Raw genomic sequence first — 284122 nt, forward strand, 5'->3', positions numbered from 1 at the left:
GTGGGTGGTGTGTGCGGTGTGTGCGGTGTGGGCTGTGTGGGTGGTGTGGGTGGTGTGGGTGGTGTGGGTTGTGTGGGTGGTGTGGGTGGTGTGGGTGGTGTAGGTGATGTGGGTGGTGTGGGCTGTGTGGGTGGTGGGGGTGGTGTGTGCGGTGTGGGCTGTGTGGGTGGTGTGTGCGGTGTGGGCTGTGTGGGCTGTGTGGGTGGTGTGGGTGGTGTGGGTGGTGAGGGTGGTGTGTGCGATGTGGGTGGTGGGGGTGGTGTAGGTGATGTGGGTGGTGGGGGCGGTGTGTGCGGTGTGGGTGATGTGTGCGGTGTGGGTAGTGGGGGTGGTGTGTGCGGTGTTGGTGGTGTGTGCGGTGTGGGTGGTGAGGGTGGTGTGTGCGGTGTGGGTAGTGGGGGCGGTGTGTGCGGTGTGGGTGGTGGGGGCGGTGTGTGCGGTGTGAGTGATGTGTGCGGTGTGGGTAGTGGGGGTGGTGTGTGCGGTGTTGGTGATGTGTGCGGTGTGGGTGGTGGGGGCGGTGTGTGCGGTGTAGGTGGTGTGGGTGGTGTGTGCGGTGTGGGTGATGGGTGCGGTGGGGGCTGTGGGTGGGGTGGGTGGTGTGGGTGGTGGGGGCGGTGTGTGCGGTGGTGGCGGTGTGTGCGGTGTGGGTGGTGTGGGTGGAGGGGGCTGTGTGGGTGGTGTGGGTGGTGGGGGCTGTGTGGGTGGTGTGGGTGGTGTGGGTTGTGTGGGTGGTGTGGGTGGTGTGGGTTGTGTGGGTGGTGGGGGCTGTGTGGGTGGTGTAGGTGGTGTGGGTTGTGTGGGTGGTGTGGGTGGTGTGGGTGGTGGGGGCTGTGTGGGTGGTGTGGGTGGTGTGGGTTGTGTGGGTGGTGTGGGTGGTGTGGGTGGTGTGGGTTGTGTGGGTGGTGGGGGCTGTGTGGGTGGTGTGGGTTGTGTGGGTGGTGGGGGCTGTGTGGGTGGTGTGGGTTGTGTGGGTGGTGGGGGCTGTGTGGGTGGTGTAGGTGGTGTGGGTGGTGTGGGTTGTGGGGGTGGTGGGGGCTGTGTGGTGTTGTGGGTTGTGTGGGTGGTGGGGGCTGTGTGGGTGGTGGGGGCTGTGTGGGTGGTGTGGGTGGTGTGGGTGGTGTGGGTTGTGGGGGGTGGTGGGGGTTGTGTGGGTGGTGTGGGTGGTGTGAGTGGTGTGGGTGGTGTGGGTTGTGTGGGTGGTGGGGGCTGTGTGGGTGGTGTGGGTGGTGTGGGTTGTGGGGGTGGTGGGGGCTGTGTGGGTGGTGTGGGTGGTGGGGGTGGTCCCCTAGGGGTCAAGCCGAGGGGCTGGGTGCGTCTCTGTCGCCGGCTTCGTCATGGCCATGTCAGGAGGCACCTCGCCACCGCCGCCGCCGCCGAGGGCTCTGGGTGCTACCCCCTGTTGCTGGGCGTATTTGTTTCCCTTGGAGTGGCGGGGTGGGCTCTGAATGGCCTTGTCAGAGCCACATTTGCTGCCATCCGCCACTCTATTCTGGGCAGCCACCCACCTGTGGTCATGGAAGGTTTTAATTTGTCATCCTTGGGCCGTCACCAATGATTGTACTGAGCAAAACACCGTGTCATGTACATTTCTTTAAGGATGATTTATGGGGCTGCTTGTCACTTGCCCCCCCCCAGCTTCGGATCTGTCTGGCAGCGAGCCATGCCACCAACCTTCACCCCGCCCCCGGGAACGGGCCCGCGGAAGTGGATACCACAGAGCCACTTCTGAGATCCCGGCTGCTTCTTGACGTGGCGCGCTGTGGTGCACCCATCCTGCCGTACGGGAGGGGGGGGGGGGTTGATGTTCGTTGCCTGACGGTCATAAGCCGACGTGATAATGGGAGAGCGGGCATTGTAGCCGAATTATGCGCAGGGAACACATTTGTTGAGTTGCGTTGTTGTTGTTGTTGTCGTGCGGTCATTGGTGACCCCGGGACCAAGACGTGAAATCCACCACGGCCTTCGTCTCGTCACTGGATGACGGCCGAGACTCCGAGTGAAGTGCAGGTTACTGCTGCTGCTGGTGGTAGTGGTGTTAGCGGATATTGCTTCCCACCAGCGAGTGAAGGGTTTGTTTTTTATTCCCCCACGTGTTTGTGCTCCCAGGTTTGGCGTTGGTTGCGGGGGGGGGGGGGTGTGTGGAAAAAGGTGTCGCGGTCACACTGACACTCGACCGAGCCGAATTGCTCCACAGTCGATTGTGCAGAGCGATCTATGGAGTCAAGAGTCTTTGGGTTCGATCGCGTCAATCTAAATGTGTCGTTAAACCCGCCACCACCCGACGCGGCCAATTCGTACGGGGTTGTCACGTAAACAAAACGTGCCGATTTGTTACAAAACGTGCCACTTTGTTACACAACGTGCCACTTTGTTACACAACACGCCACTTTGTTACACAACGCGCTGCTTTGTTTATACGAGGACAGCGCAGCAGAGTGTTGGGGGAGCAAGCCCACTGCGTTGACTTGGCGGTGACGACTCGTAGCCAATGTGGGGCAGGGCGGGTGGCAGCAGGGCGGGCGCGTGCTGATGGCGCTGCTCCAAGAGGCTCGCAGCCGCAAGTCCCTGGGTTCGATCCCCGACTCGGGCGTCGTTCCGGTGTGCGGTTTGTTTTGGCCCGTGTCATGCCATGCTGCGTGTCAGCAACCACCACCACCCACCACCACCACCACCACCAACCACCACCAACCACCAACCACCACCAACCACCACCCACCAACCACCACCACCAATGCGTGCAGCTGGTTGTGGCTGCAGGAGGCATTCGGTGCAATCTGTCAATGGATCGCTCTGTATGATGAGAAAGCGTGATTCCTTAGCATTTGGCGCTTCGCAAAACTGAAACCGTGTGGTGTCGCAGATCTGACCTCAAATATCAGCCGGCACCATCAGGCGCCAGCCAGATGATGCCGGTTGTAATGACAGGCGAAACGTCGTACTCGGATTGTGAATGTTGTGGATTTGCTCTCCAACACACTACCGGTCTTGCCGTACTAGTGACGAATTGGCACATTCTGTTGACGTGACAACCCTTACTAGTTGGCTGTGTCAGGGTGGTGGCGGGTCTAACAACACATTTATATATTTATTACGCGATCTAACCCAAAAAAAACTTTCATTATGGATGACATTGGTCGTGAAAGCCTCCGTGTTAAACAGACGTTTTAATGTTCTGATATTTTCGTGCTAAGGTTTTTGTTTGTGTAAAAACTTACAATTTACAGCGTTTTGTTACTGATTTAAAAAATATATGCAAATTTGCATTTGATATATCTCTCTTTATATATATACATCTGTGTTGTGCCAAGGATTTTTGTACAAATGTTGTTTTGTAAGTGTCTTGTTTGAACGCGACGTTGTAATCGGTTGCGCGATGCCGTCTATTGTATTTTGGTAATCGCGTGACGTTAGAACCGACACCGTGTTCGGACTTGTTTCATAAGCAAAAAAAAATGATTCCATGTTGAATTAAAAATATCTATATTTTTTTAATTGACCATATATGTTCGTGGCCTAATCTGTACTTGGAGGTTAGCGCAACCGAGATGTACATCTGTTTGCTAGCCAGCGTCACCAAGTGCCTCACCTCCCGTCCAGCGGCACACCTGTGGGAAAACTCAGAGACTTACCCCCCCCCTGCCCGCACCAACAACAATTGTTGCGTTGTCCGAATGGTCGAGAATATCGAAGCGGCACATCGGCGCGCGGTCGTCGTCGATGACTTAAATGGTCCCAACCCGGCTTGGGAAGAATCGAAACACTCCTTTGTCGCCTTTGCGGTGATTGTCATTTCGCGGAGGCCTTCATCCGGCAATGGATCGAGAAAAAAGGGGGGAGTGTGGCGTTATTGGTTTTAATGTTGATAGCACCTCGCCCGAGGACTTGAACCTGACCCCAGCATCGCTAAGTAGTTGCCTTGACATAACCATTACGAGCCTGCTGATGAATGGGGGAGAACACCCAGCAGCCTCGGGGGCCTGCGGGCCGCCGGCTCCGTGCAGACCGGCCGGTTTAGAACCCCGTAAAGGGCGAGTTGCGACGGCGCGGGGGGCATGCGGGGTGCATGCAGGGCATGTGGTGCATGTGGTGCATGTGGTGCATGCAGGGCATGTGGTGGAGGTTGGGAGATGAAGGTGAAGGAGGAGGTGGTGATGGGTGGGACCAGTGGTGTGCAGGGTGGAGGAGGAGGTGGTGATGGGTGGGACGAGTGGTGTGCAGGGTGGAGGAGGAGGTGATGGGTGGGACGAGTGTTGTGCAGGGTGGAGGAGGAGGTGATGGGTGGGACGAGTGGTGTGCAGGGTGGAGGAGGAGGTGATGGGTGGGACGAGTGGTGTGCAGGGTGGAGGAGGAGGTGATGGGTGGGACGAGTGTTGTGCAGGGTGGAGGAGGAGGTGGTGATGGGTGGGACGAGTGGTGTGCAGGGTGGAGGAGGAGGTGATGGGTGGGACGAGTGTTGTGCAGGGTGGAGGAGGAGGTGGTGATGGGTGGGACGAGTGGTGTGCAGGGTGGGACGAGTGGTGTGCATGGTGGAGGAGGTAGTGATGGGTGGGACGAGTGGTGTGCAGGGTGGAGGTGGGCAGATGACTGAGACCGGGATTGGAGTGGCACCCAGAGGTGGGCGACCAACGGAAAGAGAAGACCTCAAGCCAGACGGTGGTGGTGGTGGTGGTGATGGTGGTGATGGTGATCGTGGTGGTGGTGATCGTGGTGATGGTGATCGTGGTGGTGGTGATCGTGGTGGTGGTGATCGTGGTGGTGGTGATCGTGGTGGTGGTGATCGTGGTGGTGGTGATCGTGGTGGTGGTGATCGTGGTGGTGGTGATCGTGGTGGTGGTGATCGTGGTGATGGTGATCGTGGTGGTGGTGATCGTGGTGGTGGTGATCGTGGTGGTGGTGATCGTGGTGGTGGTGATCGTGGTGGTGGTGATCGTGGTGGTGGTGATCGTGGTGGTGGTGATCGTGGTGGTGGTGATCGTGGTGGTGGTGATCGTGGTGGTGGTGATCGTGGTGGTGGTGATCGTGGTGGTGGTGATCGTGGTGGTGGTGATCGTGGTGGTGGTGATCGTGGTGGTGGTGATCGTGGTGGTGGTGATCGTGGTGGTGGTGATCGTGGTGGTGGTGATCGTGGTGGTGGTGATCGTGGTGTGGTGATCGTGGTGGTGGTGATCGTGGTGGTGGTGATCGTGGTGGTGGTGATCGTGGTGGTGGTGATCGTGGTGGTGGTGATCGTGGTGGTGGTGATCGTGGTGGTGGTGGTGATCGTGGTGGTGGTGATCGTGGTGGTGGTGATCGTGGTGGTGGTGATCGTGGTGGTGGTGATCGTGGTGGTGGTGATCGTGGTGGTGGTGATCGTGGTGGTGGTGATCGTGGTGGTGGTGATCGTGGGTGGTGGTGATCGTGGTGGTGGTGATCGTGGTGGTGGTGATCGTGGTGGTGGTGATCGTGGTGGTGGTGATCGTGTGGTGGTGATCGTGGTGGTGGTGATCGTGGTGGTGGTGATCGTGTGGTGGTGATCGTGGTGGTGGTGATCGTGGTGGGGTGGTGATCGTGGTGGTGGTGATCGTGGTGGTGATCGTGGTGGTGGTGATCGTGGTGGTGGTGATCGTGTGGTGGGTGATCGTGGTGGTGGTGATCGTGGTGATCGTGGTGGTGGTGATCGTGGTGGTGGTGATCGTGGTGATGGTGATCGTGGTGGTGGTGATCGTGGTGGTGGTGATCGGTGGTGGTGGTTGATCGTGGTGGTGGTGATCGTGGTGGTGGTGATCGTGGTGGTGGTGATCGTGGTGGTGGTGGTGGTGGTGATCGTGGTGGTGGTGATCGTGGTGGTGGGTGATCGTGGTGGGTGGTGATCGTGGTGGTGGTGATCGTGGTGGTGGTGATCGTGGTGGTGGTGTAGATCGTGGTGTGGTGATCGTGGTGGTGGTGATCGTGGTGGTGGTGATCGTGGTAGGTGGTGATCGTGGTGGTGGTGATCGTGGTGGTGGTGATCGTGGTGGTGATCATGGTGGTGGTGATCGTGGTGGTGGTGATCGTGGTGGTGGTAATCGTGGTGGTGATCGTGGTGGTGGTGATCGTGGTGATGGTGATCGTGGTGGTGTGATCGTGGTGGTGGTGATCGTGGTGGTGGTGATCGTGGTGGTGGTGATCGTGGTGGTGGTAATCGTGGTGGTGATCGTGGTGGTGGTGATCGTGGTGGTGGTGATCGTGGAGGTGGTGATCGTGGTGGTGGTGATCGTGGTGGTGGTGATCGTGGTGGTGGTGATCGTGGTGGTAATCGTGGTGGTGATCGTGGTGGTGGTGATCGTGGTGATGGTGATTGTGGTGGTGGTGATCGTGGTGGTGGTGATCGTGGTGGTGGTGATCGTGGTGGTGGTGATCGTGGTGGTGGTGATCGTGGTGGTGGTAATCGTGGTGGTGATCGTGGTGGTGGTGATCGTGGTGGTGGTGATCGTGGAGGTGGTAATCGTGGTGGTGATCGTGGTGGTGGTGATCGTGGTGGTGCTGATCGTGGTGGTGGTGGTGATCTTGGTGGTGGTGATTGTGGTGGTGCTGATCGTGGTGGTGGTGATCGTGGTGGTGCTGATCGTGGTGGTGCTGATCGTGGTGGTGGTGATCGTGGTGGTGGTGATTGTGGTGATCGTGGTGGTGGTAATCGTGGTGGTGGTAATCGTGGTGGTGATCGTGGTGATGGTGATCGTGGTGGTGGTGATCGTGGTGGTGATCGTGGTGGTGATCGTGGTGGTGGTAATCGTGGTGGTGGTAATCGTGGTGGTGATCGTGGTGGTGGTGATCGTGGAGGTGGTAATCGTGGTGGTGATCGTGGTGGTGGTGATCGTGGTGGTGCTGATCGTGGTGGTGGTGATCTTGGTGGTGGTGATTGTGGTGGTGCTGATCGTGGTGGTGGTGCTGATCGTGGTGGTGCTGATCGTGGTGGTGGTGATCGTGGTGGTGGTGATCGTGGTGGTGATCGTGGTGGTGGTAATCGTGGTGGTGATCGTGGTGGTGGTGATCGTGGTGATGGTGATCGTGGTGATGGTGATCGTGGTGGTGGTGATCGTGGTGGTGGTGATCGTGGTGGTGGTGGTGATCGTGGTAATGGTGATCGTGGAGGTGGTGATCGTGGTGGTGCTGATCGTGGTGGTGGTGATCGTGGTGGTGGTGGTGATCGTGGTGGTGGTGATCGTGGTGATAGTGATCGTTTTGGTGGTGATCGTGGTGATGGTGATCGTGGTGGTGGTGATCGTGGTGGTGGTGATCGTGGTGATGGTGATCGTGGTGGTGGTGATCGTGGTGATGGTGATCGTAGTGGTGGTGATCGTGGTGGTGGTGATCGTGGTGGTGGTGATCGTGGTAATGGTGATCGTGGAGGTGGTGATCGTGGTGGTGCTGATCGGGGTGGTGGTGATCGTGGTGGTGGTGAGCGTGGTGATGGTGATCGTGGTGGTGGTGATCGTGGTGGTGGTGATCGTGGTGATGGTGATCGTGGTGGTGGTGATCGTGGTGGTGGTGATCGTGGTGGTGGTGATCGTGGTGATGGTGATCGTGGTGATGGTGATCGTGGTGGTGGTGATCGTGGTGATGGTGATCGTGGTGATGGTGATCGTGGTGGTGGTGATCGTGGTGGTGGTGATCGTGGTGGTGGTGATCGTGGTGATGGTGATCGTGGTGGTGGTGATCGTGGTGGTTTGTGATCGTGGTGATGGTGATCGTGGTGATGGTGATCGTGGTGGTGGTGATCGTGGTGATGGTGATCGTGGTGATGGTGATCGTGGTGGTGGTGATCGTGGTGGTGGTGATCGTGGTGGTGGTGATCGTGGTGGTGGTGATCGTAGTGGTGGTGATCGTGGTGGTGGTGATCGTGGTGGTGGTGATCGTGGTGATGGTGATCGTGGTGATGGTGATCGTGGTGGTGGTGATCGTGGTGATGGTGATCGTGGTGATGGTGATCGTGGTGGTGGTGATCGTGGTGGTGGTGATCGTGGTGATGGTGATCGTGGTGGTGCTGATCGTGGTGGGACTGTGAGAACGACCCCTTGAAGGTCGAGTCGGTTGTCCACGTCCTTCAATCGCCACGCGCTCTATCGTGCGACGCCGTCGGTCTTGTCGTTGTTGTTGTTGACACGACAGCACGCAGCAGATTGGCGGAGGCGACAATAATTTTCAGGCTCGTCGCCCCGGCGTCGTGTCTCGTGAGACGACGCCGCCGCCGCTGCTGCCGCTGCTGCCACCGCTGTGGCAGGGAGGCGCCAGCCCCACCACCACCACCACCACCGCGGCGGGTGCCGCACGGAGGCGAGTCACGCCGGCCGGGTGGCCTCAAGTCACTCGAAGGCCACACACGCCCAAGTCGCCACGTGGCTGTGACAGTCCGGCAGAGATCTGGCAGAAGGAAGGAAGTGATGGCATCGAAATCGGAATCAAGATTTATTTATACTGCAGGAGAAATCCGATGAGCTATAAAGCTTTTTTTTTTTTTACAAATGTCCGTAAGGGGCACGGGATGAGCACGTTGCAACAACAAACAATACAAAAAAACACGCCAGAAGTTGTACAATACAAGAAAGGTAAAATAATCAACCCAAAAACAAACAAAATAAAACTTAACCTTCCCCATCCTACCACGCAAAGCCACTGGGGTATTTACAACGTATTGCTGTTCATAAGCGACATGGCTGCCACAAATGGTCGCTCACACAACGTGGCTTTTGGTCGACAATTATTCCGCCTCTTTGACCAACGCGGCTTAACCGAGTCCCGTGACGATGCTTCTTGAGAAGGGTCCTGCCAACATTTCGCGGCGGGGCGAGCGGGGGGCTGGCGATGATCGTTTGCCCGCTCAATCCCTCGGTTTAATTCGCGGTGCGATTTGGCCAACATGTGTAGCACGCATTGTGGGCCCGCGACGCCGTCACACGCTGGGCCCGCTCCTTTCCCCGACGACGTCCACCCCCTTTGACCCCTTTGACCCTCCAACTTCCACCGCGGAGAGCAGGCGGCGGTTCGCCGCTACGACGATTGATGAACGCGCAATGCCGCGGCCACCAGTAGTTGACCGGGGGGGGGGGGGCAGCCGCTGGAGTTGGAACCGCGGAGAAGCCCTGGCGAGCGAGTGGCGTGGCCGCCGTCGAGCGAAGGTCACGAGGCTTGACAGATCGATCGCCCGCCCGCCTAGAATGCCACGCGTGGTTGAGACTCGAGACAAACGGAGGAACTCCCGGAGGGGCCGAGATGGGTCGTGTTGCGACAACAAATGGGTATGACTCGAGAATTAATTTTAGTTTTTTGCAAAACAAGAAAAATGCAATACCCGATTGTGGCGTTTTGTCACTCCACTGCTGGATGAAGGCCTCTCTGCGCTTCGCGTGACGGCCACGGCAGGGGGAGGCCACCGAGCAGCAGTGGAGTGGCACGCTCTCAACAACGATGACAACTATTTCGGGTTTTTTTAAATTAAAATTGTCTTAATAAACTGAGCAATGTTTATTTTAATTTTGCCAGGAGTAAGACCCCGTTGAGCTAAAAATCCACACGACCACGGGAGAGCACGCAGACTACAAACATACAGCAGCGTTAGGATCGCACCCATTGCCTCCCTCACACCAGGTGATGGAGTTAACATCTCGCCACCACGACACCCCAAAGTCACATCTGGGGTTTGCAATTTGCGATTTTCCAGTGTTTGTAAGAAGCATTAGTTTAAAATTAAATAAGAAAAAATTGTTGCGTACTTTTTTTTCTGAGTAATTATATTCATATAATTATACGATTCATTGTATATGTAGAGGTGTAATTGCGCATGTCTACGAATGTTGAGGTGTGATTATGCATGGCCACGGATGGCCAACAAACACAAGGGGCGGGGTTACGGCCGTACACAAGGGTGGCGCTCGCACCGACGTCCGCATGTGTATCCCCCACGGGCCCCCCCCTTGGGGGCAAGTCCTATAAAAGGTGATGAGCCGAAAGGCTCGGGAGTCGGGACTCAGCTATAACCAGAGAAGACGGAAGACCAGCTAGTGTAGGCCCCAGAGCTCCCCTGGCTCGCTGTCCTTATAAGGGCCGACCAGGGCAAGCCGGTGGCGTGGCCCCGAGAGCCCGGACGAAGCTGGTCTGGTGACTCAGGGAGCCGGGATCCCAGCTTAACCAAGCTGGGACAGATAGCCTCCCCTAGTCCCGTAGTGGAGGAATTGGTATAGGTTAGAGGGGTTAGCTGTCGAGAAATCCCTGTAGCCCAGTGACCTGTAAATAACTGTGTTGGTGTAATAAATAAGTGTGCCTCCGATCCTGTCGTCAAGCCTCCATATACTTACTACATCTGGTGTCAGAAGTAAAACGTCCAAACGATGGACACACGAGGGACGACACGTACCAAGGAGTCGGAGATGGAAGACGCCGCGGCCGATTCAACACCAGAGATGGCCGGGGTCGGATCGGAGCAGCCGGGGCCAAGTACGCCCGTGCCGCTACAACAAGAGGGGGGGGATGCGTCGGCTGAAGGACTCCGGCTGGCCCACTCCCGCCTGGCGGAACTGCTCTACGCCGCCGCCGCTGCGTTGGAGGAGATCACGCGGCTGGGGGCTGGAGGGGCAGCGCGGGTCGACGACAGCAGCCGGCGCGCGGCAACGTTTCCCGCCACCCCGACGCGGCTGGCGGTTAAATTTCCCGCCATCTCTACAGTGCGAGCGGACGGCGGGGCCGGCCCGCGTCACGTGGCTGCTGAGCGCCAAGCACAAGCCGTGACATCATCAACACCGGCCGGCGCGTCAACATCGGAGCGACCGGCGATGCCATGTGCACAGCCCGCCCACACTGTATCATCGGCGGGGAGCGACGGAGAGCGATCTACAGCCACGGACGTCGCCTTGCAGCAGCGTCTGCCACCTCTGAAAGAATTCGTAGGCGCAGACGGAGACTGGGGCGGCTTCAAGAGACGGTTCATCGCTTATCAGGAGATGGCGAACTGGACGGACGCCGAGGCTCTACGCGCGCTGCCAGCGATGCTGGACAACGACGCCCTGGCTACCCTCACCTCGGCGCCGAGGGAAAAGCGCGCCACCCTACACCTGGCGTTGCAGCTGCTGTCAGCCGTCTATGGGCCGCCTTCGGACTGCAGGCAGCTTTTCCACGATCGGCGTCGGGGCACCAACGAATCACCTCTGGCCTTCCGGACTGCTCTCCTGGCTCTAGCGAAGGCTGCTTTCCCAAGGATGGACGAGGAAGGAGTGGATGCCATGGTGGCTGAGAAGCTGCTGCTACTCGCTGATGAGCTGGACGTCAACGTCCTGGCTCAAGACGACTCAGAGATGTCGTCCCTGCTGGTCGCGCGCCACATCCACGGGGGCTTGCGGTCCCTTCGTCGAAAGGCGGCAAAGGGGGCGGCCAGCCATGCCATGGCGGCTACCGCCCTCCCATCGGAGGAGGTCTGCGGGGTGGAGCGGCGAGGGGAATGGAGAGCGGCAGTACCACAGGCTCGGAATGGACCGAGCCGCCAGGAGCAGCCCAGGACATCGGGGGCGCTCACACGCTGCTACAACTGTGGCCTGCAAGGCCACGTTGCGTCAGGATGCCGGGCTCCCCGTCAGCGCGGGGCGACACCTCGTCAGGACGCCACGCCGTCTCCTCCCAAGCTCCAGCAGAGAAATACGGCGAGTCGCGGCACCTCACACGTTTGGCCCACGCACACATCCGACACACACTCACGCGCCCAACTAAACAGGGCTCCAAATTCCCCATCCGTCGCGCGCGATCGTTCGGTAATGCGGCGGGCGCTCCAACCGGGTCAGTGGTCGGAGCTCGCCCATCGTGTCGTTGCTGCGTCGGCGGGATCATCGGTCGTGGTCGGTCACATTGATGGGGTAGAGGTGCGGATTTTAATTGACACAGGGGCATCGGCGACCATTATATCTGATTTAATTTATAACATCCTTCCCGTTCAAAGTCGTCCCTTGCTCCCTGTTGACGTGCCGTGCTATGCCGCTAACGGGGGCTCTCTGGGCATTATTGGCCAAATCCGCGCCACTATCTGCATTGGGGACATTAAATTATCCGGGCCTGTTTTGGTTTCCTCCTCACTCGCGGTTCCGTGCCTGTTGGGGACGGATTTTCTGGCCAAAATGCCCATCCGCATCCTTATTGACCAAGGGTGCATTGAGCTCCCATCGGGCCGACGCGTTACATTTCTGTCTTCCCCCACCACGGAGCGTCGGGCGTTTGCCACCGTGCAGGCGCTCGTCACAAAAACTGTGCGCGTGCCTCCGGGGGCTCAGATGCTCGTCCCTCTTAGATTGCGTCGGCCGTTTAATGAAGGGGTTGCGGATCGGAGGGTCTTGTTGGGACCATCTCGGGCCGGGGTAAATGGACCAGATTTGCTCGCGGCTCAGACCATGGTGAGAGGGGATGGGGACCCCTTCATTGCAGTCCTTAATGTGGGATCGCGAACGGCCGTGGTTCCTCAAGGGACCGTGCTTGCACACGCAACGCCGGTACCCTATGAGGAACCACTCGTGGGTCAGGTATCCACCGATCCTCCGTCGCGACCGCATTCGGACTGTGATGACGGTTGGCTGGATGCGCTTTGCGCGGGTTCAGTGGACCTGTCCGACTCGCAGCGCGCGCAGCTGCGAGTTCTTCTGAGCGAATTTGCTGACGTTTTTAGTCAACACAAATTTGATATTGGTTGTACTAAATTGCTGCGACACCATATTGACACGGGTGACAGCGCGCCAATCCGCCAAAATCCCTTTCGGTTGAGTCCCGCCGAAAAGGATCATGTCAAATCGGCTGTTGATGACATGCTAGCCGCCGATATCATTTCCCCTTCCAATAGCCCGTGGGGCGCGCCGATCGTTTTGGTGAAAAAACACGACGGCTCACTGCGGTTTTGTGTCGACTTTCGGCGTCTGAACAAAATCTCTGTGGCAGATGCGTACCCGCTTCCTCGAATGGATGAGTCGCTCGATGCCTTGGCGGGGGCGCGATTCTTTTCCACCCTCGATTTGCTATCTGGATTCTGGCAGCTTCCTCTGGATGACGAATCAAAACCTAAGACTGCTTTTCGGACACCGCAGGGTCTCTTCCAATTTAACCGCTTGCCGATGGGTTTACATTCTGCGCCGGCAACTTTTCAGCGGTTAATGGAATTGGTCTTGGCAGGGTTGCAATGGGATTCGTGTTTGATTTACTTAGACGATGTCATCGTCTTTAGCAAATCCTTCGAGGAACACCTCCAGAGGTTGCGTGCTGTTTTTCTCAAAATGCGGGCTGCCAATTTGAAATTTAAACCACAGAAGTGCCATTTACTCCGCGAATCGGTGCGATATTTGGGTCACATTGTTGGGCGCTCGGGGATATCCACTGATCCCGCCAAAACGGAATGCGTCAGCTCCTGGCCGACTCCCACCTCTGTGGGAGAGGTCAGGAGTTTCATTGGGTTCGCGTCGTATTATCGGCGATTTGTGGCTGACTTCGCTACGATTGCGAAACCTTTGCATGCCTTGACGTCCAAGGGAGTCAGGTTTCATTGGGGGCCGGAGGAGGAGGCTTCTTTTCGCGCCCTCCGGAATGCTTTGGTGGGGGCGCCGCCGTTGAATTACCCGGATTTTTCACAACCCTTCTTGCTCGATACAGATGCAAGTAACACGGGCATCGGGGGCGTGCTGTCCCAGCTCATTGGGGGCGTAGAGCATGTGGTGGCTTACGGTAGTCGGGTACTGTCTCCAGCCGAACAGCGGTACTGCGTTACCCGTCGGGAATTATTGGCGATTGTTTATTTCATTCAGCAGTACCGCCCGTATCTGTACGGTCGGCGGTTCACCGTCCGTACAGATCATGCGGCCCTACAATACGCCCTGCGGGTTCAACAACCATCGGGCCAGTTGTCTCGATGGTTGGAGATTCTCCAAGACTATGACTTTGTCACCACATATCGTAAGGGTCTCCGCCACACGAACGCTGACGCCCTGTCGCGATTGCCACCCACTTCGGAGTGCGCGTGCCTCTTGGGTTCGGGGCGTTGTAGGTCTCCGAACGTCACCACCGATTCGGTCCTCGTGGCCGCTGCCGATGCACCTTCGGTTTCGGGTCCTATCGAGCAAGAAGGGAGGGATTCGTTGCTGGGGTTGTCAGTCGCGGAATGGGGTCGCCTCCAAATGGAGGACACCTCCCTCCTCGCTCTGCGCCGTCGCGCCGGGGGGATTGGCCAGGGGGTGGAAAACGTTGACTCGTGGGGGTTGTTCCAGGGACTTTTAATGCACTGGAATGGTAAAACCCGGCGCCAGCAGCTCGTGGTGCCTGCTGCTTTAAGGGGTAAGGTGGTATGGGCTGTTCATGAGCGGCTTCTGCACTTGGGGGTTCATAAGACCTTTGCCACGCTCCAGCTAGATTTCTTCTGGCCAGGCATGGAAAAGGACGTGGGGGACCTCTTGGGGTCGTGCACGCAATGCGCGCAGAGGAAGCCACCTGCTAGGGGGTCCAACCCTCCGCTGCAGTCCATAAAAGTTTCCAGGGTTAACGAGCTCGTCGCTCTGGACATACTTGGCCCATTTCCCGCTACACCCAGGGGCAATAGGTATTTACTAACGGGGGTTGAATACTTCACGAGATGGCCTATGGCCTGGCCCCTGGCGAACCAATCGGCAGCAGCCATCGCGGAGGCCTTTGTCCAGGGCTATGTCCTCGACAAGGGTGCTCCGGAACGGCTGCTTACTGACCAGGGTAGGAATTTTTCTGGTAAACTCCTACGTGAGGTGTGCGACCTCTTGGGTACGGAGAAGGTTCGGACCTCTCCGTATCACCCACAAACTGACGGGATGGTGGAACGGCTGCATCGGACCATCACGTCCATGCTGTCCCAGCAGGTGTCGGTATCCCAGACGGATTGGGACCTCCGCATAGCCGGTGTGTTGCAGGCCTACAGAATGGCTCCCCATGCGGCCACCGGATTTTCCCCTTTCTTTTTAATGTATGGGCGCGAAGTTAACCCTTCTGTGGCGACCCAGCTGAAGCTCTCGGCGCTCCAGGCGAAGTCTAAGTTGTCCGAACACGTTAAATTTAACATCGCTCAATTGTCTGAGGCGCGGGAAGCGGCCGTGCAAAATTCTGAACTCCGCCAGAAGGCGAACGAGAGGCTTCGGTTGGGGCGGGTGCAGGTGGTCAAATGGGTACCAGGGGACAGGGCGTGGTTGCACTGTCCTCAGGTGCCGCTGGCAACCTCGTCGAAATTGGTACGGCCGTTGGGGGGCCTTGCGGACGATGGGAAAGGTGACGTCCGGAGTGTATATATATGTTGGTTTTGGGGTGTTATCCGGGGGGGGGTGCGTCGGGTTATATTTTTTTTCTCTCTCTCTCTCTTCCTCTCGTTGTTCTTGTTCTTGTTAAAAATTACGCGAGGCACACACGGGGTTTTTGTGAGGGATGCACCTTTATTCTGATTTTTTTTTTTGCAGCCGGGGACGGCTGCGAGCTGTACAGGGGGGGGGGTGATGTAGAGGTGTAATTGCGCATGTCTACGAATGTTGAGGTGTGATTATGCATGGCCACGGATGGCCAACAAACACAAGGGGCGGGGTTACGGCCGTACACAAGGGTGGCGCTCGCACCGACGTCCGCATGTGTATCCCCCACGGGCCCCCCCCTTGGGGGCAAGTCCTATAAAAGGTGATGAGCCGAAAGGCTCGGGAGTCGGGACTCAGCTATAACCAGAGAAGACGGAAGACCAGCTAGTGTAGGCCCCAGAGCTCCCCTGGCTCGCTGTCTTTATAAGGGCCGACCAGGGCAAGCCGGTGGCGTGGCCCCGAGAGCCCAGACGAAGCTGGTCTGGTGACTCAGGGAGCCGGGATCCCAGCTTAACCAAGCTGGGACAGATAGCCTCCCCTAGTCCCGTAGTGGAGGAATTGGTATAGGTTAGAGGGGTTAGCTGTCGAGAAATCCCTGTAGCCCAGTGACCTGTAAATAACTGTGTTGGTGTAATAAATAAGTGTGCCTCCGATCCTGTCGTCAAGCCTCCATATACTTACTACATATATATTATTCGCTGTAGGGATGTCTATAGCTCGATGGTGGTGGTGGCCACTGCAGTGCCCATGTGATGCGGCACTTGTGGAGGCAGCAGCTCGGGTTGGCGGATCACACGCAGACATTGCAAGACTCGATTCCCAGCAGAGTGTGGACACGACCTGTTCCGTCTGTATGGGATGGAGTGTTGCCCCCTCGCACCGCGTGGGTTTTCTCATCTCCTCAAGGTTTCTCCAGCTGCTCAAGGTTTTCTCCCACACGCGTAGTCGCCAATTGCCCGAGAACACCTTCACATATAGAGGACCGCAAAGCTATGGCAATTGGGTGGGTGAGGAGGTGAGCGAGTGGGCCGGTGGGAGAGTGAGTGGGTGAGTGAGCGAGTGGCTCGGTGGGAGAGTGAATGGGTGTATGAGTATGAAGGTCAAATACTTTGCATGAAGTGACAGACAAATTGGAATTCACACCCGGTAGTGGGCCTCCATCGTGGAGATGGAGCGATGAAATCAGTGTGGTCTGGGTGGATTGTCACATCGCATAGCTTGCGGAGACCGTCATCCAGCAGTGGATAGATCACCACCGATGATGGTTTCAGTAAAGAGGGCGACGGGACATCTCTTTGCTTTTGTTCGACCAGCGAAGCTTCACTGAGTCTCAAGATTTTTTTTCAGGAGGGTCCTGCCGGTACTACAGGGGCGACGTTGCTGTCTGCATATACCAATCGAGTCATTTTCGTCGTACATTTGTATGTACATACTGGACGCCTTTTGGCGTTCTCTGATCTGACACCGGTGAGACTCGGCTATAGAGAAGGCTTCTGTGTCTTTGGTGTAGACCAATCAGATTCAAAGACAATGCCAAATAATATCAGAGCATGTTGGTTTGCAAGGTCACCGGAAGTACACGTGGTTAATGCAGACTTGATTCCTTGCAAGAAGGTTTCTGTTTGGTGTTTGAACATCTTACCACCGGTTGTATTTCCAGAAAGGGTTAAACCTGTTCTTATTTTTTCATATTCTGATATTGGCAAAAAAGGTCCCATTTTGGTTCACTCTGTTCATCACCAACCCGCATTGACCGGCGTGGTGTGGGGAGGCCTTTATCCAGCAGTGGATCGACAACTGGGTGTAGGTTATTCACGATATGATCGCCTTGTCGAAAGGAGAACGAGTCGTCCTGTCGTCCCCTGTCCAGTGCCAGTGACTGGCTCAAACATCATCGCACGCTGCATCATCATCATCTCCTTCATCATACACACACCATCATCACACACACCATGATGATCATCATACACACATTACCACCATACAAACACCATCATCATACACACATCATGATGCTCATCATACACACATTATTACCATCATACACATCTTCATAATACACACATCATCATACACACATCATCATCATATACACCACCATCATACACACACCATCATCATACACACATCATCATACACAAATCCTACACACCATCATCATACACATCAGCATCACCATACACACATCATTACACGATGTGACACAATTTTTGTTCCTGGGTAGTCAGTGTTATTTCGTAATTGCTTATGCCAAAAATGTATGGAAATTGGCGATTATTCCCCACAAACTTTGCTTTTGTGACCAGGACAGTGATATTTTTTAATTTACCTATTTACAATGAAAAAATGGGCGAATTTGTGTCTTTTCATAATCAATGTTTTTGGGTTTAGATCGCGTTATTTATAAATGTGTCGTAACCCTCCACCACCCGACACGGCCAATCAGTAAAAAAGTGTCACGTTTACAAAAGACAAATAGTTCACTGCTTTTGCCCACCGGTGTGTTGAAGCGTGAAACCACAACATTTACAATTTGAGTACGACGTTTCGCTGGTAATTGCATCCAACATCATCGGGCAATTCGCCAGAATAATATTGGTCGCGAAAGCCTACGTGTTAAATTGTGTCTTTTCGTTCACATAAAGTCAGAAAAAACAACATTAATCTAAATTAACATGTATTTATACTAAAGTAATACACAAATGACTACAAAAGATTTAGAAGTGAATGGTTTTCGAGATTTACGATTATACTGTAAATCACTTTCACGAATCAGACCGCAAATGTAGTCTCCCATCATGTTCTCGTTATACTGTCCTTGGTAGCGGCGTTTAAAGTCCAGTATATCCTGGTGGAAGCGCTCGCCTTGCTCCTCCGAGTACGCTCCCATGTTCTCCTTGAATTTATCAAGATGAGCATCAAGGATGCTCATCCTACAGCCCATTGCGCCGTAGTTCTTCACAAGTCTCAACCAGCTCCACATAGATTTCGACCTCGTGATTGCCCAGGAAGCCACGAACCACTGCGACAAAGCTGTCCCAAGCTGCTTTCTCCTTACTAGTGAGCTTCTTGGGGAATTCATTGCACTCCAGGATCTTCTTTATCTGTGGTCCGACGAAGACACCGGCTTTGACCTTTACCTCAGACAGCTTAGGGAAAAGTATTGAAGGTTCTTGAAGGCTGCCGACTCCTTATCTACAGCTCTGACAAATTGTTTCATAAGGCCCAATTTGATGTGCAGTGGTGGCATCAGCACCTTCCGGGTGTCCACCAGTGGCTCCCACTTGACGTTGTTCCTCCCCACAGAGAACTCGGTCCGCTGTGGCCAGTCCCGCCTGTGGTAGTGCGCCTTGGTGTCCCTGCTGTCCCAAAGGCAAAGATGGCAGGGAAACTTGGTAAACCGCCTTGAAGACCCATCAGGAATGCCACCATTTTCAAGTCTCTGATGACCTCCCAGCCGTACTCATCATACTTCAAGGCGTCCAGCAAGGTCTTGATGCTGTTGTAATCCTCTTTGAGGTGTACCGAGTGAGCCAGGGGAAGATACGGGTACTTGTTACCATTATGGAGCAGCACGGCTTTGAGGCTCCTGGATGAGCTGTCAATGAAAAGGCGCCACTCGTTCTGGTTACAGGCGATTCCGATTGCCTCGAACAGACTGGTCACATTGTGGTCGAAGCAAATCCCATCTTGACGGGTGAAGAAGCTGCTAAAGGTTGGTGACGCTTCCTCTGATCTGCGACTTGCACAATTTATCCAACAAGTTCCACTGTTTGAGCCTAGACGTCAAAAGCTCGGCATCGGACTTGGTGAGACCAAGATCTCTGATCAAGTCGTTGAGGTTTTTTTGGTTGGGGTAGTATGGGTTTCTCTCCTCAACTCCACCTCTGAAATTGTCATCTGGATCTACAACGTCTTCCTCGCTCACTGACTTGCCGCTCTCTTCTAGAGACGGCTGCTCTCGCTCCGGAGGAGTGGGTACGGGGAGCTCATGGCAGTGTGGCACCGGGGTGATAGATGAAGGAATGTCCGGAAGGGTCCACCATGCAGAAGTAGCAGTTGCTTGAGTGGTCAGTGGGTTCCCGCCAAATTTTTTGGATAGCGAACTTCATGGCTCTCTTTTCTCCTCTGTACCATCCTACAAAAATACATTTATTTCACCCATGACTAACGTGTAAGAGATTATCGCAACATTTTTCATTTTGATATATTTTTTTCAATAGCATTGAAAATTGTAAAACTTTAAAAAACAAATATTTTTAAAAAAAATTTTATAACGTAAAATTCCGAGCAACAATTGTCCATCTTACCTTCCAGAGTTGTTTTGCATTGCTCGCAGGTGAAATGAGGTGCCCAGGGTTTTCTTGATCCCCGACAGGCATGCCGAAATATGCCTTGTAGGCCTCACACATCTTAGCAGACGCTTCCACAGAGTACTGTATCGCTCTTGTCTTGATAAATTGGCCGCAGACATCGCAAATGCGTCTGCTGGATGCTTGCAGCCTCTTGATGCCATCTCAGAAAAATGCAGATATGTATCCACTTAGGCAGCTGGCACTAAACTGAACTAGTGGGCTTAATGCCCCTGTATTTATACTATTTAAATTACTGGAAAGATCTAGAATGCTCTAGAAGTTACTCCAAGTTTACTCAGTACTGAATCTATCTGGAATGTTCTGGAAAATTTCAAAATATCACTCGTCACAAAAGCAAAGTTTGTGGGGAATAATAGACCTTTTCTTTACTTTTGAGACATAAGCAATTAGGAAATAACACTTACTACCCAGGAAAAAAAAATTGTTACACAGTGTTATCATACACACCATCATCATCATACACACATCAGGATCAACATACACGCATCATCATACATCATCAGCATCATCTTACACACATCATCAGCATCATCATCAGCAGTCCTTCCTTCTAGAACCTCCTGCGTCAAGGTTTCACCACTCAGAATGGGCTCTACTCTGCACGTATTTTTTGGTAATTCTGGAGATCGTCGTCGCCATCATCATCATCACCTTGAGATTCCACCAGCTGGCTCTGTAGAACACTCCCGTCACTCTGAATGTCTCCCCACGCCCGAGCTCCATCGTTACCCCGTGGCTCCGCGCCGTTTGCGAGGTTTTGTTGCGATCTGGCGTCCTTTAGATGTTTTTGGTTCTTGCCGAGAAGCGTCGTCATAGGATCCCGTCGCAAAACAACAAAAACACAACAACAAACGCCGCGGACATCCAATGCCCGTGACAAAGAAAAAGTCATTCATCACCGAGGAGTTGAAACCGCGCCGGGGGGGGGGGGGGGTAAACGCCCCCCCACACAACGATGTTCGCTGACATATAAAATAATGACCGCGGCTTCTTTAAAAAAAAAGAGCCCGAGACATTGAGACCTCCTGGTGACAAAACACACGAAAACAACAACCACCACCTTAATGTCTCCCCATCGCCCAGAGACAGCCGACACGACACTCGATGATTTACTGGGACCTCAACGACCCCCGCACCCTTCGCCGCTGCGAGCGATGAGCACGGGCTCAGGAGGTGGGGCCCATGCATCATCCTCGCTGCCACGAACCTCGCTTCCAGGAGCTTCTTTCTCCGGCCCGAACGTCTCAAGAGACATTGCTCTCGCAACAACAACAACGACGACGAACAACGACGAACAACAACAACAACAACGACGTGTCGCATTAAGGTCGATGAATGACGGCGGCCACGCGGCGCGCGATAAATTTTTTGCGGAATCTTCGATTGCGTCTTTCTTGGCGTGCGGCTGCAATGGGGGGGGGGGGGCGGCATTTGTCGCATCGCGTGAACCCATCCGATCCCCGCTCCCCCACTCGCTTCGATCTTCTCGCGAAGCGTCTGGGCCATAAACCCCTGAGCCGCATCTGCAGCATCAACCGTGGCAGTGACAGCAGCAGCAGCTGCCGCGGCAGAAACTCTGATGATGATGATGTTGTTGTTGCACAAATGGAATTTTTTTTTGCAAACTCTGCAAGTCGCTGTCCTGTGTTGCAAGGTTCTGCTGCTCTGGGTGGTGACCGCAGCCGCGTGTGACAGTGACTGCAGACAATTGTGGGACCTTTCTTGCCAGTATCAAAATATAAGAGTAGGTTTTATCCATTCTGGCAATAAAACAGTTGTGTTCAGATGTTAAAACACCAAACATAATCATTTTTCAAGAAGTCCTGTCTGCTTTAACCACACAGTACTTACTGTGAGCATGCAAACAAAAAACATGCTCTGTCAATAAATTATGCATTGTCTTTGAAACAAAGCTGTCTCTGGTGTGGACCAATCAGCTTCAAATAAAATGCACCATGTTTTATCAGAGTATGTTTTGTGTTTGCATCTTCACCACAAGTCCTGTGTGTGGTGAATGCAGACAGTATTCCTTGAACAATGATTCTGTCTTGGTGTTTTAACATCTTGACACAACTATTTTATTGCCAATAAGGGTAAACCCGATTGTTATATTTTGATACTGCCAAGAAAGGTATCACAATTGTCTGCAGTCACTGTCACAAGCGACTGCGGTCACCACCCAGAGCAGCAGAGCCTTGCTACATAGGATGACCCTCGACGCCCGATTCACAAACGCACACGAGCGAGCGAGCGAGCTAGGCAGGATGCATCATCACAGCAGCAGCAGCAGCGACAATTCACCACTCCGCCACACTCCTGCCGCCGCAGTCATCGGTGCACATCGACCAACCTCCTCCTCCTTCCTCGATGTAGAATCGCAGCTGCTGCTCGACATCGTCAGCAGCAGCCGTGCGCAGGGGAAGTCCATGACATTCGCCGCGGTCACTCAGCAGCTACCGTTTGATTCGACCAGACAGAAGTCTTACTTGGTACCGCAACTATAACCGTTTGGGTGTCTAAAATAACGTCTTAAACATTTTATTTTACCAGGTGTAAGGACGTACTGGGCTACAGAGTGGAGTTCTTTTTCAGAAGCGACCTCCTGGCTATCACAACTGAGAGTTCAACGAAGTGGGCTCATCACGTGGACATCGGAAGCCAAAGACTCTTAAGCGCACGTCGATGGTAAATGTGGAGGGTAAAACCGGAGGACCCGGAGAAAAATCCACACGACCACGGGGAGAGAGAGAGATGCAAACTCCAAATATACAGCAGCAGACGTCAGGGTCAGGATCGAACCCCAAACTCCTGTATACCAGGCGAGGTAGTTAACATCTCCTAGCCACCGTGATGATGATGATGAAAGAGACACGCAGACTCCAAATATACAGCAGCAGACGTCAGGGTCAGGATCGAACCCCAAACTCCTATATACCAGGCGAGGTAGTTAACATCTCCTAGCCATCGTGATGATGATGATGACAGAGACACGCAAACTCCAAATATACAGCAGCAGGTGTCAGGGTCGAAGCGACGACCCCCGGTGGTTAAGATCGACAACGGAGCGGCGGCCAAGGCACGAGACGCGCCCGTGAGGACGTCCGCCCAGGGAGGAGACGGAGCCGTGACAATCAGCCGCTCCCCCGTGCGGATCGTTGTATCGTCACGGGATCGTGAGAGGTGGCGGCTTGGGCAAGGCCTCCATCCGGCAGTGGATTGACCATGGCTGATTGATGATGATGGTAGTGGTGGTGTAACAACAGCAATGCATTTCGCAAACGGTTCAGAAAAATACGTCGAAACTAAAAAAAACCCCGTCATTTATCTTCCATTTTTAAAACAAAATTACACTTCGAGCTGAGCTCCATTGAAACTCATATTGAAAATACCAACTTGTCATCGCGTGATGAATGTAAACAGATCGACAAACATCATGGGAAGCCCAGGGCGGCGCAGAGAGTGCGGCATTTGCATGACGGCTGCGCGTGTTTATTGGGGCACGGAGGGCGCGACTCTGAGGATTTCTGCTGGTCAGGGCAAAAAAACAGAATTGTACAATTTTCGGAGACTGCTGCCACATTGGCAAAATTATTGTGACGTCACCGCATGCGGCTGCGGGTGATATAAAGGGTTTGCTTGGTCCACAGTGGAGCACTTACAGCAGACTCCTGATCGCCTGGCCTCTCAACATGAGCACGTAAGTAGTTGTCATCACCACCGTCAGGGGACCTCCCTTGCCGCTGTCAAAATATAAGAATAGGTTTAACCCCTTTCCTGGCAATAAAACAATTGTGTTCAGATGTTAAAACATCAAAACAGACACATTTTGCAAGGAATCGTGTCCGCATTAAACACATACACTTGTGGTGAACGTGCGAAAACAAACCCTGCTCTGTTAGTATATATATTCTTATATTCGCTGTTCACCCCGAGCTCTCAATGTCCTCATAGTGGCATTGTATTTGTGCTGTTCGCCTTTTGGCGTCCTCTGGTCTAGCTGTTAGTGAGACTCGGCTCTAAAGAAAGCTGTCTCTGGTGTGGACCAATCAGTTTCAAAGACAATGCGTCATCATATACTCCGAGAGAACGTTTTTTGTTTGCATGTTCACCACACGTATCTGTGGTTAATGCAGACATGATTCCTTGCAAAATGTTTCTGTTTGATGTTTTAACAACGTAACACAACTGTTTTATTGCCAGAAAGGGTCAAACCTATTCTTATCATCGTCACTACCATCAACACAACAATCTATCCATCTAGCCACCTGCATGTTGGCCCGTTCTATCGCTCCATCTCCTCCTGCGTGGTGATCCACTTGGACGCGTCGTGCCCACGTCCCAACTCGCTCCTCTTCGTGGGCGATGTCGTTGTTGAATCCTCGCGTTCCTCTCTCCGTCTCTCTCGGTGTAACTAAAAAAAAACCCTTCTGAGTTAGGAATGAAACTATGTTCTATTTGACCAGGTAAGAGCCACAATGTCGCTATTCTCTCGGCAGCGACCCGGCCACACGTGACAGCCCAAGTGGCCTCGTCACGTGGACACGTGGACCTGGTGGCGGGACCCCGGGGTCCCGCATAAACGGAAGTCAAAATCGTCATTAAATTTTGACTTGAAACTTTCGCGACTGCAGGAATTCATATTCTTTGGTGCTTCCGGTAAAGCCACGTAGATAGAAAAAATAAGAATAAAAGTAAATAAAATTTAAAAAACGACGACGTTTCGTTCACAACACAAGCGATCGTCTTCAGGAGGAAACTTCGTAGTTTTTATTTTATTTACTTTCATAATTTTTTCACTTAACGCTTTCATGACTGCAAAAATTCACAATCTTTGGGTCTTTCGGTAAAGTCACGGAGAACAAAACATGTTTTAGCAACACAAGCAGTCGTCATCCTGATGACAAGCAGTCGTCATCCTGATGACTGCTTGTGTTGCGATCGAAATGTCGTAGTTTTTTGTAAGAAAAAAATTCTACGTGACTTTACCGAAAGAACCAAATAATAAAAAACCGTTAATAATTAATGTACTATCAATGTCTTTTTGGCGACTCCGTCTCACCAGAAATCAGTCCTCTCGTTCTTCACCAGGCACCCGTCGTTGCCACAATTGCCGTAGCCACAAACACAACTTTTAAACTTTGATTAGCGCACCGTGTAGAGCTCGTCGAGAGGAACAGATCTCCGCGTCGTTCGCCTTCAACAGACAGAAAACGATGTCGCAACGCAGTCGACGCGAGAGCCGGGGGCTTGTGGGGACCCCGGGGTCCCGCCATCAGGTTCATTTGTAGCGGTCAATAAACTCTGAACGCGTGGTGACGTTGATTCCTAAATGTGGAGGGAAAACCCGGAGGACCTAGAGAATAATCCACGCGACCACGGGGAGAGAGAGAGAGACACGCAAACTCCGAGCATACAGCAGCAGCAGCAGCCGTGGGCGGGTCGCGTACGGCGCGGTGACGTGGTGGGGGGTGGAGGTGGGGTGGACTGCCACCTCTGACAATGTTTGCCAGGGCTACCGTGGGAGAGGGAGGACGAATCCGCTCCACTCGAGGGGCTCCCTGGAGCGGCCTCCAGTGGGGGCCCCTTCCTCCCGCAACAATTTGCAGGACTGCAAGTCCAGAATGAGAAGCAGAGTCTTAATATATTTATACTGCAGGAGGAATCCGATTAGCCAAAAAGCTCTTTGTTCACTGATGCTCAGTAGGGGCGGGTAAGAACGTCACAATAACAAACAGTACAAGAAAGAACAAATACACCCAGACAAATACAACACTAAATCATCTCATTCTACCAGGCAAAGCCCACTGAGGTATTCACTTGTTGTTCAGAAGCGACCTGTCCATCACAAATGACAGCTCAACAAAGTGGCCCATCATCATTTTGACATTTATAGCATCGAGAGCAGCGGCCCACAACCTCGTTGGCACCAGGGACCGGTTTCGTAGAAGACAATTTTTTTCACGGACCGGGGGGGGGGGGGGTCATCATTGGGTCTTTCCCCCTTTTCAAAGAAGCTCTCCAGCGACGTGTGTTTTTACTCATTGTGGCTACTCGGGGTCAGAGCTCGTGGGTTCACCAGAACTGTGACTGAGTCAAGTGCGCAGTGCGGGAGAGAGGCGCGGACGGAAGTTGTCAATAATAGAACAATGGGGGGGGGGGGGGGGGGCACGCACGGACTCACCGCTCTCACCTCCTGCTGCTGTGCGGCTTGGTTCCTAACAGGCCACGGTCCGCGGCCAGGAGGTTGGGGACCCCTGCTCGAGATAATCTCAGTGCATGTTTATAATTGTGGAGGGAAAAAAACGAAGGAACCAAAGAAAAAAACAACGCGACCACGGGGAGAGAGTCACGCAAACTCCAAATATACAGCAGGCGTCAGGTCTGGATCGAACCCACGACCTTCTGTATACCAAGCGAGGTAGTGAACATCTCCTAGCCACCGTGATGATGATGAGAGAGAGAGACGCAAACTTCAAATATACAGCAGCAGGCGTGAGGGTCGGGATCGAACCTCCTGCATAGCAGGCGAGGAAGATGACATCACACCACCGTGGCTTACCTTCACTTCACCTTGACCTTCTTATAAGTAGATGCTGCTGCTGCTGCTCGTGATTATGAAGATATTGATGACATGTTCACAGTGATACGTTTATAATGATGATGTCAGCTTAAACTGATCTATGAGTGGTTTTTTTTGGGTGAGATGGCATGAAATATAACGATCGCGAGGGCTGACGCCGCCTTCTCCGCCGTCAGCTGCCGTAACGCGTTGGCGGCGCTGGTGGCCGCGACCTGGCTGCTGGCGGGCGCCTACGAGCTGCAGACGATCGAGCAGCTGGACACGAGCTCGCCGGATGTGCAGCTGGCCATCGTGAGGCTGCACAACGAGCTGCGCGCCAACGTGACGCCGCTCCCCACCAACATGCTCAAGATGGTAAGGCCTGAGCCAGACCAAGGTCCGCCCACACACGGGCACGGCCCCGGCGCGGCTTGGTTACACGCGTGGAAACGACGCGTCGCAGAGGAGGGAGGGTTATAGGGTCATGGACCCCCTTGAGATAGAGACAACCGAGCCAGCAGCTCATGAGGCCGAGGCTCAAGCCCTGCGGCTGGGCGTCTATCGCTGGCTATTTGCAGGAGTCGTGTCGGCAACCAAATTACAAGAAGAGACATTTTTTACCCCTGCCCATGGAAAACTCGACTCCCATGGTAATCTGGACTCCCACGGCTTCACTTTGCTCATCCCCTGGGGGATTCAGAGTGGCCACGTCGGAGAGAACCCTCTGGGCAGAAGATGCTTAACGCACATTCCAACCCCGATTCTGAGTGGCATTGCGAACGTTCTCGATCATCGATGATGGGGGATTTGAAGCCGCAACCTTCTGTTCGTGAGCCGAGTCGTATAGAGAACAGGTACTGTGCAAATTTCGATTTAAAGCTTTCGTGACTGCAGGGATTCATCTTCTTGGTTCTTTCGGTAAAGTCACGTAGAAGGGAAGTAATAAAATAATAAAAATAAAACATAATAAAACAATTCTCACGACGTTTCGACCACAACGCAAGCAGCCGTCCTGCCCATGGCCGAAACGTCGTGAGAATTGTTTTATTATGTTTTATTTTTATTATTTTATTACTTCCCTTCTACGTGACTTTACCGAAAGAACCAAGAAGAGGTACTGTGCACACACACTTGCCGGGTTCTCGTGTTGAACCCACATCCACAATGCGTGTGGGAAGTCCACATGCCTCGTGGCTCTCCCAGGCCCACACCAAGCTGCGAAATGTGTTTGAGCAAAATAAACTCCAGGCTGGATTCGACTTTTGGGGGTCTCATCCTAAGCCAGTGGGATCTCAATCGGGGGTAGGCACGGACCCCCCCCCCCCACCTCGTCGTGGGGGTGCACGTGGCAACGTCCCAGGGTGTGCAACGTCGGGTGATTTATAAATGTGACATTATATGTCGTACGCGAGAGTCATTGGCGTATAATCATGTACGACTCTGCCAACTGCCAATAACTACGATGCAATTATAATCCACGTGGTCACCTTAGAACGACATTAAGGACAATTTCTAAACTCGCTGATCGTGAACAATGTTGGTTTACACGAGCAACCAGCATCGCTGTCAACCCCTTATCAGTGCCCCTACCTCATTACAGACCAATTCAGAACCTTAGTGGTCACCCCGTGCCACTTATAAATCTCAACGTTCATCCTACAAAGTTCCATCACAAGGCAGAAACACAAACACATAGACAAGAACACTTCTTGGCCCGTATTGAAACGGTTGTTCACCGTATGGACCTGAAAACACAATTTCCCCATAAACCGTATGGGTTGACACGTTATGAACCAGTGAGCATGAACAAACTACCTCACGCTTGCAGAGCGTCTGTTGATTTTTGTTGTTGTATTCGCTGGCAGTTACATAACTACAAAATGGGACTTTTTTGCCAGTATTAAAGTACGAAAAAAAGAAGAATAGGTTTTACCCTTTCTGGAAATACAACAGAAGGTGTTAAGATGTTCAAACACCAGATATAAACCTTTTTTTCAAGGAATCAAGTCTGCCTTTTCACCACACATACTTGTGGTGAACACGCAAACATGGCCTAATAACAATGAGGGCATTGTCTGTTTGCATGTTTCCCCCCAAGTGTGTGTGGTTAATGCAGACTTGATGCCTGGAAAAAGGTGTATATTTGGCGTGTGAACACCTCAACACAATTTTTTTATTGCCAGAAAGGGTTTTAAAACGTATTCGTTACCAAACCAGTTGGGGTAACCCCACGAAATGGGCAATTAGGATTAAAATATAATCGTTCATTAATCCATACGTGTATTTCCCAGAACCACGTTGGGTCAGACAAAATGGTGGGGGGGTTGAATGGGTTGAAACAAAATTAAAACAAGGAGGGGGGGTGAGGGTCACACAGCAGTAGCCAAGAAAGGTTGAGAAGAACCACGGCTCTCGACATCCCCTGCGCGCCGTCTGGTGACGCAGTGTGACCGTCTGTCCGTCTGTCGCCGGCACAGGAATGGAACTCGGTCGCTGGCAACAACAGCCTGGCCTGGGCCAAGAGGTGCACCCTCAACCACAGCCCCGTGGACAATCGCAAGACTCCAGGTGAGGCGACATTGAAGAGGGCACGGAGCAGAGGAGGCATTTGGACGTTGAGCTGACCTGAGCACTCGACCCATGGCACTCACAGCAACCACGGCCCCGACCACAGCCTCGGCCAGAACCACAGTTCGATCCCGAATCACGGTCCTAACTCTGATCGTAGCCCTATCCACATCTATAACCATTACCCTATCCACATCTCTAACTAAAACCCTATCTACATCTCTAACCATAACCCTGTCCACACTCTCTCACCCAACCCGTGCCCGCCGGTCGTCGGCCGCGCAGGGTTCCAGTGCGGGGAGAACATCTTCCTGGCCACGGCGCCGCTCTCGTGGCAGGACGCCGTGCTCGACTGGTATAACGAAGCCGATGCGCCGGGCTTCATCTTCGGCAAGGGTGCGGCTGCCCCCGGAGACATCGGCCACTACACGCAGGTGCGTGCGTCTGTGGGGAGCGGCGGTGCAGCGGTTAGCGCGCTGCGCGACGAACCCGGAGGCCCGATTTCGATGATGACAACGACGGTGATGAAAAGTGCCGGGTGTTTTTTGTTGTTGTTGTCAGCTGCGTAATAAAATCCGCAACTCAAGATGATGAATTCACGCGCGCTTCGCTTTGATACCCCCCCCGCGCTCCCCGCTTCTGGCACTGCGAGTCATATTCTTCCTTCTCCCGTGATAGGCCCCGGTTTTTTCTTTTTTGAACCAGAGAGGTGGCAACCCTGGTCGGCGCGGTGGCATCAGCCGCGGCACCCATCGGCCGAGACGTTGACCCCCCCCCACCCCCTCATTGACATCGAGGCTGTTGCCCTGCTGTTCTCCGTCCCTTCAGGTCGTGTGGTACAGCTCCTTCCAGCTGGGCTGTGGGGTCAGCTACTGCCCAGAGGCCATCTACAAGTATGTCTACGTGTGCCATTACTGCCCCGCGTGAGTAATCCATCAAGATGTGCACACGCGAAACTCGAGGGAACAGCGCCACTCGCGAGCGGGGGTGGAGGGGGGGGACACCCCACTGCCTACACTAGACATTAACCAAACAAGAAAATGTTGCATAACAAGACCATTTATAAAGCTCACCCGCAGGGGACACTATTTCTGCTATGCACACGTCACTTTCATCATCAGCAACAAAAATATCGCTGCTGTTTGAATAAAGAATCTCACCGCCATGTGCCTCATGTATGTGGAGTGAGCGACTTCCAAGACGCGACTTGTAGAGGGCTCCTTGTTTATTTCTCACACTTTACGGGCAGAGTCACTGAATAACATTTACACTGAGCTACGTAGAGCTGACCCACTCATACAGCCACATCGCCGGCGTCTAACTATATAGCCGGCTGACTATACAGCGACGACAACGATGGGGACCGTACAGCGGATCGGCTATACGGCCGGATGACGATGAAGAGATGACGTCAAAGACAGCGACTGCAGCCAGGATCTGAACCCCCACGACCGCCCCGAACCTCCGGCTACCTTCCCCTTTTTAAATCCTTTATATTAAGTTCGCGTGCTTGCTTGCTTGCTTAGGACCGTGCAAATCTTTCGGTCGTTTTTTAAACCACTTCCCGTGATCCAATCGAGCTGACATTTTCCACACAGACTCGTTGTGCCAGACAATTATTGTTCGTGAAAAAAAATTCCCAAAATTTTACACTTTTTAGGCAAAAAAAAAATATTTTACATATATTCAAATAGAACGCATTCATTGCTTTGGCTGAACATCACAGTGCAAGAGCCCAGAGCGTAACCCCTCCACAGACCGTGGTGGAGTAGCGCAGTTAGTAGCGCCCTCGCTTCCCATGCCAAAGGTCGCGGGATCGATCCCCGCGTCCTCCACAGGCGAATATATTTTTAAATCCTTTATATTAAGTTCGCTTGCTTGCTTAGGACCGTGCAAATCTTTCGCTCGTTTTTTAACCCACTTCCCGTGATCCAATCGAGCTGACATTTTGCACACAGACTCGTTGTGCGTGACAATTTATTTTCGTGAATTTTTTTTCTCCAAAATGTTACACTTTTTAGGAAAAAACTAATTATATTTCATTACCAATTGCTTAATGGTGGCAGACAATCATCTGACCCATAAGTGGCAGCCATCTCAAGCCAGAGGACGAGAGGACTCTAGCCGCCACGCATATAAAGGATTTATAGTGAAAAACTTTGTTTTTACGGGTTAATTTTTATACTCCTCAGCGTGACCAAGCCCCGCCTCTGGCCACGCCCCTCTTCTAGAACTCTCATGCAGGCTCCAGGAGCTTCCCAACTGATCCCCGCCTCTGACCCTTGGCCCAGTGACACCCCTCTTATGGTTGGCTGTTTTATAGCGCACCATTACCCGTAGTTATCCTTCATGGTCAACAGATGGCACCCTGTCACTACATATGCATGGGTAAGTGATCAATAAAGCTGACTTGACTTGACGTAAGGCTGCCGGCGCCGGATTTGGCTACGCACGCGCCCAGCGATCCGGCGCCGTGGCAGGCGGCAGCGGAAGGTTGGCGGATCACGAGCGCAGATGTCGTTCAAACTGCCTTGGCGTGGTTGTTGAGGGAGCCTAGACGCTGGCTCGCCAGGAAGAGGCGGTTACAGCAAAAACATTATCAGGGCATTGATAGCTCGGGGTGAGCAGCGACATCATGGGACCTTTACCTGCCAGTATCAGTAGGTGTTGCCCTTTCTCGCAATAAAACTGTCGTTGAGACGTTAAAACGCCAAACAGAAACCTTCTTGCCAGGAATCATGTCTGCATTCACCGCACATACTTGTGGTGAACAGAGCTTGTAACTGCCCTGATAGTGCAGTGTCTTTGTGCTGTTCGCCTTTTGGCGTTCTCTGGTCTGACAATGGCGGTGAGACTAGGCCATGAAGAAGGCTGCTGCTGTCTCTGGTGTAGACCAATCAGTTTCAAAGACAACGCATCGAATATTATCAGAGCAAGTTTTTGTTTGTGTATTCACCACAAGTCCTGTGTGTGGTTAATGCAGACAGGATTCCTTGCAAAAGGTTTCTGTTTGGTGTTTTAACATCTTAATGGTAAAACCGATTCTTATACAGCAACACATGTTGACGACGCAAACCTGTTCTGTCCTCATGGGGATAGAGTGTTTCCCCCTCGCACGCGTGTTTTTTTCTCCGGGTGCTCCGGTTTCCTCCCACATGTCAACGCTCATCATTTGGCCAACAACACCTTCGTACGTGGACGGCCACAGAGATTGGGCAATTGTTGACGCCGGCTCATCGCGTGGCTGCCTTCCTGCTTGCCTCTGGTTCCTCCTCTCGCCCCTCATTCATTCTCCCTCTGTGAGAGTAAGTGAATACTGTGCGCGTTACAAGCTGAAATAATCACGACTATTATTGTTGCTGTGTTAACCAGGGCGGCTGCAGCGTTCAAACCCGTGAACCTCCCAACGCCAAACGTGATACTGCTTGGTCATGGAGTTGCCACCTTGACATGCAAAGCATGCTGGGACATCCCGAATAATTGATTATTCAGGGTGCTTCAAAATCTTTTAACACTCCTGAGAATTTGCAGCAAAACTACAATAAATGTGCCTCCAGGCTCTGGAGACCACCTGGAGAAGATTCCAGGCACGCATTGACAATGATGACGAACAAGTGGAGACTCTTTGACTTTTTGAAGCTATTAAGATACATTTATTATCATGTTACAGTGTATTATCCGTTCTTTTTCCGTTAAAAACGATAGTCTCGTATAAGTGTTCAAACATCTTTGAAGCACCCTGTATAATCGGATAACCTGGCTCTAGTGTTGAGGCTGCTGAGTATGACTTGCGTGTTGTCTCTCCCAGCGGTAACCTCAACACTCGCTTGAGCCGCCCCTACGACGAGGGAAGCCCATGCGGAAGCTGCCCGAACGACTGCGAGAACGACCTCTGCAGTGAGTATCCCTCGCCTGATTTACAGGAGGTCGTGGGCTCGACCCCGACCCTCACGCCTGCCGCGCGTCTCTCTCTCCACGCGGCCGTGTGGATTCTGGTTGTCTCCGGTTCCTCTGGTTCGTCCCTCCACAGCGAGTAATCCACGTGCGCTTCGGGTATTTGGCTGCTATACATGTCCACGTGACAACCCACTTCGTTGAGCTCTATCATTTGTGATAGCCAGGTCGCTTCTGCAATAAGAGCTACATTCGCTGAGTGGGTCTTACCTGGTAGAATACAAGTGTAGTTTGTTGTTTGTTGTTTAAATCAATGCAATATTAAGTCACTACAAACATGCCCAACCTAATTGCACGTGTGTAGACATTGTTCAGGAAGGTCACTGACCGGTTTCTAAACAGGCGCATGAACAGCTGCCCGACTGAGTGTCCGCGTTGCGATCGCCCTGCACGCGAGGAGAGAAAAATAGCACGACGGTTTTGCTCACGTGAGTGTGACGTGTGCGTGACGCGTGTGTGTGTGACGTGTGCGTGTGACGCGTGCGTGTGTGTGTGACACGTGCGTGACGCGTGCGTGTGTGACGGGTTTGCTCACGTGTGTGTGACGTGTGTGTGTGATGCGTGCATGTGTGTGTGACGTGTGTGACGCGTGCGTGTGACACGTGCGTGTGTGTGACGTGTGCGTGACGTGTGTGTGCGTGACGCGTGTGTGCGTGTGACGTGTGTGTGTGACGTGTGTGTGTGTGACGTGTGTGTGTGACGCGTGCGTGTGTGTCTGCACGTGTGCGTGCGTGTGTCTTCGTGTTCACGCTGTGCACACGGACGTGCACAGCCAACGCGTGTCCCTACAGAAACCTGTACGCGAACTGCGACCCGATGAAGAAGATCTACGGCTGCGCTCCAACGGGAAACGGGAAAATAATCCGCTCCTACTGCCCGGCCTCGTGCTTCTGCACGGACAAAATCTACTGACAGCCCTCGTCATCGTCATCGCATTACCATCATAATAGCTTCAATCTAATCATCGTCATCATCATCACCATCGCATTACCATCATCATAGCTTCAATCTAATCATCGTCATCATCATCACCATCGCATTACCATCATCATAGCTTCAATCTAATCATCGTCATCATCGTCACCATCACATTACCGTGATCATAGCTTCAATCTAATCATCGTCGTCATCATCGCATTACCGTCATCATAGCTTCAATCTCATCATAGCTTCTTTCTGACAACTTCAATCTCAGGTCACTCTCATCATAGCCACAACATCAGAGCTTCGACATCATCGCAACTACAGCCTGAATCATAGCAACTACAGCCTGAATCATAGCAACTATAGCCTGAATCATAGCAACTACAGCCTGAATCATAGCTTCAACCCAATTGTCGCCTGAAGTTTAAGTCGTGCCGGAACAGCCCGGAACACTTTTCCAGGAATAATTTTGGCAACCCCCAATCCATCTCACGTTATATTGTCCTCGTGATACTGTGGCGGCGTGTGGGACTGTAGGGTACAATAATATCGGATTGTCATGGGTAGGCGCGCTGTGTACTCTAATGCAAGCGCTTCACGGCAAAATTCTCTTCTCCGAGCCAGCCGAGCAGCGTTCCGGAGAAACTAGAATGATAAATGAAGCTCTGGGTTTAAACTGATCAGTGCTTCGACCTGCTCATAGCTTTCAGACAATAATGTAGTAGCAGTAATAATAATGTACAAATATATTATTGTGGCACCAAACCTCTATGAACACGACCTGGCTATTGCAGCACTCACGTTGACAACACTGGATGTGCTCAGCAGTTGGTGGCACTTGGACGCAATGGCGGGGGGGGGGGGGACATCCCTCAATAGCGCCGTGGTGCTTGGCAGGAATAACCTACAACCCACAGTGACAAAGCCTTTAACTTCAACTCACTCTGCTCTGCTGGCTCCAGCCTCCAGCCCCACTCAGGCATCCATCTCGACAGGTGACAAGGGCGTGGATTGGCTGTCCTGGAGGAACGTGAATACCCACGAGACTGGTGGTGTTGTGGCTTCGCGAAGAGGGCATGATCGATAGCTGTCCAAAACGTCAGAGACAAACACGATGTGCCCCATCTCACACTTGTTCAGATACGGCAACACCCCAATGCACGTTTCCCCTCTCATCTTCACTCTCCCATGCGCTCGCCACGGGCACAAAGTTAAACACACATTTTTATGACATTTGGGAAATGTATTGTGCGGTTGCATGCTGGTATTGGTTACTTTATCTGGGGATTGTGTTAAGAACTGGGCGAGACAGTCCCATGTTACCGAACAAAAATCAAATAAAAGTTCCTTCACAGCGTTTGTCCCGTCCGCAATCTGAGCGCCGCCGCTGACCGCGCAGTGGACGGCGGAGAGAGACACAGCCTCCAAGTGGTCCACCTTTGGGTGGCGTCTCCCGTCTGGCTGTCGTCTTCACGAGCCTCTCGTCTGTGGCGAGCCGCTGTGTTCTCGTGGGACAGGAGGGACGCGTGGGTCTGCGGGTCTCCCCCATTCGGGTGTCATCCCCCTGTCTGGAACGGAAGAACGATCGGGGCGTCATTGCACGGCTGTGATTTTTAATGTCGGTGGTGTTTAGCGTTTAGTGGGGGAGCCCGCGAATTTTCTTTCAACATTTTGTCCCTCGTATAAGAATAGGTTTTACCCTTTCTGGCAATAAAATAGTTGTGTTAAGATGTTAAAACACTAAACAGAAACCTTTTGCAACGAATCATATCTGCATTAACCACATATACTTGTGGTGAACATGTAAACAAACAAAAACGTGCTCTCGTAGTATATTGTCTTTAAAACTGATTGGTCCACACCAGAGACAGCTTTCTTTAGAGCCGAGTCTCACTAACAGTGTTAGACCAGAGGACGCTAAGAGGCGAGCAGCACAGAGACAATGCCACCAGCAGGACATTGGAAGCTCGGGGTGAGCAGCTTCATCATGGGAGCTCCCTTGCCAGTATCAACATCTAAGAATGGGTCTTGAAATCAAATGACGGAGAGAGGCCGGGACCACACGGATGAGAGAACACACGCAGCAGGCTCACGGCATCGACCTCGCTGGTCTCGTCCAGGAGTGTAATCCATACCGTGTGAGTTCTCAGGCCCATGCGGCGTTTGTGTTTCTCCCTTGTGATGGGACTTTGTAGGATGAACGTTGAGATGTATAAGGGGCACGGGGTGACCAGTAAGGTCTGAATTGGTCTGTAATGAGGCAGGGCACTGATAAGGGGTTGGCAGCGATGGTTAAACCCTCACGTGAGCTCCGGTCATCCTCGCAGCAACAACAGCGGCAGCGGCGGCTTCTGGCTGCTGCCCATCGAACGAAGGCGGCGGTCACCGCATTGCGTGGCGCTTTCGGATGCGCTTGTGTGGCCGTCTGGAACGCGCTCTTCCTTCCGATGCTAGGAAGGCACTGGGAGCTAGGCACTTTTAAATCGTCATCTAGGTTGACAAACTCGTTTCTTTAGAACTGCTTGTTGTTGTTGTGTTTAGTTTGTAGTCCTTCCTCCCCGCACCTCCGCTTAGCACGGTTGGCTACGTACGGTGCGAAAGAAGTTCAACATCCACGAGCAGAGGGACATGGTCACAGTTCTTCCAACTGCGAGATGCGCTGGTGGATGTTGTGAGCCGAACGTCTGAACCTCGTATTGTTGAAATGTCGTGTGGATTTCTCTTCAACAACTACCGCACATCTTTGAAAAAGAGCTTCATAGCTCATCGGATTCCTCCAGGGTCGATGCAGACTGTGATTGTGAACGCTATCGGCAGTGCTGCTGAAGCACGGTGGCCAGGAGATGTCGACTACCTCGCGCGGTCTGCAGGAGGTCGTAGGCTCGATCCCGACCCTGACGACGCCTGCTGCTGCTGCTGCTATTTGGAGTTTGGCTCCTCCGGGTCCCCACGAAACATTCAGAAACGCGCGTTTAGGGCAATTGGCTTCTGCTATAAATGTCCACACGACGATTAGCCCACTTCGTTGAGCATATCCCGCAAGACGTCTTCTCAATCTCCACAAGACGTCTTCTCAATCTCCAGCAAGACGTCTTCTCAATCTCCGTCTTCTCAATCTCCAGCAAGACGTCTTCTCAATCTCCAGCAAGACGTCTTCTCAATCTCCAGCAAGACGTCTTCTCAATCTCCGTCTTCTCAATCTCCACAAGACGTCTTCTCAATCTCCGTCTTCTCAATCTCCACAAGACGTCTTCTCAATCTCCAGCAAGACGTCTTCTCAATCTCCAGCAAGACGTCTTCTCAATCTCCAGCAAGACGTCTTCTCAATCTCCGTCTTCTCAATCTCCACAAGACGTCTTCTCAATCTCCGTCTTCTCAATCTCCACAAGACGTCTTCTCAATCTCCAGCAAGACGTCTTCTCAATCTCCGTCTTCTCAATCTCCACAAGACGTCTTCTCAATCTCCACAAGACGTTTTCTCAATCTCCAGCAAGACGTCTTCTCAATCTCCGTCTTCTCAATCTCCAGCAAGACGTCTTCTCAATCTCCAGCAAGACGTCTTCTCAATCTCCAGCAAGACGTCTTCTCAATCTCCGTCTTCTCAATCTCCACAAGACGTCTTCTCAATCTCCGTCTTCTCAATCTCCACAAGACGTCTTCTCAATCTCCAGCAAGACGTCTTCTCAATCTCCGTCTTCTCAATCTCCACAAGACGTCTTCTCAATCTCCACAAGACGTCTTCTCAATCTCCACAAGACGTCTTCTCAATCTCCAGCAAGACGTCTTCTCAATCTCCGTCTTCTCAATCTCCACAAGACGTCTTCTCCATCTCCAGCAAGACGTCTTCTCAATCTCCAGCAAGACGTCTTCTCAATCTCCAGCAAGACGTTTCTCAATCTCCGTCTTCTGAATCTCCGCAAGACGTCTTCTCAAACTCCGTCTTCTCAATCTCCACAAGACGTCTTCTCAATCTCCAGCAAGACGTCTTCTCAATCTCCAGCAAGACGTCTTCTCAATCTCCAGCAAGACGTCTTCTCAATCTCCGTCTTCTCAATCTCCACAAGACGTCTTCTCAATCTCCGTCTTCTCAATCTCCACAAGACGTCTTCTCAATCTCCAGCAAGACGTCTTCTCAATCTCCGTCTTCTCAATCTCCACAAGACGTCTTCTCAATCTCCACAAGACGTTTTCTCAATCTCCAGCAAGACGTCTTCTCAATCTCCGTCTGCTCAATCTCCAGCAAGACGTCTTCTCAATCTCCAGCAAGACGTCTTCTCAATCTCCACAAGACGTCTTCTCAATCTCCACAAGACGTCTTCTCAATCTCCACAAGACGTCTTCTCAATCTCCCGTCTTCTCAATCTCCACAAGACGTCTTCTCAATCTCCAGCAAGACGTCTTCTCAATCTCCGTCTTCTCAGTCTCCACAAGACGTCTTCTCAATCTCCACAAGACGTCTTCTCAATCTCCACAAGACGTCTTCTCAATCTCCAGCAAGACGTCTTCTCAATCTCCGTCTTCTCAATCTCCACAAGACGTCTTCTCAATCTCCAGCAAGACGTCTTCTCAATCTCCAGCAAGACGTCTTCTCAATCTCCAGCAAGACGTCTTCTCAATCTCCGTCTTCTGAATCTCCGCAAGACGTCTTCTCAATCTCCGTCTTCTCAATCTCCACAAGACGTCTTCTCAATCTCCAGCAAGACGTCTTCTCAATCTCCAGCAAGACGTCTTCTCAATCTCCAGCAAGACGTCTTCTCAATCTCCGTCTTCTCAATCTCCACAAGACGTCTTCTCAATCTCCGTCTTCTCAATCTCCACAAGACGTCTTCTCAATCTCCAGCAAGACGTCTTCTCAATCTCCGTCTTCTCAATCTCCACAAGACGTCTTCTCAATCTCCACAAGACGTTTTCTCAATCTCCAGCAAGACGTCTTCTCAATCTCCGTCTTCTCAATCTCCAGCAAGACGTCTTCTCAATCTCCAGCAAGACGTCTTCTCAATTTCCAGCAAGACGTCTTCTCAATCTCCGTCTTCTCAATCTCCACAAGACGTCTTCTCAATCTCCGTCTTCTCAATCTCCACAAGACGTCTTCTCAATCTCCAGCAAGACGTCTTCTCAATCTCCGTCTTCTCAATCTCCACAAGACGTCTTCTCAATCTCCAGCAAGACGTCTTCTCAATCTCCAGCAAGACGTCTTCTCAATCTCCGTCTTCTGAATCTCCGCAAGACGTCTTCTCAATCTCCGTCTTCTCAATCTCCACAAGACGTCTTCTCAATCTCCAGCAAGACGTCTTCTCAATCTCCAGCAAGACGTCTTCTCAATCTCCGTCTTCTCAATCTCCACAAGACGTCTTCTCAATCTCCGTCTTCTCAATCTCCACAAGACGTCTTCTCAATCTCCAGCAAGACGTCTTCTCAATCTCCGTCTTCTCAATCTCCACAAGACGTCTTCTCAATCTCCACAAGACGTTTTCTCAATCTCCAGCAAGACGTCTTCTCAATCTCCGTCTTCTCAATCTCCAGCAAGACGTCTTCTCAATCTCCAGCAAGACATCTTCTCAATTTCCAGCAAGACGTCTTCTCAATCTCCGTCTTCTCAATCTCCACAAGACGTCTTCTCAATCTCCGTCTTCTCAATCTCCACAAGACGTCTTCTCAATCTCCAGCAAGACGTCTTCTCAATCTCCGTCTTCTCAATCTCCACAAGACGTCTTCTCAATCTCCACAAGACGTCTTCTCAATCTCCACAAGACGTCTTCTCAATCTCCAGCAAGACGTCTTCTCAATCTCCGTCTTCTCAATCTCCACAAGACGTCTTCTCAATCTCCACAAGACGTCTTCTCAATCTCCAGCAAGACGTCTTCTCAATCTCCAGCAAGACGTCTTCTCAATCTCCGTCTTCTCAATCTCCACAAGACGTCTTCTCAATCTCCGTCTTCTCAATCTCCACAAGACGTCTTCTCAATCTCCAGCAAGACGTCTTCTCAATCTCCGTCTTCTCAATCTCCACAAGACGTCTTCTCAATCTCCACAAGACGTCTTCTCAATCTCCACAAGACGTCTTCTCAATCTCCAGCAAGACGTCTTCTCAATCTCCGTCTTCTCAATCTCCACAAGACGTCTTCTCAATCTCCACAAGACGTCTTCTCAATCTCCAGCAAGACGTCTTCTCAATCTCCAGCAAGACGTCTTCTCAATCTCCGTCTTCTGAATCTCCGCAAGACGTCTGCTGCATCTTCTAGAAGCGGTGGCGGCGTTCGCCGTGGATCTTCCAGAATCCGCGCGTTGCCGCTCCGCCAGTCGAGGGCGAGCGTGACAATAGAGGAGGGGGGGGTGCTGTGTGAGAAGGGACAGAAGCACACAAATGAGTTTTAGTTGAAAGTCCTCGCTCTGCATAAAATATGCGCGATGCAGTCAAAGATCTGCAGTGAAACGGCCGCCAAGACGATGCCGGAGAACGGAGAGACTGAAGAGTCGAGCGCGAAATCTGACGGGCGACACACGCCACGGCCTGGCGAATCTGCGGAAAATGATGAAGCCTTCCCCTCGCCTGAATCGGCGGCCGCCCCGGAGGCTCCTTGCCCGGCGGACGAAGGGACCCTGGACGGGGTCACCGCCTCGGGACTGGTTCTGAATGGGTTCCCGTTCCTGAAGGCGGGCGAGCGGCCCTTCTCCCAGCGCGGGGGGCTCGTCGTGAGCAACGTCCCGCAGGGAGCCAGCGAGGACGACCTGAGGAGGTTCTTCGTTAAGTTTGGGCGCCTCTCCGAGGCGTGCGTCGACTCCGACACGCGGGAAGGAGTCGTGAGGCTGGTGAGCGCACGTCCATGAGTGAGGAGGTGAATGAGTGGGGTGGGTGAGTGGCAGGGTGTGTGAACGAGTAGGTGGGTGGGTGAGTGGCAGGGTGTGTGAACGAGTAGGTGGGTGGGTGAGTGGGGTGGGTGGCAGGGTGTGTGAACGAGTAGGTGGGTGGGTGAGTGGGGTGGGTGGCAGGGTGTGTGAACGAGTAGGTGGGTGGGTGAGTGGCAGGGTGTGTGAACGAGTAGGTGGGTGGGTGAGTGGGGTGGGTGGCAGGGTGTGTGAACGAGTAGGTGGGTGGGTGAGTGGCAGGGTGTGTGAACGAGTAGGTGGGTGGGTGAGTGGGGTGGGTGGCAGGGTGTGTGAACGAGTAGGTGGGTGGGTGAGTGGGGTGGGTGGCAGGGTGTGTGAACGAGTAGGTGGGTGGGTGAGTGGCAGGGTGTGTGAACGAGTAGGTGGGTGGGTGAGTGGGGTGGGTGGCAGGGTGTGTGAACGAGTAGGTGGGTGGGTGAGTGGCAGGGTGTGTGAACGAGTAGGTGGGTGGGTGAGTGGGGTGGGTGGCAGGGTGTGTGAACGAGTAGGTGGGTGGGTGAGTGGCAGGGTGTGTGAACGAGTAGGTGGGTGGGTGAGTGGGGTGGGTGGCAGGGTGTGTGAACGAGTAGGTGGGTGGGTGAGTGGCAGGGTGTGTGAACGAGTAGGTGGGTGGGTGAGTGGGGTGGGTGGCAGGGTGTGTGAACGAGTAGGTGGGTGGGTGAGTGGCAGGGTGTGTGAACGAGTAGGTGGGTGGGTGAGTGGGGTGGGTGGCAGGGTGTGTGAACGAGTAGGTGGGTGGGTGAGTGGCAGGGTGTGTGAACGAGTAGGTGGGTGGGTGAGTGGGGTGGGTGGCAGGGTGTGTGAACGAGTAGGTGGGTGGGTGAGTGGGGTGGGTGGCAGGGTGTGTGAACGAGTAGGTGGGTGGGTGAGTGGCAGGGTGTGTGAACGAGTAGGTGGGTGGGTGAGTGGGGTGGGTGGCAGGGTGTGTGAACGAGTAGGTGGGTGGGTGAGTGGCAGGGTGTGTGAACGAGTAGGTGGGTGGGTGAGTGGGGTGGGTGGCAGGGTGTGTGAACGAGTAGGTGGGTGGGTGAGTGGTAGGGTGTGTGAACGAGTAGGTGGGTGGGTGAGTGGGGTGGGTGGCAGGGTGTGTGAACGAGTAGGTGGGTGGGTGAGTGGCAGGGTGTGTGAACGAGTAGGTGGGTGGGTGAGTGGGGTGGGTGGCAGGGTGTGTGAACGAGTAGGTGGGTGGGTGAGTGGCAGGGTGTGTGAACGAGTAGGTGGGTGGGTGAGTGGGGTGGGTGGCAGGGTGTGTGAACGAGTAGGTGGGTGGGTGAGTGGCAGGGTGTGTGAACGAGTAGGTGGGTGGGTGAGTGGGGTGGGTGGCAGGGTGTGTGAACGAGTAGGTGGGTGGGTGACTGGCAGGGTGTGTGAACGAGTAGGTGGGTGGGTGAGTGGGGTGGGTGGCAGGGTGTGTGAACGAGTAGGTGGGTGGGTGAGTGGCAGGGTGTGTGAACGAGTAGGTGGGTGGGTGAGTGGGGTGGGTGGCAGGGTGTGTGAACGAGTAGGTGGGTGGGTGAGTGGCAGGGTGTGTGAACGAGTAGGTGGGTAGGTGAGTGGGGTGGGTGGCAGGGTGTGTGAACGAGTAGGTGGGTGGGTGAGTGGCAGGGTGTGTGAACGAGTAGGTGGGTGGGTGAGTGGGGTGGGTGGCAGGGTGTGTGAACGAGTAGGTGGGTGGGTGAGTGGCAGGGTGTGTGAACGAGTAGGTGGGTGGGTGAGTGGGGTGGGTGACAGGGTGTGTGAACGAGTAGGTGGGTGGGTGAGGTTAGGTGAGTGGCAGGGTGTGTGAACGAGTAGGTGTGTGAACGAGTAGGTAGGTGGGCGAGTGGGGGTGGATGGATGAGTAGCTATAGTAAGTTTTACACGAAGGCTTTCGCAACCAATCTCATCCATAATACAGGTTTTTGGGTTAGATCGCGTAAATACATAAATGTGTCACGTGAACACAACGTGCCAATTCGTTACCAGTTCAGCACACCGGTGTGTTGGAGAGCAAATCCACAACATTTACAAACTGAGTACAGTGTAAAATCTGAGTAAAGATTGTAAATGTGGATTTTTTTTCTCCAACACACCGGTGTGCTGTACTAATAACGAATTTCCACGTTCTGTTTACGTGACAAACCTTACTACTGTAATTGGCTGTGTCTGGTGGTGGCGGGTTTAACGATACATTCATATTCACGCGATTTAACCCCAAAAACCCCATGTTATAGGTACAGTATGATAACTAGAGGGTGTGTGAGTGAACTAGTGAGTGAATGAGTGAGTCGGTGGATGAGCGAGAGCGTGCCGAGTGCGCTCTTAGTTGAGTGAGTGAATTCGTGGATGGTTGCATATTCGGATATTTGAGTGACAAATATCCTAATCTGGGGCTGGCATTGCATCGATATAATACTGCACTAATACTATCCCTGATTGCAATCTTATATTCTGAACAGTGGTTCTAGTACCAGCCCTGGTGGCTATACGAAGCATTGTCAAAAAAAACAAAGACACGACTCTGAAAACGATGTCCCTGACAATAGCCATAGCTACAACAAGATTACTGGTCTCTAATCCCATGCTTATGTTAAAACACTCATTATCCACAAGCGAAGTCTGTTTGTTACCGTCTATCAGACCAATTGCATAACATATCTCGTGTGAAAAGTTCCATGTTTCTCAGCACTCGCCCCAACAGTCTGGTAAGGCTATACGGAGGATCTTTGTTGTTTTATGTGTTTAATTGCACGAGCACAGGAGACCAGCGCTCTGGCTGAAATCGCTCGCACCGAGTTGGACGGAACTTGCTGGGGTCTGCCCGCCCTGCCCAACCCATCGACCCCGCCGCCACCGCCAGACCCATCGGCTGACCCCACCACTGCCAGCGCGGACGCCGCCAGCAACGGAGAATGCAGCCCCGCTGAACTCGCCGACGGCGTCGACGGCGACGACGGCGACGACGCTACCGCGGCGGGTGGGGCGGCAGCAGCCGCGGCAGTCGAACTGGAAGCGGCCGATGCAGCGCAAGCAGAAGCGGCACCAGAAACGCCGGAGGCGGACGCGGCAGAAGCTGCGGGAAGCGACGGCCCGGCTGATGGAGAAGCAGGTGATGCGCCAGGGGAAGAGGGTGAGACGGGCGTAGCGGAGAGCACGAATGAGGAGGAGGAGGAGGAAGACGCCACGGTGGAGGGAGCGGATTCGATTTCGGAGACTCAAGATGCGGCGCCACTTAACGAAGGCAAGGAGGAGGCCAACGGAGGAGAGGAGGAGGTAAAGGAGGTGCGTATATGTTAGCATTGAGCTCATGTGTGAGTTACTCTGTCCTGTACAAATATCCACAAAGATCCCCCCCTTCCCCCCCGTATAGCCTTAACTGCACTCTCAGGGCAAGTTCTGTTAGCGAACGCCTACGAAGGTCGACACAGGTCACAAAGGAGTGGTGTGGCCAGCACCGCCGCCTTTGTCTCTCCAGTGCTGATGGTTACACACCACACCAGGTACTCAATTAGGGCTCAGTGGCCTGCAGGGAGGCTGAGGACTGGTTCACGTTTCACTCACTGCTGATATTCACTGCGGGCCAGGAATTAAACTCGGGTCACCGGGTTCATAGTGCCTGCCACTGCTCGCACGTATAAATACACATACGTGCACACGACGACAAAGATCCCCCATATAGCCTCAGCAAACTTTTGTTGCAAGTACTGTTAGCGAGCATCTATCAAGGCCGGCACGGTGCACGAGGAGGTGGGTAGCCAGCACCATGCTAGGTCGCCTTGGACTCCCCAGTGGTGATGTTTACACATCGCACCAGGTACTCATTTGAGGCTGAGTCGACCTAGGGGGGGCCCAGGACCGGTTTAGATATTCGTCACAGATGTCAGCCATGAGCGGGAATCAAACTCGGCTCGCAGAGCGCTGACCGCTACACCACGTACAAACACACAATCGTGCTCACACACTGACGGCATTAGACGTTGGGCGGACAGAACGTAGACTAAGTTGGTGGGTGAGTGACTGACTGACTGGTTTAACCAAGCAATTGGGTCGGCGGCTAATGGATCGCGCGCGTCGCCACTGCAGGCGGCCGAGCCGCAGGGCCCGAGGGTCCGCGTGCGCCGCGCCCGCCACTCGGCGGCGCTCTCCGTCGGGAACCTCTCGCCCTGCGTCTCCAACGAGCTGCTGGCCGAGGCGTTCGGCCGCTTCGGGGAGGTGGAGAGGTCCATCGTGGCGGTGGAAGCCTCGGGCAGCGCCAGCGGAGGGAGCCGGGCGTCGGGGCGCGGGCGGCTGGAGTTTGCGAGCACCGAGGAGGCGAGCCGGGCGACGGAGGCGTGTCGCGACGGCGTCTTCCTGCTCACAGCGTGAGGGTTTTGTGGCGGAGGGGGACGGTCGTGCTGCACGGGGCGACCCGCTTTATTTGGCTCGTTAGACTTTTTTTTCTCTCTCTGCTGACATGATACTCCGCCCCCCCCCCCCCTCCCGCACATCGCGTCGCCAGACAAAGGATCCATTGGGAAATCTTGCAGAGCGGCGCTCGCTTTCTCAGAGAGCAGCTGCGGAGGGAGAGATCCTTCACGGTAGTGGGCGCTGCCCACTCAGATGAGCACGGTTGGCTCCGTAAATGTTGCGGGTTTACCCCCAAACACAACCGGTGTGTTGAACTCACAACTGATTGGCGTGTTTCGTTTGTGTGATCAACCTTACTGATTGGCTGTGTCAGGTGGTGGCGGGTTTTTAAAGACACATTTATATTTACGCAATATAACCCAAAAAAAATTCTCGTGGATGTGAAAAAAGTTCAACATGCATACTTTCCTAACCTGACATTGCATGACAGTCAAGCATCTTGGGTGTGTTATCGTGAAATCAAGTTGCTTCTGTTTGGCCGGGTAGAGTTTGTTGTAGTGGCACAAGAGGAATTGGAGTTGAGTTGACCTGCTGACAACAGGCACCGTTATTGACAATATCGGCCTCTGGGATGAGGCTCGTGAAGGTGGCAGTTACCCTCCAGCAACAACAGAGGGCGGTAGAGCAATGCTCACAATATTGAGCATAACTCCAGGCGATTTAAAGCATAGCAAGGGCACAGATGGGAAGAGCATTTGACAGTCAGCCTCGTCAGTTAACCCATTACAACCTGCTTGACCTGCCAATGGTCCTTCATCGCTGAAGTGTACCGAGTGTGGCACAAGCACCATTGTGTTTTCACCGGCGTATCGAGGCGAATGGCAGTTGTTGTTGCTGCTATACTGTGTACGTGCGAGTGCTGTATTGGCACTTTGCTTATTGCTTCTTTTGCCACCATACAACCGAGCTGCACCAGGGCCGTGCCGAGCCAGCCCGACGTGACTCGGGAGGCGCCGGTGTTGTTTGTCCACTGCCGAAGCCGTGCCCAGCCGTGCCGAAGCCGTGCCAAGCCGTGCCGAAGCCGTGCCGAAGCCGTGCCGCCAACCTGTCACACGTGATGAACGAGTCAAGGCGCACGCAGATGTCGCGGTGTTCTCCGTGTCCTCCGTGTACTCGCTTGATAGAGTCGTTCATCCTACCGCTGGCCCCGCTTGGCCCTGCTTGGCCCCAAGCCAGATTTCAGACGTCTTTTTCCAGATAGCCACGTCAAACACCAAAGCGGGAAAAAACCACCCCGTACCGCGGCACGGGGGTCCCGTGCCGGCTCAGCTCGAGTGTGCCAGTGGGAAAAAGGGGTTATGTACGAAGGCCCTGGCTCAGGGCTGTTTCTTTATGGCTGCGTGCAGATGCCTCCGTCCTGTGATGGTGGAGCCCTTCAAGCAGCTGGACGAGGAGGAGGGGGTCCCGGAGTCGAGCCTGCCCAGAACCCTGCACTACTACAAGTGAGAGCACGCGCTGGGCCGCCCCCCCCCCCCCCCGCGACCCCCCCAATCATCGCGCAGCGCTTTCAGATGCGCTTCTGCGGCCGTCTGGAACGCTCTTCCGTTCCGATCTTAGGAAGCCACTGGAGCTATGCACTTTTAAAATCATCGAGATTGATAACTCATTTCTTTAGGACTGCTTTTTGCGTTTTAGTTTGTTGTCTTTCCCCCGCACCTCCGATTAGCACCGTTGGCTACGTTACGGTGCGGGGAAAGAACCCCACACTGTGCATGCATAACACAATCCCAACTTGGCGCTGAGATTTTGATCCGTCATGAAAACTTAATTCGCAATTGCATCTGACTCGGATACCTGTGTCTGCCCACAGACTGCCATTGCCCACAGACGAACATTGCCCATTTGACTAGTTTATCCGTGTCTCTGTACATACAAGTACAATAGTTGCCCTATACCTGTTTAATGTTTCCCTTACTTAGTTTGTATTCGTGCGATGATCAGTCTGAACGTAATCTGCTCGAGCCCACTCGCCCTCCGGGTTAATTTATTATTTGACGTCGATTTATTTTTCGTGCAATATTTTCGACTTTCACCCCATAATGCTGGTTTTTTTTGCTCTTAATTTATACTTGCCTCATCGCTGTATTTTATTTCGATTTCTTTTCTCATTTTTGCTGACAACCCAGGTCGCTCTCGCAAGCGACTCTTTGTCCCGAGTTCTCACCTGGCTCAACATGATCTCATCTCGTCTTAACGTCATTTATATAACGCTTTAACCGAGGCGCTTTACAGAGAATTGAGAATGATATAACAACAACAACGACGCGTGTGTGCGTGTGACTGTAATGGATCGAGATTAGGTGAATGAAATAGATGTGGGGAAGCAATGGGGGTGGGCGAATCTACGATGGTGCATGAATTAGGTGACAGCGAAATTGATGATGGCAAGTGATGATGACAAATCGATTGAGTCTCCACGCGTTTGCCCCACTCATGTGCGGGTGTCCCCCAGTCCTTGGCAACCATCTCCACGCTGCCCTGTCCTGCGCCGTCTCTCTTTCCGCTCCTCGGCCCACCGTGTCTGCTCGCACCACATCCCCCCCCCCCCCACGTCTTCTTCTTCTTCTGCCCTCCTCCTCATATTTTTTCCTTTCACCTGCATCACTCGCCACCTTCTGACCCACGTCATTTCCCTGTCGTCTCTCCACATGACTGAACCTCACCAGAGCCTCTCTCTCTCTCTCTCTCATCTTCTCTGTGATTTCTAACCACCTCGAGTCTTCCTCTCATGTCTTCATTTCTCACCCTGTACTTTCTTGTTGAAGAGTGATTGCCGTGCAAAGAGAATATGAAGTGGGAACAGTGACGGTGGTGGTGGTTGTTATGAGGGGGGCATTAAGGCGGTGTCGTGGGGGTGAGCTAGAGGTTACAATAAGTGTGAGTTATGAGTGAGGAGCGGAAACTTAGTGAGTGAAGGTGACCGCTTCATGCGGAGGGGGAAGTTTGTTCCAGTGAAGTTGGGGGGGGGGGGCGCGAGAAGAGAGAAAGAGCAAAAGCGTGGATTGAGCGCAAGGAGGAGAAGGAGGAACAGAGAGAGAGCAAAGATGGAGAACGTAGAGGGTGAGAGGATAAAACACAATCGCCGAGTGAACTCACCTCCCGCTCCTCCCGCTCTCCGTGTCCCGCTCTCCATCGCCGCTCTCCGCAGGGAGCGCTCGAAGGCGCCGCGCTTCGCGACGCCGGGCACCCTCGAGTTTGAGTTTGCGGCGCGGTGCCGCGCCCTCGACGAGATGGAGCGGCTGCATGTGCAGCAGGTGGAGCGCGGTGTGCAGCGTGCCCGGGAGAGACTGGAGGCCGAGATGGAGGCGGCCTATCACGGTGGGTGGGTTGGTCGGTGTGTGGGTTGGTGAGTGGGTGTTGGTGTGTGGATGGGTGTTGGTGGGTTGGTGAGTGGGTGTTGGTGGGTGGATGGGTGTTGGTGGGTTGGTGAGTGGGTGTTGGTGGGTGGATGGGTATTGGCGTGTGGGTGTTTGTGGGTGGGTGTTTGTGGGTCGGTGTTTGTGGGTGAGTATTGGTGAGTGGATGGGTGTTGGTGGGTGGATGGGTGAGTGGTGTGTGTGGGTTGGTGGGTGGGTGTTGGTGGGTAGGTGGGTTGGTGGGTAGGTGGGTTGGTAGGTGTGGGTGTTGTTGGATGGGTGTTGGTGGGTGTTGGTGGGAGGATGGGTGTTGGTGAGTGGGTGGGTGGGTGTTGGTGGGTGGATGGGTGTTGGTGGGTGTTGGTGAGTGGGTGGGTGTTGGTGGGTGGATGGGTGTTGGTGGGTGGATGGGTGAGTGGTGTGTGGGTTGGTGGGTAGGTGGGTTGGTAGGTGTGGGTGTTGGTGGATGGGTGTTGGTGGGTGGGTGTTGGTGAGTGGATGGGTGAGTGGTGTGTGGGTGTTGATGGATGGGTGTTGGTGGGTGGATGGGTGTTGGTGGGTGTTGGTGGAAGGATGGGTGAGTGGTGACACGTATGCTGGATGATCGCAATTACACACAAAAAAAATCAAAGATCCCCAGTATAGCCTTTAATGGACTGTTAGAGCAAGTGCTGTTAGCGAGTAGCAGCACCTCTAAAGGCCGGCACGGTATACGAGTGGGTGGGTGGCCAGCACCACGCCCGACCGCCGTTGTCTCCCCAGTGGCGATGTTTACACACCACACCAGGTATTCATTTGAGGCTGAGTCGACCTAAGGAAGGAGGCCCAGGAACAGTTCTGATAATCGTCACTGGTGGTGGCCATGAACGCCGCACTGACCCACAGACCCAAACAGATCCCCCATTTGGCCTTTAGCTTTTCAAATCACCGTGGTGAGCACTTATGCGCACGCACTCGCACACACACATGCAATCGCTGTGAACTCACGCCCATACAAGCACGTGTGTGCGCTCGCACACTCACTCGTTCGCCTGTTGACTGGCATACGCGTCGCTCTGTGTGTGTGTCGCTCTGTGTGTGTGTCGCTCTGTGTGTGTGTCGCTCTGTGTGTGTGTCGCTCTGTGTGTGTGCGTAGACCGCGTGCGGCGCCGCGAGGAGATGCGGCGTCTCGACGAGGAGAGGAGGCGTCACATGGACGCCCAGCGAGCAGCCTACTCCTCTGACGTACGCTCACCACCGCCAGCCCAGCGTCTAGCCCAGCCTCTAGCCCAACATCTAGCCCAGCGTCTAGCCCAGCGTCTAGCCCAGCCTCTAGCCCAGCGTCTAGCCCAGCCTCTAGCCCAGCGTCTAGCCCAGCGTCTAGCCCGGCGTCCCACCCTGTATCTAGCCAGGCCTGCAGCCTGGCGCTTAGCCAAGCATCCAGCCATGCGTCAAGCTCGGGGTCTCGCCAGGCGTCTAATCCAGTATCTAGCCAAGCGTACAGCCTGGGGAATGTGTGCGTATTGAACTTCTTTGCACCGTGCGTAGACACCCGTGCTAATTAGAGCCTCGTGGTCTAGTCAGGTGTCTAGTCAGGTGACTAGCCACGTGGTCTAGTCAGGTGTCTACCACGTGGTCTAGTCAGGTGACTACCACGTGGTCTAGTCAGGTGACTACCACTTGGTCTAGTCACCTGACTAGTCAGGTGACTAGTCAGGTGACTAGCCACGTGGTCTAGTCAGGTGTCTACCACGTGGTCTAGTCAGGTGACTAGTCAGGTGTCTAGTCAGGTGTCTAACCACGTGGTCTAGTCACCTGACTAGTCAGGTGACTAGCCACGTGGTCTAGTCAGGTGTCTACCACGTGGTCTAGTCAGGTGACTAGTCAGGTGTCTAGTCAGGTGACTAGCCACGTGGTCTAGTCAGGTGTCTACCACGTGGTCTAGCCAGGTGACTAGTCAGGTGACTAGCCACGTGGTCTAGTCAGGTGACTAGCCACGTGGTCTAGTCAGGTGACTAGCCACGTGGTCTAGTCAGGTGACTAGCCACGTGGTCTAGTCAGGTGACTAGCCACGTGGTCTAGTCAGGTGACTACCACGTGGTCTAGTCAGGTGACTAGTCAGGTGACTAGCCACGTGGTCTAGTCAGGTGACTAGCCACGTGGTCTAGTCAGGTGTCTAACCACGTGGTCTAGTCACCTGACTAGTCAGGTGACTAGCCACGTGGTCTAGTCAGGTGACTAGTCAGGTGTCTAGTCAGGTGACTAGCCACGTGGTCTAGTCAGGTGACTAGTCACGTGGTCTAGTCAGGTGACTAGCCACGTGGTCTAGTCAGGTGACTACCACGTGGTCTAGTCAGGTGACTAGCCACGTGGTCTAGTCAGGTGACTACCACGTGGTCTAGTCAGGTGACTAGTCATGTGACTAGCCACGTGGTCTAGTCAGGTGACTAGCCACGTGGTCTAGTCAGGTGTCTACCACGTGGTCTAGTCAGGTGACTAGTCAGGTGTCTAGTCAGGTGACTAGCCACGTGGTCTAGTCAGGTGACTAGCCACGTGGTCTAGGTGACTAGCACGGGTCTAGTCAGGTGACTAGCCACGTGGTCTAGTCAGGTGACTAGCCACGTGGTCTAGTCAGGTGACTAGCCACGTGGTCTAGTCAGGTGACTAGCCACGTGGTCTAGTCAGGTGACTAGCCACGTGGTCTAGTCAGGTGACTAGCCACGTGGTCTAGTCAGGTGACTAGCCACGTGGTCTAGTCAGGTGACTAACCACGTGGTCTAGCCCGGCGTCTAGCCCAGGTGCTGGCTAAGAGCGCATGCCCTGGCGCTCTGTACACCCGACTCATAGGCATCTTTGTGTTTTGATTTCCAGGCGCAGCATCCCGTCGCGGATGAACGCCCTGGAACGGAACTGGAAACGGAGGGAGCGAGTAAGAGCGGCGACGCTCACCGATGATGCCTGTGAATGCTCCTCCTGACGATGACGATGCCTTGACCACCGCTGAGTAGGAAGACGATGAAACTGCTGCCGTTTTGGGTGATGATGTCGCTTTTGATAATGTCTCCACGACTGCTGATTGTGGCGGCGATGATGATGATGACGACGACGACAACACTGCAGCTTTTAATGTTGCGACCGATGATGATGATGGCATACATCATCATCATCAGTCGCTGTTCATGACAGTCCTGCTTCCGCTCTTGCGGCTTTTTCTGCTCCAGCTGATGCCGATTTTCTTTTTTCCCTCTTCCCCGTGCACGCACAGACCCTTACTCCTCTCCTCTGTCGTACAAATCGGAGTCAGCTCACTCGGCACGCACCACGCCCATCGCCACACAGACGCAGCAAGCAGCGCAGCAGCACACGCAGCATGCAGCACAGCAGCAAGCGCAGCAGCAGGCGCAGAATTCGCAGCAGTACACACAGCAAGCGCAGATTGCGCAGCACACAGCACAGCAGCACACGCAGCACACAACGCAGCATAGGGAATACTCAGAGCTTCCTTCACAGCAGCAAGCGCAGCACCCACAACAGCAGCACCTGCAGCAGCACCCACAGCAGCACCCACAGCAGCACCAGCAGCAGCACCAGCAGCAGCACCAGCAGCACCAGCAGCAGCACCAGCAGCAGCAGCACCCGCAACACCTGCAGCAGCAGCACCCGCAACACCCGCAGCACCCGCAGTACTCGCAGTACTCGCAGCACGCAGATCGCGCCGTGCACGGCTCGCAGGCGGAGCGCATCTCCCGCAGCGTGCACGGCACTCGCGCGGCCCATGCAGAGCAGCACGGGGAGCAGCACGGAGAGCAGCACGGAGTGCAGCACGGAGAGCCGCACGGAGAGCAGCACATGGAACACGAGCAGCACGGGGCGCATCAGCAGCACGCGCAGCAGCAGCATGCGCAACACACGGAGCCGCACAGGAGCGACATGGAGCTGCCCTCGTCCTCTGCGCACCAACAGCGCTCGGACCTGGGGCAGCTGCTGCTGATGGCTCCGGAGCAGAGGAGACTCCACGGGGGCCACGGAGGTCACGGGGGTCACGGGGGCCACGGGGGCCACGGGGGCCACGGGGGTGCCGTCGGTGTTGGAGACGACAGGCTCTGGGCCGGCATCCCGGAATCGATGGCGCTGGTGAGTTTGAGAGAGACGCGGGGAGGCGAGCGCGTGTGGGGTTTGTGCGAGGCGAGGCGAGGGGGTGAGGTGTGCGAACGTTGAGTGTGTGCACGAGCATATATTGGGAGAAAATGAGTCACCCCCTGTGAGTGGCTGGCTGAAGCGCCATCTGCTGAGGAAGTTCTGAAGGCGATCCAGAGTCTGAAACCAGAAAAAGGGCCGGGCAGAGATGATCTCTCTAGCGAAATGCTGAGGGAGGGTGGCGTTTGTGCGCAGACTACTCTATATGACATAATAACAACAGTCTGGACCACTGGCCGGGTTCCGCAGGATTGGAAGGATGCCCTGGTGGTCCCCCTCTTTCAGAAGGGGGACCACACAGACTGTAACAACTACAGGGGCATCTCACTCCTCAGTGTGTCGGGAAAGGTCCTGGCAAGGATTCTTCAATATTGCCTTGCCAGGCACGCTGAGGAGAGGCTTGCAGAGCCCCAGTGTGGTTTCAGGTCAGGGTGGTTCTGCACAGATGCCATATTTTCTGTCTTTTTGCTACAGCATAGGTGTAGGGGATTCAAACATGATCTACATCTCTGCTTTATTGACCTGGTCAAGGCCTATGATACCATCAGTAGACTTAGGCTCTGGGTTATTCGTGCTTTCAGAGTCCCTGACTCTGCTCACTATCGTTAAAGACCTTCATGAAAATGGGCAGGCCCGGGTAAAACTACGTGGCCGGGAGTCGGAGCCATTTTCTGTTCACCTTGGAGTTTGTGAAGCCATCTATGGTTCTACTGGAGGAATTTATATCTGGTACAGATACAGAGGGAGGCTGATCAATGCCCAGGTGTAGTCAAGGGATGGCTCCATAATGGTCAACCACGTTATGTATGCTGATGATCTGGTAATTGCCGCTCACTCAGAGGAGGAGTTGGAGGTGCTCATGCCACTAAGAGCACCTTCCTGGGTATTTTGTGCCATCAAACCCTCTACCCCCTGAACTCCCCATTGGCGATGGGGCAGATGTGGAGAGAGTGTCGAGTTTTACATATCTGGGTTGTGTACTCATGACCAGCTCGGGTTTGACAGCAGAGGTCTCCGAATCATTAGAACGGCATTATCTTTTCATCGGCTGCGTAATGCTGTGTGGAAGCTACCTGGTCTGTTGCTCCACACGAAGTTTTGAGTCTTCTTGGCCACGCTCATGCCCCCCCTTCTCTATCCTTGCGAAACATTGACCTTCCTAATGGAGCATCTTCGCCAGTTATAAACATTTAGGCTGGCCTGCCTACGATCCATCTTGAGTTTAACCAGGCTGGATTGTGTGAGGAGCTCACAAATCCTTGAAAGATCCGGACACATTCCCATCGGTGAGCTCCTCCGGCAGGCAAGGCTGTGTTGGCTGGGTCATGTAATCCGGATGCGCAGCCACCGCATGCCTAAACAGCTTTTGTTCGGCCGGATAGAGAAGGCTAAATGGGCGCGGCATGGCTAGAGAAGAGATGGAGTGATGTTGTACTGAGTGGACTTGCCAATGACTGGTACCAGCGGTGTCAAGATCGGCCTTTATGGAGGAGGCTCGTGAAGGACGCTACTGGCCAGTTGCAGGCAATCACCCTTCAGCAACAATGGAGGGCGGAGGAGCAATGCTCACAACAACCAGCAGAGCGCCGAGTGGCTAAAACACAGTTGGCGCAGTAGGGGGCACAGCTGGTGTATCCGCCAGCCATCTCAGTCAACCCATGGCACCTGGGTCTGTCCCATGACCTCCTGCCAGAGGACGTTTGACACGTCACGTGGCCTTAATGTGCACATGGCCTGGCACAAGCGCCGTGTTGACGTCACAGCCACTTAGTTGCGATTGGCGTCCCGTGACCTCCTGCTGCCCGAGCCACCCGATACTTCGCGAGTGGCCTCGAAGTGCACCTGGCCTGGCACGGGCGGTGGTTTGGCACTTACGTCGAACTTCGTACGTAGACCAATCGTGCTCATCAGAGGTGCGGGGCGACGTCGCCGTCTGTTGTTGTGGTTGTTGTTGTCAGTGTTGCTTTTGTTGTCGGTGTTGCTTTTGTTGTTGGAGTTGTTGTCAGTGTCGTCGTTGTTGTTGTTGTCGTTGTTGGAGTTGTTGTCGGTGTTGTCGTTGTTTTCGGTGTTGTTGTCGTTGTCGTCGTCGGAGTGGAAGATGGCAAGCGGCGTTCTCGCTGCCCATGCCGCGACCTGGAGCGGTGAGCCGCCGATGCAAAACCGCCGTGCGGTCGCTCAAGTCGCACCCCCCCCCACCCCTGCGCCTGTGCGGTCTCCCGCAGGCCGGCTTTGCGCAGACCAGCGCCGTGGCCCTCGGCGTCGCCGGACTCATGAGCCTCTCCCAGTACGATCCGTACCGGGACGCGGGCCCCGCAGCCGGCACGGACGGCCGGGGCCACGCCTCCGAGTCGGACGCGAGCCGCTACGCGAGGCCGGACCGGGGTCGGGGCCCCGCGATGGGCGCGGCGCCGCCCGGCGAGTACGTGCCGGCCGGCGACGAGTACGAGGCGGAGATCAAACGGCGACGGTTTTAGGCGAGCAAGGAACGGAAGAAAAAAGAAATGGTCTTGCTTCTGGATCTACTCGTACGGCCGTGGGTACTCGCGGTCGTGTTGCCGTGCATACGTTCCTTTCTGTCGCACCGTACGTAGCCGACCGTGCTAAGTGGGGGAGGCATGCCGCGCGCGTGCGTGTGTGCGCGTATGTCTTTTTCGGGTTGTGCCCGCGCGTCGTTCCGCGGCGCGATGTGTCCGACGTTTCGCGCCGGAAGCCGAGTTGAGTTCCTGAAGGAGCCCCCCAGCACGTGGAGAGAAACGTCGGACATCGTGCCGAAGAGCACAACCCCCGAAAACACGTTGGAGAATGGTGGATCTTTCTCTCCCATGAGTAGTGAAAGAACTGTGGTGGCGGTGGTGATGATGAGTTAAAAAATATGTGTACGTAATTACATGTTTGAGAGAGAGAGTGTGTGTGTGTGTGTGCATAATAGCAGTCGTGTAGCGGTTAGCGCTAAGCTGCGCAGTGAACCCGACGGCCCGAGTTCGATTCCCGCTCACGGCCAACACCAGCGACGATTTCTGAACCTGTCCTGGGCCTTCCCTAGGTCGACTCAGCCTCAAATGAGTACCTGGTGCGATGTGTCGTAAACATCGCCACTAGGGAGACAAAGGCGGCCGGCCGGGCGTAGTGCTGGCCACCCACCCCCACGTGTATTGTTCCGGCCTTCATAATTGCTCGCTAACAGCACTTGCCCCAACAGTCTGTTAAGGCTATACGGGGGATCTTTGTGAATAATTTAGAGATCTGTCATGCAGCGGTGAGTGCTCCGGGCTACGAACCCGGCAACCCAAGTTAAATTCTCAGCCGTTGGTTAAAATCACTGCTGGTTATTTGAACCGCTCCTGGTCCTCGTCCCGAGGTAGACTCAGCCTTAACTGAGTCCTGGGTGTGGTGTGTAAACATGAGAAATGGGAAGACAAAGGTGGTTGGATGTGGCGCTGGCCACACCCACCCCCCCCCCCCCCCCGCGTGGCCGTGGGGGCGTGGATCTTCGTCTTGGTCTGCGTGTGGCTTCTGGTGGCATTCACGGGCTGCCGAGGCTCTTACCACCAACTCGGCAACCCGCGACCGCCACTTGTCCTGGCGGCGCCACGCGGCCCTTCGAACCTCCCGAGTGCAGGCTGCGGGTGAGGCCCCGACGTGGGATGTTGGAGACGGTGGGAGCGGCGGGCATGTCCCTTTCAACTCGGCTAGCCAGGAACGCTTCCTGCGCCAGCCCAGGCTCTCCGGGGAGGCCCGGACCGCGTAACCCAATGCAGCCGCTGCGGCCCTGTGAGCCACGGTCCTAAACTTCGCCCGTCAGGAGGAGGGGGGGGCAGGACGGTGCCGAGCCGAAGCCGAGGCCGCTGTGGGTTCGAGTCGGGGTGGTTAAAAATTGCGCTTTGCGTTGCTGTTGACTAACCGCGTGAAACGAACTCGCGAACAATCGGTTACCGCTTGGTCGCGACGCCAGCCAATGTCCACAGCTGTAAAAATCACGTTTGTGACCTCTTAACTGTGTAATGGTCAACGCACTGGAATCCACCCCCACCCCCTCCCTCCCGTCACCGCTTCTGTCGGCTCTGCAGCGTGAACGGGTTCATCGCGGTAGATCCCTGGGCCGTGTGTCCTGTGGGATAAACGTGTGGGTGTGCCGCCCCCACTTTTCCCAAGGTTCGTGGAGGAAGTCGGCCGGCCACCCTCCTAGGCAGAGCTCCCTGTGCGGTCCGCGCGTGTGCGCCAATCGGGCCAGGTTCCGCTATACGTACGTGCGTACAGTGGAACTTCTTTCACACCGTACATAGCCAGCCGTGCTAAACGGAAGATGGGTGAGTGTGTGGGTGGGTGAGTGACTATGTGAGTGGGTGAGTGACTTTGTGAGTCTACGTATGTACGTACGTTAAACTTCTTTCGCACCGTACATAGCCAGCAGTGCTAAACGGAGGATGGGTGAGTGTGTGAGTGGGTGAGTGACTTTGTGAGTGACTTTGTGAGTGGGTGAGTGACTATGTGAGTGACTTTGTGAGTCTACGTATGTACGTACATTCAACTTCTTTCCCACCGTACGTAGGCCAAACGCGCTAATCGGATCGCGCTGGTAGCGGTTACCGGGTTAGCGGTTGTCGCTGAGCAACCCTGCAGGTTGCAGTGTCCTCCATGGTTGACGCCCTCCTCCGCAGAGTTGCAGTGGCAGGCACCGCGGTACGGACCCAGCACACCTGGGTTCGACTCCCAGACGTGATGCTCGACATCGGCACCAAGTGGTACCTACCTTCCCGTGGGCCTCCCCCTAGGTTAACTCGGCCTTAAATTACCAGCTGGTGTACTGTGCACTGGAGAGAAGCAAAGGTGGCCGGGCCAGAGCTACAGTATCACCCCCCCCCCCCCGCCTTCTTCTTGCCAGCCTTAATAGGTGCTCGCAAACAGCACCAGAACCCATGCTGTACGAGGCTCTCTCTCTCGAGAGAGAGAGTGTGTGTGATCGTGTCTATGTGCGCCTACGTGTACGCGCGCAGGGCTGTGGTGCGCGACGCTCGTTGTCTTTGTCAGACGGTGCGGCGAGTCGGTCTTCGCCGGGGATCGGTGCCAGGGAAGGCCGCTGCTTCCCCTCGCACACTCGGCTCGGCCCACTCCAACTCCCCCTCCTCAAACAAGCGCGTTCAACAACATTGTGGGTGTGCGTACGCGCGCAAGGTGGCCGGAGGCTAGCACAGCTGGGGATTATTGAATCCATCTGTGCGGAGGTCCGAGTGCTACCCCCACCGCCCGACGCGTGCGTTGATGGGTTGTCTGCGGGGTAGGGGGGGGCGGAACTCTCACGCGATGGCATTCGTGGACAAACGCCCCCAATGCAGCAGCAGCAGCAGCAGCAGCAGGACACCGCCTGAGAAGCAAAGACTCGTGCGAGGCTTTCCCCAACGTAAAGACTGCGAGTGTGCGGCAGCTTGCGAACAAGGGGATTGACAGGACGGGTGCAGAGTATTCGTTGCGGACGTTTGTTGCGAGCCGCTGTTAGGTAGAGACGACGTCGTTTGGCGATGCCGCACGGGCGGCGATGCACGTGTCCGAACAGCAGCACTCGCCGACGGGGACGCCAGCGGAAAAGTCGCCACGTGAAGCGAGCGCACGAAGACAAAGATCCCCCATATAGCCTTAGCAGACGTGGGCCAAGTGCTGTTAGCGAGCACCGATGAAGGCCGGTAGGGCACACACGAGGAGGTGGGTGGCCAGCACCACGCCCGCCCGCCGTTGCCCCCCAAGTGGCGGTGTGCACGCCCCGGCATCTCGTGCGAGGCCGAGTCGGCCTCTAGCGAGGATGCGCCGAGCGCCGCAGGCCGCCAGCGAGCGCTGCGGATGAAGCCCTCGCAGGTTGCGGAGCCTCTGGTGCGATCAGCGCCGCGTCCTTGGTTTGAGTTTCCTTCTGGAGAGCCGCCGCGGTGCCGGGTCACGGGTCGCGGGGGTTCGCGGCGGTGCCGGGTCGCGGCGGTGCCGGGTCGCGGCGGTGCCGGGTCGCGGCGGTGCCGGGTCGCGTCTGCGATGCGGTGGGGACTCGCGTGGCTTGTGGCAAAATACAACTGGGGAGCATCTGGTAAGGGGGTTGGTCGGTGTTGGAAAAACTCGCCACGTGACACACCCACGCGTGTGGGTGAGCTACTACTACTGTTATTATTTTGTTGTTGTTTAAAGTACCCGCCCGCCACGTTCGCATTTCCCCGTCTTGATTGCGGGCCGCACGGGGACTGGGTTCACGTCTACGCCGAATGTCCGGTGCCCCCGGGGGAGCGAGAATCCGCCCAGCGCCCTCCGGTGTCGTGAACAAACCCTGCGCGTGCCGAGCGGTGCCGAATCGTGCACCTGTCCCTGGGGGGGGGGGGGTTATTTTTTACAGCGGAATACAAAAATAAACTTGATTCTCTTTATTTTACCAAACTGACGGGAGCCTTGGATTTGTTTTCGCAGCGCGAGCGCCGAGCACAGACACCTGCGGCCAGCGGTGGCAGGGCTCTTGAGAGTTGGAGCGACGGCCTCGTCAGAACTTTGTGTTGGAAAGAGGCGATGGTGGAGATGGGTAGGAATGGAATTCCGAAGTGGATCCGCCCGGTGTGAGGGAATGTGGCGGGAAGAGAAGGGGGGGTGACCTGAATTGTGGTGAGGGTGTTGGTGTGGCCTCGATTATGGTGAATGAAGTGGTTGAGCGAGTGTTGTTGTGGCCTCAATTGTGGTGAGTGAACGGGTGAGTGAGTGTGTTGTGGCGTGAATTGTGGTGAGTGGAGGGGTTGAGCGAGTGTTGTGGTGAGTGGAGGGGATGAGTGAGTGTGTGGTTGTGGCCTGCAGTGTGATGGTTGAACACACCACGGTATAGACGGGGCTAAACAGTGTCTAGTCGACCGAGTGAGCGAAGTTTAACAGCAACAGTCGCCACGGCAGGAGTGCTGGAAGAGTGACAAGGGAGCGACTGGCTGCTGCCGGTGCTGGGTCATCATCATCACCACGACTGCTGCTGCTGCTGCCGCTTCACTCTGAACCCGAACTGCGGTGCAGCAGTGTAGGAGGGAGCAAGGGGCACCGCCCCACGTGACAGTAGTGGCAGCAATGGCAGCAGTGGCAGATTGTTCAGCGTGATCACGCAACACAAAGCCCATCTTGCTCACTTGCTCACTCGATGCTTCCTCTGTCAGATCGTTCATTGTGCATCGTCTGTTGTGATCTCGAACTTTGCAAGGGGATGGAGTGGGGGGTGATGACGAGGCTACCGGTCTACTGGGCTGCGAGGTGTGTGTGTGTACGTATGTTGAACTTCTTTCGCACCGTACGTAGCCAACCGGGCTAGTCGGAGGTGCGGGGGAAGGACAACACAAACTGAACACCAAACGCAGTTACAAATTAGTTATCAACCTACAAGTGGGAGTACAGCAAGCAGGTTTGAGAATCCGTACGATGCAAACAGACCGTGGCTGAGAAAAATAATCAATGGCCCAGCATCCTGAAGCAGGAACTCTCCTTGTGGGTTCTCAAAAGCTTTCTAGACTTTTGTGCACAACTTGTGGCGAGACACGTGATCGATGTACCTGTCGAGTGATCCATCGCTGCGCCTCGTCATGCCGATGATTTACCCAGAGTAATGTCTTTGCAATGACTAACCGAAGTCGTAGAATTCTCAATATAGTGGAGCTTAACCAATTTAAGTGCAGATACCAACATTTTAAATTACGGGCTTGTGGGTGTGTGTGTGTGCACTCATTGGCGACTGTGTAGCGGTCAGCCCACTGCGCTATGAACCCGGCCCCGAGGGCGATTCCGGCTCACGGCCAACACCGGTGACGATTATTTGAACCGGTCCTGGGCCTCCCCTAGGTCGACTCGACCTCAAATGAGTACCTGGTGCGGTGTATATTAAATATCGCCACTGGGGAGACAAAGGCGGTCGAGCGTGGTGTTGGCCACCCCCCCCCCCCTTGTGTGCCGTGCCGGCCTTCATAGGTGCTGCTCCACAAAACAGGTTAGATTGCGTAAATATAAAAATGTGTTGTTAAACCCGCCACCACCCGACACAGCCAATGAGTCAGGTTTGTCACGTCAACAGAACGTGCCAATTCGTCACCGGTACAGCAACACCGGTGGTTTGTTGGAGAGCAAAGCACCAACATTTACTATCTGAGTACGACGTTTCGCCAGTAATTACGACTCGCTTCATCAGGCAACAGCCAGAATTGTGTAGAAATCCTCCCGATTCGTTCCTTAAATAGCGGGAGAGATGAGATGACGTCACTTGCGCGAAGTGCTGCTCGCTAACGGCACTTGCCCCAACAGTCTATGAAGGCTACACGGGGATCTTTGTTTGTGTTATTGGTAGTCATGGGTGACCAGGCTGGCACCAACCCACCATGCTGGAGAATCCCTCTTTATTGAAGCCCTCTTCATTGAAGCCCTCTTTATTGAAGCCCTCTTTATTGAACCAGGGATTCAAACTCGGATCTCAGCGGTGACGGATCGGCGGATCTGATCCACGAGGCCTGAGCCACAACCTGGCCACCGGCAAATGGAACGTGGCCGATTGACAGCTCTCGTGAGCGCCAGTTAGCCGCGGTGAATAATTGTCGTCTTAGCTTCATTTAAAAAAAAAACCTCAGCACCATTCATGGGACCTGCAGTAAAAAAAACGTAAAAAAGAGAGATCTGCAAGTCATGGACCGCTCGCGTTTGCCCCTCGGGGCGCTGCTGCCGGCGATCTTGGTCCCCGTGACCCCGAGGTGGAAGTGGTTCCTTGACGGGGAGGCTGCGGCTCGAGTTCGAGACCAAAAGCGCATTTCCAAACCGACGCGGGCACGCAAACATCTCCCGCATGTGAGACCCACTGAGAGATGTTAACCCATAATATCGGGATTTTTGTGGGTTAGGTCACGTACATATTTACACGATCTCACCCAAAAAAAACTCTATATTATGGATGATATTGGTCGCGAAAGCCAACGTGTTAAACTCAGAGATGATTGTTGTTGTCCGTGCGGTGCTCTGAAGCCCTTTGTTGGGTCTGCTGCACCTTATAAAATAACGTAAACAACAGCAACAATAACAACAACACCACATCTTCTTGGTTCTTTAGGTAAAGTTACGTAGAAGGGAAATAATAAAAATTTAACATAATAAAATACAATTCTGACGACGTTTCGGCCACAACGCAAGCAGCCGTCCTCAGGTGAAGAACAGATCTGTCGGAAAGACAGCGTCTGAATGAACACCACCAAGCTTGGCAGCGTATATTGGAAAATGCAGATATGGGATTAGTCACTACTTGTGGAATGTGTAGGTGATGGGGGGGGTATCAATGTCATATTATGCTCGTGTATTATGTAGGATTAGCAGTAATATAGGGAGGAAGTAGGATTAGCAGTAATAAAGGGAAGGACTTTTTTATAGTAAGGAGCTGGTATACAGTAGGGTGGGTAGAATAATACATAGTGTAATATTACAATGTATAGTCTAAGGTATAGGGTAGTGTATAATAATGCAGTGTATAATTTAAGGTTGGGTTTGTCTATGGCAGTACGGGGTATATCTGTGTGATGTAAAAAAAAATAACTGCAGGCATATATATTTTTTGCGACATAGAATTGTAATGTATGACTTACTGTTAGTAGCTCAGCTTATTGGAGAGTATATTGAGTATATTGATGATATTGATGTAGTTTATATTTTAGTTTTTTACGTGGTGGTTTGGCTGCCTGTGCACACACACACACGCCTGTGCCCACACACACACGCCTGTGCACACACACACGCCTGTGCCCACACACACACGCCTGTGCACACACACACCTGTGCACACACACACCTGTGCACACACACGCCTGTGCACAAATGTGCTGACACTTGTGCAACCACCTCTCCCACCTCCATAGCCGTAAACAGGCGTTTGGGCAAGCGGCGTTCGCATGCACCCATGAACGCACTCACACACACGTGGTCACACACACACACACGTGGTCTCACACACGCGTTGCATCTATAAACGCACATCTGTACACTAATATGCTGACAGTCACACACACACACCTATAAACACAACCTATAAACACACACGTGCTGACACGCGCCCAGCTGCAGTCTTGTGACTGCAGGTGATCCACCAGCTCTGTGTGTGTATATAAGGCGCCAGTCCCCACTCAGTCCCAGGTACGACAGGGTGCGGGACTCACCAGGAACTCACCTGTTCTTCAGAAGCCTTCTCTACTCCACGGCAGGTAAGGATGGGTCCTCACTTGATTTGCTTCTCAGTCAGCTGAGGAGCCTCTTTACGATTTCCAACGGCGTCCACCGGGCATTCGATCCGCCGTGTACCCAAGGGGGTTCACGGCGCAACCGTCGAGGAGATGATCCGACGCAGGCGGCAGCTCTGAGCGTCTCGTCTCGTCGTGATGGGTCGCGGCAAATGAGCGGGCGGCGAGTTTGAATGTGGGCGGTGGAGGGGGGCCGTGAGGACGATGCAAGGGAGGGGATGTTGGGCGAATCTGTGATGCGTGAATTCGTAGTCAAGGCAGAGTTTTGATGAATAAGAATGCGGTTTCACCCTGTCTGGCAATAACACAGGAGGTGTTAAGAGGTCCAAACAACAAATAAGATGTAACTATTGCAAGGAATCAAGTCCGCATTAGCCACACGTCCTTGTGCTAAAACGTGCAAACAAATTTGCTCTGATAATGAATAAATTAATTGTCTTTGAAGTTAATAGAAGCACAATTGACGAGAGCAATTGATGATGATTAATGGATAGATGGGGAATGAGTGATAGCCATGGAGAGAGGTGATGAAGAGGACGAGGGAACGGTGGTGGTGGTGGTTGTAAGGGGGGAGATTAAAGGGTCGTGGGGTGAGCGAGATGGTGAGGAGCGGGAACTCGTTAGCGAAGATGACTACTTAATGAAAAATGGTGCTGCTATTAAAACTATTGCAAAAACTATAAACTATTTGTTCTATTTGACTAGGTAAAGGCCCACTGAGCTATGCAGATATCTTTCAGAAGCTCTCACAAATGATAGCTCAATGCGGTATCACCACGCGGACATTCATAGCAGCTGCCACATACTCTGGACGGGACTCGCCATGCAGAAACTGAAAATCGGAGCAATTTGACCAGAGGGGGTTCCCCAAAACCTGGAGACCTCAACCAGAGCAAGATTCAACTCGTTTTAAAATACTGAGTCGAGCTAGGGGAGACAAAGGCGGCCGGGCGTGGTGCTGTCCACCTCCGCCCCGGTGTGCCACAGTGGCGGCCTTCACAGGTGCTGCTACTCGCTAACAGCGCTTGCCCCAACAGTCTGTTAAGGCCGCTGCCTTGTGTGGAGCGGTGGTGCAGCGGTTAGCGCGCTGCGCTTAGGAACCCGGCAGCTCATCCCGGCTTCCAACCCGAATAATAAAACAGCAGCAGCAGCACCCCCCCCCCCCCCCAACTTAAAATGGAGGTCAAATGAGCTGCGTGGACATCACAGCAGCAAGTTGGTTCTGCTGTGGAGGGTGTCCAATAAGTCGGGGATCATTGGGCAAGAACCACAGCTCTGTGCTGTTGGCTCGCGGTCTGGATGCAGTCTGCTAAAGTCAACAGCGACCACCCTCTCACTCTGATCCGGACTCGTCCTTCCTTACTACTCGGAGACATCTTGGGCCTGCATAAACAAACAAGAAAGACGACTTTGTTATTTCCCCCCTAAGATTCCAGACTTGTGGGCCACCCTGTCGAGTGGCACTGATTTCATCCCTCGGGATGCGTGGGTTTGGCTTCACTCACGCGGGGAACCTCAGGGCCACTGAGATAAAACTTGTTGACTGATGCTACTGGTGGTGATGATGCTCGCGATAATGACATCGCTGTCTGTGATGATGCTTCTCGTGATACTGCTGGCTGCTAATGATTATTGATTACTGATGGCGATGTGTTGTTTATTATGATGGATTGATGATTGTAACGGGTCAGTTATAAATGATTTATGGTGGTGGAGTGGTGATGGTGGGGTTCTGATGGTGGAGTGGTGATGGTGGAGTGATGATGATGGTGGTGGTGATGATGATGGAGTAGTGATGGTGGAGTGATGGTGGAGTGGTGATGGTGCAGTGGTGATGGTGGAGTGATGGTCGAGTGATGATGCTGACGCTGATGCCACCGGCGGTGATGGCGCGGTAGAGTCAACTCCAGGATGCTGCTTCGTGTCACGGCACTCGCCGCGCTGTTGGCGCTCACCCAGTCGCTCAGCGTGGAGCAGCTCGAGTGGGAGTCGTGGAAGACTCACCACGGTGACCCTCACCACCTCGCTCACCACTCACCACCTCGCTCACCACTCACCACCTCACTCACCACCTCGCTCACCACCTCGCTCACCACTCACCACCTCGCTCACCACTCACCACCTCACTCACCACTTCGCTCACCACTCACCACCTCGCTCACCACTCACCACCTCGCTCACCACCTCGCCACGTCGCTCACCACTCACCACCTCGCTCACCACTCACCACCTCGCTCACCACTTCGCCACCTCGCTCACCACTCACCACCTCGCTCACCACTCACCACCTCGCTCACCACTCACCACCTCGCTCACCACTCACCACCTCGCTCACCACTCACCAACTCGCTCACCACTCACCACCTCGCTCACCACTCACCACCTCGCTCACCACTCACCAACTCGCTCACCACTCACCACCTCGCTCACCACTCACCACCTCGCTCACCACTCACCAACTCGCTCACCACTCACCACCTCGCTCACCACTAACCACCTCGCTCACCACTCACCACCTCGCTCACCACTCACCAACTCGTTCACCACTCACCACCTCGCTCACCACTCACCACCTCGCTCACCACTCACCAACTCGCTCACCACTCACCACCTCGCTCACCACTCACCACCTCGCTCACCACTCACCAACTCGCTCACCACTCACCACTTCGCTCACCACTCACCACCTCGCTCACCACTCACCAACTCGCTCACCACTCACCAACTCGCTCACCACTCACCACCTCGCTCACCACTCACCAACTCGCTCACCACTCACCAACTCGCTCACCACTCACCACCTCGCTCACCACCTCGCCACGTCGCTCACCACTCACCACCTCGCTCACCACTCACCACCTCGCTCACCACTTCGCCACCTCGCTCACCACTCACCACCCAGCACTCGTTTGACCCCTGTCTGCCTATGCAACTAGGAGTTGTGTCCAGATGTTCAAACGGCAAATAGATGATACCGTTTGCAAGGCATCAAGTCTGCATTAGCCACACACGTTACTTGTGGCAAAACATGCAAATTAACACGCTCTGATCATGTTATACGAATTGTTTTTGAAACTGATTGGTCTACACCAGAGACAGCTTTCTTTATGGCCAAGTCTCACCACCAGTGTTAGACCAGAGAACAGCACAAGGCGAACAGGACAAAGACTGCTCGTAACATTAATACTGACCCTAACACTGACCCTAACACTGACCCTAACACTGACCCTAACACTGACCCTAACCACTGACCCTAACACTGACCCTAACACTGACCCTAATACTCACCCTAACACTGACCCTAATACTGACCCTAACACTGACCGTAATACTGACCCTAACACTGACCATAATACTGACTCTAACACTGACCCTAATACTGACCCTAACACTAACCCTAATACTGACCCTAACACTGACCCTAACACTGACCCTAATACTGACCCTAATACTGACCCAAACACTGACCCTAATACTGACCCTAACACCGACCCCAACAACACTCGGACCCGCTCACAGTGACCCCAGCACCCAAACACCCTGGTACCCGCGCTGACCCTCAACCCCTTGCACCCCCCCTCCACCTCCACCTCGGACCGTGACCCCCCCCCCCCCCCCCCCCCCCCGCTGCTCGCAGGCAAGAGCTACGAGAGCGAGCAGGTTGAGTCTCTCCGCCAGCAGATCTTCCAGTCCAACCTGCGCCTCGTCCTGCAGAACAACCTCCTGGCCGACCAGGGCAAGGTGTCGTACCGCCTGGAGACCAACAAGTTCGCCGATCTGGTGCGCTGTGCTGCTGCTACTGCTGCTGTGTCTGGTGGTGATTGTTGTTGTTGTGAGCATCCAACTACAGGGTAAAGGCATCCTCCAATTCCCTCCACTCCTCTTATCGGTCTCTGTGTGAGTCTATGGGTCTCTGTGTGGTGAGTCTATGGATCTCTGTGTGAGTCTATGGGTCTCTGTGTGGTGAGTCTATGGGTCTCTGTGTGAGTCTATGGGTCTCTGTGTGAGTCTATGGGTCTCTGTGTGGTGAGTCTATGGGTCTCTGTGTGAGTCTGGGTCTCTGTGTGGTGAGTCTATGGGTCTCTGTGTGAGTCTATGGGTCTCTGTGTGAGTCTATGGGTCTCTGTGTGGTGAGTCTATGGGTCTCTGTGTGAGTCTGTGGGTCTTTGTGTGAGTCTATGGGTCTCTGTGTGAGTCTATGGGTCTCTGTGTAGTGAGTCTATGGGTCTCTGTGTGATGAGCCTATGAGACCTATGACTAAGTTGGCTTCGTAGATGCGGGGGGGGGGGAAGATAACAAACGAAAACACCAAAAAGCTGCCTGAAATAAATGAGCGTGGCAATGCAGATGATTGACGAGTTCAACAGCTCCCAGTGGCTGCAGGATGTGTAGCGAGGCACGGCGTTGGTCGTGTTCGAAGTGGCGTGGCCCACGGCGCCGTCGTCTGGGCCACAATTTCCAGACATTTACCCGAAAGTCCCCGGATTGATCCGGGCAGACAAAGACACGATGATGGGGAACTCCTAGCCGCTTGGGATGCGGTGGTGACTCGGGATCTGCGATGGGTCGTTCCCTCCCTCCTTCACCCCCCCTCCCCCCTACCTCCCCCTACCTCCTCCCTCCCTGCCTCCCCCCTCACTCCTCCCTCCCTCCTCCCTCCCCACCTCACTCACCTACCCCCTCCCTCCCCCCTCCCTTCCTCCACCCTCCCACCTCCCTCCCTCACCCTCTTAACCCTCCATTCCTCCCTCACCCCCTCACTCACCTCCCTCCCCCCTCCCTCCCTCACCCCCTCCCTCACCTCCCTCCCCCCTCCATTCCCCCCTCCCTCCATCCCCCCCCTCCCCCCGCGCCACCTCTGTCCGCCCACCCAGACGGGCCGTGAGTTCCGTGACCTCGTGGTGGGCCACTGCCTCCTGAACCGCACGCGCCGCGAGCCGCGCGCCCCCTCCACCTTCCTGGCCGCGCGGGACGCCGTGGCGCCGGCCAGCGTGGACTGGAGGGACAGCGGCTACGTGACCGGGGTCAAGGACCAGGGCCAGTGCGGCTCCTGCTGGGCCTTCAGCGCCGTGAGTGGACAGCGCCCATCGCCCTGAGTCCGCACTGCGTGCCAACTCGCGTGTCTCTCCACCTTGTATCCACCTTGTGTCTCCGGGCTGCGCGACCGCCGTGAGAGCCTCGTGTCCGTGTGCTGCCCCCCCCCCCCCGGGACAGACGGGCTCGCTGGAGGGGCAGCACTTCGCCGCGACGGGGAAGCTGGTGTCGCTGAGCGAGCAGCAGCTGGTGGACTGCTCGGGCAGCTTCGGCAACAACGGTTGCGAAGGAGGCCTCATGGACAACGCCTTCCAGTACATCATCGCCAACAAGGGCATCGACACGGAGGAGTGCTACCCCTACACCGCCATGGTGCGTGCGTGTTGGCACGGGAGGGAGCACGGGAGGGGCACGGGAAGGGCACGGGTGGTGCATCGGGCAGCGGTCGTCTCGGTCGGACGACCCGTGGCACCTGCTGGGTCTGCCCCGTGACCTCCTGCCGGCGGGCGTTCCGACAACTTCACGTGGCCTCACCGTGCACCTAGCCTGGCACGAGCGCCGTGGTGTCGTCACCGCCACTTAGTGGCGAATGGCGGCGGTTGTACGCGTGCGAGTGTCCGTCGGTGTGTGCGTGTCGAGGACTCCCCAGATCTTCATCCTGACGTCCAGAGACCCTCGTCCTGACGACATTTGACGTGGTTTTGATTCCACTGCTATTCGCCTCGATGATTGATGGCGATGTCACTGCTGCTGCCGTGACGATTGGTGCCGTGCGGTCCGGCGTGCCTCCGACGCAGGACGGAGTCTGCAAGTTCAAGCCGGGCTGCATCGGGGCGACATGCACGGGCTTCGTGGACATCCCCTCGGGCGACGAGGCCCAGCTGAAGCAGGCCGTGGCGTCCGTGGGTCCCGTCTCCGTGGGCATCGACGCCAGCAATCCCTCATTCCAGCTGTACGCCTCCGGTGAGCAGCGCGCCGGCTCCGTGCCGTGGTTTTGATGAACCGAGTGGACGTTGCCGATGCCCGGGTACCGGCGGCGTCAAGATCGGCCTCTGTGGAGGAGAAGGCTCGTGAAGGACGCTGCTGCTGCTGCTCATGGACAGTTGGCGGTGCGAGTCGCCCTCCCAACAACCACAACGGAGGGCGGCGGTGCGATGCTCACAACAACGAGCGGAGCGCCGGGTGGCTAAAACACAGTTGGCACAGTAGTGGGGGAGACACGATGACTGGCTGGCGTGGTTCTGGCCCCACACCACTTGCGTGACGTTGTGGCCTTAATAGATGGTAAATAACAGCACTTACCCTAACGCTACGCAGGTTACACGGAGGATATTTGGATTATTCTTGAATGTGTGTGTACACCGTGTGTGTGTGTACGCCGTGTGTGTGTCTACCTCTCACCACCCACCTGCCCAGGCGTCTACGACGAGCCGATGTGCAGCAGTCAGCAGCTGGACCACGGAGTGCTCGCCGTGGGCTACGGCACCCAGGACAGCGCCGACTTCTGGCTCGTCAAGAACAGGCGAGGGCCCCGCGTCTCGTCCGTCTCTACGTTTCCCCCTCCGCACGCCCCCCCCCCCCCCCACCACGTGCCCTCTCCACACGCTGTCCCGCATTTCCCCCGTGGCTCTCTTATACCCAATCGTCTCGCCCTCCCTCTCTATACACAGGGTGCTTAAAAAAATGCGAACACTTATATGGGACTATCGCTGTAACACGATAACAAGTGGATGTTGATAGCTTCAAAAAGTCAAAGTCTCTTGTTCGCCATCGTTGTCAACGCGTGCCTGGAATCTTCTCCAGGTGGTCTCCAGAGCCCAGAGGAGGCAGCACTTTTGTTCATGGTATTGTCGCACACTCTGAGAAGTGTTCACATCTTTTTGAAGCACCCCCTGTGTTTCCCCGTGAAACAGAACTGATTCAAATGGTGCTGCTGCGTTGACAGTGGTGCTCAAGCACAATTGACAATAACCTCCCGAGACATCCGCTCATTAAAACGAAACGCTCAGTTTCCTTTCGAAGGCGGAGTGTTATTGACGAATGTGTTCAATCATTATTTATCCCGCTGTTAACCCCCCTTCGACCCGTCTCCCCGTGTCTCTCCGTCCCCGCGAGCAGCTGGGGCGCGGACTGGGGCAGCAAGGGCTACATCCTGATGAGCCGCAACAAGAACAACCAGTGCGGCATCGCCACCGCCGCCAGCTACCCCTTGGTGTAAGCGGCGAGGTGAGGCGGAGACGCACGCTCCGTAGCCACGGGGAGTGGGGAGGCCTGTTGGTCGTTGCGCCTCTGGGTCTGCCCCTTGACCTCCTCATGCCAGCAGCGAGCCGTGCGCACTTCACGTGACAGCCTCAAAGTGCACCTAGCCTGGCACGAGCGCCGTGGCGACGTCACCACCACTTAGTGGCGACGTCACCACCACTTAGTGGCGGTGTGGGGTCTGTGTGTGCGAGTCTGTGTGGTGCAGCTGCCAAAAAACAGTGGGGAGCGGTAGTGTAGCGGTCAGCGCGCTGCGCTACGAACCCGGCGACCCGAGTTCAATTCCATGACCAACATCGGTGACGAATATATGACCCGGTCCTGGGCCTCCCCGAGGTCGACTCAGCCTTAAATGAGTACCTGGTGCGGTGTGTAAACATCGCCACCGGGGAGACAAAGGCAGCCGGGCGTGGCGCTGGCCACCCACCCCCTTGTGTGCCATTCTGGCCTTCATAGGTGCTCGCTAACAGCACTTGCCCCAACAGTCGGTCAAGGCTATATGGGGAGTCTTTGTCTTTGGTGCATCTATCAGTCATCTTGGTCAGGCAATCCATGGCACCGGAGTCAGTTCCGACACATCACGTGGCGTCGGAGTGCACCTAACCTGGCACAGGCGGCATGGTGACGTCACTGCCGCTTAGTGGCGAATGGTGGCAAGTGTATTGGAATGGTATTGTGTTTTGACACTGGGAAGACAAAGGCGGCCAGGCGTGATGCCGACCACACAACCTACTTTTGTGCCATGCTGGCCTTCATAGGTGCTCGCTAACAGTACTTGCTCCAACAGCATGCAAGGCTAAATGGGGATCTTGGTGTGTGTGTGTTCGTCAATATAGACACAAATGTATGTTGAGTATAAAAAAAGCGCATGTCATTATTTTGTTTCAGATGAACCCAGCCAACAAATGCCTCCTGACCAGACACATCCAGAAGATTACACCAACACCTACACACATGTAACCCTCAATGAACATTCCATCACCATCAAGTCACCCCTATCCCCAACCTTTGAAAAGACCTATATACCCTTACGTGCTATCGAAGTGAATTGCTTTCGCCTGTAATGTGAAATAAAAAAAATTCAAACAGATGAACTGTGCAGCCATGTGCGTTACTCGGAGCTCGTCAAGGTACACACACATTCATGCTGAAGGCCTCGATGTAATCTTCTACACCGAGAAAACACCCAGCACTTGCGGTTCATCTTGAGTGAGGAATGGACCGTGCCCAACCTCATCGCACGTCAGGCTAAGCAGGCTTTTGAGCCTGGTTGGTGCTTGGGACGGGTGACCACCAGGGCTTGCCAGGTGTTGGAGGCGTGGGGCTGCGATATGGCGAGGAGTTGGCGGTGTTCTTCAGGGTGGGGACTAAAGCCTTGGGACATCGATGATGATGATGGACCAAGAGTATTTCACTTCAACGGGAACGTGTATGAATATAACGTCGTCTAACCATGTTATCATCAGCTGTGGACGAAGGCCTTTCCATGCCACCAACACCTCTCACGAATCTTGCATTTCAATAATCAGTCGAGCACTTTCGCACGAACTGATGTCATCGCTGCATCTCATTCAGTGTACGGGCCCTCTCAGACGCATTCTTTTTCTTGGCTGCCACGCTAACCAGGTCACCCATCGCTTGCTTTGTTCAGACACAGACTTTTCAACAACCCTCCAACATTCAAGTACATTCACATCAACGCAATGATATCCATTGCAGGTATATTTACCAAAAAGAAATGTATTTGATTCACATTCAGGAATGAAGCAAAAATCCAGTTTGACAATTACATTTATTGTTGTGCTCACTCATTGGCAATATAGCACAACAGCATTATACTCTGTAAGACATCGCCTTCTTTTTGCAATACCACACGAATGGGAAGCTCTGGATTCGAAGCCAGGAACTCGGTGGCTTTGACGCAGCCATTACGATTCCTCTGAAACCACCGAGAATGGGGAAGATGTTTTGGGTTGGCGTCACTTCAGATGACATCCCAGGTGTCCTTAGCTCTCAGAAGGCTCTCCTCCTCCGTAGCTCCTCTCTCTACGAGCTGCCACGTCGCGGATGATCGCTGCGAAGAACGAGAACAACCCAGGCTTGTGAGCGCTTCCGAAAATGTGTAGAAGTCTCTCCTGACTCTCAGCTCAAGAGGGCGTGCTGCCATCTCGGGCTTCAACATCCCCTACCCTCTATGCACTAAGATCCAGAGACTGAATAAGTACCAACTTGGTCCTGGCAAACGCAGCAAACTGAGAGAATGTACATGTGTATGTAGGGTGTACAGGTGTATATGTTTAATGCACGTAACTTGTGGATATACCGTGTGTATAAGTACCGAATGTCTATGTATATATACGTGTGTATGCCTGCGTGTATGTGGGTTCACATGGTGTATCGGCCAGTCATCTCAAGTCAGTCAACCCATGGCACCTGGGTCGGTCCTGTGACCTCCTGTCAGCGGGCGCTTGACACTTCAAGTCACTGCCGCTTAGTGGCAAATGGCGATTATTGTGTTGTTGTTGTGTGCACTTTGTAAATTTGTATTGATGTATTGTAGGTGTTTGGCTGCTCACAGTCCAGGAGAGCTCGGGCCTCCAGTGCCTTATGGAGCTCTGCCTCCACGGCGTTCATCAGCCAGGGCATGAACGCATTCTCCACATCTAGGGACACACGGGGAAACGTGGGGTCATCACACAGGGCAGTACAAAGAGACCCGTATAACCTGTAGCAGTCCGTTGGGGCAAGCCCTGTTCGCGAGTTGCATCTATGAGGGCACTCGAGGGGGTGGGTGGCCAGCACCACGCCCGGCCGCCTTTATCTCCCGAGTGGCGATGCCTACACACCGCACCAGGTACTCATTTGAGGCCTAGTCGACCTATGGGAGGTCCAGGACCGGTTTCAGATAATCGTCACCGGTGTCGACCGTGAGCGGGAATCGAACCCGGGTCGCCACGCCGCAGGGCGGTACAACGACAGACGGATGGATGTACGGGAAGGCACAAGGGAACGCACACGTGGGAGACGTGTGGACGGAGGCACCGCAACAGAATGAATTGCGACTGCCAAACCCGCTGCTAAAGTGGCGGCGCCACCTCTCCTCACGGCGCACGGGGGGAGGGGAGGGGGGGCGGCTAATTGATCGGGCGGTGCCGCCACGACGGTCGGACGCGCGGCGTCGCGCTCCGCCGCGGTCATCCGCGCACCCCTCTCGACGGGGTCGTAGAAGTATCCCGTGTCGCGCACCTGCTGAACACGGCCGGGATGAGGTCGCCCAGGTAGCGCTTGGCGAACGCCCGCGCCGCCACCTTGTCCGCCACCTCCTTCTCCTGCGCCACCATCTCCTGCTGCTGCCGCCGCCGGCGATCCTGCAAGGGGCGGCCGGGGGGGGGGGGGGTTTGGCGTCGGCAAAACCGGCGGGGAATCTCGGTTTAGTTCCCGTCGTTTACATTGGGCAAGCAGCTGACGCTCGTGGGATGTCTCCTTTTGCAGGAGAGACTCAGATTGTCACCAAAATGTACACAATATTTATTTTAAAATAAAAAAAACTGCAATACAACAGACGACAATGAAACGGCACCTGAGGCTGATGTTTGTCACCGCGTTTTAAATTCTGAGGATATATTCCGCGGGCAACGGAATTGATTGGCCGTGCGGGAATAGGAAACCCATTCAGCACAGTAGGACAGAGACAGGAAGAATAGGGCCGCAAATAAAAGTTTTATATAAGCTAAATAAAAACTAAACTTTTTTATTTTTACCAGCTAAGGCCCACTGAGCTCGAGAGCTCTTTTTCAGACGTGACATGGCCACAAATGACAGCTCAACAAAGTGGCTTATCATCGTGTGCAAATCTACAGCAGTCAAATACTCCAGACGTGTGTTGATTTTAAACTTGGAGAAAAATCCATGCGACCACGGCTAGAACGCGCAAATTTCAAATACACAGCAGCAGGCGTCGCGGTCGGGATCGAACCCACAACCTCCTGTATACGAGGCGAGGTAGTTAACATCTCGCCACCACAGCACTAGTTCAGCACACCGGTGTATTGGAGGGTAAACCCACAACATTTACAATTTGAGTACGATGTTTCGCTTGTAGTTACAACCAGTGTCATCAGGCGACAGCCTAAACGTCGTTCTCACGGCCAAAACCAGTGACGATTATCTGAACCGCTCGGTCCTGGGCCTTCCCTAGGTCGACTCAGCCTCAAATTAGTACCTGGTGCGGTGTATAGTAAACATCGCCACTGGGGAGACAAAGGCGGCCGAGCGTGGTGTTGGCCACCCCCCCCCCTCGTGTGCCGTGCCGACCTTCATAGGTGCTTCTCCACAAAACAGGTGTATTGAACCCCTCTTTATTGAACCCCTCTTTATTGAAGCCCTCTTTATTGAAGCCCTCTTTATTGAAGCCCTCTTTATTGAAGCCCTCTTTATTGAAGCCCTCTTTATTGAAGCCCTCTTTATTGAAGCCCTCTGCTCTTTATTGAAGCCCTCTTTATTGAAGCCCTCTTTATTGAAGCCCTCTTTATTGAAGCCCTCTTTATTGAAGCCCTCTTTATTGAAGCCCTCTTTATTGAAGCCCTCTTTATTGAAGCCCTCTTTATTGAAGCCCTCTTTATTGAAGCCCTCTTTATTGAAGCCCTCTTTATTGAAGCCCTCTTTATTGAAGCCCTCTTTATTGAAGCCCTCTTTATTGAAGCCCTCTTTATTGAAGCCCTCTCTATTGAACCAGGGATTCAAACTCGGATCTCAGCGGTGACGGATCGGCGGATCTGATCAATGAGGCCTGAGCCACAACCTGGCCACCGGCAAATGAAACGTGGCCGAGTGACATCAGCTCTCGTGAGCGCCAGTTAGCCCCGGTGAATAATTGTCATCGTCTTAGCTTCATTAAAAATAAACCTCAACACAATGCATCGGACCTGCAGTAAAAAAACATAAAAAAGAGAGAAAGAGAGAGATCTGCAAGTCATGGACCGCTCGCGTTTGCCCCTCGGGGCGCTGCTGCCGGCGATCTTGGTTTCCGTGACGACCCCGAGGTGGAAGTGGTTCCTTGACGGGGAGGCTGCGGCTCGAGTTCGAGACCAAAAGCGCATTTCCAAACCGACGCGGGCACGCAAACATCTCCCGCATGTGAGACCAACTGAGAGATGTTAACCCATAATATCGAGATTTTTGTGGGTTAGGTCACGTACATATTTACACGATCTCACCCAAAAAAAACTCTATATTATGGATGATATTGGTCGCGAAAGCCAACGTGTTAAACTCAGAGATGATTGTTGTTGTCCGTGCGGTGCTCTGAAGCCCTTTGTTGGGTCTGCTGCACCTTATAAAATAACGTAAACAATGGCAACAATAACACCAACACCACATCTTCTTGGTTCTATCGGTAAAGTCACGTAGAAGGGAAATAATAAAATAATAACATTTTTACATAATAAAATACAATTCTGACGACGTTTCGGCCACAACGCAAGCAGCCGTCCTCAGGTGAAGAACAGATCTGTCGGAAAGACAGCGTCTGAATGAACACCACCAAGCTTGGCAGCGTATATTTAAGCTGGATTAGAGGAGGGCGCCTTGACAAAGGAATTTGCATATCAACAGAGGAATTTAGCATATTATGGAAAATGCAGATATGGGATTAGTCACTACTTGTGGAATGTGTAGGTGATGGGGGGGTATCAAAGTCATATTATGCTCGTGTATTATGTAGGATTAGCAGTAATATAGGGAGGAAGTAGGATTAGCAGTAATAAAGGGAAGGACTTTTTTATAGTAAGGAGCTGGTATACAGTAGGGTGGGTAGAATAATACATAGTGTAATATTACAATGTATAGTCTAAGGTATAGGGTGGTGTATAGTAATGCAGTGTATAATTTAAGGTTGGGTTTGTCTATGGTAGTATATAGTACGGGGTATATCCGTGTGATGTAAAAAAAATATCTGGAGGCATATTATATATTTTTTGCGACATAGAATTGTAATGTGTGACTTACTGTTAGTAGCTCAGCTTATTGGAGAGTATATTGAGTATATTGATGATATTGATGTAGTTTATATTTTAGTTTTTTTACGTGATGGTTTGGCTGCCTGTGCACACACACACACGCCTGTGCACGCACACACACGCTTGTGCCCACACACACACGCCTGTGCACACACACACACACCTGTGCACACACACACCTGTGCACACACACACACGCCTGTGCACAAATGTGCTGACAATTGTGCAACCACCTCTCCCACCTCCATAGCCGTAAACAGGCGTTTGGGCAAGCGGCGTTCGCACGCACCCATGAACGCACTCACACACACGTGGTCACACACACACACACGTGGTCTCACACACGCGTTGCATCTATAAACGCACATCTGTACACTAATATGCTGACAGTCACACACACACCTATAAACACAACCTATAAACACACACGTGCTGACACGCGCCCAGGTCCAGTCTTGTGACTGCAGGCGACCCGCCAGCTCTGTATGTGTATATAAGGCGCCAGTCCCCACTCAGTCCCAGGTACGACAGGGTGCGGGACTCACCAGGAACTCACCTGTTCTTCAGAAGCCTTCTCTACTCCACGGCAGGTAAGGATGGGTCCTCACTTGATTTGCTTCTCAGTCAGCTGAGGAGCCTCTTTACGATTTCCAACGGCGTCCACCGGGCATTCGATCCGCCGTGTACCCAACGGGGTTCACGGCGCAACCGTCGAGTAGATGATCCGACGCAGGCGGCAGCTCTGAGCGTCTCGTCTCGTCGTGATGGGTCGCGGCAAATGAGCGGGCGGCGAGTTTGAATGTGGGCGGTGGAGGGGGGCCGTGAGGACGATGCAAGGGAGGGGATGTTGGGCGAATCTGTGATGCGTGAATTCGTAGTTAAGGCAGAGTTGTGATGAATAAGAATGCGGTTTCACCCTGTCTGGCAATAACACAAGGGGTGTTAAGTGGTCCAAACAGCAAATAAGATGTGGCTATTGCAAGGAATCAAGTCCGCATTAGCCACACGTCCTTGTGCTAAAACGTGCAAACAAAGTTGCTCTGATAATTAATAAATGCATTGTCTTTGAAGTTCATAAAACCATAATTGACGAGAGCAAATGATGGTGAATGGATAGATGGGGAATGAGTGATAACCATGATGATGAATGGGTTGGATGGATAGATGGGGAATGAGCGATAGCCATGGAGAGAGGTGATGAAGAGGACGAGGGAACGGTGGTGGTGGTTGTGGTGGTGGTTGTGGTGGTGGTGGTGGTGGTGGTTGTGGTGGTGGTTGTGGTGGTGGTTGTGGTGGTGGTTGTGGTGGTGGTTGTGGTGGTGGTTGTAAGGGGGGAGATTAAGGGGTCGTGGGGTGAGCGAGATGGTGCGGAGCGGGAACTCGTGAGCGAAGATGACTACTTAACGTAAAATGGTGCTGCTATTAAAACTATTACAACAACTATAAACTATTTGTTTTATTTGACTAGGTAAAGGCCCACTGAGCTGTGTAGATATCTTTCAGAAGCTCTCACACATGATAGCTCAATGCGGTATCACCACGCGGACTTTCATAGCAGCTGCCATATACTCTGGACGGGACTCGCCAAGCAGAAACTGAAAATCGGAGCAATTTGACCAGAGGGGGTTCCCCAAAACCTGGAGACCTCAACCAGAGCAAGATTCAACTCGTTTTAAAATACTGAGTCAAGCTAGGGGAGACAAAGGCGGCCGGGCGTGGTGATGCCCACCTCCGCCCCGGTGTGCCACAGTGCCGGCCTTCACAGGTGCTGCTACTCGCTAACAGCGCTTGCCCCAACAGTCTGTTAAGGCCGCTGCCTTGTGTGGAGCGGTGGTGCAGCGGTTAGCACGCTGCGCTTACGAACCCGGCAGCTCATCCAGGCTTCCGACCCGAATAAAGCAGCAGCAGCAGCACCCCCCCCCCCCCCCCCCACAACTTAAAATGGAGGTCAAACGAATTGCGTGAACATCACAGCAGCAAGTTGGTTCTGCTGTGAAGAGTTTCCCATAAGTCGGGGATCATTGGGCAAGAACCACAGCTCTGTGCTGTTGGCTCGCGGTCTGGATGCAGTCTGCTAAAGTCAACAGCGACCTCACTCCGATCTGGACTCGTCCTTCCTTAGTACTCGGAGACATCTTGGGCCTGCATAAACAAACAAGAAAGACGACTTTGTTATTTCCCCCCTAAGATTCCAGTCTTGTGGGCCACCCTGTCGAGTGACACTGATTTCATCCCTCGGGACGCGTGGGTTTGGCTTCACTCACGCGGGGAACCTCAGGGCCACTGAGATAAAACTTGTTGACTGATGCTACTGGTGGTGATGATGCTCGCGATAATGAGATCGCTGTCTGTGATGATGCTTCTCGTGATACTGCTGGCTGCTGATGATTATTGATTACTGATGGCGATGTGTTGTTTATTATGATGGATTGATGATTGTAACGGGTCAGTTATAAATGATTTATGGTGGTGGAGTGGTGATGGTGGAGTGCTGATGGTGGAGTGGTGATGGTGGAGTGATGATGGTGGAGTGATGGTGGAGTGGTGGTGGGTGGTGGAGTGATGGTGGAGTGATGGTGCAGTGGTGATGGTGGAGTGATGGTGGAGTGATGATGCTGACGCTGATGCCACTGGCGGTGATGGCGCGGTAGAGTCAACTCCAGGATGCTGCTTCGTGTCACGGCACTCGCCGCGCTGTTGGCGCTCACCCAGTCGCTCAGCGTGGAGCAGCTCGAGTGGGAGTCGTGGAAGACTCACCACGGTGACCCTCACCAACTCGCTCACCACCCACCACTCACCACCTCGCTCACCACTTACCACCTCGCTCACCACCCACCTCGCTCACCACTCACCACCTCGCTCACCACTCACCACCTCGCTCACCACTCACAACCTCGCTCACCACCTCGCTCACCACTCACCACCCACCACTCACCACCTCGCTCACCACCCACCACTCACCACCTCGCTCACCACTCACCACCTCGCTCACCACTCACAACCTCGCTCACCTCTCACAACCTCGCTCACCACTCACCACCTCACTCATCACCTCGCTCACCACTCACCACCTAGCTCATCGCTCACCACCTCGCCACCTCGCTAGCCCACCTCGCTCACCACTCACCACTCACCACCTCGCTCACCACTCACCACCTCGCTCACCACTCACCACCTCGCTCACCACCTCGCCACCTCGCTCACCACTCACCACCTCGCTCACCACCTCGCCACCTCGCTCACCACCTAGCTCACCACTCACCACTTCGCTCACCACTCACCACCTCGCTCACCACCTCGCTCACCACTCACCGCTCACCACTCACCACTCACCACCTCGCTCACCACTCACCACCTCGCTCACCACCTCGCTACCTCGCTCACCACTCACCACCTCGCTCACCACTCACCACCTCGCTCACCACTCATCACCTCACTCACCACCTCGCTCACCACTCACCACCTCGCTCACCACTCACCACCTCGCTCACCTCTCACCACCTCGCTCACCACTCACCACCTCGCTCACCACTCACCACTCACCACCTCGCTTACCACTCACCACCTCGCTCACCACTCACCACCTCGCTCACCACCTCGCCACCTCGCTCACCACCTCGCTCACCACTCACCACCTCGCTCACCACTCACCACCTCGCTCACCAATTCGCTCACCACTCACCACCTCGCTCACCACTCACCACTCACCACCTCGCTCACCACTCACCACCTCGCTACCCACTCACCACCTCGCTCACCACTCACCACCATGCTCACCACCTCGCCACCTCGCTCACCACTCACCAACTCGCTCACCACTCACCACCTCGCTCACCACTCACCACCTCGCTCACCACCTCGCTCACCACTCACCACTCACCCCCTCGCTCACCACTCACCACCTCGCTCACCACTCACCACTCCCCACCTCGCTCACCACTCACCACCTCGCTACCCACTCACCACCATGCTCACCACCTCGCCACCTCGCTCACCACTCACCAACTCGCTCACCACTCACCACCTCGCTCACCACTCACCACCTCGCTCACCACCTCGCTCACCACTCACCACTCACCCCTTCGCTCACCACTCACCACCTCGCTCACCACTCACCACTCACCACCTCGCTCAGACTCACCACGGTGCCCCTCACCACCTCGCTCACCACTCACCACCTCGCTCACCACTCACCACTCACCACCTCGCTCACACCACCCAGCTCACACTCACCACCCAGCACTCGATTGACCCCTGTCTGCCTATGCAACTAGGAGTTGTGTTTAGATGTTCAAACGCCAAATAGATGATACCTTTTGCAAAGCATCAAGTCTGCATTAGCCACACACGTTACTTGTGCAAAACATGCAAATTAACACGCTCTGATCATGTTATACGAATTGTCTTTGAAACTGATTGGTCTACACCAGAGACAGCTTTTTTTATGGCCCAGTCTCACAACCAGTGTTAGACAGCACAAGGCGAACAGGACAAAGACTGCTCGAAACAATAATACTGACCCTAGCACTGACCCTAACACTGACCCTAACACTGACCCTAACACGGACCCTAATACTGACCCTAACACTGACCCTAACACTGAACCTAATACTGACCCTAACACTGACCCTAACACTGACCCTAACACTGACTCTAACACTGACCCTAACACTGACCCTAACACGGACCCTAATACTGACCCTAACACTGACCCTAACACTGAACCTAATACTGACCCTAACACTGACCCTAACACTGACCCTAACACTGACCCTAACCACTGACCCTAATACTGACCCTAACACTGACCCTAACACTGACCCTAACCACTGACCCTAACACTGACCCTAACACTGACCCTAATACTCACCCTAGCACTGACCCTAATACTGACCTTAAGACTGACCATAATACTGACTCTAACACTGACCCTAACACTGACCCTAACACTCGGACCCGCTCACAGTGACCCAGCACCCGACCCCCCTGGTACCCGCGCTGACCCTCTGACCCTAACCCCCCTGCACCCCCCCCCCCCCCCCCGTTGCTCGCAGGCAAGAGCTACGAGAGCGAGCAGGTGGAGTCTCTCCGCCAGCAGATCTTCCAGTCCAACCTGCGCCTCGTCCTGCAGAACAACCTCCTGGCCGACCAGGGCAAGGTGTCATACCGCCTGGAGACCAACAAGTTCGCCGATCTGGTGGGTTGTGCTGCTGCTACTGCTGCTGCTGTATCTGGTGGTGATTGTTGTTGTTGTTGTTGTGAGCCTCCAACTACAGGGTAAAGGCATCCTCCAATTCCCTCCACTCCTCCTATGGGTCTCGGTGTGGTGAGTCTGTGGGTCTCTGTGTGGTGAGTCTGTGGGTCTCTGTGTGGTGAGTCTATGGGTCTCTGTGTGGTGAGTCTATGGGTCTCTGTGTGGTGAGTCTATGGGTCTCTGTGTGGTGAGTCTGTGGGTCTCTGTGTGATGCGTCTATGGGTCTCTGTGTGAGTCTATGGGGGTCTGTGTTGTGAGTCTGTGGGTCTCTGTGTGAGTCTATGGGTCTCTGTGTGAGTCTATGGGTCTCTGTGTGGTGAGTCTATGGGTCTCTGTGTGAGTCTGTAGGTCTCTGTGTGGTGAGTCTATGAGACGATGAGACCTATGACTAAGTTAGCTTCGAATGTGCGGGGGGGGACAGATAACAAACGAAAACACCAAAAAGCTGCCTGAAATAAATCAGCGTGTCAATGGAGATGATTTACAAGTTCAACGGCTCCCAGTGGCTGCAGGATGTGTGTCGAGGCACGGCGTTGGTCGTGCTCGAAGTGGCGTGGCCCACGGCGCCGTCGTCTGGGCCACAATTTCCAGACATTTACCCGAAAGTCCCCGGATTGATCCGGGCAGACAAAGAAACGATGATGGGGAACTCCTCGCTGGTTGCGATGCGGCGTTGACTCGGGATCTGCGTTGGGTCGCTCCCTCCCTCCCCCCTGCCTCCTTCACACTCCCTCCCCCCTACCTCCCCCTACCTCCCCCTACCTCCCTGCCTCCCCCCTCACTCCTCCCTCCCTCCTCCCTCCCCACCTCACTCACCTACCCCCTCCCTCCCCCCTCCCTCCCTTCCTCCTCCCTCCCACCTCCCTCCCTCACCCCCTTAACCCTCCATTCCTCCCTCACCCTCTCACTCACCTCCCTCCTCCCTCCCTCCCTCACCCCCTCCCTTACCTCCCTCCCCCTCCATTCCCCCCTCCCTCCATTCCCCCCCTCCCCCCGCGCCACCTCTGTCCGCCCACCCAGACGGGCCGTGAGTTCCGTGACCTCGTGGTGGGCCACTGCCTCCTGAACCGCACGCGCCGCGAGCCGCGCGCCCCCTCCACCTTCCTGGCCGCGCGGGACGCCGTGGCGCCGGCCAGCGTGGACTGGAGGGACAGCGGCTACGTGACCGGGGTCAAGGACCAGGGCCAGTGCGGCTCCTGCTGGGCCTTCAGCGCCGTGAGTGGACAGCGCCCGTCGCCCTGAATCCGCACCGCGTGTCAACTCGCGTGTCTCTCCACCTTGTCTCCACGTGTGTCTCCACCTTATCTCTCCACGTGTGTCTCCACCTTGTCTCTCCACCTGTGTCTCCACCTTGTCTCTCCCCGCGTCTCTCCTCGTGTCTCTCCACGTGTCTCTCCACGTGTCTCTCCCCGTGTGCCTCCACGTGTGTCTCCACGTGTCTCTCCACGTGTCTCTCCACGTGTGTCTCCACCTTGTCTCTCCACGTGTCTCTCCACGTGTGTCTCCACCTTGTCTCTCCACGTGTCTCTCCACGTGTCTCTCCCCGTGTGCCTCCACGTGTGTCTCCACGTGTCTCTCCGTGTCTCCACCTTGTCTCTCCACGCGTGTCTCCACCTTGTCTCTCCACGTGTCTCTCCACGCGTGTCTCCTCGTGTCTCTCCACGTGTGTCTCCACGTGTCTCCACCTTGTTTCTCCACCTGTGTCTCCACTTTGTCTCTCCACCTTGTCTCTCCTCGTGTCTCTCCACGTGTCTCGCCTGAGATGAGCGGCACAGGCGCGAGGCGTGGGGGTGGCCCCGGGCTGCGCGACCGCCGTGAGAGCCTCGTGTCCGTGTGCTGCCCCCCCCCCCCCCCCCACCGGGACAGACGGGCTCGCTGGAGGGGCAGCACTTCGCCGCGACGGGGAAGCTGGTGCCGCTGAGCGAGCAGCAGCTGGTGGACTGCTCGGGCAGCTTCGGCAACAACGGCTGCGAAGGAGGCCTCATGGACAACGCCTTCCAGTACATCATCGCCAACAAGGGCATCGACACGGAGGAGTGCTACCCCTACACCGCCATGGTGCGTGCGTGTTGGCACGGGAGGGGGCACGGGTGGTGCATCGGGCAGCGGTCGTCTCGGTCGGTCGACCCGTGGCACCTGCTGGGTCTGCCCCGTGACCTCCTGCCGGCGGGCGTTCCGACAACTTCACGTGGCCTCACCATGCACCTAGCCTGGCACGAGCGCCGTGGTGTCGTCACCGCCACTTAGTGGCGAATGGCGGCGGTTGTACGCGTGCGAGTGTCCGTCGGTGTGTGCGTGTCGAGGACTCCCCAGATCTTCATCCTGACATCCAGAGAGCCTCGTCCTGACGACATTTGATGTGGTTTTGATTCCTCGATGATTGATGTCGCCGCCGTGACGATTGGTGCCGTGCGGTCCGGCGTGCCTCCCACGCAGGACGGAGTCTGCAAGTTCAAGCCGGGCTGCATCGGGGCGACGACCACGGGCTTCGTGGACATCCCCTCGGGCGACGAGGCCCAGCTGAAACAGGCCGTGGCGTCCGTGGGTCCCGTCTCCGTGGGCATCGACGCCAGCAATCCCTCCTTCCAGCTGTACGCCTCCGGTGAGCAGCGCGCCGGCTCCGTGCCGTCGTTTTGATGAACCGAGTGGACGTTCCGGATGCCCGGGTACCGGCGGCGTCAAGATCGGCCTCTGTGGAGGAGGAGGCTCGTGAAGGACGCTGCTGCTGCCGCTGATGGGCATTTGGCGGTGCGAGTCGCCCTCCCAACAACCACAACGGAGGGCGGCGGTGCGATGCCCACAACAACGAGCGGAGCGCCGGGTGGCTAAAACACAGCGAGTTGGCACAGTAGTGGGGGAGACACGATGATTGGTTGGCGTGGTTCTGGCCCCACACCACTTGCGTGACGTTGTGGCCTTAATAGATGGTAAATAACAGCACTTAACACAACGCTACGCAGGTTACACGGAGGATATTTGTATTATTCTTGAATGTGTGTACTTATATGCACAGGATGTGCGGCACAGCTGGTGCATCTTCCAGTCATCTCAGTCAGTCAACCCATGGCACCTGGGTCCATCCCACTGCGCTCCGAACACGGCGAGCCGAGTTCAATTCCTGCTCAGTCCTGGGCCTCGCCTAGGTCGACTCAGCCTCCAATTAGTACCAGATGTGATGTGTGAACATTGTCACGAGGGGAGACAAAGACGTCCGGGCGTGGTGCTGTCCACCCACCCCCTCGTGTGCCACAGTGCCGGCCTTCATAGGCGCTGCTCGCTAACAGCACTTGCCCCAACAGCCTGTGACAGGCTACACGGGGGGGGATCTCTGTGTGTGTGTGTACGCCGTATGTGTGTGTACACCGTGTGTGTGTCTACCCCTCACCACCCACCTGCCCAGGCGTCTACGACGAGCCGATGTGCAGCAGCCAGCAGCTGGACCACGGAGTGCTCGCCGTGGGCTACGGCACCCAGGACAGCGCCGACTTCTGGCTCGTCAAGAACAGGCGAGGGCCCCGCGTCTCGTCCGTCTCCACGTTTCCCCCTCCGCCCCCCCCCCCCCACCACGTGCCCTCTCCACACGCTGTCCCGCATTTCCCCCGTGGCTCTCTTATACCCAATCGTCTCGCCCTCCCCTCTATACACAGGGTGCTTAAAAAAATGCTAACACTTATATGGGACTATCGTTGTAACATGATAACAAGTGGATGTTGATGAGCTTCAAAAAGTCAGTCTCCACTTGTTCGCCATCGTTGTCAATGCGTGCCTGGAATCTTCTCCAGGTGGTCTCCAGAGCCCAGAGGAGGCAGCACTTTTGTTCATGGTATTGTCGCACACTCTGAGAAGTGTTCACATCTTTTTGAAGCACCCCCCTGTGTTTCCCCGTGAAACAGAACTGATTCAAATGGTGCTGCTGCGTTGACAGTGGTGCTCAAGCACAATTGACAATAAACAACCTCCCAAGACATCCGCTCATTAAAACGAAACGCTCAAACAGTTGCCATTCGAAGGTGGAGTGTTATTGGCGAATGTGTTCAATCATTATTTATCCCGCTGTTAACCCCCCTTCGACCTGTCTCCCCGTGTCCCTCCGTCCCCGCGAGCAGCTGGGGCGCGGACTGGGGCAGCAAGGGCTACATCCTGATGAGCCGCAACAAGAACAACCAGTGCGGCATCGCCACCGCCGCCAGCTACCCCTTGGTGTAAGCGACGAGGTGAGGCGGAGACGCACGCTCCGTAGCCACGGGGAGTGGGGAGGCCTGTTGGTCGTTGCGCCTCTGGGTCTGCCCCTTGACCTACTCCTGCCAGCAGCGAGCCGTGCGCACTTCACGTGACGGCCTCAAAGTGCACCTAGCCTGGCACGAGCGCCGTGGCGACGTCACCACCACTTAGTGGCGGTGTGGGGTCTGTGTGTGCGAGTCTGTGTGGTGCAGCTGCCAAAAAACAGTGGGGAGCGGTAGTGTAGCGGTCAGCGCGCTGCGCTACGAACCCGGCAACCCGAGTTCAATTCCATGACCAACATCGGTGACGAATATATGACCCGGTCCTGGGCCTCCCCGAGGTCGGCTCAGCCTTAAATGAGTACCTGGTGCGGTGTGCAAACATCGCCACTGGGGAGACAAAGGCAGCCGGGCGTGGCACTGGCCACCCACCCCCTCGTGTGCCGTTCCGGCTTTCATAGGTGCTCCCTAACAGCACTTGCCCCAACAGTCGGTCAAGGCTATATGGGGAGTCTTTGTCTTTGGTGCATCTATCAGTCATCTTGGTCAGGCAATCCATGGCACCGGAGTCAGTTCCGACACATCACGTGGCGTCGGAGTGCACCTGACCTGGCACAGGCGGCATGGTGACGTCACTGGCGCTTAGTGGCGAATGGTGGCAAGTGTATTGGAATGGTATTGTTTTGACACTGGGAAGACAAAGGCGGCCAGGCGTGATGCCGACCACACCACCTACTTTTGTGCCATGCTGGCCTTCATAGGTGCTCGCTAACAGTACTTGCTCCAACAGCATGCAAGGCTAAATGGGGATCTTGGTGTGTGTGTGTTCGTCAATATAGACACAAATGTATGTTGAGTATAAAAAAAGCGCATGTCATTATTTTGTTTCAGATGAACCCAGCCAACAAATGCCTCCTGACCAGACACATCCAGAAGATTACACCAACACCTACACACATGTAACCCTCAATGAACATTCCATCACCATCAAGTCACCCCTATCCCCAACCTTTGAAAAGACCTATATATCCTTACGTGCTACCGAAGTGAATTGCTTTCGCCTGTAATGTGAAATAAAAAAAATTCAAACAGATGAACTGTGCAGCCATGTGCGTTACTCGGAGCTCGTCAAGGTACACACACATTCATGCTGAAGGCCTCGATGTAATCTTCTACACCGAGAAAACACCCAGCACTTGCGGTTCATCTTGAGTGAGGAATGGACCGTGCCCAACCTCATCGCACGTCAGGCTAAGCAGGCTTTTGAGCCTGGTTGGTGCTTGGGACGGGTGACCACCAGGGCTTGCCAGGTGTTGGAGGCGTGGGGCTGCGATATGACCAGGAGTTGGCGGTGTTCTTCAGGGTGGGGACTAAAGCCTTGGGACATCGATGATGATGATGGACCAAGAGTATTTCACTTCAACGGGAACGTGTATGAATATAACGTAGTCTAACCATGTCATCATCAGCTATGGACGAAGGCCTCTCCATGCCACTACCACCACCTCTCACGAATCTTGCATTTCAATAATCAGTCGAGCACTTTCGCACGAACTGATTTCATCGCTGCATCTCCTTCAGTGTACGGCCCTCTCAGACGCGTTCTGTTTCTTGGCTGCCACGCTAACCAGGTCACCCATCGCTTGCTTTGTTCAGACAGACTTTTCAACAACCCTCCAACATTCAAGTACATTCACATCAACGCAATGATATCCATTGCAGGTATATTTACCAAAAAGAAATGTATTTGATTCACATTCAGGAATGAAGCAAAAATTCCAGTTTGACAATTACATTTATTGTTATGCTCACTCATTGGCAATATAGCACAACAGCATTACACTCTTTAAAACATCGCCTTCTTTTTGCAATACCACACGAATGGGAAGCTCTGGATTCGAAGCCAGGAACTCGGTGGCTTTGACGCGGCCATTACGATTCCTCTGAAACCACCGAGAATGGGGAAGATGTTTTGGGTTGGCGTCACTTCAGATGACATCCCAGGTGTCCTTAGCTCTCAGAAGGCTCTCCTCCTCCGTAGCTCCTCTCTCTACGAGCTGCCACGTCGCGGATGATCGCTGCGAAGAACGAGAACAACCCAGGCTTGTGAGCGCTTCCGAAAATGTGTGGAAGTCTCTCCAGACTCTGAGCTCAAGAGGGCGTGCTGCCATCGCGGGCTTCAACATCCCCTACCCTCTATGCACTGAGATCCACAGACTAAATAAGTACCAACTTGGTCCTGACAAACGCAGCAAACTGAGAGAATGTACATGTGTATGTAGGGTGTTCATGTGTATATGTTTAATGCACGTAACTTGTGGATATACCGTGTGTATAAGTACCGAATGTGTATGTATATATACGTGTGTATGCCTGCGTGTATGTGGGTTCACGTGGTGTATCGGCCAGTCATCTCAAGTCAGTCAACCCATGGCACCTGGGTCGGTCCTGTGACCTCCTGCCAGCGGGCGCTTGACACTTCAAGTCACTGCCGCTTAGTGGCAAATGGCGATTATTGTGTTGTTGTTGTGTGCACGTTGTTTGTAGATTTGTATTGATGTATTGTAGGTGTTTGGCTGCTCACAGTCCAGGAGAGCTCGGGCCTCCAGTGCTTTATGGAGCTCTGCCTCCACGGTGTTCATCAGCCAGGGCATGAACGCATTCTCCACATCTAGGGACACACGGGGAAACGTGGGGTCATCACACAGGGCAGTACAAAGAGCCCCGTATAACCTGTAGCAGTCCGTTGGGGCAAGCCCTGTTCGCGAGTAGCATCTATGAGGGCACTCGAGGGGGTGGGTGGCCAGCACCACGCCCGGCCGCCTTTATCTCCCGAGTGGCGATGCCTACACATCGCACCAAGTACTCATTTCAGGCCTAGTTGACCTATGGGAGGTCCAGGACCGGTTTCAGATAATCGTCACCGGTGTCGACCGTGAGCGGGAATCGAACCCGGGTCCCCACGCCGCAGGGCGGTACAACGACAGACGGATGGATGTATGGGGAGGCACAAGGGAACGCACACGAGGGAGACGTGTGGACGGAGGCACCGCAACAGAATGAATTGCGACTGCCAAACCCGTTGCTAAAGTGGCGGCGCCACCTCTCCTCACGGCGCACGGGGGGAGGGAAGGGGGGGGGGGGGGGCGGTTAATTGATTGGGCGGTGCCGCCACGACGGTCGGACGCGCGGTGTCGCGCTCCGCCGCGGTCATCCGCGCACCCCTCTCGACGGGGTCGTAGAAGTATCCCGTGTCGCGCAGCGTGCTGAACACGGCCGGGATGAGGTCGCCCAGGTAGCGCTTGGCGAACGCCCGCGCCGCCACCTTGTCCGCCACCTCCTTCTCCTGCGCCACCACCTCCTGCTGCTGCCGCCGCCGGCGATCCTGCAAGGGGCCGCCGGGGGGGGGGGGTTTGGGTGACAGAGCTGTGGGTTAGAGTTCTCCCGTATGGGTGCCAGGCTGCAGTTGATTACTCTGGCCGGGCGGCATGGGGCGCGAGGCCGCGTCACCTTCTCGGCGCGCAGCCTCCGGTCCTGCTCGTGGAGCCGCTGGGCCTCGGCGCGCTCGGCGTTGCGCAGCTCCAGGAAGGCGCGCTGCTGGGCACGCAGCGACGCCAGCTCCTCCTCCTCCATCACCTCCAGCAGCGACTGCTCCACCGTCTTGCCCACGAGCACCTCCACCAGGGGCCGTACCTCCACCTCAAAGTCAAACAGCTACGGTGCGAGGGAATCAGCCATACGTACAAACATATATATATATAAACATGTATAAACAAATATAATACAGGGTGCTTCAAACAAATGTTAACACTTCTGAGAATTTGCAAACAATACCACAAGAAATGTGCCTCCGGGCTCTGGAGACCACCTGGAAAATATTCCAGGTGTGCGTTGACAACGATGGCGAACGAGTGGAGACGCTTTGCCTTTCTGAAGCTATTAACATACATTTGTTATCACATTACAGTCTATTATCCGTTCTATTTTTCCAACAAAACGATAGTCCCATATAAGTGTTAACATTTTTTTTAAGCACCCTGTATAACCGTACACACAGGATGCTAAATTATTAAGCGTTGCACCTCATTCGCATATCTGTCCTTCCACACAGGGGTGCAACTATGGCGGAGTGGGGAGGCTTTGTGGCAGCAGCGACACGCACAGGGGCCCAGTCGGCCGCAAGGGGGCCCCAAATCAAACAGGGAAACAAGTAATTAAATGTAAATAAATATTAAATAAACTTTTATAACAAGAATAATATATATATAGTTGTAGCCTACAAATTATTGTCTACGAGTTGAAAACATCCGCAGCTATTTCAGTTAAAAGTGAGTCGGAAGAAAGGGAGAGGGCCCACGGTGGTATCTTGCATAGCCCCCCCCCCTCCCCCCCTGGGCCTGCCCCGTGACCTCCTCCTGCCAGCAGCGGCGAGCCGTCCGCACTTCGCGTGACGGCCTCAAAGTGCACCTAGCCTGGCACGAACCACCGTCGCGACGTCACGTCCACCTAACGGCGAATGCTTGGTTGTGGCAAATGCACGTATATCGAGGTGTCAGTGTGGTGTCAAATGCGGAAGTATTTTTTTACACATCTCAAGTCAGCAACACGGCCTTGCTGGGAGTGCATCATTTCAGCAGCACTGGACTAGTTTTGACACACGGTGTATCACCAGCAGAGGAGCCATTGCTTGCTTAAACGCAAATTGTGGTGAACCACGAGATATCTGCAGACAAGGACGCTTGCTGCCAGACATATATATATTGGGTGGAGTGGTGATACAGTGGTTGGTGCGATGCGTTGTGAAGCTGTCTAACACGTAGTAGTAGGGTTTTCGCCACCAATATCCATAAGAGGTTTTATTTTCGTTAGATCGCGTAAATATAAATGTGTCGTTAAACCCTTCACTGCCAGACACAGCCAATTAGTAAGGTTTGACACTTAATAAAACGTGCCAATTAGGCAGTAGTTCAGCACACCGGTGTATTGGAGGGTAAACCCACAACATTTACAATTTGAGTACGATGTTTCGCCGGTAGTTACAACTAGTCTCATCAGGCGACAGCCTATACGTCGTTCTCACGGCCAACACCAGTGACGATTATCTGAACCGCTCGGTCCTGGGCCTTCCCTAGGTCGACTCAGCCTCAAATGAGTACCTGGTACGGTGTGTAAACATCGCCACTGGGGAAGGGAGACAAAGACGGCCGGGCATGATGCAGACCACTCGCCCCCTCGTGTGCCATGCAAGCCTTGCCCCAACAGTCTGTGAAAGGCTGTGTGTGCGTGTGAGTGGGCGTAAGTCGGCGTGCCTCGCCCGGCAGGATCTGCGTGGTGGCGTCGCGCCCGCTCTTAGCGGGGATGAAGAGAGGGCTAGCGGGGCGGTCGAGGAAGGCGTCCGTCTGACAGCCCCAGTCGCGCTCCTGCACACGGCCACTCAGCTCCTCCAGGTACAACTCTGCGTGCGAACGCAAAACACATACACGGTGCGTACACACGTCAATTTCCACCCGGGTGGGCAGTCCGGCGTGGCTCAGGCGCCAGGTTGTTTATCCGCTGCGTCCACGGTGCGGAGAATGAGGCCGCATGCGATGACCGCATCGTGAGCCCCCCCCCCCCACTGCCCGTGGCCGTGCTTGGCCCCCGAGCCACATTCAGATTGTCAGAGCGCAGCGAGGCGCAGCGGAGCGTCGCAGTTTGGTTCCGGCTCGGCTCGGTAGGTAAATGGACAGCGGAAAAACACACCCGTGCCGCGAGGTGCCCCCCCGCGCTGGCCCTGCTCGTGCTGTGTCAGCGGAGAAGGGGGTCAAGAGGCTGCGAGAGAGAGAGACAACGCGCCCTCCCACCCCCCACCGTGCCCACCGGTCTGTACGTCGACGTGCTTGCGGCCCTCCACGGGCTCGGGGGAGAAGGGGCGCAGCGCGGCCTTGGCTCTCTTGCGCGCGAGGGCGCGCCGCCGCGACTCCTGCTGCCTCTGCAGCTCCACGGGGTCTGGCCCTGCCGACTGGATTCACAGGCAAAGACGAAGATCAACTCCCACCTTGTAGCCTTAACAGGCTGTTGGAGCAAACGCCGCTGGCGAGTAGCGCCGATGAAGGCAGGCGCGGCGCACGAGGGGGTAGGTGGCCAGAACCACGGCCGGCCGCCTTTGTCTCTCCAGTAGATTGTTTTTAAACACCGCACCAGGCTGAGTCGACCTAGGGGAGGCCTAGGACCGGTTAAGATAATCTTCACTGGTGTTAGCCGTGAGCGGAAATCGAACTCGGGTCACCACGTTCGGAGCGCAGCGCGCTAATCACTGAGCCACCACCCCATCCACTAGTTTACCCAGGAGAGCCTCGCTGAGTCTATTAGACTATGCCAAGTTTGTCGCAGTCGGGGTCGCGATGTTACTGTGAAAACTCCCAATTGAGTCATTTGCAATTCATTTTTCAGCATTGGGATGTTTTGACAAATGAACGTATTGGCGGTACACCGGTGGTGCACGGCATAAAAATAAATCAAATTTCTTGTAATAATTATTTATTTTCCCGCGATTAGCAACCCCGGTCAGAAAATCTTGCGGGGTGATGGTGGTGCATCAACATCGGTTCTCGTGATGTCGAAGCGGTCGTAAGACGGAACGTTTATACGAGCGGCTGCTCACGAAGAAGCTTCACAGTCTGTTGCCGTATAGCAGCACCCAGCCTGGTGACTATTGGCTTGCTCTGTGTTCCCAAGGCAGATTTGACTCACGCCATAGACTTGTTCGGACGGTTCCTCGATTCAATTCCAGAATAATTTCTTGGCGGACGGTGGTTTCAAAAGATGATGCCTCAAGTCACACGTTCGAAATGGGAAAGCAGCTGCTGAATCGAAGTGCAACTTCTGATGGAGAAGTCTGCGGCTCACTCAAGGGGCAACAGCGACATAGTCAGACTGTTTGATGAAGACCGGCGTGTTGTTATGCTTTACCGGTGTACCACCAATACGTCCAAATACAGTACCAGTTACATTGTGTTTTGTTTAGCTATGGGAGGCATGCGGTTGATGGCAGTAGTCTAGCGGTGGTTGCAATATTGATGATGATGCTGACGATGTTGCCGCTGATTTATGATGGAAACGATCAGGGGCCGGCAAACCAAAATAACAAGGAGAGGCATTTTCTTCGGATTCGGAATATTTAAAAAAACCCTCCATATTTCCAGAGCCGCCAATGCGGTGTGAATAACGTCACGGAGCAGCAGTCCTTTAAGAGGCACCACATGCGGCTCCGGAGCCGCAGGTTGCAGACCCCCTGGTGATGATGATCAGCACGGCACTGTTGTCGGCACTTCCGCTCTCGGTGATTGGCAATGATGGTGATGTTGAATGGGAGTGCGGGTATCATCGATGGCCTCACCGTGGGCTGCAAGTGCTGCGCGTACGTGTTCCCACGCACAACGCGCCGGTCGTACATGATGTTGCCAAAGCGATCCAAGCCATCGTCCCTGCAACGTCACCACCACCACCGTCGTCATCATCATCATCCTCTCCCCAACACGGGGCAACACAAAACAATACCTTACATCGCATTGTTTTATCAAAAGCCAAAAGTGTCTCCCAGTTCAAAGGAACGACGCATCATGTCCGGCACTGCCAATTGTCAACGTAGCGTCCGACGTTGACAGCGGCCGACGTTCACCGCCAAGTAGCTGTCACCACGGCGCTTGTGCCAGGCTAGGTGTACGTCTAGACCGTCGCCAGAGGCGTGGATCACGGACGGCTCCCGCTGCTGCTGGAAGAATGTCACCGGACAGACCCAGGTGTTGTGGGTTGACCCATGTGCCAGGCTAGGTGCACGGTTGCCTTCACCCCGGTGAGAAACTTAGTTCGACATACACACACGCAAGAGGTCACGGGAGGGAGCCGTGCGTTATGGGTCACTTGATACGACTGGCAGATGCGCCGCCTGTGCTGTCCACTCTGCCACCTCGCTGCGAATTGCCTGTCCGGCGATGTTGGGACGGCGACCGCCTCCAACTTGCCCAGCAGCTCTCGAATAATCCACCAAGACGGTGGCACTTGACCAGCAGCGTTCATTCACGAGCCTCCTCGTCCAGGGAGGCCAAACTTAACATCGCTGGTGCCGGTCACGGGTGACGGAATACAGAGATGGGGACTCACGGCTGGCATCAGTCAAGGATTTAGTCAAGGAGTGATGAGAGAGACTCACGGCTGCCTGTAGTGAAGTAGTGAAGCAGTGATGATAGAGACACACGTCTGCCTGTAGTGAAGCAGTGATGAGACTCACGTCTGCCTGTAGTGAAGTAGTGAAGCAGTGATGATAGAGACTCACGTCTGCCTGTAGTGAAGTAGTGATGACAGAGACTAACGGCTGCCTGTAGTGAAGCAGTGAAGCAGTGATGAGACTCACGGCTGCCTGTAGTGAAGCAGTGGATAGAGACTCACGGCTGCCTGTAGTGAAGCGGTGACAATAGAGACTCACGGCTGCCTGTAGTGAAGTAGTGATGATAGAGACTCACGTCTGCCTGTAGTGAAGTAGTGATGATAGAGACTCACGGCTGCCTGTAGTGAAGCAGTGATAGAGACTCACGTCTGCCTGTAGTGAAGTAGTGATGATAGAGACTCACGGCTGTCTGTAGTGAAGTAGTGATGATAGAGACTCACGGCTGCCTGTAGTGAAGCAGTGATGATAGAGACTCACGGCTGTCTGATAGTGAAGTAGTGATGATAGAGACTCACGGCTGCCTGTAGTGAAGCAGTGATGATAGAGACTCACGGCTGTCTGTAGTGAAGCAGTGAAGTAGTGATGATAGAGACTCACGTCTGCCTGTAGTGAAGCAGTGATGATAGAGACTCACGTCTGCCTGTAGTGAAGCAGTGATGATAGAGACTCACGGCTGCCTGTAGTGAAGTAGTAATGAGACTTACGGCTGCCTGTAGTGAAGTAGTGATGAGACTCACGTCTGCCTGTAGTGAAGTAGTGAAGCAGTGATGATAGAGACTCACGGTTGCCTGTAGTGAAGTAGTGATGAGACTCACGTCTGCCTGTAGTGAAGCAGTGATGATAGAGACTCACGGCTGCCTGTAGTGAAGTAGTGAAGTAGTGATGATAGAGACTCACGTCTGCCTGTAGTGAAGTAGTGATGAGACTCACGGCTGCCTGTAGTGAAGTAGTGAAGTAGTGATGATAGAGACTCACGTCTGCCTGTAGTGAAGTAGTGAAGAGACTCACGTCTGCCTGTAGTGAAGTAGTGAAGCAGTGATGATAGAGACTCACGTCTGCCTGTAGTGAAGTAGTGAAGCAGTGATGATAGAGACTCACGGTTGCCTGTAGTGAAGTAGTGATGAGACTCACGTCTGCCTGTAGTGAAGCAGTGATGATAGAGACTCACGGTTGCCTGTAGTGAAGTAGTGATGAGACTCACGTCTGCCTGTAGTGAAGCAGTGATGATAGAGACTCACGGCTGCCTGTAGTGAAGCAGTGAAGTAGTGATGAGACTCACGTCTGCCTGTAGTGAAGCAGTGATGATAGAGACTCACGTCTGCCTGTAGTGAAGCAGTGATGATAGAGACTCACGGCTGCCTGTAGTGAAGTAGTGAAGCAGTGATGATAGAGACTCACGTCTGCCTGTAGTGAAGTAGTGAAGCAGTGATGATAGAGACTCACGGCTGCCTGTAGTGAAGTAGTGAAGTAGTGATGAGACTCACGTCTGCCTGTAGTGAAGCAGTGATGATAGAGACTCACGGCTGCCTGTAGTGAAGTAATGATGAGACTCACGGCTGTCTGTAGGGGGCCCGCAGCGGCACGGGTCGCGGGCGGCTCGTGAAGGTGTAGTAGGCCTCGCTCTGGGGCTGCTGCGCTAGGAACGCCGCCATCTCCCCGCTGGGCGAGCGACTCGGAGCTCCACCAGAGAAGCGGAGCGACAGAGGAGATGAGAGAGGTGAGGGAGATGAGAGAGGTGAGGGAGATGAGAGAGGTGAGGGAGATGAGAGAGGTGAGAGAGGGGATGAGAGAGGTGAAGGAGAGAGAGATGAGTGAGATGAGAGGTGAGATGAGAGATGAGTGAGAGACGGAGATGAGAGGGAGATGAGATGAGGGAGATATGAGAGAGATGACAAGAGAGATGAGAGAGGGGATGAGAGAGATGAGAGAGATGAGAGGGAGATGAGAGGTGAGTGAGAGATGTAGGAGACAGCTTCTGGGGGTTGGATTCTTCAAAAAAGTTAAATTCTCAGTTGGGCCGCGGCCTTCCCGTCTCCATGGAGACCGACTGACGCACCGCTCCGCCGCAGGTAAATATAGCGCGCGCGCAAACCGCGGGTTTATATTAAAGTTTACTAACTTGCACTACTAAATGCTGCCGCATGCATTTCTTCGTTCGTTTTGTTGTTGATTTTAAATGAATTATGTTTTAGTTTTCTCTCGGTTGTCCGCAACGGAGCCGCCTTCCCGCGTATCGCTGCGCGCCGTCCCCGCGGTCTCAATCGGCCGGCGCTACTTCTGTGTACACAAGCCCCTTGTTGCCAGGGGCGACGCGGGGACGTCAACAACAAAAACCGAAGCGGCGCGTTCGGTGGTTGCCCCGCGCTGATTCGCGCCCCGCAGCAGCCCAACTACATTGGGGCGGCAGCCGCCGGTCTCCCGAATGCACATTCGGGAATTGTTGATCAATTGAAATGCGTTGTTAAAACAATGATGATTGTGACTTTGTTTTTTACCCTTTCTGGCAATAAAACAGGAGGTGTGTTTATATGTTCAAACACCAAATTGATGATACATTTTGCAGGTCTGCTTTAACCACACGTTACCTGTGGGAAAACATGCACACCAACATGCTCTGATAAGAATGGCGGGATGCATTGTTTATTAAACTGATCGTCCTCCACGAGAGACGGCAGACTTCTTGATGGCCAAGTCTCTGTCTCTGTGCCAGACCAGAGAACAGCAAACGGCGAACAGCACAAAGACAATGCAATTATTGAGCAGGAATATCTATGGGACCTTTTTTCCAGTCTCAAAATGATGAAACTTTAGAAGCTAATCCCCTCTTCCTGATGACGAACGCTTGTGTTGCGATCGAAACGTCGTAGTTTTTTTGAAAGTTTTTGTAATTTTCTTTGAACATATCTACGTGACTTTACCGAAAGACCCAAAGAATATGATGACACAGTGATAGGTTTTACCTATAAATGCTCTGCCACGCTGCAGTGTCTTTGTCCCGTTCGCCTTGTGCTGTCCTCTGGTCTAACACTGGCGGTGAGACTGGGCCTTAAAGAAAGCTGTCCCTGGTGGTGTAGACCAATCAGTTCCAAAGACAATGCGTATAACATGATCAGAGCATGTTTATTTGCATGTGTTGCCACAAATAACGTGCGTGGTCGATGCAGACTTGATGCCTTGCAAGAGGTATCATCTCTTTAGTGCTTGAACATCTAAACACAACTCCTGCCAGAAAGGGTAAACACCGGTTCATGTTTCATCATTTTTGATACTGGCAAAACAAGGACCCATCGATATTGCGTCGTTGTTGTTAAGTAAATCTTGATTTGTTGTTAAGTAACGTTTGTTATTTGACAGTGAAGTTGATCGTTTTATTGTTCAGTTAATTCGGCCCACCGAAGACTCGTGCCCCCTTCCGTCGTATCCCGTCTGTGGATATCAAAACAAACCTTGGGCGCTGCGTCTTATCATTCGGTAACTCGTTATTTTTTGCACGTGCTATGAAGAAAAGGGCCATTGACCGAAACGTTGCCTATTATATATTTCCTTTTAAGGCTGACTGTGTTGGTGTTTAAAAATATATATACAGGGACTCCCCTACTTACGGACGAGTTAGGTTCCTGAAGGCTGTTCGTAAGTCCATTCGTTCGTAAGTCCAACTTCACTCCTGTCGATTCCAAACGTGTTGTACGGCGTGTACACTTAGCACGGGGAGTGGCTTTAAAAGTTGTATAATCTCCTGTAGATGCCACTGGTTCTTCATGTTCTGCAGATGTAGATGCCACTGGTTCTTCACGTTCTGTAGATGTAGATGCCACTGGGTCTTCATGTTCTGCAGACTTAGATGCCACTGGTTCTTCATGTTCTGCAGATGTAGATGCCACTGGTTCTTCATGTTCTGCAGATGTAGATGTCACTGATTCTTCATGTTCTGTAGATGTAGATGCCACTGGGTCTTCATGTTCTGCAGATGTAGATGCCACTGGTTCTTCACGTTCTGTAGATGTAGATGCCACTGGGTCTTCATGTTCTGCAGACTTAGATGCCACTGGTTCTTCATGTTCTGCAGATGTAGATGCCACTGGTTCTTCATGTTCTGCAGATGTAGATGTCACTGATTTTTCATGTTCTGTAGATGTAGATGCCACTGGGTCTTCATGTTCTGCAGATGTAGATGCCACCACCGCCATCTATTGCGCGGCGGTTGAACTTACGACTCTCGATCTAAACATGCTACTGGACATACGTACAGGTTTGTTCGTATCTCTGAAAGTTCGTAAGTCTAATATTCGTAAGTGGAGGAGTGCCTGTATTTTACAATCCGAAAGGTGAGTGTGTTGACCGTATTCGTGTGAAGTTGCTGCGTGTTACTCTCCGGCGCATCTTATATTTGGGACAATAAACACGGCGACTAGAAACACTGCGAAGTTACGTGCGGAGTGATTGTTTAACAACAACAACACAACACGGTATGTATGGAGATGGTTACTGTGAGTACATTTTTCTTTTATTTCGGTACTGCTAACAAAGTGTGAAAAACAACCAGAGCGAATGCGAGCAATCTATTAATCGAGCTGTGGGTTAAATGTTAAACGCACTCTGCGAGTGGGTAAACTATCAAAGCATGATGAATATTTAAATAAAACAATAGTTTAGTGTATGGTTTCACTTATTTGGCCGCTATAAATGTCCACATGATGATACGCCACTTCGTTGAGCTATCATTTGTGACAGCCACGTCGCTTCTGAAGAAAAGCGATATAGCCCTCACCTGGAAAAAATAGTTCAGTTTTAGTTGTTTTTTTGCTTAAATGAAAGCAATATAAAGTAATTAAAAACATGCCCCCTCTTATCGCATGTGTGTCCACATTGTTCAGGAAGATCACTAGGAGTAGAATGATGATAATAACGATAATGTAGAGACAAGGCCACCACATGGAACTCAACGCGCTGGGTGAAGTGGGAAATGTACAAAATGCACCTCTCACATTACACCCCTCGAAAACACCGGTCGTGTCAGCATCGAACCGACCGCATCACGGAATCAACAGGCCGGTGCGGACGCCTCCTTCATGAATGATAAATTAGAGACAATCCAGCTACACAGGAATAAAGGAACGATAGATGTTAGGATAGTTTAGATGATGCTGTTGGTTGTGACAGGCTGTTGTGATGACAGTTGTTGGTTGTGACAGCCTGTTGTGATGACAGCTGTTGGTTGTGACACGCTGTTGTGATGCCAGCCTGTTGTGACAGGCTGTTGTGATGACAGTTGTTGGTTGCGACAGCCTGTTGTGATGGCAGCTGTTGGTTGTGACAGGCTGTTGTGATGCCAGCTGTTGTGACAGCCTGTTGTGATGACAGTTGTTGGTTGTGACAGGCTGTTGTGATGACAGCCTGTTGTGACAGGCTGTTGTGATGACAGTTGTTGGTTGCGACAGCCTGTTGTGATGACAGTTGTTGGTTGTGACAGGCTGTTGTGATGACAGCCTGTTGTGATGACAGCTGTTGGTTGTGACACGCTGTTGTGATGCCAGCTTTTGTTTGAGACGCGCTGTGTGGAGCTCTGTCAGTCCGCCTCTTGGTGGAACCTGAAGGCCGCCCGGTCCGGCCCCGCGCTGCAGTGGCGAGCGCAGCGTCGACGAACGCCCTCGCACAGGGCGTGGGGCCCGCACGCGAACACTCCGACCTCCACCCTGCACACACAAAGACAAAGACCCCCCGTATAGTCTGTAACAGACTGCTGGGGAAAGTGCTGTAAGCGAGCACCTATCGAAGTCGAAACGGCACGCAAGGGCACCACGCCTGGCCGCCTTTGTCTCCCCAGTAGCGATGTTTACACAACGCACCAGATTACTCAGTTGAGGCTGAGGGGTGGCCCCGAACCGGTTCAGGGAACCTTCACTGGCGAACCAGGGATCGAACCCAGATCGTCAGGTTCGTAGCGCAGCGTGCCGACTGATACGCCACTGCTCCGCGCTTCCACCCTGCACACAGGCAGAGGTGCCCAGGCATGGGGGGGGGGAGGGGCTTCTTGCTGGTATCAACATGATGGACATCTAACACCTGAACGTCTTGGGGCACTGCGGTGGCGAGATATGATCTCCCTCGTCTGATATGCAAGAGGTCGTGGGTTCGATCCTGATCTAGACACACAGTTGTATATTTGGACTTTCGTGAGCAATATCATCCATAATAGAGGTTTTTTGGGTAAGATCGCTTAAATATATAAATGTGTCGTTAAGTTCAAAGGGCTCGCATAATGTGCGTTGACTCAGTAATCCCCCCCACTTTGCATAAGAGCGCAGAAGCGTGGTCACCACATCTACGTCTCTATATAAGGAACGAAACAGGTGGACTTCTCCACAAATCTGACTGTCGCCTGATGAAGCTGGTTGTAATAACAGGCGAAGCGTCGTACTCAAATTGTAAATGTTGTGGCTTGGCTCTCCAACACACCGGTGTGCTGTACTAGTGACGAATTGGCACGTTGTGTTTACGTGACAACCCTAACTAGTTGGCTGTGTCGGGTGGTGGTGGGTTTAACGACACATTTATATTTACGCGATCTAACAAAAAATCCCTCTATTATGGATGTATACTTGGAGTTTGCATGTCTCTGTTTTCCCGTAGTCGCATGAATTTTTATCCGGGTCCTCTGGTTTTTCCACACGATGAGCCACTACATTGAGCTATCATTAGTGGCCAGGTCGCTTCTGAAAAATATTCTAATAGCTCAGTGGGCATTAACTGGTAAAATAAAAAAAAATGGTCGAGTTGGGTTTATTATCGCACAGATAGCCTTTAACAGTCAGGCCCATTGCTGTTAGCGATCACAATGTGATCACTGGTACGGCACACGAGGGAGTGGTGTAGCCAGCAACACCGCCTTTGTCTCCACAACAGTGCTGATGTTTACACACCGCACCAGGCACTCATTTATGGCTGAGTCGATCTAGGAGAGGCCCAGCACAGATTCAGATATCGCAGAATGTTAGCCGTGGCCCAGAATCGAACCCAGGTGGCCGGGTTCGTAGTGCAGTGTGCGGCCCACCGTAACATCGCTCCCCGCACACAACACACCATGAGTAATAAATTAGATCTTTAAAAAAAAACGGATTTAAACACGGCCAGCTCAATAAAGGTTTGAACACAGTGTGGTGTCAGTATCCTAATCTCTGAGCCACCAGTCAATCTCTGCTACTATACACCCACTACTAGACACTCCATATCTGTCAACCCCTTATCAGTGCCCTACCTTATTACAGACCAACTCAGACCTTATTGGTCACCCCGTGCCCCTTATACATCTCAACGTTCATCCTACAAAGTCCCATCACAAGGGAGAAACTCAAATAGACAACAAAAAAATGGCCGTATTGAAACGGCTGTACGCCGTATGGATCTGAAAACTCAATTTCCCTGTACGAGAATACGGGGTAAGCCGTGTGGGTTGACGCGGAATGGGATTCATCTTGAGGAGCCTTGAGAGTGGACGGGCAGTCCGACTGGAGAGTTTGGCGAGCTCCGATCCCGGTCGCAAGGCCCTCACCCCGGGTGCGCGCGGGCAATCTGGTCCAGCTCGACGCTCCAGTTCGGACGTCCGAACCACGTCTTCTGCCTCAGCCCCGTGATGGTGTCATCTGCCTCGTCCCAGTGAAGGGCGATGTGGACGGCCTGTGCGCGGTGGGGATGAGAGGGGTGAGAGGGGGTTAAACATTTCTCAACACGGCGGCGAGGTGTCAAGGGGCACTGGGCTGGACTTGCAGGCCACGAATTCACCCGTCTCCAAGTCCATCTCCGGACGCGACAATTCAAACAATGGGGGGAGGGGGGGCGAGTTTCTTAAATCCAACCGCCTTTGTTCGCCCCGCAGTATCAATGTGTTTTTACACCGCAGTTAAAATTGATCGGCAGCTCGAGAGAGGTGGGGTAAAGCGTGGGTTTTGCTGCCTCTGGCCAGCGGGGTAGACGAGTATAGTAGTGTATAGTGTAGTGTATAATAGTTTAGTGCATAGTAGTGTATAGTTGTTTGTAGTATGTAGTAATGTAGTGTATAGTGTATAGTGTAGTGTATATATTGTAGTGCAGTGTTTCTTAACCTGGGTTGCACGCAACTCCTTGTGCCGTGGCTGGGGTTGCGAGATATGGACAGATTGTTTTGAAGGTAAAATAATCCAGAACGCAAATTAAGTACGGGCACGTACGTTACAACTTACTTGTTTCACCAAACCCTGCGTAGTTATTCACATAACACGGTTAGCCATTGAGAACCACAGGGATGCAAGAGTGGCTCTCTGAAGCTTCCTCGAGTGGAGGCACGAGTGAGACATTGCAGGGCTTCACCTTTACCTTCTCGTAACACAAGGAGGTCGATTAATCTGCACAAGTGTGTTGCGAATTATCTGCGGGAGACAGGATGGTCATGATCGATGAGATCGGGTTGCAGGATCGGCGTTTTGAGAATGGGATTAAGGAGCGGTGTCTTCAGTTGGGGCTGATTAATTGTCAGGTTCGGCGTGGCAGAAATCGTGCCGTTGGGTGCACCTAGCCTGGCACGGCCTGGCCACCTGTGTCTCGTCCCAGCGGGTGAGGTAGAGTTTGTAGCGGAGCTGGTGGCTGCACCCGGTCTCCATGAGATGTCTCTCCAGAGATCGCAGGGGCTCGCAGAGCCAGGCGAAGGAAGACGGCTCCCGGCATATCCAGTACAGGTACACCTGTATCAGAGACATAGATCCCCCTTCACAGGCTGTTGGGGCAAGTGCTGTTAGCGAGTAGCATCAATGAAGACGGGCACGGCACACAAGGGGGGGGGGGGGGGGGGGCAGCACCACGCACGGCACAATTTTGTCTCTCCAGTGACGATGCTTACTATTCACCGGGTACTAATTTGAGGCTGAGTCGACCTAGGTGAGGCCCAGGACCGGTTCAGATGATCGTCGCTGGTGTCCACCGTGAGCGGGAATCGAACTCGGGTCGCCGGGTTCGTAGCGCAGCGCACTAACCACTACACTACCATGTCCCACTCACACCACCACGACGTGCGGACACACACATAACCTGTACCCACTTACACACACACACAGCCTGTACCCACTTACACACACACACAGCCTGTACCACTTACACACACACAGCCTTTACCCACTTACACACACACACAGCATGTACCCACTTACACACACACACACAGCCTGTACCCACTTACACACACACACACAGCCTGTACCCACTTACACACACGCAGCCTGTACCCACTTACACATACACAGCCTGTACCCACTTACACACACACACACAGCCTGTACCCACTTACACACACACGCAGTCTGTACCCACTTACACACACACACAGCATGTACCCACTTACACACACACAGCCTGTACCCACTTACACACACACAGCCTGTACCCACTTACACACACACACACAGCCTGTACCCACTTACACACACACACAGCCTGCACCCACTTACACACACACACACAGCCTGTACCCACTTACACACACACACACACACAGCCTGTACCCACTTACACACACACGCAGTCTGTACCCACTTACACACACACACACAGCATGTACCCACTTATACACACACAGCCTGTACCCACTTACACACACACAGCCTGTACCCACTTACACACACACAGCCTGTACCCACTTACACACACACACAGCCTGCACCCACTTAAACACACACACACAGCCTGTACCCACTTACACACACACAGTCTGTACCCACTTACACACATAGCCTGCTCCTACTTACATACACACATAGCCTGCTCCCACTTACACACACACACACAACTGTACCCACTTACACACACACACAGCCTGTAGCCACTTACACACACACAGTCTGTACCCACTTACACACATAGCCTGCTCCCACTTACACACACACATAGCTTGCACCTACTTACACACACACAGAGCCTGTACCACCAAGTATTAAGGCCTACACACACAGGTACGTAATTATTCCACGTCTACCACCTACTTATCTGTGGCCAGGTGCGCTATTGTTTTTGACACTAATTGTCTCAATAAATCTTGACTTAAAGCTTTCGTGACTGCAGCCATTCATATTATTTGGATCTTTCGGTAAAATCACGTAGATATGTTCAAAGAAAATAACAAAAATAATAAAAGTGGGTGTAATGGTTACTTTACCGAAAGACCCAAAGAGTATGTCTCAATAAATTCAACCGCATGGCGTCACTGGTAGCGGCCAGTCTATGTTTGTGCCGTAAGCCCCTTTCCACCCGACACAGCCAACGAACAAAGTTTGTCACGTGATGAACAATCATCCCACGTGCTACTCCAGCAGCGCTAACGCCGCCTTGTTGGCGCAGAACGATGCGCACGCATTTACCGATCGGGAAGACCGACGTTTCGTCGGTAAGTCACAGCCAGTATCGTCAGGCAGTTGCCAGAAACGTGCAATAATGTCCTCCCGACTCGGGCCGTGGCAACTTCACGAGTTGGCTGTGTCGGGTCGAGGGTTTCTGACGTATTTCACGACTTTGCCCTCCGGTCGTGTTTTTTGGACTGTGATCGTTGTTGTTGTAACGTTCTTAGCCCGTGCTCTTACTGGACTCTGTGAAAAAAAGAGCTTTATAGCTCATCGGATATTCTCCAGTATCAATAAATATTCTGAATCTAAACCAAAGAAACGTAACCATTACACCGAGTCGCGACAGCGCACATCTCAAATCCAACGCTTAAATGTGTAACCACCGTGGTGTGCCGGGTTGCCCCCGCAAGCCAGGAGCCCAGGTAGGCCGCGAAGGGGGTGATGCCGATCCCCGCGGCAATGAGCACGCTCACGGGGTAGCGATCCACGTCCCGGGAGGACCCCACGAAGGGGCCATCCACGCAGAGCCTGGGGGGGGGGGGGGGGGCCGCATAATGTGAGCCGTCGGGCGTGTCAGGAGTCTCACCACGCAGACTGCCCCGCGCGTGGCTATGATCAGGGTGGGCCAACCTGCCCAGGGTTGGCACCCCAAGACGGGAATTGGCATCTGTGTTCGGGGTGGTCGTGGGGTTTGCTGTGCTGAGATGTGTTACCTGTCAAAGTATAAACAACTAAAACGTGTTTTTAATAGTATCAGGTAAGGCCCACTCATCTATGTGGCTCCTTTAAAGAAGCGTCCTGGCCACAATCGGTAGCCCCACGAGGTGGCCTATCGCGTAGAAATGTATCGCAGCCAAACGCTCTGAACGCGTGACGGTGATTCTAAATGTGGAGGGAAAAGCCGAAGGACCCGGAGACAAATCCACGCGACCACAGGGAGAGAGACACCGCAAACTCCAAATATACAGCAGCAGGCGTCAGGGTCGGGATCGAACCCACTACCTCCTGTACACCAGGCGAGGGAGTTAACATCTCCTGGTCACCGTGGTGCCCCATGTGACATCTGACAAGTCGCTTTCGTTTGGCTGCTGGGAATCTTTGGCATTTGGACTCTGCCCGTGGTCTGGTGTCTCTTTCGAAACTTGCAGCGACTCACAATTATTAAACTCGCCAATGTATAAAGGGAATGTTATATTGTCTATGTTAGCGTTGAGATATGTTTTTTTATGTAAATGGTATTTTACATGTCAGTGTTGATTTTGATATCGTTGACTCTAACTGTTATTACCCATGTTGTCTATCCTTGATGCTGTTGTCGATGTTGACGCTCCTAAGTTATCCTCTTGTTGTTGTTGGTGTCGTCAGGGTTTATGTTAACGGTTGTTGTTGTTATGCCCTTATCAACACTTGCGATCATTTGGGATGTTGTTAACCTCCAGTGATAACTCTCAATGTGGTTTGTCGTTGTTTATTGTGGTTGTTCTTTGTGACGTAATCAACCTGGGAGGCTCGCTGCCCCCAGCGCGCGCGCACCGCCTCAGCAACGCGCGCGTCCAGTCGCCATCCGCGTGCACGTGCAGGCTCCCCGCCCCCTCCCCTGCCCCGGCCCCCACCGCCCCGCCCCGCCCCACCCACGTGAGCGTGAGCGCGTGCCACTGTGCGCGCGACACGGAGGCGCAGCGCACGAGCACGTGGTCGCCGGGGCGCGCGCGCGCCGGGCAGCCCAGCACGCGCACCTCCAGCACGTGACCCGGGTGCTCGCGCACCTGGGGGGGGGGTGAAGTGGGTGGGGCTGTCACGTGATGGCTCAGTCCCGACCCGGGTTGTTGGGATCCTGCTGGTGCTGCTGTTAACTGCTGTGGGGTGACCAATACGATCTGAATTGGTCTGTAACGAGGTAGGTTGACAGCTCTGCTTCAATGATACTGCTCCTCCTGCCGCTTGGCCTAGAGGCGGCTTCGTGGTGGCACATCCACACAGCTCGTCGCAGAGCCACGGCCACTCCGCTGGTGGTGCTGTGTTTGTGTGTTACCCGCGGCAGCGATGCCCCTGACGTTGTTTACAAGAGTAAACTCTGAATATTTGTGTTCATCTTACCATGTAAGAAGCGACCTGGCTATCACGAATGATTGACACACCATCGTGTGGAAATGTAGAGCAGGCACATACTCGAGACGCGTGCTGTTGATTCTAAATCTGGAGGGAAAACCGGAGGATCCGAAGAAAAATCCACGCGACCACGGGGAGAGAGAGAGACACGGGGAGAGAGAGACACGGGGAGAGAGAGAGAGAGACGTGGAGAGAGAGAAACACCACAAACTCCAAATATACAGCAGCAGGCGTCAGGGTCGGGATCGAACCCACGACCTCCTGTACACCAGGCGAGGTAGTTAACAGGTACAGCACACTTCCAAAGTGCACATACACCACACCTGTACAACACAGGCACAGCACACCTTGCACACCACAGGTACAACACACGTGGTGTCGTGGGAGGTATAGCAGCGATGCTTCTGAAGGGCAGGCGCACGGGGAACGAGAGGGCAACTTGTTACCTTGGTCACGACCGTCGGGTGACAGCAGCAATAGCAGCGTAACAGCTGCTCACCCGCGTACAACAGCAGCGGGAGCAGCAGCCAGCGCCACGTCTGTGGGGCACAACAACAACAACGCAGCAGCAGCAGCAGCCAGCGTCACGTCTGTGGGGCACAACAACAACAACGCAGCAGCAGCAGCCAGCGCCTCTGATGTGATGTGGGTGGGCACCGCACGTGCTGACCGGGAGCCGAGGTGGTTTGGTGGTGATGATGGTGGTGGTGATGATGGTGGTGATGATGGTGGTGGTGATGGTGGTGATGATGGTGGGGAGCGGTGGTGTAGTGGTTAGCACGCGGCTGCGCTACGAACCCGGCGACCCGAGTTCGATTCCCGCTCACGGTCAACTGCCAGTGACGATTGTCTGAACCGGTACTGGGCCTCCCCTAGGTCGACTCGGCCTCAAGTGAGTAACCTGGTGCGGTGTATAGTAAACATCGCCATTGGGGAGACAAAGGCGGCCGGGCGTGGTGTTGGCCGCCCACGCCCCTCGTGCCGTGCCGGCCTTCATAGGTGGCGCTACTCGCTAACAGCACTTGCCCCAACAGCCTGTGAAGGTTATACGGGGATCTTTATCTTTGATGGCGATGACTGAGGCAATGCTGATGGTGTTCACTGATAGGAATACTGTAGTGGTTTGTTTCTGCTGCTGCTGCAAGCGGATGCTGGTGATTATTGCACTGATCCTGCTTTTGCTGATGATTCTGATGGTGGTGCTGATGATGACACTGACGATGATGCTGACGACCAAGCTGATGATGACACTGATGGTGCTAGTGCTGATGATACTGCTGATGATACTGACGATTATATTGATTGTGATGGGGATCAAACTGATGATGACACTGATCGTGCTGCTGTTGCTGCTGATGACACTGACGATGATGGCGAAGCTGCTGATGCTGCTGGCTGCGTCACCACGGGAGGGTTGCCGCTGAACTGCGGTGTGGGACACGCGGCCTCGCGCCCGCCCCACTGCTCGTGCCGGGCGTAGCACCACGTGATGTTGTGTTCCCGCAGGCTGGCCTCCGTCTGGCCACGCACCACTCGCCTGCAACAGCAGCACCAGCAGGAACAACAGCAGCAGCAGCACCAGCAGCACCAGCAGCACCAGCAGTTAGCAGCACCAGCAGGACCAGCAGCCGCACCAGCAGCAGCACCAGCAGCAGGAGCAGCACCAGCAGCTGAATGACCAGCAGCACCAGCAGCAGGAGCAGCAGCAGAATTCCCTCCAGGTCACTCTTGTAAATGAGACTCATCCTGGTCGCTCCTGAATTCTCACCTGGCTGAGAATTTGCAACAACACCACAAGCAATGAGCCCCCGGGCTCTGGAGACCACCTGGAGAAGATTCCAGGCACGCGTTGACAATGATGGCGAATAAGTAGAGCAGGCCGGCCATCTGGCCATCTGGCCGGCCTGCTCTAGACCAATTCCTCGACCACATCCTACCAATTCCTTGACCAATTCCTCGACCACATCAATTCCATACACCCAGCCATCAAATTTACCATGGAAGTCGAAAAAGATGGCAAGCTTCCTTTTTTGGATGTCCTAATAAAAAAGAGACCTGAAGGTTCAATGAGCCACTCTGTCTACAGGAAAGCTACCCATATGGATGGCGTCTACAAACTAAGTTGCCTCTGTGGTAACAGTTACATTGGAGAAACCAAACGATGTCTCGGACCGCATCCGTGAACATAAAGCAGACCTGAAACACGGTAGGACCAACACCTCAGCCTTGGCAGATCACTGTTATAATTCAGTGGGCTCACATGACATTGACTTCTCCAAGACGGAGGTTCTCTGCAAGCCATCCGGGCTACCATGAGAGATTCGTTCATGAGGCCATCCACATATACAAACACAGAGACAATTTCAACTGAGAAGATGGATTCTGGCTCAGCAATCATTGGAAGGACGTGATCAACCATTTCGGCTCTTGATTGATTGTGTTCACGTTTACGGTGACTTTCAGACCGCATTCCATTAGCTGGCATTGACTATATAGCTTTTGTATTTTCCTCACAGATCGGAGTTTTTTGCTCCACTGCAAGTTTCCTGCTACCACCCTCCCATTGACATATTTATTTGCTCCCTCTTAATACCTTTAGTAAAATTTTCCTCTCTTTATTACTGCTAATCCTGCATAATACACGAGCATAATGACTTTGAGACCCCCACCCCCACCGCCTACACATTCCACAAGGAGTGACTCACCCCATATCTGCATTTGTCATCAACATGCTAAATTCCTCTGTTGATATGTAAACTCCTTTGTCAAGGCGCTCTCCTCCTCCCACCCAGCTTAAAATACGCTGCCAAGCTTAGCAGTGTTCATTAGGATGCTGTCTTTCAGACAGCTCTGTTTCTTCACCTGAGGACGGCTCCTTGCAGTGTGGCCGAAACGTCGTGAGAACTTTATTATGTTTTATTTTGTATTATTTTATTATTTCCCTTCTACGTGACTTTACCGAAGGAACCAAGAATATGAATCCCTGCAGTCACAAAAGCTTTAAATCGAAATTTAACATCCATTTGTTATCATGTCACAGCGTATTATTCGTTTTTTCCCATTAAAAACGATAGTCCCATATAAGTGTTAACATTTATTGAAGCATCCTGTATGTGTATATAGAGAGCATAAGATAGCACAGCTGTCATCACATCTACGGACAGGGGTGGGGATGTGTCAGGAGGAGGAGGAGGCGAGGAGGGACGAGTTGAGAGGAGGGGCCAGGGGGAGAATGAGGAGGACAAACTGGCGGCCGAGACTGTGACTCAAGAGAGCCCCTCACCATGTGTTGAGCCTCTGTGCTCCTCCTCACAATAATACTGACGAAGCGTATTTATTAACTTTTCCTGCATAGCTGGCGCTCTAACTGCACGACAGTCACATGTCACAAAGCATTTGCTCAATACATTGTTATTATCTAGTCGGGGTTAAAGACGGGGTCAAGGTTCGGGTCGCGGTGAGCGCCAGGGTTAACGGTCAGAGTCCGGACTCGCCGGCCGACGAGCGCTCACCCGAGCCCGTGGACGAGGAGGCCCGCGTACATCACGGGGGCGAGCAGGTGAGTGAACCAGAATATCTCGTAGTTGGCCCGGCGCACGCTCTCCCGCGACGAGGTGGCGACGAGCACGAGGCACGTCGTCATGAGCATCCCCGACAAGCCCGGAACGCCCGACAGGGACTCGCGCAGGGGACTCTTGGGGGGTGGAGCAAGGGGGGGGGGGGGGGATGAGGCATTCGTCAATTAGCGTAGTCGGTGGTACACCGGTGGTGCCATGGTCTTTAAAAACGATATTTTCGCAATAATAATTTTCCTGCGATTCGCAACCCCGATCAGAAAGTCTTGCGGGACGGTGGTGGTGCGTCCACATCATGGTGTCGAACCGGTCGGATGACGGAACGTTCACACGAGCGGCTGAACACGAAGAAGCTTCTTCACAGGCTGCTGCCGTAGAGCAGCACCCAGCCTGGTGACGATTTGCTGGCTCCGTGTTTCAAACGCAACTTTGACTCCTCGTGCTCTAGACTTGGTCGGACGGTTCATCGATGCAAAGAGACCCCAAATCAACGGCCAATATTGACCCTTTTTTAGCAAGTCTCAGTTGACTGAATAAGCCTTCGAATCGCGTCAAACTTGGCGAACCAGTCGATTCAAGACTGATAAAAACTGATTTGCCGATTCAAATTTTGATTTTAGAACTGTGTTATGAGGACCGGTTGTGTTATGCTGCACCGGGGTACCGCCAATACGCCAAAATATGGGAATTGACAACGGAGTTGAGGGAATTGTTAGACGTGTAAGTGGGGATTGTATGTGGATGAGAAATAGGGATTAGGTTCGGAATAGGAGATTATGATCATAATGGGTTGGAAAATGAAATAGCATTGAGACTTTATTTTTAATTGAGATTGGTGAAATTTGTAATTTACTTTATTGCTGCTGGCGATTAATTGAATCAGAATATTTGTGAGGAATCCGGGCTCCGCCAGTGGCGAGAACAAGCGGCGTGCGACGCCCTCTCTTCCATCAGAGCCGCACGCTCAGTCTTGAACGTTAGTCGGGGGTCAATCTTAAGAAAGCTCCGACCGAATGCACTGGTGAGTACGTAACATCGTTGTAATGTCGTCGTTAAAAGTTGTTTTTTTTTAATTTATAAATTGCTTGAAGACATTTATCATGTGGACAGTATCAATGACGGAATGTGGACACCTACAGGGTATCTGCCCATGGGTCATGATGATGATTATGACAGTATCATTATTAAGGCTACCAACAATGAAGCTCTCATATATCCCTCATAGGTAAAACAATATATAGCGCTCTCGGTAACGCATCTCTATTGGAACCACGTTATAATGACCTATAGCGCTGATTCGTACAGTGCTGTGGGTAACGCATCTCCTTTGGAACCACGTTATTGTGACCTCTTATAGCGCTGTTTAGTATAGCAATGTAGGTAACGCATCTCCATTGGAAGCATGTTATAGTGACCTCCTATAGCGCTGTTTCCTATAGCGCACCGTTTACCAAGAACGCATCCTGAGCACGATAAGCGTTATGCCTGTATGTTAGTCTTGCATGTGTCAATATGTTCAGGCGCTAGATGCCACTGACGTTGAGGTCTGCTGGATACGACGAGAGGACTTCAGCAGAGAGTTTGTAGTTTTGATAATTCCTCCTCCACTGAAGGGGCACGGATTATAGTGGCTTGCTGTGTGGTCCAGAGTTTGAAATGCGTGGCCACAATTGCATAACCTGTGGCTTATCTTTAATGTATCTCTATGGGTCTCTATAGTTCTGTATGCAACTCTATATATCTCTGTGTCTCTATTGGTTATTTGTTCGGTCAATAGTTTGGGTTGCATGGCCGCAAACACACTACGATTGGCTTGCCTTAAATTTTTAGTGTATAAAGGAGATGTGCACATTGGCCTGTTGATGATGTGTCTTTTTTTTACAAAAGTCCAGAATGCTGACGGCTACACCATGCCACGGCGTCTCATGTTAAAATGTAACGCGGCACGGTTATTGTGATATCGCAAAAGAATAATCGTGAGCTGAGTGCCGAGTGTGTGGTCTTGGTGAGGGGGCCCCGCGGTGGCTAGAAGATGTTAACTACCTCGCCCGGTATACAGGAGGTCGGGAGTTCGATCCCGACCCTGACGCCTGTCGCATATTTGGAGTTTGTGAGTTGGCTTGTTCTCCCCGTGGTTGCGTGGATTTTTTTTCCCTCCAGGTTCCACCAGGTTGTTCCTGACACATTTTTTTATCGACATCCTGCGTTCATAGTTGTGTAATGTGAGGTTATATCCGGGTCGTTAACGGATTACAACTCGTCACGACGATTGGCTCTGCCGGTCCTGGTTCATAGCCAATGGGGGGAAGCCTAAGGGCGTGGCCCTGACGTAATGGAAAGGTGACAGTTGGTTGTAGAGGATTGGTTCTGCTGGCTTTAGCCACAGCCAATGGGGAAACGAGTCAGGGGCGTGGTCCCGGGAGCCTCTGGAATATTCCATAGAGGCTAACCAGGATTGGTGGAAGCGTACCATGTGACCCGGGTATTAAATAGGGGTGGAGACGAACGACAAGGGGTCAGAACGGGAACAAACAGAGGAAGGGGGCCACGCGGGAGCGGGGCTCCGGGTTGCCACGTGGCAGTGGGTCTCTATCTATCCCTCTCACGCTGCCTGTCAGCAGCGTGAAGGAAAGCGGTAATGCAAAGTTGAATAAAAGACCGGATTCCAGAAGTCGCCTCAACGACCTTTATTACAGTTGTATGGCTGCGGTACATTTCCACACGACGACGATGATGACGACGAGCTACTTCGTTGAGCTGTCATTTGTGGCCAGGTCGCTTCTGAAAAAGAGCTCCACGTTATGGCTCAGTGGGGCCTTACCTGGTAAAATAAATACAAATAGGTTGGTTTAGTTGACGTGCGGGTGTGTTGGGTGCGTAGCGGTTGGGGTTCAGGGGGAGTCACCACCGTGTTTGCGCGCCAGACTGGGTTCAGCCGCGTCTCGTTGGGATTCGTCCCCAGCGCAGAGAGCCGGGCGAGGAGGGAGTTGTCGTGAGCTCGGCTCGCCGCGCAGAATCGCTCGGATCCGAGGATGTGGGCCACGACGTGCACCGCTACAAAGACAAAGACCCCCGTGTAGCCTGAACAGACTGTTGGGGCAAGTGGTGTCAGCGAGCTACCTATGAAGGCCAGCACGGCACACGAGAGGGTGGGGGGTCAGCACCACGCCCGGCCGCCTTTGTCTCCCCCGGTAGCGATGTTTACACACCACACCAGGTACTCATTTGAGGCTGAGTCGACCTAGGGGAGACCCAGGACCGGTTCAAATGATTGTCACTGGTGTTGCCCGTGAGCGGGAATCGAACTTAATCGCCGGGTTCGTAGCGCAGCGCGCTAACCACTACACCACCGCTCCCCCCACACACACACATAGACACACAGACAGCGCGATAACCACTACACCACCGCTCCCCCCACACAGACACACAGCGCGTTCACCGCTACACTACCGCTCCCCCCACACACGCACACAGACAGCGCGCTAACCACTACACCACCGCTCCCCCCACACAGACACACAGACAGCGCGCGAGACGTTACGCTACCACACAGACGCACAAACACAAACCGATTCCCCCATTTAGCCTTTTGTCTTTCAAATCACTGTGGCGTTCTATGCCATACCGTGATGTTTTGCTGAGTAAAAGGCAGGGGTGGGGAACGTCCGGCCCGCGGGCCGTGTAAGGCCCGCGAACTCATTTGGTGTGGCCCTGCCAAGGCAACCGCAGGCGGGACTCGAAATTCAATAAATCTAGGAGCAAACCTGGAAAAGCAGTTGCGAGCAGCAACATCATCAATACCAACTCACATCACATGCCTCGCCAAAGAGAAGCAGTTCCAGCCATCGCATTAGGGGTGAGTTAATGAAATGTTTGACCAAATATAACAGGCTAATTTTTAAGTTGATAATTTTGTATGGCCCGCGAATGATATTATACATATCAAAATGGCCCTTGGCGGAAAAAAAGGTTCCCCACCCCTGCTTTAAGGCTACACCGGCATTTTATCGCGGCTTCTGAAGGCTATACTGGGTTGTAGATTTACCTACCTGTGAGTAGTACTATGGTATAGGCGATAGTCCGATGAAAATAACCACAGTGATCCATCTGCCTGCGAATTGCGGGTCTGCAGTGCTGAAACACACACGCACACGGCAGTCCATTTATTATAGGTTATCATCAGCCATGGTCGATCTCCTGCTGAATGAACCGAACGAAAGCTTCCCCAAGCCGTCACCACATATCTCCCGATCTTGCAATGTAATAAGCGGCATAGCACGTGAACTGATTTCATCGCTCCATCGCCCCGGTGGATGTGCTCTCGTTGCTTCGGTCTAATACACACACACACATGCACCCAATTATATACACGTAAGACAACAAAGACAATGATCCCCCGTATAGCCTGAACAGGCTGTTGGGGCAAGTCAGCACCTATGAAGGCCGAAACGGCACACGAGGGGGTGGGTGGCCAACACTACGCCCGGCCGCCTTTGTCTCCCGAGTGGTGATGTTTATACATCGCACCAGGTACTCATTTGCGGCTGAGTCGACCTAGGGGATGCCCAGGACTGGTTCAGATCATCGTCACCGGTTTTGGCCATGAGCGGGAATCGAACCCAGGTCGTTAGGTTCGTAGCACAGCGTAGCGCTAACCGCAACACCACCGCTCCCCACATGTATATGAACGCGCGCACACGCACGCAGATGCACCCACGTGCGAGAGTCACGTGACAGTTACCCAGCATGCAGCGCGGACACGTGACATGAGGTGACGGCACGTGGGCAGCAGGACCATGGTGCAGTTGAGGTTGAGGCACGCGGCTGAGGCGCGGGCCCACGACAGGGCGTCCTGCATCGCGCACAGAGTGGCGGCAGTGCGAAGGCAGAGGGGGGAGGGACACTTTAGCTCCCCCCCAAGGTAGCTCAAAGGGATGAAAAATAAGAATCGCTTTTTACCCTTTCTGGCGATAAAACAGGAGGTGTGTTAAGATGTTCGTTCAAACGCCAAATAGATGATACATTGTTCAGGTCTGCATTAACCACACACGTTACTTGTGGCAAAACATGCAAACGAACATGCTCTGACGATAATAATGTCATGCATTGTCTGTCAAACTGATTGGCCTACACCAGGGACAGCTTTCTTTATGGCCTTGTCTCACCACCAGTGTCAGACCAGAGAACAGCGATAGGCGAACAGCACAAAGACACTGCAAGCCTCAGAGTATTATTATCTCAGGTTGAGCAGTTGTATCTATGGGATGTTTTTGCCAGTATCGCAAATGATGAATCAATAAGAATACGTTTTTTTCCCGTTCTGAAAATATGCAAACAAACAGAACATATTTGTTGACATGTTTTGCCACAAGTGCCGTGTGGCTAATGCAGACTTGATGCTTTGCAAAATGTAAAATCTATTTGGTGTTTGAACATCTTAAGCACCTCCTGTTACATTGCCAGAAAGGATAAACGCCCATTCTTCATTCTCATCATTTTGAATACCGGCAGGCAAAAAGGTCACGTGGATAAAAGCTCAAGGGTAGTGCATCCTCCTCGTCCACACCTCGTAGCTGGAAATCACGGAGGACGTTTATCTACCCAGCAAATGGACACTTCAGGGCCAGTCGCCACCGGACTGGAGGACAATTCTTGAATTGGGTGACGAAAAAAAAAAACGAAACAAAAATCTGAGCCGGTGGTGATATCACGCAAGGCCGGCAACGCCACAGTTCCCCGCGGTTTATTCCATTCCGGTCCTTCCTAAAAAACCATCTCGTCTTGCCGAGACCAAGCCTGCTACTCCACGCCCCAAGCTACGACCTGGCCTACCCCTATCACTACCCCAACCTCATTCACTACCCCTATCACTACCCCTATTACTACCCCAACCCCCTATTACTACCCCTATCAATACCCCATCACTACGCCTATCACTAACCCAACCCCGTATCGCTACCCCAACCTCAATCACTATTACTACCCCTATCACTACCCTAACCCCTATCACTACCCCAACCCCTATCACTATCCCTATAATTTCCCCAACCCCTATCACGACCCCTGACCAAACCCCTCCTTAACCACTCCGCCTGCCCTCCCGTCACCAGCATCTACACCACCCCCTGTTAATAACAACCCCACTCTTTATTTTAACCGCTGTCATCTAAATGTACAATTTTATCTTTGTTGTAAAGCCCCATACATTAAGGCGCTTTATGAATCAATATATAAGACAATACAACAGTGGCATTCTCAGCCATGGTGAAAAAACGCACACACAGATACTCAAGACAAGGACGACTCGCACACACGCACGTGCACATGGACACACAACACGGAGACAAATATGTACAGCGGCAAGCACGTGCATATGCCAAACAGACAGACACGCACAGACACAGACGGACACGTACACAACCAAAACATTGGGGCTTGATTTCTCACTCCACGTTCACCAGAACGCTGCTTAGGCTAGCGCTGAGTAGTGATTGTTGGCGTAAGGCACTACCACGAGAGTAACCGGGCGCTACAATAATGATCGTACACATCATGTGAGGGCAGAGTAATGCGAGGTGGCTGAAGGCAGAGTACTGGCGGCGATGGAGTATGAGGAAGATTTGACTCACCCCCACGAGAGCACGGGTGTAGAAGTAGCGGTCGGAGCGAGAGAATTTGGCGTAGGAAAATCCGAGCATCAGCAAGTTCACGAGCAGCCATGCGGCCTGCAAGCAGCGTCAGCAGCAAGGGCAGCAGCAGCGGCATCATCATCGGCAGTGGCAGTATCAGCATCGGCAGTATCATCATCATCATCGGCAGTGGCAGTATCAGCAGTGGCAGTATCATCATCATCATCATCGGCAGTATCATGGGCGGCAGTGGCAGTATCAGCAGCAGCGGCAGGATCATCATCAGCAGCAATGGTACGATCATCAGTATCAGCGGCAGTATCAGCAGCAGCGGCAGTGTCATCAGCAGCGGCGGCAGGATCATCATCGGCAGCAGTGGCACGATCATCAGTAGCAGCGGCAGTATCATCATCAGCAGCAGTATCATCATCAGCAGTATTATCATCAACAGCTGCATTATCATTATCAATATCTACAGCAGTAGTAATAACAGCATCATCAGTATCATCAGTGACTCGAATAGCATCGGCAGCAGTGGAATACTCATCTACACGTAGTCGTCAGGAGCACCAGCAGCGGCACATTAAGAGGCAGCAGCAGTGGCATCATGTTGAGCATTTTTCGTAAATCACGAAACAATCAGGACGCACCAATTATCGGCTCGGATTCAGAGCCTAACAAACTTAAAATCAATTGACGTAGCGAATGTAACACCTCCCATCTTGTCTATGCGGGTATCCCTCGATATACGAAAGGGATGCGCTCTTCAAAAGATCCCGCGCTAAGCGACATTTCGCAAATTGGAACGGCTTCTCGTTCCCCACTCATTTAACACCAAAAGTACGGGCTGCGCTTCGGACAGTCATTTCAACTGGAACTCCCAACCCCAAAAAAATTACAATACACCCACAATCACATTTCACAAAATAATAATAATTAGCAATCGCGAATGACACACAAACAATTGAAACGATTGAATAATAATGACTCTAAAACAAAACAAACCTCACCAAGAGGAAAACTGCTGCGCTTTGCAATGTCATGGCAAAGGTGACGCGGAGACGCCATTGCAATGCCGGGGGGGGGGGGGGTGGCATTATGACGTCAGTCGCGGATGCACGAGGCAGCCCCCCGCCCCCCACTTTGGTGGCTTCTCATGCGGTGATTTTTGTTCTCTCGTTGCGCGTGCCCGTTTCGCCCGTGGTGTGGTGGGTTTGCGCGAGGGCAAACTCAACTGTCCGCTCGTCCGAAAAATCGCCGAAATTTGAGCGTTTCTTTTTTTTGTGTTCGCGCGAAAAAAAAACATTTATTCCGCAAAGCCGCACGTTCGTGTGAAGTCTGAGGGACACCCATCTGCCTGTTTCATCAGCTCACTGACATTGGCCGTCCCTTGCCCACGTCGCTCATTGACTGCTTGGCACCTCGATATCTTCCGTCTCGAAGAGCCCGCGGCGTCTCCCGTCTCTTGTCGCACCTCTGCTGCTGGCCCGCGTTGCCCGCACCACCGTGACCACATCTCTGTGTCTCTCTGTGTGCATCTCTCCCGTCATCTCGCGAGGAGTTGCACATCGGAAGGAGCGGAGGTCAAAGGAATCCGTGCCGAGGAACCTCCAGCGGGGCCAGCAACCCGAACTATGGGTGTGCGTCGCGCTGCGAACCCGAGATCGACTCGGCCTCAAATGAGTACCTGGTTCGGTGCGTAAACATCGCCACTAGGGAGACAAAGGCGGCCGGGCATGGTGCTGGCCACTCACCCCCTCGTGTGCCGTGCTGGCCTTCATAGGTGCTCGCTAACAGCACTTGCCCCTACAGTCTGTTAAGGCTACACAGGCAAGATCTTTGTCTTTGTGTGCGCCCTGACGATTTTTCAACCGGTCCTGGGCCTCCTCTAGATCGACTCAGCCTCAAACAAGTACCTGTTGCGGTGTACAGTATAAACATCGTCACGAGGGAGACAAAGGCAGCTCGGCGTGGTGCTGGCCACTCACCCGCTCGTGTGTCATTCCGGCCATCATGGTGCTACTCGCCCCAACACAGTGTGTTACAGGCGACACGGGACTGGATGTGTTGTGGGTTTGCTGGTGGTGGACACTCACCGGTAGCAGCGTCCTGGTGTCCCGCAAGAAGACCCGAAGCCTCATTGTTGGGGATCGAACGCCGGGGCAAAGCCAGTCTTGAGACCAATGGTATAAGCCGCCGGCGAAATGTGTTGAGCAGCACCTGCGCTTTGCGTGTGGATATGGCGACGTGCGCGCGTGCGCGCGCGCGCTTGTGGGGCTACGTGTGAGATACGAGCGCCGACTCAACATAATGAAGCTTTGTGACGTCACGAGTCCGATGAGATTAGGGCCACGTTGGACCTGAGGCGGTGAAGAGAGATGCCGAATGATCTTGGCGGGTGTGCCAGCAGGTGTCTGTGTGTGTGTGGGTCTGTATGCGTGTCTCTGCGTGTACATGTCTTTGTGATGATGTGTATTTGTGCGCGTGTGTATATATAAAAGTACCCCCGTATAGCCTTAACAGAATGTAGGGGCAAGTGCTGTTAGCGAGCACCTATGAAGGCCTGAACGGTACACCAGGGGGTGGGTGGCCAGCATCACGCTCGACGGCCTTTGTCTCCCCAGTGACGATGTTTACAGACCGCACCAGGTACTCATTTTAGGCTGAGTCGACCTAAGGGAGGCCCAGGTCCGGTTCAGATACTCGTGACTGCTGTTGGCCGTGAGCGGGAATCGAACCCGGGTCGCCAGGTTCATAGCGCAGCGCACTAACCGCTACACCACCGCTTCTCACACACGCGCGGGTTCATGTCTGTGTAGTGGCATTCACGACATGTGTATTTGTTTTGTTTTCGTGTGCCCTTGTGTGTGTAACGGTCAGCGTGCTGCGCGACGAACCCGGCGACTCCTAGGTCGACTCAGCCTCAAATGAGTACCTGGTGTGGTCTGCAAACATCACCACTGGTGGAGACAAAGGCTGAACACCCACCGCCTCGTGTGCCTGGCCTTCATAGGTGCTCGCTAACAGCACTTGCCCCAATAGTCTGTTCAGTCGCTGTGTGTCTGAGGGATCTGGAATGCTATTGTGTGTTAACCCGTCTTGGGCCTCCCCTAGGTTGACTCGGCCTGGCGGGCAACCACTCACGAGTGAACACGCAGCTCGGGAATTTCTTGGTGTAAAACATTCCCATCGAGTACCCGATTCGTTTGGCTTATTCCACCTTTGCCACTGCCACTTGCGAGCCAGCGTTGGAACCTCACACGTACGGGTGGGTTTTCCACTGGTTGTTTTTCCATGCCGAGCCAGAACCAAACCGTGCTGCGCTGACCTCACAAGACGGTGCTTGAATCCGGCTTGTCGCCAACCAGCGCCAGTGGCGCGGCTAATGACTCGTTCATTTTGTGCGACGTCAACAGCGGCACTGCTCGGCTCTGCAGTGGAAAAAAAACGTGGCGCCTCCCGAGTTCGTGCCAGGCTGGTCTGGCTCGATACGGCTCTGATGTGGCTTGGCGCGCAGTTGAAAAGAGGTGTCGTCGGACATATCGCAGCGACGAATTGATGTCGTTTGTGGGGCCATTTCGACGGCGGCAGGTCCCGTGTAGCCGCGGGTCATGTGACGAGAAGTTGCAGGCCATATGAAGCGAAGCTGCGCGACACCATCTGTCCCGAGCTGGAGGTTCGCCCACCCTCGTGGCAGAGTGACACGGACATTACTCGCGCCTCTCGAACACAGCACAGGAGGACCCGCGCCTCTTATCCCGGCTCATACAGGTGCGCACGACCACAAAGAACCTTTGTAACCACTATAGCCTAGATAGCGGCCGTTTTCATTAATACATGAACCCCTGTACCCGACGCCAAAAGAAAACCGCGGAAGCCGCGCGTTATCGCTTTGGTATAATTATAGAGGGTCTAAATGTAAAGTGCCTTCCAGCCCAAATGAGCGACAGCGTGGCACTCTTAACTATGTGGTCCTGAGCAGGTGTATGAAAGTCCACGTTCCGCTGAAAATGTTGTTTCGGGAAGGGGAGAGCTGGAGGTGCAGAGTCGGAGTGGCTGAGCTGGTCGTGGGAGTCCAGCCTGGGCAGACGTCGGGCTGCTGCGTCACGGTCGGAGTGTGCGTCTCGTGCGCACGTACACGCCACTGCAGTCCAACATAAACCCATCCAGTGGTCCAGACTGGTATAATGATGTCATATAGGGCAGTCTGCACACAAACGCCACCCTCCCTAAGCAGTTCGCTTGGGAGATCATCTCTGCCCAGCGCTTTGGGTTGACTACAAATATTTGAGGCAATGCAGCCTGAGCAGGGTCATCCCCACCTTTCCCCTCCCCCAAGACCTCACAAATGCTCAGCAAATCTGCAAACCTGCTCCTGGGGGTCAAATCGGATCACCTTTCTTTCCCATAATGATGGTGGTAGGTGTGCCTGCACATTCATGCTCACGCAATCTGCACCGCACACAGAGTCTGTTGGTCTCTGTGAGTCTGTGGGTCTCTGTGTGAGTCCGTGGGTCTCTGTGTGAATCTGTGGGTCTCTGTGCGAGTCTGTGGGCCTCTGTGTGCGTCTGCGGGTGTCGGTATGAGCCTCTGGGTGACGGTATGAGTCTGTGGGTCTCTGCGTGTGTCTGTGGGCCTCTGTGTGTATTTTATAGAGCAACAGCCAGTGATAGGCAGAGACCTGTGATCATAGCCAACATTGGGTATGAAGATCGACAGCACGGACTGACGATCCGATACCTGACTCCTCAAAGGCTCGAATACAAAATAGATCCATTGTACACACAGCCTGCACCACACACACACAGCCTGACCACACACACAGCCTGTACCACACTAGTACCACACTAACGCAATCTGCACCACACGCTTACACTGCCTGAGTCGCACTGTACACACTGTAGTACACCACTAGACAAGGCACAGTACATCAAACACAGATACACAAACACAGATACACAGATACACACATACACAAATACATAAACACAGATACACAAACACAGATACACAGTCACACAGATACACAAACACACAGATACACAAACACAGATACACAGAAAGACGAAAAATCACGTGCCGAAGAGAAGATAAAATATTATACATACACACCCAGTCACTCACCCACTCACATGCCCAGTTACTGACCTACCTACACACTCACCCAGTCACCCACTCACACACCCAGTCACTCACCCACTCACTTTCCCAGTCACCCACTCACCCATTCACGTGTGTATAAATGCGTGTGTAAATGTGTGCGCATGTTTCTACATATGCGCGCACATGTGCACACGCCTGTACACACACGTGCACATACACATGCACACATTTACACGTGCATTTACACACATGTACATACACATGCGCGCACACGCATATACATGCGTACACGTGTACATACACGCACACATGTACATTCACACACGCACGTGTACATACACATGTGCACATGCGTGTACACAGACGAGTAGATACACATGCACATACGCATGTGTACACACGCACGTGCACACGGCACGTGATAATCTCGCGAGACGTGACGTTACTCGAGCACGTGACCAGGTCGGCGCCGCTGCTGTCGTCACAGCTTTCGCTCTATCGTGGGCTCTACGTCATCGCTGACGTCACCGGAAACGAGCGCAAGTCCACGCTGAGAATCTGCGGCAGGAGGAGCTTTGCATCGCGCCCAGCGCCTCGCAGTTTCACCACCAGCAGCAGCACCACCATCACCACCACCACCATCACCACCAGCAGCAGCAGCAGCAAGACAGAGAGAGGGCAGACGTCTACCCCGCTGTGAGTCGCAGCGGTGGCCACGACGTTCCAACCACAGCGCCATCTTGTGGTTGCGAGGCACGCCGCGCGTGCGGCTCAACCTGGGCTTTGGGTGTCTGTGTGTCTGTGTGTCTCTGTGTCTGTGTGTCTGTGTGTGTCTGTGTCTGTGTGTCTGTGTGTCTCTGTGTCTGTGTGTGTCTATGTCTGTGTGTCTGTGTGTCTATGTCTGTGTGTCTGTGTGTCTCTGTGTCAATGAAAATAGTTGTTACGAAAAGTAAAAAAGTAATCAAATCAAATATAAATGATTTTTCCACTGATCTGTGTTATAAATGTCATTTCTGTACGATTACAATCATTTTTATAGTCAAAATCGCCAAATTTGCGGAGCTCCGCTGCAAATACAGGAAGAGAGGAGAGGTGAGGCAGCGACAAGCTCAGCCTCCACTCTGATTGCGCAACCCCTCAGTAACTGGATGGAGCGCAGGCAATAAGCGCGTGCCTGTTACTATCTCAGTATGTCACCAATGTAATGTTTGTAGACCCCTTCATTTCATGTCCCTCGCCTTCCATAGTCCAGGTAACTTATTTCACGTATGTGTATAAAGATATTTAGGCTCGCTGGTCTCGTCATGAAACTGCAATGAAAAAGCACCAGGGGAGGCAGCTATCACATCTGCCTCACTGAGGGGGACGTGTCTAACACGCCCCCTCAGTGTGTGAATTTGGCTCTGATACTAGCCAGTGCCTCCCCAGTCATTGGCCTCACCGCACGTCACTGATATACACTACACAGATGTCTTTGTGTGTCTACGTATGCGTGTTGTGCATCTCTCTGTGTTAGTGTGTCTGTATTTGTGTATGTCTCGGTGTATCCATCTCTGTTATACGGAGATAAAGAGAGGTGCACGTGTCTTTGTGTGTCTCCCTCTGTGTGTTGTCCGTCTCTGTGCCTCTCCGTGTTTGTGGTATGTCTGTATTTGTGTGTCTCTATATCTCCGTCTCTGATGCTTATTAGTAAATACAGAGAGACGTGTCTCGCTCTGTGTATCTCCGTGCGTGTCCGTGTGTCTTTGTACTTCCACGACACGTGTCTCTGAGACAACACGTGATTGTGTGCGCGTGGTGCTTCAATGGCCTTGGCTGAGCTTGACAAACTCAGATTTTTGCGAGTTAGAAGAATGTTGTGTTTACCCCCTACCCTGCATCTGTTTGTGTTGTGTGTCTGTGGTGTTTCGTCATTTGCATAAAAAATTTGGCTCACAATGTCCAGTATTTGCAAAAATGACGAGATATATTTACAGTCCTACGCAGATTTCTCTTCCCCACTTTCATGTCGTTTAACAAATACATTGTCACTTTATTGATACCACTGCCTAATTTGCATCGCCTCAACCCACAATTACGTCGCTGACAGCATCGTCCGTATTTTTGTCGTGTCCATCACCTCGGCCTCCTCCTCCGCCTACTCTGTAAATCGCTTCGATTCACGTCATTTCGATATTCGGTGTCGCACCTTTCAGGAACACATATCCAACGTATAATGGGGTATTACTGTATATAACATTCATTATTTTAGCACGTAGGCTTTCCCGATCAATATCCATAATACAGGCTTTTTGGGTTAGATTGCGTAAATATATAAATTGATGAATGCATATAAATGAACAATGGACGTGCATAATGTGCATGCATAATGTACGTTGATTACATGTAAATAACCCAACCGCCAATGGACACCCTCCCCCACCACATTGTTCACGAAGTGCTCAAAAGTGATGCCATCACATCTACCCCTCTATTTAAGGAAATAAACATGAGGATTTCTCCACAAATCTGGCTGTCGCCTGATGAAGCTAGTTGTAATTACTGGCGAAACGTCATACTCAGATTGTAAATGTTGTGGCTTTGCTCTCCAACACACCGGTTAGTGCTGTACTAGTGACGAATTGGCACGTTCTGTTTACATGACAAACCTTACTAGTTGGCTATCGGGTGAGGGCGGGTTTAATGACACATTTATGCGATCTAACCCAAAACCTGTATTATGAACACCAATTAGTATTTCTATTTAAGGCAGCTCTCTCTACGCCATGTGCTACTCGTGCACGCTAACCCCTTGGCCGATCGCACGCAGGAGATGGAGTGCGGAGCGCCTGGCAGCGGAAGGAGCCTCGCCAGCCCAGACGTGAGAGCTTCGACTCAAGGAGCCGACTTCGCCCGGGGGACGCGACTGCCACGACTCGTGATCACCGCGCAGTCACCGCGACTCTTGCCACAACAACGCAATGATGCGAGTCTGATGGTACGACGTGTGAAGGAGGAGGAGGTGTGTCACCTGATAGGTTATCGGGTCGCACTCTTCATAACGACGTCACGGAGTATGTTGCGTCGTGTGTAGAGAGAGAGAGAGAACGCGCAACCAAGATCCGGCCAGGTGGTTCTGCAGTTGAGCAGCGGTTCGCAATTGGAGTTCACGTCCTGGTTTGAGTCAAGGGGGGGGGGGGGGGGCGGTGGAGGTGGCGGTTGACGTAGCTCATCAATCATCCCTTTGGGGTCTGTTAAATAAGTAAGACTTTTTGGAAAGATCCGCACTGGTGTTACTGTGGATAGACTCGCCTCCATCATAGGAATGGGGAATGTTCATCACTCGCCAAATGTATGTATATATGTGTATTATCTTGGAGGAGGCTCATGAAGGACACTACTGGGCAGTTGGAGACAGTCGCCCTCCAGCAACAACGGAGGGCAGAGGAGCGACGCTCACAACAATGAGCGGAGCGTTTGGCGGCTAAAGCACAATTTGGCACAGTAGGGGGCACAGGTGGTGCATTGGCCAGTCATCTCAGTCTGTCGACCCATAAAACCTGGGTCTGCCCCGTGACCTCCTGCCGACGGGCATTCGACACTTCACGTGGCCTTGGCGTGCACATAGCATGGTACAAGCGCCGTGGTGATGTCACCGCCACTTAGTGGCGAAAAGCAGTTGTTGTATGTTGAACATTGAGATGATAATTTGAGTGGAAAATCTATTTAATAGTTTCACAATTCGATTTTTAACTTGCGTGACTCACGCATCCTCCCTGCCTGCCTGACACAGAGGCCGCCATGGAACATAGCCAAGAGGGGCCAGGTCAGGATCCCAGCACGAGGGACCATTGCTGCCTCCCTGATGTCCAGTAGTTCGCTGTTTCAGAGGTTCATGGTTCGAATCCAGCGGCCACCCTTATTGCTGAGGTGTTGGTTCTGTACTCACCACAGTAACACTGGATTCACAGTAGACAATAAAGATGCCCTGATGTCCTTCGCAAGAGTAGGCCATCGTCAGATGATCTCAGGGTCCAAATTAAAAATTGACGCTCAAATTACTCAATGCCCCAGGTTACTCTTGCGAATGGGACTCTATTCTGGCCTCCTGATCTCTCACCTGATTCGACAAAATCAACTTAACCTGGCCATCCCTCCCACAGAGGGATGCGTACTTACGAATCGATGGCGTGGCCCTGGCCCTGAAGCCGAACCCCCATGCGGTACGTGATCACGGCGTCTCGCAGGGCACCACGGGGATGAGGCTTTGGAAATTGAACGAATCCATCAGCACCGGCAGCAGCAGCACTGACACCAAGGAGGTGATGTCTCACTTCATTGTGAGTGCCTGTGTGGTAATGGGCACTATAATGCTTACAGTGCAAGGCTGTCATAATTGAAGGTGCTGCTGTGCCTCTCACGAAACCCATGCAGAACAGAGGGAGAACATACAAACTCCACCCAGACACACGGTCACTCACACACTCGTGTACACTCATACTCTCACGGTCACTCTCTTATGCAAATTCTGCAGAACAGGGGCAGAACATAAAATATCTACACAAAAAGGTACCCGAGTAGAAAATCTAATCTCGGCCCTTTTTGCTGAGCTGAGGCACGTGCTTTAGCATTATATTAACACACCACACCAGCTACTCATTTGAGGTTGAGTCGACCTCGCGGAGGCCCATGACAAGCTCAAATATTTGCCACTGTTTTTGATCGTGAGCAGGTAGTGTTCTCATGTCGCCGGCTTCTTCGTAGCTTTGCCTGCTAACCGTTGCACCACCGCCCCCGCAGTGAGACACACACACGTGTCCACACAGACACACAACAACAGCTGCAACTCACCCCTCCCTCCCTGACACAGAGACCGCCACGGAACGTGGCCACGAGGGCCCAAGCCAGGGCCCCGGCGCCAACGCGTTGGATCACTGCCGGCTCACTGAGGCCCACCCCGAGTCTGCCTACCATCGCCATTGGTGGAAGCAGCAAGAGCAGAAAGAGCAGCAAGAAGAGCATCAGGGCATGGGCAATAGCGGCTAAGTGCTGTCTAAAGTCATATCACGAGGAGGTGAGGGCGATACAAAGCAGAGGGGGCACTGCTCTTCAAAATGACCGTTTATCTGTTTTTTCTCAATTGTTTAAAAAATCCTGACAGATGTCGGCAGCGTCACACGGCAAATAATCCATTCAGAACCCGCGTAGCATGTCGCATCATGCCTGTGTGTTAAGACGATGGCACGTGAAAGTGGATATCACAGATCTACATCTGACATCTCTTCTTAACGTGACCTCCTAGTACTTTTCCACTCGGCCTGCCACTTCGAGCATAATGTTTGACACGTGATAATCAATCTGATATATTTGTTATTTCGCAGAGCAGGAATTTAGCCACATTAAGTGCGGAGTGAAATGCCGTGCGGTTACGTTTTGTCGAGTCGCAGGTAAACCAGACGTAGCGGTAGCAAGTAAACCACGTTGCAGAGGTTCACAGTTCGAATCCAGCGGCCACCCTGGTTATTACTGCGGTGGTGGTACTGTACTCACTACGGTAACACTCGACTCACAGTGGACAATAAAGAGGCCCTGATGCCATTCGCAAGAGTCGGCCATCGTGGGCTGACGTGAGGGTCCACATTTGCCAAGTTAAAAAGTTGACCCTCAAATTTTTCAATGCCCCAGGTCATCCTTGCGAATGAGACTATTCTGGCCCAACATAATCAACTTCTTGGTTCTTTCGGTAAAGTCACGTAGAAGGGAAGTAATAAAATAATAAAAATAAAACATAATAAAATAAAATAATTCTCACGACGTTTCGGCTACAACGCAAGCAGCCGTCTTCAGGTGAAGAATGAGACACTACCAAGCTAGGAGCTTATATATAAGCTGCGTTGGAGGTGGAAGAAGAGCGCCTTAACAAGAAGAATGTGCATATGAAGAGGAATTTAGCATATTCATGGAAAATGCGTAGGAGGTGGGCGGGGGGGTTTCAAAGTCATATTATGCCCATGCATTATGCAGGATCAGCAGCACCAAGGGGGGGTGCAGGGAGTAGCAGTAACAAAGGAAAGGAATGTTAATGATATGTAGCTGCAGTTACTCAACAACCACGTAGAAAACTCAAGTATAAACTACATAAAAAACTAAAGTATAAACTGCATAGCACCATCAGTATACTTACTATACTCTACAATAAGCTGAGTTACTAACAGCAAGTAATACATTACAATTCTACGTCGTAAAAATTATATAATATGCTTCCATCTAAACTTTATTCTCTTACATCACACGAGCATATACCGTACTATATACTGCCATAGATAAACCCAACATTAAAATATCTATGGCAGTATATAGTACGGTATATGCTCGTGTGATGTAAGAGAATAAAGTTTAGATGGAAGCATATTATATAATTTTTACGACGTAGAATTGTAATGTATTACTTGCTGTTAGTAACTCAGCTTATTGTAGAGTATAGTAAGTATACTGATGGTGTTATGCAGTTTATACTTTAGTTTTTTATGTAGTTTATACTTTAGTTTTCTACGTGGTTGTTGAGTAACTGCAGCTACATATCATTAACATTCCTTTCCTTTGTTACTGCTACTCCCTGCACCCCCCCTTGGTGCTGCTGATCCTGCATAATGCATGGGCATAATATGACTTTGAAACCCCCCCGCCCACCTCCTACGCATTTTCCATGAATATGCTAAATTCCTCTTCATATGCACATTCTTTTTGTTAAGGCGCTCTTCCACCTCCAACGCAGCTTATATATAAGCTCCTAGCTTGGTAGTGTCTCATTCTTCACCTGAAGACGGCTGCTTGCGTTGTAGCCGAAACGTCGTGAGAATTATTTTATTTTATTATGTTTTATTTTTATTATTTTATTACTTCCCTTCTACGTGACTTTACCGAAAGAACCAAGAAGATGAATCCCTGCAGTCACGAAAGATTTAAATCGAAATTCAACATAATCAACTTTACTTGTTTTCAATCAGCAATGGTTATTTGGATAAAGGGATAGGTGTCTTTTTTATTTGAAATTACACAATATGCCTGAAATACCAATATTTACCAGTTCACATTGGTAATATTTATTAGATGACCATCAGCATCCCTGTGTTGCCGCTTGGCATAAATCATAGGTTAATTTTTAGTTGCTAAATGACAGTAAAGCCGCCACACTGCCCGTAGTCTGATTACTAACTCCATGGAGTAATGGACTATCCATGTTATTTAACAAATATAACCACTTTATATTGGCAAAATAATTTCCGAAAACACTTTCTTTATATTCTGCATATGAAGCATTAACAAGCATGCTTTGGTTACAAAAATAGTATTTGGAATTGGCAGCACAGCCTTTGTTAATACAACAGAAAAACTAATGTTTAAAATGACCCTGTGTCAAGAATGGCTCCCTTATGAAGAACTACAGTAGATCATTGATAATTATCTGGCGTGCGATTATTGGCTTCCAACATTATCTGGCGATCCCGGGCTGATCCGGCAATACTGCTCCTACCAAGGCAGTAACCAGTCCGGCGTTTTTGGAAATCGGGCAACCCACTCCCCCGCCGAATAATCGACGATTGACCGCATTGATGTGAACGAGGCCTTCATGGCACCAACACTCCAATACAGCAAGAGTCCCTGTGACACTTTCCCTTTGTCTCCCTCCCTCCCTCCTGCAGCAACAGCCCCAGGACGCGTCGTTGAAAATCAACGGCGTGGCAATGGTCCTGAGGCCGACCCCCCGTGCAGCGCGTGGGCACAGCCTTTCTCAGGTGACCGTGAGGACGATGACGTCGTCGGTTTTTAATTCAGAGCCGGAGTCCACGTGCCCGACAGCGGTTTTGCCACTGGCGTCGACGCTGTCGTTTTCGTTCATGTCCGTGGTGCAGAAACTACCCTGGGAGGCAAGCGACCCGCCCAGCCGTCAGGAAGCGAAGGAGCTGAAGAGAGATGTCTCCTTCGCTCGGCGTGCGGCCACCGAGGCCCTTCGGCTCTCGGGACATAGCCGTGGCGATGAAGACTGCGACCAAGACGGCGACGGCTTCCACAAACGTGTGAGTGCTGCCACGCGCGAAGCGCCGGGGCGTTCAGTTGGAAGTGGCGTGCACGACGCACGTCTAAGAGCGACGGATCTCGTCAGATCAGATTTTTTCAGGGATGCCTCTCACATGTCCCCCTTCGTTCTACAATGCTAGTAACAGAATCGCCGCTGTTTGGCCGTGCTTAGGGATGGCAAGTTGGCACCGCACGTAGTATCCTTGCCCATATTCACCCTCTACTGAGTGAAAGCCTCTCCATGCCATGTGGGTTGTGAAGGTTACTTGACCTTACTTCACCTCACTGGTTATTACGGGTTGTTTAAGGGAGGGAGCATAGCAATGGATGTTGCTACCCTGCCCTCTGGGCGGGTTGGAAGGGGGGCTAGACCTGGTAAAAGCCCAGACATCTCTCTGCATTGAACTTAGTGCACTACGCCGTGAACCCGTGCTAACCACTACGCCCCCTCTCTGCAAACCAGGACGTGTAGCGTCAGCTCCTGCTCCGTGTTGCGTGGCTTTGGTGAGTAATTGTATTGTTGTATTGTGTACTGGGAGTAAATCCCTGCACGTTCACACGGTGGCCTGAAGGGGGTGTTCTGTGCCTTGGCATTGCAGGTGGGATCCACTGAAGAGAATGGGCCGGGTCCAAACAATGACCCGTCCGTGGATTCACTCGAAGAGGCCTGAAGCAGTGGGACACGGATGCATATGCACACACACACACACCCACGCACACACACCCACGCACACACACCCACGCACACACCCGCACACACACCCACGCACACACCCACGCGCACACACACCCCCACGCACACACACCCACGCACACTCCCATGCACACACACGGTCATACATACGTACACATACACATACTCACACATACACGCACGCATACACATACTACGCACATACATGTAAATTTGTTCTTAACTTTGTAACTGTGCAATACAAATGGAACTACTGTATATAAATATGTATCAACTACTTTAATAACTTTTAATAAAGCCCCAGGGGTTAAAATAAGCACTTGTATGGCATCAATAACTGTACAAACAAAGAAACTCTGCTTGGCCATTGAAGATACGAATCGTCAAGATCACGGGCATCAACGCGAACGTCAACAACACTAACATCGATGACTTCAATGCCATCGACGCGACTGGTGTAGATGGTCCCCCGTAGGGCAGTGTTCGCTATGGACTCAGGTTCCAGTGTCAGCACGTGTCCCAGCCACCCGAGTCTTCTCTCTGTTGTGTCCCGTGTTATGCATCTTGAATTTGTCTCGATGTACAGGTCCCGGTTTGAAACCTTGTTCGGCCAGAAGATACGATATCTTTTTTTCAGACAGTTGTTGTGGAAGGTTGATAGGGGGTTCATCATGCCTCTATCTTGGTGGTTCTCCAACTTGCACTATTGTATAGCAACATTGATTTTTACATTGCTGTTATAGATTCGTATCTTTGTTGCAGATATCTATACACGTATAAATTATCTGAATTAATGATAGACGTGACTTAGGGAGGTTCACATCACGCAATAAAAAAAAACCCTTGGAATTAAATTGAGATGCCGAAAGAGAAACGCGTGGGTTGGGGAACATCTGCAGATCACGAGCGTCAGCCGGACTGTCCGAGAGGGCGAGTGGGTCGGGGCAGCAGCGAAGCCGTCAGCGGCACGGCGGAGACCCACGACGGACGAGGGAGCGTGAGGAGCTCCCGTGCAGGAGCCAGACGCAGGGCCGCATCGCTTGAACAACCGTGCGAGATGATGGCGGCTCTTGGCTTCGTTTTGTTTCGACGTTTTTGCTGGGTAACGAGCAGCACTACGCCCGCCATGAGAACGAGCCATGCCAGGCAGGCCGAGGATTGTGCGGGCTGTGTGCTGGATACACATTGCCCTACGGGGCTAGTCTCCGTACGTTATTGTTCAGCACACGTATGTGTTGGTTATGTTTGCTGGCTTAGAATTTTGTTTCCGTGCGATCAGTTTCTTCATTATCTACCGATATGAATTGTAATTTGTAATCTAGACAGTCCCTGACTTACGAACACAATTAGTTCCAGAGCAAACCCAGATGTGCGAGAAGGCAACACTTAGTGCCATTTTTTGCCATCCCGACTTCTGGCGAGCCAGGATACGGCTTCACTTCTCGATGCTCACGCGCAGTAAGTTGTAACAGACGGATGTTAGTCAACATTGCTGCACCGCCTTCTCCAGGCGAGCCTGGGTACAGCCCCCCCCACCACCGCCTCGACGCGCAGGAACGGCAATGGAGTTGCTCGCCATCCGCGTGTGGTCCACCAACCCGCGCGGCGGAGTCCGCAGCGCCGGGTCACAGGCAGCCCCCGCACGACGCAGCCGCCACCGCCACCGCGGCTCCACTCCGTATCCTCGGCAGAGGACAGCCTCTCCCCTTCCGTTCACGGGGTTCTCGGTTTGTTGAACAAGATCAAGTCAAGCGGTAAACCATTTGCAAAATAGGTTACCGGTTTCGATAAGTCAAGAAGCAGTAACCGTTACCGGTGGGAATGTTTGTGATGAACGTACCGGCTGGCGCCCGGCCCGTACGAACAAGCCGCACGGCGGTATAGGTCACCGTTAGGGTCAAGGCGACGTCCTGAATTTGTGTTATTGAACGTGGAGGCCACTGCCCGCCTCAAGAGGGAGGCGTGGGGGATATTGTTGGCCTTTTGAAGAGGCGCGAGTGCTGACACCGCCACACGTCACGTACCGATCGTTGATTCTACTGCGGTGAACCCATGCCCACTGCTGCTGGGGGACAGAGGCGGTGATGGTGGGGGGATTTACAGACACGTGACATGGACGTTTCAGCGCGTATGAAGCGAAGCTGCGGGGCGCCATCTGATTTTTAGGTTCGGCCACTCACGCGCCAGTGACACCGGGTCCCTGAACGCAGCACAGGAACACCCGCGCCCCTCATCACGGCTCACACAGGTGCACAGGTACACAGGTACACAGGTGCGCACGAGCACAAGGAACCCCTGTCACCCCTGCAACAGAGAGGCCGTTTTCATTAACACACGACGCCCTGGAAGCCGACGGCGGAAGATATCCGCGGAAGCCCCGCGCGTTACCACCTTGGTCCATGGAGGGTTTAAATGTAAAGCGTCTTCCAGCTCAAATGAGCAAATAGGGTGGGCGCTCGTGACCGTTTGTGGTCCTGAACCAGTGATGGAAATTCCACATTGCCATGCTGGGTGCCAGTCCAGCCATATGACCAAAACACGCAGATTTTGGAAGCTCTGCATATTCGCAGGGCTCATTTCAAATTAACGAAAAACTATTTACAGTATGGCTACAGAGGTCATGTGAATTGTGAAAAGCTCGCTGGCAGGTGGTCATGGGACAGGGCCAGCTGTTAACCGAGATGACTGGCTGATACCAGTTTGTATGGTGACTGAAGGTGAATTGTGTTGCAGTTTCTTTTTTTTATTGGCGATTTAAATATCTCGGTTATGCTAAAGTCCGAGCCATCTCACTTGGTACCAAAACAAGAAAAATAATTGGCTTGGGCCCCATAGTGGGTACACCCATCTCTGCCACCCACATCCCAGCATCGGTTAAATCACCCAATGCTCTAGTGCTGAACGAGACAAAAATAACTCTTAAAAAATAATGCGATGTTAGCAAGGCGTGCGTTTCACTGTTGTGGTCGTGTTTTGTTAGCAAGGCATTCATTTCACGTTGGTGGTGTTCGTGTGTTGTGTTAGTAGGGTGATTGTTTCATCTCTCCCAAGACATCAAATACCCGAGAGCAAATGCCCTCTGGTGGAGGTTCATCTGCCAGCAGTCGCCTGACCCAGCAATGCAGAGCTGCACCACTACCTTTCACAACGCAAACTCGGGTCATGCAGAATTTTAGCACACCAAAAACACGCGTATGTGGACACACCTTTTATTTTTTATGACTGACAAACATTGTCCTGTTCCAGCACACACGAAGCCAAGCCCAAACTCCAAGTCCATGACAGATAAACTTCCGTGCGAGCGCTCATTTAATAACATGGTGTGGATTTATTATGGTGTGGATTAGCCTCTGCGTTGGCGAGTGATACACGCACATATGCATGCGCACACACGAACACTAAACACTCCATTATATTACACTATACACTAAACATGTGTGCATGCATATCGTGTGAACATTAACTTTCACCACTTATATTGTGGAGCATCAATTGACATTTAACCTCTTAAAAACGGCCAAATTGCAATGGTGTAGCGCTCAAGCATTTTCGGTTTGTACCACATTGCATTCGATTGGCACATGTCCAACGTTATGTGCCACGTGCTGGCGCAAGTTAAACACTCGATTGAATGTTCAGTTCCCACAAGCTACCGGCGCGTGGAGCAAAACGTCAGACGTCGCGTGCAACGACCCAGAAAACACATCGAGAGCTGCGCAGCACAACCACGAAGACCTCCGCAGTAGTCATAGTTTGGAGTTTAATTGAGGTTGCTGGGGGGGGAAAAAAATGAAGCTACAACCGTGGGTCTTCTAAACAATTAAAAATGCTTAACGGAAGATATGTGCGCGTGTCAGCATATAATGCCGCGCTAAATGTTAACCATTCGCGATTTAAAAACGGTCTTATGGAGGGACAGTGCAGTTGCAGACATTAACAAACACAAACACCGCAAATGTTTTCAAAACGTCATTCCTGCGTCGTAACAAGCCAGGCTTTGTGCATTTTTATTGAAAGAAAATCAATTTGTGTGTGAAAATTATTGATTTATTCCTACAAACCGTTGCCAGAATGAGTTTCCGCTTAAGATTTAGTTTTCGGGGAGGGGAGGGGAGGAGAGTTGGAGGTGTAGAGTCGGAGTGGCTGAGCCGGTCTTGGGAGTAGAATCTGGGCAGACGTCGGCGTTGGGCTGTGACGACCGGAGTGTGTCTGGCTCGCGCGTGCACCGAGACCCCACAGCAGCTACACGCGAACCCACGTGCGTCTTATTGCTGCTTCAGGGCCTTCTCCTTCTGCATGCTGCGGGTCACACGCGAGGGGAGAGACACGAGACTTGATGCGAGAAAGAACCCGAAGAGGACGAGGGAGACGGATGAGAGGCGGACAAGGAACGCACAGCCAAAAAAGGCACACGTGGGAGACGTGGGAGAGACGTAGAGGGGATGTACACAGACACAAGTGGGTCAAAGAAAACAAGGACTACGCAGACAAGCAGGAGACACGGAAAGAAAAGAGACTGTGGACATAGTTAAAGCGACTGGTTATCTGCTAATCATGGTAGCTGACAATGGTCCAAGTTGCTTAACTCCCCATGTCTGTCGACCAGCAGCATAAATGGGTATGGCACAGTTAGTGGATCTGCAAGTTGTGTGTGGTGGAGTAAGGTGTGGGAGCTCCCACCCCTTCCAGGCCGTCGAGAGGGGATCTCGAGCCCCCTCGAGTGAAAATCCTTCTGCTTGCAGTAGCATTAGCAAGTAATTGCAGGGCTGCACCTTTACCTGTACCTACCTGGGTGCCTCAGTAGCGAGATGTTATCTGCCTCACCTGGTATGCAGGAGGGTGTGGATTCAATCCCAACCTGGATTGCCTGCATTTTTGGAGTTTGCGTGTTCTCCCCATGGTCGTGAGAGTTTTTTTTAACCAGCTCCTCCGGTTATTCCCTCAACATTTAGGAACATGCATTTATAGTATATGGCTGCTATAAATGCCCACACGATAAGCCATTTCGTCGAACCATCATTTGTGATAACCCGATCGCTTCTGAAAAAGAGCTATGTAGCTCAGTGGGCCTTAGCTGGTAAAATGAAAGCGAGTTTACCTACATGCCAAGCAACCAATCCGGTTACACGCGTAGCCGAGTTAGCCAAAGTGGGGAGTTACTCACTTGTGTTGGATGAGGCGGCCACCCTGAATGAGCTGGCACGACTCGTTGGTTAAGTGGCAGGCGAAGAGCAGCCAGTTCCGCGGCTGCACCTTGTACGCGAAGCGCATGAACAGCAGCGAGTACAAGCACAGGGCTGCAACACACGCACGCACCACACCGTCATCAATAACACCATCGTGCGTCATCAACTTCATTAACATCGGGGGCCATCATCATCGCCGTTGGTAACTTCGTGACCTTCACCAGCAGCATCGGTCACTCACCATCACCGCCATGATCATCATCATCCACTCAGATCGTCCTCTACACAATGCAAGTGGATAACACCATGTCCCGCAAATATTAAGGGTTTTTATTTTGGAATAAAAGTTATTTTGGGTTAGATTGAGTAAATATCAATGTGTCGTCAACCTCGCCATGGCGAATCAGTCAGGTTTGTCACGTAAATAAATGTGACAATTAGTTACTACTTCAACACACCAGTTGTGTTGGAGAGCAAACCCACAACATTTACAATTCGAGTACCATGATGTTTCGCCGGTAATCACAACAACCAGCTTCAAGAAAAGCGGGTGAATTGAGCCAGCACATTTATTTTTTGTGAATAACATTGGGTTGCGAATGCCTGCGTGTTAAATTGTTTTTGTTGTTGTAAAAAACCCCTTAAAAATTTAACCAGCGTGCAAAACGAGGCGGACTTGTGGCTTTAGCCACGTCTCCACGCTGGGCGGAAACGCACCAGCCCCAGCAGAATGTTTGCACTGCACAGCCCGGGTTTCAAATGGTCCCTTTACAGTGCTCGTACACATTTAGCACGACCCTGTTATTTTCCACAAAGACTAGGCCTTATCCCATTTGCAACATGTAATGCTATTGAATACCACTTTTGTCTCTGATGATATTAAAAACAGTGTTTTGCCACAAGTACGTGTGGTTAATGCAGACTTGATGCCTTGCAAAATGTATCTATTTGGCGTTTGAACATCTTAACACCTGTTTTATTGCCAAAAAGGGTAAAAAACCAATTCTTATCTTTCATCAAGATAAATAACATTGCAATCAATACATAATCTAAAAATTAAATAACAAGGTTTTAGTAAGAGGACAGATTATACCGGGGCACCCCACCCCTTGAATTTATTCTGGGTGCCGGACAAGATCCTGGCCCACGTTGCTTCAGGACTTGGAGCGAGGGACGAGGTGACCCTCACCAAAGGTCATGCGTCCACTGATGATCTCTGGGCTCTTTTTCATGTCATTGATGGCTGCCAGAGGGAGACCCCAGTTCACAACAGGCCCCCAGAAGTGCTGCATTCACACGCAAAGAATACAGAGGAGTGTGCATCACAGTTAGAGATCGTCATGAAAGCCACGGCCAGCCTCGTACCATCCCCAACAGCCTCAAATTTACAAGCTTTGTGTAATTTTTTTTGGAAAAAATCGCCCGATGACACCGAATGCAATTGCAAGTAAAACGTCGTACTCAAATTGTAAATGTTGTGTATTTTCTCCCACACACCGGTGTGCTCAACTAGTAACTGGCACGTTTTGTTTCCATGACAAACCTTACTAATGGTCTGTCGGGCGGTGGCGGGTTAACGACACATTTATATTTACGCGATCTAACCCATAAAACCTCTTGTGGATAATATTGGTCGCGGAAACCTACTGTGTGTTAAACTGGTTGTTGTTACGGTTGCTCCGATTTCTATTTGCATCGCTACAATACAGTACAGTAGTTTCTTTTATTGTTTTTTTTGCTTTCGTCATTTTGGTGACCCCAACAAAGCCAACGTTCACCTCGCAGAAGATCGCGAAATTGGCTGTCGGGTAGTGGCGGGTTAATGACACATTTACGACTTGCGCGATCCAACCCATAAAACCTTTATTCCGAATGAGGGCCTCCCCACGCCGTATCGGCTATAGGGGGTTACAGGACCATACTTCACGGCACTGGTTTAGTGGGCGCGTAGGTGACGTGGGAAGGGGCCCCAGGACTGGATCGCACAGCGCCTCGCCACTCATTAGTCACAGCTAGGAATCAAACTCTGGATATGCTGGGTTTAGTGCAGTGCGAGAACCACAGACCAAACATTTACGTGCGAGGCAGGACCTCACACCTGACGCATCATATCCACGCCGTGACCCACACTGCAGTGGGGAGGCCCTCATCCAGCAGTGGATTGACAAGACGGCTGTGCATCCTTATAGCGCAAAGGGGACTGCCGCAGCACTCCAGTAACATTTCAATCAATAAAACGTTAATTTCCGCACCACCACTGGAGCGCAAACCATGTACTTGACCGGGACCAAGTCTCTCTCTGTTCATTCACGACTTCCAAGCAGAATGGGCTGGAAAAGTGATGCCCTCTACCTGAAGTGATCTCAGAAGTAGCTCCCGTGGTATCTCCTCTCCAGTAGGTCGTTCTCTAACGACAAAGTTTAGCACTGCTGTGCGATTGAGGGCAGTGCTCAGCTCTTGTTTAAAAGCCCTCAGCCAGTGGTGGAATTTCCACATTCATATGGCGTGGGCGAGTCTATCCCCAGGACCCCTGTTGACTTCCCCGCAAGGTGGTACTCACTTTCAAATCGACCCCGGAGAGATGGGACGAGTTAATCCTCAACTGTGGATTTTAAATCGCAACCTTCGATTGCCGAGCCACCTGGCCAGATTTATAGACTGCTGGGGCAAAATAAAAAAAACGTTTGTTTGGTCATGGAAAAAAATGTGGAGGCAAGGGAACACACAACCCTGGTGCCGACGAGAGTCGTTTGCATTGCGGCTAGCGTCGAAGGCGACGGGGAACAGAAAACACGCCAGTCTCACATTTCAACTCGCATCCACCCGCTTTTAAAAATAGCAAGGTTCTCTTACCGTGCTGGAGCGGCGGTAGTCATGTGTCGGAGGCAGTCAGGCGCCCGGCGGGGGAGGTCAACCGGGGGAGAGAGACGAAACAAGAGAGAGCGTTAACAAGAATCGAACGTCATTTCTTGATGTACAACCTACAGGCAAATCGAGCGATGAAATCCACCTGTGTGCCGGTGCTAAAGAGAGGGAACCATTTCGTCACAGGATCGATGTGGCTTTCATCCAGCAGTGGATTGCCATGGTCGACGATGACCAAAATCTCCCAGCAATGCACCCACTCATAAAATCTCGGGAAGCCAAGCAGTGTCGAGGCCGGTTAAGCGCTTGGATGGGCGACCATGAATGCACGGCGTGTTGTCATAGGTGGCAGTGGGGGCGGCTACTTGAGGGTAGCAGACTGTGATGCAGCAGACGCCGCTGCTGTGCTGCTCAGTAATGCTTCCACATCCACGCTCCGTGCCTTCACCAACCTTGCACCGAGCAATGCCAAGTGCAGTAGACTTCTCGATTATCAGAGGCTAATGACGCGGAGGATGGCCGCAGATTATTCAAAACCGCAGAAAATCCAAAAATAACTATTATTCGATTAGAATGAATACTAACGATCGACCGATGGACATGCGTGGTCAGCGAAAACACTTTTCTGCTCCCGCGCAGAAGACTTTGCCAACTAAGTGGGTTTCAGAGCCACGCTATTTCAACATCAAACTCCGCCCACTGTTGTCATGCAACTACTGTACTATAGCGGCGACCGTGTGGATTTCGGATCAACCGGAGCGCATATTTGTTCGGTTTAAGCATGTGACTTGTAATAAACATTTGCAAGAATAACAATACGTAACTGTTTTTAGAGTATTAATTTTAGCATAAAGTAAAATCCACGAGTTATTAATTTGTCAAAATCTCAGGTGCGCGGTTAATCCGCAAACCGGATAAACCGCACGCGGATAATCGAGAGCCTACCATCTTCTTGGTTCTTTCGGTAAAGTCACGTAGAATGGAAATAATAAAAATAAAACAATCAAATAATTCTCACGACGTTTCGGCCACAACGCAAGTAGCCGTCCTCAGGTGGAGAGCAGATCTGAATGACTCAGACAGAGTCTTCTTCTTCAGAGTCTGAGTCATTCAGACTGTCTCCTCGACAGACCTGCTCTCCACCCGAGGACGGATACTTGCGTTGTGGCCGAAACGTCGTGAGAATTATTTTATTATGTTTTATTTTTATTATTTTATTATTTCCATTCTACGTGACTTACCGAAAGAACCAAGAAGATGAATCCCTGCAGTCACGAAAGCTTTAAATCGAAATTGAGCCTACCATCTTGCGAGACAACCCACATGGCATGGGGGAGACCTTCATCCAGCAGTAGAGATTGACAACCTGTACACTTTAGGCGTGCGTGCGGAAACAAGAGTGCCTGGAGATAAGCCCCACGAATCTGAATCTTCACCTCGCAATGCTGCTCCGCAAACATTCTAAACGACATTTGAGCACCAACGCTGCACCACAAGGTTTGAGTTTTTTTTCCCCCAACAGATCGTTTGCAAAGTGGTTAGGCTCACTCGCTGAATTGGTTTCAGGAGAACGTGTAAAGTAATGAAGGGGTGAATGCAGGCTAGAGGGGAAAGGGGGGGGGAGAATGTGACATTGCCAAGTTTTTCCAGTTGAGGGCATACCCATGAGGCTCATTTACTGGTTTGGCTCACTCCGTTCGTTTTCAAAGGGGAAAAAAAAATGAAAACCATATTGCTCAATTGACACTGGACGCAAGTATGTTCCAACTGTGGCACCACATTGTCTAAAAGTCAGGACACAGAGTAACCAGACTTATCACAACTTGCATCATAAATGTAAAGTGTATGTGGATCGCTGTGTGCATCAGTATCTGCGTGTATGTACATGTGCACACATTTATACGTGTGTCCATATGTAGCTGTGGTTCGGGGTCTGTGGTTAGTGCACTGCACTTTGATAAAATTTGTTTGCATAAGGCTTGGCAGTGCACATAACTAGTGTCGTTGTTGATCGATTTCTTTCCAACCCAGCTGCATTTTATATTCTTAGTTGTTTTGACGATTTCTTATCCTGGGGCAGAATTTCTGTTTATGTTTGAGTCAAATCTCAAAAAGTGTCTCTCACTGCACAAACGAATGTGGGGTGATGCTCGTCCCTACTGGTGGCTCCAAGCCAGCAGTAGAAATTCCACATTCCCATGGTAGAGGCCACTCCATATAATAACTGCCATTGGCTTCCTGAAAAGCTGTTTGACCAAATTAATGAACTCGGTGATGATGGCTCTGCATCAACCACAAACCAGGATTCCAACCTATTGTCTTCGCGTCACGAGCCCACATCGAAAAGGTTAGAGGGCCTTCATACCGATTCAAACTGACCGAACCGGCGACAAATTCTTCCATGAACGTCACGGTTCAAAAAAAACAAATCAATTCTTGCCGTGACCTGCCGTTACCAGAACGTCCACAGACCCGGGTTGAACCCATTACAGAATGTCCCCTGACTGGGGCGGCCGCCCACCCGCCTGGCCTCCCCTGACCCTGCATACGCGAGCGTTCCCCCTTTTTGAGATCTGGCCGCGATTATAAAAATCGCACCAGCCTCGCGAGCCGATGGAACGCACGGCGACCTCCGCGCGTCCCTTTCGCCAAGGTCAGATGCGGCATACCAACCTGGGGCCTGCACGAGCACCGGTACCGACGATGCTCTCTAGGGAAACAACTTCCGTGCCCTCAAATTTCACACTTTTTTATCACGGTTACTGAACATAGGCAAAGGTTTAGAGTGGTCCAAGCGACCAGCAACAAACTGCACTTGGAGAGGTGTAATAGATAAGTGCGAGGACGTTTCTGCAATTGAGAAATGTTGTTTTGAGAGTGTGCAGATAAGGTGCGGTGGGGTAGGTGGGATTATAAAGTTGAGCTTTACAACTGCTTTTGGCGTTTGGTTTGTGGTTCTTCCCCCGCAGCTCCGATGAGCATGGTTGGCTACGTACGGTGCAAATGAAGTTCAACATGCATACATACAGAAAAGTTTTTTTAACACCACCGCCATTAAACAGTAATATGTTCACCATCAACACCACTATGAGCACAACCACTATCACCACCATCTGATTCACTATTAACACCATCAACACCATCACCACACCAACACGGTCATACATCACCATCACTCAATAATATAAATCAACACAACCATCAACCCAAACACACATATGTGGTGCAGACTGCAGTCTGAAACCTTTGTTTTTACTCTCTCCGATCACTGTGCTGTTAAGGACTACTAGCCAATGTCACCTTTTACATATTTTTTGTATCCTTTTAAGGTCACAATATTCGTGGTTGTTATTTGTGATAGCGCACCACCGACAATGTAGCACCAAATGTCTAAAGACTCGTTGACCTTTCCCCCCCTTTAACAAAGCTGTTTATGGAGGCCAGCACAGAACTGACAACTACAGTGGACTGCTTGTTTTTAAGTCATTGCTCAAAGTGTTTTTTGGGAGTGAACTCGCAAACAAGTCATGCAGCATTCTACGCAACTTAACATGCTGTGAAGTTGCAGTCTGCCTGCATATGTGTCTTTTATAGACAATCAGTTAAGATCTTTGCTATAAATCGCAACGATTTAGCAAATCATCTCCATTCCAAAACTGTGAATCGCATGGGCAACATTGGCAGGGTGAGTTGTGAAACGTAGCCTCCGACCACTGATTACGTAAAGTATCAGATCACTAAATAACAGAGGTTTAAAATTTACTTAAACCCAAATATTGTATGTTTTTTATATAATATAATTTAAGTAACGCGATTACTGTAGAAGAGATGCGTTCTTGGAATTACATTGCAGAGAGGCAGAGCGAGGGACATGGATCATAGAATACGCACGCAAGCTCGTGTCGTCATCCAAACCCGTTTGGAAAAGTGCGCGTGGGCCTCAGGCCAGGGACACGCCATGGCGAGAAAGGGCGATGGGGAGATGGTTAGGAATAACAAATGGAGCGATGTCCGAGGGATGAAATTGCTCCCGAGAGGAGTCAACAGTGGGCAGCTGCCGGGGGGGATTATTACGGCGCAGGATTGTGAAAAGGTGGCGGCAGCTTGGAGAGGCCTTCATCCAGCGTTGGAATAATCTTCGGCCGACGATGATTTTAATGAATTATCACGAATAAGGGTTGAAAATGATCAACTTGCTCATCCACTCAACCTCGCACATACTTAGCAATAGACCCCTAGAATAACCTATAGAAGACTATTGGGGCAAGTGCAGTCTGCGAGCACCTACTAAGGCCAGCAGGGCAAATGATGGGGTGGTATGGCTGGCTCCAAACACGCCTGGCTACCTTTTCCTCATTAGTACCGGTGTACACACTGCACCAGATACTCATTTGATGCCGAGTCAACCTACGCGAGGCCCACAACCGGTTCAGATATTCAATCACAGATGTTGGCTGTGAGTGGGAATCGAACTCGGGTATCGCCATATTAAGAGTAGTGCACCAACCACAATGCCACTACTTCCTTACCTCACACGGACACACAAAAGCAAACATGCATGAACACACACATACGTACGTGCCGGTCTCTATAGAGACGACTTACCAATCTACACACCAAGGTCAAAACCCAACCGATTTTCCATTGCACACACATCTATTTCATGCGTGCATATCTAGACGCACGAACACACACACAAATATATCACACACACGAATGTAAGCATCCATGTAGAGAGTGCTGTTAGCGAGCTTCTAATTCGGTAGGCAAGACACAGGAGGGGGGGGGGGGGGTGGTCAGCACCACACCAGTCCACCTTTGCCTCCCCAGTGCTGATCTTCACACACACACAAACACGAAGCAGTTATTTCGGGTTGAGTTGACCTAGGGGAGGCCAACACAGATTTAGATACCACACGACACGGATGTTTTCAGTGGCGGGGAATCGAACGCAGGCAAACGGGATAATGATGCAGGGTGCTATCCACCTCACCACTGCTCACAAACCAACTCACTTACCGGACACATACATGAGATAAAACAATAGACAAAGATCCCCCGTATAGTCATAGAAGATTGTTTGGGCAGGCAAGTGCTGTTAGCGTGCACCTATTAAGGCCGCACAGCATACGAGGGGGTGGGTGGTCAGCACCTTGGTCTCCATAGTGGCGATGTTTACACATCGCACCAGGTACTCATTTAAGGCTGAGTCGACCTAGAGGACCAGGACCGGTTCAGATAATCGTCACTCGGGTGACCAGGGTTCGTAGCGCAGCGCTAATCGCTACACTATCGCTCCCCATACATGAAACAGACACGTGGACACAAACACAATCACTCCTACTCTGTGTCTTTCGATAAAGTCACGTAGATCGAAAAAAAAAAATCACGACGTTTCGATCGCAACACAAGCAATTGTCCTCAAGTGAAAAAATATATATTGCTTGTGTTGCGATCGAAATGTCGCGATTAATTTTCCATCTCCGTGACTTGACCGAAAGACACAAAGAGTACGAATTCCTGCAGTCACGAAAGCTTTAAGACAATCATTCCTCCCAACACACAGACAAACACTTTCACACGCCGACTTGCGCAAACACCCATCGTTGGTTTAACCTTCGCGTGCACAAGGTCATGCTTTCAAGAAGGTGGCCTCGTTTAATCTGGCGTGGTCTCGTCTGGCCTCCTCTGAAAAAAATGTTTTTGTTTTGTTTCAACGGGCCCCTAACTTCTACAGTTCGATGTTATTTTGGGGGTTAGATCGCGTAAATATGAATGTTTCGTTAAACCCGCCACCACCCGACACAGCCAATCAGTAAGGTTTGTCACGTAAACAGAACGTGCCAATCCGTTACTAGTACAGCACTAACCGGTGTGTTGGAGAGCCAAGCCACAACATTTACAATCAAAGTACGACGTTTCGGCAGCAATGACAACTCGCTTCATCAGGTGTCAGCCAGATTAGTGGGAGAGTCCTCCGGGTCCGTTCTTAAACAGAGGGACAGATGCGATGACGTCACGTGCGAAGGCCAGAGGGGGGGTAATGAATGCATATTAATTACAACGGGCATCCATTTAATGACATTTATATTTACACGATCTAACCCACAAAAAAAGCCTACGACGTGTTAAACTTCTACAAGTCTCTTGTCAACACACACCGCTGGACAAAAAGATAAATACATATTTCCCGTGTAGCCTTAACAGATTGTAGGGGCAAGTGCTGTTAGCGAGCACCTATGATGGCCGGCAGGGCACACGAGGGGATGGGTGGCCAGCACCACGCCCGGGCGCCTTTGTCTCCCCCGGTGGCAATGTTTACACACCGCACCAGGTACTCATTTTAGGCCGAGTCGACCTAGGAGAGGCCCAGGACGGGTTCCGACAATTGTCACCGGTGCTGGCCATGAGCGGGAATCGAACTCGGGTCGCCGGGTTCGTAGCGCAGCGTAGCGCTGACCGCTGCGCCACCGCTCCCCACAAAGGCCTCGCACACAGAGGGGGGGGGGGGGGTCAAGGAAGTCGTTCTTTGCCGCACCGCTCGGCTGCAAGTTGGCGAAACGGGGACCGAGTTGAGATGTCACCTCGCCAACTCTGCCATTTCAGGGTAGTGCCGATCTGCGACACTGGGTGTAAATTCCAGCCTCATGTCTGGAACCCATGAGGAAGGCATTACCATCATTTAATTTCACCACGCAGCCCTATATGTACCCATCATCCCTGGAAAGTGGTTAATGATCTCGGTAACCGAGTTGAACTGCAAACAGAAACTTTTTTTTTAACATCAACGCCATTAAAACCATTAAATGTCCACCATTAACACCCAACTTACCACAAACGCCATCACGACCATCACCACCACCTTGTTCACTATTAACGCCACCACCAAAGCAACACCATCAATGTCACCACACATCACCACAGCAACACCATAAACGTCACCACACATCACCACTACTCAATAATATAATCGACACAGCCATCAAGCCACACGCCATTACCAAACACCCACACGCAACGAACACACGAACACAGCATCGCCGTACAAATCTCACCCACCACATAGAAAAACAGCTCACCCGCAAGAGCCACGAATTAATAAACACCAACAACAAGTTAAACACACGCGGAGCCATCACCAATCCACTTACAACTCGGCACGGCGAACAATCCACCACTGCCGTGTTATGGCGGCCTACGCCACAATCCGTCACCCACTGCACATTCCAACACGGCCCCGAGAACAGAACCACAGCCGCCGCCAGTCAGGCCGCCATCACCTGCAGAAGTAGTCCCTCCATTCCTTGCTCCTGAACACGTCGCTGACTTTGCGCCCGATGATCCCGGCCATGGCTGTTGGTTCGTTAACGTCTCGCTAGCGCCGTCAAAGTCTTGCGGTTCGGGTCTCGTCCACCTCTGGCAGCTGAGCACGGAATTCCTCCCCGCGCGCCTCTTATGTAGCGAGTCCGCGCGTCCGATTGGCCCAGCCCGCTGGCACGTGGTCGGCCGGGTTCCCTCGCCGCCCATTGGTTGAGGGCCACCCCCCCCTCGTCCCCCCTCCATCCCCCCTCCTCCCTCCCCTCCCCCCTCCTCCCTCCCCTCCCCCCTCCTCCCTCCCCTCCCCCCTCCTCCCTCCCCTCCCCCCTCCTCCCTCCCCTCCCCCTCCTCCCTCCCCTCCCCCCTCCTCCCTCCCCTCCCCCTCCTCCCTCCCCTCCCCCCTCCTCCCTCCCCTCCTCCCTCCCCTCCCCCCTCCTCCCTCCCCTCCCCCCTCCTCCCTCCCCTCCTCCCTCCCCTCCCCCCTCCTCCCTCCCCTCCCCCCTCCTCCCTCCCCTCCCCCCTCCTCCCTCCCCTCCTCCCTCCCCTCCCCCCTCCTCCCTCCCCTCCCCCCTCCTCCCTCCATCCCCCCTCCTCCCCCGTTGTTGAAAGCCCCAAGGTCAATCGCGGGCAGCCAATGGTTGGTGGTGGTGAGGAGTGGGGTGTGGATAGCACTTGCCCCTACAGTCCTTTAAGGCTATACGGGGGATCTTTGGTGTGGAGAGGTGGCGTCTCAACTGCGCTACGAACCGGGTTCGATTCCCGCTCACGGCCACCAACACCAACACCGGTGACGATTATCTGAACCGGCGCTGGACCACCCCCCTCCTAGGTCGGCTCGGCCTCAAATGAGTACCCGGTACAGTGTAAAAAAACATCGGCCACTCGAGGAATACAAAGGCGGTCGGGCGAGATTATTGGCCACAGTGCCGGCCTTCATAGGTGCTGCTGACTCGCTAACAGCACTTGCCCCAAGTCTGTTACTAGGCTACACGGGGGATCTTTGTCTTTGTTTTTTTAGGGGGGGAGAGCGGTCGACGTATGCGGAAATCCCCGCTTCGCAATTGGCTGGCCGGATGACTTTCAACCCCCCCCTCCCTTTACCGAAGGGGCTCGCGATCCCATTGGACGGAGTGCGTCACGCGGTGCGGGCGGAGCGGCCGTCCCGTTGTGCCCCGCCCGGAGCTTCGCCCTGGGGGTCGCACGCGGCGGCCAAGGTCGACGCGCGGGCCCCCCCACCCCCCCGGTGGGGAGTTGGTCGCTCGATAACAAACTCCCATTGTGGAAGTTCGCATCGTGTCGGGAGGGGGGCCCCCATGTAACCAAGCAGAGGGGTGAATCTTCGCCGCCGATGAACATCTGGACAGCTTTGGTTTAAACTTGCGAGCCTGGGTCTGCTGATGCAAACCTGTCAACCTCCCTTATCAGTGACCCCGTGCCACTTACTGGACTTCCGTGAAAAAAGAGCTTTATAGCTCATCGGATTCCTCCTGCAGTATAAATCAATATTCTCACTGATTACTGTCAACTCGCCCTCTACAAATTGCAGCTGTTCAGTGATAACCCCGTCTGCTCCTGCTCCATACCTGACAACCCCTTCTTGCCTTCGTCATTACAGACCAATTCAGACCTTAGTGGTCACCCCCGTGCCCATTTTAAATCTCAACGTTCATCCTACAAAGTCCCATCACAAGGGAGAAACAAACAAATAGACAACACATTTTGGTTGTTGCCCTATTCAAGTTCAAGTTCATTTATTAGGTATAGCCCTGTGAGCCATTCAGCTCTTGAATCGGGTGCAACCGCAACAAACAAAAAACAAAAACATGAACAAAAAAACATCTTAAAGTGAATATGTGACTAAGTGCAAACAGAAAATCCAAGAAAAGACAGCAAAAATATTGCAGAAAAAACACCGTACACCAACGCTGTGTGCAAAAATCCCAAACTGAACTTTACCCAGGTAAGGCACACCTGGGCTATGTAGCTCTTTGTTGTTGTTGGAGAAGCGACGTGGCTGTCACAAATGAGAAGCTCAACGAAGTTCGGGCTCTCACCGTCGAGTGGACATTTATAGCAGCAGCCAAACAACCCGAAACGCGTGGTGACTTTGACTCCAAATTTGGGGAGGAAAAACCAGAGGGCCCGGAAATATACAGCAGCAGGCGTCATGGTCGGGATCGAACTCACGCCCTCCTGTATACCAGGAGACGTAGTTAACATCTCCTATGCACCGTGGGTTATTTACTCGGGGTTATAAACTTAAAAACAAAATATTTATATTGCCTTTAGAGTTCCCATGCAAAGATGGTGACGGTCCACGAGCGTACATCTTTGTAAGGGAGAGACTTTAAACAATGTACTGTATACACCAGGCGGTCAGGGTCAGGGATCCAACGGACGAACCTCCTGTAGACCAGGCGAGGTAGTTAACATCTCATAGCAACCGTGGGTTATTTACTCGGGGTATTAAAACTTAAAAAAACACATTTAGATTGGCTTGAGTTCCCTTACAAAGATGGCGACGGCCCACAGCGTACATCTTTGTAAGGGGGGGGGGCCTTTCACGTTGTGGCACGTGACGCCACAGCAACCAATCAGAGCGGCCCCCAGCTGCCGAATGTTCGATTGGAAGTTGTGGTGGTTGGGTTGGTGGACGCCGCCGGATTGTCTGGCACGCGACCCCGTCCCGCCAGCGCTGAGAGGGCCACGAGGTTGACGCACGTGGTGGCTACTATGGTGAGTTGAAGCAAGGGGGGTGGGGGACGCCTGGACCATAACTCGGTTACAGATACGGCGGGAGCCTTGTGAGTGGCGAACGGACGAACGAGCGAGTTAGACGATTTGAAGGGAACGCCGACATGGAAGTGGTGTGGCGGCGGTGTGGGGGTGGTGGCGGTGATGTGGGGGTGGTGGTGTGGGGGTTGTAGGGGTAGTGGCGGTGATGTGGGGGTGGTGGTGTGGATGTGGGGGTGGTGTGGGGGTGGGCGCGTTGCTGGCGACGCCACGCGTTGAAGTGTACAGTGCGGTAGTGTGGTGCAGAGTGGGGGAGGGGGGGGTGGTGCAGAGTGGGGGTGGTGCAGAGTGGGGGGGGGGGGGTGGTGCAGAGTGGGGGGGGGGGGGGTGGTGCAGAGTGGGGGTGGTGCAGAGTGGGGGGGGGGGGGTGGTGCAGAGTGGGGGTGGTGCAGAGTGGGGGGGGGGTGTGGTGCAGAGTGGGGGTGGTGCAGAGTGGGGGAGGTGGGAGTGGTGCAGAGTGGGGGGGGGGTGGTGCAGAGTGGGGGTGGTGCAGAGTGGGGGGGGGTGGTGCAGAGTGGGGGGGGGGTGGTGCAGAGTGGGGGGGGGGTGGTGCAGAGTGGGGGAGGTGGGAGTGGTGCAGAGTGGGGGGGGGGGTGGTGCAGAGTGGGGGTGGTGCAGAGTGGGGGGGGGGGGTGGTGCAGAGTGGGGGGGGGGGGGGTGGTGCAGAGTGGGGGGGGGTGGTGCAGAGTGGGGGGGGGGGTGCAGAGTTGGGGGGTGGTGCAGAGTGGGGGGGGGGTGTAGAGTGGGGGGGGGGTGGTGCAGAGTGGGGGGGTGCAGAGTGGGGGGGGTGGTGCAGAGTGGGGGGGGGGTGCAGAGTGTGGGGGGGGTGCAGAGTGGGGGGGGGGTGCAGAGTGGGGGGGGGTGGTGCAGAGTGGGGGGGGGGGCAGAGTGGGGGGGGGGGTGCAGAGTGGGGGGGGGGGTGCAGAGTGGCCAACACCGGTGACGATTACCTGAACCGGATCCTGGGCCTCCTCCCCTAGGTCGACTCGGCCTCAAATGTCTACCTGTCGCGGTTCATAAAAATATCGCCACTGGGGAGACAAAGGTGGCCCGGGCGTGGTGCTTGCTATCCACGTAAACACGCGCGCTCTGGGCAAATCAAAGCTCGTTGATTTGGAAGCAGAACTGTAAATACATTGGGCCGTAGTTTGTATCAGTCAGGGGACTCGTCGTACCTGTCAACCCATACGGTTTACTCCGTATTCTTGTACGGGTAATTTAGTTTTCAGGTCCAGACGGCGTACAGCCGTTTCAATTCGGGCAAATACATTTATTTGTGTTTCTCCCTTGTGATGGGACTGTCGGATGAACGTTGATATTTATAAGGGGCACAGGGTGACCAATAAGGTCTGAATTGGTGTGTAATAAGGTAGGGCATTGATAAAGGGTTGACAGGTATGTAAGAGAAGGCGGGGTTATCTCTGAACAGCTGGAAATGTTTTCTGTCGTAGAGGGTGAGTTGACGGTAATCAAGAGTCAGAACAGAGACAGCAGCCTTCTTTATGGCCTTGTCTCACCAATGTCAGACCACAGAACGCCAAATGGCGAACAGTACAAGGACAATGCACTATCAGGGCATTTATAGCTCGGGGTGAGCAGCTACAAAATGGGACCTTTTTGCCAGTATCAAATCATCGTTTTTATTCTTTCTGGCAATAAAAAAGGTGTTCAGATGTTAAGTAGTGTATAGCCTAACACAGCTCATCGGCCCCAAGGGAGTGCATAATTACAGGAGCTTTGGGTTCAACAAAGGCAACGCTCTCAACCGGATTTGACACGTGTCCCATCAGCATACCTGTCAACCCATATGGTTTACCCCATATCCTTGTACAGGGAAATTTAGTTTTCAGATCCATACGGCAAACAGCCATTTCAATGCATACCAAAACTTTTTTTGTCTATTTGTTTGTGTTTCTCTCTTGTGATGGGACTTTGTAGGATGAACGTTGGGATTTATAAGGGGCACGGGGTGACCAATAAAGTCTGAATTGGTCTGTAATAAGGTAGGGCACTGATTAGGGGTTGACAGGTATGGAAGGGAAGGCGGGGTCATCTCCGAACAGCTGGAAACTTTTATCTGTCGTAGAGGGCGAGTTGACAGTAATCTATTCATTTATACTGCAGGAGGAATCTGATGAGCTATAAAGTAAAAAAAAAAATTCACAGAAGTTGCTATCCTTAATATGTCATCAACTGAACAAAAATCGGCTCGATTATTCCACGTGACAGTTGTCAATTCCTGGTCTCTGACCTGAGTGGCCCATTTTAACAACGTGAGTTGCTCTCCCGGCCGTCCTCGCCCATGCTGGACATGCAACAAAATAGCTTTGTAGCTCCACGGATTCCTCCTGCAGTCCAAATCGAAGATTTTGAAAACACGCGCGATACTGCGTTGCCAGTACGGCACGAGCACAACGAACAAAAGATCAACACGCTCGTCATTAACTGCCGCAAAATGGGAAAGAAATGTTTTTTTTTTATAAAATCAGTTACATTTTGGCCAATGGCTTTTATCAAGTGAACAATGTCTTTCATTTAACAATTGAAAATACTGCTTTCCTTATCTAACGGAAGTTTTTATTTATTTAACCATGTGTCCAGTTAGGATGACAACGCACATTCGAGGTGCATTCCATACTTTAAAATATATAAATATATATTTCGGATCCTATTTTATATATATATTCATTATTGTTTTTTTATTATCCCCCACGGAGAGTTGCGTGTCACATTCCAGATTTATGGCAAATTTTTGTACATCTTTGTACTTTGCGTTATACTTTTACACTTTTATGAATTCTTGTAAACCCAGGGTGGTGGTTGAACACCTTGTGGTGGATGACCTGAAACAGTGAGTGTCTGGCAGAGACCGTGTCCTCAATACGGGTGGAGGAACCGATGACTGGAAGTTCGTGGAAACAGTCAAATCAAGACAGTAGCGATAGCAGAGTGATAAGGAGGCCGACTGACTGCCAGTGAGCGGGCTACTGGAGCGAATTGGTAAGTGCTGGATCATCAATGGAGCTGGCTGCTTTACGACCGAGCAAGCATTCCTCTTTGGTTGAAAAGGGTAGTTGTGGAATGAGCTCAGAGGTCCAAAAATGTGCTGGTGGATCCGCTTTAAATTAGAAGCTGCCAAGAACTTGAAAGAAGCAAGCGTCCAGAAATATTTCCTGTCGGTTGTTCTGGTCACCGCTCGCTCACGCGACATCGAGACGGAGAGGGGGACGCTGGTTTACCCGATACGGGTCAAGTGGGTAAGAATGCTATGACACCACCGCCACCACCATGATAATGACGACGGCGGTGATGATGAAATGAACTCCCTAAACGGCACGTTGCGGAGTGGAGCTGGTCGCAGCCATGCCGAGACAGGGATGACCTGGTATTGAGAATGAGAAGAAGAAACATTGGTTAAATTTAAACGCTGACTGAGCTAAACCCGACGCAGCCAGACCGCCCGTGTCAGGGCCGTGACCCCGTGTCAGGGCAACATGTGCCGGCAAGGTATGAGGGCCTGGGTTCGACCTCTGCGTCGGTGTGCACGGGCGCGCGTGTCTCTTGCGGGGTTGAGAATGGCTGTGCGGGAAGACACTGGATTGGTGCAGGCAGGAACCAATGCTGCTGCTGTGCCCCCTCCTACCCACCTACCCACCACAGAGCCCCGCTGCTCTGTGACCACCCGCTTGTTCTTTTTTCACGGTGGGTCATAATGGCCGTGTCTTCCTCTGTCGTACAGATTTAATAGCAGCAGATTAAGGATGCAATTTTAGATGTTATTGCTACTCAGGTGTCTGTTCAGAAGCAGAGTGGATCTCGTCCCTTCCCCGGTTAAAGGAGTGAAGACAGCAGCCAGCGGCGGAGTGTTTACGATGTGGCGGTCGATGGTTTGGGATTTGTGGCTGCACTACGCACATACCGCCGATTCTTTGATGGCGCCATTTGTGGCATCGGGTAGCCGCATCGGTCGCATGCCCTGTCCCCGATTCGGTTGATGGTCGACCATTTGCGGCGTGGTAGGTTGAAACCCGGAGGTTCGATGGTCGGGTGCTGTGTGAGATGTTTACTTTTGACGTTGGCCGCAGTCCAGACTTGCTTCCACCGATCCAGCAAACAACCTCCGAGGACCTGGGTTCAACCCCTGTAGTGGTATCTTCACCCACAGGTCCCCCTGTGAAGGCCTCTCAAGATCCGGGGATGCAGATCTTCTCTGCGGTCCCAGGTCATTGAGGCTTCAGTCTCTGGGCGACCGAGCTGTTCGTTGTGTCGCAGCCCGCAGACTCTGGAACTCTCCCCCATGACATCTCAGGATCTCTCAGTCTGTAGCCATTTTTAAACACGCGCCTTAAAATGCATCTGCACACTTCTATTTCGTCAACGTTTAGTTGAATTCGGCAAGCGGCTTTGAGCATTCATTTTATTATCTTGCCACGTCATTGTGTTTAGTTTTTTGAGTCGCTGTCATGCCGAGTGTCTGCTGCTGTGTCTTCTACAGCGCTTAGACATGCTTGATGAAAGGTGATTTATGCGTATAATTTTTGATTATCATCTCTCTTTTTGCTCTCCTTTCCCTGCCATAGGAATGTGGAATTTCAACTCCCTTGGGTCGGCATTGCCCGTGGCTCGTTTGAGCTGGGAGACACAAAATCTGAGTGTCGGCCGTTATTGAAAAAACGAGTTGGGGTGGGGGGAAATCACGCACCATGCATGGATTCCGTTCACGCTTTCCAACAGGGCACGTTTGTCCCCAGAAGTGTTTGACTAGCAGTAGAGCCTGACGAAACTGGTTGTTGTAATGACCGGCAAAACGTCGAATTGTAAATGTTGTAGTGGGTTTACTCTCCAACACACAACCGGTTAGTGCTGAACTAGTAACTAATTGTGCACGTTCTGTTTACGTGACAAACATTACTGACTGGCTGTGTCGGGGTGGTGGCAGATTTAACGACCACATTTATATACTTACGCGATCTCACCCTCCAAAAAAACCTCGTGGGTAATATTGGTCGCGAAAGCCTATTACGTGGGTTTAATTACACATTTATAATTGCGCGCTGTAACCCAAAAACCTCTTATGGATAATATTTGTCGCGAAAGCCTGCATGTTAAACTAACAGTAAAGAAGCGAAATATTCCTTTCAACTGCGGCTTGTGTCTCCGCGTTGTGGCGCAATGACCCTTGCTTCGGCACGGTTTCGTTTTTTGACCGGGTTCAAGTCCCACAGGGGCACCGCAGCTTCACGCTCGAGTTCGCCTCCCCCGCCCTTGGGTCGTCTCTAAGAGAGCCACCCGTGACCCCCCCCCCTACAGACGAGACCAGCAGCACCGGGCCTCGCTCGCGTTTGACGAGCGCGGTGCTTCCGTGGCCGTCATCTGGACAGGTCGCGTGCGGGGGACGTTGTGAGCCGGCGACGCGATGGCAGCCAGCGCCGGCCTGCGCCTACCGCCGCTGCCCACCATCGGCGAGATCATCCGCGTGTACAATCTGCGCGCGCAGAAGCAGCTCTCGCAGAACTTCCTGCTCAACCAGCGCCTGTCCGGTACGCGACTCCCCCCCCCCCACCGAGAAGGGGGTTAAACACGGACAGGGACCAATTGTGTGAGTGAGTGGGTGGATGAGTAATTGGGTGAGTGGATGATTGTGTGAGTGGGTGAGTGAGTGAGTGAGTGGGTGAGTGAGTGATTGGGTGAGTGGGTCATTGTGTGAGTGAGTGGGTGATTGTGTGAGTGAATGAGTGGGTGATTGTACGAGTAGGTGGGTGAGTAAGTGGGTGGGTGGATGATTGTGCGAGTGATTGTTTGATTGTGTGAGTGGGTGACTGAGTGTGTGTGTGTGATTGTGTGAGTGGGTCATTGTGTGAGTGAGTGGGTGATTGTATGAGTAGGTGGGTGAGTAAGTGGGTGGGTGGGTGAGTAAGTGGATGAGTAATTGGGTGAGTGGATGATTGTGTCAGTGGGTGATTGTGTGAGTGGGTGGGTGATTGTGTGAGTGGGTGATGGTGTGAGTGGGTGATGGTGTGAGTGAGTGAATGAGTGGGTGATTGTATGAGTAGGTTGGGTGAGTGGGTAATTGTGTGAGTGGGTGGGTGGGTGAGTGTTCATGTGTGATTAATATGAGGGAGATTACATTTCTGTAAATAATCCGCTTAATGTAACACCAAAATGAGCTGCGATAATCGCCATTTCAACAACGTTTTTGCCAAACATGGCTGCTGCGTCTATCGTGGCGAGCGGCTCCGGTCTGCGTGTATTTCTCCATTCCCCCCCCCCCCCGTGCCTCGACGTGCACCTCAGCCCCGGGTGGAGTGGGGGTCAGCAACCAAAACAACAAGAAGAGGCGTTTTTCAACGGTTTTACTTAACTTGATTCCTCTGTTTGTCGTGGTCAAATCTTGTAATCAAAATTTCGTCCACTTCCCGTTGTCCAATCAATTCCACATTTTGCACATGTACTCAGATTCGGTGACAATGCATGCCTCATCAATTAAATTAATTAGCTACTTTAAAGCAATTTACATTTTGTATGGACGCCTTATTATTTATATATATATTTGTGTTGGTCAAAAACGCCGCGGTCCCTCAACTGTGGAATCAGCTCGCACAAAAAGCAGGCGCCGTGTGTCTCAGGCGCCATTAACGTACTTCTCGACCGTGAGTTAAACGAAGTTGTTAATAAAATAGTTGTTTAAAAAAATATATTTTTTAAAGGAGTTTATTTTTAATTATAATTCGGTAAAAAAAACCGCTAAATATTTCAAGAGCCGCAATGCACCGTGGTGAATAGAAGCCGGAGGTTCTTAATAAATAACGGTCACGAAGCCGGTCACTTAAAGAGCCGCATGCGGCCGCGGAGCCGCAGGTTGCCGACCCCTGACCTAGATGGACAAAAGGCCGACGAGATAGGACGACAGAGCTTGGGCAGTTGTTGGCGCCAGTTCTGGCTCCCTTTTCGCTCACTCGCCCATCTGCTTTTCCGCGCCTCCGTGCCAAAACTGTTTATTACAATTTTTGCTGCGGTGTTTTGATCTGTGATTGGCGTGAACGACTGTTTACATTTAAATAATGATTACTATTATTCTCTTGCGTGGCACAAATGCTGTGCTGACATCAACGTGGTGTGCCTGCTGCTCCTGCTGCTGCTGTGACTGCTGCTGCTACTGCTGATCTACTGCTGTTTCTGCCACTGCTGATCCTGCTCCCAATGCTGTGGCTGCCACTGCTGCTGCTACTGCTGCTCTTTCTGCTGCTGCTGCTACTGCTGCTGATTTGCTGCTGCTGTTTCTGCCTCTGCTACTGCTCTGTCTACTGCTGCTGCTGTGACTGCTGTTGCTGTGTCTGCTGCTGCTGCGGCCACTGCTGCCGCCGCTGCCACTCAACAACAGACAAGATCGTGCGGCAGTCGGGCTCGCTGCGCGACGCCTACGTGTGCGAGGTGGGTCCCGGCCCGGGCAGCCTCACCCGCGCCATCCTGGAGCGTGGCGCCGCCCGCGTCCTGGCCATCGAGAAGGACCCTCGCTTCCTGCCCAGCCTGCGGGTGAGCGAGCCGCTGGGGGCGGGGGGAAGGGCGGGGCGATGGATTGCGCAGGGATGGGAGTCGGCGACGAGTGGAGCTGTCGACCAAGAAGCGGCACGAAACGTCGTGCCCAGATTGTAAAAGTTGTGGCTTTGCTCTCCAACACACTACTGGTGTGCTGTACTCTTAACCAATTGGCATGTTCTGTTCACGTGACAAACCTTACTAATTGGCCGTGTCAGGTGGTGGCGGATTTAACGACACATTTATATATTTACGCGATCTAACCCAAAAAAAACCTGGCAGGCTCACGGGCAGTGCGGCGAACGTAGAACTGTGACCTGGGAGAGTCTCAAGACTCTTATGCGTACCGTGTCAACCCGTACGGTTTACCCTGTATTCTTGTACAGGGAAATTGAGTAAATGGAGACCCACAGAGATACATCGAGACCCACAGAGATACATAGAGACCAATAGAGATACATAGAGACCCATAGAGATACATAGATATAGCATACCTGTCAACCCATACAGTTTACCCCGTATTCTTGTACAGGGAAATTGAGTTTTCACGTCCATATGGCGTACCGCCGTTTCAATATGGGCAACAAAAATGTTCTTGTCTGTGTGTTTGTGGTTCTCGCTCGTGATGGGACTTTGTAGGATGAACTTTGAGATGTATAAGTGGCATGGGGTGACCAATCAGGTCTGAGTTGGCCTGTAACAAGGCGGGCACTGATAAGGGGTTGACAGGTTTGCTTATGTCGGTGGGTGGGGGTTGGGGAGAGGGGGGTTACTGCCCAAGTGTTTGCAGCAGGGGGCGGTGTTTACCAGGGCCACAGTCACTCCGACATGAGATGTTGACTCCCTCGCCTGGTATGCAGGAGGCCGAGGGTTCGATCCCGACCCTGATGCCTGCTGTATATTTGGAGTTTGCGTGTCTCTCTCTCTCCCCTTGGTTGCGTGGATATTTCTCCAGGTCCGCTGGTTTTTCCCTCCACATTTAGAAACATGCTTTTAGAGTATTTGGCTGCTTTAAATGTCCACATGATAAGCCATTTTGTTGAGCTATCATTTGTGGCCAGTTTGCTTCTGAAAAAATCTATTTAGCTCAGTGGGCCTTACTTGGTAAAGTAAGATAGTTGATATTAGTAAATGTACGTTGGGCTTCTTTCGCACCGTACATAGCCAGCCGTGCTAATCGGAGGATGGGCGAGTGTGTGGGTGAGTGACTATGTGAGTGGGTGAGTGACTATGTGAGTCTATGTATGTTCGTTGAACTTATTTTGCACCGTACGTAGCCAACCGTGCTAATCAGAGGTGCTTGGAAAAGACAAAAAACTAAACACAAAAAGCAGTTCTGAAGAAACCTCCTTATAGAGAGACACCCAGACCTATGGCTCAAAACGACTCTCCCTGACAAAACCATTGAGACCTACAGACACCCAGACCCAGGGCTTGAACCTCTGGGGTCAGGAGCTCTGGTTTGGTATCTGTGTTGAACTTGTTTCGCACCGTACGTAGCCAAACGTGATAATCGCAGGATGGGTGAATGTGTGTACGGAACCAACCGTGCTTACATAGTCACTTACCCACACACCCATCCTCAGATTAGCACTGTTGGTTCAACATACGTACATGTACAAAGATGGTGACCGCGTCGCGCGCTTTCAGATGCACTTCTGCGGCCTCAGGAACGCTCTTCCTTCCGATATTGGGAAGCCACTGGAGCTTTGCACTTTTACATCATCATCGTCATCATCATCGAGATTGAAAACTATTTTTTTAACTGCCTTAAGTGTTTAGTTTGTTGTCCTTCCCCCCGCACCTCCAATTAGCGCTGTTGGCTACGTACGGTGCGAATCGAAGTTCAACGTGCACACAGACATACATCGTCATCCACGTTGGCTGTGACTGGCTGCTGCTGTGCCTCGCCTCGGTTGCTGATCGTCGGTGCTGTTGCCGTGTACCGCTTTTCCCTCATTTGTTTCCCCCCGTGTGTTTCCCCCCGTGTGTTTACCCCGTGTGCTTTCTCCCGTGTGTGTTTCCCCCCGTGTGTTTCCCCCCGTGTGTTTTCCCCGTGTGCTTTCTCCCGTGTGTGTGTTTCCTCCGCGTGTTTCCTCCCCTCAGCTGCTGTCGGAGGCGGCTCCCGGGCGGATGGAGGTGGTGTTGGGGGACATCCTCACATACCCCCTGGACAACTCCTTCCCAGAGTCCCTGAGACGCAGATGGGATGAGGGTGAGACGACACGGGGACCGCGGGAGAAACGGAAGGAGACGAGTCAGGGGGGGAAAGAGACACAGGAAGGAACGGGGAGACACGGGAAGGAACGGGGAGACACGGGAAGCAGCAGGTACACCACGTGGTAGTTGGGCTCGCTGGTGAGCAAAGTTAACAGGAACAGTAGCCATGGTAGTAGCATGGTAGTAGCATGGTAGTAGCATGGTAGTAGCGCTATAAGAGTGATTGGGAGGCGACTGACCGCCGGTGAGCGAGCGAGTGGAGTGAATCAGTGCTGGATCATCAGTCTTCGCCCTGACTGCTGCTGCCGTCACTCCGAATCCTCTGCGGTGAAGCAGTGAGGTGGGAGCTGGGCGCTCCACCCCACGTGGCAGCAGCAGCGGGAGTCCAACCGTGGTCGAGTGCGTGCCGTGCACAGCAGCAGTGACAGATTATTCGGTGTGAATGAGGCTTCGGCATGGAACACAAAACGGAGCTTCTTCGATGGTGGGGGTGGGGGACAGAAGTAGGCGAGGGTGGTGGTGGTGGCGGGGGCACACGAGATGTGAAGACGGCTTCCCTCTCTCTTCTACCTATCTCCCTCCCTCTCTCTTCCTCCCTCTCTCCCCCCTCTCTCCCCCCTCTCTCTTGTGCTGCACTCTTGACTTGGGCGTCTCAGTGGCTAGGAGATGTTACCTCCCTCGTGGATTCGATCCCAACCCTCACGCCTGCTGCGTCTCTCTCCCCGTGGTTGCGTGGATTTTTCTCCGGTTCCGGCAGTTTTTCCCTCATTTAGAATTTACACGCGTTTAGAGTATTTGGCTGCTATAGATGTCAACGTGATAAGCCACTTCGTTGAGCTATCATTTGTGATAGCCAGGTGGCATCTGAAAAAGCCATGTAGCTCAGTGGGCCTTACCTGGTAAAATAACAAAATTAGTTTAAGCAGCAACTTGCAAATGTGATTTCCAACTTTAATCCTTGCCCCCGTATTGATAGTTAAAGCTTAATGTGCGGTTTCATTCAGGGACTACTGTGTGGTGTGGGTCTGTTGTTGTTGTTCGGCTGCCTTGCCCATGCTTTGACAAATCGGCAGGAATGTATCGTGCAATTTGCACCTCGTATACTTTCTACATATTCGAGTGACTCGCTTTGCCGTTTATAATGTTGCACTTCTAGCGCGCTGTATTGTTTTTAACGTTCCGACCCTCCCGTGTGCCCCCTTGCTTGACATCCGTGATGAAAAACAAAGAGCGTCATCGCTCATCAGGAGATTCCGTCCTCCCGGGCCTAGAGAGAGGTTCTGCTCCTCTGACTTTGCTCGACCAAAATGTTAGCCGGGCAACTCTATCCGTTCGACTCTTTAAATCCTTTTTAACAATAGGTTGTACCCCTTTCTGGCAATAAAACAGGCGCTGAAATGTTAAAACACCAAACAGAATCCTTATTCATGGAATCCTGTCTGGATTAACCACACGCAGGACTTGTGGTGATCATGCAAACACAAAACATGCTCCGATAATATATGATGCACTGTCTTTGAAACTGATTGGTCCACACCAGAGACAGCTTTATTTTAAATCCTCAAACTTTTAAATCCTCAAAGTTTGATTCCCCGAGGGACTTAGAATCCCCCCACTCCTCCATTAGAAACGTGTGTTCAGATTATATTCCTGGAAAATAAAAGTTTCGTTTTATTTGCATATATATTTTTTGAGTGACTCGCTTACCTTTCCTATACCTTCCACTCCTATCGTGTTTGTTTTGCATTGTCGGTTGTTGCAAACTCGCTGACCCCATGGAGAGCTTCCGTAGCTCATGAGGACATTCCCTGCTCCTCCGCCCGGCCAAGAGAAAAAGATTCCGATCCTCCGACTTTTCCTAGATCCTCCCAACATCCACATCATCGGCAACCTGCCCTTCAGCGTCTCCACCGCGCTCGTCATCGATTGGCTCGAGTGCATGGCCAATCGCAGCGGGCCCTTCTCCTACGGCAGGACCCGACTCACGCTCACCTTCCAGAAAGAGGTGGCCGAGGTGGGGAGCTCCCTGGTTCTGTGCGACTGTTTTTTATTGTTTTTTTATGGTATTTATTTTATTGTATGTTTTTTATTGTATTTATTTTTACGTCAACGAAACAACTCGCAAGCCCGTCACAAACGCATCGCGGGCTTCATAGTTGCAACGCGTATGCTTCTATGTTAGCCGGCGTGCAGCCTGTAAGTTCTGCGAGGTCCGCGGATGCCTTCCGTGGGGCGTTATGAGGGTCAGGGGGAGGAGGTGTACGTCTGACATGGGAATGGGGGCATTTGTTTAGTTGCGTTTATTCAGCGTCTGGCAATGTCTAGAGTCTGCGCGAATTCCACGCTGTCCTCTGGCGAGCGTTTGCCTCTCCTTGGGCTGCCGTTCCCGCAGCAGTGCCGCCCATCGGCCATCATCCCCTTCTCACCGTGATGGCTTCTTGTCCAAGCCCACGTGCCTTCCTTCATCGTCCATGTGACCGTCTCCAATTTGCATGGGGTGGTGGAGGGGCGGCCGCGGTGACTAGGAGATGTTAACTCCTTCACCTGGTATGCAGGAGGTCGTGGGTTCGATCCCGACCCTGACGATACCTGCTGCTGTATATTTGGAGTTTGCATTTTTCTCTTTCGTCATCATCACCACGGTGTCTAGGAGATGTTAACTACCTCGCCTGGTATGCAGGAGGTCGTGGGTTCGATCCCGAGTTCGATTCCCGTTCAGCGGCCACCGTTGCTGGCAAATATCTCAACGGGTCCTGTGCCTCCCCTAGGTTTACTCGGCCTTTCATGAGTACCTGGTGCACGCGGTGTGTAAACATCGGCACCGGGGAGACGAAGGAGGCCGAGCGCGGTACTGGCCACCCATCCCCTCCGTGCGCCGTGTCGGCCTTCGTAGGTGCTGCTTCTCGCTAACTGCACTTGCCCCGACAGTCTGTTAAGGCTACACGGTGGGGTACCTTTGTATTTGTGTGATGCGCACAGCGGCTGGTGGCGAGCGTGCACAGCAGCCAGCGCTGCCGCCTGTCGGTGATGGCGCAGAGCCTGAGCTCGGTGAAGCTGCGCTTCGTCATCCCTGGCAGCGCGTTCGTCCCCGCGCCCAAGGTGAGCCCCAGGCTCCCCAGCTCCTGCTTACCGTCATCGCCGTCGTCGTCGTCGACATCAACACCATCAACATCGTAGTCATCGTCATTATTATCATCATCGGCGTGATTGTCATCATCATTGTCGTCAACGTCGTCATCATTGTCGTTGTCATCGTTGTCATCGTTGTCACCATCATCCTAGACCAGGGGTCCGCAACCAAAATAACAGAAGAGCCATTTGGAGAAAAAAAACTCTTACTGATTGGCTGTGTTGGGTGCAGGCATGCTAATGACACATTTCACGATCTAAACCAAAAGCCCTTTTTTCTGAATATTATGAAAATGACCTGGCAATCCCTGAATAGGGATCAAAAACAAAGATCCTCCGTATAGCCTGTAACAGACTGTTGGGGCAAGTGCTGTTAGCGAGCACCTATGAAGACCGCCACGGCCCACGAGGAGGTGGGTGGCCAGCACTACGCCCGGCTGCCTTTGCCTCCCCTTTGGCGATGTTTACACACTGCACCAGGTACTCAGTTGAGGCTGAGTCGACCTCGGAGAGGCCCATGACCATTTCAGAAAATCGCCACTGTTGTTGGCCGTGAGCGGGAACCGAACTCGGGTCGCCGGGTTCGTAGCGTATTGCGCCAACCACTTCACCACCGCTTCCCCGATCACACACACACACACGTGCGCAGCATCAACATCGCCCCCCCCCCCCCGCTAATGTGACAAACTTGCCAGGGACCCTGCCGTGAAAGGAAGGTTAGCGAGGCTCGGAGAGGCCTTCCCAGGTGAACCCTCGTAGCAGCAGCAGCGATGTCGCTGGCGCCGTGCCGCATGTGAACTGACGGGCGGTTCCCCCCCTCACCTCCTCTGCCGCCCCCGACTCCCCACCCCCAGGTGGACGTGGGGGTGGTGACACTGGAGCCGCTGGTGACCCCGCGGATCCAGCAGCCGTTCCCACTCGTGGAGAAGGTCGTGCGCAACCTCTTCCAGTTCCGCAGGAAGTACTGCCTGCGTGGCATCGAGTGAGTGAGAGACAGGAAGTACTGCCTGCGTGGCATCGAGTGAGAGACAGGAAGTACTGCCTGCGTGGCATCGAGTGAGTGAGAGACAGGAAGTACTGCCTGCGTGGCATCGAGTGAGAGACAGGAAGTACTGCCTGCGTGGCATCGAGTGAGAGACAGGAAGTACTGCCTGCGTGGCATCGAGTGAGAGACAGGAAGTACTGCCTGCGTGGCATCGAGTGAGTGACAGGAAGTACTGCCTGCGTGGCATCGAGTGAGTGAGAGACAGGGAGTACTGCCTGCGTGGCATCGAGTGAGAGACAGGAAGTACTGCCTGCGTGGCATCGAGTGAGAGACAGGAAGTACTGCCTGCGTGGCATCGAGTGAGAGACAGGAAGTACTGCCTGCGTGGCATCGAGTGAGAGACAGGAAGTACTGCCTGCGTGGCATCGAGTGAGTGACAGGAAGTACTGCCTGCGTGGCATCGAGTGAGTGAGAGACAGGGAGTACTGCCTGCGTGGCATCGAGTGAGAGACAGGAAGTACTGCCTGCGTGGCATCGAGTGAGAGACAGGAAGTACTGCCTGCGTGGCATCGAGTGAGTGAGAGACAGGGAGTACTGCCTGCGTGGCATCGAGTGAGAGACAGGAAGTACTGCCTGCGTGGCATCGAGTGAGAGACAGGAAGTACTGCCTGCGTGGCATCGAGTGAGTGAGAGACAGGAAGTACTGCCTGCGTGGCATCGAGTGAGAGACAGGAAGTACTGCCTGCGTGGTGTCTAGTGCGTGGTGTTGAGAGTGACAGAAAGTCCTGTCTGCGTGGTGTCTCGTGAGGGGCAGCGGTGGTCCGGCTAACTTCGATAACGATAAGTAACTTTTTTTTATGCATCTATGTATGTTTAACTTCTTTTGCACCGTACGTAGCCAACCGTGGTCATCGGAGGTGCCGTGGGGGAAGGACAAACTTAACTCAAAAGCAGTTCTAAAGAAATGAGTTTGTCAACCTAGATGAGCGTTCCAGACTGCCACAGAAACGCGTCTTGAGAACGCCACGCGACAATGCGGTGACCACCGCCGTCTTTGCGGTCTCCCTCTCCTCACCTCCCCCCCGCGTCCCCCCGCCAGGCTGCTGTTCCCGCAGGCGGAGCGCCTGTCGCTGTCCCAGCGCGTGCTGTGCGAGGGGGACGTGAGCCCGGTGCAGAGGCCCGCGGAGCTGAGCGTGCGCAGCGTGGGGCGGCTCTGCGGCGCCTACGCCGCCCTCTGCCTGGAGCGTCCCTCGCTCGTGGCCTACGACTACCGCCTGGAGCTGCGGGACGCGCGGCGGCGATCGCTAGCGCGCCGCCGCGGGGGGTTGGAGGGGGGAGGAGAGGAGGAGGAGGGGGAGGAGGAGGACAGGAAGAGGAAGGATGCAGATGACGGCAGCAGCGTGAACAGTGGTAGCAGTAGTAGTTGAAGCAACAGCAGGAGTGGTAACAACAGTGGTAGCAGTTGAAGCAGCAACAGCAGCAGCGGTAGTTGAAGCAACAACAGCAGCAGCAGCTTCCAAGAGGAGCAGGAGCATCACAGGCAGCAGCGTCAGTAGTAGCCATCGCAATAGCAACAGCAGCAGATGGAGCAGCAGCTTCCAACAGGAGCAGCAGCAGCAATAACACGGATAGCATCAGCAGCAGTAGCCATAGCAACAGCAGCAGCAACAGCAGTGGTGGCAGCAGCATTAATGGCACCAGCTGCAATAACGGAATCAGCAGTGGCGAAGACAACTTAATTTGAATAGGTCGGGTGATTGTGGTCATCATCACCATTAAAGATAAAGATCCCCTGTATAGCCTTAACTTACTGTTGGGGCAAGTGCTGTCAGCGGGTAGCACCTGTAAAAGGCCGCCACGGCACACGAGGAGGTGGGTGGCCAGCACCACGCCCGACCGTTTTCCCAGTGGCGATGTTTACACAACGCACCAGCTACTGATTTGAGGCTGAGTCGACCTAGGGGGATGCCCAGGACCGGTTCAGATAATCGCTATCACTGGTGTTGGCCTTGAGCGGAAATCAAACCCGGGCCGCCGGGTTCGTAAGCGCAGCACGCTCACCGCTACACTACCGCTCTCCATCACCACCACCACTGTCATCACCGCGACCACCATCATCAACACCACCACCACTACTACCATCATCACCAGCCACCAACATTATTATCACTATCATCACCACCATCAACAGCGCGACAAAAATATAAAATCAGCTTTAATCGGTGTATGTTTTGTACATGTATGTAGATATTAAAGCCTGTATTTACATCAACACCGATCCAGAGTCTCTCCTCTCTGGCCCTCGTGGTTTTGCACGGGCAACATTGAAGCCTGATCAGCGGCAGCCACGACCTGTCCACTGCTGGATTAAGGCCTCCCCATGGCGTCACCGTCACGATCGTTCCCTGCGAGTCCACGTTGCCACCTGCACAACGACCCGTTCGCGCCATCGCCACCATCCACTGCAGCGGACTTCCTCCTGGCCAGTTGAACACCTCGTAAGGAGGGTTTCGCGACCAATATCCAGAGGTTTTTTTCCTTTGGGTTAGACCACGTAAATATAAATGTGTCATTCTTTGGTTTTTTCGGTAAAGTCACGTATAAAAATAAAATAATAAATTAAATAATAGCATACGACGTTTCGATTGCAACACAAGCAATCATCAGGTATAATGAAATTGCGACATAGAATATAACCAGAAAACTATAGACAGACATATAAGCAGACAGATATCACCAAGATACATAGAGAGAGCAACCCAGGTACAGAGAGAGGTGATCGTCTCTGTGGGGTGGCCTTAAATAGACAGAGGGGGGCGGAGGCAGAGAGAGGGAGGGGGTAGGGAAAACATTTACATGTCAATGAGTACGAAGGGAGGGGAGTAAGGTAAGCAGGCTTAGAGGGAGACAGAACACACTAAATGTAAATGTTTTCCCTACCCCCTCCCTCTCTCTGCCTCCGCCCCCCTCTGTCTATTTAAGGCCACCCCACAGAGACGATCACCTCTCTCTGTACCTGGGTTGCTCTCTCTATGTATCTTGGTGATATCTGTCTGCTTATATGTCTGTCTATAGTTTTCTGGTTATATTCTATGTCGCTATTTCATTATACCTGATGATGATTGCTTGTGTTGCAATCGAAACGTCGTATGCTATTATTTAATTTATTATTTTATTTTTATACGTGACTTTACCGAAAAAACCAAAAAATAATTCCTGCAGTCACGAAAGCTCCAAAATTAAGATATAAATGTGTCATTAAAGCCGCCACCAGCCGACACAGCCAATCACTAAGGTTCGTCACGTAAACCAACAACAACGTTTACAATTTGAGTGCCATGACGTTTCGCCGGTAATTACAACAACAATCGGCATGGTCAGGCGACAGCCACGAGCTGTGGAGAGATCCTCCTCTTTGGTCTTTGGCCGTGCTCCGTACTTCGGCGGCCACTCCCGACATGAGCCTCGACCCCCCCCCGCCCCCGACCCCCCGGCCGACCGTCGTCCCTCCTGGCCGCGATGCGTCCTTCCCAGGTCTCCTCCCCTTCACATTCGCGTAAATCTCTTCGCTTTCAACGAGCTCCCACGAACCGGGAAACTCTCGGCCAAACTCGAGAGGGCTGCAGCAAAACGGCCTCCGCCGAACACCCCCCCCCCCGCAACCCCGAGAGATCACGCGTGCCTCTCGCCGAACGCGATGGCCTGCGTGCGAGTGTCGTACACCGCCCTCGCGCCGTGCCCCGACCGCGCCAGCGCTTGCTGCGGCGTCACGGCCCCCACCCCGGGCCCCCCCCCGCGGGACACCGCCTGGGAGGGCGAGGAGAAGGGAGAGCGGAGCGGCGAGGCCCGGGGGGAGGAGGCCCCCGAGGACGTCGAGGCCGCCCTGCGTTGCTGCCGCTCGAGGTTCCTCGCCTGGAGGCGCCGCAGGAGGAGGGTGGCCTCCGCCAGGGCGGCGTCGAGGGGCTGGCGGTGGTCCTCGCCGTGCTCCTCGTCGCCGCGGCGTCGCGAGCGACCGCCGTCCAGGGTTCTTGCTCGCCGGTCGGCGAGGGCGTCCGCGCCGCGAAGGCCTCCGCCCACAACGGTAGCTCCTGCCGGATTGTCGCCGCGGCCGGCGGCGGCGGCGACATCGATGGCGCCGCCTCCGACGGTGCCACGGCCACCGCCGCCGCGTTCGTCCAGGCGACGCTCGCCGCCGCGGTCGAGGGATGCTCCGCCTCTCCCACGGGCACCTCCGTGACCTTCGACGGCTCGTCCGCCTTCTCTGCTGCCAACTCCGATGCCACCAACTCCTCCATAGCCAACTCCGCAACCTCTTCTGCTCATGCCGCCGCCACCACCATCACCACCAACCCTCGGATCTCCCGGAACATCGATGCCCCCTTCAGGTTCATGACCAAGACCACGGTGACCCTTTCTGACACTGCCTCTTCCTCCTCTTTCATCGTCGCCTCTGGGAGCTCTCCCAATACCACTGCCACCACCAACCACTCTCCGATCATCACCACCGCCATCGCCACGTCCATGACAAACTCCGTGATCTCTTTCAGTGGCGCCGCCCCCTCCAGCACCATATCTTTCTCCTCTGATGACACCGATGCCTCCTTTGTAATTGTCTCGGTGGCCTCCGTAACTACCCGCCCTTTGACCGTATTCGCCGCCGTCGCCCGGTCCTCCGTGGTCACCTTCCAAGCCACCAACGGCGCCAGCGCCGGCAGCGAGGGGCGCCTGCTGCCGCCTGCTGGCTCCCAGCCTCCGTTTGACGTCCCTGAAGTTCGCACTTGTTTCTGTCTGGCGTGTGGGAGGCGTCGGCTCCGGCGGATGTGAGAGGCTGTTGTCGTTGCTAATGCTGCCGTTGTTGTCGCTGCTGCTGATGTTGTCGTTGCTGATGCTGTCGTTGTTGTCGCTGCTGCTGTTGCTGTCGTTGCTGATGCTGCTGTTGATGCCGCCGCCGCTGCTATTTTTACGCAAGCGACGACTGCTCGGTTCTGCAAGAGAGGTTTGCGAAGCGGCCGTCAAGATTAGTCGTAACTGGCGTCGTCATAAACCCCCCCGCCCCCCCCCCCCCCTGATCAGATACCCGGACTCGGAGACGAGAAGCCAGGACCTCGGTGGCGCTGGCTCAGCATCACCAAACCCGCAGTGGGAGACCCACACACCCCATGGCCCGAACCTGAAAGGTCAAGGGCTAGCGGGCGAAGTGTCTCTGCACATGGCCAAGCTGTTTCCATTGTCGTCCTTACCCGCCCGCCCGCACCTCCGATGAGCACGTTGGGCTACGTACGGCGCAAAAGAAGTTCAACGCACGCACATAGACTCACATAGTCACTCAGCCACTCTCACAGTCACTCACCGACACACTCGCCCATCCGATTAGCACGCTTGGCCACGCACGGCACTCTAGAAGTTCAACACGCAGTAACGTCTCCACATCGTGAGCTGGCCGGCGCTGCCTACCGCGTGGCAGCGCCGGCTCGGTCGTCTCCGAGATGCCCATCGCGGCCGCCCGTTTTTACCGCTGCTGTCATGGCGGTGGTATCGGGCGCGCAGGGCCGACAGCCGGTCGCCCCCGAAGGGCTGGTAGTGCCGGGAGGAGGACGAGGGCGGCGGCGTGGCGGAGGTGGCGGAGGTGGCGGAGGTGGCGGAGGCGTCTCGGTTGAGCAGTCGGGATCTCAGCGCCGCACGCAGCAGGGAGCGGACGGCAGAGACGCAGGCGGAGCGCCGGGACGGGTCGCTGGTGGGAGAGGGGAGGTGTGGGTGGCGGCGGGCAGCGGTAGGATCATCGCCAACATCGTCAGCGGCTGGGTTGGTGGTGACAGCATAGAGCGTCGTCATGGGGATCACCGGCAGGCGTAGTGGTGTGTGGTAGTTGTGCGGTAGTTGTGCGGTAGTTGTGCGGTACTTGTGGTAGTTGTGGTCGCGGCCTCACCGTCCCTGCAGCGTGAAGGTCTCCGCCGGCCTCGCTCCCCGCGCCGCGTGCCTCAGCTCCCACACGGCGCTCCGCCCGCCGTCTGCACGGAGCAACACGCGGCTCGGTCACATTCCGTGAACTAGTAACTCATTGGGCACGTTCTGTTTATGTGACAACCATGTCCTGTCGAGTGGTGGTGGCGGGGTATAACGACAGACACAATTATATATTTACGCAATCTAACCCCCCCCCCCCCCAAAAACAAAAAACCCGAGCAATGCGACTACGTGTTTAAACCCCGGCAGCGTTAACCGGGGTGGCCGCTGGGCTCAAACCCTGAGCCTCTAGCGGTGTCGCGGCCACGCGCCGATTGGTGCGACGACGATCGGCCCGGTGGGGGGGTTTGAACCCGTGGTGACCCCTGGGGTCGCTGGCTCGAGCTGCCCCCTGGAGCCCACGGATTGCGGCGTCGTTGGGGACTGCGGTGCGGCGCCTCTCACCGGCGCCGTGCTCCGTGTGCACCTCGAGTTGACTCGTGGGGATGAGGTGTTTGTACTTGATCAGGTCGGGCTCCTCCTGATGGGATAAACCAGACGTCACCATCAGCAGCAGCATCATCATTAAATCCATCATCAAAACCATTATCCTGAACATATTATTAAAACACGTCTATCACAACTATTATCATCATCACAGCTTTACCATCACAACTATCATCAACACCATCATCCTCACCACATCATCATAACTATCATCATCATCATCATCATAAAAATCGTCAATTGTCACCAAATCATCACATCATCATCATGTGTGTGTGGCTTTCGCGCGTGTCACACACACGCGTGGGGTGATCGCGCGCGCGTGTGTGTGAGGTGACGCGTCACAACCCAACACACTCAAGGTGACTGCGTGTGCGGTTGTGACGCGGGTCACATTCGCACACACGCGGGGTGACTGCATGTGTGTGTGTACGTGTGTGCGGTTGTGACGCGCGTCACAGCGTGCGTCTCCACCCACGCGCTTCTTGGCCCTGAGCGACCCCATGGCTGCATCCTCCTTGTACACGAGCACCACGGCCGTCTTGAACACTGCAAAGACAAAGGTACCCCGTGTAGCCTTCACCAGACTGTTGGGACAAGTGCTGCGAGCGAGTAGCACCTATGACGACCGGTACGCAAGTGCGCGCACACACATGGTGCGTACGGTGCATGTACAGCAGTCTCTCGATTATCCGCGTGCGGTTTATCCGCTATGCGGATTAACCGCGCACCTGAGATTTTGACACGAATGAATGACTCTTGGATTTTCCCTTAAGCCCAGAATATTCATCTAAAACAGCGATACATTGTGGGACCTTTCTTGGCAGTATCAAAATATAACACTCGGTTTTACCCTTTCTGGCAATAAAACAACAGTTGTGTCAAGATGTTAAAACACCAAGACAGAATCATTGTTCAAGGAATCCTGTCTGCATTAACCACACATAGTACTTGTGGTGAACATGCAAACAAAAAACACCGTGCTCTGATAATATATGATGATTTGGCGTTGAAACTGATTGGTCCACACCAGAGACAGCTTTCTTTTGAGCCTCGTCTCAAAGTGTTAGACCAGAGAACGCCAAAGGCTGTCCGCCTTATGCAGACAGGATTCCTTGAATAAGGATTCTGTTTGGTGTTTCAACATCTTGACAGTGACACATTGTTATCTTTGCAAATGTTTATTACAAGCCACGTGCTTAAACCGAACAATATGTTGCTCCGGTTAATTCGAAATCCACGTGATCGCCTCTACAGTACAGTAGTTGCCATATCTTTACAACAGTGGGCGGAGTTTGATGTTGATGTGCGTGGCTCTCTTGTCATACACTTCGTGGCTGGGAGTCTTCCGCAAACCGTGCTAATCGGAGGATGGGTGAGTGAGTGGGTGAGTGACTACGTGAGTGGGTGAGTATGTTAATGGGTGAGTGTTTGGGTGAGTGACTGAGGGAGTGAGCAGGAGTGAGGGGTGCCGGATGGGTTCGTGGTGGCGACGGGGTGAGGCTAGCCTGAGAGTCTGAGTTGATGTTCGAATCCCGTGTTAGTGATCGTGGTCAGTGTGACCCTCGGGGTTGGAGCCGGTGTTCAGAGCTTGCGTCACGTGATACAGTGCGAGTGGTAACACAAAGCATTGAGCGTAACAATATTTTACATATTCCGTAATGCTGGACATTCATTGTGTATAAGGACCAAATCCCCACGTGCAGCCACTACACCGAGTAAATAAAAAAACCCTCCTCCCAGGGAAATATCTAAAATGAATAAACAAAATTGAGAATTGGCACCCAAACAACAAAAGCGCAAACAAAGAAATTCTGTCACATCCCAGCATCGCTCGGAGTCTCGCCAGGGTTTTAGACCAGGCCACATCATCGTCATGGTCGATCCACTGCTGGCCACATCATCGTCATGTGCCCAATACTGGATGCACATGGGGAGGAGATGTGTTGGTGCCGCAGGTCGTGTTGGAGGAGTCTTGAAACGATTTTTTGGTAACCAGGTAAGGTCCCACCGAGCTACGTAGCTTTTTTTCAGAAGCGTCCTGGCCACAAATAATAGCTCAGCGAAGTGTCCTGTCACAGTGTGGAAATTTACAGCAGCTGGCTAATATAAGGGCACGTTGATTCTAAATGTGGAGGGGAAAACCCGGAGGAAAATCCACGCGACCACGGGGAGAGAGAGAGAGACACGCAAACTACAAATATACAGCAGGCGTCAGGGTCGAGATCGAACCCACGACCCCCTGTATACCGGGCGAGGTAGTTAACATCTCCTGGCCACGGTGGCGCCCCTCCAGTCGGTGCCAGGGTCCGTACCGAAGACTCTCGCGCCCAGGCCGTGCCGCCACTGTGCCGAGCGGACGAGCGGAGCGGGCGGGTTGAGCCAGCACACGTGCTCGTCCAGCAGCAGGTCGCCCATCGACAGGTCCACGACCTGTACGGGGTGGGGGGGGCGGACACGGGGGGGCGGGACACATGGGGTGGAGGGGGACAGAGAGGGGACATGTGGGGTGCACATGGGGTATACAGGGGGGGGGCACAGGAGGGGGCACGGGGGGGGGGAGACACACAGAGGGATACGTGACGGGGACAAAGGGAGATGGGAACACAGACGAGGACATACGAAGTGGGAGAGAGGGAGAGGCGGTGTAGATGGCGTCACTGGAGCGCCGCCATCCCGATCGCCGTCACGTGCCGCAATCGCCCTTCTCTTCCTTCTTCCCCTTGAATCTGTCGATGCCTCGCCAAGTCTCCAGACTCCTCTCTTTGACCAGAAGGTGGGCTTCCGCAGGGAGGGTTGGGGGGCGATGGTCGCCGCGGCAGGCGGGACTTTTGAACGCGCGCAAAACGGCGTCGTGAAGAAAGGTGGAGCGCGGGGGGCGTCGAGAGAACGGCGTGGCGGAGATCTTCTTCGTTGGCGCTGCCGTGGCCCTGGTACGCGGCGGAGAGTGCAGCAGCTACCTCTGTGACGAGCGGCGAACGCCCCGGCCGGTTGGTGAACAGTTGGTGAACGTTAGTGAACAGTTTGTGAACGTTAGTGAAGAGTTGGTGAATATTTGGTGAACAGTTAGTGGATAGTTGATGAACAGTTAGTTAACGTCAGTGAACAGTTGATGAACAGTTGGAGAATGTGAGTGAACAGTTGGTGAACAGTTGGCAAACACTTGGTGAAGGTCAGAACAGTTAGTGAGCAGTTAGTGAACAGTTAGTGAACAGTTGGTGAACGTACCTCGTCTCCCGAAGGCTGCTGGGCAGAGAGCTGGTGAAACGCTTCTCCGAATTCTTCGAAGAGCCGCTGAGCGTTGTTGATCTGCCCGGCCACCTCCTGCATCACGCGCTGGGCCTCTGCCAGAGACAAAACGTCGGTCCCCAAACCACTCACCCACCCAAACCACTCACCCACTCATTCACACACTTGCTTAGCCAACCACTCACCCACTCACTCATTCATACATTCAACCACTCACTCACCCATCCCCCGACTCACACACTCACACACTCACCCACTGAACCACTCATTCACCCACCCACTCACTCGCACCCACTCACTCGAAACATTTCCGCTTTCGGTTTCTCCCCTCCCTCCAGTAGAAGGCATCTGGCCCACTCCTCCACTGGAAGAAGTGGGAGTCACCCACTCTTTACCCCACCACACACGGGCCTGCCCATCGGCCGCGGTCGCACCCATCGACGCTGATTGATCCGAATCTTTATTGGGGGGGGGGGGGGGGGGGGTGCCGGCAAGTTAACCCGCACTTCCGGACGGCCCCCCCGAGTCGCACGGCCCTCTTGTTTGTCAAACTCGCCCCCCCCCCGCCTGCCTCGCCTCCCCCCGCTCCCGGCAGGAGTTGGCGCGGTCCTCACCCGCCATGTGGTAGCGCTCCTCGCTGTCCGGCTCGGTGGGTGACACCAAGCTGTGCAGCAGCAGCGGGTACTTGAGCACGCGCTGGATGGGCTTGATGAGGAGGGAGGGCAGCGAGGAGGCGTGCTGGCCGTCGGGGTTCAGCCGCTTCAGGGCGGCGGCGAGAGCCGGCTCCTCGGAGGCTGACGGCGCACAGCGACGACGACAACATCAACAATAACGTCAACAATAACGTCAACAATAACATCAACAACAGCGGTAGCAACAGCGACAATAGCAGCAACAGTAACAACATTAGCAACGACGATATCAGCGGCAAGATCAACAACGTTAACAGCAACATTAGCAACATCAACAATAACATCAACAACATCAGCGGCAACATGAACAACAGCAGCAGCATCGAAAACAACTTCAACATCATCAGAAACAACAACGACGACGACGCCACCAAGAGCAAGGGCCACAACAAGGAGGTTGGCCCCAAGCGGCAGGGCGGATGACTGCGCCGTGCCGCTCACGGTCAACAGTCAATAACAACAACAACAACATCCACAATAGAGGCTTGTTTTGGGTTAGATCACGCAGTAAATATGAATGTGTTGTTAAACCCACCACCACCCGACACAGCCAATGAGTAAGGTTTGTCACGTAAACAGAACATGGCAATTCGTTACGAGTACAGCAACACCGGTTGTGTGTTAGAGAGTAAAACCCACGACATTTGCAATTCGAGTGAGACATTTCGCCAGTACTTACAACCAGTGGCGGCTCCTGCAAAATCTCTCAGGGGGGGCAAATGTCTGGATGATTGATAAGGATAAGGTCCACCCATGCAATGGATAAATTAACAGCTTAAGCATGTAAAGGCAACTTCACTTCTTTAATATTAATGAAAAATAAAGTGACTCTTACAATACATCTTGTTTGTTTCTATACTCACTATTAATACAATCCACTCAAGTTTCTTTTATTAAAGATTCCACTAGGTGGCGACATTATATTGTTGGATGAAACGTGCTTACGTATGATGACGTAAGCACGTTAGTGCGAGCCCTCCCGGAAGCCATAGAGAATGCATTGCAGCGCCCCCCGTTCGAAAAAAAACTTATTTGAATGTAAGTCTATGGGGCCACTCGGGGCGATTCTCAGCCGGAGTGAAATCGCCCAAAAAGAGGCGGTACTCCACAGAACGTGACATGATGCTGATTGGACTATATCCAGAGGCACAGTGACGGCTAGCGTGACTCTGTGGTTGAATGACATTGGTGGTGCGTCGCCCAATCGCCCTAATGAAGAAACCGCCCCTGCTTACAACCAGCATCATCAGGCGACAGCCATAGTTGTGGAGAAATCCTCCTGTTTCGTTCTTAAAAACGTGACAAACGCCTTACTAATTGGCTGCGTCGGGCGGTGGCAGGTTGAATGATGCGTTTATATATTTACGCGAAACTAACCCATAAAACCTCTTACGGATAATATTGGTTATGTGTGCCTACCACGTGTTAAACATGGCGGCAACAACAACGAGACTTGCCACGTGTGCCTACCACGTGTTAAACATGGCAACAACAACGATACTTGCCACGTGTGCCTACCACGCGTTAAACATGGCAACAACAACGATACTTGCCACGTGTGCCTACCACGTGTTAAACATGGCAACAACGACGATACTTGCTGCCGTGTGCTTCGCTCGCGAGAGAGCGGTGCCACGCGCTACTGAAAATTCCTCAGTTGGCATCTTAACAGGGCCAGGTCGCCCCCACGTTTGGCAGGACCCTCTTGAAAACGAGTGGAATAATAATACGTAAATAAAGCTCCCGGCCACAACCATCAATGTTGATGATGGACCCTTAATGGATTATTGATGGATCGTCAGTGATGATGATTGACTGGGATGAATGGTTATATGGATAGACGGATGATGACGATGATTGATTGATCAAGAGATCGATGATTGTTGTTGCCGACGACGTTGATGACGACGATGACGACGACGGTTGATCAGCTGGACTGGTCGGATGGTCCAAGCCAATTGGAGCTTAATCCGATTCCCAGCCGTGGACAGATGACGTGGTTGGCAAGTGGTACCAGAGCCTGGCCCGGGCCTCCCCTAGGTCCGTGCAGCCTTAAAACGCGCGTCAACACCGGTACAGGGGGGGGCGACAGGCGGCCCAGGGCGTTCGCAACGACACCGCCCCCGCCTCGTGCACAGGCTGCACGGGGGACCTGTGCCTCATCCGTGTTGTTGCGTCCGAGTTGTTGCGTCCGAGTTGTTGCGTCCGTGTTGTTGGGTCCGTGTTGTTGCGTCTGTGCATCACCTGTGCGCAGGCAGCTCTGCGTGCGCGCGTGACTGGCACAGTACGCGCTGTACAGGCGGAAGCGCTCCGAGAAGAAGAGGAAGGAGCCACCCAGCGAGAAGAGCACGCGCTGTGGGTGGGAGGGGTAGAGACACGGGGGGGGGGGGGGGGGTGGGACATGGGGAGAGAGACGTGGGGACAGTGATGGGGAGACAAGGAGAGACACTGAGAGTTATGGGGAGAGGCACGTGGAGAGCCACACATGAAGAGACATGGGGGGAAGGCCATTAGGATGCAGAGGGAGAGATATGGGGAGAGATATGGGGAGAGACATGGGGAGACTGGGAGAGACACGAAGGTGCACAGAGAGACAGAAGCATACGGAGGCGCAGGGAGGCGGAGGAAGACACGTGGAAGATAGGGACATGGAGAGGGGGAGACAAGGATGAGGAGGGAGGAGGAGGCATTGCCTTCTGGTTTACTGAGAGAGAGGAGATCAGAGAGGGAGGAGGCTCCGTCACCTTGAAGTCGGCGGGTGACTGTAGGTTCTGGAAGTCTGGTGCTAGGTCCATCCCTTGTCTCAGAGTGGCGACAAACTCTTGGTGGAAGGAAATTAGCTCGTGCAGAACGGACAGCACCGAGTCCAACTACACGACACACGTACAGGGACACCCGTACTTACGAACGAGTCAAGTTTCAGAGGTCTGTTCGTAAGTCCCAACTTTACACCTGTCGATTACAAACGGGTTGTACGGCATGTACACGGGGAATGGCTATAAAAGTTGTAAAATCTCCTGGAGATGTAGATGCCACTGGTTCTTTACGTTCTGCAGATGTAGATGCCACTGGTTCTTTATGTTCTGCATATGTAGATGCCACTGGGTGTTCATGTTGAGCAGATGTCGATGCCACTGGGTGTTCATGTTGAGCAGATGTAGATGCTAATTCCCTTTGGTGCTCGTGTTTTCTCTCTGCTCTCTTAAAAAAAACCTACCAAGAGATGTCTGCACAGTGGCTCTCTTCTTCTCTTCACAAATCCACTTGTGACAGACGATAGCATCGTGGACAGCTGCTGACACCTGAGTAACCCTTGCAGTGTTTGTGTCCTGAGACTCAAAACAAGGCGGTGCCTTCTCAATCACGCTGAAACCTGCAGTCAGCTGATCGGTGTCGAACCCTTGGGGTTGCTCAGCCTCCTGTTCCTCATCAGTTGACCTCATCCTCCACCCTGTCACACCCAACAAACGCCGCCATCTATTGCGCGGCCGTTGAACATTACGATTCTCGGTCCGAAAAGGCAACTTGGGCCGTACGAACCAGGATTATTCGTGTCTCGGAAAGTTCGTAAATCGAATGCTCGTAAGTAGAGGAGCCTCCTAACACATAATCTTTAGAATATTTCTATAGACTGGAATAATCCGACGAGCTATGAAGCTCTTTTTCACACATATCCAGTATCGAGAACGGGGTCAGAAGGGCACAACAACAAACAGTACAAAAACACGATAGGAGTACGAAGTTTAGTAAGGTTAAGGAAGTCACTAAAAATTCATAGAGTATATAAATTCGCAAACACGAGACAGATACACACGCTCACAGGACGCACAGGCAGCAACACACGTCTGCAAAGTTCGAAATGTAATTTAATGCCATTTATATAAGTGTAGGGGTGTCAGGGGAAGGATTCCCACCAATAGGTGGGTTAGTGGGAGGGGTGATCGAGGAGATATAAGGAGAGAACGGGCGGGAAGAGGGGGCCTTTGGCGGGAACGATATGGGACGGCTGGGGGACAGGTGTGGATGGAAGAAAAGGAATAAAGGACGAGACCCCTGCAATCTGGTGTCGGCTCCTCCTTTACATAAGTGTAATAACAGCCATAGAGGGTTCACGTGGGGATTGGCTTGCCGGTCCTGCTTTGTAGCCAATAAGGGTTGAGACAGGGAACATGGCCTCTGCGTGATTGTGGCGTGTTAGCAGGGGGGAGTGGCCTGGCCATTCGGGGCCCCAGCTAATGGGGAGCCGGATCAGAGGCGTGGTCCCGGGATTGACAGGTAACCATCGAGAACGGTGAATGCTGTCTACGGAGGATTGGCTGGGGGGTACCACGTGACGAAGGGATTAAGAGAGAGAGAGAATGATCGAGAGCAGACTGGGGAACGAGCAGAGCAAGAGCCACGCGCGTACGGGGGCTCTAGGTGCCACGTGCGCGGTGGGAACTTGGTGTGAAGTCTGCCCGCTCTCTGTTGTCTGCCGGCAACGGAGAGTGTGTGAGTAAAGTGTATTGTGGAAGTGGAAATAAAAAGGACCGATTCCGAAGCCGTCTCAGAAGGATTATTACATAAGCATGCGAGTGGTCCAACAGACAACTTTTACTGACCCTGACACCCGGTCTCAAGACACCGACCCTGACACTCGGTCTCAAGACACCGACCCTGACACCCGGTCTCAAGACACTGATCCTAAAACCAGGTTTTCGGAAACTACGTCTCCAGATAAATCAGCTGAATCGGAACCTCCGGTGCGATTCATACCTCAAGGTGAGTGAAAAATTCCTCCAGCTGTAAAGGTTCAAGATAATGATCTCGTAAATCTATCAGGTCCTGTGAAAGCAAAAAAGAACAACAATGATCAGTGGCCTGAGGCCATGAAACTCTCCAAATGAGAACCGCATCTGGTCATTTCTGACGTGTAACTGCTGCTGCTGTGCTTCTGCCTGATGCTGCCTGCTGCTACTGCAGTGCAGCTGAAAAGAGACTCAATTAAGCTTTCCTGTAAAAGTACTTGGCATTATTATTATAACAATGACCGACGATTGTTTTGAACCCAGGGGTCTGACCCAGTCTCTCACCAGTGGTGGCTCGGTGTCTCTGACGCGGCCAGAATGAGCCCTATGAATGAGAGAGATTTCTCGAACGATGACTTGAACGTCACCACTCTCTCGCTGACATGAGCCCTCTAAGATAGGGACACTAAGACCCAGGACTTGAACCCAGAATCTCAGCACTGCTGGTTCAGTGTGTCCGACACGGCCATTATGAACCCCTGGCACCTGGATGTAGGAGCCCTCCGTGTCCACGAGCTCCAGGATTCCCTTGCGGAGTCGATCGGCTTCCGAGAGCCGCCCACTTGCTCTCGTGGCAGCCATGGCCTCTGGGATAGGGAGGTCAGGGTTCAAGGTAGAGTCAAAAATCTGTTTCAATACAGTGCCAAAATCGACACAGTACAAGAAGAAGTGTAATAAGTGGCTCCAACACGGCAGAACTTTACTTAATATTTATTAATAGTTCTTTCACAGCCACGACTCCTCTCGTTACGCGGATGCCGTCGTTCCTTTTTGGTGTGACTGCGCTGCCCCGCAACCACGTGGCGCTCACCCCGATCTCCACCGCACCGCTGGCTGGCGGCGCGCTGGGGAGCGGCTGAGCAGTTGGAGGTCGAGCCGCCACATGGCTGGTGGAAATGGGGGGGCAGCAGCGACGTGGAGCTCCTCTTCGATCTTCAACCACCGACCCCGAACCTTCCGCTACCCCCCGCTTTTATTCCCTTTTCCGAGGCTAAGCCCCGCCTCTGGCCACGCCCCTCGAGGAACCTTCGAGAACGTTCCAGAGGCTTCCATGCTAGCTCCGCCCATTAACCTTTCCCCCAGATAGAACCCGACTACTGATAAGGCGTGGACTGTACGACAGTGTGTAAAGTGTAACCCCTCAATTATGCAGGAGATGGCGCTCGCTTATTACAGAAGTCTTATCGGTATTTTGTTTCACCCCGCGAAAGAAGTTCAACATACACAGAGTACATAGACCAACATAGTCACTCACTGATCCTCCGATTAGCACGATCGGCTACGTACGGTGCGAAAAAAGTTAAACGTACACGCATAGACTCACATAGTAACTCACCCACTCACATAGTCACTCACCCACTCACTCGCCCATCCACGCACGGTTGGCTGCGTACGGTGCAAAAGAAGTTCAACGCACACGCATAGACTCACATAGTCACTCACCCACACCTCCGATCAGCACGGTCGGCTACGTACGGTGCGAAATAAATGAAACGTACACACAGTGCATGACGCACGGCGATTGTTGTTGTTGCTGCTGCTGCCGCTGTGCAAAGTCGAGGAGCGCGTGTTGTTCTGTCGGAAGTCACGTGGGCGATTGCGTGTGAGGGCTTGCGCGCACGTGCGCGGTGACGTGACGAAGGAGTCGCCGCTGGCCCCCTCGCTCGCTCCTCTCTCGCTCGCTCCACGCCGAGCACACGACCGCTTTGCGCGAGGTGATAAGAGCGTGACTGCGTGTGATCACGGGTGTGTCAACAAGGGTGTGTGTGTGTGGAGTGGTGGGGGGTGGTGAATACAATGGCAGTGTTGTGTGTGATTACCTGTGTGTGTTTGTGTACCTTGTGTGTACCTGTATGTGTGTACCTGTGTGTGTACCTGTGTGTGTACCTGTATGTGTGTGTACCTGTGTGTTTGTGTACCTGTGGGTGTGTGCACCTGTATGTGTACCTGTGTGTGTACCTGTGTGTGTGTGTGTACCTGTGTGTTTGTGTACCTGTATGTGTTTGTGCACATGTGTGTTTGTGTACCTGTGTGTACCTGTGTGTGTTTGTGTACATGTGTGTTTGTGTACATCGGTGTTTATTGTACCTGTGTGTGTGTACCTGTGTGTGTACCTGTGTGTGTGGAGGCCTTCATAGGTGCTGCTACTCGGTATCAGCACTTGCCCTACCAGTCTGTTCAGGTTACACGGGTGATCTTTGTGCGGGGAGCGGTGGTGTAGCGGTTAGCGCGCTGCGCTACGAACCCGGCGACCCGAGTTCGATTTCCGCTCACGACCAACGCCAGTGACGATTATCTGAACCGGTCCTGCTCCCCCTTTAGGTCGATTCGGCCTTAAACGCCTACTTGCTGCGGTGTGTAAACATCGCCGCTAGGTAGACAAAGGCGGCCGGGCGTGGTGTTGGCCACCCACCCCCTCGTTTGCCGTGCCGGTCTTCATAAGTGCTACTCGCTAACAGCACTTGCCCCAACAGTCCGTTACAGGCAATACGGGAGATCTTTGCCTTTGTGTGTTTGTGTACGTGTGTGTGTGTATAAGCGCGTGTGTGTGTACGGGTGTTATATTAAAAGTAAGAGTAGAGTACAGTGTGTGGTGTACGTGTGGTATGCGTGTGTGGAGGTGTTCCACTCAGCTCTTGCATGCCTCTGCCTGCGTCTTAACACGAACGCTCGCTCACTCAGGCTGACAAGGCTATGCGTGGCTGTGCGTGTATAGGTGTGTATGTGTGTGTGTAGGTATGTGTGGCACAAGCGTCGTGGTGACTTCACCGCCATTTAGTGGCTAATGGCGGTTGTTGTTGTGTAGGTGTGTGTGCGTGGGTGTGTGTGTATTAAATATAAATATGTAACAAATAAGCTTGTGCCGGAGGCCCCGGGGGGACAGGCGTCTATGACGTCTCCTGGCCAAACCCCAATTGGCAGAGCCGGGAGATTGAATCTTCACCCTCGGAGCTCCTCCAGAAACAACGAAAGGCCACTACGGATGGCCACGTGGAATGTTCGAATGCTCACTGCAGAGGAGAGGCTGCCACTCCTCTGTCGGGAGCTGGACTGGTACCGCCTAGATCTCTGTGGCATTCAGGAGGTCCGGTGGACCGGTTCCCGCTCCTGCCACCATGAGGGGTGGACAGTCCTCTCTCTACTCAGGGCAGGAGACTGCCAAACAACAGGGTGTGTCTCTTCTTCTGAACAAAAAAATTAAGGGGGCGTGGGAGCGTGGCGGTGAGGTGTGGGAAGTTGTAAGCCCCAGGATACTTTGGGCTCGCCTTCCCATCAACCGGAGGCGAGGAGTGGTGGTCGTGGTTACTTATGCCCCCACCGAAGACGAACATCCGTTGAGGGATGCAGGCAAAGCCGATGAGTCAGATGCCTTCTATGACCTCCTGTCACAGGTGCTGGCTAAAGTGGCCACTCGGGACAGAGTCATCTTGTTGGGTGACTTCAATGCCCGAGTTGGTCATGATGCTGGCACCTGGTCTGGAGTGATTGGAAGGCATGGGTCAGATCAGCTCAATAACAACGGTAGGAGGCTGCTAGATTTTTGTGCAGCCCATGGGCTTGTAATTACCAATACGCTCTTCCGGCATCGGCGCATCCACACAACATCATGGATGCATACCGGGTCCAAGCAAGAACATCTGCTGGACTACATAGTGATGGACCAGCGGATGCGAGCCCATGTCCTTGACACCAGGACCTACCGTGGAGCTGATCTGCCCTCTGACCATCGACTGGTCATCTGTAAGATGCGCCTGCCATTCTTCCATTCCGGTGGTGGGTGTACACCCAAGACCCCATTCCAACCTAAGGTGGCCTGGTCTCAGTTAGCTGATGAAAGTTGCAAGCGAGAATTTCATCATCGTTTGCGGCTGGGGTTCGCATCATCCCCCACTCCTCCTGATGTCGAGGGTAAATGGGCGAGGTTTAGGACTGTGACTCATTCAGCTGCAATGGCTGCTTTGGGTACGCGGTCCAGACCTCCCCAGAAACCCTGGCTGACAGAGGAGGTGTTCAGGATAGTTGAGAAAAAGCGACAGGCCCACTCTCATCGGCTACAGCATCCCACGTCAGAGAATGAGGAGGCTTACCGCAGCCTTCGCTCGGAGGTTCGGAGAGCCGTAAGGCGGTGCAAGGATGGTGGTGGTCGCGAGTTGCTGAGGAGATGGAGTCTGCCTCAGTGACCCGCGATCACAAATCACTATTTAACTCCATCAAAAAAGTACCCTGCAGCGACACACCTATTACCACCATTAGGGGAAACAATGGTGATCCAATCTCCGACCCCCAGGAACAGGTTTGCAGATTTGCTGAACATTTCTGTGAGGTCCTGGGGGAGGGGAAATCCCTCAGCCAGGAAAATATCATGGCACAAAGTGGGGATAACCCTGCTGAGGCTGCGGTGCCTCAAATATTGGAAGAAGCCAGCCCCTGTGAGTGGCTGGCTGAGGTGCCATCTGTTGAGGAAGTACTGAAGGCGATCCGGAGTCTGAGACCAGGAAAGGCACCGGGCAGAGATGATCTCCCAAGCGAAATGCTGAGGGAGGGTGGCGTTTGTGCACAGACTGCCCTACATGATATCGTAACAACAGTCTGGACGACTGGACGGGTTCTGCAGGATTGGAAGGATGCCCTGGTGGTCCCCCTCTTTAAGAAGGGGGACCACACAGACTGTAACAACTACAGGGGCATCTCACTCCTCAGTGTGCCGGGAAAGGTCCTGGCAAGGATTATTCAACATCGCCTTGCTAGGCACGCTGAGGAGAGGCTTGCAGAGCCCCAATGCGGTTTCAGGAAAGGGCGGTCCTGCACAGATGCCATATTTTCTATCCGTCTACGACAGCAGAGGTGTAGGGAATTCCAACAAGACCTACATCTCTGCTTTATTGACCTGGTCAAGGCCTATGATACCATCAGTAGGCCTGGGCTCTGGGTTGTTATTCGTGCTTTCGGAGTCCCTGACCCTCTGCTCACGATCATTAAGGACCTGCATGATGGTGAGCGGGCCCGAGTAAAACTACGTGGCCGGGAGTCAGAGCCATTCCCTGTACACCTTGGGGTGCGACAGGGATGTCCTCTGGCTCCCACATTATTTAACATCTATTTTGACCACGTAGTTCGTGAAGCCTTCAATAGCTATACCGGGGGAATTTCCATTCGGTACAGATATAATGGGAGGCTGATCCATGCCCGGGTGCGGTCAAGGGATGGCTCCCTATTGGTCAACCACGTTATGTATGCCGATGATTTGGTAATTGCTGCCCATTCAGAGGAGGAGTTGGAGACGCTTCTGCTGAAACTGGAGTGTGCCACTAAGAGGTGGGGCCTTACCATCAGCCCCACCAAAACGAAGCACCTGCCTGGGTATTTTGTACCATCGGACACTCCACCCCCACAACTCCCAATCGGTGATGTGGCAGTTGTGGAGAGAGTGGAAAGTTTCCTATACCTGGGCAGTGTGCTAATGACCGGCTCCGGTTTAACAGCGGAGGTCTCACTCCGAATCAGCATTATCTTTTCATCGGTTGTGTAATGCTGTGTGGAAGCTGCCTGGTGTGTCGCTCCGCACAAAGCTTCAGGTCTTCTCGGCCACAGTCATTCCCTCCCTTCTCTCCGCTTGCGAAACGTGGACCCCCCTAATGGAGCATCTTCGCTGGTTAGAAACATTTAGTTTGGCCTGCCTACGATCCATTCTGGGTTTAACCAGGCTGGATTGTGTGAGGAGCTCACAAATCCTTGAAAGATCTGGGCAAAGTCCCATCGGTGAGCTCCTTCGGCAGGTAAGGCTGCGTTGGCTGGGCCATGTAGCCCGCATGCTCAATCACCGCATGCCCAAACAGCTTTTGTTTGGCCGGATCGAGGGGGCAAAACGGGGGCAACACGGGCTAGAGAAGAGATGGAGTGATGTGGTACAGGAGGATGTGGAGCTGAGTGGACTTGCCAATGACTGGTATCAGCGGTGTCAGGATCGGCCTCTGTGGAGGAGGCTCGTGAAGGACGCTACTGGGCAGTTGGAGGCATTCGCCCTCCAACAACAACAGAGGGCGGAGGAGCGACGCTCACAACTCCGAGCGGAGGCCGGATGGCTAAAGCACAGCAAGTTGGCACAGTAGGGGGCACAGGTGGTGCATCAGCCAGTCATCTCGGTCATCTCAGTCAGTCGACCCGTGGCACCTGGGTCTGCCCCGTGACCTCCTGCCAGCGGGCGTTCGACACTTCACGTAGCCTCAAGGTGCACCTAGCCTGGCACAGGCGTCGTGGTGACGTCACCGACACTTCGTGGCGAATGGCGGTTGTTGTTGTTGTGTGTGTACGAGTGTGTGTGTGTGTACGCGTGTCTGTGTGTGTAAGCGAGTGTGTGTACGAGTGCCTGTGTGTGTGTACGCGTATGAGCGGTGGTGTAGCGGTTAGCGTGCTGCGCTACGAACCTGGCGACCCGAGTTCGATTCACGCTCACAGCAAACACCAGTGACGATTATCTGATCCGGTCCTGGGCCTCCCCTAGGTCGACTCAGCCTCAAATAAGTACCTGGTGCCGTGTGTAAAAAACATCGCCACTGGGGAGACAAATACGGCCCGGGCGTGGTCCTTGCCACTCACCCCTTTATAGGTGGTGCTACTCGCTAACAGCACTTTCCACAACAGTTTGTGAAGGCTATGCAGGGGATCTTTGTCTTGTTGTGTGTGTGTGTACGTGTGTGCGTGTGTACATGTGTACGTGTGTGCGTGTGTACGTGTGTGCGTGTGTACATGTGTGCGTGTGTACATGTGTGCGTGTGTGCGTGTGTACATGTATACATGTGTGCGTGTGTACATGTGTGCGTGTGTACGTGTGTGCGTGTGTACGTGTGTGCATGTGTACATGTGTACGTGTGTGCGTGTGTACATGTGTACGTGTGTACATGTGTACGTGTGTGCGTGTGTACATGTGTGCGTGTCCACATGCAGACCCACCTGAGTGCCGTGAAGCGACCTCCGCGGCGCGACCGTCAACCCCGCACCCGCCGGGGCGCATTCCAGCGAGTTGACAACAAATAAATAAATAAACGCGACCTCAACTTCGACGAGGCGAAGTTGACTTCCACCCTCTTTCCCGCCCGTGGCACCAAAACCCAAATCCGTTAGGGCGGCAGGGCGCGTCTCGGTTCGCGGTGCGGAGGCGCGGTCGGGATGGACTTTCCCGGGCGGGCGGGCGGGAGGGCTCAAGTTGGGATTGAAGACGAACACGGCGAAATGTCGAGACACAGCCGGCAAGTGCTCCACTCGTAACGAATTGGCACGTTCTGTTTACGCGGATAAAAAAAAAACCTCACTCATTGGCTGTGTCGGGTGGCGGCGGGTTTAATGACACATTTATACAGGGTGCTTAAAAAAATGGATAAAACACGATTACGAATGTATTATGGATATTGTTTGCGAAAGCTTACCACGTGTTAAACTAACGTAGAAATTATAAACTATATTTTTACGTTACCAGGTATAAGGTGTGTAGCTATTTTTTCAGAAGTGGCCTGGCTATCACAAACAGATAGCTCAACGAAGTGTGCTCATCGAGTGGACATTTATGGCAGGGATCGAACCCAAGTGCTCCTACATACCGGGCGAGGGAGTTAACATCTCGCTACCGTGACGCCCCAGATTTAGATTAACACTGGGACCAGAGACTTACATTAGCCCATAGATTAACACTGGGGTCAGAGACTTACATTAGCCCATATATTAACACTGGGGTCAGACTTACATTAGCCCATAGATTAACACTGGGGTCAGAGACTCACATTAGCCCATAGATTAACACTGGGGTCAGAGACTCACATTAGCCCATAGATTAACACTGGGGTCAGAGACTCACATTAGCCCATAGATTAACACTGGGGTCAGAGACTTACATTGGCCCATAGATTAACACTGGGGTCAGAGACTCACATTAGCCCATATATTAACACTGGGGTCAGAGACTTACATTAGCCCATATATTAACACTGGGGTCAGACTTACATTAGCCCATAGATTAACACTGGGGTCAGACTTACATTAGCCCATAGATTAACACTGGGGTCAGAGACTTACATTAGCCCATAGATTAACACTGGGGTCAGACTTACATTGGCCCATAGATTAACACTGGGGTCAGAGACTTACATTGGCCCATAGATTAACACTGGGGTCAGAGACTCACATTAGCCCATAGATTAACACTGGGGTCAGAGACTTACATTAGCCCATAGATTAACACTGGGGTCAGAGACTCACATTAGCCCATAGATTAACACTGGGGTCAGAGACTTACATTAGCCCATAGATTAACACTGGGGTCAGAGACTCACATTAGCCCATAGATTAACACTGGGGTCAGATACTTACATTAGCCCATATATTAACACTGGGGTCAGAGACTCACATTAGCCCATAGATTAACACTGGGGTCAGAGATTCACATTAGCCCATAGATTAACACTGGGGTCAGAGACTCACATTAGCCCATAGATTAACACTGGGGTCAGAGACTTACATTAGCCCATAGATTAACACTGGGGTCAGAGACTCACATTAGCCCATAGATTAACACTGGGGTCAGATACTTACATTAGCCCATAGATTAACACTGGGGTCAGAGACTCACATTAGCCCATAGATTAACACTGGGGTCAGAGACTCACATTAGCCCATAGATTAACACTGTGGTCAGAGACTCACATTAGCCCATATATTAACACTGGGGTCAGAGACTTACATTGGTCCATAGATTAACACTGGGGTCAGACTTACATTAGCCCATAGATTAACACTGGGGTCAGAGACTCACATTAGCCCATAGATTAACACTGGGGTCAGAGACTTACATTGGTCCATAGATTAACACTGGGGTCAGAGACTCACATTAGCCCATAGATTAACACTGGGGTCAGAGACTCACATTAGCCCATAGATTAACACTGGGGTCAGAGACTCACATTAGCCCATAGATTAACACTGGGGTCAGAGACTCACATTAGCCCATAGATTAACACTGGGGTCAGAGACTCACATTAGCCCATAGATTAACACTGGGGTCAGAGACTCACATTAGCCCATAGATTAACACTGGGGTCAGAGACTCACATTGGCCCATAGATTAACACTGGGGTCAGAGACTTACATTGGTCCATAGATTAACACTGGGGTCAGAGAATCACATTAGCCCATAGATTAACACTGGGGTCAGAGACTCACATTAGCCCATAGATTAACACTGGGGTCAGAGACTCACATTAGCCCATAGATTAACACTGGGGTCAGAGACTCACATTAGCCCATAGATTAACACTGGGGTCAGAGACTCACATTAGCCCATAGATTAGCACTGGGGTCAGAGACTCACATTAGCCCATAGATTAACACTGGGGTCAGATACTCACATTAGCCCATAGATTAACACTGGGGTCAGAGACTCACATTAGCCCATAGATTAACACTGGAGTCAGAGACTCACATTAGCCCATAGATTAACACTGGGGTCAGATACTCACATTAGCCCATAGATTAACACTGGGGTCAGATACTCACATTAGCCCATAGATTAACACTGGGGTCACACTTACATTGGCCCATAGATTAACACTGGGGTCAGATACTTACATTAGCCCATAGATTAACACTGGGGTCAGAGACTCACATTAGCCCATAGATTAACACTGGGGTCAGATACTTACATTAGCCCATAGATTAACACTGGGGTCAGAGACTCACATTGGCCCATAGATTAACACTGGGGTCAGAGACTTACATTAGCCCATAGATTAACACTGGAGTCAGAGACTCACATTAGCCCATAGATTAACACTGGGGTCAGAGACTCACATTAGCCCATAGATTAACACTGGGGTCAGAGACTCACATTAGCCCATAGATTAACACTGGGGTCAGAGACTCACATTAGCCCATAGATTAACACTGGGGTCAGAAACTCACATTAGCCCATAGATTAACACTGGGGTCAGAGACTCACATTAGCCCATAGATTAACACTGGGGTCAGAGACTCACATTAGCCCATAGATTAACACTGGGGTCAGAGACTCACATTAGCCCATAGATTAACACTGGGGTCAGAGACTCACATTAGCCCATAGATTAACACTGGGGTCAGAGACTCACATTAGCTCATAGATTAACACTGGGGTCAGAGACTCACATTAGCCCATAGATTAACACTGGGGTCAGAGACTCACATTAGCCCATAGATTAACACTGGGGTCAGAGACTCACATTAGCCCATAGATTAACACTGGGGTCAGAGACTCACATTAGCCCATAGATTAACACTGGGGTCAGAGACTCACATTAGCCCATAGATTAACACTGGGGTCAGAGACTCACATTAGCCCATAGATTAACACTGGGGTCAGAGACTCACATTAGCCCATAGATTAACACTGGGGTCAGAGACTCACATTAGCCCATAGATTAACACTGGGGTCAGAGACTCACATTAGCCCATAGATTAACACTGGGGTCAGAGACTCACATTAGCCCATAGATTAACACTGGGGTCAGAGACTCACATTAGCCCATTCATTAACACTGGGGTCAGAGACTCACATTAGCCCATAGATTAACACTGGGGTCAGAGACTCACATTAGCCCATAGATTAACACTGGGGTCAGAGACTCACATTAGCCCATAGATTAACACTGGGGTCAGAGACTCACATTAGCCCTTAGATTAACACTGGGGTCAGAGACTCACATTAGCCCATAGATTAACACTGGGGTCAGAGACTCACATTAGCCCATAGATTAACACTGGGGTCAGAGACTCACATTAGCCCATAGATTAACACTGGGGTCAGAGACTCACATTAGCCCATAGATTAACACTGGGGTCAGAGACTCACATTAGCCCATAGATTAACACTGGGGTCAGAGACTCCCCAGTGGCGATGTGTACACACCGCACCAGGTACTCACTTGAGGCTGAGTCGATCTAGGGGAGGTCCAGGACCCGTTCAGAGAATCGTCACCGGGACGCCGGGTTCATAGCGCAGCTATGGACACACCCATAGCCTCGAAGTTAATCGAGAAGACCCACGGACAAACACTGAACCGCGTGGTCACTCAATTTTCACAAGTGTCCCCTGCGTTTTTGTAGCATTGTAACTGCCAACTAATTGGCCATTCGTAGCAGGAGTGGCCGCACCTTTCGTGGATCACCGTGTTTGACTTAACACGCGCAGGATGACTCAGCTTGCTCGGCAACCTTCGCGGATTGTGGTGGAGTGGGCGAGACTCTTCGGCAATCTGTAATTCCCATCGGGCAATAACACCGCGTCCACGGTGCGTAAAACACAAGTGCAGTCTCTTGACTATTATCACGCACGCGCGCTCTCCATCTCTTCTTGCCTCTGATGTGCCGTGCAGCCAGGGCCATTGTCCCCGCAACGTCATCGCGCGCTCTCCACAACAATGAACAGCAAAACGTCGCTGCTTATTTCGTCGAGGAGCTGTAAAGCGTCCAGTGTCGGGTTATCCTCACACACAAGCAGCTACCGATGATGCTACGGGCCCCGCACTTTTAAGGGCTCTGCGCCAAATGCTTTCAAGCTATCAATTCCGGTTCAGTGATTCTGCACTTGCTCTATTACTATAGTACTATACTGCCTTCAACGTTTTATGAACGGTTTGAGCTGCCTCTGCGTTGTAAGCCCCCGGCCTTGCGTTGAACCACGACGAGGGTGAATTTCACCAGTGCAAATAAAAACGGTTTCAACCGGTTAAAACAGACTTCATCCGGTTAATACCGGTTTTAACCGGTTTCTCCCATGGCAATGCTCACCGCCAAGGGCTTTTCTTTTCGGCTGAGTGTAATAATGTGGTTAAACAACTTGCGATTAGGGTCAATATTTGTGTGGTTACGGAAAGCGCGCAAAAGATAACAACGACAATGGCAACGATGACAATGGGAATTGCAATCGTGGAGAACACTGCATCGCGATAACCGCGGAGCTTCGATAATCGCGGAGCTTCGATAATCGCGGCACAAATCAAAAAATCATCTGACGGAGAATTGTGTTTGAAGAGATCTCCCTCCAATCGAACATCACGATTATTGTTGTTGTTACGGTCATCATTAAAATTAGTTCATTTAAAGTAGCTTAGTTATGTTTGTATATATTTTAAAGTGATGTGTTTACCTTTCCTGTGCTTTGCACTACTATCGTGCTTTTGTATTGTTTTTGTAACGTTCTTATCCCGGACCCCGAATGAACATCCGTGAGAAAAAGAGCTTCATAGCTCATCGGATTCCTCCAGTCTCAACACCGATTCTGACACAGCATGCGATTACATTGTTTACGATTGCGCGCCGCGATTCCGAATAGATTCAGTCTTCCACCTGCCGCTCCGCGTGCTATGCTGTCATTGTTCCCATGAGCGCGAAGCTCAGCATTGCACAACGACACGAACCGATTTCGATCTTCAACATTGCCAAGGAATCGACGAGGCCCCCTGCGGGAAGCGCCGTGGGCTAATGGGGCTGTACCATTTGCTGGCGGGGGGGTTGGGTCAAACCATCGCACTCGGGGAGGGTTGTGAACCCCCCCCCCACCAACGACCCAACGTATTCTTTACGCCTCAACGAGTTACAAGCAAACGTCACTTTAATTGCTTGTGATGTTAATAATCATCGAAGAGGTGATTTTAAGTTATTTAAATGGGGAGGGGGGGGGGTCTGTGCTGTTGCTCTCCGTCCGCCCAAGGCGTCCCGTTGCCAGGCAGCAGCAGCAGCAGCAGGGGACTCAGAGGCCAGCTGCTCCGTGACACACGCGGGGTCTCTCTCTCCCCTGTCTCTCTCTCTCCTGTCTCTCTCGTGTCTCTCTCTCTCGTGTCTCTCTCTCCTGTCTCTCCCCTGTGTCTCTCTCTCTCGTGTGTCTCTCTCCCCTGTCTCTCTCGTGTCTCTCTCGCCTGTCTCTCCCCTGTGTCTCTCTCTCTCTCGTGTGTCTCTCTCCCCTGTCTCTCTCGTGTCTCTCTCGTGTGTCTCTCTCCGCTGTCTCTCCCTCTCCCCTGTCGATCTCGTGTCTCTCTCCCCTGTGTCTCTCTCTCCCCTGTGTCTCTCTCGTGTCTCTCTCCCCTGTCTCTCTCGTGTCACTATCCCCTGTCTCTCTCCCCTGTGTCTCTCTCTCCCCTGTGTCTCTCTCGTGTCTCTCTCCCCTGTGTCTCTCTCTCCCCTGTCTCTCTCTCCCCTGTCTCTCTCGTGTCTCTCTCTCGTGTCTCTCTCTCGTGTCTCTCTCCCCTGTGTCTCTCTCTCCCCTGTCTCTCTCTCGTGTCTCTCTCTCTCTCCTGCGACATTCTCTCACAAACTATCTCGTTGTGAACATCCGCTTCGTTGAATTTGTTGTAAATATACCCACTTTGAGTGTTTGTTGTATCGAGTCGACCGATTCCCGACTTCAGCAGTGAGTGCGGTTTTATTGTCGTGACGATGGGTTGGAGGTGTGGGGGAGGGGAGCTGCGCTCGAACCGGTCCGTGGTGATGTTACATTACAATTATTTTTTTGTTTTAAACTAAAGTCGTGTATTTGTAACTGCCGCTGAGTTGACTTGCAAACTCCAAATATACAGCAGCAGGCATCGTCAGGGTCCGGGATCGAACCTACGACCTCCTGCGTACCAGGCGAGGTAGTTAACATCTCCTAGCCACCGTGGCGCCCAAGGGAGCGCGGGACCCCCTCCTGCCAGCGTGTCTTGAGACTCGTCAGCGAAGTGAGGCTCTCCTGGCTGTAAAGCCGTGCAGAGATGATCATGGATTCTGGAATTGGATGGTGACGCCTTGACGAGTCGTGGTGCGATATTCGGGAGGGTGCGAATGGTTCGGTACATCGTCGGACTCTAACAAGACGCTCTAAACGAAAATGTGTTCCTATTTTATCTCCATATTCACTCATTCCTGCAATCGATGATCACAATTCAATTTTAGAAATCGATTCAGTTTAGTTTGAGGGTTGTTATTACAGCAGTAGCACCGTAATAATGATAGCAGTTGAAATGGAGTGAATACGCCAGAGAGAGTACACGGAGCGATGACATCGGCTCGTGTGGCACGAGCTGCTGCATCGTCGCAGGGTGGCGTGAGATGGCGATGGCCTTGGGGAGGGGTTCATCCAGCAGTGGATAGAGCATGGGTGACGAAGAGCAATGCTGTTATTAAAATATTTTATTCAACTTGAATCACAACAGAGGTGTGTGCTTTCATAGCCACGCGTTTTGTTCCCTTTGCTCATTCCCTGCCGCTTTGTCAACCCGCTGCTGGATGAAGGCATCAGCATCCTCACCCCGAAAACTGCGTGGGTCTTCATTCAACGATTTGCACGGTTGATTACGTACGGTGCGAAAGAAGTTCAACATACACCCATAGACTCACATAGTCACTCACCCACTCACACAGTCACTTACCCACTCACACAGTCACTCACCTACTCACAGTCACTCACCCACTCACACAGTCACTCACCCAATCACACAGTCACTCACCCACTCACACAGTCACTCACCCACTCACACAGTCACTCACCCACTCACATAGTCACTCACCCACTCACACAGTCACTCACCCACTCACACAGTCACTCACCCACTCACATAGCCACTCACCTACTCACACAGTCACTCACCCACTCACACAGTCACTCACCCACTCACATAGCCACTCACCCACTCACACAGTCACTCACCCACTCACATAGTCACTCACCCACTCACACAGTCACTCACCCACTCACATAGCCACTCACCCACTCACACAGTCACTCACCCACTCACACAGTCACTCACCCACTCACACAGTCACTCACCCACTCACATAGTCACTCACCCACTCACACAGTCACTCACCCACTCACACAGTCACTCACCCACTCACACAGTCACTCACCCACTCACATAGTCACTCACACAGTCACTCACCCACTCACACAGTCACTCACCCACTCACATAGCCACTCACCTACTCACACAGTCACTCACCTACTCACACAGTCACTCACCACTCACATAGCCACTCACACAGTCACTCACCCACTCACACAGTCACTCACCCACTCACATAGCCACTCACCCACTCACATAGTCACTCACCCACACCCATGTTCCGATGAGCACGGTTGGCTACGTACGGTGCGAAAGAAGTTCAACGTGCACACATGCAATGTCTACACTTCCTCCCCTTCTCCTCCTCTGCATCCTCCAGGTTCACCTTCCACACGTGCCGCCATCTCTGCTGGGAGGATGATGGCGATGGACACTGTGCACACGCTGGCCTCTGAGGGCGGCAGGAGCAAGTTGAACACCTTGGTGGGGCTGTCTGATGAAGGTAAAGTTCCTCTGCTCTCTCGTTCATCTTTAATCTCAAACAATTCTCACTTTATCGTCACTGACACTGGTGAGACAAGGCCATAAAGACGTGCAGGACAATCCGTCTAAAAGACAATGCACATATTATTATCTGAGCATGTTTTGCCACAAGACGTGATGCCTTGCAAAAGGTATCTCTTTTGTGTTTGGACATCTTAACACAACTCCTGTTTTATTGCCGGAAAGGGCAAAACCTATTTTTAATTCCAACTTTGCCGTAATCCACAGTAGCTCTAGGAGCTTCATAGCAAAGTCTGGCTCCCTGAGCCACGTTCACATTTAGATTTCTACGTTTAGAATCTTCGAGGTGCCTTAGTCTGGCCTATTTCGTGTAATCGCGTCATCTGTTGCCAGGGTTGCCACCCGTCCTGGTCTTCCCAGGATCCTCCTTTTGGTTGAGGAGGCAGCTGCTGTTTTGCTGGGGAATCTCTAAGGGAGCCACGGTGGCCAAGAGATGTTAACTACCTCGCCTGGTATACAGGAGGTTGTGGGTTCGATCCCGACCCTGACGCCTGCTGTATATTTTGGAGTTTGCGTGTTCTCCTTGTGGTTGTGTGGATTTTTCGCCGGGTCCTCCGGGTTTTCCCTCCGCATTTAGATTCAACATCACGCGTTTAGAATATTTGACTGCTAGAAATTTCCACGTTATGAGCCACTTCATTGAGCTATCATTTGTGGCTATCACAGATTGCTTCTGAAAAAGCACTACACAGCTCAGTGGGCCTTACCTGGTAAAATACAAATTGTTACATAGTCATAGTTAAGTGTAACCGGGATGTTGCGACCAAGTTCCGACGTAGTGATAATGTGAATCTCTACGATGTGCCCCGGCGTCGTTGTGCCCGTGGCAACCGAATTCGTTGCACGGAATTTTCGCCGCACCTCCGATTAGCCCGGTTGGCCACGTATTGCGCGAAAGAAGTTCAACATACGTACATGCAATTTACGTCGCGTGAGAGAATACTGTACTACACATCATTCCCTTACATAACAGCTATATATACATACTACATCGTAATCTCTTAGCACAACAGATCGTGTTGCCATGTGTGTATCCACTTACTTGTACATACTGATGTAAACGTGACTATGAGATAGGGGCGTGTGTACCTGTATATGTACGTTGACCTCTGAAGCGTCAATTCTTGCCTGGCTTAACAACGTATTCAAAAGTGACATTTTTGGCCCGGCAAAACAAGACGGCGTCAGCCAGCCATCACGCTTTGTGTGTTTGCGAGGGCCCTTTCTGCATCGTGGATCTCGTCTTTCTTCATTCACCCCGTGAGCTGTGAATGATGCAGGGCAAGCACGTGAATTGCCCCTCAAAGTAGTTGCTGCACCTGCGGTAACGACATTTTATACCGTCCGACGGATTCACTCCGCATGCCGGGAGCTTCTTCTTCAGGAATTGGATGTTCAGCTTCACGAGGAACTGACTATTCGGGAAGAAGAAGCTCCCCGTGCATGTGGGGCGAAACATCGGACGTCATGCCGAATGACACGCCGATGCGTCCAGAAAACTTCTCACAGAGCTGTACAGCACGACCGCGGAACCCTCTTACGAACAGTAAGAAAATGATATACAGCGCCGTGGCAATACATTGCAGGCCGAGTACCTTCCATTCTCGTGTTGGTCACGGGGATCATTTGACCGTACGTCATTGCGATGGTCAGCGCGAGTTGACAAAGTGGGGGGGGGGGGGGGGGCGCACAGATGCGGAAGTGTAGAAGTTCTCTACAACGTTGAAATCTGTGGCCCTGCCCTCTGCTGCCGGCCCCCCGTCGCCCTGCAGCCCATAACGTGCAGCCGCCGTGACAGGCTCGCGCCTGCTGAGCCTGCCAGAGTGTGTGGAGCCGTCGCGGTAACACGCGGCAACTCCCGCAGTCGGGAATCTGACTCAGATTTGCAGGTTTTTTAGTGGAGTGCCACCAACCACTGCGCCACTGCTCGCGCGATGCGACTCGCACTGCTTTGTGACCACTGCAAGTTCATTGCGCCACTTTATGTTGCTGCGAGATGTTTTTACTGCTGTGCACTGCAGTGCGTTGGAGTTTATGATGTGGCTGTTGAACGTTCATAAATGCAATATTGCCCCCCGTACGAGCTTCCCACGTGACTTGGAGGAGCTCGGAGTGCTGAGCCGGCACCGCTGAGACGCTGGGTTCGAATCCAGGTTTCAGCTGCCTGCCATTAGAAAATTATCCACTTTTATGTAATGCCATACAGCTCTCTGTTTGCAATTGAACTGTATTCTCAAGTATATGTATGTATGTTGTGATCGAAACGTCGCAGTTTTTTGTTCATTTTATTTTTATTAATTTGAACCTATCTCCGTGAATTTACCAAAAGGCCCAAAGAATATATATGTACGTGTGTGTGTGTACGTGTATATGGCGTCTGTGACCACCACAGTGGCTAAACGGGGGCTCTGGACGGGTGTGAGGGGCTGGTAACCCCTCCACCTTCAATTCATTACCACTAAACCACGAATTGCCTGCCTACGATCCATCCTGGGTTTAACCAGGCTGGATTGTGTGAGGAGCTCACAAATCCTTGAAAGATCTGGGCAAAGTCCCATCAGTGAGCTCCTCCGGCAGGCAAGGCTGCGTTGGCTGGGTCATGTAGCCCGCATGCCCAGCCACCACCGCATGCCTAAACAGCTTTTGTTCGGCCGGATCGAGGGGGCTAGACGGGCGCGGCACGGGCTGGAGAAGAGATGGAGTGATGTGGTACAGGAGGACGTGGAGCTGAGTGGACTTGCCGATGACTGGTACCAGCGGTGTCAAGATCGGCCTCAGTGGAGGAGGCTCGTGAAGGACGCTACTGGGCAGTTGGAGGCAGTCGCCCTCCAACAACAACGGAGGGCGGAGGAGCGACGCTCACAACAACGAGCGGAGCGCCGGGTGGCTAAAGCACAGCAAGTTGGCACAGTAGGGGGCACAGGTGGTGCATCAGCCAGTCATCTCGGTCATCTCGGTCAGTCGACCAGTGGCACCTGGGTCTGCCCCGTGACCTCCTGCCAGCGGGCTTTCGACACTTCACGTGGCCTCAAGGTGCACTTGACCTGGCACAAGCATCGTGGTGACGTCACCGCCACTTAGTGGCGAATGGCGGTTGTTGTTGTTGTTGTTGTTGTGTTTGTGTATGTATACGTGTATGTGTGTGTGTGGTTGTGCGTGTGTATGTGTGTGTATGGGTAATTGTTTGTACGTGTACGTGTGTGTGTGTGAATGTATATGTGTGTATGTATGTGCGTACGGATGTGTATGTATGTAGAACGTTTTTTCCCACCGTACATAGGCAACCGCCTTAGTCGGAGGTGTGGGTGATCGGGTTGTAGATGAGAGGAGTTCTCCTGATGCCCTTTTGTGAAGGTCTCTGCAGCCAGCAGGGCAACAGTGATGTTTTCAGAGATGCGCCTAATAATACATTTATTTGAAAAAACCTGCGGGTTGAGTGGTTCCACAGAGCTAACGCTTGTGAGCTAGCAGAGCCAAGTTAGCCGAGTTCATACATAGAGACGCCTAGATATATACAACAATGCCAATACCCGCCATTCACCACAAAGTGATGGTGACGTCACTACGGCGCCTGTGCCAGGCCAAGTGCACTTTGAGGGCACGTGAAGTGTTGAAGGCTCGTTGACAACAGGCGGCCAATTTTGACACCACTGGTACCAGTCTTCTCCGCTCAGCTCGACATCTTCCCAGACCATATTGGCTCCATTGCTTCACGCCTTCTACTGCATCATGGTGGACGAGACGCGCGATGCGAGCAAGAAGGAGCAACTGGCCGTCGTTAACCGCTTTGTTGAGATCAAGACTGGCGTGCTGCGCCAGTCACCGGCACGTGCGCCCCCACGCTCCGCGATTCCATTGTCGACATGCAGACCAATCACGGTCGCCCGATCGCCAACTGCCGCGGGCAAGCCTACAATGGCACGTCCAATATGAGCGGTGAGATCAACGGCCTGCAAGCCCTGATCAAGCAGCTGAAGTTTGGCCTATTACGGGCACTGCTGGGCCCATTGCATCTCTGCCCAACACCACCTGGCCAGTGAATTGGAACATGTACATCGTGCCCTCAAGATGAACGGATACTCGGACCGTGCTATCCGCCAGGCTGTTCGACCTGGCCGGCCTTCATGGCCACATGAACACCAATGATCATGTTTTCCGTGTCGACCTGTTCTACGCAGCGATCGACAAGATACTGGCCACGTTCGCCTACAGATTCAGTGACGAGTCGATGGAGATGCTCCGCCTAGCAGCATGTATCTCTCCACGCAAGCAGTTCGCCTCGTTCAATGTCGACAAGCTCGTGGAGCTGGCCTGCAAGTTCTACTTGATCGACTTTCCTGATGTAGACCTAGTGCTTCTCGATCAGCAGCTGGTCCACTTCGGCAGGGAGATAGAGAAGGACGAGCTTTTGAAGAATGTGTGCACGCTCCCTGAACTTTCGGTCATGCTGGTGCAGACCGGCCGGGACACGGCCGGCTACCACCTTGTATACCGATTGCTGCGGCTGATACCGACGTTGTCGGTGGTGACAGCCACGTCCGAGCGCGTCTTCAGCGTCCTGAAAATCATCAAGATGCGTTTGCGTACCGCAATGGGCTCCGACTATCTCAATGACGCCATGCTGCTGTATGTCGAGAGCTGCGATGGTGAAAAACGATCAAATCACGTCATACTTCCAGGCCATGGCCACAAGTATACGAGCAGCCATGGTGACTGAATGTAAGACGTTTAAAAAAATAGTTCAATGTGTTAAAATATTAGTATTCTTCAGTGTAATGTAGCCCATTGACAACAAAGTCCAGGTATTGATGGCCTTTGTTGTTTGCTCGAGTGAGCTCTAGCAATCGGAAGCTTGCGAGTTCAAATCAAGGTTGGGGGGTTGACTCGGCCCATCATCCCGCTGTGGTGAATTAAAAAGTTATCACCTTGTGGGAAAGTCTGAACGAAACTAAACTTTTATTTTTTATTTTTACCAGGTAGGCCCCAGTGAGCTACAAATGATAGCTCGTCAAAGTAGCTCGTCACGTGGACATTTTTAGGAGCCAGATCATCTAAAGCTAAGCACAAAGAGGGTGCTGTTGTAGGCTGCTGCGCAGCTACCTGGTTACCAACTGAGGGTCGCAGCACGATCCGTTGTTGTACTGAACTACAAATGTTTCCGTCTCAGCTTTTCGCTGAATATGGTGTGTTATGAACCTCGGATTGAACGATCGATGCTCCCTGCCTGTACGCCCCGCACTGACCAGCGTGGTGAAGCATGGTTAAGTAATTCCGACGATCCACAAAAGGCGTGGGGAGTCCCTCATCCAGCAGTGGATTGACAGGATGAGCCCGTGCATGCACACAACAAAAACCCAGCGGATGTCGCTCTGATCAACCTACTACCCAGGTCACTCACTCTGCCAAATGAGCCTCCTCCTCCATCGTGATTTCTTTAATTCTCATGTGGTCACGCAAAAACAACTTGACGTGCATTGCTCTGTCACAGTTTCGTGTGTGTGTGTCTGTTCCTCCCCAGATATAGTCAAAGTGTGGGACGGAGTGTCGACCTTCATTGAGAGACACATGGCTCAGCACAAGGTGAGTTTTCCCATCTTTATTCATCTTCTCTGCTTAGGATTTCTGCCCGAGGAGAGGTCCGTGGAACAAGCTCCTCACCATCCGATGGGATCCTCCTCACCCCCCTCCTCACCCCCCGCCTCACCCCCTCCTCACCCCCTCCTCACCCCCCTCCTCACCCCCCTCCTCACCCCCCGCCTCACCCCCCTCCTCACCCCCCTCCTCACCCCCCTCCTCACCCCCCTCCTCACCCCCCTCCTCACCCCCCTCCTCACCTCCCTCCTCACCCCCTCCTCACCCCCTCCTCACCCCCCTCCTCACCCCCTCCTCACCCCCCTCCTCACCCCACTCTTCACCACCCCCACCTCACCCCCTCCTTACCCCCCTCCTCACCCCCTCCTCACCCCCCTACTCACCCCACTCCTCACCCCCCCCCACCCCCACCTCACCCCCACCTCACCCCCTCATCACCCCCCTCCTCACCCCCTCCTCACCCCCCTCCTCACCCCCCCGCCTCACCCCCTCCTCACCTCACTCCTCACCCCACTCCTCACCCCACTCCTCACCCCCCCACCCCCACCTCACCCCTACCTCACCCCCTCCTCACCCCCCTCCTCACCCCCTCCGCACCCCCCGTCTCACCCCACTCCTCACCCCCTCCTCACCCCCTCCTCACCCCCCTCCTCACCCCCCCCCGCACCCCACTCCTCACCCCCTCCTCACCCCTCTCCTCACCCCCCGCCTCACCCCACTCCTCACCCCACTCCTCACCCCACTCCTCACCCCCCCCCACCCCCACCTCACCCTCTCCTTACCCCCCTCCTCACCCCCTCCTCACCTCCCTCCTCACCCTCTCCTCGCCCCTCCTCACCCCCTTCCTTACTTCCTCCTCATCCCCCTTCTTCACCGCCCTTCCCACCGCCCCTCTTTAGCCCTGACTCTACACTCACCATGCCAGCCATTCATAGCACGGAGGTTTTTTTCGCATCCAATATTGCAATCCGTCGTCGATTCCACCGGTGTTGGGAGGGCTTCTTATTTTTACACAGATTTGGTTAGATGTTTGTGGGCTAATAAAAAAATCTATTTGGGTTAGGGTGGGGAGCACAGGGGTATGTGAGTGTGTGGGTGAGTGACTATGTGAGTCGATGTGTGTACGTTGAACTTCTTTCGCACCGTACGTAGCCAGCCGTGCTAATCGGAGGTGCGGGGGAAGGACAACAAACTAAAGGTGGCCAACCCATAGCGCCTAGATCTGTCCCGTCACCTCCTTACTGTGAGCCTTCCACATTTCATGTAACGGCCTCGGCGTGCACCCAGCCTGGCACAAGCCCTTGTGGTGCACGTGCCAGTCATCTCAGATGACCCACGGCACCCGTGTTTGCCCCTTGACCTCCTGCCAGCGAACCTTCGGAGCTACCACGTGATGGCCTCAAAAAGTGCACCTTGCCTGGCAATAATTGTCGTGGTGACCACGTCGCCGCCACTAGGTGGCGAATGACGTCTGTTGCCATCGTTGTGTGTGTGTCGTGTGTGTGTGTCGTGTGTGTCGTGTGTTTGCCGTGTGTGTGTGTTGTGTGTGTGTTGTATGTGTGTTATGTGTTTATTGTGCTGCATTGGCTTCCGGTTACCTAACAAATACATTATAAGGTCGCACTCATTACACACAAAGTACTTGCCACAAATGAACCACAATACCTTGCTGATCTCGTCAAGGAACATAGATCATCATCCCAGCTCCGGTCATCCTCGCAGCAACGGCGGCTTTAGGCTATTGAACAAAGATGGTCACCGCATCGCGCGGCGCTTTCAGATGCGCTTCTGTAGCCGTCTGGAACGCTCTTCCTTCCGATATTAGAAAGCCACTGGGAGCTATGGCACTTTTAAATCATCATCTCGGTTGAGTTTAGTTTGTTGTCCCCCCGCGCCTACGATTAGCACGGTTTACTATGTACTGTGCGAAAGAAGTTCCACATACATGCGTGCATATGAGCATGGGTCTCTATGGGTTTATGTGGGTCTCTGTGGGTTTCTATGGTTCTATATGAGTCTCTGGATCTCCGTGGGTCTCTATGTTGTCGCGTGCGTGTTGTTGCGTGTGTTGTTACGTGTGTGTTACGTGTGTGTTGTTGCGTGTGTGTTGTTGCGTGTGTGTTGTCACGTGTGTGTTGTCGCGTGCGTGTTGTCGCATGTGTGTTGTCGCGTGCGTGTCGCGTGCTCGTTGTGGCGTGTGCAGGGCGTTCACGTCCCCGAGCTGGGCACGTTCACGTTCGCGCTGCACAGGCTGCCGATGAGCGGCGGGCGGAGCGTGGCGGTGCGCCGCCCGGTCCTGCGCGTCTCGGAGAAGCTCATTCAGACGCACGGCCTGACGCACTGCAAGCCGCACGTCAGCGGTGCGTTCTGATACCCCCAGCCGCTCCCGATCGTCGGCGGTCATTCTGACAGCGGCACTGAGACTCTACTGCCGGGGCGAGGAATCCCCACAGCACATAGTGTCTGCTCAAAACTCACGTATTGTTCTCTAGCTCACCCCACGACCCCTTAATCTCCCCCTGATAACCACCACCGCTGTTACTGTTATCTCTTCATACGCACATTACATGGCCATCACTCATTCACCCCCATTCATTCCATCCATTGATCATAATTTACTATCAGAATAATAATTATCATTGCATGGCTCTCACTCATACACCCCTATTCATTCAATCCATTCATCATCATTTACAATGATTACATGTCTATCACTCATTTGCCCCCATCATCATTTACTGTCATCAATTTCACTTTCACCAATGTCACGCATAATCACAGATTTGCCCCAAATTGCTTCCTCTCATCCATTGTATAATTTCCGTTAAGATAAGATGAGACAGACACACGGGACTCCGTTGTAAACGTCACAAGACTGTTTCACACTTCACGCGACTCTCATTCTCACATCACGCGATTCCGTTTCACACGTGACGTTAAGATGAGCCAGACACACGTCACGCGACTCCATTTGACACGTCACGTGACTCCGTTTGACACGTCACGTGACTCCGTTTGACACGTCACGTGACTCCTTTTGACACGTGCCGCGACTTCACTTCATGCAGCTTATTTTCACGTGGGGCCGTGGTTACACCTGCCTGCCACTCCTAAGCTGCCCCGCAAATTACATTTGTATCCCCGTCACTGCGAGCAACTTAGCCGCACTAATCGGGTACCAGTGGGCAATATTCTCGTCGGCGAGCCTGACGGCCGCCTGACGGCCACCTGTCGTCGTTGACCGGCCGGACCCCTCACGCCGGCGCGTCTCGACCCCACCGCCGCCCCTGCGCCGCGTCCCCCTCCAGGGGAGGTCCCCGTGGTGCAGCTGAACTGGACGGCGCTGGCGCTGGAATGCGGCGTGTCGCGCGCCCAGGCCGAGGGCGCCGTCCACTGCCTGCTGCGGACGCTGGAGCGGGCGCTGGCGGGCGGGCGCAGCGTGGAGCTGGGCCTGGGCGCCGTGGGGCTCCTCTCCGTCAGGGACTCGCACGTCAAGATGCGCTTCCACCGACGCTTCGTGCTGCTCGCCACGGCGGCAGCGCCGGGTGGTGGCGGCGGCGCGGGCGAGGACGCGCTGCGCGCGATGATCGACGTGAGTACACGCGGCACGCGATGATCGACGTTGAGGACATGAGGGGGGTCCTCGGGATATCGGAAAGGCTGCGATGCCTGTCTCTTCACCGCCACCTGGTGTTCAATACTCCAGCAAGGATTTTTTTGACTCGACGGTACGAACGTAGAAGGGTGGCTGAGCCCCCCCTTACAGCAAGGCGGCCGAGCCTCCCCACACAGCTCCTCGGCACGACGGCGCTGGAGCAATGACCAAACACATTGACCCCTACACAACGGGGCCTTATGAATTTGTGTACGTATGTTCAACTTATTTCGCACCATACGTAGCCAACCGTGCTAATCGGAGGTGCGAGGGGCAAGGACAACAAACTAAACACAAAAACCAAGTTTAAAGAAGTGAGTTTTCAATTGAGATGATTTTAAAGTGCAAAGCCTCCAGTGGATTCCTAATATCGTAAAGAACAGCGTTCTAGACGGCTGCAGAAGCGCATCTGAAAGCGCCCCATGATACGGCGGCCGTCTTTGTTCGATGGCTAGCCAAAGCCGCTGCGAGTATGACCAGAGTTCACGTGATGGTTCACACGATGAAGAGTTGGGTGGGTGGACAGATGAGGACTTTATATATATTGTTTTATTTACGTTTGTTTACTGAGGAGGTTCCTGCCAAGTTTTTGAAGTCAGGGGATGATGTCGCTGCTGCTTCTGTGTGATCCCAACTGAGCAATCTTGCAGGGAATGTTTCAGCATTGGGATGTCTGGGCCTTTACCGGTCACACAGTTGTGTGTCTTTAGCTATGGGAGGAAACCGGAGAACCCTCAGGAGATCCATGCGGACCACGGGAGGGAGAACGCACCAAACAGGTGCTCGAGTCGGGCATCGAGCCCAGTCGCTTCTCTCCGTGAGGCCACGAGGGAGCGACTACAAGGGAGGAGGGGGGGCAGCGCACTGTGCATGGCAGGGTCGGCACGGCAACAATTGGCCGGGGGGGGGGGGTGAATAGCAGATGGTAACTCGAGCGGGGGGGGCGACGGACGGACGGTGACATGAGGCTTCGGAGAAGGGCTGAACGTACACGGGACAAAGCGAGTCGAGAGAGCAACGATGAGAGAGAGAGGGACAAGATAAGTGGATAGGGCTGTGGATCATCAACAGGGTGAAGAGATTTTGATTGGATTCTATCAAAGCGTTATTTGTATGTATGTACGTTGAACTTCTTTTGCACCGTACGTAGCCAACCGTGCTGATTGGAGGATGGGTAAGTGTGGGGGTGAGTGATTTTGTGATTGGGTGAGTGGCTATGTGAGTCTATGTGTGTATGATGTTGAACTTCTTTTGCCACCGTACTTAACCAACCGTGATAATCAGGGGTGTGGGGGAAGGACAGCAAACTAAACACAAAAAGCAGTTCTAAAGAAATGAACCTCCTTATAGAGAGACACTTAGACCTATGGCTCAAAACTACTCTCCCTGACAAAACCATTGAGATGTACAGACACCCAGACCTAGGGCTTGAACCTATGCACACACAACAAGCTGGGATGCTGCGGGATGCTTCTAGATGCTACTCATGCACCTGAGTCGTTGTTCAGCCTGCGTACGCATCTCACGTGTTATCGCGGACTGTGCTTTACCCCCTTATATTATATATTATAACGCGATTTTTCCATAACACGGTGTTCTTCAGGAACGCAACTACCGCCGCGTTATAGGAGACTGTTCTTAGAAGAAGTCGATCCGAAGATCTCAGGGACCTATTTTTAGCAAACTCTTAATGATGTTTATTTTACCAGGTAAGACCCACTGAGCTATCGAGCTCTTTTCAGAAGCTTGTCGTGTGGCAATTTACAGCAGCCAAATAATCTAAACACGTGATGTTGATTCTAAATGCGGAGGGAAAAACCGGAGGACCTGGAGAAAAATCCACGTGACCACGGGGAGGGAGACACAGCAAACACCAATATACTGCAGGTGTCAGGGTCGGGACTGAACCCACGACCTCCTGTATACCAGTCGAGGTAGTTAACATCTCCTAGCCACCGTGGTAATGACGGGAGACGGAGAGACGGGCAAACTCCAAATATACAGCAGGCGTCAGGGTCGGGATCTAACCCGCGACCTCCTATGTACCAGGTGAGGGAGTTAACATCTCGCCACCGTGATGATGAGCAGAGAGAGACAGGCAAACTCCAAATATACTGCAGGTGTCAGGGTCGGGACTGAACCCACGACCTCCTGTATACCAGTCGAGGTAGTTAACATCTCCTAGCCACCGTGGTAATGACGGGAGACGGAGAGACGGGCAAACTCCAAATATACAGCAGGCGTCAGGGTCGGGATCTAACCCGCGACCTCCTATGTACCAGGTGAGGGAGTTAACATCTCGCCACCGTGATGATGAGCAGAGAGAGACAGGCAAACTCCAAATATACTGCAGGTGTCAGGGTCGGGACTGAACCCACGACCTCCTGCATACTGGGTGCGGTAGTCAACATCTCCCTGCCACTGCGGCACCCCTCGTTGGTGTACAAAGGCGGATCGTGTTCCTGTAAACATTTGCGGGGCTTCACCCATTTGAGTGTTTTGTCCCTTGGCCCACAGCGACCGGGCACCGCCGACTCGGTGCTGCCGGAGGGCCCCTTACACCGGCCGGGCACGAGCAACACCCTGTGTCTGCCACGGTGAGCGCTCTCTCATCCTCGTTTTGTTTATTCACAAACCGCAGCCTTTGAGTGAATCGAGCGACATCAAAGTCATACCCGAAATTGGAGACTTTTTTTCGGGAGGGTCTTGACAAGTTTTTATTTCCGCGGCAGGGGGCGATGTTGTTGCTGCCGCGTGTCTTTTTGACGGCAATTGAGTCATTTGAAGGTGATGTTTTGAGCATTGGGATGTTTTGGGCCAATACCGGTTACATTTATACTCGTTGGTTCTTTCGGAAAAGTCACGTAGGTAGAAAAATTTAATAAAATAAAAAATAATATATCACGACGTTTCGATCACAACACAAGCAGTCGTCCTCAGGTGGACGACCGCTTGTGCGATCGTGATATATTATTTTCTATTACATTTTTCTCCTTACGTGACTTTACCGAAAGAACCAAAGAGTATGGATTTCTGCAGTCACGAAAGCTTCAAATCAAGACCGGTTACATTTGTGTGGGTTTATTATAACTATGGGAGGAAACCAGAGAACCTGGAAGAAACCCACACAGAACAGAGGGAGAGCCTGTACACTCTGCACTAAGGTGCCCGAGTCAGGAATCGAACCCCCTGGGCACTTCCTGCTGCGAGGCACGAGCGTCGTCGCCGCTCACCACCATGCCGCCCATCACCGTGTACGGCGTGGCAGCGTGGCCGCCCCGGTTCTCGAGGCCAGGTCAGAGCTCCCCCCCATTGCGGAGGCGGGGGTCATGGGAGACGGAGACGGAGGAGACGGTCGCGGGGACAACGCGGAGCCGGGAGACGACGGACACGGAGCCTGGAGCGAGGGACACGGAGCTCAGAGCGAAGGGGCAGACGCCGGTAACGTGGCGGCTTCCGGCCCAGCGGCTCGCTTGGGCACGCACGCAACACAAACAGAATTATAATCGGAATCTTTACTTATCCTGGAGGAATCCGATGAGCTATGAAGCTCTTTTTCACAGATGTGATTGTCTCGTGACGAGAGTAAAATAAAAAATAGTTTTAGTTTTGGTCTCCTCCAACCTCACTGTGTGGGTATTGTCGGCAGACCCAGCTCTTATCGTTCATGCGCTTCTGACACCCCAACGTCTCCGACCCTGGCAGTCATTCTGTCAACTATAAACTATATTTTATTTTACCAGGTAAGGTGCCCACTAAGCTGTGTAGCTCTTGTTTTCAGAAGTGACCCTGATCCATCATAAATGATAGCTCAACCGAGTGGCTGATATCACCGCAGCAGCGGCGGCCAAATAACTTAGTGACAACAAACATGTGCCAGGAGGCGGGGGGAGGGGGCGGGGGGAGGGGGCGGGGTGTCCTTCTGTTGGAGCCGCTGTGCGGTTGTGCCCCAGTGTCCCGACGTTTCGCTTCGTGTGCTGGGAGCTTCCCCAGGAGCACACACACGGGCAGGGGGTGGACTGGTGGCACAGGGCAGGTGTGGCAGAACATCAAAGCTGGTGCTCGTAGCGGTTTCCCCTTGGTGTTTTCTGCCGACTGGTAGTGGCCTTTTTTTGGCTAAGCCGTTGAACAAAGACATTGGTCACCGCATCGTCACGCAGCGCTTTCAGATGCGCTTCTGCGGCCGTCTGGAACGCTCTTCCCTTCCGATATTAGGAAGCCCACTGCAGCCATGGATTTTTAAATAATGTAGATTGAAACTCATTGAGAACACCGTTTTGTGTTTAGTTTGCTGTCCTTCCCCCGCACCTCCGATTTGCACAGTTGGCTACATACAGTGTGAAAGAAGTTCAACATACATGCATAGACTCAGATAATCACTCACCAACTCACATAGTCACTCACCCATACACTCACCCATCCTCTGATTTGCACAGTTGGCTACCGACATATGCACGTGGCCTGTAATCATCAGGTAGTTGTCAGAATGATTATGGGAGTTAATAACACACCGGTGTGCTGCCGAAGCGGTAATAAATTGGCACGTTTGTTCATCACATTATGACTTTAATAACTGGCTGCGTTGGGTGGAGTAGAGTTTAGGACGCAGCATTTCACTCACACCGGTGGTGGCCGGGTTCGTAGCGCAGCACGCTTACGAAACTTAACATTGGTCGCGAAAGGCCCGCTTGTTAGCAAATCATCGTCCTTGCGTTTCCCATAGAAGAGAATGCCAACAAGAGGATCGTTATAAGGCAGCCCGCGCCGTTGGCCAGAGCGGGCAACTTCAGCTGGACACCGGAGGCCTGCGGCAGGCCTGCGCTGGCGCTGACGGCCACTCTGGCCTCACCGCCCCGGACCCCGCAGAGGCCGCTCGGTGGCGCGGCATCGCCGGGCCCGAGAGCCGCGGCGACGCCACCCGGGACGCCACCGGTGGCCCCGGCAGGTCCTCGCCGAGACGCCCGGCCGCTGGCGGCAGAGATGCCGAGCGAGGTGGCGATGTCACCGAGATCGCCGCACCCGCCCTCGCCGCACCGCGTACGCTCGCCGCTACAGGCGCCCGCCGGCAGGTACCATGGCACCTGCTGGGCCCTGGGCCGCTGCGGCGATCCCGGCGATCCCGGCGATCTCGGGGCTAACAGCTGTACTACCGCTGCCCATGGCACGCGGTGGCTAACAAAGACAAATATCTCCCGTGTAGCCTTAACAGATTGTTGGGGCAAGTGCTGTTAGCGAGCAGCACCTATGAAGGCTGGCACGGCGCGCGAGGGGGTGGGTGGCCAACACCATGCCCGGCCGCCTTTGTCTCTCCAGTGGTGATATTTACACACCACACCAGGTACTAATTTGAGGCTGAGTCGACCTAGGGGAGGCCCATGACCAGGTCAGATAATCATCGCCGTTGGTGGCCGTGAGGGAATCGAACTCGGATCGCCGGATTCGTAGCGCAGCGCGCTAACCACTGCACCACCGCTCCCCATGACGCTAACACGCGCGCGCACGCTGAGTGACACCAGTGCACCTGGTCACTGTTGAGTGTCGAGCGAGGCTTTGTGTAGGATCGTGTAAAGGGCACTGACATCACTTAGCCCTGACGGGCAACACAGCCGACATCTGAGATTGTTATTCTCCTCCTCCACATGGCTCCTCCGAAACGCACGCATCCTGCCCGCGTAGCCGCCACAATTCTGGTTGTAGCGAATTGCCCAGTCGGTGCCACTTCGGTGACCCTAGAATAGCAGGGAGGGCGCGTGTCTCAGGACCGGTTCCAGATCACGCCGCTCGCCAACGACGTTAGCCTTCGCCCGGAATGCGCCTCGGGTCACCGGGTTCACGGTACAGTGGCGCCAAACTTCTGTACCACGATTCCCACTGTTTCCTGCGCTAAATGTCACTTTAAAATTGGGGTCGGTTTCACCTGCACCAGTTTAGATGACGGCACTGATATTGACCGTGGCCGTGGGTCGGACATGCAGGGCCCCCCCCCTACCCCTCCATTTAACGCCGGGTGGTTGCGTTCCTGAAAATTGCTGCAATAAAAGGAATTTGCTGGAAGGTTGGGGGGGGAGGGTGCAGTTCCAGCTTCGTCATTTTAATATTGTTGTTATAATATTGTTGGTATAATATTGTTATAATATTGTCGTTATAATTTTGTCGTTATAATATTGTTGGTATAATATTGTCGTTATAATATTGTCGTTATAATATTGTTGGTATAATATTGTCGTTATAATATTATCGTTATAATATTGTCGTTATTGTAAGTAGTCCGCCACGTGCTAGACTCACGTTATAGTGAGCAGACCCTTTCATCCGTTGGCAATTGTGAAAGGTGCCTTGCAACCACGAGCAACACTCGCCAAAGAGTAGCAAAGCATCGGTACTCCTGTAGACGCAATCGCTATCGTGCACAGCGATCATCGCCCCCCGTAATGGCAGAATATTGCCCCAGGTAACCCTTGCAAGCGAGACCGTGTTCCCGGAATAAACAAAGTGAGCTTGAAACTTGACGTAAGTGGCTCCTTTAACCCTCGCTCGCATTACGCAGCGCTTGCTTCGTCATCATCAGCTCCTGTTTTGCTTGACAAAAGGGGCTGTTGTTTGGCGCTGTAATAATTCATCGGGCCCCGTCTGCGTGTGTCTAGAGTGTCCTATGAACTATTGATGGCACAAGGGCCACGACGGTCTGCGTCGGCTCAGGGCAGCGGTGTTGCCCATCACGGACAAAAAGGTTGTGAAAACAAAGGCTGCTGATGATGATGCTGAGGACGATGATGATGACGACGATGGAGATCACCGTCATCATCATTGTCGTCATGAAGAACATCATAATCATCATCATCAAGGGCCAATGCGTCGAGCCAATGGAAGTGTCACGATGCATCGAGTCATTGGAACGCGGCATTTGTTGTCGCAGGCCCGGCTGGCTCGGCCCGCGGACGCGGTCGCTGCGGCTCAGCTCAGCGGCGGCGGAGACGGGCACCCACGGGAGATGTTCCTGGTGTCCCGGGCCCGCGCCGGCCACACCGCCGGGCTGCACGGCCCACGGGCATGCCGGGCAGGTGAGACACCAAAGCTCACGCTCACACTCGCAGCGTGGTGGCGGCGGCAATGTTAACTACCTCGCCTGCTATGTAGGGGGTCGTGGGTTCGATCCCGACCCTGACGCCTCCTGTATATTTCTCTCTCTTTCTCTCCCCGTGATTGCGTGGATTTTTCTCCGGGTCCTCCGGTTTTTTCCTCCACATTTAGAATCAACGTGTGTTTAGAAGTATTTGGCTGGTATAAATGTACACATGATGTGTGTTGAACTTCTTTCGCACCGTGCATAGCCAACTGTGATAATCAGAGGTACGGTGATAAGCAGTGATAAGCCACAAAGAGCTAAAAAAAAGTTTTGAGTTTAGCTGAACGTGGCGGCGGCACGTTCGCCGCTTGTCTCAGAGGTTTCTCACCTCATTTCACTGCTCCTTCTCGAACTCCTTCTCTCACTGAGCCATCACCCCAGTGGTTCGGGCTCAACCCTCCTCCAGACCTCTGTGTTTCTCCCTCTTCCCATCCTGGTGATTTCATTCCAGTACAGCACCTCACCCGCACCTCGACACCTCGCAAGTCTATAGGACATCCGGTGTTGACTTCCCCCACAAAGTGGTACTAATTTTACGGACCCCAGGAGGGAGGGAGTGATGATGGGCTGAGTCTAGAGTAAAACTATAAACTATTTTTTATATTCTACGAGGTTAGGCCCACTGAGCTACGTAGCTCTTTTTCAGGCGTGACCTGGCCACATGATAAACCCAACGAAGTGGCATATTGGGTGGAAATTTACAGCAGCCAAATACTCTAAACGCATGATGTCGATGGTAAATGTGGAGGGGAAAACCGGAGGACCCACAGAAAAATCCACACAACAACAGGGAAAGAGACACGCAAACTCCAAATAGACAATAGCAGGCGTCAGGGTTGGGATCGAACCCACGACCTCCTGTATATCAGGTGATGGAGTCAACATCTCCTCGCCGCAGTGGCACCCCCCTGCCCCCCCAACCAGGATTTGAACTTGCAACCTTCCAATCACAAACTGGCCCGCTCTGCTGCCCAGACACTTCCCACTGTTTGTGTTCCTGTAAAACCAAGTTAACGCGATGATGCAATGTTTTTTTTTTCTCTATTCCAGCACGATCTTCCGACTACTGCACGGACTCCCGTGGAGAGGGTATCTCTCTCTCTCTCTCGAACCCAGCGCCTCCCCCCCCCCCCCACTTGCTCTTCTGTGGCTCCTAGAGCAGCTGTCGTCATGTCCAATCCACAGCGTGTCTCACTTTCACTCTTGTTTCTCAAGTCAATTTACGATATTCATACGTTCGCACTTACACGACTGCTAACAATGTAATGTAATGGCTATTTGATTATTTTAGTATATATACAATCATAATTAAGGTTTTTTTTGGGGTTAGACCGGCATAAATATAAATGTGGTCGTTAAACCCGAAACAACCCGACACAGCCAATTTCGTAAAGGTTTTTCACATAAACAAAACGTGCCCAATTAGTATACTAGTTCAGCGCTATCCGCTTGTGTATTGGAGAGTAAACCCACGACAACATTTACAATTATAGTGTAGTGTATAGTGAAGTGCATAGTAGCGTAGTGTATAGTAGTGCATAGTGTATTGTATAGTGTAGTATACTAGTATACTAGTTCAGCACACCGGTTTGAACCCACGACAACATTTCCAACTGGAGGACCGTGACATTTCGCTGGGGATTACAACCGGCCTCATCAGGCGATCAGCCAGAGTTGTGGGGAATTCCCCCTCCTTTTTCAGTCTTAAATAGAAGGGGTGAAGGTGATGGCACGTTTTGTTTACGTGACAAACCTTACAGATTGGCTGTGTCGGGTGGTGGTGGTTGGTTTACCGACACATTTATATTTACGTGATCTCACCTAAAAAAAACCTTTATTATGGATTATATTAGTGGTGAAAGCTTACGTGTCAAATTCTAAATATGCATAATTGCAATGTATTTACAAATATAATTCTTAGCGCTTCGTGTTAATGCCCAAGGCTTAATGAGCCAGACTAGCAGCTTGAGGACTCTTAGAATTCAGTGTTAATACCCAAGGCTCGGAGGCCCCAGCCTAGGACTCCTTTATGATTCTTTAGGTTCGGGATTTATTACTGGGCCTGGTGGGGCCAGACCAATGCACCTTTAGGATTCTTCGGGTTCACTGCTCTTGAAGGCTCACGGGGTTTGCGAGGTTAAATGTCAGCGCCCGAGGCTCACGGAGAACACGTCACGAGTAGGCAGAGCGCGGCAAGGTATCGGCTCATGCAGTCACGCCGCGAACGTATATGGATACCGTGAATTGAATATTCTATGTTGTGTTTGTTGGTTGTGCCTGTGGCTGTCTTCGCTGTTGCACGTGCGTCGCGTTCCCGTTGTTGGTGTCCTTGTGTGTATGTGTACGTATGTTGAACCTCTTTTGCACCGTACATGGCCGAACGTGCTAATTGGAGGTGCGGGGGGAAGGACAACAACAGGCAGAGCCATTTTTGTTTTCGAATTCGAGAGATGGTGGTCGCCCACAACAAATAACGTCACAGAGCAGCAGGGCCTTAAAGAGCAGCACGCGGAATCTGGAGCCGGAGGTTGTCGACCCTGCCCACCCTGGAGGGAGCATGAAGTTCCTTGCATGCGGGCGTTGCTGATAGCGACAGTGTTCTCTTGCGTGTCCCCGGGTCAGAGATGTCCTTTAAGTAAAGGGAGTGACTTTACGTCGAGGCAAGAGGTGCAAGGGGCGTAAGTCGTACGCAAGGAACATGGAGGAACAGGTTCAACTTTGCGCACTTCCATGGCTCGGAGCGAAAGTTTCTGTAGGTTATTTATTCAGATGATTAATATTCCTCACGTGTTATAGGGACACGTTTGGTATCCTTACTAAATATAATTTTAAACCGTTTAGTAAATTTTGACGTCCGCTCTTAATCAATGAATACGAGCCGCCTGGAAGAGGAATCTGGTGAACATTTGAGTTTCGGAAACTTGAGTTTACCACAAAATATTACAATTGTGCGATTGCCATCATCACGTGGGGGTCAGCACCGTTTCCACTGTCGACCAAACCTGGACATATTTCCAAGTCAGCCTTGGGCTATTATCAACACGGCGCAGTTCATTTGCAGTAAAGTGCAGTAAAACACAATATCGGTACGAGATCTCGGCACAAATCAATTCCCCGACGCCCAAACACAGACACCAAATTTTCCAGACTCTCCGGGGAATTAGCAGACCCTGCCTTCGCATGTCGCAAGATGAAGAATCCACGTGGAAATCTCTTTGCTATTTGGCACAACGTTCTTTTCAGGGGGCGAGTGCCAGAGTAGTGGAATGTGCACGACAAACAAGAGCCGACCGCGGTGTTACTCAGTCCGTTTGGCATTTGACGTCCATTTAACGTTGACTGCATCGTGCCGAACTTTGTACGCCCACCCAACCCCCCCCCCCCCCTTTACACACGGTCACACTACGGAGGCTGCCTTCTGACCGGCTGTGTGCTGCTGCTGTGCTGCTGTTCCCGTGCACGCAGGAGCTGTGCTACCTGTGCATGCAGCGCTCGCTGCGGAACGTGCCTGTGTATGTGGCGGAGGAGCGGCGGCTGCAGGAGGAGGCCGAGGAGAGGGCGCTGCTGGAGTACCGGCACGGCCAGGATCTGCAGGCCTTCACCAAGGAGCAGGTACCGGAGCGGCGGGCCTCCCAAGCTCGGGGGGGGGGGGGGCGGGGGGGGTTCGGCACGTTGCCAACCGCCGCGCGGGCGTCGTGCGGGCGTCGTACGGGCGCGGCTCCAGTGGCCAGACGCTCGCACCCCGCAGTGATGGTGAGATGTTAACTCCCTCGCCTAGTATACAGGAGGTCGTGGGTTCAATCCCAAACCTTATGCCTGCTGCTGTATATTTGAAGTTTGCGCGTCTTTCTCCCCATGGTCGCCTGGATTTTTCTCCAGGTCCTCCGGTTTTTGCCTCCACATTTAGAATCCACATCACGGATTTCGAGTATTTGGCTGCTATACGTTTCCACGTGATAAGCCACTTCATGAGCTATCATTTGTGGCCGGGTTGCTTCTGAAAAAGAGCTATATATCTCAGTGGGCCTTACCTGGTAAAATCAAAAAATAGCTGAGAGTTTTTATAGTTTTTATCGCCAGGGATTAATGTATCTATACAATTTTAACTTATATACTTAGTCACTTGTTTACCTTTCCTATACTTTGAACTCCTATCATGTTTTTGTATTGTTTGTGACCCGCCCCTTACTGGGCATCTTTGAAAAAGGGCTTCATAGCTCGTCGGATTCCCCCTCCAGTCTAAATGAAGATTCTGATTCTTTATTCTGGCTCGAGTGCCATCCAGCGTGGAGTTTGTACGTTCTCCATAATGAAAGCCTACGTGCCAAACTGGGTGCGTTCTCTCTCTCCTCTCTCCATCACCTGTTCTGCATGGGTTTCCTCCGGGTTCTCCAGATGTCCTCTGATCGCTAAAACAAACGATTTAACTGGTATTGGCCAAGCATCTCAATAAAAAAAAATCTCCTGCAAACTACTCATTTTGGATCACACAGCAGCAGCAACATCGCCCTCCTCCCCCCAACTAGTGCGAAAACTTGGCAGGACCCTCCTGAAAAGAGTCTTGAGACTCAGTTAGGCTTTGCTGGGTAAAAAAATCATAATAATAATGAGTTGTCACAAAAGGTAATCAGACACCCCGATGGCTAAGAAATAGCCACTACATTTTTGACAAAAATCACGGTATTTTTTTTTTGTTTGTGTTCGGGGAGAGGTGGCACAGTGGTTAGCACACTGCGCTACGAGTCAAGCGGACTCAATTAAATTCCCAGCCCCTTCGTCAATATCGGTGGCAAGCGATACTTTAACTGGTCTTGGGCCTCCCGTAGAGGTTGACTCAATCTCAAATAAGTAGCTGGTGCGATAAATATATATGCTGGGGAGACAAAGGTGGCCGATTGTGATTCTGCTGTCCTCCCCCTGCACCTCCAATTAGCACTGTTGGCTACTTACGGTGCGACAAAAGTGCAACATACACACATAAAGAGACTCACATAGGGGCCGTCCATAAATGACGTCACGCACCTGAGAGGGGTGGTCAGACATTTGTGACGATGTGTGACGGGGGGGGGGGGGGTTTGAGAAATGTGACGTCACATCAAAATGCGCAACTTTAAATAAATATAGAATTTTGTTTAATTTTCATTATTAACTATTTGATTATTTAAATTTACTAAGGTCACCTTTTATTTATTCCATAAAGGAGCATTTTGCTTCTCCATGGGAAAATGGAGAAGCATACATTTTGTAAATGTTTTTAATGATTGTTATTAAACATTTTGATTCCAATGATTCTACCAGGGCGTTTCATTCTGTGGAATGAATATGTGATTGTTATAATTGTACTCTCTATTTTGCTTCGTTCTACTACAAAGTTTCAAGTATTTTTTTATAGTTATAATTACTTTTAATATTTTAGAATTATAAGATAATGTCAATATAATATTCTGAACATCTGCAGTTTTAGTTATACGTTGAATATTTTCAATTGAATTTCATGCTAAATTTAAGCTTTCCAAAGCCTCCTTTTTAATACGTGTTTTCTCCTATAACATCAGAGTGCAGCGCCACATTAAATACGCACTACAATGACAATAGTTAAAAGCGATTTGAAGCATGTTTTATTTTCAAAATGGAAATATGGTTTGGGAGGGGGGGCAGATCTTTTTGACGTCATATTTGAAGGGGGTCTGACTTTTTGTGACTCTGTGTGACGAGGGGGGGGGGGTCAAAAATCGTCCAAAATCGCGTGACGTCATTTATGGACGGCCCCATAGTCACTCACCCACTCACCTAGTCACTCACCCACACACTCTCCCATCCTCCGATTAGCATGGTTGGCCACGTACGTTGTGAAAGAGGTTCAATCTACGTACATATGTACACTCTTAGTTCGCATGTTGTAAATGTATACGAATGTGTACGATTGACAGCACTTTCCTCAGCACAGCAACCTGCGTGGGCTTCATTAGGGGTGGGGATTTTGGCATTTGCAGGAATTGATGGAGCTGGCCCGGGATAACAGCAGGAAGGTGGCAGCCTTCAACCTTGGTGTGTCCGAGGCCGTCAAGGCCTCCAAGCATGGGGAGAGCAATGGCTTTCAGGTACCGCGCACGGCTTGGCAGATTCTTCTCAAAGAGCAGTCACTCGCAACGTCTCACTGACGAGATCGCCAACCTCCGATGGAGCACGGTTGGCTACGTACGGTGCAAAAGTTCAAATACATAGGTGCACAGGCTCAGCCACTCACATATTCACTCGCCCACTCACATAGTCGTCACCCACATGCATACGTCAGTACCAAACTAAATAAGTATGCAACATGCCTCCTTAATTGATCTGTGCCTCCAGATTTACTAAAATAAATAAATTTGACACTTCCCATCAATGGCACGGCCGTCTGGGAGTGCACAATTTTAGCAGCAGTGGTTCAGCACAAGCGAACGATGGGACCGGTTTTGACGCACAGTGTCTCATCGGCAGTGAAGCTCGCTTCAAGCAATGCCGGTGAACTGCCAGATGTTAAAGGCGAGAACATATCTTTGAAATACGTTTCCTAGTTCGACGCAAAATTGTATAACGCACGCGTCGTTGATTGAAGGGGATCACGTTGGCTGCTGATGTTGACACCAAGCAGGAGTGGGGGGATCGCACACGTGCATGGATTCTGTGAGGCTATCCAACATGCTTGCGCTGGCATGTGTGTGTGCGTGTTTGCGTGTCTGTGCACGTGTGAGTGTAGTGCTTTGTCTTTATTTGGCGACAGCGCCTGCATGTGTCTGCGTGTCTGCATCTTGCACCGAGCGGTGGCGTGGTGATTTAAGCGCCTCAACACTACGAACTCCGGCGACCAGAGTTTGATTCCCGCTCACGGCCAATAACAGTGACAATTATCATCTAAACCGGCCCCCGGTCCTTCCCTAGGTAGATTTAGCCTGTAAATGAGTAACCAGGTGCGGCTTGCAAGCACCGGCCCTGGGGGCCAGGCGCGGTGCTAGCCAGCCACGCTCACGTGTGCTGCGTCAGCCTGAACAGTCGCTACGCTTCCGACGCTCGTCCCCAGGGTTTGCGAAAGGCTGCACTGGGGGACCTTTGTCTGCGTGCGCAGTCATCTTCTTGGTTCTTTCGGTAAAGTCACGTAGAAGGGAAGTAATAAAATAATAAAAATAAAACATAATAAAATAAAATAATTCTCACGACGTTTCGGCTACAACGCAAGCAGCCGTCTTCAGGTGAAGAATGAGACAATGCCAAGCTAGGAGCTTATATATAAGCTGCGTTGGAGGTGGAAGAAAGAGCGCCTTAACAAAAGAATGTGCATATGAAGAGGAATTTAGCATATTCATGGAAAATGCGTAGGAGGTGGGCGGGGGGGTTTCAAAGTCATATTATGCCCATGCATTATGCAGGATCAACAGCACCAAGGGGGGGGGGTGCAGGGATTAGCAGTAACAAAGGAAAGGAATGTTAATGATATGTAGCTGCAGTTACTCAACAACCACGTAGAAAACTAAAGTATAAACTACATAAAAAAAAAAAACTAAAGTATAAATAGCATAGCACCATCAGTATACTTACTATACTCTACACTAAGCTGAGTTACTAACAGCAAGTAATACATTACAATTCTACGTCGTAAAAATTATATAATATGCTTCCATCTAAACTTTATTCTATTGCATCACACGAGCATATACCGTACTATATACTGCCAACATTAAATTATATACTGTATTGCTGTAAACCAACCTATATCTTATACATTTAATATAACACTATGTATTATTCTACCCACCCTAATGTGTGTCGAAATGGTTTATTACGTCCTTCCAATGATTGCTAAGCCAGAATCCATCTTCTCGGTTAAAATTGTCTCTGTGTTTGTATATGTGGATCGCCTCATGAACGAATCTCTCATGATAGCCAGATGGCTTGCAGAGAACCTCTGTCTTGGAGAAGTCAATATCATGTGAGCCCACTGAGTTGTAACAGTGATCTGCCACGGCTGAGGTGTTTGTCCTACCGTGTTTCAGGTCAGCTTTATGTTCACGGATGCGGTCCGAGACATGTCGTTTGGTTTCCCCAATGTAACTGCTACCACAGAGGCAACTTAGTTTGTAGACGCCAGGGTACTGTATGTCTGGAACCACATCTTTGACAGACGGTACCAGATCACGGATTTTATGTACTGTGTTGAATCGGACCTGGATCTTGTGTTTAATCAGGATTTTGGAGATCTTTTTTGTGACCCCAGCAATGTAGGGTAAGGTGATGGTCTTGAAAGGCTCCTCAACAGGATCCTTCTTGATGGTTGGAGTGATGGCTTTGCGGATTGTGTAGTCGGAGTAACCATTAGCCTTAAGAGCTTGGCGTACGTGTTTGAGTTCACTGGAAATGTGTTCATGGTCGGAGATGCATTGGGCTCTATGATATAGAGTCTTGATGAGGGAATTCTTCTGGGATGGATGGTGGTGGGAATCCGGTTTTAGATAAGCATCCGTATGGGTGGCTTTCCTGTAGACAGAGTGGCTCACTGAACGATCAGGTCTCCTTTTGATTAGGACATCCAAAAAGGGTAGCTTGCCATCTTGTTCGACTTCCATGGTGAATCTGTCGTCTACGTACGTAGACGACACTTTTGTCATCTGGCCACATGGCCGTGCTGCTCTAGACCAATTTCTCGACCACATCAACTCCATACACCCAGCCATCAGATTCACCATGGAAGTCGAACAAGATGGCAAGCTACCCTTTTTGGATGTCCTAATCAAAAGGAGACCTGATGGTTCAGTGAGCCACTCTGTCTACAGGAAAGCCACCCATACGGATGCTTATCTAAAACCGGATTCCCACCACCATCCATCCCAGAAGAATTCCCTCATCAAGACTCTATATCATAGAGCCCAATGCATCTCCGACCATGAACACATTTCCAGTGAACTCAAACACGTACGCCAAGCTCTTAAGGCTAATGGTTACTCCGACTACACAATCCGCAAAGCCATCACTCCAACCATCAAGAAGGATCCTGTTGAGGAGCCTTTCAAGACCATCACCTTACCCTACATTGCTGGGGTCACAAAAAAGATCTCCAAAATCCTGATTAAACACAAGATCCAGGTCCGATTCAACACAGTACATAAAATCCGTGATCTGGTACCGTCTGTAAAAGATGTGGTTCCAGACATACAGTACCCTGGCGTCTACAAACTAAGTTGCCTCTGTGGTAGCAGTTACATTGGGGAAACCAAACGACATGTCTCGGACCGCATCCGTGAACATAAAGCTGACCTGAAACACGGTAGGACAAACACCTCAGCCGTGGCAGATCACTGTTACAACTCAGTGGGCTCACATGATATTGACTTCTCCAAGACAGAGGTTCTCTGCAAGCCATCTGGCTATCATGAGAGATTCGTTCATGAGGCGATCCACATATACAAACACAGAGACAATTTTAACCGAGAAGATGGATTCTGGCTTAGCAATCATTGGAAGGACGTAATAAACCATTTCGACACACATTAGGGTGGGTAGAATAATACATAGTGTTATATTAAATGTATAAGATATAGGTTGGTTTACAGCAATACAGTATATAATTTAATGTTGGCAGTATATAGTACGGTATATGCTCGTGTGATGCAATAGAATAAAGTTTAGATGGAAGCATATTATATAATTTTTACGACGTAGAATTGTAATGTATTACTTGCTGTTAGTAACTCAGCTTAGTGTAGAGTATAGTAAGTATACTGATGGTGCTATGCTATTTATACTTTAGTTTTTTTTTTTTATGTAGTTTATACTTTAGTTTTCTACGTGGTTGTTGAGTAACTGCAGCTACATATCATTAACATTCCTTTCCTTTGTTACTGCTAATCCCTGCACCCCCCCCCCCTTGGTGCTGTTGATCCTGCATAATGCATGGGCATAATATGACTTTGAAACCCCCCCGCCCACCTCCTACGCATTTTCCATGAATATGCTAAATTCCTCTTCATATGCACATTCTTTTGTTAAGGCGCTCTTTCTTCCACCTCCAACGCAGCTTATATATAAGCTCCTAGCTTGGCATTGTCTCATTCTTCACCTGAAGACGGCTGCTTGCGTTGTAGCCGAAACGTCGTGAGAATTATTTTATTTTATTATGTTTTATTTTTATTATTTTATTACTTCCCTTCTACGTGACTTTACCGAAAGAACCAAGAAGATGAATCCCTGCAGTCACGAAAGCTTTAAATCGAAATTTATGCGTGCGCAGTGTTCCTTCATCCTGGGCGACCGGGCCGCCACGCCGCCGTCAGCCGCTCGCTCGCGGGAGTACGCGCACCACCTGGAGCGGCAGCGGAGCGAGCGGGTGGAGCGCGAGGGCCGGCACAGGGAGCAGCAGCGCATCCTCGAGCAGCTGCAGAGAGTCCAGCTGGCTCGGGAGTCCGTACCCGGCAGCCTCTCGCACGCACATGCGCGCGCGCACGCATACGGGCACACGTGCACACTAAGCATGCTCACACGCGCGCACTCACACGCTCACACACACTCACATGCTCACAAGATCCCCTGTATAGCCTTAACAGACTGTTGGGGCAAGTGCTTTTAGCGAGCACCTATAAAGGTCGACACCACACCCGACCACCTTTGTCTCCCTAATGGCGATGTTTACACACACTCATTTGAGGCTGAGTCGACCTCGGGAAGGCCCAGGACTAGTTCAGAGCAGTGGGGCAGCGGTTAGCGCTACGCTGCGCTACGATCCCGGCGACCCAAATTCGATTCCCACTCGTGGCCAACACCAACACCGGTGACGATTATTTGAACTGGTGGAGCGTGCGGTGCTGTGTGGTGGTGGTTTGTGTGGTCTTCTTCATTCCTCAAAATGCAGAAGGCAGTGCAGCAAAAATCCATGGCTGTTGATGCACTCTCCTCCAGCCTTCGCCAGCCCGCATTCACCAAGGTGGTGAAGTACGCTCAAGTATCGTCAAAAATAACCCCCGCGACCAGCCTAAACCTCCCCACGCCAAAAATCCAAAATGTAAATAAATCACATAATTTAATATCGTCGGCAAACACACACTGCTGTCACTCGTTCATCATCTTGAATTAATAGCTCCAACAATTAGGCGTCATTATCTGCCTTGTTCCCCGGCAAGAGGCCATGTTGACCCCACTTCAAACAAGTTGTGTTAGGTCTCACCACGTAGCGATGACTAGGCCCTGGGATGTTTGAGATGTTAACTACCTCGCCTGGTATGCAGGAGGTAGTAGATTCGATCCCGACCCTGATGCCTGTGTATTTGGGTGGATCTTTTCTGGGTCCTTCAGTTTTCCCTCCACATTTAGAATCAACATGCGTTTAGAGTATTTGACTGCTGTTGTAGATTTCCACACGATGATAAGCCACTTCATTGGGCTATCATTTGTGATCGCCAGGTCGCTTCTGAAAAAGAGCTACATAGCTCAGTGGGCCTTAGCTGGTAAAATAATTTATTTTGAATTTTTAGCGTTACAATGAATCTCGCTACCGACTCTTGTCCCGATCCCCCTTTAGGAATGAGGATGTCCAGAATAATAAACACCTCCTCATTCGAGACCCAAACATTGCACACCTCCTCCTCCTGGCTTTGACATTCCTCCTCCTTGACGACACCGGTGGTGGAACCATCAACCGCATCAGAACACAACCCAACGATTGTGTTTCTCATGCACATCAAAATATTTTAGGCTTGTTCATATTTTTTTTCTTCCAGCAGCCCCGAATCAACTCGGAGGAGAAACACGATCTAACGGCAGGAGATGTCTGACGAGCGCATTCTGCTTAAGAATGCAAACGGGATGAGCAGCCGGGTCTCTTGTAGCGCTCTCTGCGTTGGCTGCCTTGTCCCCTGCTGCAGACTGGCTCTGGAGAGGGAGCAGATGCTGCAGAGCAAGGCGGAGGAGGCGCAGGCCTACCAGCAGGCCCTGGCGACTCAGGTGACCAGCGGCGAGCGCATCGACATTCGATCGATGCCGATGCCGATCGATGGTGACGCTGAGGGTTGACGGTGCTGGTGATGACGAGCGATTGATGCTGATGATGATCGATGATGATTCCGATAATTGATGCTATTGATGATGAATGATGATCTATGATGCTGATAATTGATGATGCTCGTGATGAGTGATTGACGCTGATGATGAAGAGTGAGTGACGTTAACGGACAGATGCTAACCCCCCCTCCCCTTTAACACGGTGCCCGCAGGTGCAGTCCAAGGCACTGGCGGCGTCGGCGTCGCAGGAGAGGGGCGCGGCGGAGTCGGCGCCGGTGTTTGGCGGTGACGACTCGACGGCGCGGGCGCTGGAGGAGCGGCGTGAGCGAGCGCGGGAGCTGCGGTGCGAGCTCGCTGGGGAGGCGGCGCGCAAGAGGCGCTCCGCCGTCGTCTCGCAGCTCGCCGAGCAGCGCCGACAGATGGAGCTCCTGGAGTGCAACCAGCAGGAGTGAGTGCTGCCCCCCTGCGAGTGAAGCACCAAACCGTTTGTTCGTTGATTCGCACAAGCGCCGTGGTGACGTCGCATTTAAAAGCGACGCGCGACGGGCGACCGCCTTTGGTCAACGGTTAGCAAAATGCCGCCAGACAATGCGAGCCGCTGACTCGCGAGTAGTCGTAACTCACCCCGCCCGCCCGTCACCTCCTACGTGAGCTCGGCAAGCCCCACGCGACTCAGTCGCCCGTCCAACGACTCGTTTTCTGGCAGGCTGGCGCGAGAGCACGTGACGCGGCACGCGCAGACGGTGGGCCGGAGGGTGGCCCTGCAGGAGGCGTGGGCCCTCAGTGCCGAGCTCAAGCGCGGCCGCAACCTCCAGCTGGAGATGCACCTCAAGTGAGTGGCGTGAACGCCGTGCCCGGGATGCCCTGTGGTGATTGTCTCCTGACGATGGTGAAGTGAGACGTTTTATGATTTTAGCCTTTGGTCTTCTTCTTTTCACTTGCGTGGGTTTTCTCGACAGACCCAGCTGTCATCGTTGACGTGCTTCTCACAATCCTATATATATAAAACATTTCCAGTTAAAGCCCACTGAGCTCTAAAGCTCTTTTTGAGAAGCCAGCTGACCACAAATGATATCCTAATGAAGTGGCTTATTGCGTGGAAATTTAGAGCAGCCAAATACTCTAAACGCACGTTGATTCTAAATGAAGAGGAAAAAAACTGGAGTACCCGGAGAAACATCCACGCGACCATGGGGAGAACATGCAAACGACAAATATACAACAGGGGCCAGGGTCAGGGTTGAACCCACAACCTCATGTATACCTGGCGAGGTAGTTAACATCTCGCCACTGTGGCACCCGTAATCCTGTGCACCTGTAATTATCGGTACACTAAAAGTAATCTGCTTTTTTATGTAAAAATAAAATTCTAAGGGTAAATGTATTGTTAGGTGTATTTTATATTACTTATGTTTTAAAAACCATTCTGGCAAAACAATTACATTAATTGGAGCATATTATGAAATCTGCGTGCGTGCGTGCGTGCCGCGTGTGCCGCGTGCGTCACCAGGGCTGGCGCGGGCCTCGTGCAGGAGCAGTGTGACAAGTACAAGCGCTGCCAGCAGTGCACCCGGCGGCTCTCCAACCGTGGGGAGAGTCACGTGTGGAAGGACTCGCGGTACCTGCCGGGAACTCGCATGATCCTCTAGTCCATGGTCACTCGTCACCTTCTCCTCCTCCTTCCCCTTTCTTCTTCGTCCTTCGTCTTCGTCCTTCTTCCACTTCTTCCTTCTTTCTCTTCTTCCTTCTTTCTTTTCCTTTCCTTCTTTCTCTTCTTCCTTCTTTCTTTTCATTTCCTTCTTTCTCTTCTTCCTTCTTTCTTTTCCTTTCCTTCTTATTCTTCCTCCTCCTTCCTATTGTTCCCTCCTCCTTCGAAGCCGAGAGTCCTATTGTCACGTGGGGTCGGCTGCTCCACGAGCTTTATACTCTGGGCGTCTTTGCCAGTCGCATCCACCGTCCTCCTCTACGTAGAGACCGGAACCAACCTCACTCGAGATCCAAACACGGTCGCATCTCCTTCTGGATTTGACATTCCTCCTCCTCGAAGACATCAGTGGTGGAGCCATCAACCACATCAGAAGATCATCACCAGGCAGATAAACGCACATCTCCACAAATGGGATACTTAAAGACACAACCCACAGTATTCTTTGGTTCTTTCGGTAAAGTCACGTAGTTAGAAAAAAATAAAAAAAAATTAAGTGCATACAAATTAAAATAATAAAATTAAAATAATAAAAACAAAAAAAACACTAATGTAGACTGTAGCCTGGTTCTTAATCGGAGTGAGTGTACTGGCAGTCTATAATGTAGACTGTAGCCTGGTTTTTAACCTCGGTGAGTCTACCAACAGTCTATAATGTAGACTGTAGCCTGGTTTTAACCTCGGTGAGTGTACTGGCAGTCTATAATGTGGACTGTAGCCTGGTTATTAAGCTGGTGAGCGTATTGTCAGTATGTAATGTAGACTGATGACGACCGACCGCTTGTGTTGCGATAGAAACGTCGTGGCTTTTTAAATTTATTTAAAAAAATATTACTGAAAGAACCAATAATAAGTCTACATTATAGACTGCAGTACGCTCACTCAGGTTAAGAACCAGGCTACAATCTACATTATAGACTACAGTACGCTCACTCAGGTTAAGAACCAGGCTACAATCTACATTATAGACTGCAGTACGCTCACTCAGGTTAAGAACCAGGCTACAATCTACATTATAGACTGCAGTACGCTCACTCAGGTTAAGAACCAGGCTACAATCTACATTATAGACTGCAGTACGCTCACTCAGGTTAAGAACCAGGCTACAATCTACATTATAGACTACCAGTACGCTCATTCAATTTAATGACCATTCGCTTTATTTTTTATGATTATTTTTCTACCTACGTGACTTTACTGAAAGAACCAAGGAATATGAATTCCTGCAGTCACGAACGTTTCAAGTCAAAATACAACCCACAGTAGTTACATAGTGGCCATGCAACTCAAACTACGGAGCATATGGTAATCCGCTGTAGGCTTGTGACCCTTTAACGGAAGAGTAGCACAACTACACGAACTCTCTCCTGAAGTCGTCTCTCGTCGTGGCCAGCAGACCTCGACATTGGCATCTCGCTCATAAAAAGAATGTAATATGACATTTAGACTTATAGACTCGCATCCAATTACATGAATCGTAAATCTCATAAGGGGGTCTATAGAATTAGAAAACTAACAACCTACAGACTCGCATGATCCACAGACTCACGTAGAGATAACAGGAGATCATATTCTGTGGTTCTTTCGGGAAAGTCACGTAGATAGGTTCCAATAAAATAACAAAATAACAAAAAACGACGTTTCGATCGCAACACAAGCGGTCGTCATCTTGTGTTGCGATCGAAACGTAGTTTTTTGTTATTTTCTTTGAACCTATCTACGTGACTTTACCGAAAGACCCAAAGGATATGAATTCCTGCAGTCACAAAAGCTTTAAGTCAAGAGATAACAGGAGACTCGCATAGACTGCACGATTCACAGACTGACATATAAATCCAAAGACTGACACAGACTGACATGATTCGTAGACTTACGCACACACTCGCAGATACACAAACCTACATGATTCATAGGACTCGCTAAATCCCCGTTGTCTACATCTCTTCTGCGATAGCATTGTATCTATACTCGTTGGCCTGTCGCCTGCAGCGTGTTTCATTCTGTGCTTCTATTGCATTCAACCACCAGGGAAGTTCAAAATCTGCAGGCCCTGCCCCTTCCATGCTAGGCCCCGTCCTTTCCTTGTTAGGCCCCGTCCTTTCCTCTTTAGGCCCCGTCTCTTCCTCTTTAGGCCCCACCCTGTTTGTGTTTAGGCCCCCGCCCCTTCCCCCTGGGTTGGTTTGGGTCGTATTGGGGTGAGTGTGAGCAGCAGTCAGGATAGTTGGTGGGCAGGGGTCAGGATGGGTAGGGGTGGGTGGGGTCAGAAGGGGCGTGGTTAGTAGGGGTGGGTGAGGTCAAGAGGGGTGGGTGAGGTCAATAGGTGCAGGGATGGATGAAGTCATTAGGGCTAGGAGTGGGTGAGGCCAGTAGGGCTAGGGGTGGGTGGGGTCAGTAGGGGTGGGTGAAGTCAGGAGGGGTGAGGTCAGGAGGGGTGGATTCAGTAGGGGTAGTGGTGGTTTGGGTCCCAAGGATTGGTGCAATTTCACCACCACGATGACCATAACCTCTCTGTGTGCAGCAATATGATAATAGATGTCTACAAACATTGCATCATCTTTCTGGGAGTTTATAGATTAAAAGATACCCCCCCCCCCCCAATTATAATATCTGCTTTAGGCTGCTCCAATGGGCCAGCACTGCGCGATTCATGGACCCAGCAACCTGTGTTAAATTGCTGACCGAGGCTAAAATCGGTGGCGATTGAAATCTGAACCGGTCCTGTTTGGGCGCCATCTCCTTCACCACCCTGCACTGCCCAACGTGGTGAAGTATGGTCAAACAACCCCCACGACCGACGTGGCATGGAAAGGCCTCATGCCAGCAGTGCAATTGGCAAGTTGTTTATGGATTTAAAAGGCGGCCTGTCGTTGCGAAGCATCGTTCGTCACAAACGTAACAGATTTGGGGACGGCCGCCGGGGTGCCTAGAACCAGGACCCTCTGCAATAAAGCGTAACAACGCACCCCCAAGGGCCTGGTCAGTCTTGAGACTCGGCCAGGGCGGTAGCCCGGATAACGATGATTCGATTGCGTTGGCTCTCGGCCCGATGGCAGAAGTTGCGGATATAGCCTTCGAGAGCGTGAACATATTATCGTGTTAAAAAAAAACATTTCTCCTGTGACCTTAAAGACGGGTAAGATTATATATTTTTTGTGGTTTATGTAATATTTCAATCAACTGCATATTGCACTGCTTAGTCTATTAAAATAAAGTTGTATGATCCTTAATACAATGTGATCCATTTACAGACACCCCACTGATTTCTGATGACCCTCTTGTCAACACCGATTGGATGTTGTGGCTGTAATGGCTCCGCATCTCACGGAGGAGAGCATCGAGGTTGGTTGGGAGACGTGCAGGGGGTTTGAAAGGGGAGTGTTATTTTATTTATGAAATTTAACTACAGATAGTCTCCGAGTTACGATGGTCCGACTTACGATATTTCGATCATTCGATGGCGATAGCGATACGCCAAAATAGTAAAATATTTTAAATTTCGCGCAGGAGGCAAACGCAGCAGCGTACGAGGTACGATACTGTACGTTGGGACGCTGCCGGGATGTACTGTACGCATCTCCCGCCTTGCGAGGTGATGCCTCAATCTCACCAGCGGTCGACGGATTTAAATTGTCTCGGTGTTAGCGCGTGTACTGTACCTTTTTTTGTTACTTTACATTTTACTGTGCAATACAGTATTGTAATTAATAAATACATACAGTATATAGTTTATACAGTATGGTACTGTAAATTGCTCTGTTTTGCTAAATTATCACCATTCTTTAAGACTCCTGGGTAGGCTAGGCCATCTTCGACTTACGATATTATTGACTTATGATGGGGTCGTCGTAACGCATCTTCATCGTAAGTAGAGGACTACCTGTACCTGTATATTCAACCATCTGCTGAGCAGAAAGAGGGTAATTAGTTATCAGTGGGGTGGAGATGGTTGGGTGACTCAGAGGTCACGAGGTCAGAGCACTGAGCCGGCATAACTGAGTTTCTGGGTTCGAATCCACGCGGCCTTCTCAGATTAAATCGGCTCTTCAAGTGTAGAGTTGAGGTCTCAGCCCAACGACTGGCACAAAAACACCCGTCGCATTAAGTTTGAATCTGATACTAAATTCGCTCTCCGAAAATGAAGAACATAGTTTTTTTTACTCTTCACGTGACGGACCTCACCCTCGTATACGCAGAGCGCATTGGGAAAGCGATGCTCTCCGTTGTGTGTGGATCAGAGATCGCTTGAGGCGGGCTCTGTGATGTCCGCTTCCGTGGACCGTTCCCCAACTTTAAAGCGTCGCACCGCTCGGAGAGAGATCCGAACCGATTCAGCGTCCGGTGAAGCGCCTCCTGTGGAGTGGCCGGGATCCAAAATGTTACAACAACCAAAACAAATCAAGTGACTCAATGAGGTGTCGAATACATGGATATGGCCCTGTATAGTTATGTCACGTGCTTGCTGCAGGATGAATGGGAATTTTGGACAGGTCGCCATTGAAAAAAAGCTTCTGAACCCAATTGAGCCTTAACCCAAAATAAACTGAACTGACACGATTAGGTTATTTACAAAGAGCACTTAAGTTCTATTTAGGGACTTTATACAAGACGGACGGGGGGTGCGGCGGTAAGGACGAAGTTCAGTGCAATGTTTACGCTTGGATTCACTCTTGGATTCACTCTTGGATTCACTCTTGGATTCACTCTTGGGTTCACGCTTGGGTGTGCAGTGGAGCGCGGTGCGAGATGAGCACGATGTTTGCGTGCCATCGCGATGCGCGCACGCATTTGGCACGGCAGATAATAAATTTGATTACGCGTGCATTCTCTGTGTGTGTGCGTGTGCTTCAACAACAGAAACCGGTTGGCGCACGGACAATCCCCCAGTTTAACACGTATGCTTTTGCGACCAATATCATCCATAATAGAGTTTTTTTTGGGTTAAAACCCGCCACCACCCGACACAGCCAACTAGTGAGGGTTGTCACGTAATGTTCTGTTTACGTCTTCTATTTACATGTTCTATTTACGTGACAACCCTTACTAGTTGGCTGTGTCGGGTGGTGGCGGGTTTTAACGACACATTCATATTTACACGATCTAACCCAAAAATACCTATTATGAATCAATCCCCAGTTTGTTGCCTCTTGTTGTTTTAGCCTTCCGAGTGATTCTGACATTGTGGTAAATACAAGGCCTTGAAGTTTTCGTGACTGCAGGGATCCATACTCTTTGGTTTTTTCGGTAAAGTCACGTAGGTATAAAATATGCAATAAATTAAATCACGACGTTTCTGGCGCAACACAATTTCCCGTCATCAGGTAGAACAACCACAGCAATAGACAATTGCTGAAGCTGGCAAGAGGAGGCTGCTGGTAACAAGAGGCTATATGTAAGTAAGAGATGGGGGGAGCCAGGGAGGAGAGATAGAGAGGGTGGGGGTGTGAGGTAGGGGGAATGGGGGAAGAGTGCCTACTCAACACAGAGTAAAGCACAATGCTGGGGCTGGGAAGTGCAAGATCCAACAAGTAAGTGAGCCATTCGGCTCACAGGGCTATACCAAAAACCAAAAACATGAACAAGAAAACATCTTAAAGTGACTATGCGCAAACAGAAAAATCCAGGAAAAAACTGCAAATTCTTCCAGAAAAAGCACCGTACACCAACGCTGTGTGCAACAATTCCAGTGGGATGCAAGTCAAACAACAACAACCACAAGACAACTTAGATTAAAGCCATCAGTCTAACTCCGTACTACAACAAACAAAACATGGCCAAATCACCAAAATAAAGCCATACGCAATGTAACAGTGATCATATGAACTGTGACCGAATTTTCACAATAAACGACATAAACAACACGTACCACCAAACCCTGTAGCCATAGCTGGCTGAATGAGTCACTCCACAATAGCAGGAGCATCAGTAGGAGTATAAACATTTTTCAATGCACCTTTAAGATCAGCACACTAAATCAAAACACAAGATCATACTTTGCAGCAGTCATCTGGAGCGAGAACATTTGATTTTAGGCCACTTAATAGCAGTGGCAGCTAGGGGTGTAAACTCCGCTAGAGCAGTTTTGAGTGAAGATCTCATAGGTAGTGATTCAAGTTTCAGTTTATCCAACACGAGTACGACAAAATTCTGGGACTGGGAAGTGAGCGAGGCTTGGGGGTAGGAAGCTGAAGAAACTGGAGATGCGGATATGAAGGCAAACTATAAAGCAGTTAAGGTTTCACCTGGTTAATAACATCCTTCCAATGATTGCTCAATTTGTATCCATCTTCTCGGTTAAAGTTATGTCTATGTTTATATATCTGGATGGCTTCATGAACAAACCTTTGATGGTAGCCCGAAGGTTTGCAGAGCACCTTGGTCTCGGAAAAAAACAATATCATCAGAGACCACAGCGTTATAGCAATGGTCGGCCACAGCGGAGGTATTAGTCCTGCTGTGTTTCAGATCTGCCTTGTGCTCGCGAACACGGTCCGACACATGCCGTTTCGTTTCCCCTAATGTAACAATCACCACAGGAGCAACTTCGTTTGTAGACTCCCGAATATTGCGTGTCAGGAATGACATCCTTCACACATGGGATTAGATCACGGATTTTGTGTACTGTACTCAATCGGACCTGGATCTTGTGTTTGTTTAAGATTTTGGCAATCTTTTTGGTAACGCCCGCTATATATGGTAACGTGATGGTTTTGATCGGCATCTCAGGGGGTTGTTTCTCCATGGTTGGAGAAACCGCTTTGCGGATAATGTGATCCGAATATCCATTCATCTTAAGGGCTTGGTGTACGTGTTCCAGTTCACTGGCTAGGTGGTGTTGGTCTTGTTACCAGCAGCCTCCTCTTGCCCGCTTCAGCAATTGTTTATTGCTGTGGTTGTTCCACCTGATGGCGGGCACTTGTGTTGCGCCCGAAACGTCGTGATTTATTTTATTTTATATTTTATACCTACGTGACTTTACCGAAAGAACCAAAGAGTATGCAAGGCCTGGCTGTAATACTTGGGTTCCTACGTAATGCTAACTACGGCGAAAGTCGCTTGTGTTGTGGGTAGCAGCAGCAGAAGTGTCAGCTTTGGAGGTGAATATGATGGGAAAGCATGGGTGAGTGTTCACGTTGAAGAAGCGACTGGCATCTCTATTATTGAAAATAAAAGTAAACATTTTTTTTTAACCAGGTAAGGCCTACTGAGCTATATACTATAGTTATTTCCCAGAATCGACCTGGCTATCAGAAATGATAGCCCAAGGAAGGGGTTTATCATCTTGTGAAAATGTATCGCAGCCAAATACTCTAAACGCGTGTTTCTACATGTAGAGGCAAAAACCGCAGGACCTGGAGAAAAATCCACGCGACCACGGGGAGCGAGAGACACGCAAACTCGAAATATACAGCAGCAGGCGTCAGGGTCGGGATCGAACCCACGACCTCCTGCGTACCAGGCGAGGGATTTATCTCACCACGACTACCTCTGTTGTGGAGGAAGCTGCCATGGTTGTAATGGTTGCCACACTGGACAACAATCCAGAGGTTGCCGGTTCGATTCCATTTCCTGACATCCCCCCGTCACCTCTGTGCACTCGGCAGTGTAAGCGGTTACACGCCACAGGCCGCGTGTGGGTGGGTAAAGTTGAGGTTGCCCCCCCACCACCACCTTCCAGCTTGAAAGAGTACGGGGCCAAGATATTCTCGAGGGAGAATCTCCGAGCAATTGCATGGCCGTGCCTATTGCAATCTCTTTTTGTTTTACGGAGTCGGACGATGTGAGGTGGGGGGGGGGGACTGGGCACGGCGCGAACCTCATTTTGTTCCGGATGGGTCTCACTCAATAAAAAAAACGAATCGTTAATGATGGAAGGGCGACGGGGCCTCGCCTTTTTACCGCTCGCCTCTGAAGGAGTGGCGACGCGAACGAAACAAAACATCCCGCGGCATTTGAAGTGACGTGCGGAATTTTACGTGGTCTGACTTCGGCTGAGAGCTCTTGTATTGCATACAATTGATGTGTTGCTCAAATCTATTTGTGTCCAGTCTGATTCATTGTCTCCGCTGAGATGGGGTTCTCATCATTTACAAATCTTAATGAGTTAGCCCCCGAGGCAAATGCAATTTGTGGTCCCCATAATATGAAGGTTATGTGCCTCTCTGTTTAACACGTAGGCTTTCGTGTTAAATACTTGGCAACGTAAAACTACTGCTGTCATTGCAAATTCATGAATTCCCAAGGGTGAGCAATACCAAATTAAACCAAGGGCCTCAAAACCTAGACTTTACGGGTTACCAAATATTTACTAAATTGGTGTCCATTTAAGACCCATAGTATGTACAATAAGCTCTGCCACATGTAAATTAGCACAATATGTAATTAAACACATACAGCCCTACATTGGTAGGACATCTTAATTCATAATAAACTGAACATCTTATGAAGGTGATTAGAGATATTAAACTTAACCCTCATGCTATTCTGGTAAGCTTTGATGTAATTTCTCTATTCACGAGGGTTCCGGTTAACGAGTAAATTAAATTACTCAATACCCTGGTAAATAAGGCAAGTTTACCAAAAGATGTTCTAAAATGTGCTGAGCATTGTCTAAATGACACTTATTTCGTATGGAGAGGTGATTTCTTTAAATAAAAGGAAGGAGCAGCAATGGGCTCTCTTTTGTCTCCTGTCATTGGGAATCTGTACATGGAAAACTTTGAAGCAAGAGCACTTGCTACAAGTACACTAAAACCTCTTTTTAGTTTAGATATGTGGAAGACACTTTATACTAAAGATGAACTGCCAAAGTTATCAACAGAAGGTCTGCATCGGATTAATTTCTCGTGTGGTAAATGCTACGTTGGACAGACGTGATGTAACATTAGCGTACGACTAAAAGAGCAATACATATTAAATACAAACATAACTATCGGCAGTTGCCGAACATGCTTGCCAACAAGGACATACAATTAATTTTTACAACGTTCAAGTGTTGTGTAATGCGAGCAAGGATTGAAGGGGGGCGGAGTCTGGGTCACGTGGGGAGAGGGAGGAGTCAGGGTCACGTGGGGGAGAGGATTTAGGGAGAGAACCGGAAGGGGAACGGGGAGTTGAGACGGAGTGAAACGGGAGGAGGCCACGCTGGGCAGTACGGGGAGAGTGGCGCGGTTGCCACGCGGTGGGAGACGTCGACACCGTCAGCCATCGGTGTCAGACGCAGAGAGCTAGCGGGCTGTGGGAGGCTAGCTGTATACGGGGTAGCAGTGAAGCTGGAGAGCGGAGCAGCGGTGTGGCTGCAAGGCGGAGCAGCAGGGAGACTGCATATTGGAGCAGCAGAGTGGCTGTGGAGTGATCGTCGGGAGAGACGCGGGCCTGAGCGAGGACGCCGTGGTAACGAGATTCTACGAACCCAATAAAGGACAACGGAGATCGACATATGAGAAAGAGTCCTTTATTACAGTTGTGTAAAACTAATTATTACTGGCCGCGACTGATTCGGAAATCTATTGAAATTGAGAGAAAAAAATGATTTTAGGCACGTTCACAGCTACAGGCTTAGTGCGGCCTGGAGTCTTATTATTAAGTAATTCACCTTACAACGATATTCCTTGTCAAGGCAACGCGTGCAAATCAACTGTGATTAGCAATCTATTGTTATATAATTACAATAGCCCTCCCCCTCTGCTCTCCGCACCTGATTGGCTCAGTGGAGACGTCATCATGCAGGTGGATTGCTTCACTATTCTGGCAAATTGCCTGATGACGCTGGAAGCAATTACCAGCGAGAAGTCACGGTACTGGAATTGTAAATGTTGCGGGTTTACTCTCCAACACACCGTTGGGCTGAAGTAGTAAACTATTTGGCGTTTTTTGTTTAAGTGACAAACATTACTGGCTGTGTCGGGTGGTGGAGGGTTACGACACATCTATACCTACGCGATCTAACCCAAAAACCTTTATTACGTCCCTCTCCGTGTACGGGGCTTCCAGAGGCATGCGGCACCAGCAAACGCTGATGGCCGTACTGTACTGATGATGAGTCCTAATGAGAGTGAAACCAGACTGCTGCCCGCTATTGGCTTGGATGGCGACGCTTTCTCGACTCTCCAAGCCCGCCGGTAGTTCTAAACGAGAACACTGCCACGCGTTCAGTTCCATTGAGCTGGCGATCTGGACAAGGCTGAGAGCTTTTGAAAATGCAATGCTGCACACCTGCGCACGCGTGTGTGTGTCGTTAAATCAATGTACCACATATTAATAAAAAAAATAGTCAATATATCTCCCCCCAATGCATTTCAATGCGCACGTCATGATACGAGAGAACACATTCAGAATTCTTGCAGAGCCGTGCCTACGTAGCCCTCCCCCCGTGTCTTAGTGACGGAAGGAAAATATGTTTTAACGGGACATCTTGACGTCCCATCAAAGCACAACAAAAATGATGGGTTCAGTTATGTAAAATAAAATTGCAAAGTCAAGCAATAACTGATATCGCAATAACTGTCATATCTAACCCTAACCCTTGCGAAGTTGATGGCATGGCAAAACCCCGAATCAACACTGGTGTGGCAAGACACCAAACCCGCCTTTTTGCCTCAGAGGTGCAAAGTACCAAACAACAAAAATGTCAAGCGGCCAGCAACGACCAGCACTAACATTTGCGCAGACCCCCCCCCCCCCCTCACGCACATGTAGTGACATTGAATGAGTCACTGTAGCGCATGGCGCTGGGAGATTGGTAGACAATGGAATTAGGGTTAGCAGCCTGTTCTACCAGTGGGACCCATGGGCCAAGCCCGGAGCCAGCGTGGCCAGGCTCCGCCCTCGCCCACGCTGGGGAGGATAAAAGGCGAGCTCCGACTCACAGTCGGGGCTGCTGCCATTGGGAATGGAAGTCGTCGTGCTGCTGTCGTCGTGGTCTTCGCCTCTTTAAGCTGTGGGTCTGGAAGCATGTTGGCTGTCCCGACCTGGTATGGAGTTATCCCCTATGGCTCTAAGAGCTGGAATAAACAAGAGGGATAACTTTCTATTTAAAGCTTTCGTGACTGCAGGGATTCCTATTCTTGTTTTTTTCGGTAAAGTCACGTAGAAGGGAAATAATACAAGAATAAAAATAAAACATAATAAAATGAAATTCTCACGACGTTTCGGCCACAACGCAAGCAGCCGTCCTCAGGTGAAGAAATAGAGCTGTCGGAAAGACAGCATCTTAATGAACACTGCTCAGCTTGGCAGCGTATTTGAAGCTGGGTGGGAGGAGGAGAGAGCCTTAACAAAGGAGTTTACATATCAACAGGGGAATGTGGAATATTGATGACAAATGCAGATATGAGGTTAGTCACTCCTTGCGGAATGTGTATGCGGTGGGGGGTCTCAAAGTCCTATTATGCTCAAGTTCAAGTTCATGTATTAGGTATAGCCCTGTGAGCCATTCGGCTCTTAAATCGGGTGCAACCGCAACAAACAAAAAACATGAACAAGAAAACATCTTAAAGTGAATATGTGACTAAGTGCAAACAAAAAATCCAAGAAAAGACAGCAAAATATTGCAGAAAAAGCACTATACACTAACGCTGTGTGCAAAAATCCCAGTGGGATGCAAGTCAAACAACAACAACAACCACAAGACAACTTGGATTAAGGCCATCAGTCTTACTCTGTACTACAACAAACAAACATGGATAAACTAATAAACTTTTCGAAATCACCAAAATAAAGCCATGAAAGCATGAGTCACTCACTCCACAACCGCAGGAGCATCAGTCGGGGTATTATAATTTTTCAATGCACCTTTAAGATCCCTCCCTCCTCCTAGCGTTGTTCCCGCTGTGGCACAGGGTCCGCTTTTCGGCATTGTCTTCTCCATTTGGCTCGGTCCAGGGCATCTTCAGGGGATGCGTTGACCGTCTTCATGTCTTCCTTTATTCAGTCCATCCATCGCTTCTTCGGACGTCCGCGTGGACGGCGGCCCTCTGGCTCAATACGCACGGCAGTCTTGGCCACTGATGACTCTTCACTTCGCATCACATGGCCGTACCACCGAAGCCTTGCCTCAAGCATCTTGTCCGCAATGGGGGCCACACCAAGTCGCTTCCGAACGTCTTCGTTCCTGACACGATCCCATCGAGTGAGCCCGAGGCTCCATCTGAGCATCCTCATCTCCATGGTGTGGAGAGCTTGTTCGTGTACAGTTGTGGCTGGCCAGCACTCGGATCCATAGAGTGCCACCGGTCGGACGATGGTCTTGTATATTTTTCCCTTCAGCCTATCCGGCATTTTCCGATCACAGAGGACTCCGGTGACTTGCCTCCATTTCATCCACGCCGCATTGACTCGTGACCTCACATCAGTCGTGATGCTACCATCTGAGCTGATGGTGGAGCCCAGGTACTTAAAGTCCGTCACTTTCTTCAGATCTTCTCCGTCAATACTGATGGTGCCGTCGGTTTGGGGGCCACACTCCATATACTCCGTCTTTTTGATGTTGAACCTCATCCCGTTTTCGTCCAAACGTTCCTTCCACATGCGCGTTTGTCTTTCCACTTCTCTCTCTTCATCTGAGAGGAGGACGTCATCCGCGTAGAGAATTGACCATGGAAGGGGCGTGTGCAGGTCGGCAGTGATCGTGTCCATCCACAGGATAAACAGGAGTGGTGACAGGGCCGATCCTTGGTGCACTCCAACGCTGATGGGAAATGGCGGTGATATGCCCACTGCACACCTGACTGCACTGGTGACGTTCTTGTATAGGAGTTGCACCCAATGCACGTAGGTTTCAGGGACTCCATGGGATCGAAGCGAGTGCCAGATGAGGTCGTGGGGGACCCTGTCAAATGCCTTTTCAAGGTCGAGGAACGACACGTGCACAGCTTTGTTCTTCTCTCTGTGCCTCTCCAGCAGGAGCCTCGCCGCGAATATGGCGTCCGTAGTGCCACATCCTTTGACGAAGCCGCATTGGTTGGGTGATAGGGTGATGATGTTTCTAATCCTCGTGTCCAAAACTCGCTCAAAGATCTTCATCGCATGACACAGGAGCCTGATTGGCCTGTAATTCGAGCATTCTGCCACGTCCCCTTTACCCTTCCAAATTGGAACCGTCGTGCTGGTCGACCAGGCTTCTGGGACCTCACTGGTGCTTGTGATGGTGCTGAAGAGCTGGGTAAGGAGGGCAGCACCCTGCCTGCCAAGGATCTTCCAGGCCTCAGCAGGGATATCGTCCGGGCCAGTCGCTTTCCCATTCTTCATTCTCTTGATAGCTTGTTCCACTTCGGTGATGGTGATAGGTGAAACCGGACCGAGGACGTGTTCAGCGCTAATAATAGGTGGGTGGGGAAATTCCTGGTTGCAGATTCCAGAGAAATAGTCGCTCCAGCGTTGAAGGATGGCGGGCGGGTCTCTGAGAGCGCTGTGATTCTCATCCTTTATGCATTTGACCTGACCAATATCCTGAGTCGAACGATGGCGCGCCTCTGCCAGTCGATAGATCTTATTGGCACCTTCTGGGGTATCCAGTTCGACATACAGTTGGTCGTATTGAGGTAATTTCACCGCTGCAACTACTCGCTTCGCTGCCGATTTGCAGTTTCTGTATTGTTGGTAATCCAGATCTGCGAGCGTTTGGCGCCACTTCTTGAAAGCTAGCTTCTTCTCTTTCACTGCTAGCTGCACTTCTTCGTTCCACCACCATATTTGCTTGTCAATGAAGCGTTTTCCCGGCTTAGTTAGCCCCAGTGCTTCCGTTGCTGCTGTGCACAGTTGGCCGGCGAGATCTTCCCAAATCGCATTCGCTGGTCGGTTGGTGTTCACGTCAATCTGATTAAAGGCGACTCTCAGCTGATCCTTGCATTCCTTCATTCGCCACCACTTAATTCGCTGCTGTCCAGTTGTTTAAGAACAGCACACTAAATCAAAACACAGGTCATACTTTGCAGCAATAATCCGGAGAGAACCATTTTATTTTAGGCCACTGAATAGCACTGGCAGCTAGGGGTGTACATCTCCTCGAGCAGTTTTGAGTGAAGATCTCATAGGTAGTGACTCGAGTTGCAATTTATTGGCAACAGCATTCCAGACCCTGGGGGCATCGATATCAAAGGCCCTTCCTCCAGTATATGTACGGCAATAGGGAATATGAAGCTGGTAAATTACCTTAGGTCAAATTTGTTCTTTGAAACAGAGAGGAGATCCAGTAGGTAATCTGTGGATTTTTTTGTAAATACATCATGAATAAATAAGATCTGGTGCACAAGCCGTCGAACATTCAGAGATGTTAAGTTTGACCCAATGTAGAGATCACAGTGGTAAGTCCTATATGGAAAGTTCAATACAAATCTTAAAGCCGAGTGATACATTGAGTCAAGCTTCTTCAGTACAGTACTTGGGGCTGATTTATACACGATGTCACAGTAATCAAGTAGATGCAGTATGCGAGTGTATTATGTGGGATTAGCAGTAATAAAGGGAGGGAAATTTGTGTAAAGAACTGCAGCGGCCAAACCACCGCGTATCAAGCTAGTGCATTATGTGGAAAACAAAAAAGGAGTTTCTAAAGAACTACAAATACCTTACTGCCATACAATACACCGATGTGAAAAAACTAAATATAAACTACATCAATATAATCAATGTACTCAATATACTCTCCAATCAGCTGAGCTACTAACAATAAGTCCCTATACATTACAATTTTATGTCGAAAAAAGTGGCGGGTTTTTTTTCCTCCTGAACGTGAGCACCACGGAAAGCGGCGAGCGTTGTTCAGACGGACGAGTCCATCTATGCTCGGAACGGAGGATGGGGGAGATGGAGAGAAACAACCACGTAGCGCTGCTCTGTCCTGTGCTGCGTTACAACTATGCTAGAAACTAGACTACTATACATGACAATATTATACCTTCCAATCTAAACTACACTGTATAATATCGTATACACAGCCCAATATAAGCTCTAACATTATGCATTATATTCATATTCCTCCAATTAAACTTTTTTCTACATCACACGGACTATACACTGTACTATACACTGCCATAGACAAACCCCACCATTGAATTATACAATGCGTTACTATATACTTTACTATATACTATACACTACACACCTTAGACTATACATTGTAATATTACACAGTATTATTCTACAAACCCTACTGTATAGCAGACTGCTGTATATTCACTATACAATTACGATATTACCTTATACATTCTATTAAACATTACACTATTATACTATTTATTATTATACAATCTACTATACACCATACCCTTGAACGGCGCGTGAAAGGTATTAAGAGGAAGCAAAGAAATATGTCAGTGGGAGAGTGGTAGCAGGAATCTTGTTGCGGAGCAAAGACTCCGATCTGTGAAGAGAATACAAAAGCTATATAGTCAATGGCAGCGAATGGAATGCGGTCTGAAAGTCACGGTAAACGTGAACATAATCAATCAAGACCCGAAATGGTTTATCACGTCCTTCCAATGATTGCTGAGCCAGAATCCATCTTCTCGGTTGAAATTGTCTCTGTATATGTGGATGGCCTCATGAACGAATCTCTCATGGTAGCCGGATGGCTTGCAGAGAACCTCCGTCTTGGAGAAGTCAATGTCATGTGAGCCCACTGAATTATAACAATGGTCTGCCACGGCTGAGGTGTTGGTCTTACCGTGTTTCAGGTCTGCTTTGTGTTCACGGATGCGGTCCGAGACATATCGTTTGGTTTCCCCAATGTAACTGCTACCACAGAGGCAACTTAGTTTGTAGACGCCAGGATACTGTATGTCTGGAATCACATATTTACAGACGGGACCAGATCATGGATTTATGTACTGTGTTGAATCGGACCTGGATCTTGTGTTTATTCAGGATATTGGAGATCTTTTTCGTGACCCCCGCAATGTAGGGTAAGGTGATGGTTTTAAATGGCTCCTCAAGACGATCCTTCTTCACGGTTGGAGTGATGGCTTTGCGGATTGTGTAGTCGGAGTAACCATTAGCCTTGAGAGCTTGGTGTACGTGCTTGAGTTCACTGGCAATGTGTTCCTGGTCGGAGATGCATTGGGCTCTATGGTGTAGAGTCTTGATGAGGGAATTCTTCAGGGATGGATGGTGGTGGGAATCCGGTTTTAGGTAAGCATCCGTATGGGTAGCTTTCTTGTAGACAGAGTGGCTCATTGAACCATCAGGTCTCATTTTTATTAGGACATCCAAAAATGGTAGCTTGCTATCTTTTTCGACTTCCATGGTGAATCTGATGGCTGGGTGTATGGATTGATGTGGTCGAGGAATTAGTCTAGAGCAGGCCGGCCATGTGGTCAGATGACAAAAGTGTCATCCATGTACCTCTTCCATAAGGTCGGGCGTAGAGTGGCAGTCTGGATGGCGTCGGTCTCAAATTTCTCCATGAAAACGTTGGCTACAACCGGAGATAAGGGGGAGCCCATTGGGGTGCCCTTAGTTTGTTTCTAGAAAGTTCCATTCCAGGTGAAGTATGTATTGGTTAAGCAGTGTCTTACCAGGGGGGGATAGCGCCCGCAGCTTGTTCGCTGGTTGCCGTTCCTCACTCTTGTCTTGGTTCTCAGCTGGTGCTGGTCGGTGTGTGTGTGGGTCGAACCCACGGCGCTCTCGCCGCTCTCGCCGGTGCTCTCCTCTTCCTAATGGGCGGCTGGTCAGGCTCTTTCCCCTGCTGGATGAGTTGAGTCGGCATAATGCTTGTCGCTTGTCCGCTGGCAGCTGACACCCTTTATCGGTGGTGCTCAGTGGCGCTGCTGCGTGCTCTCTCCTGCTCCGTGCTCTCTGGCGGTGCACGATTGCACGTGCAGCTGGTTCTTTGCGATGCTGGCTTGGACGATGCTTGGCGCTTTCCGCCCTTTCTTGAGGTTGATTGCTTGTCGTTGCTCTCCTTGATCGTGCAGCTGCTGGGTGGGAGCTGGCACTCGGTGTAAAATAACTTTGAGCGATACTACTTCTGTCAGCGCTGAACTCGTACTTGGTGACCCGTCGCTACTCAGCAAGCCTCGCCATCCTTGGTTGATTGCAGAGCCCATCCCGGAGCTTGCCGCTTGCAGAACTCTTCTGTGTTGTTTAGTTTTCTGTACCTGGTGGTGGTATTCTGTCGCTGGTCGTAGTAGCGATGTATGGGTCGTGTCTCTGTTTTTACGTGAAATGCTCTCCCCTCGGGCTCGCCTTCTTACAAAGGACCGGAATCCCTTTGATTTCGCTTTCAGCCTGCTGTTGTCCGGCCTGTGTGTGTGTTTTCATTTTATGGAAGTACTATAAGTTTCATCAAGGCTTGGTTCCTGTCGCCTTCCTAAAGCCATCCCGTCATCAATGGAAACAGATGCTTCAAATTGCCCCAGGTGCGTCCTTTCAGTACTCCAACCCTCTGCATGCGTATGCAAATTTCCTATCACGTGCTGCTGAGAGACAAAGGCGGTTGGGAGGCTCTCTCTCTCTATGAGATGCATATTATTTTTGGTTATGTGTGATTGACCTATTTCGCCTTTTATTCTTCTGGATGACCCTCGGTCCAATACTTCATAATTATTAGTTGGTTTATGTTTATCCAAGATTTGTGATTTATCATTGTCATTACCACGTATTTCCTAGGGTTTTATTAACCTTCGTCCCCCGTCTGTAGTCAGGGATTTGTGTTGGTTATTCTCGAGTTATTATTATTATTATTTTTGATATCCCGAGGTTTGATGTAACTACGTTTTGGCTTAAACATCCCTGACTGCTAGAATTCATTATTTTGTGTTTTTTTAGGATCGCGTAGATAGAAGAATAATAAAAAGGTGAATAACATTAGTATGAAAATAGTAAATGAGAAAAATAATCCACTAGTGTAGATTGTAGCCTGGTTTTTAATCGGAGTGAGTGTGTGGGTCTATGATGTTCACTTATTCTTGTTGTTAGAAGAAACAAAAAAAACGTTGTCTGTTTCGTCATCCCTCGTCCGGGGAGATTTGTGTCCCCCGCTGTTTTGGGTACGTGTGTGTGTGTGTTCTACTTTATTGGGGTGATAAGTTGTTTCCTCAAGGCCTGGCTCCTTCCTTCACGGTCGGGTGTTACATTTTGTCTCTCTCAATGAGGGCCGCAGTCTCTTTGGGGTTTTATTGCTACCACATGCTTCTGGAAGACAAAGGCGGCTGGGAGGCTTTTTCTATGGAATACATTTTATCTTTGTCCTGAGTGTGAAAGACATCTGCTCGTGGGGGGGGAGGGTGTGCCTCATCCTTTCATGTCCCATGCTCGCCCCGATCAATAAAAAAAATAGTGGCAGAATTATTCTTAATATACATTTTTGGAAAAAGGCCTATATATATACAACAACAAATTGGAGTCTTTGCTCTGCTGCAAGTTTCCTGGTACCACTCTCCCACTGACATATTTATTTGCTTCCTCTTAGTACCTTTCACGCGACGGTCAAGGGTATGGTGTATAGTAGAATGTATAATAATAAATATTATAATAGTGTAATGTTTAATAGAATGTATAAGGTAATATATAATATCGTAAATGTATCGTGAATATACAGCAGTGTGGTATACAGTAGGGTTTGTAGAGTAATACATAGTGTCATATTACAATGTATAGTCTAAGGCAGGGGTCCTCAAACTTTTTAAACAGGGGGCCAGTTCACTGTCCCTCAGACCGTTGGAGGGCCGGACTATAGTTTAAAAAAAACTATGAACAAATTCCTATGCACACTGCATATATCTTATTTTGAAGTGAAGAAACAAAACGGGAATAAATACAATATTTAAAATGAAGAACAAGTAAAGTTAAATCAACTAACTTGCCAGTATTTCAATGGGAACTATGGGCCTGCTTTTGGCTAATGAGATGGTCAATGTCCGGTTCCATATTTGTCACTGCTAGTCGTAACAAGTGATGCAAGTGTGCATGACTGCTGCTCATGGTGACAGGAATGTTATTAGTACTACATATGCAGCACGGGCATATGTAGTACTAATCACATTCCTGCATTTCCTATAAATATGCTAAATTCCTCTTGATATTGAAATTATTTTGTCAAGGCGCTCTTTCCCCCGCTTTCAACCCAGCTTATATATGCTCCAAGCTCGTGTGCTGTTTCATTCAGACGCTGTCTCCCCAACAGACCTGGTTTTCACCTGAGGACGGCTGCTTGCGTTGTGGCCGAAACGTCGTGAGAATTATTTTATTACTTCCCTTCTATGTGACTTTACCGAAAGAACCAAGAAGATGAATCCCTGCAGTCACGAAAGCTTAAAATCGAAAGATATCCTCTCCTGTAGTTGTTCCTTTGATGCTTTGCAGTGCAGCAAGTTCTTCTGTGACTTCGAAATAGTCATTCGTCGCACGAATAAAAATTTGAAGTTGTGCAGAATCACGAACATCATTGCTTTCGTCGAGTGCCAAGGAAAAATAGGAAAGTTTTTTTGTGGAGTTTTGCAAATGCTGATGCAAATTGTCTCCCATTTCTTCAATCCTCCGTGTAATTGTAGGTCCTAAAAGACTCACTGTACTAAATAAATCGGCCTTCTCTGGACACATCTCTTTGGCAACAGAAAGAAGGCATTCTTTAACAAATTCTCCCTCCACGAATGGTCTGCCAGTGCATGCTATTAGCTTGGAAACTTGAAAACTTGCTCGCAGTGATGAAATATTTAGCTGCTTCTGCTTCACAAAACTATTTCGCTGAGTTGTTAATGTATTTTTCAGTTTTAATATTTTATCTTTTCTCACTTCTCCGACCAAACAAGCATATTTATCTTTATGTTGAGTTTTATAGTGTTGACGTAAATTATATTCTTTGAACACAGACACTATATTCTGGCATATCAGACACACAGCTCTTTCCTTGTACTGCATGAAAAAGTAATCATAAGTCCACTGTTCTTTGAATATCCTACACTCCGAGTCAATTTTTCTCTTTCTTGACATCATTGTTTCCTAGGGAGTCAAAATTGATATTAGTAAAATACCAATATATACAGCGCTACAAAAACAATATACCAGTAATAACTTTGCCCACACAGAGACATACAGACTGCACTGCCCATCAATGCAGTCTGATTGGGGGAAACTCCGCCCCCTCTCCCTCTTCCACCAATGACCGTCCTTCTCATGCAGAAAAAAAGTGACAGGCAGCGGCGGCAAAAACACCCGGCGGGCCGGATAAATGTCCTCGGCGGGCCGCATGTGGCCCGCAGGCCGTAGTTTGAGGACCCCTGGTCTAAGGTATAGGGTAGTGTATAGTAACGCATTGTATAATTCAATGGTGGGGTTTGTCTATGGCAGTGTATAGTACGGTGTATAGTCGTGTGATGTAGAAAAAAGTTTATTTGGAGGCATATCAATATAATGCATAATGTTAGAGCTGTGTATACGATATTATACAGTGTAGTTTAGATTGGAAGGTATAATATTGTAATGTATAGTAGTCTAGTTTATAGCATAGTTGTAACGCAACACAGGACAGAGTAGCGCATCGTGGTTGTTTCTCTCTATCTCCCTCCTCCTCCGTTCCGAGTGTAATGCGAGCGTATGTGGGGTTTCGCCGCCCTAGCCCCTAAGCCAATCAGGCGCCACGAAGCATCGGGGGCAGGGTCTAAGGGCGGAGCCGGGGGGCGTTAAGGGAGGGGTATTATCTGGAAGGTTCTTAAGGGGTGTGGCGAGGGGCGGAGTCAGAGTGACGTGGAAAGGGGATATAAGGGGGAGCCGGAAGGCGCTCGGGGTCGGTTGGTGAGAGCTGGAAGCTGGACCACGTCGGGAGTCTCCGCGAGCCATCGGCCCCGTGGCGACGTGGAGACGGCTCCCAGCACGCCGTCTGCCAGCGGTGCGCGGGAGCGAGGGGAAGCGCGAGAGCGGTGCATGAGCGGGACGTCAGCTCTGCGATGTGCCGCGGAGTGATGGAGAGAGCGGAACGCGAGCTGTCCATAATGAAGAAATAAAGAGACGGAGACAAAGTCCCTTTCGTTGACCCGTTTTATTACACGAGCATAAATGGACTCGTTCGTCTGAACAACGCTCGCCGCTTTCCGTGTTGCTAACGTTAAGGAGGAAAAAAGAAACCGCCACTTTTTTCGACGTAGAATTGTAATGTATAGGGACTTATTGTTAGTAACTCCGCTGATTGATGTAGTTTATATTTAAGTTTTTTTTTATCGGTTTACCATATGGTATTCATTACATATATAGTGTAGTGTATACCCAGTTACTTAATGTTAATAGCTCAGCTTATTGGAGAGTATATTGAGTACATTGATTATATTGATTTAGTTTTTTCACATCGGTGTATTGTATGGTAGTAGGGTATTTGTAGTTCTTTAGAAACTCTTTTTTTGTTTTCCACAATGCACTAGCTTTATACGCAGTGGTTTGGCTGCTGCAGTTCTTTAATATTACATTTCCCTCCCTTTATTACTGTTAATCCTACATAATACACTAGCATAATATGACTTTGAGACCCCCCCACCGCCTACACATTCTGCAAGGAGTGACTAACCCCATATCTGCATTTGTCATCAATATGCTAAATTCCTCTGTTGATATGTAAACTCCTTTGTCAAGGCTCTCTCCACCTCCCACCCAGCTTAAAATACGCTGCCAAGCTGAGCAGTGTTCATTAAGACGCTGTTTTTCCGACATCTCTGTTTCTTCACCTGAGGACGGATGTTTGCGTTGTGGCCGAAACGTTGTGAGAATTTTATTTTATTATTTTCCTTCTACGTGACTTTACCGAAAGGACCAAGAATAAGAGGGATAATGCTTCCTACTATTTTTTCTGAATTAGTACACTACACACATAAAACAGACTTGCACCCCGAGATTTAATTTCATAGTCGACAGCCCTTGACGTCCGTGGCTGTCTGCCAAACCGACACCCAAGGGACAATTTTTTTTTACCAAACTTTACTTTGGAAGCCAAATGGTGCCCGTGAGCTTGGGAATCTATATTTTTTTCTTGTGTAGTTTAGAGTTTCACCGCCTCGTCAATCAACGGATGGGGACATTTTACAGTTGAGTGACAAAACCCCCAGTGAAACAAAAACCGCTGAGGATGAACATGTTCTCTGAAAGCTTCATCGCAACCCTTCCAGGCATGATAATAATAATAAAGTGGTTTCCACCACCGAATTCCCACGCTTATATTAATATTTTTTTATTTACATTGTACTGCAGTTGGTCAATGACGGGAGGCTCAGGATGAACTATCTAGCTGGCGTGAACTGTAGGAATTCATATTCTTTGGGTCTTTCGGTAAAGTCACGTAGCTAGGTTCAAATAAAATAACAAAAAACTAAGCGACATATCGTGGACCGTGTTCGTCAGCATAAGGTGAAGGTACTTTGCAAGCCCAATGGCTATCACCAAAGATTCGTTAATCAACCCATCCATATATACAGACACAATTTCAACCGAGAGGATGGGTACAAACTCGGTAATCATTGGAAGGACGTCATCAACCAGTTTAAGTTATTACTAGCTGTGATGTTTCCATCTTGTCACCTTCCGATGTTAGTTTTATTTTACTATAATACCACAAGTTCATCTTCTTGGTTCTTTCGGTAAAGTCACGTAGCATGGAAATAATAAAATAATAAAAATAAAACATACTCAAATAATTTTCACGACCTTCTTGGTTCTTTTGGTAAAGTCACGTAGAAGGGAAGCAATAAAATAATAAAAATAAAACATGATAAAATAATTCTCACGACGTTTCGGCCACAACGCAAGCAGCCGTCCTCAGGTGCCTCTGTGGTAGCAGTTACATTGGAGAAACCAAACGACATGTCTCGGACCACATCCGTGAACATAAAGCAGACTTGAAACACGGTAGGACAAACACCTCAGCCGTGGCAGATCACTGTTACAATTCAGTGGGCTCACATGATATTGACTTCTCCAAGACAGAGGTTCTCTGCAAGCCATCTGGCTACAATGAGAGATTCGTTCATGAGGCGATCCGCATATACAAACACAGATACAATTTCAACCGAGAAGATGGATTCTGGCTTAGTAATCATTGGAAGGACGTAATAAACCATTTGGGATCTTAACTGAATGTGTTCACGTTTACGGTGACTTTCAGACCGCGTTCCACTCACTGGCATTGTATTCTCCGCAGGGAATGGATTCTTTGCTCCGCTGCAAGTTTCCTCACTACTCTCCCATTGGCATATTTCGTTGCTTCCTCTTAGTATCTTTCACACGACGGTCAATGGTACAGTGTATAATAACAAATAGTATAACATTTATATGCTTAATAGAATGTACAAAGTAATATATAGTATGGTAATTGTATAGTGAATATACAGCAGTGTGATATACATTAGGGTGGGTAGAATAATACATAGTGTAATATTACAATGTATAAGGTATAGGGTGGTTTATAGCAATACAGTATATAATTTAATGTTGGGGTTGTCTATGGCAGTATATAGTACGGTGTAGACTCGTGTGGTGTAAGAGAATAAAGTTTAGATGGAAGCATATTATATTTTTTACGACGTAGAATTGTAATGTATTACTTACTGTTAATAACTCAGCTTATTGTAGAGTATATTTAGTATACTGATGATACTATGTAGTTTATACTTTAGTTGTTTACGTGGTGGGTTTAGTTACTGCAGCTACATACTATTAACACTCCTTCCCTTTATTAATGCTACCCCTATCCCCTCCCTTTGATGCTGCTAATCCTGCATAATGCAATGTAATTATTTTTGGTAGCCCATAAAGTCTTGGTGGTTTTGATGCCCTTGGTTTGATCAGGTATTTATCTTCCTTGGGAATTGATGACTTGATTTCCATTGTTTTACATTCCAAGGTGCTGGTTGGGTCTCGTTTAATTTTAAGGTAGATACCTTCATCGAGTAAATATTTTATTTTATTATCGTAGTCCTCACGGGCATCACAACAGTTGATCAGCCCTTATCAGCAGCAAGAATTTGGATATCTTTATTTGCTCTCAATTCTCTTAAGGCCTTCTCCACGAATCTGGCTGTCACCTGATGAAGCTAGTTGTAATTACTGGCGAAACGTCGTACTCAGATTGTAAATGTTGTGGCTCTCCAAGACACCGGTGTGCTGTACTAGTGACGAATTGGCATGTTCTGTTTAGGTGACGACCCTTACTAGTTGGCTGTGTCGGGTGGTAGCGGGTTTTAATGACACATTTATATATTTACGCGATCTAACCCTAAAATCATCTTATGGATGATATTGGTCACGAAAGCCTACGTGTTAACTGATATGTTAACTACCTCGCCTGGTATACAGGAGGTCTTGGGTTCTCTCCAGACCTTGATGCCTGCTGTATATTTGTAGTTTGCGTGTCTCTCTCCCCGTGGTCGCGTGGATTTTTCTTCGGGTCTTCCGATTTTTCTCTCCACATTTAGAATCAACTTCACGCGTTTAGAGTATTTGGCTGCTATAAATGTACACATGATGTATGTTGAACATTTTTCGCACTGTAACTAGCCAAGTATGATAATCGGAGGTGCGGCGATAAGCAGTGGTAAGCCACTTCGTGGAGCTGTCATTTGTGATAGCCAGGTCGCTTCTGAAAAAGAGCTACATAGCTCAGTGGGGCCTTGCCTGGTCAAATTAAAAATAAGTTTTTAGTTTTTTGTTATCGACAACAGAAGGGTGCGATTACAATTTATAGTTTGAGTCGACGTAATGTCTTGTATGTGTGAACTTCTTTCGCACCGGAGGTAGCCGGTCGTTGCTAATCAGAGGTGCGCGAGTAAAGTCGTCCCAGCTTTATATTTGTGTAGTGGTGATACGCGCTGGCAGTAGGGATCGTGTGGCAGCGCGTGGTGATTGGTTATGTGGTGGTGATTGGCTGTGTGTTGGTGACGCGCGCTGACAGGGAGGGATCGTGTGGCAGCGCGGGGTGATTGGTTGTGTGGTGGTAACACGCGCTGGGAAAACGGATCGTGTGGTAGCGCGTCGTGATTGGTCAACTAGAGTGGGTGCTCACATCGCGGTCCGCATAGGCTCCGTCTCCTCGGGAGCGGAGGACTATAAAAGGCGGTGCGCGCGGGCGCTCGGGGAGTTGGTGACCAGTGAAGACGGAAGACGGAGGAGGAAGAGATAGGGCCTTGAGACCCCTAGTCCCGCTGTCCTTGTAAGGGCCAGGACCCTGTGTGGCTCAGAGGCGGGACCTTGGGACCCGGGGCCGGACGTCCGTGTGAGGGCCGGGCCACGGGACCCAGTGGTCGTGACCCATACCCAAGCTGGGGTGGGTCTGTAGGTTCCCCTGGAAGCTACGGGGCTGGAGAGCCCGTGAGCTGTAGTGACCACACGTGTCGGGTGGAACGTGTAGCGTGAGCTGTAGTGACCACACGTGTTATTGTGGCTAAGGAAGAGCTGAAGTTGTCCACACGTGTTATTGTGGCTAAGGAAAGAGTTAATAAAGTGTGCTACCCGTCAAGTGGTCTCCCGCCGTAATTTGCAATACTACAACTGGCGTCAGGAGTGAAACAGTCTTCTAGCCATGGATACCAGGAAGACTCATCGGACTCACGAGTGTGACCGGGAGGAAAACCACGACGACTCGGGCCAGCAGGCATCAGGGGGAGAAGAGGAGGAGATGCCGGCGCCACAGGACCCCTCATGGGCGCCCAACGAGCGGCTGGGGGCTGATGCCGGACTCCGCGACGCGCACTCCCGCCTGGCAGAGCTACTACTTGCCGCGGCGTCCATCCTAGCGGAGATCACCACGTCTGGAGGAGCGAGAACGTCGACGGACATTGAAATGGCTCGCGTTGCTGATTCCCGCCAAAATGACTTTGAAATTCCCGCCATTTCTGTTGAGCGGCCATCTATTGGCGGGAACTGCGAGCAACACGTGGCGGGAGTCCTCCAATCCCTGCCTCTTATGTCATCAGCGCGCGCTACGGGCCGCCATCAGCCACCCGCCATAGGGGCCGCCATTTTGCAGATCGACGGTGTGGCGCGGGAGAGTCACGAGGCAGAGGACGACATCTTTTTCCAGCAGCGTCTTCCCGCATTGACAGCCTTCAAGGCAGAAGGCGGGGACTGGGGCGCATTCCAGCGAAGATTTCTCGCCCATCAAGAGATGTCGGCCTGGTCCGACGCTACGGCGCTGCGGGCACTGCCTGCCATGTTGGACGACAACGCGCTCGCGGCCTTCAGGTCCGCACCGAGATCGGCCCGCTCCACGCTCAAGGTTGCGCTGGGCCTCATGGCCAAAGTGTACGGACCACCTTCGGCCTGCCGCCACCAATTTTACGAGCGACGGAAGGCGGACACGGAGACCGCGCTCGCCTACCGCACGGCGTTGTTGGCTCTCGCCGACGCCGCGTTCCCTCGTATGGACGAGGAGGGGCAGGACGCTATGGTTTTGGAACAACTGCTGAAGTTGGCGCAGGACCTGGGGGTCCCCATCAACACAGCCGACGAAGTGGACATATGTTCGTTGCGTGTTGCAACGAGTATCCAGGCGCACGAGGTCTTGAAGCGGAAACAGGTGGTCGTCTGCACTGCTGCCGCGGTCTCAGCTCCGGCCATGGTGGTCACCGAGCCCCAAGTCGTTCGCCCACGGGAGGAGGCGTTCGCTGCAGCACGACCGGGGGATTGGAGGTCGGGGGGTCGGTCGCCACTGCGATCGACCTGCAAGCTGGAGCAACCGAGACCTCCGACGTCCCTCATCACGTGCTACAACTGCGGCCTTCGGGGCCACGTGGCGTCCGGGTGCCGCGCTCCACGTCAGCGCGCCACGGGACCTCGGCTGGACGACGACCAAGGCCCCAAGTCGTCCCAACTACCCCCGGCAAGTCGCGGCACTTCACATGCTCGGCCTACATACACGACACACATGGGCCGTCGCTTTGCGGCGGAGGATGTGCGATTGGGGGTCGGGGATTCGGTTCGGAGAGGGGGGTTCGTACGGGGCCGGGGGGACATTAAATGGTCCGAGTTGGGCCACAGAATGGTGGCTGCGTCGGCTGGTTCGTCGGTCGTTACGGGATTCATAGACGGGGTTGAGGTCAGGGTGTTGGTGGACACGGGAGCGTCGGCGACTATAATTTCCGACCTCATTTATAACATTCTCCCCGTCCAATGTCGACCTCTGCTTCCGGTGGACGTGCCATTTTACGCGGCAAATGGCGGCTCGTTGGGTATTATCGGTCAGATTCGGGCGACCATTTGCATAGGGGATATTAAATTGGCGGGACCTGTTTTCGTCTCCTCTTCCCTAGCGGTTCCTTGTCTGTTGGGCACAGATTTTTTGGCTAAGATGCCCATTAAAATTCTCGTGGATCAACGTTGTATTGAGCTGCCATCGGGTCGCCGTATTTCATTTTTATCTAACCCTACTGAAATACAGACGGCATGCGCGATGATCCAAGCGCTAGCGACACAGACGGTGCACGTGCCCCCGGGTTCGCAGATGTTAATACCCCTCCGGTTGCGGAAGCCATTGGGTGGGGAGACTGCGGGACAAGGCGTGCTTTTGGGTCCATCGAATAGAGCTGTCGGCGGTCTGGATTTGGCGGTGGCTCAAACGTTGGTTCAGCCTGACGGGGACCCGTTCGTTATGGTTTTAAACGCTGGTTCGCGGCCGGCCGTTATTCCGTAGGGCAATGTGCTTGCTCACGCGGCACGGGTTCCTGCGGAAGAGCACCTTATTGCACATGTTGATCTCGTCCCGGCGCAGAAAATTCTATCGGGTGATGACCTTGAATGGGTCGATTCGCTGTGTGCGGACTCCAGTGATTTGTCAAGGGTGCAATTGGGTGCGCTGCGCGCTCTGCTGATCGAATTCTCCGATGTGTTCAGCAAGCACAAATATGATATTGGGTGCATGGACCTGTTACGCCACCACATTGAAACAGGCGATGCGGCACCAGTCCGGCAGAATCCCTTCCGGCTGAGTCCTGCCGAGAAGGAACACGTTCAATCGGCCGTTAATGACATGCTGACGGCCGACATCATTTAGCCCTCATCCAGTCCGTGGGGAGCACCTATCGTTCTGGTTAAAAAGCAAGACGGGTCCTTGCGGTTTTGTGTAGATTTCCGTCGCCTGAATAAAATCTCCGTGGCTGACGCGTATCCGCTTCCCAGAATGGATGAGTCCCTGGACGCATTGTCCGGGGCGCGGTATTTTTCTACACTTGACTTACTGTCGGGATTCTGGCAGCTGCCACTCGACGATGAGTCTAAACCTAAGACAGCATTCCGGACCCCAGAGGGCCTGTTCCAGTTTAATCGGTTGCCCATGGGACTCCACTCCGCTCCCGCGATGTTTCAGCGCCTTATGGAATTGGTTTTGTCGGGTCTGCAATGGGATACTTGCTTAATTTACCTTGACGATGTCATTGTTTTCAGTAAAACTTTTGAGGAACACCTCCAGCGATTAAGAGGGGTGTTCTTGCGGATGCGATCGGCGAAGTTGAAGTTTAAACCGGCGAAATTCCACCTTCTTCGGAAATCCGTGAGGTACTTGGGCCACATTGTCGATTCTTCAGGGATCTCCACCGATCCCGCGAAGACGAACTGTGTCAGTTCATGGCCAACGCCCACGTCGGTTTCTGAGGTCCGCAGCTTCATTGGTTTTGCTTCCTACTACCGCCGATTCGTTGAGCATTTCGCCACCATTGCCAAACCCTTGCACGCTCTAACAGCCAAAGGAGTCAGGTTTCGATGGGGGCCAGAGGAGGAGGCCACGTTCTGCTCCCTCCGGGACGCCTTGGTGGGTGCCCCGTCCTTACGTTACCCTGACTTTACGAGTCCCTTCTTGCTGGATACTGATGCTAGTAACACGGGCATTGGGGGGGTGCTCTCACAGGTCCTTGGGGGAGTTGAACGGGTGGTCGCCTATGGTAGCAGGGTTTTGTCGCCTGCGGAACAGCGCTACTGCGTCACCCGTCGCGAGTTGCTGGCTATTGTTTTTTTGTACAGCAATTTAGACCTTATCTCTATGGCCGTCATTTTACGGTCCGGACGGACCACGCGGCGCTTCAGTATTCATTGAGGGTCGCCCAACCCTCGGGCCAATTGTCACGGTGGTTGGAAGTCCTCCAGGACTATCAATTTACGACCACTTACCGTAAGGGGTTGCGCCACACCAACGCGGATGCCCTGTCGCGGTTGTCGCCTTGTCCCGAATGTGCGTGCTTGATGGGGTTGGCGCGCTGTAAACTGCCAGGTGCTGTACCTGAGAGTGAGTTGGTCGCAGCCGCGAATGCGCCGATGGTTGACGTTCCCGCTACCCCTGCGGGCGGGGACTCGCTACTCTCACTGTCTCTCGTTGAGTGGGGCCGACTCCAGATGGCTGACAGCTCCCTGCTCGCGTTGCGTCGCAGGGCGGGGGGTCCCGAGGAGGGTCGAAAGCGAGCTGGCTCCTGGCTGCTCAAGCAGGGACTGCTAATGAGATGGGACAATATGTCCCGGCGGCACGCACTCGTCGTGCCTTCCGCTATGCGGGGCAAAGTTGTTCTGGCCGCACATGAACGCCTCTTGCATCTGGGGGTAAACAAAACGCTTGCTCTGCTCCAGCGTGACTATTATTGGCCGGGGATGGGGAGCGATGTGGTCAATATACTGAAGGGGTGTGTGGATTGCGCCAAACGGAAGCCACCGCCCGTTGCGCCAAATCCACCGCTGCAGTCTATTCAGGTCTCGCGCACTAACGAGCTCGTTGCGCTGGATATTTTGGGGCCTTTTCCTGTCACGCCTAGGGGTAACAAGTACCTGTTGGTTGGTGTGGAATACTTTACCCGATGGCCTATGGCGTGGCCACTCGCCAACCAGTCGGCGGCGGCCGTGGCGGACGCCTTTGTCCAGGGCTACGTCTTGGACAAGGGGGCTCCCGAACGCTTGCTGACCGACCAGGGAAATAATTTTTCGAGTAAATTGCTGCAGGAGGTGTGTGGCCTTTTGGGTACTAAAAAGGTGCGTACCTCCCCATACCACCCACAGACTGACGGGATGGTGGAGCGACTCCACAGGACTTTAACTTCCATGTTGTGCCAGCAGGTGTGCGAGGCACAGGTTGACTGGGACTTGCAGGTCCCGGGGGTCCTCGCCGCGTATAGAATGGCCCCCCATGCAGCTACGGGGTTCTCCCAATTTGATCTGATGTACGGTCGGGAGGCCGATCCGTCCATGGAGACTCAGCTGGGACTTTCCGTGCCACGGCTTAATTCCAAATTGGCCGATCATATTAAATTTAACATTGCAAAACTCGCCGAGGCACGGGAGGTCGCACGGCTTAATTCGAGATCTCGGCAAATCGCCAACGAGCGCTTGCGTGCACGGAAGGTATCCATGCACGATTGGAAACCGGGCGATAGGGCCTGGCTGCACTGCCCTCATGCACCTTTGGCTACGTCGCCTAAATTGTTGAGGCCATGGCGGGGACCCGTGGAGGTCGTGCGGGTTGCACGCCCCCAGTGTGTTCAGATAAAATGGGGAAAGCGCTGTTGGTACGTTCACCCCTCCCGGCTGAAACCGTTCTCGCCTCCATATGGCCTTCCTTTGTGTCGTGAGGACCGAGCATGGGATGTGACCGACGACCCGGGGAGGGAAATGTCTCCGCCTGATCCTCACATGTTTTCGCCTGATCTGCTCCCAGGTGTCTCGGAACTGACGGCTGCCGACCACCGGCGACCGGATCCCCGCGACACGGCCGGTCCTTCCAGGGCCGAACCGTGCCTTCCGGGGCTGCCGGAGCCACCAGACGGTCGTCAGCGTCCCGTCCCGTACGATGGACCGGCCAGGCGGACTCGCGCTAAGTCGCGCCACTTTTCCTGACCAATGAATGAGGTGGAGGTGCGGTGTGAGTCGGCCGGCTCGTCTTGTCACGGCGTTCCCCGTCCGTTCGACCGCTCTATCGTTCCGTTCAATGAGCAAGCGGGAGGGGGATCGGGCGTCGAGGAGACACGGGACACGTCGGTCTTTTCGAAATAACTTTTATTCGGTTACTCGTCGGTTTGTACATAGTTCGTTCTTGTTACTAGTTAACGTTCAGGTGTTGTGTTGTTGTGTTGTGTTGTTGTGTTGTGTTGCTGTGTTGCATTGTGGTTAATGTTACGGGGCACACTTGGAGAGTGGGGTTTTTTTTTGGGTTTTTGGCAGCCGGGCCGGCTGCGAGCTATGTGGGAGGGGGTGATGTAGTGGTGATACGCGCTGGCAGTAGGGATCTTGTGGCAGCGCGTGGTGATTGGCTGTGTGTCGGTGACGCGCGCTGACAGTGAGGGATCATAGGGCAGCGCGGGGTCATGGGTTATGTGGTGGTGATTGGCTGTGTGTTGGTGACGCGCGCTGACAGGGAGGGATCGTGTGGCAGCGCGGGGTGATTGGTTGTGTGGTGGTAACACGCGCTGGGAAAACGGATCGTGTGGCAGCGCGTCGTGATTGGTCAACTAGAGTGGGTGCTCACATCGCGGTCCGCATAGGCTCCGTCTCCTCGGGAGCGGAGGACTATAAAAGGCGGTGCGCGCGGGCGCTCGGGGAGTTGGTGACCAGTGAAGACGGAGGAGGAAGAGATAGGGCCCTGAGACCCCTAGTCCCGCTGTCCTTGTAAGGGCCAGGACCCTGTGTGGCTCAGAGGCGGGACCTTGGGACCCGGGGCCGGACGTCCGTGTGAGGGCCGGGCCACGGGACCCAGTGGTCGTAACCCATACCCAAGCTGGGGTGGGTCTGTAGGTTCCCCTGGAAGCTACGGGGCTGGAGAGCCCGTGAGCTGTAGTGACCACACGTGTCAGGTGGAACGTGTAGCGTGAGCTGTAGTGACCACACGTGTTATTGTGGCTAAGGAAGAGCTGTAGTTGTCCACACGTGTTATTGTGGCTAAGGAAGAGTTAATAAAGTGTGCTACCCGTCAAGTGGTCTCCCGCCGTAATTTACAATACTACATTTGTAACGCACCCGCGCCATTCGTTGTGTGCCACCCACACAAAAAAAGGAACACAGGCCTGCAGCAAATCGCACAGCGCAGAGGCGAAATACACACAGTGGCGTACAACGTGATGTCCATACAGAGACGCAGTGCGCCTTGTCCCACCAGCTACCCACACACACGTACGTTACCTACAACTGCGTTTCCGAGACCACAAAATCAATCACCCTTAATGAATAGTAATTTTGCACGTCATATTTCATACTTCTTGAGCATTTTTAACACGATCTCTTTAATCAAATCACACAAACACACTTGCTTAAATATGTGTGGGTGTGCGTGTGTTAGATTCTCTCCAAGGTGAACTGTTTTTATGTGAGGTCAAGAGGTTGGCGACCTAGAGTGCCATCCGCATACCTGTCAACCCATACGGTTTACCCCGTATTCTTGTACATGGAAATTTAGTTTTTAGGTCTATACGGCGTACAGCCGTTTCAATAGGGCAACAAAAACTTTGTCTATTTGTTTGTGTTTCTCCCTTGTGATGGGACTTTGTAGGATGAACGTTGAGATTTATAAGAGCACGGGATGACCAATAAGGTCTGATTTGGCCTGTAATAAGGTAGGGCACTGACAAGGGGTTGACAGGTATACTGTACACTACACTACTATACACTGACAAGGGGTTGACAGGTATACTGTACACTACACTACTATACACTGACAAGGGGTTGACAGGTATACTGTACACTACACTACTGTACACTGACAAGGGGTTGACAGGTATACTGTACACTACACTACTATACACTGACAAGGGGTTGACAGGTATACTGTACACTACACTACTATACACTGAGAAGGGGTTGACAGGTATACTGTACACTACACTACTATACACTGACAAGGGGTTGACAGGTATGCTGTACACTACACTACTATACACTGACAAGGGGTTGACAGGTATACTGTACACTACACTACTGTACACTGACAAGGGGTTGACAGGTATACTGTACACTACACTACTATACACTGACAAGGGGTTGACAGGTATACTGTACACTACACTACTATACACTGACAAGGGGTTGACAGGTATACTGTACACTACACTACTATACACTGACAAGGGGTTGACAGGTATACTGTACACTACACTACTATACACTGACAAGGGGTTGACAGGTATACTGTACACTACACTACTATACACTGACAAGGGGTTGACAGGTATACTGTACACTACACTACTATACACTGACAAGGGGTTGACAGGTATACTGTACACTACACTACTATACACTGACAAGGGGTTGACAGGTATGCATCCGTGTTGGGCCTCCGTTGTCACTTCCGTACCCCTCGGCACGATTCCGCGTCGGGGGGGGACGCCGCCTCGTGATTTCACGAAGCTGCTCCCACTTTCCTCCCGCTGCAGCCCATTTCCACCGTAAGGACCAGAAGTTTTATTTATTTCTCACTGATTTGCTTGTTCATCCGGGAAGGCCTACATTTAGTCTCAATGACCGTTGGGGGGGCGGGGGAGTTCTTGAAAAGTCGCATTTGTGTAGGGGGAGAGGGGGGGGCGGCGATGTTGCTGCTGCTGTGTGATCTCAGCTGAGTAACTTGCAGGTAACATTTTTTCAGCATTTGGGATGTTTGGCCAATATCATTTGCTTTTAGCTATGGAGGCGGAGGGCTTGGGAATAGGAGAGCCCCGAGGAAATCACTGCAGAAGAGGGGGGAGAGGTGAAAGAGAGAGGATAACACACACTACACACGGGGAGTGTGTAAACACAGGGGGAAGTTGCCTAGTCAGGGGGGGGGATCGAACTCGGGCCCTTTCTCGCTTTTGAGTTTGCGGGCGTTACGACTGCATCCACCCCTGCCACCCAAAAGAGTTGTGGGAGGCTGCGCTGCCCTGAGTCGCAGAGGTGGTCCGAAGTGGATCCCAACCAAAACCATGGGAGCTGGCTGAGTGCCTCGGATGTGTAGGATCACTGAGGTCCTGGGCTTGAATCCCCGGTCTCAGCCGCCTGCAATTAAACCAGGTTGTCCAGCGGAGCGAGTGAGCTGATGGTCTCAGTCTGGTGACCAATAGCACAACAACAAACCCCATAATATGGGTCCTCGCTCGATGTTTGATAAGTTCCAGTTCTAAAGTTCAACACGTAGCCTTTCACGACCAATATTATTCATAATAGTGGGGTTTTATTGGGTTAGATCGCGTAAACATAAACGTATTGTTAAATCCGCCACCACGACACAGCCAATAAGTAAGGGGTTTATCACGGAAACAGAACGTGGCCAATAGTTACTAGTTCAGCATACCGGTGTATTGGAGAGGAAACCCACTACAACAATGACATATTCTTGGGTCTTTCGGTAAAGTCACGTAAATAGGGTCAAGAAAATAACAAAAAATAAACTACGACGTTTCGGTCGCAACACAAGCGGTCGTCTTCAGGAAAGTGTAGTATATAGTAATGTAGTGTATAGTGTAGTATCCAAATTCAGCACACCGGTGTGTTGGAGAGTAAACCCACTACAACAATTCCAATTATAGTATAGTGTATAGTAATGTAGTATATAGTGTAGTGAATAGTGTAGTATACTAGTTCAGCACACCGGTGTGCTGGAGAGTAAACCCACAATAACATTTACAATTCGAGTACTGTGATGTTTCCCCGGTAATTACAACCAGCCTCAGTCGGCGACAGCCAGGATTGTGGAGAAATTCTCCCCCTGTTTCGGTCTAAAAATGTTTAGTTTGACCATGTGACAAACTTTATTCTCATGTGGCAGAGCGGGTGGGAAAGTGCTCTCCTCCACTGTGTGTACAGCGCAGAGGTCACTTGAAGAAGTAGCTCTATGACATCCGCTTCTGTAGGGGGGGTGGCACTGCCCTGTGACGTTTACGAATTATTCTTCGACTCATGAATACGTGACACCGATCGCAAAACTGGGATAAAAATGTGGAATTGTGCTCAATTGCACAAATTCAGCCGTGGGTTCATCCCCCAGCAGTCTCTGAAATTTAATGTGCAACGTACATAGAGTATATATATAGAGTCCTAAATATCCGATGTGAACTATTACATTGCGCACGCCATTTTTCATTGGCGATTCAGTGGATCCTGTTGGTACATTGGCAGGTCGCGGGGCAGTGCGTCATCGTATACTGGCCAAAGAAGGTCGTCCCACAGCCCAGTATCATCTTCATCAGCCAGCAGTTGATGTAATTGTCCAAGTACGGACACGGGTTCGCTAGAAATGGGGGGGGGATGAGAGAAGATAATTTTCGTTGACGCACCACGTGCAGGAAGAACACGGTGATATACAGAATCACCGCACGGCTACCACGCCAGGTCGTGCTAAGCAAGGCCATCAATTGAAAGGCATTACCACACAACAGCAGCAGCAGCATGTAACTCCACGGTGAGTCTGCGATCGGCAGGTCGTGTCTGGCCGGGGGTCAAGTGTGGGTACTCCCACAGCTTCCAAGAACGTGTTGTTTGCCATGCGTGAAAGAGAAGGCCAAGTATACCCTCCGGAGGGGGGGGGGGGGGCTCTTCTCTTGAGCTATCTCTAGCAGGCGGGGCGACACATTCGCCCGCAGCGGTGAGCGTGTAGTTGCAGGGATGCGCCTGTACCTCTCGCTCTACCGTGTTTGCGTGTTTGCCGGTGACGTGGGGAAGGCACTCACTGCACAGTTTGTCGTCGCAGTCGTTGGGGCAGTCCTGGCAGGACGGGCCCTCGTTGTACGGCTTTGTGAGCCGGTTGTTCCAGTTCCCACTGTGTGGCACAAAGATAAAAAAAAGACAAAGATCCCCCGTGTAGCCTTAACGGACTGTGGGGGCAAGTGCTGTTAGCGAGTAGCGCCTATGAAGGCCGGCACGGCACGCGAGAGGATGGGTGGCCAGCACCAAGCCCGACCGCCTTTGTCTCCCCAATGGCCATGTTTACACACCGCACCCAGGTAGTTATTTGAGGCCGAGTCGACCTAGGGTAGGCCCATGACCGGTTCAGGTAATCGTCACTGGTTTTGGCCGTGAGCGGGAATCGTACTCGTGTCGCCGGGCTCGTAGCGGAGCACGCTAACCGCTACACTACCGCTCCCCGCTGTGTGGCACACACACACACACGCCTTACTCTGTTATTATTATTTGTATTGTAGCAGCAGCAGCAGCAATAATATTGAGTTGTGTTTAGTAGACGCTGCCCTGATTTACGCTGGGGGGTAATCGGCATTCCGGAAAAACGACCCGCGTCGCTTGTCATGTCGACGCGTTTGTAAGGGGGCGCCCCCAGTGGCAGCTGTCCCCGTGCGACGCGATGTGAGTCGACCACCTTGCCTCTTGCAGTGGTAATTCGTGTCGCGAGAAATGGGGGGGGGGGGGGGGGTGATGGCTGCTGTGTGATTCCCAATTGAGTAATTTTCAGACCACGACGCCGGCACGCAGTGGCCCTATTTGTATCGACTTACGTCGGAGGGATCTACGGAACGGTTTACGTGGAGCAGACGTTGCCGTACGTAGCCTTTATGAGGGTGAACACACCTGCAGTAATAGCCGAAATCTTGACACCTGCTGCTGTATATTTGGTGTTTGTGAGTCTCTCTCTCTCCCCGTGGTCGCGTGGATTTTTTTCTCCGGGTCGTCCGGTTTTTCTCTCCACATTGAGAAATATGCATTGAGATTATTTAGATTATTTTGGAGCTATAAATGTCCAAATAATGGGCCACTTTGTTCAGCTATAATTTTTGGTTTCCAGGTCACTTCTGAAAAATAAGTTAATACCTCGGTGGGATGGAGACGGTTTAGTGTTGTATTCGTTTGTGTTTGGGTGGTTTGTTTACCTTTGTTGTACTTTGCACTACGATCGTGTTTTGTACTGTTTGTTGTTATAACGTTCTGGACATCTATGAAAAAGAGCTTCATGGCTCATCGGATTCCTCCTGCAGTGTAAAGACAGATTCTGATTCTGAAACTACTGAACGTCGCATACTGGCGACGAACGCGCGATCACTGTCGCTGCACCGAGCTTTCGAAGGCTCGTCAAGAGATGTGTTGTCCTGGACCGCAGAGCGTTGAACCAACTTGCGAGTGAACCCAAAACGACGCGCACTCTTGAAGGCGCTCTCCCAGTGCGTGGCGCGACGACGTCGGCGCGTCGTGCCGAAAGGAACGCGTGCGCGGCACAACAGCCGAACGCACGTGGGAGAAACGCGCGCATGGCAGCAGCGGCAGCAGCGGCAGCAGCAGCACGACCGCGAACATCCACGCAGTCGCAGTGCGTTGAATATAGAGGGCGCAGCTTACATAGGGCGGTACTCGCAGAGGTACATGTACTTGTACTCTTTCTCCGGGCAGTAGTTGATGGCACATCCCACTTGGTAGGTGCTGTACCAAATGACCTGTAACGCACGACGGACAAGATTACGCGACGTTATTCATTCAGTTCCGAGGAAGCCGTCGTAAAATCGGGGGCAAAACACTTTGTGCGAGAGAACGGTCCTCTGGGAAGTGGACATCGCAAAGCTACCTCTGAGATCCCTTCGTCGAGTGACCTCTGCTCCGCGCTGGTGGTTTCCGACACACTGCTGGGGAGCGATGCCCGTCGTGTAATGTTCAAACCGATATTCACAGTTCTCAGAGCTGGACTTCGGAGAAGTTAAGTGCCGAACCAAATTTGTTGTGATGGTGACCTGGCTGGAACCATCAACCCACTGCACTTGACAATCCAGCTGAACTATGAACTGGCATCCAGAAATTGAACCCAGCATCTTAGCAGTGCCGGCTCGGTGGTCTGACCTCTGAGCCACCCAGCCACGAACATCACAGGTACTCAACGTTGACAGTAAATTGTACTTCGTGTGGATAAATTCCAGCTCTTGACAAATTAACGTATCGGTCTGACTGTCAAGCGGCGGACATTACCGTCACATGCAGAGTGGGTGCGGTAATGTGTTCTCCACTCAGTAGAAAAAAGGTCACTTAAGGAAGTGATGCCAGAGGTAGCTCTGTGATATCCACTTCCATTGGCCATTCATCAACACAAAGGGGTGTAACTGCTGCTGTGTGAAAGATCCAAATGAAAAAATGACAGCAACGTAATGCAGTATAATAATAATTATTGTACTTGATTACCCAGTAGAGCCTCAGTAAGCCTCGATACTAACTCGCTGACCCCGTGCCCCTGACAGGACATCTGTGAAAAGAGCTTCATAGCTCGTCGGATTCCTCCCTCCAGTCTAAATGTAGATTTCTGATTCTGAAGACTTTTCCGGAGGGTCCTGCCATATGTTCAGAGAGGAAGGCCGATGTTGCTCTGCGTGTGATCCCAATTGAGTAGTTTGCAGGTAAAAAACAATAGTTTTCAGCTTGGCAATATTTGGCAAATAGCAGTTTCCGCTGTGCGTGTTTTTGTTCTAGCGCTGCGCTACAAACACAGCAACCCGAGTTCGATTCCCGCTCATGGCCAACACCAGTGACGATTACCTGAATCGGTTCTGGGCCTCTCCTAGGTTGACTCAGCCTCAAATGAGTACCTGGTGCGGTATATAAACATCGCCACTGATGAGACAAAGGCGGTCGGGTGTGGTGCTGGCTACCTGCCCCCTCGTGTGCCATGCCGGCCTTTATAGGTGCTCGCTAACAGCACTTGCCACAGACAGTCTGTTAAGGCTAAACGGAGGATCTTTATTTGAGCTCTGTAGGGAGGAAACCCACGCAGAACCGGGCGGGAGAGAGCATACAGACTCCACGTAAAGAGGCACCCGAGTCAGGAATCCAACCCATGCATATATTGCTGTAAGGCACAAGCATTGCCACTTCGCTATCACCAGCCTGCCAGCACCAACGAAATAAACAACACCAAAAAAACAACGTATTTTAATTATTTTTGTCAGGTCCGCCTGCCGCGGGTTTACCTGCGTGTAATGTCCCACTATTCCAGGGTTCCGCAGCCCCTTCCCGTAGTCGAATCCTGGATTGTTGACCTCGTCGACCCAGACCTTGATTGCCTCGTCCCACGGATAAAGTGTATTGGAAAATAGTATGTTCTCACCGGACGGTATTCCTGTGTAAACACAACATCATCATCATCGCCACCATCATCATCATCCGTGGTGTATATCCGTGGCTGGAGGACTCCAAGCTGTTTCGCCCTCGTCCCCACGATGACTGCGATGCGCAACGATCCCGCGTCGCAACCTCGGCGAGCGAGACAATTTCGTCGCTCAATTTTTTCCCGCGGTGAACGATCCTCTCGGACACGCTCTGCCCCCTTGGCTCCAGCCGCTGTTAGTCTGCGTCGCTGTTAGTCTTCGTCGCTGTTAGTCTAACACTTCCTGCACACAATCCCACTCGCTTTTCTTTTTCGGTTTGTTTCACTCTTACGTGTCTTTCATTTGTAAGTGGGAAAGGGTTGGAATAAAACACATGCCTTATGGTGTCTCTCCAATGTACACACAAAGGCGGAGACGTTGTAAATATATAAATGTGTCGTTATACCTGCCACGACCCAACGCAGCCAATTAGTAAGGTTTGTCACGTAAACAGAACATGCCAATTCGTTACGAGTACAGCACATCGGTTGTGTGTTGGAGACCCAAGCCACCATCATTTACAATCTGAGTACGACGTTTCACCAGTAATTACAACTAGCTTCAAGTCCACCTGTTTCCTATCCTCAAATAGCGGCGTAGAAGCAATGGCGTCGCTTGTGCGCTCTTTTTGCGTCGAACCGAACTCAAAGGGCATCTTCTTGGGATCGTCGTCAAGTTATTGGAGGCCACATACTCGGGGGGCGGGGGGCGCGCCCCCTTCCCCCCCCGGTGGTGCGGCTGCACTCTTACCGTCGAAATCCAGCTGCTCGGTGGTCCTGTGGAAAAAGTTGCAGGTTTGGACCCATTCCAGGGCTGAAGCCTGCGCAGCTGTACTCCATTCCTGAGTGGGGGGGGGGGGCACAGATAGATCGTCACCGTCTTCATCACTATCGCTGCTTAATACAGATTGCTTCAAAAATTGTTTTAACACTTACATGGGACTCTCGTTTTTTAATGGACAAAGAACGGATAATACATTAACATGGTAACAAATGTACGTGAATAGCTTCAGAAAGTTAAAGAGACTCCACTTGTTCGCCATCATTGTCAACGCTGCCTCGTGTTACTGCTGCCGCCGCTGCCATTCGCTTGATTGTGTGAAAAACACCATTTAAAGATGTTATTTGCTAATTTTGCAATAAAAAAAATCGAACATTTCATCTCCGACGTTAATTTCTAACTTTGAAAAAATATATTGATGACTGCCTCTTTGTATATACACCGTGCACTATCCTTGCTATATACATGCATTTAATCTTGATTTGAAGCTTTTGTGACTGCAGAAATCCATACTCTTTGTTTTTTTCGGTAAAGTCACGTAGGTATAAAATAAAATAAATCACGACGTTTCGGGCGCAGCACAAGCGTCCGTCATCAGGTGGGAAAGCATGGCCTACTGCTGATGCAGACTGTTTTAAAGGTTTGAAATGGGTGTAGCCCAAGGGTTATAAAGGAGTGGCTTGGTCTAGTGATGTTAATGTGAGATATTAGCATGTAACTGGGTACGGAAGTGGCTATGTTAATGTGAGAGATTAGCATGATTTTAAAGTGAGAAATTAGCATGTAACTGGGCACGGAAGTAGCTATGATATGTGAGAGATCAGCATGATGTTAAAGTGAGAAATTAGCATGTAACTGGGCACGGAAGTAGCTATGAAAATGTGAGAGAATAGCATGAAATAACAGCTGACATAGGCAGGTAGGATGGAAACATCACAGTTAGTTAAGACTTTACCTGGTTAATAACGTCCTTCCAATGACTGCTCAGTTTGTACCCATCTCGGTTGAAGTTATGTCTTTGTTTATATGTCTGGATGGCTTCATGAACAAATCTCTGAAGGTAGCCGGTAGGTTTGCAGAGTACCTCCGTCTTGGAAAAATCTATTTCGTGAGCCCACAGCGTTAAAACAATGATCGGCAACGGCCGATGTATTGGTCCTACCGTGTTTCAGATCTGCCTTACTTGTTACACTGGTAAAGAATACAGGTTTACCAAAAGATATTCCGAAACTAGCTGATCATTGTTTAAATAACACTTACTTCTTATGGAGAGGCGATTTCTTTAAACAAAGGGAAGGAGCCGCAATGGGCTCTCCTTTATCTCCTGCTATAGCCAATCTGTACATGGAGAACTTTGAAACAATAGCACTTGCCTCGAGTACATTAAAACCCTCCTTTTGGTTTAGATATGTTGATGACACTTTGGTTGTCTGGCCACATGGTAAAGATGCACTTAATGATTTTCTAAATCATCTCAATGCACAAAACCCGGCTATCCAGTTCACCATGGAAATGGAGGTAAATAACAGACTCCCGTTCCTAGATATTTTGCTGGGACATGGTCTTAATAGCAAAATAACACGGCGTTTACCGAAAGCAAACGCACACTGATGCCTATCTGAATGCAGATTCACATCATCACCCAGCTCAGAAATCGTCTCTTATCAAAACACTCATACATCGGGCAAAAACAGTGTTAGATGGTGAGAGTCTAGTGAGAGAGATGAAACATGTTAAAGAAGCACTAAGACAGAATGGCTACAATAATGCTCAAATCAACAGGACACTGAAGGCCAAATCACGAACGCAAAGCAACACTGTTGAAAGCGATAAGATTGTTCAAACAATCAAAATACCATACATCTCAGGAGTAACTGACAAATTAGCCCGGGTTTTGCAAAAGCAAAACATTAAAGTAAGATTTTGTACAGTGCACAAAATTCAAAAACTGGTGTCTGGCACTAAAAACGAATTTCCTAAATTATCAACAGAAGGTGTATACCGGATTAATTGTTTATGAGGCAGAAACTATATTGGACAGACGGGACGTAACATCAGCGTAAGATTAAAAGAACACCAAAGAAACATTAAATTATCTCAAATACAACTGTCGGCAGTGGCAGAGCATGCTTATCAACAAGGGCACTCAATTGATTTTGATAACGTTGAAGTGTTGTGTAAAACTAATTATTACTGGCCAAGACTAATTAGAGAATCCATTGAAATTGAGAGAAACAGAAATAACTTCAATCGCTCTGACAGCTACAGGCTTAGTGCGGCCTGGAAGCGTATTATTAAATAAATACAATTACAATTCCTTATAAGGGAAACAAACACCAATGAATAACAATTGAATTATTACCAATCTATATAAAATCTATATAATTACAATACCCTCCCCCTCTTTGCCTCGAATCACTGCACCAGATTAAATTGAATTAAATTATTACGTCACCCTGATGCTGCTCTATTTAAGACCGGAAGCAACAGGAGAGCTTCACCATTCTTGCCCGATGAAGCTAATTTTAATTATCAGCGAAAAGTCGTACTCAAATTTTAAATGCTGTTGATTCTCTCTTCAGCACACCGGTGGGCTAAAGAAGTGAATTATTTTGTCCTTTGAAAAACGTGACACATTTTTTACTATTTGGCCGTGTCGGGTGGTGGAGGGTTACGACACATTTATAAATAACGCGATCTGACCCAAAAACCTATATTATGAATAATATTGGTCGAGAAAGCTTACGTGTTAAAATGCTAATCTCTTACATTAACATAGCTAATTTCTCACATCAACATAGCTAATTTCTCACATTAACATCACAAGACCCAGCCACTTCTTTATAACCCTTGGGCTACACCCATTTCAAACCTTTTAAACAGTCTGCATCAGCAGTAGGCCATGCTTTCCCACCTGATGACGGATGCTTGTGTTGCGCCCGAAACGTCGTGATTTATTTTATTTTATTTGTATACCTACGTGACTTTACCGAAAGAACCAACGAGTATAAATGCATTTACTTAAGACAATATCTTGGTAAAATTTTTTTTATCGTACATACAAACGGTAACATTTATCGTACATACAAATTGTAAAATTTTTTTGTAGACCCTAAAGGCTCAGAGCCTATTGTGGCCTATTGGATAATAGGGCCCTGGGTGAAACCACTGCACGGTCCTCCTGTACGTGGACACTCGCCACTCTGGCAGCAGCGATGTTGCTCTGTGCCTTCCCCACTTAAAATAATTTGAGAGTTTACCCGACTCTCTGCCGGTGGTGATTCCGGCTTGTTTGGAACAGCTGGCCCGCTTTCTACAGCCTGATCATCTCACGTCGACGGTTCGAACGCGCCACATACAACGTGACATAATGGGCCCATGTAATAGCTTGGTTAATACAAAAGTTATATGTGTAGTAATGTAAAATGGATCACTAAGGAAATATGGGGACAGAGGTTAGCACACCGTGCAGTACCATAGTGGAGGCATGGTACCGGATGCTAGCAGAAAGAGGCAAAGGAGCCCTACCGATGGAATAGGGAATATCAGCCACTCCGCCAGCGCAGCGAGTTATTGCCGCATAATTGGTCATGAGGAAAGTGGTGAGGGCTGCTGACGAAGATCTGAGGACGAGTCACCCCCGGCTCCGGGTGAAGCACGTGATGGACTGGAGTGAGGGGTAGGGGGAACAGGTGACTGAGGGGACATGGGTAGTGTAGTCGAGAAGCTTCTGGAGAGTTCCTAAGGGGGGCGTGGTTAAGGGCGGAGCCGGGCAGGTAGCATGTGCGAGGTTGTCGGGAACGTTTGAGAAGGGGGGCGTGGCCGAGGGTGGAGCCAGGTCGCGCCGAGAGGGATAAAAGGGGAGCCTCGATCGCATATCGGGGCTGTCCGTGGGTGAAGTGGAACCGAGGTGCTATGTCTACGTCTTCGTCTCCGTCTTCGACATCGTGGGTCAAACAACACGTGGCTGCTCTGATCCAATTATAGTTATCCCATATAGGAAAGAGATAGGTCTATTATAGTCCCGTGGGTAACAAGAGTGAGGGACAGGCGTATTAGTCCCGTGTGCAACGGTGTCGTGCAAAGTGTAGAATAAATGTTGTTGTCTCCTAATAGTGTCTCTGATATGATTCACTACATATGTACAATGATAATAATTGTATCCATAAAAGAGGTTTTTGGGTTAGATCGCGTAAATATATAAATGTGTCGTTAAAACCCACCACCACTTGACACAGCCAACTAGCAAGGGTTGTCATGTAAGCAGAACATGCCAATTCGTCACTAGTACAGCACACCGGTGTGTTTGAGAGCCAAGCCACAACATTTACAAACTGAATACAACATTTCATCAGTAATTACAACTAGCTTCATCAGGCGACAGCCAGATTTGTGAAGAAGTCTTACTGTTTCATTCCTTATACAGAGGCGTAGACTTCTCCACAAATATGCCTGTCTATTTACGCGATCTAACCCAAACACCTCTATTATGGATGATATTAGTTGCGAAAGCCTACGTGTTATAATAATGTAATTTGCGAGTGCAACGCAGCAATGGACCGCGATGCCGGCGCGCAATGGGTCCGACTCCCTTTCGGAGAAGGCCCACCACGGCTTGCCGTGAACTCACACCCGTGGCTCACACCCGACTCACATCCCTGACTCACACCCATGGCTCACACCCGGCCCACACCCGTGACTCACACCTGTGACTAACACCAGTGACTCATACCTGTGACTAACACCCTAAGACTCACATCTGGCCCATACGCATGACTCATACCCATTACTGACACCTGTGACTCACACCCGCCCCACACCTGTGACCTCACACCCGGTACGCGGCAACTGCTGGGGCTCACCATTCTGAGCATGTTGGCGGCGCTGGGCATGACGTTGCGCCGCACCTCGTTGTGCGTTCTCAGGATGACGTCCTGGTTGGATGCGAGCGACCCGTCGTACTCCTCCCAATTGGCCCCAGAGGCCGGCACCAGGTGGACCGCGATTACGAGGGCCAGAACCGCCAGCGCTCCACAGCAGCTCCTGCTGTGAGACGTTTTTTTGTCACTTATTTTTTTTTATGGCCACGAACGCCAGCGAAGCCACGTGAATGTTTCATCATCATCATCGTCAATCATCGTCGATCATCATCATCGTCAATCATCGTCGATCATCATCATCGTCGATCATCATCATCGTCGATCATCATCATCGTCGATCATCTTCAATCAGCAACAGCATCGTTACCAGCCACGATCCAGCCTCCGCTGGGTGAAGGCTTCGCGCCAAACCACCGCCGCAACCTCTCGCCAACCTGCAGATGCCGTAAACCCAGCAAAGGCGCCTCCCGATTAGCGTGGTCGGCTACATGCGGCGTGAAGGAAGTCCAACATCTCCACACGCGGACACTTCATCGGATGCGCATGCAGTGTTTTGTTATTTTTTTGCGCATTAACCGGCCAGCGGGCGTTCGACACTTCACGTGGCCTCAACGTGCACATCGCCTGGCACAAGCGTCGTGTTGACGTCACCGCCACTTAGTGGCGAATTGCTGTTGTTGTTGTGTGTTTGTGTGTGTACGTGTGTATATGTGTGTGAGGAGAGGTAGTTTAGCGGTTAGCACGCTGCTGCGCTCCGAACGTGGCGACCCGGGATCGATTCCCGCTCACGGCCAACAACAGTGATGATTATCTAAACCGGTCTTGGGCCTCCCCTAGGTCAATGCAGCCTAAACTGAATACCTGGTATGGTGCGTAAAAACATTGCCACTACGGAGACAAAGGCGACCGGCCGTGGTGCTGGTCACCCACCCCCTCGTGTGCCGTTTCGGCCTTCAAAGGCGCTCGCTAACAGCGCTTGACCCACCAGTCTGTTAAGACTATACGGGGGATATTTGTCTTTATGTGTCTATTTTTTTTTATATGAGCTCGCCACGAATCACACGCTGTATATATTAACTTTAGATCGCGAAGTTGTTACGGCTCAGCCCGCACTCCACCAGCGCGGTGAAATGCGATTAAAAGGGGGGCCCCTGTCTCCTTCTTCCCCCTGCATCTCACAGCATCTCGCAGCATCTCACGACTAACAAACATCCTGCAAAGAATAAGGCGCTCACCCCCATCCAAGCACTGAGCATAGCTCTCGACTCCGCGTCACTTCGAAATCCGATGTGAACGGGGCGCGATTTGGTTCGTCGGTGTTTACGGTCGCATCGGGTTGCAATACTGCGGCAAATGTAGAATTCGCGTTTGCCCGATGCTGCGCGCGATCGAACCGATAGCGCCTCGGGAAACTGTTAAGATGGATCGATGGCTCTGTTTTGGGAGCAAGGTCGTGTCCGGTCAGCACCTTTGCAGGTGTGGCGAATCGAAGGGAGGCCCCAGAGCGCCGTGACTGCGGGAGAGGCTGGTCAAGCCGTTAGACCGCCAACGTTTGTCGGTCAACCGTGCGCGTTACAAATTCCAAGTTGCTGCTGCTGTTGTTGTAAACCACGACTAAATTAGAAACTGAGCGGATGCACAGCAGAAGTTTTGTGCTCTATAGATCATTGGATTCTTTCTGCTGTCTAAATAACGATTCCGATTCTTTATTCTGACTTGAGTGCCATCCAGCATGGAGTTTGTACGTTCTCATAATGAAAGCCTACGTGTCAAACTGCGTGCGTTCTCTCTCTCTCCTCTCTCCACCGCCTGTTCTGCATGGGTTTCCTCCGGGTTCTCCGGCTGTCCTCTGATCGCTAAAACAAACGATGCAACGGGTATTGGCCAAGCATCTCAATGCAAACAAAAAAATCACCTGCAAACTACTCAGTTTGGATCACACAGCAGCACCAGCATCGCCCCCCTCCTCCCCCTACTGGAAAAGAGTCTTGAGACTCGGTGATGGTTTTGCTGGGTAAACAAGCGGAATAATAATAATTAGTAGTAGTAGTAAACAATCCGAATAATAATTAGTAGTAAACAATCCGAATAATAATATATAATTGGTAGTAAACAAGAAGTACCCTGACGATGGCTAAGACTAACTCGCTGACCCCGTGCCCCTGACTGGACAGAAAAAGAGCTTCATAGCTCGTCGGATTCCTCCTCCTGCTGCTGCGGTCTACATCAAGATTCCGATTATTGAGTTCCCACGGTCAATCACCCGAAGCCGCGGGCGTGGCGCTCGAACGTCGGAGTTGAGATCTCGCGACGTTGCTTGACCGCTCACCGGGGGGCCATCGCTGGCAGCAACGCGATATTTGTAACTTTTCGATCTCGCGACGACGAAAGAAACACGAGTAGTTTTTTTGTTTGTTTACCCTTTCTGGCAGCGAAACGGGAGTTGCGTTAAAGATGTTCAAACACCAAATAGATGCCCTTTCTGCGTGAACCGCACCGCCCCATCGCCTTTGTCTCCCCAGTGGCGAATGTTTTACGCACTGCGCTAGTTGCTCATTCAAGGGCTGAGTCGGAGGCAGTGGAGGCCCAGGACTGGTTCAAGATGATCGCCACCGTTCTCGCTCGCGAGCGACAATCGACCTCGGGTCACCGGATGCGTAGCACAAACCACTGCACCGCCGCGTTCCCACGACTCCACTCTGAGGTCGCCCACTCCGGCTACAAGTCCCGAACCAACTTTTACTTTTAGATTTGCAAAGTGGGAACTGGCAACCTTGTATCACACAGAACACCCACGCCGTACGTTTTGCCTTCTTTTTTTCTCGCCACGAGATGAGTAACACGAAGACAGAGGCGCCGGAAACAACAGCATTGCCCTTTCGGCCAGGGTTTACCCGGGTTAGGTCAAGTCGTGCGAGGCAGGCGGAATAACATCGCACACGTCGAGATGAAATTTTACGCAACGTTGTACGGATGAGTAGGGAAGGGATCCGAGTGAAAGAGCGACCACAACTTCCCTAGCCTCGTCCACCCGGGTTGCAAATGCCCTGCCGATTAGCAATGGTTGGCTACGTACGGTGCGAAAGAAGTTCAACATACATAGACTCACATAGTCACTCACCCACTTACATAGTCATTCACCCCCACACTCATCCATTCTCCGATTAGCACGGTTGGCTACGTACGGTGCGAAAGAAGTTCAACAGACATACATAGACGCACATAGTCACTCACCCACACACTCACCCGTCCTCCGTTTAGCAACGGTTGCCTAACGTACGGCGCGAAAAAAGTCCAACGTGCACACGCCGTGGATGCGACCGCTCCCCCTACCTGACTGCGTCCATTGTCGAGGAGGAGGAGGGAGGGGGTTGGTGCAGGTTCTCGATGGGAGGCAGCAGCAGCAGGAGCAGTCTTGGTGGGTCACCTCTGCGACGGATCGTGTGGGGTTCGCGGCTGCGGTGCGCGCGTTTTATAGAGGCCGCGTGCGGCGTGCGGTCGGTGATCCGTGATTGATTTCTGGGGGCCCGTAGCCAACCCCCAAAACCCAACAACAACAAAAACCCACCGCAACTTTGCTAAAAAAAGCTCAAGGAATGTGACGGACGAAGCCCGCTCGCCCCCACCGTCCCCACCCCCCGGTGTGGGGGAGGCGACCCTCGAGGCTCCCGGGAGACTGTGTGGTGAACATGATCAGCTCATTTACACCGAGCGGGGATCCTTCACCCGGGGGGTATGGGGGGCGGGGTATTTACAAAACTACGGTATCCGTATTAGCATATTTGTTAGCACGAGATGTTAACTACCTCGTCTGGTATGTAGGAAATCGTGGGTTGGATCTCGACCCATGCCGCCTGCTGCTGTATATTTGGTGTTTGCGACTCTTTCTATCTCCGTGGTCGCGTGGATTTTTCTCCGGGTGCTCCTGTTTTTTCCCTCCACATTTCGAATCAATGTGCGTTTTGAGTATTTGGCTGCTATACATTTGCACATGATGACAAGTCACGTCGTTGAGTAATCATTTGTGACCAAGTCGCTTCTGAAAAAGAGCTACATAGATTACCTGGTAAAAAAAATCGATATTGTTCATTGGTTTCCCGGGTAAACAAAGGGCATTAATTATTGCTCACGGGTAGTTGAAGTCCAGCTCTTTGATCTGCACAGTGATAGAGGTCGCCAGAGAGCTTGACTTTTCAGATAATGGCCTGCAGAAGGAGAAATCACGAAACTAATTTTGAGTGAAATCCCATAAAAGTGACATTTTAATACCTCGCATGTTCCCACTTGCCCCGCCTGCAGAGAACCATCTGTCGGTCGGCAAAGGCGCTGATGGATGCCTTCCCATGCCCAACGCTGGAAATCTGCCAAGCGAACGACGTGGGCTCGGGCTAACAATGTTTCATTGTTGCGCTCGTAACACACTCACTCACATCGTTGACCGAAGAGAGAGGACCACTCGGATGCAATGAGGAGGAGCCGCGGACGAGTGGGAAGGTAGCAGCCGGGGCACTCAGCCGGCACTACCGACAATTGCACAAAGGTCTGGGGTCCTCTACGTAGTAAGATGTTTTTCAGCTGATTGATGAGTGCTTTCAAGTTGGGGGGAAAAACAACTCACAGATGCGAGGGGGCAACACGCTATCCCATACAGATGGAAAAGTCATGGGGAGGGGGGTGGAGGGGGGGGGGCGGAGTCCACATTTTGCCATAACTGCCTTCTCTCAGGTGAGCAAAGGGTAACAGACTCCTCCTCGACGCAGACACGGAAGGGGGTTCATGACATCTGTGTAGCGATCCACCAACCCTCGCTGCTGCACCCCCACAGTGCTGGTTCACGGGACCACCACTGTCCATGTTGAGTGATGTCAATACAGGGGCCCACATTTGGGAGTTGCTTGCGCCCCTAAGTTCCAACAAGAACCCTGAGTTTGTGTGTGGACTTGGGTCTCCTCATCCTCGGCATCCCCGAAATGAAGCCCAAGTCCATAGGCAGGCATCTGGGCCTTTGTTGTGGAACTCTCTGGGCCTTCCCGTCTGTGGCACCCGTACTGTTGAAATCTCTGGGTTTTCGCTTCTGTGGCACCCGCCCTGCGGAATTCTCTGCCGAGGGCTGTCAAGGAGTCCGGTTTGGTTGGGTTCTTCAAGTCCATCCGCGTTTACTTTTTTTACTTGGCCACTTCTTATCTAACCTCACCACCCCCATCGTTATTTTTGGTAAAACACCTTGACATGTTATGAAAAGCGCTATTTAAGTTGTTATTCTTATCAGAGTTCTGCTACTTGTATGTGTCCCACGGACTTTAAGAGACATGTCTGAGTGTACGGAAGAGGGAGGTTGAAGTGGTGGCCATCTCTAAAAAAACAGGTGGCCATCTTAGATTTTTAGGTGGGAAACGTTGTTATTAGTATAATATGACCATAGGAGGTCGTTACGTTCCAAAATGTAATGGTTGTATCACGGTTTAAACCAGGGGTCGGCAACCAAAATAACAAGAAGAGCCATTTCTTTCCAATTCGGTACAAAATTCAGTATTTCAAGAGCCGCAATGCATCTGAGTACATACTGTACATACGTACATATCGTCAGGAAGCAGCCCGTAAAGAGCCGCATGCGGCTCCGGAGCCGTAGGTTGCCGACCCCTGGTTTAAACGATTATTCATGTTGTTCGCTCCACCGATAGGATGAGGTGAGAAGGAAAGGGGAAAACTTCGTACTTTTGAATATTGGCAAAGTTGTTAGTTTTGATCTTCAAATTATAGAGGTGATCGTAGTTATGGAGGAATGGATTTCTTAATCCCCCTGGGAACCAGACGGAGAGTTGTAGGATTTAAGTTCATTGGATAGAGTGGGCCAGCTCACACCGAGGATCGCAAACCACTGCCAGTTGAAGATTGTTCGAGTACACACTCCATCAGCGGCAGACCACGATGATGAAGCAGTAGACCAAGAAAGGACATTCAATCACCATGAGGATGGAACGATGAGATCAGCTCGTGCGCACGTGCTGGATAGATAGTTCGGTTCCCAAGATCGTGAGATCACGTGGCTTGGGGAGAGGCCATCATGCAGCAGTGGATTGATCGTGGCTGACATGATGTTTATGCTTCTCTCTTAAGTCATTGGTGACCGGGGCTGAGACAATCAGCTCACTGTACTTGAAAATCCGGTTTAATCCGAGGCTTCTGTCTGGCTTGGAACGGAGGACCTCAATGGTGCCCGGCTCAGCTCTCTGACCTCAGAGCCACCCAGCCACGTGACTATCGCAGTACTCAACATTGACACTGTATCGCACTTCGTGTGGATGAATTCCAGCTCTTGAGAAATTATTGTTTCGGTCTGTCAAGCGGCGGACATTACCGTCACGTGCAGAGTGGGTGGGGGAATGTATCCTCCACTAAGCTGACCAAAGGCCCCTTAAGGAAGGGATTTTAGAGGTAGCTCTGTGATATCTGCTTCCATGGGCCATTCCTCAACGGAAAGGGTTGCACTGCTGCTGTGTGAGAGATCCGAATGGAAAAATCACAGGAACTTATTATTACACTTGATTGCCCAGGAAAGCCTTAGTGAGTCTCAAGACTTTTAAGGACGGTCCTGTCCAGTTTTCTCAGTAGGGGGGGGGGGGGGATGTTGCTCTGTGTGTAATCGCAATTGAATAGTTTGCAGATCATTTGTTTTCCAGCATTGGGTTGTTTGGCCAATAGCAGTTACAACTGAGTGTATATTTTTAGCTATGGAGCTATGGGGGGGGGGGGCGATGGGCTGGAGAACCTCTGAAAAACCCTGTTCTCCACCTTTTCACTTTACAAGTCTCATTTCGTAAAGCACCGCACTGAATTCTGGGTAAAAAAATATTTCCTCATCGCACATTTTACGAGCGCACCTCAGGCAGCGTTCGGCATCTTGTTGACTCTTTCATCCGCGAATATCAACTTTGTAATTGAAACAATGGCTCTATCAAGTGGCACCGCGTACCGAATAATTCCAATTATGCGGAGCACCGCCGTGTAATTGGCGACTTGACTGCCGACGCTTGCGCAAAACTGCGCCAAACGTGAGGTGGCCGCGGCAACGCCCATGCGGTGACAGAGGCCAGGGCATTTTTTGGGCGAGGTTCGCGTTTGTCGTGGGAAAAAAGAACAAAACACGAGAAGAGAGACGTTGAGCTTGGCGCCGCGATCGAGGGGCATCTGACGTGATAGAGGGGGGAAATAATAATAAGAATATTTATTTTTGCAAATTTTTACTTAACAAATCTAACGAACCTTTAGGAGTAGGGTGAGGTGAGGGTGGGCACAAGCGAGAGACTTTGAGCGCGCGAGCGAGTCGGGACTTTGAGCGAGGAGCCATGGGGGTTTCTCCCCATGCAATGTCACGATTAACACGCTTTGGTTACGTACGGTGCGAAAGAAGTTCAACATAAAAAAGATTTTTAAAAAAATTATGCTACCAGGTGTGAGCCACCACTGGGGATATGGAGCTCTTTTTCATAAGCGACCTGGCTGTCAATAATAATAGCTCAACGAAGTGGCTTATCATCAGCATCACATGGAAATGTATTGCAGCCAAGTAACTCTAAACGCGTGATGTCGATTCTAAATGTGGAGGGAAAACCGGAGGACCCGAAGAAAAATCCACGCTACCATGGAGAGATACATCGCAAACTCACTCCAAATATCAACAGCAGCAGGCGTCAGGGTCGGGATCGAACCCACGACCTCCTTCATACCACGCGAGGTAGTTAACATCTCCTGGCCACCGTGCCGCCCATATGCACACACGACATGGGGCAGAAGCAGGGGGTGTGTGGTCGGGTCAAGCTATTGTGGAGTGTAGGTCAAATACGCTCTACAGGCGCCGAGGACAGCTCCTTCTCGTGAAGGCCCCTTCTGCCAGCAGTTGCACGAGCCGGCAGTTTGCAGGGCTGCACCTTGACCTGTGGCCATAAGGAGGCTGCTAGACCTTGCCTGCGAGGATCATTCCTCGCTTGAAGACAGCACCTCTGCCTCCCATTGTTCCATGCCACCGCGATCGGCAGGCGTTGGTTGATCCACCGTTCTCGCACATTCGTTGACCCCCTCCCCCTCACAGCGCATGACCATTGCCAACCGTAGACCGACTTGCGGGGAAGCCATTCGCGCTGCTGGGTGGACAGGAGGAGGAGGCGGCGGCGAGGAGGTTGTGTTTAATAAACTTGCCGCGTTTTTCCACCACCGTGCCGAGAGAGACGGAGTCGGACCGGAGGCCTCTGGGGGGGGGGGGGGGGGGGGGGGGGTCGCGAATCCAGCGCCACGATGCCACTACCGCAGCAGTAACACATAAGTGTACGATTTTTTTACCGCGGGATTTTAGCATTTTTTAGTGGTCAGGATTATAATTGCCTGACAATTAAATATTCGCGGATTGACATAGTCATGCGATGATTGACATGAGCATTAATATATATGTAATATGACCTTCAACACAATGGAATATAATCTTCACGCTACACCTGAAGTATAAACTTTCTTGCTTCAAGCGTGTTCGCGGAGTCAAAAATAAATTGTTTATTTTGAGCCGGAGGGTGTCGTCTTTAATATTTAAAGTAAGCGCTAAACACATGAGGTCATGCGATGTTTAACAATTCAATTATCTGCTTTGCATCTGCCAAAGCTACAATGTAAAATAGCGATGCTTCAATGAGTCTCAAACTTCATGTTGCCACGAGGAGGTTGAGATTGAAATTCAAAATGCCTCGTTACGTGCACACCACCTCGTCGTTCCTCATCATCAGGATCAGAATATTTATTAATCCTGGAGGAATCTGATGAGCTTTCAAAGCTCTTTTTCACAGACGTCCAGCAGTTGTTCCACAGATATCCAATAGTTTCACAGATGCCCAGTAGTTTCACAGATGTCCAGTAGTTGTTTCACAGATGTCCAGTAGTTGTTTCACAGATGTCCAGTAGCTTCACACATGTCCATTGGTTTCACGGATGCCCGGTAGATTCACAAATGTCCAGTAAATTCACATATGTCCAGTAGTTTCACAGATGTCCAGTAGTTGTTTCACAGATGCCCAGTAGTTGTTTCACAGATGTCCAGTAGATTCACATATGTCCAGATCTTAAGCCAAGCGTCCCATCGCTCCCTGGATCTATCACTCGGATTCTCTCCCTCCACGGCCTTCTATGCTACCTCTTCTCCGTCACGCCCTGCTTGCCTGGCCTCTCGATTTGTTTATTGTTCTGTTCCTGACGATCCCTGCGAACAATTTTCGTACGCGTGCCATTCTATCCTTGTGCGCGATGGGAGCAGCAATGTGTGTGCAGGAGCTAAATGCCATGGATGTTGAGGGCTACTGCTGGCCACGGCGATAGGGCTTCGGGAAAGAGAGGGAGAGAGTTCGTGGTCGTTTTGCTGTTCCTCCTCCTCCCCCTACTCCTCATCCTCCTCTTCATACTCCTCCACATCCTCCTCCGTTGAAGGAGCGCAAACAACAGTGAGTGTACTGTGGGGTCCGTAGTTTTGCTTGTGTAATAAAGGTCGTGGAAGCGACTTCTGGAATCCGGTCTTTATTTGTCTTTCTTTACAACACTCCTTCACGCTGCTGACAGACAGCGTGAGAGGGATAGAGAGAGGCGCGCGCAGCCACGTGGCTGCCTGGACCCCTGCTCTCACGTGGCCTCTCCCTCCGTTCGTTCCAGTTCTGAGGACGTGTTGTTCGTCTCCACCCCTATTTAATACCCGGGTCACGTGGTACCTTTCCACCAATCCTGGTTAGCCTCTATGGAATCTTCTAGACTCCATCGTAGGCTCCCGGGACCACGCCCCTGACTCGTCTCCCAATTGGCTGTGGCTAAAGCCAGCAGAATCAATTCTCTACTTACAGATGTCACCTTCCCGTTACGTCAGAGCCACGCCCCTAGGCTTCCCCCCATTGGCTATGGACTAGGACCGGCAGAACCAATCATCGTGAGGAGTTGTGATCTGTCAGCGACCCGGATATATCCTCACATTACACTTGCATGGCCACAATCCCACTAGAGTGGCTTGTCTTTAATTTTCCATTTACGAAGGAAGTGTGCGCATTGGCCTGCCGGTCACGTTGTGAACATGCAGTTGATGGTTCCACCACCATTGTCACCGAGGAGGAGGAATGTCCAAGCCAGGAGGTGCTATGTTTGTGTCTTGAATCAGGTGATTATTCTGGGCATCTGTGGTATTCCCTGGGCTGGATTAAGGGTATTAGAGGCCTAAGTCGAATAAGAAGGACGGGCCTAAGTATGACATTGTAAACAAAAATATATGAAGTCATCAAACACATGTATTTGTTTACTTATGTAAAATGTACACATTTGTTTGGCATGAGTGCATTCACCAAAACATAAATCACTCACTGCACTAATATCTTCAAACTACAAAATGCGCTTCCAGCCTTAGCTATTGGCGAAGTCACGAGGCGATGTCATCATTGACTGTGTGACGAGGGCATCGCCAACAGCCGCGCTGCCGTCGCTCGGCTATTGTATTTGAACACTGGAATTGAGGACCGTCTTGGAGGGTCCTGCACAATACGAGGGCCTGTGTGGTTAATATCGGCCCTGATTGTTCCACACTCTGCTCACCGGCGTTGTTCCGGATCTGGGTGTGATTCTAGTGGCGGCGGTAGCGGCAGCACGATCCCAGAAGAGGGATTGGAACCTGGGCCGGTGGTGTAAAACTAAAACTAAACTGCAATTATGGGACTTTTCTTGCCAGTAATAAAATATAACAGTCGGTTTTACCCTTTCTGGAAATAAAACAGGAGGTGTTAAGATGTTAAAACACCAAACAGGTTTCTTTTGCAAGGAATCTTGTCTGCATTAACCAAACACAGTACTTGTGGTGAACATGCAAACACAAAACATGCTCTGATAATTATATGATGCATTGTCTTTGAAACTGATTGGTCCACACCAGAGACAGCTTTGTTTTAAAGACAATGCAGCTCTTTTTCAGAAGCGACCTGGCTATCACGAATGATAGCCCAATGAAGTGGCTTATTATCGTGTAGCATTTTATAGTAGCAGCCAAATACTCTAAACGCGTGATGTTAATTCTAATTGTGGAGGAAAAAACCGGAGGACCCAGAGAAAAATCCATACGACCACGAGGAGAACATGGAAACTCCAAATGTACAGCAGGCGTCAGGTTCGGGGTGGAACCCACGACCTCCTGAATACCAGGCAAGGGAGTTAACACCATTGGTATCTCATTTGCCAGTAGCAAAATATGGTAATAGTTTTTTTGTACCCTTTTATCTGGCAACAAAACTGACACCTTTTTTTTACAAGGAGTCATGTTTGCATTGACCACAATACCTGCAGTCGGAATGCAAACAAAAAAACATAACTCTGATAATGTATGCACTGTCCTTGAAGTTGATTGGTCCACACCCGAGACAGCTTTCATTAGAGCCTAGTCTCACATGGTGTTGGACCAGATGACGCCTTTTGGCGTCATCTGGTCCAACACCATATCATCTGGTCCAACACCATGTGAGACTAGGCTCTAAGGAAAGCTGTCTCGGGTGTGGACCAATCAACTTCAAGGACAGAGCATACATTATCAGAGTTATGTTTTTTTGTTTGCATTCCGACCGCAGGTATTGTGGTCAATGCAAACATGACTCCTTGTAAAAAAGGTGTCAGTTTTGTTGCCAGATAAAAGGGTATTAAAAAAAACTATTATCAAGGGAGTTAACATCTCGGCACCGCGGCTCGTTCCCTGATTTTTCTTGGAGGTTGCTGTGCCCAGGTTTAGTGGTCGGCCTAGAAAGTAGTCCCCCTCCTCCCCCCCCATCACAGCAAAAGGCAGAGTTGTGACTTCTTTAAGCACGCCCTTTGTCCTCCGAGTTCTCGGGTCTGATTCCCCGGGATTTATGCTTTTCTTGAGATGTGACGGTGATTAGATGTAATTGCAAGGGTGAGAGCATCATAATTAACGACATCTTACAATGTGATCTCATTTCAACCTGTAATTAAGTTGTTTTGATGCCCTTTGATGAGTGTGGAATTTGAAGCGAGTTGCCTTACATAAGTATAACTACCTGGTCGAGCCAAACCTCTCATTATGAAAAAAACAGCGTGCAATTCTAAAAGTGCACAGAACACTATGTGCGCTCACCTGTCAGTGCAGTCAATGAATAAGTTACAGCTCTTGATCAATCCACTGATAGATAATTACGTTTGTGGCGGTGACGCGAGCCACTGTTGGCCGCTTGTTCCAGTGGTTCACGATTTTTAAGCTGGTAGGCCGTCCTGGTTAATACTCCGGTGTGGCTGCAGGGAGGTTGTGAATCCATTACCATCATCGTAGTCGTCATCATCAGGAATGCGTAGGTGTCGAAGACTCCCCCATCGTCCCACCGTATCCCAGCATGGTGGAGGAGGCGGCCTCCCTCCCACAAGGTTGAGGCAGGCGTCGTACCAGATCAGACAAACGCACAGCTCTCTCAGACGGCCGATCAGACGACGCCGTGATGACGCCATGACAACACCGTTACGATGCCTTGATGGTGTTGTGACAATGCCGTGACGATGCCATGACGGTGCTGTGACGACACCGTGATGACATCGTGACGACGCCATGACGATGCCGTAGTTGAGTGAAGTGGAGAAATACTCTTCCCGTCTCTCTGTGATATCACCACACATCTGTCAATAATTGGCCTCTATCCGTTCCTTTTGATATGTCAGGTAGTATTTGTTCTTGGACCATAGATTTCTTAAACAGCTACTTCTAGTAGCAAGTTGATCTCTTTCATCTGCTTTGGTGCTCCATCATTGGTTTGTCATGGCCCCGTATTTTTCTTTGCACTTCTGCTTCGAGAGCACTTAGCTTGTGTTTGAAGGCAGCTGTCTGCTGCGAAGGTGATCCCTGTGAAGCGTTTGTTTTTCCTTTGAGGAGTAGATTGGATCTCTTTGTCGTCGTCATTGAGGAAGTCGGCAATCTTGCACTTTTCTTGTCTCAGAAGCATCGAGCAATGATAAAAAAAGTATTCCATGTAGCTTCACTTGTTGATTCAGTTTGTGTGCCAAGCGCGTGTGTTATAACAGTTTCTACCTATCTTCTTGGTTCTTTCGGTAAATACTTTACCGAAAGAACCAAGAAGATAAATCCCTGCAGTCACGAAAGCATTAAATCGAAGTTTCTACCTAGGCTTGTATTTCGGGAGACGTGAGCTTCCATACACCATAGGTCTTGTTGGGATTCCCTACACCTCTGCTGTAGCAGACGAACAGAAAATATAGCATCTGTGCAGGACCGCCCTTTCCTGAAACCACATTGGGACTCTGCAAGCCTCTCAGCGTGCCTAGCAAGGCGATGTTGAATAATCCTTGCCAGGACCTGTCCTGGCACACTGAGGAGTGAGATGCCCCTGTAGTTGTTACAGTCTGTGCGGTCCCCCTTCTTAATAAGGGGGGCCACCAGGGCATCCTTCCAATCCTGCGGAACCCGTCCAGTGGTCCAGACTGTTGTTATGATGTCATATAGGGCAGTCTGTGCACAAACGCCACCCTCCCTCAGCATTTCGCTTGGGAGGTCATCTCTGCCCGGTGCCTTTCCTGGTCTCAGACTCCGGATCGCGTTCAGTACTTCTTCAACAGATGGCACCTCAGCCAGCCACTTACAGGGAGGGGGTGACTTCTTCCAAGCCTCAGGTTCAGCAGCAGTGCCTCCAACTTCTCCTCTGAGCGAGCAGCAATCACCAGAGCATCGGCATATACATAACATGGTTGAGCAATAGTGAGCCATCCCTTGACCGCACCTGGGCATCGATCAGCCTCCCATTGTATCTGTAGTATATGGTAATTCCTGCGGTACAGCCATTGAAGGCTTCAGGAACTACGCGCTCAAAATATATGTAAAATAACGTGTCGCACCGCAAGGTGTAGAGGGAATGGCTCTGACTCACGGCCACGTAGTTTGACGCGGGGCCGCTCACCATTATGAAGGTCCTTAAGGATCGTCAGCAAAGGGTGAGGGACTCTGAAAGCATGAAAAACAACCCAGAGGCCAGGCCTACTGATGGTATCATAGGCCTTGAGCAGGTGAATAAAGCACACATATGGACTCACCCGCACACATGGACCTACAGACACGGAAAGAAATGAACTTATGACTCACATGGAGCCACACACACAAAGCCACGAAGACACACGTACATGGACTGACACACACACATATGGACTCACACACACAAACACATCGACTTACACACACACATATGAACTCACACACATAGACATCCACTTTAGATACACACACATGGAGTTACACATACATATCGATGTACACACATACAGCGACTCACAGACACACACATCGACTCACCCACAGACATACGTGGACTCACACACACATATACGTAAACACACATATGTAGTTACACACACATATCGACAAAGACACACACACACATGGACCCACGCATACACATCGACTTACACACACACACATAGACGCACACACACATACATAGACTGACACACACATTGCCCTATACACACATACACATATGGACTGTCACACACATACATCTACTTTAGATACACATGCATTGACTTACACACACACATCGAGTGACACGCACACATATGGACTGACACACATACACATGCACATACACACACATCGAATGACACACATACGTACATTGACTTACACACTCAGATGGAGCCATGTACACACATCGACTAACACACACACCTGGACTAACACACACAGCGACTGATACGCACACAAATGGACTGACACGCACACTTAGACTGACACACACACAAACACGTCGACGTACACACACATCGGGCGTTGTCCGTTACAAAAAGACAGACACACACATGGACTTAAACACACGTATGGACCTCCACGCACACACATATGGACTCGAACATACACACATCGACTCCCACCCACACATCGACGTGCCCAGCAATCCCCGATGATGGCACAGCTATCAGCATGGCAGTGCTACGTATCAGTAAATAGCTTGATGTGAGCAATCGAAGCAATGGAAATGCATAGAAGAAATACGCAGAAATTAGTGTAAATTAAAGAGCAGCAGTACGCACAGGTAAGTTGTGAACCAGGCTACAGTCTAGCTTATAGACTGCCAGTACGCCGACTCAATTACATAAGCATTGCTGCAGTCGATATTTAAAGCTGGCAATACGGGCAGCAGCTGAAAAAGCAGGATAAAGTCGACATGAAAGGCTGGAAGTACACTGAGTGAGGTAAAGAAGCAGGAAACAGATTATAGACTGGCATACACTCATAATGGGCAAAAGCCAAATTAGCAGTGTAGATAATAGAGTGCCAGTGCACTGATGTTAATTAATCAGCAGGCATCAGGCCACAGGACAGACTGGCAGTACACCGTCGCAGTGTCAAAACAACGGAATATTTATCAACCTAATAAAGAACTAGAAGTTTTCTGCACACAAACATTATTATTGTAATAATTTCCAACTTATTTGCTTCATAATAGTAAACAATGAACCTGAATTATTATCTGCACACAAACATTATTATTGTAATATGTCAACTTTTCTGATTAATAATAGTAAACAATGAACCTGAGTTGTTAGCGAAGGATTAAATACAATTTTACTTTTCATTGCCGTGGTGAGGCCTAGTCCCGTGCAGAGCCCGCGGCATCGCCTAGATTGCCAGGCTGGGGGCTGGGGCGCTACCCCTCCACCATCCCCCCACCCCCCACCTTCCCCCCCACCCTCCACCGATGACGTGCCTGCGTTGGTAGGAGGTAAGAAAAAGAAGATACATATAACCGAACAAGAAGGTGTCTCTAAGAGCTACATTACACATGAGCGTTCCAGACGGCCGCTGAAGCGCATCTGAAAGCGCGCGATGTAGTTTGCCATCTTTGTTCGAGTGTTAGCTAAACGGCACTGCAAGGATGACCAGATTTCGCGTGATGGTTTATGCCCCTTGATGAGATCAGCGAGGCATTGTGGCGAGCACTTTGTGTGTAACGAGTGCAACCTTATGACGTGTTCGTTGGGTAACCGGAAGCGAATGCAGCTCAGCGAGCACCGGACAGACACGGTCGGATCTTGCAGTGCCCTGTCACGACCACGTGCCAGAGAGTTTTGTACACTTTAACACGTAGTAGGATTTCGCGACCAATATTATTAATAATAAAGGTTTTTGGGTTAGATCGCGTAAGTATAAATGTGTTGTAACCCTCCACCACCTGACGCAGCCAGCAAGGTTTTACTACTTAAGCCCACCGGTGTATTGGAGAGTAAATCCACAACATTTACAATGTGAGTACGACGTTTCACTGTACATCCAGCATCATCAGGCGATTTGCCAGAATAGTGGAGCTGGTAAATCGCCCGATGAGCAGTACGAGGGAAGTAGCAAAGAGAGAAGTGAAGTGACCCGCAGTGTGGTGATTGGGTGGTTGAGTGGAAGAGTTGGGTGTATTGTTGTT

The 284122-nt window shown here is 51.7% G+C and overlaps 12 protein-coding genes and 1 long non-coding RNA gene across 26 annotated transcripts; 7 read left to right on the forward strand and 6 right to left on the reverse strand.

Annotated features, from left to right (window-relative positions):
• Positions 1–16026: 16026 nt before the first annotated feature.
• On the reverse strand, positions 16027–20602 carry LOC133357113 (uncharacterized). The gene is made up of 3 exons (XR_009756929.1): positions 20363–20602; positions 19646–19851; positions 16027–19473 (listed from the first exon to the last, which is right to left on the reverse strand). It is a non-coding gene; the product is annotated as an uncharacterized LOC133357113 (long non-coding RNA).
• Positions 20603–23255: 2653 nt separating this feature from the next.
• On the forward strand, positions 23256–35070 carry LOC133357052 (cysteine-rich venom protein-like). The gene is made up of 7 exons (XM_061574795.1): positions 23256–23408; positions 26468–26645; positions 28748–28838; positions 29124–29272; positions 29667–29761; positions 32647–32735; positions 33565–35070. The coding sequence occupies exons 1-7, from the start codon at positions 23401–23403 to the stop codon at positions 33702–33704; spliced, it is 750 nt and encodes a 249-aa protein (XP_061430779.1). The 5' UTR covers positions 23256–23400; the 3' UTR covers positions 33705–35070.
• Positions 35071–39984: 4914 nt separating this feature from the next.
• Positions 39985–58886, forward strand: LOC133356901 (hormone receptor 4-like). Its single transcript, XM_061574571.1, has 9 exons — positions 39985–40526; positions 43344–43865; positions 44667–44944; positions 46337–46432; positions 48139–48308; positions 49482–49570; positions 51197–51254; positions 51591–52459; positions 54745–58886. Exons 1-9 carry the CDS (start codon positions 40125–40127, stop codon positions 54994–54996), a joined length of 2736 nt encoding a protein of 911 aa, XP_061430555.1. The 5' UTR covers positions 39985–40124; the 3' UTR covers positions 54997–58886.
• Positions 58887–62582: 3696 nt separating this feature from the next.
• On the forward strand, positions 62583–71161 carry LOC133356914 (procathepsin L-like). 2 transcript variants are annotated; one of them, XM_061574608.1, is made up of 9 exons: positions 62583–62742; positions 64677–64786; positions 66416–66558; positions 67653–67847; positions 67993–68184; positions 68610–68775; positions 69229–69334; positions 69931–70038; positions 70960–71161. In XM_061574608.1, exons 2-8 carry the CDS (start codon positions 64690–64692, stop codon positions 70028–70030), a joined length of 999 nt encoding a protein of 332 aa, XP_061430592.1. In that variant the 5' UTR covers positions 62583–62742; positions 64677–64689; the 3' UTR covers positions 70031–70038; positions 70960–71161. The 2 variants fall into 2 exon arrangements, with proteins under 2 accessions (XP_061430592.1, XP_061430593.1); XM_061574609.1 differs by having other exon boundaries at positions 69931–70026.
• Positions 71162–76521: 5360 nt separating this feature from the next.
• Positions 76522–86655, forward strand: LOC133356928 (procathepsin L-like). Its single transcript, XM_061574629.1, has 9 exons — positions 76522–76678; positions 78740–78849; positions 81143–81285; positions 82363–82557; positions 83209–83400; positions 83779–83944; positions 84743–84848; positions 85449–85556; positions 86454–86655. The coding sequence occupies exons 2-8, from the start codon at positions 78753–78755 to the stop codon at positions 85546–85548; spliced, it is 999 nt and encodes a 332-aa protein (XP_061430613.1). The 5' UTR covers positions 76522–76678; positions 78740–78752; the 3' UTR covers positions 85549–85556; positions 86454–86655.
• A 689-nt stretch (positions 86656–87344) lies between these two features.
• Positions 87345–96076, reverse strand: RSPH3 (radial spoke head 3). Its single transcript, XM_061574785.1, has 8 exons — positions 95323–96076; positions 92941–93028; positions 91422–91563; positions 90872–91017; positions 89073–89276; positions 88785–88947; positions 88147–88233; positions 87345–87640 (listed from the first exon to the last, which is right to left on the reverse strand). Exons 1-8 carry the CDS (start codon positions 95418–95420, stop codon positions 87573–87575), a joined length of 996 nt encoding a protein of 331 aa, XP_061430769.1. The 5' UTR covers positions 95421–96076; the 3' UTR covers positions 87345–87572.
• Positions 96077–99334: 3258 nt separating this feature from the next.
• On the reverse strand, positions 99335–118667 carry LOC133357042 (NADPH oxidase 3-like). The gene is made up of 14 exons (XM_061574781.1): positions 118539–118667; positions 116443–116538; positions 114555–114665; positions 113863–113947; positions 112722–112867; positions 109751–109932; positions 107643–107775; positions 106685–106777; positions 105761–105895; positions 105630–105721; positions 104513–104657; positions 102336–102482; positions 101318–101442; positions 99335–99461 (listed from the first exon to the last, which is right to left on the reverse strand). Exons 1-14 carry the CDS (start codon positions 118581–118583, stop codon positions 99335–99337), a joined length of 1662 nt encoding a protein of 553 aa, XP_061430765.1. The 5' UTR covers positions 118584–118667.
• Positions 118668–120003: 1336 nt separating this feature from the next.
• LOC133356920 (uncharacterized) lies at positions 120004–130463 on the forward strand. Its single transcript, XM_061574620.1, has 8 exons — positions 120004–120213; positions 122033–122241; positions 124355–124522; positions 125688–125747; positions 126395–126598; positions 129228–129320; positions 129438–129602; positions 130203–130463. Exons 3-8 carry the CDS (start codon positions 124358–124360, stop codon positions 130272–130274), a joined length of 759 nt encoding a protein of 252 aa, XP_061430604.1. The 5' UTR covers positions 120004–120213; positions 122033–122241; positions 124355–124357; the 3' UTR covers positions 130275–130463.
• Positions 130464–133492: 3029 nt separating this feature from the next.
• MPC1 (mitochondrial pyruvate carrier 1) lies at positions 133493–145782 on the reverse strand. The gene is made up of 5 exons (XM_061574570.1): positions 145629–145782; positions 141618–141621; positions 136673–136769; positions 135462–135594; positions 133493–134596 (listed from the first exon to the last, which is right to left on the reverse strand). Exons 1-5 carry the CDS (start codon positions 145697–145699, stop codon positions 134563–134565), a joined length of 339 nt encoding a protein of 112 aa, XP_061430554.1. The 5' UTR covers positions 145700–145782; the 3' UTR covers positions 133493–134562.
• A 2490-nt stretch (positions 145783–148272) lies between these two features.
• TFB1M (transcription factor B1, mitochondrial) lies at positions 148273–164600 on the forward strand. Of its 3 annotated transcripts, none has more exons than XM_061574882.1 (8): positions 148273–148401; positions 153769–153998; positions 155840–155991; positions 158101–158209; positions 160077–160228; positions 161194–161313; positions 162198–162325; positions 163428–164600. In XM_061574882.1, exons 2-8 carry the CDS (start codon positions 153875–153877, stop codon positions 163753–163755), a joined length of 1113 nt encoding a protein of 370 aa, XP_061430866.1. In that variant the 5' UTR covers positions 148273–148401; positions 153769–153874; the 3' UTR covers positions 163756–164600. The 3 variants fall into 3 exon arrangements, with proteins under 3 accessions (XP_061430866.1, XP_061430867.1, XP_061430868.1); XM_061574883.1 differs by having other exon boundaries at positions 148287–148401; positions 153840–153998; XM_061574884.1 differs by lacking the exon at positions 148273–148401 and adding an exon at positions 151317–151458.
• Positions 164601–165428: 828 nt separating this feature from the next.
• On the reverse strand, positions 165429–184594 carry LOC133356902 (rho guanine nucleotide exchange factor TIAM1-like). Of its 6 annotated transcripts, none has more exons than XM_061574572.1 (13): positions 184458–184594; positions 177993–178093; positions 177475–177543; positions 175464–175589; positions 174964–175072; positions 172642–172821; positions 172007–172122; positions 171094–171211; positions 169257–169327; positions 168737–168812; positions 168255–168336; positions 167842–168059; positions 165429–167313 (listed from the first exon to the last, which is right to left on the reverse strand). In XM_061574572.1, exons 1-13 carry the CDS (start codon positions 184516–184518, stop codon positions 166001–166003), a joined length of 2640 nt encoding a protein of 879 aa, XP_061430556.1. In that variant the 5' UTR covers positions 184519–184594; the 3' UTR covers positions 165429–166000. The 6 variants fall into 6 exon arrangements, with proteins under 6 accessions (XP_061430556.1, XP_061430559.1, XP_061430557.1 ...); XM_061574575.1 differs by lacking the exon at positions 184458–184594 and adding an exon at positions 179024–180462; XM_061574573.1 differs by lacking the exon at positions 184458–184594 and adding an exon at positions 179006–180462.
• A 5562-nt stretch (positions 184595–190156) lies between these two features.
• Positions 190157–227834, forward strand: CCDC81 (coiled-coil domain containing 81). 5 transcript variants are annotated; one of them, XM_061574598.1, is made up of 17 exons: positions 190279–190935; positions 191796–191864; positions 192726–192848; positions 198429–198490; positions 200706–200862; positions 201811–202094; positions 204675–204754; positions 205426–205598; positions 206881–207226; positions 209074–209218; positions 212749–212895; positions 215277–215384; positions 219545–219714; positions 221172–221250; positions 221520–221755; positions 222014–222139; positions 222818–227834. In XM_061574598.1, the coding sequence occupies exons 3-17, from the start codon at positions 192764–192766 to the stop codon at positions 222954–222956; spliced, it is 2337 nt and encodes a 778-aa protein (XP_061430582.1). In that variant the 5' UTR covers positions 190279–190935; positions 191796–191864; positions 192726–192763; the 3' UTR covers positions 222957–227834. The 5 variants fall into 5 exon arrangements, 4 of the variants coding, with proteins under 4 accessions (XP_061430585.1, XP_061430582.1, XP_061430584.1 ...); XM_061574600.1 differs by having other exon boundaries at positions 191796–191859; XM_061574601.1 differs by lacking the exons at positions 190279–190935; positions 191796–191864 and adding an exon at positions 190157–190174.
• Positions 227835–257002: 29168 nt separating this feature from the next.
• Positions 257003–271161, reverse strand: LOC133356917 (cysteine-rich venom protein TEL1-like). Of its 2 annotated transcripts, none has more exons than XM_061574614.1 (7): positions 270978–271161; positions 267627–267807; positions 262735–262825; positions 261808–261956; positions 260198–260292; positions 258583–258671; positions 257003–258143 (listed from the first exon to the last, which is right to left on the reverse strand). In XM_061574614.1, exons 1-7 carry the CDS (start codon positions 270989–270991, stop codon positions 258004–258006), a joined length of 759 nt encoding a protein of 252 aa, XP_061430598.1. In that variant the 5' UTR covers positions 270992–271161; the 3' UTR covers positions 257003–258003. The 2 variants fall into 2 exon arrangements, with proteins under 2 accessions (XP_061430598.1, XP_061430597.1); XM_061574613.1 differs by having other exon boundaries at positions 267627–267810; positions 270978–271147.
• Between the last annotated feature and the right edge of the window lie 12961 nt (positions 271162–284122).

Source organism: Lethenteron reissneri, chromosome 56 (assembly GCF_015708825.2).
Source record: "Lethenteron reissneri isolate LAM-NWPU_2019-01 chromosome 56, ASM1570882v1, whole genome shotgun sequence".
NCBI lineage: Eukaryota > Metazoa > Chordata > Hyperoartia > Petromyzontiformes > Petromyzontidae > Lethenteron > Lethenteron reissneri.

What these genes read in the sequence shown, in the direction of transcription:
- LOC133356901 (XM_061574571.1), top strand. Translation starts at nt 40,125, where the DNA reads ATGCAGTCAAAGATCTGCAGTGAAACGGCCGCCAAGACGATGCCGGAG. An exon ending in GAGAGGAGGAGGTAAAGGAG is followed by an intron (nt 43,866 to 44,666) that starts GTGCGTATATGT and finishes TCGCCACTGCAG; the next exon opens with GCGGCCGAGCCGCAGGGCCC. An exon ending in AGAACCCTGCACTACTACAA is followed by an intron (nt 46,433 to 48,138) that starts GTGAGAGCACGC and finishes CGCTCTCCGCAG; the next exon opens with GGAGCGCTCGAAGGCGCCGC.
- LOC133356920 (XM_061574620.1), top strand. Translation starts at nt 124,358, where the DNA reads ATGGAGTGCGGAGCGCCTGGCAGCGGAAGGAGCCTCGCCAGCCCAGAC. An exon ending in TGAAGCCGAACCCCCATGCG is followed by an intron (nt 125,748 to 126,394) that starts GTACGTGATCAC and finishes TCCCTGACACAG; the next exon opens with AGACCGCCACGGAACGTGGC. An exon ending in TAAAGTCATATCACGAGGAG is followed by an intron (nt 126,599 to 129,227) that starts GTGAGGGCGATA and finishes TCCCTCCTGCAG; the next exon opens with CAACAGCCCCAGGACGCGTC.
- LOC133357042 (XM_061574781.1), bottom strand. Translation starts at nt 118,583, where the DNA reads ATGAGGCTTCGGGTCTTCTTGCGGGACACCAGGACGCTGCTACCG. An exon ending in ACACCCGTGCTCTCGTGGGG is followed by an intron (nt 114,666 to 116,442) that starts GTGAGTCAAATC and finishes TGCGCGATGCAG; the next exon opens with GACGCCCTGTCGTGGGCCCG. An exon ending in CTCCTCGTCCACGGGCTCGG is followed by an intron (nt 107,776 to 109,750) that starts GTGAGCGCTCGT and finishes CTGCTGTTGCAG; the next exon opens with GCGAGTGGTGCGTGGCCAGA.
- MPC1 (XM_061574570.1), bottom strand. Translation starts at nt 145,699, where the DNA reads ATGGCCGGGATCATCGGGCGCAAAGTCAGCGACGTGTTCAGGAGCAAG. An exon ending in CAGTGGACGCATGACCTTTG is followed by an intron (nt 135,595 to 136,672) that starts GTGAGGGTCACC and finishes CGTGTGTTGCAG; the next exon opens with CCCTGTGCTTGTACTCGCTG. An exon ending in GGCCGCCTCATCCAACACAA is followed by an intron (nt 134,597 to 135,461) that starts GTGAGTAACTCC and finishes TGTGACCCGCAG; the next exon opens with CATGCAGAAGGAGAAGGCCC.
- LOC133356917 (XM_061574613.1), bottom strand. An exon ending in TAGTGGGACATTACACGCAG is followed by an intron (nt 260,293 to 261,807) that starts GTAAACCCGCGG and finishes CGTGCGTTACAG; the next exon opens with GTCATTTGGTACAGCACCTA. An exon ending in CTCTGCGAGTACCGCCCTAT is followed by an intron (nt 258,672 to 260,197) that starts GTAAGCTGCGCC and finishes TGTGCCACACAG; the next exon opens with TGGGAACTGGAACAACCGGC.
- TFB1M (XM_061574882.1), top strand. Translation starts at nt 153,875, where the DNA reads ATGGCAGCCAGCGCCGGCCTGCGCCTACCGCCGCTGCCCACCATCGGC. An exon ending in GCTCAACCAGCGCCTGTCCG is followed by an intron (nt 153,999 to 155,839) that starts GTACGCGACTCC and finishes ACTCAACAACAG; the next exon opens with ACAAGATCGTGCGGCAGTCG. An exon ending in CGTTCGTCCCCGCGCCCAAG is followed by an intron (nt 161,314 to 162,197) that starts GTGAGCCCCAGG and finishes CCCCACCCCCAG; the next exon opens with GTGGACGTGGGGGTGGTGAC.
- LOC133356914 (XM_061574608.1), top strand. Translation starts at nt 64,690, where the DNA reads ATGCTGCTTCGTGTCACGGCACTCGCCGCGCTGTTGGCGCTCACCCAG. An exon ending in CCAACAAGTTCGCCGATCTG is followed by an intron (nt 66,559 to 67,652) that starts GTGCGCTGTGCT and finishes CCGCCCACCCAG; the next exon opens with ACGGGCCGTGAGTTCCGTGA. An exon ending in GCTACCCCTACACCGCCATG is followed by an intron (nt 68,185 to 68,609) that starts GTGCGTGCGTGT and finishes CCTCCGACGCAG; the next exon opens with GACGGAGTCTGCAAGTTCAA.
- LOC133356928 (XM_061574629.1), top strand. Translation starts at nt 78,753, where the DNA reads ATGCTGCTTCGTGTCACGGCACTCGCCGCGCTGTTGGCGCTCACCCAG. An exon ending in CCTGCTGGGCCTTCAGCGCC is followed by an intron (nt 82,558 to 83,208) that starts GTGAGTGGACAG and finishes CCACCGGGACAG; the next exon opens with ACGGGCTCGCTGGAGGGGCA. An exon ending in GCTACCCCTACACCGCCATG is followed by an intron (nt 83,401 to 83,778) that starts GTGCGTGCGTGT and finishes CCTCCCACGCAG; the next exon opens with GACGGAGTCTGCAAGTTCAA.
- LOC133356902 (XM_061574572.1), bottom strand. Translation starts at nt 184,518, where the DNA reads ATGCGCCCCGGCGGGTGCGGGGTTGACGGTCGCGCCGCGGAGGTCGCT. An exon ending in GGTCGCTTCACGGCACTCAG is followed by an intron (nt 178,094 to 184,457) that starts GTGGGTCTGCAT and finishes TCCCTATCCCAG; the next exon opens with AGGCCATGGCTGCCACGAGA. An exon ending in AATTTTTCACTCACCTTGAG is followed by an intron (nt 175,590 to 177,474) that starts GTATGAATCGCA and finishes TGTGTCGTGTAG; the next exon opens with TTGGACTCGGTGCTGTCCGT.
- LOC133357052 (XM_061574795.1), top strand. An exon ending in CCACCAACATGCTCAAGATG is followed by an intron (nt 26,646 to 28,747) that starts GTAAGGCCTGAG and finishes TCGCCGGCACAG; the next exon opens with GAATGGAACTCGGTCGCTGG. An exon ending in GGACAATCGCAAGACTCCAG is followed by an intron (nt 28,839 to 29,123) that starts GTGAGGCGACAT and finishes TCGGCCGCGCAG; the next exon opens with GGTTCCAGTGCGGGGAGAAC.
- CCDC81 (XM_061574601.1), top strand. Translation starts at nt 192,764, where the DNA reads ATGATGGCGATGGACACTGTGCACACGCTGGCCTCTGAGGGCGGCAGG. An exon ending in AGGCCTTCACCAAGGAGCAG is followed by an intron (nt 212,896 to 215,276) that starts GTACCGGAGCGG and finishes TGGCATTTGCAG; the next exon opens with GAATTGATGGAGCTGGCCCG. An exon ending in CAGCTGGAGATGCACCTCAA is followed by an intron (nt 222,140 to 222,817) that starts GTGAGTGGCGTG and finishes GTGCGTCACCAG; the next exon opens with GGCTGGCGCGGGCCTCGTGC.
- RSPH3 (XM_061574785.1), bottom strand. Translation starts at nt 95,420, where the DNA reads ATGGCGGCGTTCCTAGCGCAGCAGCCCCAGAGCGAGGCCTACTACACC. An exon ending in CGCAGATCCTGCCGGGCGAG is followed by an intron (nt 89,277 to 90,871) that starts GCACGCCGACTT and finishes CTCGCACCGTAG; the next exon opens with CTGTTTGACTTTGAGGTGGA. An exon ending in GGCCCGAGCTCTCCTGGACT is followed by an intron (nt 87,641 to 88,146) that starts GTGAGCAGCCAA and finishes CGTTCTTCGCAG; the next exon opens with CGATCATCCGCGACGTGGCA.